We start from the raw sequence: 288358 nt of genomic DNA, 5'->3' as shown, positions 1-288358 counted from the left end.
CTATAAGATTCGGAAGGTAACTGATGACCGTAGTCTTTGGAACAAAAGTAAAGGTTGTACTTTTCAAGTAGCATCTGAAGTCATTTTATACAAAGGGCACACACACATTAAATAACCAGATATTTCAGGGTTTAAGCACATCTGAAATGCTGTGTTTCCGTATATGAAACGGACAAGAGGAACAGGCAAAGACACTGTAAAGAATTACACAGATTTTAACGTTTCCTCCCTCTTGCTCATAGCTTAAAACATAAAGCTGTCAAGCACGTAGTTTATCAACCAGAGCATTTAAAAATAAGCATACAAAATACAAAGCAGTCACCAGACAGGAAAAACAGTAAAACCTAAGAACTTATTCACTGGGTGACACATACCATTCTGTGACAGAGGAATACTTTTATTTAACAATCTGGTATTCCTTTAACGGAGACAAACAGCTGAATCGGGAGCAACATAATAGGAAGACAGACAAGACGACCATTTCTTTCCTCACAGAATAAAAAAACAAACAAAACCAACTCCCCTCCCACCCCCCGAACCATTATCATGTGAAACAGAAAAGATCTTCTTGAAACACAGAGTCAACAGGCAGACAAGCAGGTGTTTGCATTCGCTGCAGTTTAACTCATGGATTTCATTGTGTGCCCCCGAGAAAGAAAAACAGTTTCATTTGGAGATCTTACAGGGAAACAAAGAATGTCAACAAGGAGTCCTGATAAACATCTTACACCGTTAAACATCTTCACCAGAAGAGAGAGAAAAATCTACCCAGCTGTAAGCAACCGTGGACATCTTTTGTTGCCTGATAAATATTTGTCTTTGTCTTTTGTGATAAGGTCCGCTGCCTTCGGTTCACATAAAAAGGGCCTGGTTGTTTCTGTATAGAAAACATTTAATTAAGATCACTTCCGATTTTCTAGCCCCCTGCGTGCTGTCGGAAAAAGGCAAGCAATAAGGTAGGAAAACCGGCACCCGCCGGCCGTAAGCCGGGTAGCACAAACGTCCCGTCCCGCAGCTCCCAGGCAAGGAAACGTGGGCCCCCCTGCCGGCTGGCGACGGCGAGGAAGCCATGCCCACGGGCCCCCGGCCCGCCGCGGGCACCAGCGGCACCGGACTCGCGGCTGCGTCGGCCTCGGGGCCTGGCGGGGAGCGCGACGGAGGGTCGCAAACCTTCCCCGCGCCCCGTTAGGGGAAGCAGGGCGCACGTACCGCGTCCGCCTCCCCACAAGCAGAGCGCGTCCGGCGGCTCCGAAGCGCGCCTGAGCATGGCCTGCGGCTCCGAGGCCTCAACGCTGCCGCCCCGAGCGCCAGCCAAGAAGAGGGAAAACCGTGGGAGTGGATACTTCGATTTGATCTGCCTAGTGAGGAGGGAGGAGAAAAAAACTGTTGTTGCTGGGGTTTTTTGGTGGCGTTAAGACGGCGCTGCTATTCGCGCTACGTTTTTTAGTCCTTTTGAAAGCAGTATGCAATTTGGGGGTTGCCCATTTGTCGAAATTTTGACTTCACAACCATAAAAGCCTTCATAGTAACATGAAGAAGAGCTTTAACTGTTTTTAAATCATTCTAAATTATTCCATTTACAAAAAGCCATGCCAGACTCTAAAGATTCTTCCCAACGTTAGCTCTCGGAGGACTCTACCTATTTTATTTACTGGAGTTAGAATTCACAGAATAGTTCCCACCCCTGCAGTATTCCCAAATACTGAAAAGAAAATCTAGGAAGCAAAACCATGACAATGTATTTATACACAAACAAAAAAATATACCATTTCCAAAGCTCTTAGTCCTCATCTGCACATTCCTCTATTAAAATTAATGATTCCTTTATTAACATTAATGCTCTTTCTTATGTTGACTGCCTGCAGGACCCAATCCTGAAATGTTCTTGCATGCACAGTGCTTCTAACATCGCTTACTGGAAGCCTAGGTCACTCAACAAAGTTAGCTGCCCGTACATATCATAACTCCTTCTGGACGACGCAAGTACACACGACTACACGCTTCTCGCTTCGCTCTATATGAGATTTCGCTAAAGCATATGGGCAAGCATGCTCATTCTGAACGCAGAGAATTAGAGTCAAATTAATAAAAATGTGATACGAGTAAGAAGAAACTCAGCAAGAAACTTCACTAATAAATAGGCGCCAAGTGGGGAGAGGATCATTCCCATGATCCACATACACGACACAGAAGATGAGCTCATACTGTGGACACGACACACTTCTCAGAGATTTTCATTTGGTTAAACATTCAGAAAGCACAAGTCACTTTTTTTTTTCCTTCAAAGCTTAGCACAATAAACTACAGTTCTTTAAAAGCTGTACCAGCTTTCAGAGTGCACAACTTATTTTCTTCTCCAGAAATATCAAAGCTTTTATTTCATGAATGAATTTCAGCATCTTTAACTTCTTCACTGTCTGCCACTAAAGGCAACACCATAAACAGAAATAGATGCTTAACATAAACAAATCAAAGTCATTCTATCCCTCTCTGGCCATCTGTCTCCCCATAAAGGCACACGAAAAAATTAAAATTTGCTCAGAGCAGCTATGTTAAAAGTCTATCACATTACTGTTTCAAGAAAAAAAGGCAAAAACAAAAAGCACTAACACTATCATCTTACCTGCCTTTTAGGCAAAAATAAGATGACTAAATATGAATATTATAAATGAATATATAAGTGAATAAATATGATTACAGCTCAACTTGAAATTACAGCACGTACAATACTATACACCTCCATGCTCATAAATATTGTGCTAATAGTTTTGAACTAAGAAAGGTAAATGCACCTTATTTCAGGCTGCTTTGCATAGTCCCATTTCAAAGTCATCAGCTACTAACTGAATTTAAGAGCTAATTTTTTTAATCTCCATTAGCAGTTAAAAGTTTTAAATTCAGTTCCCATAAAAGTCTTGATCTTCCTAAAACTTAAGCGTGAAACTAAAGTTACTTTTGTTAGCAGCACCACAAATTTCACAGGAGCAAATCAAGGCAACCCTACACATATTAATACATGTGTAGGATCAGTACCTAAAAGACAATATATTTAAAGTACCATGGTGCAAAATCTTTGGTATGTCTCTGTTTTGTGTATTTGTAAGCACTGGGACAAAATAACGGATACGTTCAGATTTGTATAAGGGAGGAAATTCTCTAAGAAATGACATAGACAGTACCACAAACACAATACTGTCTTTTCAGCAGTTTAGGAACATTTGACAACAAAGCAAGCCATAAATAAGACCAAAGAGTGTAATGGGATTAATCCAAGATTATCTTAATTGATCCTCTCCATAAGTACAGTGAAACTACATCCACTTAAGGGCATTCACGAGGATAATGAGTAAGCAGGAATTACCTGACTGTAACATCAGCACAGAGCTGACAATATGAAACAGCTACGCAGAATGCTGGACCCAAATTAAACTAAGATAAAGATTAAAAGCTTCTGTCATCTACAGAAGGACCATCAAGACATCCAATTATCTTTTAACTTTTGTTTATATAACAGGACAGATAAAGACAGTTGTAAACTGAGACTACTTCCACATTCTAGGAATATATATCTTACTGTGTGTATTTATTTATTTATTTATTTCAAGAAAAGTTAGATAAGGCCTTTTCCAAAGGCAATCAGGTTTTTGCCTAGAAAGTCTAGGGTTAGGAAGAAGGAAGTTTTCATTTGCTAAAAGCACAAGGCAATTTGTAAGTAAGTGGCTCAAATGTATTGAAGAAATAAGGAAGTGCACTTAGTATCTACTCCAATATCTGGCTATAGTTTACATAACACATGACTAAAAACCATTAACTGTTAATAATCGAGGAAAGCTAGCAATTTTACTGTTAGAAACCACGGATCATAAGTTAACCTTATCTTTATCAACTCAATAGGACAAAGAAAGAAACAAAGGCAAATACGCACGAACAAAACATGCTGGCTTTTACCAGCAGGTCAGGCATGTTCCATATAGAACAGAAAAAAACATTTATAGCAAGTTTTTCCCAGAAATAACTTTTGGTTTTAGATGATAATTGCTACTGTTACTTTTGTTGTACTGCATATTCACGTTACTGTTAGTTTTAGGGTGCTTTGTTTTAACCTAAGTCATCTAGATGCTGTTCACATCATAGATTCCTGATTGTCCCGGATTTTATCTTCTGAATAGAGATACATATAGAGACGCTACCTGAGCGTGCAGGAACGGGGTTAGGAAAGCCAAAGCCCATCTGGCACTGAATAACCAGTCCCATCTGGTAGGGGACATGAAGAGCAACAAGAGGGGCTTCTACAGGTATATCAGCAGCAAAAGGAAGATCAGGAAAAACGTGAGCTGGATGGGGCATGGGACTGGGCACTTGGTGACAAAGAAGATGGAGAAGGCTGAGGTACTCAATGCCTTCTTTGCCTTAGTCTTTATGGGTAAGATTGGCCTTCAGGAATCCCAGGCCTCTGAGAGCCACCAGCAAGTCTTGAGCAAGACGTGCTCTCAGTGGAGGAGGAACAGGTTAGAGAACACTTAAACAACCTGGATGTACGCAGGTCCCTGAGACCTGATGGGATGCACCCACGAGTGCTGAGGGAGCTGGATGATGTCACTAGAAGTACGGACTACATAAATGAACAGTGAGATGGACTGAAAGCTGACTGAACTGCCAGCCTCAGAGGATTGAGACCAGTGTCACAGAGTCCCGCCAGAGGCCAGTCACCAGTGGTGTACCAAGGGATCTATCCTGGGGCCAGTACTGCTTAGCATCTTCATTAATGACCTGGATGATGGAAAGAGTGTACCCACAGCAAGTTTGCAGATGACACAGAACTGGGAGGAGTTGTTGATACACCAGATGGTTGTGCTGCCCTTCAGAAGGACCAAAATAGGCTAGAGAACTAGGCAGACAGGAACTTCATGAAGTTTAACAATGGGAAATGACAAGACCTGTACCTGTGGAGGAACGACCCCATACACCAGTGCAGGCTGGAGGTCAACTGCCTAGAAAGCAGCTTTGCAGAGAAGATCCTGGTGGACAACAAGTTGACCATGAGCCATCAATGCACCCCTGCAGCTAAGAAGGCCAACGGTGTCCTGGGCTGCATTAGGAAGATCATTGTGAGCAAGTCAAGGGAGGTGATCCTTCCCTTTTCCCCAGCCCTGGTGAGACCACATCTGCAGCACTGGGTCCAGGTCTGGGCTCCCCAGAACAAGAGAGATAGGGACACAAGGATGATTAAGATATTGGAGCATCTAACATCTGAGGAGAGGCTGAGAGATCTGGACTGTTTAGCCTGGAGAAGAGAAGGCTTACGGGGATCTTACCAATGTGTATAAATATCTGATGGGGGGAGAGTAAAGAAGATGGAGCCAAAGTCTTCTCAGTGCCCAGTGACAAGACAAGAGGTAATGGGCACACACTGAAATACAGGAAATTCCACTTAAACATAAGAAACAACTTTTTTACTGTGAGGAAGGTCAAACACTGGAACAGACTGCCCAGAGAGGTTGTAAAGTTTCCATCCTTAAAGATATTTAAAATCCAGGTGGATATGACCCTGAGCAACCTGCTGTACCTGACCCTGCTCTGAGCAGGGGGTTGAACTAGACAATCTCCAGAGGCGCCTGCGAACCTCAACCCTTCTGTGCGATTCTGTCGTTCTGTACGTTAGCCACTATGATAAACTTCATCGTAGAACACAGACAGCTGTATGTCCACCGTTTACCAGAACTACGCTTATTAAATACCTAACAAATTGCACATATATGATGCCAAACTTTTCACATCTGAAGTCACTTGCCATTGTCACCTTTGATTGCTATCCTCACAAGATAATGCTTTCTTTCTTACATCTGTTTCTATAGAGCCAAGTGCTATCTAATTCTGATAAAGGCTCTTGGATGTACCACAAGATACATTACAAATTTTAAGAGAAGATGCACCATAAAAGCAAAATAAAATAGTATTAATACCAGAGAAGACCTTTAAACTCTGAATGCCAGCTAGACAGAAGAGCTGTCTCACTTTGGATTCTCGCTGCTATATAAACCGTTACTTTGGTGCTGCCCTGACACACTTTCCCCAACAAATCCAAGGACTAAAAATGCGTTAAAAAAAGTGGCCAATTAGATAATAAAACTTTTTCTTTCATTAGAAATGACCCTAAAAGGAAATTAAAACGTAGATCTCCAAAGTATTTTTCATTCCACGCTCTTACTGGCTTATATAGAACTTGCATTTCTTTCTACTACGCTTCATGACATACAAGCATATTAGGAAAGATTTCCCTGCCCTGAAATAAATTTCATATATTTTTTAGCCACCTGAGGAACCTCTAAGTCAGTGGTTTAATTCAGTGGCTAGTGTTTCAGAGAGTTCCTAAGAGCTATAGGAGTTAAGTTAATTTTCTTCAGGGCTTGAGTTTCAGGTTACATTGTTGTTTGAGAGAAATACATTCCAAATGTCATCCATGTGCTTTCCTCTGCCAAGCAATCCCTTGCAGGCATCGTCCTCCATATCCTTTACTAGGGACTTAAGATGGGCATCTTCATTCTTTCCTAGTAGGCTTTTCTTCCACAAGATTAATTTCCAGCCTTCCCTGTTGGCTTTCTGCAGGGTTTGTATTCCCAGGCTACTTCTCTAGGAAATTGCTTGCTTCGGACTATCTTTAATATCTCTGAAGCCTGCTTTGAAAGGGCCACCTTACCCTGAAACCAGATCCAAAGATAAATTGGGTTTTATTTACCCAACTGGACAGAGGTTTCATATATAGGCACCCAAAGGAGAAGGCCAGATTTTTATTCTTAAAAATTAATTTAAAGCATTTACTACTTACAGATATTTAACAATATTTTAAGGATACTGTTCTCTCTTTTCGTTCATGTTATTCTGAACCTCTAATATGATCCCTTATTCATATTGCAACTTTATGTGGTAACAGATGTGAATAAATCAACTGGAGTCATTTATGCACACATTTTGCCATTGCCTCTCTCAGCTCTAACTCTGATCTTGTGACCTTACTCTTTCACTTAGGAACAAGTTGAAGAAATGAATGGTTCAACATAAGCAAATGAGTTTGGAGGTTGAGAGATTCCTGTTCTGAACCTCCTTCCTTCAGTTTTCCCCAGAGTAAAGAGTATTCTGGACAGACTGCAGAACTGTTGTCAGAGTTCAGCATTAGTCTGCTCAGGAAACAAGTTGGATATGCAAAACTCCTGGGTCTCTGAAGTCTTCAAAAACCTGCTGAAACCTGAAAGAGACCAACTAAGCCCTTGAGAGACAAACTAAAATGTAAAATAAAACAGTCAAGCTAGTAGTAACTAGAGCACCTTTACAGAACACTGACAGCCCCTTGTGAATCCACCTGTTTTTTCTTCTGTGAATTCCATATGGACTGGAAACACAGTGAAGAGCAGATTGTGCTCCTCATGGACATAATTGTTTTTTAGTTGATCATACTTCAGTATAATGAAGCTGTACTGTATTATTCCAGTGTTGTAATTAATTATCACCACCCGAAAATGAAAATAAATGTTCAGTGTGTGCTGTAACCACTTACAATTGGTGAAGAAAAGAATCTGATTTTTGGTCCAGGATAACTGGAAGAAATATCAATTTTTTTTCCTAACCACAACCTTTATTTGAAGCCCTCTTGTACTTGTTCAATTGTAACCTACACTTCCAATTCTGGGCCTACTTTCCTTGTACATACATATATACACACCTATATCCCTCAAACACTACCAACCTAATTAACTTCTTTCTCTGTCAGGTCCATTTTCAAACCAGATCTAGAAGCACAGTCACTGAGAACACAGGAAAGATATAATCATCCTACTTTCAGTTCTGGACTTCACCAAAATCCAACTTTGCCTGCAGCAGCATTCCAGTGAAGTGGCAAACAGCAGCTCAAACCTAAGCAGTTTTGTTTTGTTATTTTTTTTTTTTTCCAGTGTGGAAAGAATATAAATGTTTCTAGATCTCTTTACTGAACATGTAAAACTGAAGTATTCTGAAAACTTACAGCTTGGTCAAATTGAAGCAAATTTCTCTAGCGCTACAAAAGGCACCTTCTCTTCTGCCCTACTACAGTAAATGAAAGACAGAAGAAACTTCCCAGGAGACAAGCAGACATCATTAAGGGAAAGAAGGGTGTCCTCTACTTTCTCAGTCCTTTTCATAGAAAGAGAAAGGGAAGTACAAGGAAGATGAAGAATTTTAACTTAACTAATTGCAGTCTGCCAGAATCATACAATTGATTGAAAGCAGGGCCTTTTTGCAGAAAATGCTAAGCACCATTAACAGGCAACGCTTGCCAGCCTGACAGCCAAAACCACTGGTAACCCGGATGATGCAAAACAGGAATTGTGAGTAACCCCATGCTGAGTATCTTAAAACATTAAATTCATTAAAAAACAGAAATATGTACATCAGGAGGCCTATGTCCCAGGAACATCTGAAGTCAACGGGAGATGAAGAATCTCTACAACTTTTAGCAGCAGAGTACAGTAATTAACCCTTGAAGTTTTTAAAAATTTGATGCTACTCTTTTAAAAATCAGTTCTTTCAGGTGTATATTTACTTAAAGTATGAAGCAAAAAGCTAGAATTTCGCTTCCTTCATCCAAGTCATTAACTTCATACTAGTTAAGTAACAACAACACAGTAATGCAGCTACCCCTTACCATTTATGGTGTAGACTTAGTGTTTAAATGGTGACTTGTTTTTCCAGATACGCAGTGTAAAATCCCTAAAGACCTAGAAAAAGAAGGTAATAAAAGGCAGTTAGAAAAGCACATGCTTTACTAAGTTTAACTTGAGGTCTGTTAATTTTATATGATTTCTATTTTGAGATCTAGTTGAACATGTCAGTTAAAGGCTAATTTAAATGAGGCAATGATTGAGGCCTTCTGAATTTTCAAGACTTATTTATTGTGCCCATAAAGGCTAACGTAGCTACATTAAAGCCTTCATTGAGTCATATGGAAATGCGGCATTCATAGGTTCCTTCAAGTCATCAGGCTCAACTCACCTGATCCTATGGTTTAGGAGTGAGGCATTTCCATACCACTTCAATACCTCTCTTTTTGAGAAGACACTGACAATATTCTTTTCTATTTATTTATTATTTTTCCTAGTGACAGCACAGATAGCTTTAAGGTGACTACAGCACAATTCATCTGTATATTAAAATACTCCGGATCTCCTTGGTCAATTAACATACAAACTCCTCGTATTTCCTTTTGTAAAAATATATGTCAAACAGGTAAGATAAGATCAAACAAAATTAATAGTAGTCATTACAAGTTACAATAAAAGTAATGTTCTCCTTACTATAAAATAACAGTTTGAAAATTCACTTGTCATTTAAAATCTTGCCCAACTTAATATTGGAAAATTCTTTAATTTATTACACTAAGGACAACAGAACGTACATTCTCATTTGAAATAATTAAGGTGGTCTCCATTTCAGAGTCTGATTACGAAATCTCTTTAATTGTAAGATAAATGAATTGGTCTAAAATCTTCCTATAATATATTGAGCATCTCTTTTAACCACATCCTAGTTTAAACTAATGAATCTCAAAGGATGTAGAGAAAGTAGACTCCAAAATAAGAAGCTGTAACATAACCATTTTTCCTCCAGTAGCTTTGAAAACAAAATGCTTTGTTTGATTTGGGACACCCTGAGGAAAGCTGGCACTAGGGGCATATAAAAGGCCAAAGAGGAATAAAAACCAAAAGTGAGAAAAATATTTATAATCCTGATGGAAAATACTTTACAAAGACAACACTTCTGTTTGATTTATAAGCTGCAGATATGTTTTGAGGTAATCTATAAAAAATTTTAAACAACAATTTTTGGACTGCTTTTAATTTCATTTTAATATTCCTAGAAACATAAAAGATTATTAAAACAATAATTGTACCATCCAATATTTCAAAATTTTTAATGTATTTCTTAAATCTTCATTTTACTTCTATTACATTCACCAGATGTTTTTCCCACTAAATAGGAAGCTATGTGTAACCAGCAAATAAAACAAAATAAACTGGAGAATTAAACAGATGAAGTACCCCTTCCTATATAGTTATAGTAATTCTTATAGACAGTGCTTAGTTATAAGCAAAAGGAACACACACACGCGCACACACACACGCATGCACGCACGCACACACACGCGCTCTTAAGACAACTGGAGATCACGCTCTGCTGATATGTATGTTTGCTTGTGGAGTGCTAACACCACATATAACGGAGACTGTAGAGTGGAAATATCAGCAAAGATCAACCATTGTAAATCTTTTTGCAAGCACCGGAACTGACACAGCTAATTAAACTGGTTCATTTAAGGAACAAGCAAGTCCATAAACACAGTAGAAAGACTAGTAATTCAAGTAGTTAATTCGCGTAACAAAAAGCAAGTCCATAAAGTTGTTTCCAATTCAACACTACCCTGCAGAAGGGTGCTCTCCCTAAAAGAAAGCATGAAGAGGCAGGAGGGGTCATCAGCACAGCATCAGATAGTACATGACATGGGCATGAATCAACTCTCTGATCCCAAAGAGAAGCAGGCTAAAAACTTGCAGAAGGGACAGGAGAGGTACTCTTGTCTCTGTTAAGGTCTCCCTCTACCAATTCCTGCCTCCTACCATGCCTAGACATAACAAAAAGAAATAAAGATACCACAGCAAAACTCCCAAAGCAAGCTATCCATTTCTCACCTTTGTACTATTGCTTTTGAGAATTCAAAATGTACTGTTTAGGAAGAGACATGAATAAAATTCACAGGCTTGAATTTCCAAGTGTCAGTAGTTGAAAGAAGCACTTGACAACAAGGCAGAGCTTTTTGGTTTCTCTGTTGAATAATGAAACAATATGAGCCATTTTCACGTGTGCTTTTTGCACAAGTATTCACACTGCAAAGACTTTCTTTCCTCCGACCCGTCCCAAAGCAAAGTGAAAGTAATTTCATTTTCACATTAGTTTCAGTACAAACTAACTAGACTCCTGGCACTGCTTCTTGTCACAGGCTTTGCCTTTGTTCCAAGACAGATTTTGTTAATATTATTGAAATAAAAAACACTAGAGTGATTTTCTGAGCAAGAAAGAGTTTAAAATAGTTTCAGGAGAATTTGATGGTACTTGCTGGGAGAAGAGGGGGAAGGAATACAGATGAAGGAAACAAATGGCCCAGACATTTGACCTGCAGAATATTTTACTGAGAGCACAAATATCAATAAGATTCAAGCAGAGTAAAAAAAAATACACGTTTCAGGTAGCACTGGATCTTATCAGGATGTTCTCATGTACCTACATTTTGAACTTGAAGAATATGAACATGAAGATGGGCAGAGACGTAGGCAGACCTAAGGCACACACACCTTCCAGCCTTATGCTGTTTTATTTACCATGCATTCAACACAGTATAAACACTATGCATTCAGCCTAATTTTCACCGAAAAATGGCTTCCAGAAGAACAGCTGCATTAGTTTTCCACAGCTCTCCACTGTCAACAGCTAAGCCAGCAGCAAATGCTGTCCAACACATTTACGAGGCAGAGGAAGGAGGAGAAACGTGGAGAAAGGAAAAATGACACCCTTGTGCACCGAGTGGAAAGTTTCACTTGCATCTTGGGCATCTGTGTTTCGCAAGTGCCAACTTACTTTGCGTAAGCATTCCCTGCAGCCAGCCCTATCAACCTGGGAGGAGCGGATGGAGCAAAACCAGGTCTTCTATGGAATTTCGAGTGACTAGTTACTGCATCTCCAGTTTCTAAAAAATATACAGATGTCAAAGAGAAACCTAATGAAATGTGCTTTTTCATAAGCATGTGCTGGAGAGGATAGCAAAAAAAAAAAAAGCCCATGGCAAATGGAGGTATACAAACAGCATTTAAATACACAATGTCTCAACATATCGTGCAAAAATACACACAGAAAAATCAACACCCTAATTGTTTAGAACCCTGTCTCACAAAAGATATGAATGTTTCACAATATTTAAATATTACTTTAAAATATCCTAGCTGCAACTTTCGAAAGCATTATCCCAAAAGATTCAGGATAGCTACTGATGCAGAAGGACTGCAGAAAGGTACTAAAATTATAGTCAAGCACAGACCAAAATATCTTCATTTTATCAACATCTCAAAAGGAGAAAGCATTATTTGGAGTAAAAGGATTAATACTGTGTTTCCACAGAGACAACTGGTTTGGGCTCAGTAGCCCAACTAACTTTTGCCTAGGGGCACATCTATTGGCAAAATGAACAAATATGGATGAATGGAAACTTGTTTCCTCATTAAAAAAATGCAAGTATTTTGATCAGATGAGACAGCTTCCAAACTGATTCAGCTGATCTACTGAAATAGAAAATCACTTTCATCTTGTATAAGATCTCTGTAGATCATGCTAGAAGCCATCAGAAGATACTGCAGGGAGGCTCGTTTGTTGTCCATGTGTATCTAAAGCTTGAACAGTGAGAGGTCTTTTGTATTGCCAATCTCTCGATATATATGAAGTGAACCAAATATGTTTTCAGACTAAAATGTTTTCAAAATATTTTGCTTAATGTAATGTAACAAAAAAGAACATGATACGGATCTCAAGAACCCTAGGGCTTTTTTTATTCCATAGCCATCTAATATAGGGGCTTCTAAACTCTGAAGTCCCTGGAACTGGTGCCTCCACGGAAACCATATTGAGCAGATGGACTACAACCTGTTTCAGACTGCAGTCTCCATGCTCCCTAAACATTAATTTCAGCAAAATAGGTAGTATTTGTATGTATGGGTATTTGTAAACTAGGATCCCATTTTAAAACCCTCTTGAATCAACATATGTTTAACTTGCATTTTATTCTGCTACTTACTGTATGTCATGCACACAACCAAAACCTACATCAGAACATCATACACATCTCCTGTCAAAGATAAACAAGAAGAAGAAAAAAAGAAAGAAAGAAAAGAAAAGAATAAGAAAAAAACATGTATAAGAAAAAAAAAACGTGTGGAGCTGCTTTTTTATGAACAATATGCTCTCTAGTCATAAATGAACATTTAGTACGAAGAACCAGACTGGAGCTAGTCTGAAGTAAAAACCCCCCCAAAGTGTCCCCAAATGTGGACATCAGGCCCTTGACCCCTAATATCTCGCTTTATGGATTTCCTCCTATTACACTGTACCATTTGCTAATGTAAATAGGCAAACAATACATTAAATTCTAATTCTAATTACTCTAAAGAGCCATATTTAGAGTTTTAAGATCTTGAGCTTTCAGCAGAGTGCAGCTGTTCACATAAGCATCTATTGAAACTGTAGTGCCAAATCTCTAGTTTGGTTTCAGACATGTGAAGCAAACATAAAGCTTAAAGGTTTGAACAAATGGACCTTTACTGCAGTTTACTCTAAGATGATTTGACTTGAACTGTCAGCAGGATCCAGTCAGCAGTACTTCTTGGTACTTCTCAAGTGTGGACAGCTGTCACAGATCTGGCACAGTCTACTCCACATCAGTCACATAAATAGGAATAAAACCTGGGAATATCAGCTACATAAGTCAAACTGTAGTGATTCATGATTTTTGACACTAACATTCCACACTTTCTGGCTTCTTAAAAACCTATTTCCAAAAGCTTTTTTTCTGCTCGACGGTATCACTGCTCAAAAGTTTACATATGTCATTTGTAAAGAGATCTGCATACAAAACGTTTGTAACAAACCTAGGATTCCAGCCAGGCAACAATTATAAAACACAGAGATACCAGTCCAGGTACCCTGGACTCCTCACCGGGCGTCTGATTGATTGACCAGCAAACAGCTCTGGCAGCCAAACTGTGTCTTTAAAAAGGCTACACAGTAAAGTAGACTCATTCCACTCCTGCACTCCCCAAATATTTACTCATTTTTCTAAATCCTCATGCTGTGTCCAATTGTTCTTTGGCAGGCTGCAGGGCCAAAGACATCAGGCCTCAGCTGCCTCTGGGAGGCATGCACAAGCTGCAGCCATTCCAGGCAGTTTTATTTTCCTTTTGACCTGAAAAACTCCCTTCTGAGTTGCTGGTGACACCTTTTGGGCGACACCTTTTGGGCCGAGTTGTCCCAATCCATGCCGTACACAAGTGCTTCCACAGCATGGATTTAAGCTCTCCTCTGTGGCAATAACTGAAGACATACATAAGCTATACAAATTCCTTGTGCCATGGTACCTCTCTTCTGGAAAATCCTGAGAGATTCAGGGCTCAGCAGATGTTGCTTTGGAGAACAAGCTCTAATGACCAAAGAGGCAGTTTTGAAAAAACACCACGAGGCACCTGTGTTGCCCACAAAACAGGATGGACAGGAACAACAGAGGATCTTGGTGGGAGACCCAGGGAGAAAATTGTGCTAGGATTTATTTAGAAAAAAGGAAATATATGGCAAAGGAACAAGGTGTCTGAGTCTACAGTGAGGTTAACCAGCTGTATTGATTTTCATTTCAGTCACAGCTGCTTTACCTCCTCTCTCATTTCTGATGATTGGCAGTACACGCATATTTTCCATTACATTAGACTTGTCAGACAGTTCTCCAAAGATATCAAACTTTTATGGTGCACCAGTGAAGTAAAATTTGCTTTTATATGATGAGGTCTCTAGGTTGGCTTCGCTCCTCAACTTCATTACTGTTATGACAGGAGTCAAACACGTACAGGCTCAGAAAACAGACCTCAGAACACACTTTCTATAAAACACTTCCTCTTCATTTTAAAACAGTGACTTTGTGCTATCCTTAGACGTAACTACAGCTTGCTTCAAGCAGTGTAAAGTACTTCATAGCAGCAATTGCAATTGCAATGATAGAATGTGAACACTGAACAGTCAAACAGGGAAGAAAGTTTGGGTTGTATGAATACATATTCTTGACTCTTCTATTAACTGTTGACTTTGTAAACCACTATGCAGACAACTTCAAGTCCCTACACAGGCTGAGATGCAGGGTTAGGACCTTGCTGACAGGCATTGCAATATGATTGCTTACTATCATAAATTTTGGAGAGGAGACTGATGTTCAGCTTTAAAAGCCAAACCCTTACCTGAGTCCTAGCACGTTTTACATTATCTGCTGATGCCTCTTCCACTTCCAGTTATCATTCTAATTCCTAGCCACATCTCAAATTCAAAACTTCCAATATGCAGCTAACTTAGTGCACAAGCATGCTCAGCAGATTCCTTACCTGAGCACTTTTTACATTTAGTATTAAATTGTACTGTCCATGCTTAAGAGTTGACAACGCACTAAAATCAAACCCAGCCTCTTTGTGAACTATTACAAAGTTCCCTGCCAAATTTGGCTCATGTCTCCCCAGCTGTTTAAGCTGCAGAACTCTTCAAAAGTAGGTCACAGAAAGAGCTGCTACTTAAAGTATTGTATTTTTCTAACTCCTCTTAGAAGCTGAGATGCTAGCATTACCTTCTACTTCCCTCCTCCCCAAAAAAAATCTTTCTAAAACAGAAAGAACTTCAGTCTGAGCTTCAGAGGCTAGAACTGAAAAAAAACTGAAAAGAAAAACTTGTAAAACTTCTTTACACGTATCATTTAGTACTCCATTCACAATAACTGCATATCATATAAGAAGCGTGTTAGTAGCAAGTTATCTTAAATTCTACTTCCTGACTATATGACAAAAATTTTAAAACTACTTCTAACTTCTGGGAGAGGAAAGGAATAGCTTTGCTTACTTTGTCACTTACATTGACCTATTTAAAAGGAGCTTTCATAGTAATTTAAAAGCAATCAATCACTTAAAGACAAGCCAATCTTTCTATTTACCCAAGCCAGACAAGGATTGCTTTTCCCATTTATATGGGCTCGTACCTGGTGAAAAACAAAACAAAAAAACCCTCTAAGGTATAAAAATAATTGAGGTGTCTTTTACTTAGCTTAACATGTAAACAGGACAGCAGATTTACAGCTTTGAAAATTTAGCACTTTAGTAGTATAAAACATCATTTCTACCAGCCTCCCAACAGCCAATGACTTTGTATTGACTACATAAAGATGCCTCTGTTGATCTTTCATCTCCCTACTGTGCTTCCTTCCAATGAGCTTTCATTTTAACCCTCCAAATGTTCCTAATGCATTTAACACTCTAGTATTTAGCTGCCATTTGCTTTTTAATTCATGAACCGTCACAGGAAAGCATTTCACACAGGCCAGCCCAGAACTGGGAGATTATACAGGAAAGAGTCACTCTTTGCTGGCTTTCCTCTTACGTTGCTTCCTAAATACCTTCTGTCGGTTATTGGCTTTCCCCCATCCAACAGGTCAGAGCAGCAGGGAAGGACACTGCGGGGCAGAAAGGGGCTTTGCCTTTGGCACAGGGAGCCTCCGGCCTATCTACGCTCCCTGTGATGGGTGAGAAGAACCCACACACGCCACGGCCCACGTCCCGCCTGTCACAGAGGCTGCCAAAGGTGCCAACAGACTGGCTCGCAGCACTGTGGGTGTTTAAAGCAGCATCTGTGAGCCCCACAGTGTTGTCACCTTGACCGCAGCAGCCAGCCCCATGCTTGCTGGCAGGTGGGATGAGGAGGCGGTAGCACCAGGCTGGCACCAGTCAGGAGGCTGTGGGACACCTCGCCAGCTCCCGAAGCCCAAAAGACTCAAAGAGGAACTTAACGCAAGCGTGCAGCAGCTCATGCTGGGCAGCGCAGGGCCCAGCCTCTGCCACCTCCTGCTGTGGTTGGCCTGAGTGCACTCCTCCATACCCGGCACGTGGCCCAGCCTGAAGAGAGCACCCCTCACCTCTTTGCTGGCTCTTCCAGTCATCAACTCAAAGACATGGAGTGGATGGCCTGAGAGATGCCACAGCGCTCAGGGCCATTTTATTCCCCAGTGTGTGACGGGCCAAGAGCTTCAGATCCCTTAAGACTTCCATGAACTTCTTGCTTCTCCTTGATACAGCAGCTCTCCTTGTCCAAGCCAATAACCTCCTTCCTGGTGCAGGCTAGCAGATCAGAATTGTTCATTACATTGATGTTTCAACCTTCCTGCTGGCCAGGCAGGGTCTCAATCATCTGCAGCAAGGCGTCCACCCCTATTCCCTGCAATCACATGACAATCCAGCAATCAGAGATGTTAAGGATTAGCATGGAGGCCAGGTGACCAGACACAGGGAGCTACTGCCATCTCCACCCATATCACATCAGCCACGTTGCTTCCTGCCACAAAGCGGGTGGCAGTAGTTGCCACCACCATGAGCATACAGTGCTCCAGGGCCTTTGGTTGGATCCAGTACAGCAGTGCTTACACCTGACCACAGACCTACAGTGTGCACAGCTTACACAAGCCACCATTCAATCAGTTTAGCAGAGGATCTCAGGAGAAAATAATAACTAACAACAAAAGCAAAGGCCTCCTTTATTATAAGGAAGAAGAAAAACTGTTCAATAAATTGTTAAGAATACCTATTAACTTCAAGTTGGTTCAGCTTTTTATGGGATTCAACTTTCCTTTCAAATGTAGTTTGATGCTCTAAGTGATCAAGTTGCTTGCTCAGTAAAGTGCTTGCTCCATTCAAATGAAAGTGTTTGAGGATGACAGTATTACTAAAATTCAGTCGTCTTCTTTTGCTCAGCATCAGGGAATGGTCTTCCACCTTCCAAGAAGAGAAATGACAACTTCTGCCCCTCGTGCAAGGGTGTCATGCTGGTAACGTTAAACCATGTCCAGCTGAAAGGAATCCTCTGCATTCAGCCCGAAGTGGACTTCAGGTCTGAGCTGCTTTTTCTTGAAATAATTCATTTCTTGAGGCAATTCTTAAAAGCAGAAACATTTGCAATTGGCATAACCTGAGGTTGTCCGGGGGGGGGGGGGGGGGGGGGGGGGGGGAAGGGGAAAGGGTTGGGCTGCTAATGAATGTTACAAACCAGCATGATATCAGCCCTCCAGAGCTGCCTACCTAGAGGCCTACAGGGAAGAACTCTGAAAGAGACTACAGATCTTAGCTGTAGCAAGGTCTAGTGTGTACAATTCAAGAAACCCACTGAAGAGCCTCGAGAATAAAGGACTGGAATGTACTCTTTTACACTCTGTGACTCCATTTACAATATGAAAATGATGTCTGACTTGATCACTGTCTAAAAGCATTTTGACAGCAGGCTCTTCTAAGTAACAGGCAAAATTATAAACAAGCTTCAGCAGACAAGTTCAGACCAGATATATGATGGAGATAATGGAGGGAACAGTGCTTCCCAAGGTGATAGATTCTCCGTCCCTGACCATTTTAAATCAAGATTTGATGTTGTGTCCTAAAAATCATGCTTCACCTCAAATAGGAAATCATTCAGAAAAGTCTTCTGGTCAGTACATAAGGAAACCAAACCGAAGGGTCACATATTTTTTTTGTTCTACCTCTGTTTTAATCTACTAGCACCCTAATACCTAACAATGATTTAGGATTATGCAATCCACTAGAGGATGTAAAACACTTAAAATTCCAATGAGAAGTCAAAGTTGTAAAATACTGTTCTTAGAAATATTAATTTCTTAATATGATATGATTTCCATATTGGTGATGTACTTATTACAAATACTTTTTTTCCTTATCTGTAAGATTAATGGAATGGAAAAGAAAAACATATTTAATAAGATTGTGACATACAAAACATGACATACAGCACGCAGCCTAAACTGGTCTATACTGATGTGGAAGAGCGGCAGATAAACAGAAGATTTAAAAGTGACTCAATAAAAGCTTTTGGGAAAAACCTCTATGCAGGAGCAGCTACCACAAAGGTAAACCATCCCAGATTGCTTACTACTCTAGAATATAACTTTCAGTAGAATTAGGCTGAGGGAAGAAAAGCTGTTTTCTCAAAATGAATATAAAGCACGTGTAACGGAAGATACTAAACAGAAAATAAGGGGGAGGAGAGGCTAAGTTTAAGGCCCTTCTGCTCCCCGTTGCAGGTTTTCTCTGTTCCTAAATCTTCCCTGTCAGGTCCCTGGTGTCCCTGCTCTCCAGCTGCTGCCTACCTTCCTTGCTAGCCTGAGCCTAGTACCTCCCCAGCTGTTTGCCATTTCTCTTCCTGGCCAAGGCTGCAGTCTAAGTCTCCAGCAACCACACACTCCAACTGCTAGATAAGTCAGATGGTCCTTACTGGCAAAATAGCCTAAAACTAATTAGTTCATACAAATAACTTCTTTTGTGATTAATTTTTAGGGAGGGAGAGGGCCATCCAACATGCAAGATGTGTTGCTTTTAAGTACAAGGAGTTCAGATTACCTTATGTTACTCAGGTCTGTTTAAAAAAAGCAAAACAATAGGCTAGTTTCACTGGTACATGCTGATCTTTTGCATCACTTGAGTAACACAAAGCAGCCATAAACCCTATTTAATTGGCAATTTTAAGGCAGGTTTATGGCTACAAGATTGCTAAAGCAGTACAAAGCAGCAGAAGCTCTGAACCTCACCCAGTGATCCCAGACACTATGAACATCCAACAGGTATTTACGTTGTGGTCTATTTATTGATTAAATTGCCAGTTACCCTTCTGTGCTATCTTATTTTTGTTCCATTTATCATGTATTCAGCTACTTTCAGCTGGTAAGGACTGGAGAAATCAGATGACATTTTGAGAGTGACCGCTCTCTTTTCTATTTATATACACACACGTACATACTGTATGCCTCTTCAGGAGCTACAACGCTAGCCATGTACAAACTGAGAGTAAGACTTAAAAGTACCGCGATACTAGAACTAGAAAGTTAAGCTAGATTAAAACACATGGTGGATTTTTAAAATTTATCTTCTATTGATGGCTCGAGCTTACCTTAAATCTTGTTTTCTAGTTCTTTTCTACAACAATTTAGACTACATACTTTTTTTTTTTTAATATAAAGAAAACTAAGATTTTAACCTAATCTCATGACCGCAGCAGCTCGGGTCTTTAAAACCTTCAAGAGTCCAACACTGCCCCTGTTAAGTACCTTGTATTAGAGAGGGCTACATTAAAGGATACAGTGATTCTTAGTGCTGTTCTTCCAGGAAGTTTTTCCTCCATGCTCTTACAGCTGGGGTGCTGTTGACACAGGAGGACATTTAGCCATTTGCTACACTTAATGAAACACTTGCAAAAAAATTACATTACTTCATAGTTTAAGTATTTAAGATTTGGAAAATTATTACTCCTGGGGATAAAAAGTAAGCAAAACTTCTTTATCCCAAGTTATTTTTCTCTCAATTTGGGGAGTGCAGAAAATATTAACATGCATAACATAAAATGTACAAGATGAGCAACAGCAAATGCTTGCTTTCTCAATATAAATATAGCCCATCTAAAAAATAGTAGCCGCTCTATGAATTCTATCAAAGACATCATATGCTGGAATAGCATTTATGCTCCTTATGAATACACAATAAGATATCTTTGTAAGGAAAAGATAGTGAAAGCAGAATAATAACAGAAATTTCCTGAAAATAGAGCCTCTAATGAACCTTGCCAGCAACTACTGCTGACTGAAAAGCACTAATAGAGGCACCTTATAGATTTCTCTGAACACATACTAAACAAGTGGGAAACATCAGTAATGCATTCAGACTTCCAGTTTATGTCTTTGTTATTTTAGCACAAATCACCTTTAAAAAAGATGGTGTTTCATAAAGTAATGGCTCCTTTCTCATTACAAGTATTGTAATGGAAGATTACCTTGGCATCCAATTTAAATGCACATCCAAGCAAACTGACCTTACTTCTTCACTGTAGAATTTAAAAAACAGATACAGCAGGGAGAATGTAATGGATAAAAGCCACCCTAATTTTAGTTATACAAATAATCATAAAATAAAAAGTAGTTGCTGTTTTCCTTTTTTAAAGGAAGATATTGTGAAATGATGACACCAAGACATGTACTACTTGCAAGAAAGACCAATCAAATAATGTCTGAAAAACAATTTCTTGTGAAAATTTTACAGACTACTATACCCTGTTTTCCAGCCTATGTTAGCACTACATATCATCCCAGATGTCCATTCTCAGCAATTATTTGCAGGTCTTCACACGAGCATGTGTACTGTGGAAATGCTGCATTTATATTCTGCTCAAAATGGAGCCTCATGCATATGTGGTACAGTGGGCACTGCTTATCTTACAGCTTTCAAGGAACTGTAAATATTTCCTTGTCTGACCAAATTTGGGAAAAAGGGATCATAAGACTGCACCTGCATTTGACTTAGATAAACTGAAATTCCCAGTTAATTCCAATTTACAGTTACACATGTAAATGTACATATACACATAAACATATGCAGATATCTCTCAGTACTTATATTTAATTTCATTGTCATCAACAGTATACCAAAAGGATAGTGCTCAAAGAACAACAGTTTCTTTATAGATGCAATCAAGGTTTTCAAATGGAAGCTGTTTTTTTCAAAATTTCTCCCTTCATCAAAACCAACTTGCCTATTTATGGAAACCTACTGGTTTTAATTTAAATGCCACTGGTGTACAAAGGCTAGTGTGAGACTCTAACTGAAAAGAGTTTAAGTGCTTCAATCTTATTGCAATAAATTTTTCCCTCCATTTTTTTTTTTAATTCAGCATGTTTAATTACCAGGCGTCTGTTATTTGTTCTCTTTACAGAACAATTCTAGTGACTCACTTCTAACAGGGCTAAAATGACTTTATATACAGTCTACCCACAGGACCGTGATCGGAACAGAAATCGGATTACTTGATTCACTGCACAGTACATTTCTCTTGTAGGTCTTTATCACTGCATGAGAGAAGTACTGGCACAGGTCTTTCCAGTTTATCAATACTTGGGATGTCCTGAGTGAGACAAATAAGAACTGTTTGTAAAATCCCAGCATCATGCAGCCTCCAAGCGAAAACCTGAGTTCATTTTATCTCAAAACTTGAAGCAATTTAGAGAAATGATGAACTTTTCGGTGCATCTCTCACACAGTCCAGCAAATGCCACTACCTACCGTTACCTGACTGGACTTCACCATCGGTCTCTTCCTGATCTCCCAATTTAGCGTTGTCTATGAATACATGAAGTAGAGGTTCCTTTTTGTAGCTTTCAATCACTGAGCCTTTGCAAAATACTCTCATTTTACCTTTGTTACAAGCCTCCACGTTCTTGGTTTTCTTACCCATAAGAGAACAACTATCTGTTCTGAAGCCTCCAGTTCTTCCAGGAAATCTATGGCTATTGTATGTCTACTCCATGGCTTTCCTCTCGTTTAGGACCACAGATCCTCATGTTACTCTCCTTGAGTAAGAGACTTTCAAGAGGGGTTCTGTACAATGAGGTAGCAGCTTCATCTACCTCCCACCATCCATGTGCTAGAGAGAGCTGCTTTATTTTACAGCTCTCCATAAATGCCTGCTTTAACTCCTACAAAACCTGATTTAGCAACAGGTGACCTGCTGGTGTTTGATTTTGTTAATGATTTCTACTTGGAAAGGAAAAATAGGTGAACCACAAGTGGGACTGAGCCTTCTACAAAACCAGCATGTGCCTCACTTATCTTGCATGCACTTCCAGCCATTTATCACATTTCATAGGAAACTCATCTCATCCTTTTCCTGTGGTCTGTTTCCTTTAGGGGCACTACCTGTGCTCAGAAGGGCTGCTCTGTGGGAAAGCAGCAGGGCACAGGATCTGGCTACTGTATCTGCAGGCTCCTGGTGAAGGGATGCTATGAACAGATGTGAATTTCCCATTTGAGGGCAGGAAGGGGGGGGAAGGAGAAAAGAAAGACATTTTACCTCCTACATTAGCATCTTCAGTGCATTTGCCTGAGGATTTTTGAAGTCCAGAATGTTTTAATCTTGCTGTGCACATATTAGTATTTCTCGCACAGAGATATGGGAGTTCTAACCACGTACCCTGGCACGAGGGAACGTAATAGCGAGTGTCCAGCCTCTCTGTTTGGATGAGGGCTTCGCCTTCCCTCAGCAGGAACTAAACTGAACCATGAACAGACTTCTGGACCGTTTCATGGGGGAGGAAGGAAAACGAAGAGCATTTTCTGTTGCAATAGAACTCATCAGATGATTGCTAAGTGACTATAATTATTCTAACTATTGTACTGTTACTGAACACTTATCAGAAAACTGGCAACGTTGATCCATTGACTGTACCAACAGTGAGAGTCCGAGGGCCCGACCAGAGTTTGTAGAAATCAGTGGAAAGCTGCCTGTTGATTTAAAGGGTGTTGGATGCAGGTCTTACTAGTTTATCAGTGCCTAAGCATGTGCAGTAAACTGCAACCAAATATGTGCTTGCATCTGGAAGCACTTAAATTAAAGTATAAAAACCATATGAAACACATGATTTTGCAGGAAGTTCTAACATCACAACATGCTGCTAAAAGGAAAAGCACACTACTGGCCTGGTCCCTGGTTACTGAACTGACATGAAATGAGAGAGCTCTGAAGCCCAGAAAGCCCTTGCTGGGAAGCAATGATTTGCTGTTGCACATACCAAAATTTTTTTCCCTTTCGGAGAACCTTTTAGGTGCAGACACACAAAAGAGTTTGCAGATGTGTTGCCAAATGGTCAGATCTCAGACACTTAGGCTGCAGCCATTTTTGCAAGCACTGAGCACACAACAGTTCCCAGCAAGACATGTAGGAGATACTGTTAAAACAGTCTCTAAATACTGTGTATTTGTTTTTTAAAGAATGGACCAAGTGCTTTTTAAAACCTGGCCAACTACCTTAATACTTACCCTCAGGTTGAGCTATTAGGAAAATCTATCTCCACTTGCAAGAGCTTACATTTGTGGAAATGTAACAAAACACAGCTAAATGTTTTTTTCAAACTTTAAATCCCATTTTCCATCTTCTACATAAAGTTTTGGTTCACACTATTGTTCTGTCAGATTAGCATTAATTTATAATATATTTAGCATGGTCCGCTGAAGGGTTTTCGTTTGTTTTTATTTCTGGCTTTTCTTTCCTGTGTGTAGTGCCTATAGCAACTTACTTTGTGATGGACAATGAGGCTTCTGCAGAACTTGTTTCAAGCCAGAACCAAAAGTACCAAACAGAACCATGAATTTTCATGCCTACCACAAAGAATTCACAGCACTTCAGAAGTACGTTTCCCTTTAAAATTAAGTCCTTAGACAACCTTCAGGATCACAACTGCATTCAAGATCGCTTAAAGTGGATCAGAAGCAGAGGACTACTGGAGCAAAAAGGGATTCTGGGATAAACTTCTTACATTGCACGCACAAACACTTATGAACCTGCACTACTGCTGAATCAAAGTATTTCAACATTTCAGTTCTTTTTTACTTTACAAATATGAATATACAGCACGCTGTTATTCAGCAGCTCAGAAGTTCACAGTTCATCCTAATTGCTAATAACTTTATAAACTACAGCTACAAACTCCATCCAAAACTTATTGCTGAATGGACTTCTGTACGCAGAGTGACCTAAATCGTTAAGACTTCCTGCCGCTAGTGGAAACACTCCTATCTTGAAAAATACCAAGGAGGATATTTAGAACTAGTATCTTTCTAAAACAGTCCATAAAAGACAACTGATACTCAAATGTCCCAGGTTACTTCTTCCCCTAATAAACTACTGATTACAGAAGATCATTATCTGGCATTCATTCAGCTTATAAAACAAAAGCATACTAACCAAAATCAATGTGTGCCCTTATCTCGAATGACTTTAAGGAGAAGGACAACGATCACAGCCACTCACTCCAACGTTTTAGAAAATTGTAGCCATGTAATCAATGAAATCACATAAAGTAACAGTGATTTATTTACATTGGCATGACTCTTTCAGCTGACAATTACAAAGCTCTTTATAAATGTTATTTAAATCAAAAGACAGACAAGCATTCATATTTTTAGTACTGTTGCTCTCATCTACAGATGGGTAATCCCAAGTCCACAGAAGTCTGCAATATATGCAAGGTAAGATAGGATACATAGGTATTTTAAATATAAACAAACAGAAAATTCTAAATTGCTTTAAATCAAGCTTTCATCCCCATCTAAACACGTCTATGCTGACTTCAGGAAAAGAGTCAGGAAAAGAAACAAGTTCTGCCTAAACTCAGTTTTAAAAAGGAAGCTTCCTCTACCTTATTTCTCTTATTTAGTATCTCAGTATCCCTATCTTATTGTTTATACAGGACTTTAAAAACTGCAGTTTTGCATCTCATATGAAGGATCAGTAAGAACATCATGTGTTCAATGCAGCATATGATGACTGAAATAGTATGTGATTTTTTCCATACAGGATAAAAAGCTCAGTAAATACAAAAAAAAAAAATGACAAACAAGATGTTCTTGTTTGCCTATAGCAAGCAATTTACATCCTTTTAAGATCTTCTGCCATTTGGTCCTTTATTCTACTGCTATAATAGCAACCCAAGTTGTCCTGTAAGCAGCAGATTGAATGAAACCTGCTTTCCTACAAATTTATGCTCTTTGCTCTGTAACTCCCTATTCTTTTTTCTCACTGCAAACCCCCAGATCTCCCTACACTGTCTATTACACTAATGCCTGGCAGGAGAAAACTGTGCTGTGACTAGTCTGGGACTGTGCACATTTTGTTTGGCCACTGAGGCACTGCCAAACAGAATGTATAACAGCTATGTTCTGCCTGCCTTCTCCTCAAAGTTGGCATCAGTTTGGGTTTCTTTACTCCATACTGCCACAGATTTTCAAAAAACATGACTTGCATTGAGAATTCTAGCTTGCTTTCATACTTAACTGAGAGAGATGAAAGGGTTCAAAAGCAAGGGAGGAGAGAAAGGGTAAGGGGAACAGATAAACCTTCACAAAATAACAACTATTTAAGAACAATGATGTTGAAAATGTGAAAGTTCATGAGCACTGTGAAATGTCTGGCCAAGATTCTGGGTTGTTATTTCAGTAGTTCCTAACATTAGGCTCTTAAATCAATAATTAGGAACCATGGTGACTGACCTCATTTTCAATGTGGTATCTCACTTTAACTGTGACCTGCAGTAGCTTTCACACTTTAAAACAGGACTCTCACTTCCTGACTTTAGACATAACAATGGCTAGGTACAAATCCATCCAACCAGATGTAAACAATTACACACATAAAATAGAGTATTAGATCTGTAAAGTTAACTATATATATATATATATATGTATAAATATTATGCAATTCATATACTCGGATATAAAAAAGAATGCATTACTTTTTAAAAAGATAGAAATTTAACATATTTCTCACAGATAAGAAATTACATGTTCAAAGTGATTCGCCGAAGGCTATAAGGAAGCTGGATGACACTGAAATTTCTAAATCTAAACATAGACTAAACTTTTAGAACTTCTTAATGTTATCGCAAACTCAAGAGTAAACACAGAATGACAAAGACACACATCATGTCAAGGCCATTGTTTAGTACATTTCTGTTTCTGAATTCCTCTATAATAGCGATATTTTTAAATATTTAAACCGAAATCAGGGTGTTCAGCCAAGCTATGACATATGACTTTGGAAGTTCTTTACAGCAATTCATGACTGTCTTAAGAATAAATTCCCCCACCTGAGAAACAGGCTGAAGTGCAACTATACATAGATTTTGCTCAATTCAGGCAAAAGAGTAAAAGTTCTATATAACATTTTGATGCTTCAGTTTTGGCCAACTCAAAAAAAAAAAAAGACTGACACTCTTTTTTCTTTGGAAGTCCATACTCAATGATTTAAGAGCTCTTTGCAGTCATAATATCAGAGCATGTATACAAAGTTTTACTAATTCCACTTTAAAGCTGAGAAGATTGAGGTAAAAAGAAATTAGAGGTATAATAATAGCACTATTTGATGTAATAGATATTTATTAAATACAGTATAATCAGTTAAGCGCAGTCAAAACCACTTTATTTTCCTTAAAAATGTCTGTATTTCCCCATATGCTTTCATATATTGCTTTTGTTCATCATAATATACTTTTTTCAGAAAGATGTACTTTTTTGCAGAGAAGCTGTTGAAAATGCTGTTTAGAAAAAGTGTAATATATCATGGCATGATTGAAGTCTTAATAATATAAAACAGAAATCATAATACACAGAATCCAGTCAAGGTTGTGTGTGTCACAATCACATTCTTCTCTGCTATTTGAATATTAATCACAATACGTTAATATTCACTTAGTGGATTTCGATGGAATTTTCTAGACTTTTACTTCCAAAGCAATTCAGAAGCTATAGTCTCCATTACCTGCTGATATGCCAAAAATAAAACAATATGTACACACTCTGTAATCTAGCAATATTTGGCATGATACTGCTGTTTCACAAATAATAGCTTTGCAAACATCAGTGGTTGAACAGCAACCTCAAATAGCGGAAACTTTGAGGTAAGACGGGAAAAGGTTGCCACTGCCTGTTCTGTCCGAGAGCAGCCATCTGGCCAGTTCCCTTATTTGTGTCTACCAACTACCAACAGCACTGCACCACTTGCCTGATGACAATCTCATAAGAGATGTGGAGGAAGCTGAACTATTTCAATGATGTGTCCCCCTGCACATGATATTAAGAGTGAGGGGGAAAAAAAAACATATCTGTAGATTTTGAGTTAATACAGCCTGCTGCTGTTCACAGATACAGTTTAGGAAGGCTTCATGAAAGAACACATCTCCTGAGGACTACTATTAACCATACAAATACATAGCAATGTCTAGAGAAAACTTACACAAGTCCTGTTTGCTCAGGACCTTTCAAACTGCAAGAAATTCTCTCTTTTTGTGAAAAAAATCTACTAAAAGCTTAACTTCTACTTCAGTAATCCAGCCAAAACAATTACTGCAAACTGCAAGCAGCAACATTAAAATGAGCAATCTACTTCAAAACAGAACTTTAAGTTAAATTTTGGGGATGAAGAGTAGGTTCATTCCTTCTCCACGTGAGACATCCAAAGATGGCCATCTTACGTCCTGGTTTTTTACTTCTCAGCACCCACCTAGATTAACTACAGATACAAGCACAGTGCAAGCTCTTGCACTGTTGTGGTATCTAAGGACAGGACGCTCAGTACTATACATATGCAATGCCTAATTTTTCGTATGATCTTCACAGCAAATAAAAAAGATCAGTGTGCATTCCAACACTTTGTTGCCAAAAGGCAAATAATGCATAGCTATAATTTAACATCTCCAGTATATAAAAATTCAGATCTTTTTTATTACCTCAAACCCTTTAAAAGAAGTCCACAAATCACCTCTTGATCACATTGTTTCAGAAGTTGTTGTTCAAAGACTTTGAAAAAGTTGAGTTCTTGAGTTTGTTTTGTTTGGGTTTACTGTGCTTTTAACAGGAAAAGTATAATTTATTCCCACTTTTACTGCTGCTTAAAATAATTTTAACATATTTCCTGTAACAATAAAAAAGATAAAAGAAACCAATCACCTGTGGTTTGTGACTACACTATGAAGAATATCAGCCAAAACATTCATGTTTCAGAAAATGGCAAAGTGATAGGTAGGAAATGGTTTGATGCAACCTAAAACATGACTGTCATACTAGGTCCTGCCACATTTTTGTTATTTTTCCAGATACTGGCAGTAGATTGTAGATAAAAAGAAAAATATATGAAGGGAAGAAAATCCTGAGAGTCCTGCTTTTTCTTTAGGATAAATTATCAATTTGTAGAGCTTTTGCATTACCACAGCTCTCACCGATTTCTGTGGGCCAACACTTGGTATTTCTAGGAATTCCCATCTTTTCCTTGGAAATTCTCAGAGTTGGGAAAATAAGTTTTATGGGGCCAATACAGAATGCAGTCTGAGTCCTATCTCATACATAAAAGTGTATTTTCAGCATGGACTGATTCTGTAAGTCTGCTGTCTCACATTTTGTATGTTTTATGAATACAGTTGTTTGTTGATCATTTTCTCCTATGTTTTCCTCATTTATACTCTCTTCTACTAGGGACACTTTTTCTTTTTTTTTTTTTTTTTTCAGGAATTTATTACACAAAGGCTGAAATAAGAGATGCTCAATGGCAACTGAGTCAGAATCATGAGTATTTTTTCAAATATACAGTGAAACGAGGTAAATATTTTCACAGGGCATGGAGCCTCAATCTGCAGGCACAGAATGCCTCATTTTTCAGCGAAGTAAGGCTCGTTTTGGGAAACATAGCTATACGAAGGCACCTTCACTAGGAGGCCCATAATTACCCAGACACTTTCTGTTAGCCAGAGCAGCTGTTTCCCTCCCTGCAGCCTTACTCTTTTGCTTGCATAGCCCCGAATCTAGTAAAAACGTAAATGGGGCACGTGGTGAACCAGATTAGTTCAGGTTAAAAAAAATCAGCATTATTTTTAACCAGCATCAAATCACTGTTCCAGTTCTCTGCATAGCCCTCAAAGGATTTATACCACTAGCAGGGCAGCACAGAAGTGAGAGAAGGGGCAGTTAAAGAGCACAGGGGTTGCTTCAACCAGCTCTGCCACAGAGAAAAATATACTTGGAAGGACAGCTTCAGCTGGTACTGCTTTTTGGAAATCATGAATACAATCAACAGCCAAGGGATATGGGCTTCAGGGCAGGAGTTTCTTTTTAATCTTATTTCTATTTTGCTTTTTCATTTACCATCATTAAGCATGCATGGTTCTACAGAGGAGCAATTAAAGGGCCAGGGTCTCTGACACAGGAAGTTTATGTCTTTAGGAGATTTTTTTGCGTGCAGACACATGGAGAGTTGGTGAGAGGCATGAAATAGTTCCACTCAAAAGGGTTTAAGAAAGGGAGAAGAGTATGCTTTTTGCACTTGAAGCTCTGTGTTGTAATAACTTTCACTATATTGCTAACTAAATAGGAATTAACTAATTTATACACATCATCTTTGAGCTTTAAAGGTAACATGAGAAGTAGTAAGTGCAATCATTCATTTAATTACTGACTGAATCCCTGGATATTTCTACAGAAAAAGTAGGTATCTCACTAACTGGAAGTAGCACTAAACTGTACTAACTTAATCTAGTAGTATGCGTGTGAGTATCACTAGAATGCGGAAAAATCTTAAACTATTATGGGTGCCACAGAAATACGGTGTAAATCATTGTGATACTCTTTCAAACTGAAGGGTGAGGGACTTTCATACAAGGCCTCATCCAATCCCTGCTGAAGTCAGTAGGATCTTTGAAGGAGTCTTGGATAAAGCCCCCGCTGATGAAGAAAAATTAGGAAAGAATCAAATGGTCAGAAGAACGGTAGAGGAAGATCCATAGCCTTCTTCCTCTTCTTTCACTACACTAATTTCTTATTTTCTTTTGCCTCGGGTTTCATGTTGCAAACGCATCTTTCCCAGTCCTGAGAATCAGAATTATCAAAAGACTTTCCAATGTTTTTTACAAGAAATTTTAACAAGTTAAAAAAATCCTACTGCAGCTGAAAGGGAAACTTAACCTGTGCTCATAACAACCTGTCACAAGAAACGTAACTATCAGTCACCATCTCTACCTTCACCACTAGACAGAGCAAAGCAAATGCAAGAAGTTGGAAAAAAGAGGTTCCCTCCCTCCCATAGCTCCCCTCTCTTAAATGCTGTGACAGGAATTTTGGAAGGAAACGCCTTTTTCCTGGGTGAATGTATTACTTCACACAGGAAACTCAAATGTCAATAGCGGAAATGCTTCTGAACAAATCGGGAGAAAAATGACACTTTCTCATTGTTTTTCTCATTTTTTTCCTCCGTATTTTCCCTCTTGCTCTGCTCAAGTCAGATATCTGACTGCACTTCAGCTGACAATTCCTGACAGGCATCAGTGACTCCTAAGCCAAAGCATTTCAGATAGGGTGGATTTCCTCTCTCATGCTGTCTTTCTTCTGTGGTTACATCATCTCTTCCATTTTCCTCCTTAAGGTCTTGCCTCCATTACCGCTGCTCCTTCCATTACTTCTGCTTGTTCTCTGTGTTCATTTGTTTTTCCCCACATACTATAACAGCTTACATCACCTCAGGAGCCACATGTTTCTCCTTTTATCTGTTCTTCCTTCACCTTTATCATCTCCGTCTGTGACAGTCTTCTGCTGATGATTTTAAGGTGTTGCCAGGAGAATAAAATAAACTGAAAGTTGATTTGGGTATTACAAAGATCAGGTCTCTGACCTCTTTCACTGTGTTTCAGGGATAAGCAGCCTGTACATCTTCTGCTTCCCTCGAAACACGCTTGCTTGCTCTCTCAACTATTTACTGAACACCAAGGTTGGCAATTCTCACAACTTTTTTTTTTTGATCTATATAGTTCGTGGATCCATAAAGTCTGTAGATCAAAGAAAATTAAGGCCCAACTAATTACATTCATAGAAGAACTTCAGAATGTGACCACTAGTTACAGCTGAGCAAATGAAAAATTTTTTTATTTCTTTAAAAAAGAACTCTTTCAAAATTGCTAGAACATAAGGTTTTTCTGGAATTTATCTTACCAATACTGTGATCCACTGGCACCACGAGCGCTAAAATTCTCCTGTTCCTGTTAATTATATATATCTCAGCACAAACATCACTTGGTCCTGAAGCCACAAACTAGTTCTCCTCTTTGACAGAAAAATCCTCTGTTAGTCTTGAACCTCCACCCTTTCTCACCTGGCAAAGCACATATTGACAGACACCACAGAGACCTATTTCTGCAGTGTATAGATGCCAATGAAATGAACATGTCTTGTAAATAAAGTTTTTCCTCCTTCCACTGATTACTTCCCTACAACAGAACAAACCTAAAAGGGAACCTCCAAAAGCTCTTGTGTAGGTAATTCTCAATCAAATTTAGTTCCTCCTTGTCTAAATATTATAGATATATTAAATACAGTCCTCGCAAAGAAGTGAAAGATCTAAAGCAATTAAAGCAATTGTGTTTAAAGTTTCCAGAACTGTTCTTTCTCTGCTAACTAGTGTCGGACAGAATGTAAAAAGCCAATGTAATTATTTTAGTCTGAGCTAATGAGGTCACTTCTCTCTCAGTTAAAACAGTAATATTTGGAAATACGCTAGCAACATTTGAACTTCCTTGCAACCCTGTTAGGTTGTGTTGCTCCTCTGTGAACATGGTAACTTAGATGATCAGTAAGAATACACCAGTTTATCATCACTTGCATCGTTATCATCATACACGTTTCCATGAATTACAGAACTCAGCTACTGGGAGCAGATAGTCTCCTTTTAATGACAGATTAAGCAGATATAAATTATTCTCTTCCTCATTAAGCCCTTTCCCCTTCATCACACTTTCCATCAAAGCATGAAGAAATGTTTCATAATTCTCTAATTAGGTTTCAAAACAACACTGGTGCCTTAATTTGCTAATCAAAACCCTGTGACACAGAGAGGGCAGGTCTCCTGCCTGAGCACTGGCGAGGGAAGCGGCCGCACGTGAGCACCCACCATCCCTAGCTCCCCAAGAGCCTTGCTACCGCCAGGAGGCAGCCAGCTCTCCAGCGGCTGCCAAAGCAACTTTATGGAGACCAACTCCATAAAGTTTCTTTTGCTGTCAGGTTTTCAGGTTGCAAGGAGCACTTCAGCAGGTATTCCATAGTACAGACAAAAGAAAAATAATTTATTGTGCTACATAAGAGGACACATATCCTTCCCTGAAAGTGAACACTGCAACTCTTAAAAGAAAAGCATATCCTTAATTGCACTGTTTAAGGACTCAGCCAAGGGTTTTCTTGTAGAGGGTTTAAGGTTTAGCTCAAGTCAAAACAGATAGCAATCCAATATATAACAAGAATATACAAAACATGAGGTCTACTCAGATCATCTTACGTTTCAATACCTCCTTCCACTCTGTATTTGTTAGCATTTCTTTGTAACAATTTCCCCCTCCTCCTTTTTTCAAATACATGGCTAAACTTGAGATCTCAGACTGGAAAATAAGAATGAACACAATAGATGAACAACATGAACTTCTCTACTGGAAAGGGATGCAACATTAGATCAGCCAGATCTGAAGCATCACCTTTTTAAAAAAAAAAATACGCACTCAGCTAATTGTTAGTCTTCAGATGAGCATATCAACTTGGAAAGTCAGGTGAAGAAACTAGTAGTAACGCACTCTCTGTGGAGAGTTCATCTGGCCAACTCTTTACATTGCTTAGTACAATTACCCTGCCAAAGGTGTGTTTTTTCTTTAGCGTAAAATAAATGCTGTAAAATTCTAAGACTTCTCTTGCACCTTATGACTTTGGCCCTTTTGTGTTGTTGTTTGAAAACAAAACTATTTAAATAAAGAAAGGTACGACAAAGATCATTTTGTACAGAATCACACTTCTGTTGGGAGGGGAAAAGCAGTTAGAATCATTTCTTTTCTAAATCATAGGCATCTTAAAACATCACATACAGAGTAACTTCGACATGCCTTGATGATTTATTGCTCTAAATTTCATCCTCTCAGCAGTTTTGCAAGCATATTCCTAATGTTACTGTCAACGTGTAATGTTTAATGCTGTTGCCGTGCTAATAAAACAGCTTTTTCAAACTAAAGTCAGTGACTGAAATAACATCATAGCTCAAATCATATTTATTACCATTACACGAGATAACTAGTGTATCTAACACAATCTGTTCAAGAATTTATCCAAAAGTGTTCTGCTCCCTTCCTCAAGAGGGACAAAAGTTACAAAAGCCTTATCTTCTGCATAATTTTACAGCTACCTAAAATCAAGGCAGCGCTCTGATATTTTGAGAAATATGTATATAAATAAAAATCCCTTGCCTCTTAGCAGAAAACAGAATCACTGACTGTTGTTTTAATAAAAAAATTATGCGCACCACAATAAAGGAATGCAAAAAAAAAAAAAAAAAAAAAACCGCAAGAAAGCTTGAGTAAATAAAATAAATATGGATAGAATAAAACTGGCTTCCCCCCAGAAACCAAGTTTGTCAAAAGAACAAAGCACACACAAACAGCATATAAAACCTGAATTCAAAATACATTTATATGAAAGGGATGAGGACACATGTTTTTTCTATTTTAGCTTGAAAACTAAAGGGACACAGCAATGAGTCTTGCTGGCAGGCAGATAACTCATAGGCCCTGACCCTTCGACTCACCAGGAATTCAAACACAAAGCTCTTTTCATAGTGACCGTGCCATACATTCTCAAGATAAGGCGGTGAAATAAGGAGTAATGGAGAGGTGCCACAAAGCTCCAACTGCAGAAAAAGCTGCATAGAAATTATGTTCTCCTATTCACCTATATACTGCTGCATACCAAGCGCTGGTTGCAACACTATTTCTTTCCAGACTGGAAGCCATGCAGTGTGCTTTTATAAAAGGGACCTGTCTCCTGAAAGAAGCAAAAGAAACAGCGAGCAAGCAGCAAGGAAAGGACCATCCCTAGACATTTCTGTATCGTTCGGAATTGAAGTGCACATCCGGACAAATAATCTGTAACACAATGAGCTTCACAAAAGGATTGCTGTAGTAAAACGGAAGGGTTTTTAGAAACAACAGAAACAGCCACATTCAAGACAGTATTTCAGTTTTGGACTCACCATGAAAAAGCAACAGTTGCCTGAAGTTAGTATGTTATTTTCTGCCCTGTTCCATTTCACTTTTTGCCTAGTTGTCCAACACTTGGTAGCTCAGAGCTGCCACACAGAGGCCCCTTCCGTGATCTGGCTTATTTGCCTGTCAGTTTGAGTCTCAGCTTCTGTATGATGCAGCTGTGCACTTTGCTGAAGGTCTAATATCATTTCCATAAGCTTTCTCCCTGCCTGAAGCAAGCAGTTTGTTCTCTCTGCTCAATAAATACTCAAATCACTTTTCTGGTACTCACAGGGATAAAGCTTTAAGTTGTTAAGGAGTTCTTACTAAGTAGTGGGTGGAGAACATAAGCTCAGTACAAGGAAACTCTGCGCATAATCAGAAACTGAGAAACTTCCTCCCTTTCCCCCAACCCCTCCTCTCGCCAGGCGAAGCTGCCAGTGCCTCCTTTACAGAAATTTAGGAATGTAAAGGGAGGACTCAAAGGGGCCCAGTCAGACAAGCCTTTCTCAATCAATTAGCTTGCAGCCATTACTTGTGACCCTAGGTCACACAACATAAGTGTGTGGGGTGTGCCTTTAGGGGTACGCTAAAGCTACTTATTAAAACTTACATAACCAAAAGTGTTCAAAATCAAATAAACTCTGAAAGCTGGAAAACATTTTCCGCACACCACAGTTTTGCTGGAAGAAGAGTTTAGACCATAGAAATGTTACTTTGCTTTTCCAATAACAAATCACGCGGTGCCAGAAACTAGCTTTTTTGCACTTAAAAAGAGATTGAAATGTGAGATAGACAAGCAAGCTTTAAAATGATATTGCTTGACAATTACGCAAAAAATATCGGCATGAGTGATATCTGATGAGCCACATGATCTTGTTTCCTAAAATAAGACCATTGTCTGCAGCTGCAAAGGCATAGATGTTTATAGCATTCTTTAATTAATTCATGAAATTCATCCCATGTATTTCAGTCATGTCCAGTGAACGAGTTCTGAGCATAAGGACTGCACTCGTTTTAATACTGTGACACAACAGAAAAAACAACCGACTGTAAAAAAAAAAAAAAAAAAAAGGCCTGGAATATTTAAATGCTCCAATAACATCTCCTGCATTGAACACACCGGGAGAAGGGGTGTAACTTAACAGCGATTCCCACACGTCAAGTATACACCCCTTGATGAGAAAGAAAACTTCAAAAAGACCCTCAGCTTCATATCCTGCCAACCCAATGACATGGAGATGATGCCTTGGAAAAACGCATGAGGGAGTCCTGATTTCAAAAGCAGATCTATGACAAGCCCTTTCTGGGCCAGACAAGATCAATGCACTGCAGGGGTGATGCACTTTAATCTCAAGGTGCACATCGCAAAGCATTTTTTAGTAGTGCCGTAGATCAAGGCTTGTACATAGCTGGGGGGGGGGGGGGGGGCGAGAGGAAAAAAAAAAAGAAACAATTCAACCAAAATTTCACTCTGTACTGAAGGTAACTTTGCAATAGCTGCACAAAAGCTTGTACAGGAGTCAGAGAAAACACACAAAAATAGGAAAGTTGACATAATGCATTGGAATTCATTGAGGACATTGCAGACAACCCGCAGTCTGCATGTCTCTTCTCCATTAAAGACCCAGTTAAACTCTGTGAATGGGCAGAGCACGTATTAGTTCAGACATTCATGCCAGAGATCAGACCACAGGATCAGGGCCACTGGGTAAGTGCCCTGGAGTAAGAATTTTGCTTCTGTCTTGCACATAAGACAGCATTTAATAAATTAAATCATAAAAGTGCTGGCAGTGGAAATAATAATCACAGAAACTTTAGTTTTAAATGAAAAAACAGGCTCAGGATTAAGACACTGGAGTCGGATTTAGGATATTTGGATCCTGTTCCCATTTATATCTCAAACTGCCCCAGTGATTTGGGAGACATTACTTAATCTTTTTGCATTTATCCAAAATAACACTTGCCTTACAGAAGATTTCCTTCTCTCCCCAATGTCTATCAATAAAAATGTAATAATATTCAATATATGGCTCCCTTCAATAATCGTTAAAAACATATTCTTCCAACACAGTGGAATTAAAGCAGTACTGAACAGAAAATATCTATTGCCACCAGACTTCTGAGTAAGGCCACCAGACTTCTGAGCAACCGAAAGCAACCAAACCAGCTAAATCAAATCTCACAAATCACCATTCAAATCCATTATGGGTTTCACCACAGAATCTCCAGAAGGTAAATACAAATCCCTGCACATGATTCTGATATACACTCCATTATTTCTCCTTTAACTATCTCAATGTAAAGTTCCCAGAGAATTTACAGAGATAAGCCCTTAAATTACACAGTTGATGCCCCTAATACTAGAACAAGTAAAAAGACAATGTCCAGGCTGTGCAGAGCGTTGCTCCCAGCAAGTGTTAGGAAATAGGGAATGCACTCCATGTTCTCCTGATCTTTGTGATCTTCCAGGCACTCCAAATACAAGAAATTACTTTTAATCTAATGTTTCCCCTTTAACCTACACTTCTTTAAAGCTAGATACACCCAAACTCTCCATTTGGAAATGTGTTAAGAGAGTCATACACTTTTTTTTTTTTTTTGAAAGGTTGATATGGAAAATTTACGACACAAATAACAAAGACATTTAAAGGATGTTTTTAATGTAACTTAAAACAATGCCTACACACTGGAAACAATAATAGAATAATGGCTCCTCCTGGCACTGTTGACTTCCCTGGCTAAGGGCTCTTCCTTTTCCTGATTGCTGGCTGTAAGATTACCACTCCATTGGCTCCTCTCCATTGCTGCCACATTTCAGCCAAGCAAAGGCAACACAAGTCATTTGAAAATAATCTCTGACAAAGAAAGATGAAGAGTTAGAATACGGATGTGATCCTCAAACCCATGATGGCAGCCAGAAATATATAATTCCTTTATGATTCTCAACGCTCTCTTCTGTGAGCAAAAGGCTCTTTTTAATTATCGAAAGTGAAGATCAGCGTAGCAACAATTTGCATTTTACATTTCAATAAGGAACAAGCAATGCCATATGTCATTCTCCCTCCCCCCCCCCCCTTTTTTTTTTTAAGATGAAGAGTTGCCATATTTCAGCCCAGAACAGAAGAGCAGATTATATTTCAAGGAAGGGTAAAGTAGGTTTTGACATATTTTTCCTAGGATAATACATATAACCAAAGTCTCCCCTTTCTCCTCAAAATACATGAAGTTCGAGAATCTACCTTAATTAGCCACCATAGATATTTTTTCCCTACATCTGTTCAGCACAGTCATGTGTTCTTTCACTCTAAAAAGTAAATGTTCACCTATGGTGCATTTATATCAGCCTTCTTCCTTGCACCAGGATATTTTCACACATACTCATTCAAAGATAGCAAGGAGGTGAAACGTATGAGCATTGCACAAACATTTTCTATGCATGTGCAGAACTTCAGGCCTGGAGTATACCCAAGTTCAATGTGACCAATGCGTGTGGTCTAGCAGACGGAATATATATGTTCATGACACATTGGGGGATCCTCCGAGAATAAAAGGAATTTCTAATTATTTTTAGGTTTGTTTTTCTGCAAAATATTGGTCAAACACAAAAGGCAATACCTTGAAATATTCACAGAATGAGCTCTCCTCCCCTATTATGTCCTTAAATGAAGCTATTTTCCTTTCGGTTAGAAAGGCAAAAAAACTAGGTAAAAAACATTTGCGGTAGAATGTGTACACTTCTATAGTGCTGATAGTGGCATTCAGTAAGATATTTACCTCTTAATTCACACTTTAAACACTCTACTTTAAAAGCAACTGTTTCTTTAAGAAAAGAAAAGAAAACAAAACTGGTATTAATTCCAGAAAAAAAAGGAAACATTGCAAATATACTACAGTACTGTGAAGCAGATCTTCCACTCTATGAGCCCTACCACCTCCCACCCCCTTTTCCTTTCAGGAAACAAAACTCAAGAAGAGAAAGAGAGAGAGAGTCAAAAGGTTACAGCCGGCTTGTAAGTGCAAAGAACGTGAGAGGCCCTTTCTTCCCCTTAACACCTGACATCCCAGGGTACATTTTCTTCGGTACCGAGCTTGGTGGATTAGACATGCAGCTCCTATTGATAGCGGAAGCTGTGCATCTCATTCGCTATGCACTGCTATGCACAAGTTCTCCTCCTGCCCTTGCCTTTGTAAGTTGTTCTCCCTTCTGCTCTACAACTATAAACTTAATTACTTCAAATTTACGTTCTGTCATTAGACACAGATTAGTTACAATATGGTTTCTGAGTCCTGGATAATATGTGTAAGAATTCATTTCTGAAACTCTAAAATTTTAAAAAATTACAGCAAATTCATTAAAATTACGCATCCTTTCTTAATTGAAAATAAAACCAATGAGAACCTGATACAAACCCAACAATGTTAAAATCTTGTTAAAAACCAATCCTGAATGAAAACCTTTTGGACAGGATTATTTCATGCCTCTACTCCTTGACCACTCAGAACACATAGATTTCCATGATTTTCACAGTTTAATGAAGCAGGCAAAATACATCTAGAGGCACATTTGTTCCAGCTACAGAACAGTGGCAAAGCAGGAGAGAAATACTAAATTACCAAAGTCTCTGCCAAAGTTTCCCAGGGATGAAGCCCCCAGGTAGGCAGATGCTGCAGAGATTGGGTTGGCTGTTGCTGTAAGAATAAAGAAACTATTACCTCTGATTAGGTGCATAGCCCAACACCAAATGGAAGAGGACTGAGGACAAAGTTAATTCCAAATGCTAAAGGTCTTCAGGCAAAAGGACAAAACAGAAATAAGTTTGATTAAGGCAGAAGAACTCATAGAGATCAACAGCTAACTGGCCTAGCTACAACAAAAAGGAGGATAAAGTGATACAATATGATTACTTGGATTTTCAGACTATAGATGCTTAAAAGATGCTATGATCTAATTTAATATCTTCCTTTCAGGAAAAGACCCAAGCTCCAAGGTCTTCAGTAAGCTCCAAGTTGAGTAAAAGAACATTTAAAAATTAATTAAACAAAACTGCAGAACTGAAAACACAACAGAAAAAGTTAGCTAGTTGCTGCTTGGGCTACCGCTGCATCTGCAAGTCAGGTAGCTCTGGGATGTTGCGCGTAAATGAAGCCTGCGCAACTCAGCCCCTGCTTTCTCCATCCCTCTTCCTATTCTGTCCTAAGAAACATCCCAGTGTTTTCTCTTGTATCTATAAGACAATCTAACAAGTTTGAGGATACTTTTTTTTTTTTTTTTTACTTTTAGTAAGATGAATATTTTAAGTTTTCTTTCTTGGATTTTGCAGATATCTGAGCCTAGTAACTACTAAAGACAGAGCAGTCACAAACATTATGGAAGGAATCTGGGACAAGAAAACAAAGACCAAAGGGACAAATCAAAATTCTGACAACTGATAAACAAGTCTCCATAAATATATTAAGGTAAGTCAAATTTTCAGGACTCAAAGGCATGAGAAGTCCAATGAGAAGATCCCAAAAAAGACTTGAAAGAAGACTGCAGAAACCTGGAGCTCCTTCTAAGGAGATTTTATAGCCACCAGGATAAGGCTTTCCTAAATAAATTTGGTTTTGTAACTTTTTCTGTACGCTATAGTGAAAAAGAGTAGCTTGGACAAACCACCTTGGCTTTGCTTGGCATGATTGCCAGGATATGAAAACAAGTGGGCTTGACTTTGTCACTTGGTACCTCACTCAAGGACTGAAGAAATGTATTTTTTGCTCAGTCAGGGTCTTAGAGGTACAACTGAATAAAATGACTGAGACAAAACAGAATGAAGTTACAGAAAACAAAAGCAGATGGAGTCATGCCAGAAACAAGCATTTAATGGGAGTTTAATGATGTTTATGCATCACCTCACCAATAATCTGCCAGATACCACCACAAAAAAAAATGACTGGACTTATCTGCTGGCCAGCACACATACATTCAACTTAGTTGTTCAGGTGTCAGGTAGTTTTCATTCTGACAACATAAAACAGAACAGATATATACATCCACACTACCTTACTTTAGGACTTTTTATATAAGAATAGATATTCCTATAGTGCCCAACAGTAAAGAAGTAATCATTGAAGACTTACAAAAAAAACTCTCTTTTTTTTTTCTTTTCTTTTAAGTTCAAATACAGCACTTCAGACACTAGTGCCCCTGGAGAGAGAGATCCATACATGAATCCCAGTACCCCTTCAATATAGCAACGATGTCATGTTTCTTGCAAAAAACTGCCCAGGATTTTTCTAATGGATTTGAGAAACCTGAGAAAGTAACTCTAGCCCTGCATGTCTAGCCACAGAGTCTATCTAAAAGACAGAGTATCTAGCTTTCCTTGTTGTGAAAGAAGACTATAAAGCACCTGTTCAGTCAAAATCCTGCATCCTCACACAAAACTAATTCAGCCATTCATTTTTCTACACCGCGCCCGCTGTTGCCAACGTAGACAAGTCTTAAATCTATTCTTGACAGAATATGAATGTCCTAATAAATGTTACAGCACTTTTTTAAATTTAAACTCGCAACATATGTGAGAAAGCATGGGCAGGTAAATCCTTTCTCTGCTATTGCCCAAATCAGCAGTAAACATATGGTTTCAGGATAAAAGTCTGGAAAATTGTTACCTGCTACATATCTAAGCACACTTCCCTGACAGACCACTGCAAGAGAAAAAGCTTGGAAATATTTGCTCCTATTTATTTACTCTAAAAGTCAATGCTACTTCTTTGTCCGTGAACTTTTTTTTGTATGTGTCACGAAAAACATGACCTTGCGGAAGCTTCTCAGTTAAAAATGAGTTCTCAGTGGAAAATATCCCTAAAGAAGATTCTCTTTCGTACCAGGGATTGCTCCAACAGTCAACTTCAATTTGCTTTGAAGACAAAAAGGCATCTCTCTAGGGAGAAAAATCAATCCCCAAACTGTCAGCAGTAACATACAAAGTTTGGAAATGTGCTTCATTCAGCACAAACAAATGCTTGTAAATTGTCAAGCCAATACGTGAGAAGTGATTCTTCCGTTAGATAAAATCATGAGCTAAACAAAAAGGGGACAAAGACACCACAACCAAATACATGTTATCCATCTATAAAGTGCATTAGTGGGAAAAAAGGAATGAGAACCCCTTATTAATAAATTACTGCTTATATTTAATAGTATTTTAATTGTTACTAATTTTTAAAATATATCTTCAATACTGTTGGATTCAAGTGCAGTCAAAATCCATCTTCTCCATATAGCTAGTCAATGAGCAGCAGACAGTTTGGGGCTCCATCAGCTCAGATTTGCAGTCTGAAGGTGATCTGTATCAGTGACCATGAAATCAGTTTTCCGGTTTTGAGACACCACCACAAAGTGCAACAGCTGCATAAATGACTCCAGACTTTGCTGGCTACATGTGTGCAGTAGGCATGACCTTTTCTCCCTCACCCCCAACACCTGAACAAGGTTAGAAAAACTGGAAGTTCCTGCCCTTGCATTTTGTGCACCTTGTGGCACCTATGGAAATTGCCAAGACGCGTCTGCCTTCCTAAGACCTCCATCCCTTCACCTGGCAGCAGCCTGAGCTCCTGGGAACTGCCTCAGCTTCCAGGAGCTCAGTTACCGCAAGGGTAAGGCGTCGATTTGGGCTGGACGACATATGGGCAGGCAATGTGACCCTTCCCACCTGGCCCTCTGATGTCAAGAAGAAGCACTAAGCCACTCTGGCTGCATTCCTCCTCCCATCTCCAGAGAAAAGGAAGGGAACGCGCTGTGGGATTGGTTCATCACTCCTGGATACTGATAATCGAAACAGACAGGACAGAGACTGAACATATTAACAGAATGAGTAATATGAGTGGCAGTTGTCACACTGATTCCTTTTCCTCTTTTTTTTTCTTCCTCCCCAGAAATAATGGGAACTTGGTCTTTCCCTTCCAAAACTGTTTCTTATCCTAGTAGATGAAGCCACAATGATCAGCACTCAAGACAGAAAAGCCTTGTAATACACTCAAGATTTGAGCAGAGCTCCACCACAGATTCCCTTAACCTTCAGAGAGTCAACTTAATCTTTCTGTACCCCAGTTTCTGATCTGTAAAATCTCTCTCTAGAGTACAAGTTGTTTCAAGCATGGACTTTATTATCATATAGATTTTACACAGTAACTGGTAAAAGCTTTTAAGTTCTGTTCTCACATGTGGCTGTAATATTAGAAAGTCCTGAAACAAGAACTTGCTATTCAGTGTAAAGTAGGTGTTTTGCAAAAGGCAAGCTGTGTTTTACTAAAAAAATCCAAAAACTAAAGGAAAAAAAAAAACCAGAAAGGATCTAAAACAGACTCAAAGATTAAGGTTCAATGATTTTTTTGTAGGGTTATACCAAAACATCGCTGATGTGCTAAGGAGGGAAGGGTGTGTTCTGCAGTATTTAAAATCTATGATAAATTACTTAAAATATGAAACCATAAACACATTAGAAAACATGAATGAATGGACAATGAAAGAAGATGGTTTTGTACAATAAAATCACAGAATCACAGAATCGTTTCGGTTGGAAGGGACCTCTGGAGATCATCTAGTCCAACCTCCCTGCTCAAGCAGGGTCACCTAGAGCATATTTCCCAGGATCACATCCAGACGGGTTTTGAAGATCTCCAGGGAAGGAGACTCCACTACCCCTCTGGGCAACCTGTTCCAATGCTCAGTCACCCTCCCAGTGAAGAAGTTTTTTCTGGCAAAAAGAAGAACCATCAGAGCACAACCAGCAATAATCACAGCAAAAAATATGATTTGAGAGGGTCTTTTGTGAAACAGTAGAAAATAAATAGACTAAGAAAGAACATACGGACCAGGAAGTTCCATATTGGGCATCCATCACAAGAAAGACATGGAAATAACAACATTATTATATATTTATGTTATTTTTGGTACAACAGAGTGAGCACAAAAGCAAAGTGAGGTGTGAAGTCATGCATACATCAGAGAAAGAAATAAAAAATGTAGCCAATGATGAAAAATGTTAAAGTAGAGTTGTCATCTCTTTCAGCCATTAGTTTCAGATACAACCATACAGTCACATTTCCACACACTGTCATACAACGTGTCATGCAATTTTGCATACAAGGTTGTAAGTTCAAGAGAAAGAATGCTGCACTTTGAATTGCTTTATAGTAAAGCTTTCTATGAAGATTATCAAGGACTGGAAAGGGAGAGGAAAAATTTCCTGATTTATCTTGAAATTCACAAAGCCTAGGCTATTTGCAGCTGATACTTCAGATCGGCCAGAAATTTTTCATCGCTACTTCTCCAAATAAATTTTCTCATACACAAGATCAAAGGCAAAGATTAGCTTAGGAATCCAGCCATCATTTACTTTGACAGTGTGCATTTTTTAGTAGATTCCTTTCGTCCTCCCTAGCGTTAACATGAGTTTCCATGGTGTGGGCTTCATACAAAATCTATATCGCTTAGCTTACTTTCACTAGAAAGTGAACTAGAGTAACTGAAGTATCTTGCATTCAAAGGTAAGACTGTAAACCATTACGGAAGAGAGTAACACGGTCCATAATGTCACATATTTGAGATCTCTCTGGTTTGCTGGATCCCTTTTCCAAATAGTACGTTGCCGTGAAAGTTTTCATAACACCTCTTCAAAAAAAATTCTCCACACATTGTAATGTATCTTAATATCAAAAAACTTTCTTCAAAATAAAACATACAATTTCTTCATTTAATTGAATTACTAATTGTAATTGTTTTCACTGAATGCACAAACATGATCGCTTTTATTTGATTTTCCTGCCAATGAAAGATTTTGGGTTTTTTTTTTTGAGCAGTCCTTCTTCTCTGTCCCCTTCACTGAAGGTTGCTGCTCAGACCCACAATATATATGTTGTTATCTTCACTGGGTCCAAAGATGACAACAGTGTGAGTTCGGGCTAAAAGGACAAATAAATGGGTACAAGCCAGGGTCAAACACACTTGGATATCAGGCATAAACCCCATACTATGTCCAGCTCTTGGAAGACAGTGATACATTTCAATTAAGCTGAGCAGGGCTGTCCATATTGCCTAGACTCCTTACTGCTGTCTGCACACACAGTAAAGCAGTGTGTCATATTGTCAGTTTTTTCCTTGTATCTACAAGGGCAAGAAACTCTCCGGTTTTACAGAAGCATGGAGACTGCCATCTCTTGCAATACTGGGGGCTGCAATCCTAGGCACACAGCTACCAACAAGCAATTTTTAAGGAAGCTGTGATTCACAATTTTGCGTTAATACCTTTGGAGGAGATTTCAGGGGTGGTCAAACTTCCTGATTGCCAAGCCAAATCCTTGCCACCTGCCTCAAGGAACGAAGAGGAAGAGGAGTTCCGGGGCAGCTTACAGGCAAGGTATGAGCAGAACCTGCAGGAACATCGCTGCCAAGGGAGAGAGTACAGCTGGGACCTGCAGTCATTCTGATGGCAGCCTCAGAAGATCATGCTAGCTTCTTTTTCCCAAGAAAAGCCAGGGACCTGAATTACCCTGCAACCACTAAGTCCTGCCAGTGGTCTTAAGAGCTGGACTAGCAACTGCATTTCAACTGCTGACAAACCATTTGCAGCTCGAGAGACACAGTTTGGCCAATCCTACGTTAAGTTATGCTACTGAGGTGCAACCAGCAAAAAGAAAAATGAAAACCCATGCTATCATAATCTCTGCAGCATCACTCTGATATCACTCTTTCATAGTTAGCGTAGCTGCTCATCAAGCATGCTGGGCCATGCACCAATGGGGAAGGCACTGGAAACTGTGACCCTAAAACTTTATCCGAAAGGCCTATGAAGAAAACAGGCTGAAGATTTCCTGAGAATAAGCCCTTGCCTGGGCTTAAGTAGGAGGCAAGCAGAAGACTGTTGTGCTTTCCCTGCCCACTGCATGAGGGCCAGATGGTATCTGAACGCTTACTGTTTGATCTGGGTTAAGAGTCAGACACCACCCGGGGCAATGTCCAGACTACAGTGGGAGGGTGCTATTTCTGGAAAAGCAAATAATAGGTGGGAACTTGCAAATTGTCACATTTTTTTACATTTAGGGTACCACTGTGTTACGGTGTAAAACATTAAAACACAGGCATACAACATTAGTCCGCGGGATTTTTTGCACTGGGCCTTAGCAATGTTGCGAGCAGAATCCACCTCCAAACTCTCAGATTTTTCACAGCAGCTGATGATTCTATGCCTGGGGATGCAAATACTACCTTCCTTTCTGTGCCATTCCAGTTTTAGTCTGTCAGATAAACACACACCAAATGAGCTAGTGATAGAGCACTGAAGGGGTGGAATAGGGCTGCTATATGACTGGAGAAGGGTGCTACTTTCAGAACTTCATCATTTCAGTTACGAGTAGCTGTGATCCTGGTTTCTTTTGTTACCTTACTCAGAGGGAAAAAAAAAAAAAAAGGCAATAGATCATCAGTAACTTCAGTAATATAAAGCTATGGGGGGAAAAAAAAGTATGCAAAAGTATATTGAAATGTGCATACTCTATGCAGGACTTTCCGGGAGGCAATAAAAGTATGCTCTGGTTTATGGAAACATGCATGCTTTATGCAGGACTTTCATTCCACCTTTATCAGTAAGAACAATACATACACGGACAAAAACTTACTTTCTGAAGGTGCCAATGTTTTGTGCAACAGGCTAACTGCCACTAGAATAACCTATTTTTTCTTCTTAGCACCACAGGCAACCAATAATTTGTCATCGCCGCTCAATATTCTTTGGTATGTTCAAGGGTAAATGGAGGTAAAGAAAATTTGTTCCACTTCTAATCTGGACAATATATTTTATCACCTTTGACTGCTTGGCTTAAAACACTGGATAGGTACATGATCTACTTCTTAATTTAGTGCTACTTCACTGACCCTGTTCCTGCTGCATGGGCTGGTAGCTTGACGTTCATTACATTATTTCCACCCTGCCTGAACGACTGAAACTTTGTAAACAGTAGAACGGAATAAGAAATAAATTCAAAGGCACAAGCGTGGGGAAATAACAACCCGAACTAAACTTTTTGAAATGGTTCTGATCTGGGAACAATTTCAAGCATACCAGGACCATCTCTTACTATGCTTTTATAATAAACAGAACTCCACAGACCTATCCACAAAACAGGACATTTTTAGTATTTAAGCAACATTAATTTATACACTACTAACACTAATTATTTTTTGAGCACAACAACAGGTGGAAAAAATGACAGAGCACAGGTACCCATACCGTCTGGACATGGACATCAGAAAGTTTTGTCTTAAAGGAATACACTCTTCCCTATCTTTCCCCTTCTCAGTGCAATCCCTGAACTGGACTGGTTATTTATCATTCAGTGCCTTAGAATATCAGAAAATTGCTTAGCAAATGATCTCTTCCTGTTTTGATCTGAAGGAAAGCTGAAGTCATTTCAGAGTTTATTATGAGTATCCTAAGGAATGTACTTCCCTAGCCACAGCCTGGGTCTAGAATTGCAAGATGCAAAGCAAAATTCCACATATGACATTACAAATGTGCCCTAAACTCTGACCCAGAGGGACCATCTCTAAGGTTGAGAGAGCACTTCAGTCTCCATTGCCATTCAGACCTTTGGCTCTCTGCTGAGATTGCTAGCCAGGGTGCCAATTAGTGCCAGCCAATTGCTCCTCTGATGTGCACACCTCTCTAGGAACTGGACTGAGCTACCAACTCATTTCATATAGGTCACTGGACGTTGACAACTTTGTAAGAGATTGACTAAAGCCCCATTTGGATTAGCAATTTAGCAGGAAGGTCCTGTATCCCATTGCCCTCCAACCTCTCTTATGTATCTAATTTTCATATAGCAACTTCTAGACTGCAAATTGACTACAGCTTCCGAGAGAGGGGCATTAGAAAACTCCAGAACCAAGTGCATTTACAAAGGCAAAAGTGTTACGTAAAGTGTTATGGAGAAATTAAACTGTACCTTGCCCCTTTAACCTTTTGCTATGTAGACTGCATTTAAAGGATTTCATTAGGGATAGAGGCCGTATCTTACATTTCTATGGCTAAGTGAAATAAAACATGGAAGAAATCGGCTTAATTGGGGACTGCAATAAAATACTGGTTTTAGAACCTGGGAATCAACAGAGATCTAGTCATGTAAGAAGGACCCTCCTCCCTCCAAAATTTTTTGACATATACGTGAAATTTGTGTTTTGCTCTAGAATAAATAAAAATATATCGTTCTAAAGCCATCTACTCTATACTGTAAGAAACCCACTTCTATAAAACTGTAAGAAAAAGGGGTGGGAAAGTCTCCTTTGAAAAGTATACATTAATTTAGGCCATGTGATGCTTCCAGTAGTTAAATATTCACTGCTGTTAGTACCATAATGTGTACTCTATAAGCTGCAATTATCAATTTTACAAGCTAAACTTCTGCCAAATACATACTACAGATCCTGTGTGGCCCATTTCAGTGCCAGTCACTAGCATAAGAACAACCACCTTGTGCTGTTTTTTCTTCCTACGTTCTCATTCCTAAAGCTACTATGGAATGGAAATGGGATGGAGCCAGCATGTGCAGTCTGGAGTCTTTAGAGAGGTGAAGAACATCATACCATGCAGTACTAACAGACATTCCTCTGTGTCATACCGATTTCTTTCAGGAATTTCACTGGTTTAGCCTATTTGCAAGAAATGCAGTAACTGTTTTTTTTTTACCTAAACATCAAATTAGTACACCCACAGCGTGCATGCAGTTACATCTCATGTAAGGCAACATTATGACTGCATCCACAGCAAGGAAAGCATACTTACGGGCTACAGTAGTTGTTAAAGTTGTATAACTTTCTTTAGCAATCAGGATTGCTGTTATTACAAGATGAGGGTGTTTTATTGTGCATCTAATCTAGTTCAGAACACCTGTATTCTGAAGGTAAATAACCACTTGTCAAAAATAGAAGGATAACTGTTCAGCTGTGTCAGCTACTTTAAGTGTTCCACTTCCATGACTCCTGCTCATGTTTGACATATGATTGCAATGCAGTAGCTTGAGGGACATAGGAAGCAAGAGACTGAGACTCCCCCTCAGGTTCTACTGAGTTTCAAAGGCGCTGACAGCAATACATTAAAAAGCTACAACAAAAGAAGTGCAATTTTTAGTGGTAGATTTACATGGTATACTGTATGAAGAGCCATAATGTAGTGGGTCTCCTGTTGGAGAACAGCTATATAGTAAAGCTTCATCTTGAAGAGATTAATTTGGTTAAACTAGCACAGCTCAGTTTACTGCAGCATAGGCCACATGCAGAAGGCATGACAAAGAAGTAGCAAAGGACTGCTGTGTTCCCCTCGTGCCTAGTACCCAGGAAAATCTGCAGATTAGTGAAAACGGAGCTGCTCCCTGCCATAGTGGAGCCAGGTTACAGGTAACTCAAAGGGAGGTAGGGTACACTGCAAGGTTAGCTTTGCTGCAAACCTGTCCATATCGGCATCAAGGCTATCTCAGCTTGACATAATTGCTGGAGTCCTGGACATAACAAATGGAGCTGAAACTGTGGCACCTCATGTAACCATTTACTTGGCTGCTGACTGATGCTGCTACCCCAGCATTTTCCATCTACTTTACTCAGGTTTAAATGCCTGCTGTTTTTTGTGTTTCTTAAAGCCTCAGCTAAGAATAACTGTTTCCATTCCTTTCATACAGAGAGAAGACACAGCAACCAATATGCTCAACTGCAAACTTCAGGGCTGGTCTTTACTCGCATGGGTGGGAGAAGCACACCTGTGTCTTGGATATTTGCATTTCACGGGAAGACTTCACAGTAACATTAAGAAGCGGGACCTCGTGCTACCAGATCATTTGCTACATATAATCCAGAGCCATATCTATTAATGAGTAAATTAATTCAAAACAACAAGCACCTTCTGGAAGGTAAGTGGGAAGAGACTACTTACAGAAAACCATTTGTTGTAACATGAGGCTAGACAAATTCATATTAAAGATAAGAATGGCATTTTTTACACCAAAGAAGAAGCGTTCATTAAAATGGCCTGTGTATGAACATGGTGGAGAAATCCTGAAAGTATCTAAATAAAGTCTAATCATCTTTCTAAAATCTTCACTGAAGCCCGACAGAAGTGATGAGCTTCAGACAGCTTTATTTAGTGTGGTACTATGACCACTGATAGGCCATGAGGTCAGAGAGTGTCAATCATCATAGCTACCTTTTCTGATGTCTTTAGTCTTTGAAACCTTCCAGTGTAACTGTGTGACCCAGGGTTGGCAAAACACATGAAAAATGGCTCACACTTGTATTGGTTGTACGTCAAATTGTAAATTGCAAGCACGACTATTTTGATGAGCGAGTTTTCATTGAAATAAAACAATCAAAAATTGGGAAAACAGTATTTCCATTGTTTGCACTTTCTCAGTGCTGACATCATCATGGTGAGCTGATACTCACGATCTCCAAGTCAGACCTCCATCTCCAGAACTTGCTAACCTCTTCTGGGCCAGTTATCCTAACAAAATGGGCAAAGAATTTGGTCAGCCTGTTGCATTTCAATTTGCTAAACAGCTGACACCAAAAATCCTGACCTCAGTCTCTGTGGTCATTACAGACAGGACAGTCAAGCCACATACATTTTTGTTGCATGAACACAGAACCGTTCTCAGATCTTTTTGAAATCGTCTCGATAAACTTCTGAAATCGTCTCGATAAACTTCCCCATGCAACTTATTTTTTAAAAATAGTAATGCTAATACTTGACTGCCTTATAGACGGGGGCATGAGACCACAGCAATGAATGTATCACAGCAATTCCTTGCTGTGCAGTCCAGTTTCAAGGTACTTAACTTCAAATTGTCAGCATTTGATGGAGATCTCTTCCCCCACAGGAAAACAAGGGATTTCAAAGAAAAGAGAGAACATCCCAAATCTGGAAAGCATTGTCAAGGCCCTGAGGGCAGACCCAGGCCCAGGCCCCAGGGCAGGTGGGGTTGCCTCCAGCTCCCTCATGGCTGGCCCAGCCCAGTGCCACACCCAGGTCCTGGCCCACAGGCTGCCTGCCCACCCTGGGCCTATTTCTATACTCAAACTGAATATGAAAGAACAGAAAATATACTGTAACTGGCTCGACAGTACAAAGAAATGTAATCATTGCCAAAAAAAAAAAAACCTCACAGAAGTAATAAAACTGTGGCATTAGCGGCTTTGAATGTGTTGGAGCTCAGGCACTGATGGAAAATTTTCAACCTGCTCTAAGAAGTCTACGCCGGAAAACCTATTTTTTTCTCTGGGGCATGAAATCGTGAAAGCCTCCAACAATTCTTTTCTAATTCCAAGATGAAGTTCAAGAAATTAATCTATCATTTGTTGAAGAAGCTACCTTAAATAATGACACTACTTCAATAACCTCTGGAGCCATCCTAAGTCCTTTATCCCTGTTAGGAGGTTTTCCCAAAGCGTGGGAGTGAATCAGGAGCTAAACATCTTTATAAAAGTAATTTGAACACTGAATTAGACTATAGTTCCTAAATCACTTGAGAACGATAGTTAAGCTTATTGGTCACTTGGTCTAACATTTTTACTTACCTCCGTATCTCTATTTAAATTGAAATTACATGCCAATTTATACACATTCTAACAGACAGCAGGGGTAATGCAGACACTCAAATACATTTTTAAATTCCTTTTCATTCACACTCTTGTTAAAACTATACTGGGGAGAAAACAATGCACATATAATGAACAAAAGAGACGCTAAGCATAATAATCAGAGCTTGTATTCTGTACCCTACAAACATATTCCAGGCTGAATTACATTGTAGAAAATAAATATCTTTTGCTTCCTAATTCATACAAATGGGATGAATTATTCTGTGTCATTAATTAAATCTTCAATCATTTTTCTGGGTTACTTTGCTGGATTTGGGTGTTTAGACATTTTACAAGCAGGAAAACAAGGCAGCCGAGTTCACTAGCTGAACAACGGAGGTTACTTAGCTTATCGCACCACAAAACACCATCAGCAGATCTTCCAGAGTCTCTTTTCTTTTTGATAGAGAGCAATTTGCTTAACTGCAAGCTCACAAAATTCTGCACACAACACAAGTCTCATAGAAAGGCGAAAGGGCAAAGGTGGAGTAGCTATGCACATAGCATTATTGTGTACTTGCTGTTCAATCTAATGCTTCTGGAAACACACAGCTCATCACCCAGCCTGTCTTCGCAGAGCGTGTGCGATGTGTCTGTTGCTTCCTGAGCATCAGGAAGCAAGCTCGCTGAGCACATACCATAGAATTGTTTTATGTACATGCAGTGAAAGGCACAAATGAAGGACAGAAAGACAGCAACTCCAGTCTCCTTCACAGAAAAGGGAGTTCATATTAAATACAGGAAGGCATATGAACCCCCAATGGGAGAAAACGGATTCCTTTTGTACATGAGCCTTTGCTCTCAAACAGGTAAGTTTCTTGCTCCTTGAGGCACGAAATGGGTTTCATTTTCATATAATTTACTCAAGGAACTAAAAAAAGAGGAAAAAAATAAGAATCAAACCAAATTTTAAACCCTTACCTGGAGCTGTACAAGCTTCTGTACTAAGTGCTAACCTGCTATCACTGAGTGTACTCTGAATTGTTTGCTTTTTATTTCTCACACACACACATGTAGCAATATCACTGAGGTTACAGAATCAAGTACGTATGGGTTAGGAAATTGCAGAATTAATGTGCAACCCAAACTCGGCCTAAACGCATATACAGGCTCGATTAATAAATGGTTAATGATACAGTCTTTAAATACAAAGCACTACTGTTGTTTCATTTACTGCACAAGATAGACAATGCTCATTTTCAGAGCAGCTCTGCAGTATTTTCTTTTGTGCCACTGCTCATTTTGTAGTCCTCTGCAGTGGGCTTTATTTCCTAGACATGGTTCAAAACCTGCCCTGAAAACAAATTTATTTACTTTGTCCAGACATTTCTTTGGTGCTCATCATCAGAAAACACAAGCGATTCAGACATATTATTTTCACTGCAGCCTTGAAAAACTCCGCATGTGCGACAAAGACGACCACTGAGATTACAGTTAGAGAGATACAGGTACACAAAATCTGAGACATCTGGCACACCCACTGGCACAGTAGATAGTACTGCTCATTACTCTGTAGACTCAAAACACAACTCCCTCGTGATTTCAGGAGTAGGGGTGGGTGTTCAGCACTTCTGCTTCATCAGACTATAGGATCTCACAGTCAGCACTCAACAGGCTGGGGAATGGGCGCATGATTATGAAAAATGTACTAACGTCACTAAACACTGGTAGCAGAGACAAGACTAGGATCCTATTCTTCTGAGCCTTATCTTAACTTCTTACCTGCATTTTGATTTTCCTGTAGTTTTTATCTACTACACACCTTCCAAACGCAAGAAACGAACAGCCTCTTGCACTGCACAAACACACACACCTTTGGGCAGGACTAACTCATAGCCTAAATAGGGCAGAAATCCCACAAAGCTGGGGACTTGGGGAAAGAGGCAAATCGTGGGCACATAATTGAGGATTGTGTCCTAATGCACATGAACAAACGAGCTATCTTAAACAGCCTCACACCTGCCATCTCGTAACTTCGGAGTACTTCACTCTTAAAACATTCCTTCTTTCTCCGTTATTTTTTTCACGCCATCGTCTTATGAAATCCTGTGCACTACGAGTCACAGAACTTGGTTATGCTACAGCGGAATTTTGGAAGGGCAATAAAGGGCTATAAACAGGATATTTCCTTATATAACTTTTTTTCTTTAACTTTATGCTTTGCTTTTTACTTAAGGCACTGTTTTTTAACTTAAAATACGGAATTAATTTCATGTGTGAGCCTTTCATGAAAAAAACACACAGGCTAAATAGTCCCTTGTTTAATTAAGCAGGGCTTTTATAGATAGATAGATAGATAGATACACACACATACACACACATGCACACATATGTATACATGATGTGTGTATATATATATATATTTCAGGATGAACCAAGCCTTAGTCTCATCTGAGCACTGAGGCTTGGGTCAGTCCTTAAAAGACAGGATGAACACTGAGAAGTAGCTGAGCATCTGCACAAGCAAGGTGTCACCGCCCACAGCAGCACTCAGGTATCTTGTGGCACGTTGCAAACATGCAACTGTCAGAGACATCACATAAATAACCACTAAGACTGACCCGAAAGAAACGCACCCGAACTCCTGGCGCAACGTCTGCCTCATTGTCATGGGCGTTTTGCGCTGTTTGCCTACAGGCTGGGTAGAACTTCCTTTCACTTTGGACAAGGGAAAGCATCGCCCCAGGACCCGGGTTTGCCCGAGGCTTTTTGGGAAGCCGGGTCCGGCCCTGCGCGATAGGGCGGAGAAGCCGCCCGCCGCCCTCCCTCTGCCGAGCCCGCAGCACCCTCTGGCGGCCGCCCGCCGCCGGACACTCGCCCCGCCCCACCCCCCGCCCCCGCCGCCGCCGCCGCCGCCGCCGCCGCGGCGAATGTTCTGGAAGCTGCGGGGGGGGGCGGGGGGGAAGGGGCGCCGCTGAGGGGAAGGGGCAGCAGCCAGACGGTGAGGGACGGGGTGTCGCGGTGCCATTTCACGCCCGCATCTAAGGGGATAAATGGGAGGCTGTGTTCCACTCGGCTGCTGGGAGCACAGGGACACCTTCCTCCCTGGCTTTGCAAAACTCTCACCACAGAGGAGCTGGCTCAGTGGTGCCTTGGCAGGAAAGAAAGAGAAGAAGACGACAGCGACAGAAACCCAACCAGGTTTAAGGTCATATAGGAAGAACAGAGTTCAGATATATGCTGAGAGGTAAAGGCAGGGACGGTGTACAAAACTGCACAAAGCATATTACGTCTGCCTTAGTTATTTGTAGCTGTTTCACTTAGTTAAACAAAACCAAGTTAGATGCTCATCAGCACATGGTGCAAAATAGGGGCCAAATGTGAAAGGAAGAAAGAACAATCACATGTGCTTGCTATTTCCCCAGCCAATAAAACAATGCCATTATGGTTTAAAAAAAAAAAAAAAGTAATTGCCCAGTAAAACTTGACCAATGTAAGTGCTTGGGAACTTGACAGATTTTGGCACGGATGCGGACTGAAGTTTGGCACTCTGTACTATTATTATGATCCAGGACTGAAGCCTGCTTGCAAATTTAAAGAAAAAAAATCTACAGTGGGTACACGCTGGCTGAAAAAGGATGACCGAGACAGCACGCTGGGGTTCGGTAAGGGCATTGGCTCTCATAAGGCTCCTGGCCTCACAACGGCACTCGCATCTCCTTTCTTCTGACCGGCTGCTTTCTCTTGGGCAACGTTCGCTCTCCAAGCACATCAGAAAGTCACACATTCACCTCAACTACTCTTAATATTTAAATCTAACACGTTCCAACCATGCCTGGATCAGGAAATAGGTAGCATATTTTGACAGGTATCACAGCGCTACGGACAAGTGCTAACAGGACGTTTATAAAAATGACTGTGTATGACTTCCAGGCAAGGCTTAGAATTACTCATGTCTTAATGGGTACTATTTGGAAATAAAATTTGCTTATCTACCCTAGGTTTCTATTAAGGATCATTATAGTGAAATTGTGCCAGCAAACATGTTTTAAAGTAGACTATATTTGATGGCCCTACTCAGGAAAGGAGAGTATGGCTTAATTTTCCTAGGTTTCTGATTGGTTGCAATTAGGGACGGGGCAGAGCCGTAACAGGAGAAATGATTAAGCCCCTGTGTGTCTCTTGGCAGATTAGATATGCTGTAGGCACCATGAGTGGTGCATGCAGGTGGTAACCTGCACTCCAGCAATCTCAACCAGATCCTGCTGTCTGAGGATGCTGGCCCTAATACCCCTATCACCAAAGAGAAGAAGTAGATAAAGAGGATCTCCTAATGTTAGCTGGACCCACAAGAATCGCACCACGTGTAGTATATTGAAAACAGTATGTCTTCCACACAATCGTAAACAAAGCGCAAGCAAAACAATTCATAGGAAAACAAATACAATGGCTACTAGGAGTGACCACTGTCGTTCAGGTGCTTTACCTGTGCCCTATTAGAGAATCCTTGTCACCGTTTTAAAGATAGAGCATGCACCATTTGTGGTTGCTGATATATTCTTAGAGACCATCTTTTATATCTCGAGGTAAGTGTATTATACGGATGGTACCTAATACTTTGAGTGCAGTGGAAACCAAGACACGAGGTAGTGGAGGACCAACTATAGAAACACTCGACATCCTTAAATTCTGCTCAGACTCCAAATCAGGTCATGACATGGCACAGATATCTGCAGGTGTTATGCCTCTCATCTTCTCACACTTCTGCAGAAATCCTAGAGAAGGCTGGCTGATGAAGTGGACAGCCCTGGTATTGCTCAGCTCCCTCTCTCTCCTTTCCTGACCTAGAACCTGTCTGGCCAGCTTCATCCAGAAACTGGAGTAAATTAAGGTCTGATTAAAGGCCAACTGTCTGCAGCTTAGTTGATTCAAAACTCTACTGTTGCCATCTGTCCTAATTAAGCTGATTGTAAGGACTTCTGAAAGTTGTCTTCTGTGACCAAAGCATAACGCTTTATCCAGCAGTTTTTTAAAGGGAAAGACAAATCTGCAGAGAACCCATGACCAAAGTGACGTTCAATTGTCCTTGCAGAAGTCAGTGTACAAGCATGAAAGTTAACTTTTTTTTCTGCCATGCTGCGATTTATAGGTCAAAGGCTTTCAGAAATTTGGAGTTACAAGATTCTTCCCTTACTGAGTGTGCAGCTATAATAAACATACTGAGATACCTTTTTGAGTATTGCTGATTGATTGTAACTTATTTTACCTGAAATACCAAGCGAATGCTGAGGTTTCAATACCTAGTGACTTTGTAGCTCTTAATGAGGAAATGATACTCACTTTTTTTCCTCTTCCTTGAATTTCTAAAGTTTCAAGTTATTCAAACATCATTAAAAGTAAGCATTTAACTAGTAATAGCTACAAATCCACTGCATACCTAGAAAATTAACGGATGTATTTAGGTGGCATGGTACTATTCTTTGTTACAAAGTTACATAAAACTCTTCTGAAAGCTTCTAACTTGGTTTAAAGGCTTGCGATATGAGAAAAGCACAATTTAGAATAAATCAAGCTTTTCTTAGACAAAGAGAAACATTACCCTGGATAGAAGTATCTAATGTCCACAAAACAAGAACTGAAAGCCAATTCTATTCTGCTTGCTGCACTTTATGAGCTACCATATGATGGCTGCTTATAAATAAAATAGGTTTGGCAGGACAATCATAGCAAAGAATAAGTACCGTGGCATCTTATTTGGGTTAGCAGCAAGGTAGTTTCAATAGGAAATAAAATTGTGTGGCAGCCAGGAGACGCTTACAACATAGCTCAGATATTTCTATGGATGCATTAGGCTCATACATCCATGTTTGTTAATGTCATATACTTGTTAAGTAGCAATATATGAGACTGCATATACATACAGGAAAATCAAAGTATGTTTATCAGCACTCTTGGATGTGCTAGGATAAATAAGTAGCTTGACACAAAACTAAAACCAGAAACACTGTCAGCTGCAGTCAGTGAAATTGTTTGTTTTTAAAGAACATTTTGGGAAATATCAGAGATATCACATATCAGAGATACTTGAGGCCCAAATTGAAACCTAACTACTTACTTAACTATCTGCAACTGCCTTTGTATAAGACTGATACAAAGCACAAGTGTATCTGTTTAGCTAAAACAAACCTGCAGAAAAACATCCAGTTTCCCGAATGCGTAGGCAGAAGCTTCTGCATCAGGGAGCTGAGAACAAGCCAGCACCATTTGCCCTCTCTCATTGCTTACTTTGGCTTCCAGCATCTTCCTGAGATAGAACAGAACAGTTAAGAACTAGTTAACAGTGAGGAAACAAAGAGTATGAATTTTATGTTCAGTTTTGACAATAAGAGAAATCCACCAGAGCAATCCTACAGAGATCTATGCTAAACCCTGGTTTTTTCAACATACTGTTTTTGTTATATGGAATAGTGAGAATACTGTTAGCTATGAATACAGAATGATTTGTGTAGCCAGAAGAGTAGGAAGAGTTATAGATGATCTTGTAATATCAAATCATCAGCCTGTAAAATGAAATTCATAGTTAATAAATGCAAAGTAGTGCACTTAAGGAAAATTAACTCTAAATACCCATACATATTTATGTATATATGTATGTATTATATAAATGCATACATACATGCACACCTGTTTTTACATATACATACATATAATGATCCAATCTAAGTCGGCTATTACCCCATTGTCCATAACCTTATAAGAATACCGACTCACTATCCAGTGCTAGTCAAAAAGACAAATAGAATATTAGGAACTTAATTGAAATAGAATAGAGAATAAAAGATGCAAAGCTGTTACGATAAAAAGTAAATCCAAGCTCAGTTCTGGCATCCTTGCCAAAAAGAAAAGATGCAGCAGAACTCTACAAGAGACGAATGAAGGGGATGATCTGTGATGTGAGAATGTTTCTGTACCAGGAGAAATTAGAAGGCTATAAAATCGTTAACAGTGTAGAGAACATCCAGGGTAATGATTATTCACTTTCTCATTAGGGAACCTCAAATACAATTATTAGGCAGCAGCTTTAAAACATACAACAGTATCTTTCCACGTTGCACATAACTGGACTCTGGAGCTCATTGCCATAGAATACTGAAGACAGCATAAGTTTAAACATTCAAAAAAAAAAAGTCAAAAATATATGCGGGTAGGTACATCAGGGTCTATTAACGCAAAGATGCAGATACAACTTCTGGCGTAAGAAACTCCTCAAGTGCTTAATTCTCTAAAGGATGATAGAATATAGCAAGGAAGAGTCAGTGTATACTTGACCTGTTCTTAGCGTTTTCCCAAGCATAGACCACATTCTCAAGTTTTGTAAGATTCTGTTTTAGTCGCCTTTTCCATTTGATCTTATGTCTGTGCTTACCGACTACGTTGTCCGTCATGAACGTGCCATACTTACTATTGCTGTAATTAGCAAATCTTGAGCATTCTTTTTAATCCTGCGAGCTACTAGAAAACTCAGAAATACACTTTCAGCATCCCAGAATAATCCAGGAAAAGAAGGGTTTATATTTCTCCTTTTCTAAATACCGCATTAGCTTTCATCTAGTAGATTTTAACATTTCCAGTTATTTTGATACTTCATCCTGCAGTTCTGAACTTCTGAGACTTTTAGCATTGGAGACATGAAAAAAATTTCCACTTGTACTGCTGTAGTCCCTATGATCATGCTATGCACAGAGCTACAAAACGAAGAACTGAACAGTACTTGATATCCTTTGCTTTATCTTTTTTAAGTCTGTATGCTGAGAAATAAAACATAGCCATATACCTTTTAAAAGCACAATGAAATTGTTTCTCAGATAGTTACTACAACTATTAACAACTACAACCGTTAGCAATTAAGGCAACTGATACTTGGACCTATTATCCTTTCAATGTAAATAGGCCAAAGGAAATATGAACTGAAGAGATAAAGTACATAGAAGCTCTAGCAAAAAAACATTTCACATGCGGTTGACTTTGCTTCACAATAATTTTGTAACCTAGACGAGTGCATTGCTTATTTTCAAAACATATGATATATCCACTGATAAATTTATTATTGTCATTTAGCGTACGGAACATTGTATGTTCTGCATTAGCATCCAGTCCAAAATACATTTTTTAAGGCAGGATGAAAAAAATGAGGCAGCAGGGAAGGAAGTGAGAAAGGATAAAAAGAATTTTGAAACTTTCTGTCTTATATTCTAAAATGTTACATTTAGAAATACAGTCTACTCTGCAACTGAGCAAATCGAGGAGGGAAGAAAATGACTGAAAATTGTGTTCCTTAAAATATTTAAAAGTGTACATGTATAGGTGTGTGTGTGATTCTATTCCAACACATTTAAACAAAGGATGTATGAGCATAGGGAAGAAAAGCAGATTTGATTGTCCATAAGTTAGTCTAAACTGCATAGCCAGGTTTCAACAGCTATTGTTGATATCCATTCCTTTTAAGGATAGGTGCTCAGAAGTCTGGTATCTTTTGACTCTGCTGCAAGGACACAATGGCCTTTCCTTTCAAGGAGAGGCTCTTGGATAAAGACAAATTCTGAGCTACCTGCACTGCATGAATCTCACATTCCATTATCATAGTGCAAGCTGCCAAAATAAGCATAGTCCAAGGAAAACGTTCAGCAGGGGTGGGGTGCCAAAGACAGGTTTAGATGATCTTTCAAGAACTTCAAACTGTTCCAAATTCAAGTCCATGTTTCTGCTCAGCTCTGGCACCTAACCAGTCCAGAGGTAAGTGGAGTTGTTAGAGCTGAAGAACTCTAACTCTCATTAGAGTTCTTGCAATCTCCAAAGAGTTAAAAAAAATTATACAGCCTTAGAAAGGATTCCTAGCCGATAACTTGTACAGCATTTATCAGAGTGAAGCTCAAATCGTCATGCCAAAGGGTTTCTGGGTGCTACAGCAATATTACAGAACAGGAGCATTGCTCCCATAGCTAATGCATCATAATTTTTTTTTTTCATTCATACACAAAGACAAATTCATTATTCTGTTATCTACAGAGAACATCTTAGCCATGACTGCAAACTGGTCTTGAACCAAACACTATGAATAGTCATTGAAATATTTGTACTTCTTTTTGCTAATGTAGACAAGTTGTGAACATGGCTCTCTGGTCCATGTCTGTCCCAGTGTAAAAATATAGGTACTTTAAATTAACATTTAGCTTTTAATGTTTTTTCTTTCTTTTTATTCAGTGGAGACACAAATCAATTCCCTACTTTCTCAAAGTTTGCGAAACACTAGACCAACTCTTTAATAAAAGACTTCTCACATTGTGCTTTATTGACTTGCTAATGGTTTGATGATGACCCGGTACAGTCAAGAAAATTTGAAGGCTGTCTTTTACCTTGTGATAAGCAGATGTATACAGAAAAAGAGACATTGCCTATTAATGAGGAAAAAAAACAACAGCTGTGTTTCAATGGGTTTGGCTCTTTCGGTAAGCTAAATAGATGCACAGAAAGTATTTTACAATATGAAACAGAATGTTCATGGAAGAAGGCAAGAGCTCGAGTTCCCTACTGACCACATGCAACGTACAAGTTGGCTTGTTTTGTTGCTGTCTAGCAAAAACTAGGCATGGTGTAAGTTCTATCTTCTTTAATATAGGAAGTGTTACCCCATATTTCACAATAAAAAATAGTGTCTGCATAGTAAATCACTCAGAAAGCAGTCAGTGCTATGAATGCTAATAGCAGCCTATTTCTGCCTTTTTGTGAGTAGACTTTATGCTAAAGTTTATATGGCCCCATCCCATTTCTCATCTGGTCCAGTTCTTCACACCAGAAGAAACTTTCCTAAACACAGTGTATTATTTCATTGACTTAGTAAAGCTCAGACTAGTCAAGATTTCAGAGGTGTACTGTGGTCTAGATGTGTCTGGAAGTTGTGTTTAGCAGCAGATAAATTTTTCAGATCTTGTTTTTGAAAGTACAGATGCTATACCTCTTAGCATTTATTGGTGAACTCTGGAAAAAAATACCTTAGCTTTTGCTAATATACTATGAACTTGCCCTCACAAAGCTAACATTATCTTAAATTACCCATTTAGATGAAACAGGTCATCTTGATATGTTTATATGTCTTTGCGACAGGGGGATGTTCAATCCCAAGGCTTTTGTAGTACGGGGCATTACATATTATTTTTTATGTGTTTGCCTATATCAGGAATAAGATGTGCCTTACTAGCTTTGTTTTGTTTTAGGTACAGCATCTCAAAAGGCCAAATTTGATTTGGGCCCAAATGGAAAACTCGATCAAAGTATTCTGTTTAAAAAAACAAGTAGAGAAATAATTTTATAGAAGATAAACCACAATATTTGGGAGTTGAAAATATTCTCCAGAAAGTCTACAGAACCATTGCATGGTTTCAGGATATAATCTGTTAAAATAACCATAAAATTTACAGTGCAATTTTACTAATTTGGGAAATCTACACCGATTTGCTTCTACATCATTTCTATGTAGAGCTATACTCTTACTAATTGGCTATATATTAGACTACATATATCTTACGTGTTTACATAGGTGTAACAAAATCCCCATCAGGATTGCATTTGAAGGAAAAGTTTGAGGAGGGAAAAGTCCAAGAAATATATTTGCAGAATCAGACTCTGTTTCACAGTCCTATGCAAATCATTTCTGGCAAGTCTCACATCCTTGATGACAGGAAAGTAATATGCTCCTGAAACTGATGAAAAGAAAACTAGATGCTCTATTTTAGGGTTATTTGTATTGCAAGGAAACAGAAGATGAAGTGAGAGTAGCTTTTATCAAAAAAAAAACCTGTTTGTCCTAAAGTGAAGGAAATACAAACTGCAATGAACTAACAATATAAAGGCAATACCCTAATTAAAATACTTCATACGATTATGTTTCATTTCAGAGCAAATGCTTTATGTAGACATTTTTATTTTAACACACTACTGAGGAATTATATTCATTCTACATCTCCCTTTCGTGATGTTAATTTTAGCTTATGAAAAATAAACCAAAGGACAAGGTCATTACCTGTAGCAAAACTCATGTCATTATGCAGAAGTATTTGCCAAGTATACTGACGTCTGATGAAGACAGACTAACAGGAAGTCCGTTGCATTGCTCACATTCACCTCCTGGCAAAAGATCTAGTCAAGAGGAGCTGTGGCTTCAAAGTATGTCTGCAGAAAGTGTGTATATGAAGGGTAGAAGAATGCCCTTTAGACTCTCTCATCAGAGATATTATCCCTGTGGCTGCTTACAGTTCATGAGACACGGAGGTATCAGGAGAAGGATACAAAAGGGTATTTATGAGTTTAAGGGGTATGTGTTTAAAGAGCTTTTCAAGGAGTCAATAACATCTCAGAAATTAAGATGCTACACTTTTTCACTAAAAGTCACTGCAACCATATGTCTTAAAATATTTTTTGAATATGAGATTTAAATTCATAACGTGCTTTTCTGATAGTTCACTTAGTCTGTTAGAACCTTCAGAAAATACAGAGGAGGTAGGTCTTATGAGAGACAAGTAGGAGACATAAGATGATCTTGCCTCGACTCAAAATGCTCCATCCATTTAACAGCTTTCAGTTCATGAGGTCCTGAGTGCAGAAAAAAAAAAGAATTATATACTTCCACTACCATATTTTCCCTTCCTATCTCTGGACCCCTTGAGCAAAAAATAACTGAGAGGAAACAGATACTGTAAGGTAATTATGAGATAGCAAGCATCTTACAATTTCAGGTAGGTTTGAGTCACAGCTAGTTTCTGCAACCTGCTGAAAACCTGGTCACTAATGACGAACTTGTAAAACAGAACCTGTCATTAGTCTAAGTCCCAAGGCCTACCACTTGCCATTTCCATAAATCTACTTTTTGATTTTACTGGACTATCATAAAGTGATTAGTGATCATCTCAGTCACTGACATCAGTACCTTGGTCCGATTATTACTCGTTTGACTTTTGCCTGTGAGTGATACAGATTCTGGAGTGATCCAACTGGTAATAGAGACAAATTTTTAGTACATACACTGATTACCTTGTCATAAGGAAATTTCATTTAGGCGTAACTTGCTTTTACTGTCCCCTTCTCATTCAATAAAAGAATAAAAAATACCTTTAATACAGAGATACAAGACACGCTGCTGGTGATTTAACTTATCACATTTTGCTCAAGTTGTCTTCCTTCCCTTCATCTGGAATACAGCACAGAGCTTAATAGCAGGATACAGCTGAGTTCACTATCCCACAAGCTGGCAGCTGTCTGAAGAAGAATCAGCTTATAAATGATTGTTTATGACAACTGAATTATCTAGAAATTTAGAGTTAAGTATTTGCTGTGCTGATCATTTAAAAGATAAGAAGGGGATCATTTAATGGAATCTGAAGCATGACATGGTTGAGGAGATTACAGTCTACAATCTACACTTTCATTACTGAAGAAGTATTTTAACATAGTGTTCTACAGAAATAATGACATAGGAAGTACTGCAAAATTATATAGTTATGTATATACAGGATTGCCTAGTTTTACTCAGTGCTAGCACTATGTAACCCAATACAAATGTACATTATTGAAACAGGCGAGGGATTAGAACCTGTGCAGCGATATACGTGCTCAGACATTCAATAATTTAAAAAGATGGAGGACAGTTCACATGACGCCAACTTTTACAAAAGCAGTTAAAAATAACAACAGGCAAGTGCAATGGAAACAGACAGTGCCTGTTTTCAAGCAAATGCTATGTAAAGTATTTCCCTTACAAGGGGAAAGTTAACTCAATTGTGAAACCATCTCAGTAGCATTTCCATCCTTAGGCAACATTTTATAGCTATTGCTCATGCAGTGCTTCTGGGAGGCAAATGTCATTTTTAAATAACAGAGGAGGATTGCAGAGTCAGAGTCAGAGTTCACCCAAGAAGATGAGACCAGGGCTCAGGGTTTAGTATACAGGTCAGTTGAAACCAGCAGTCATACATTTTCTGAGTAATCTCTATTGATTAAAGAGATCACTTTGATTCACAACAAAGACAGAAGGTCTGTCTGTCTTTATGACAGGTATATAACAGCTCTCAAAACCAAGCACTCTTGAAAAATATACTCATTTAGTTTAGTGCAGCATTCCGGATACTCAGGATCAGTTTTAAACTGCCATCTTTTTGCTGACAACTGCCATCTTGCAGAAAAAGTGGCATCAGGTTATCCTGTGCCATTAAGCTGTAGGCAAAAATAAAAATGGCGGAATAATGGTCCATCACTGGAAAAAAAGCAGTAATGAGAGAGCTAAGTTTTCTAGGTTGAAGTCCAATTACTAACCCAATTGTGAAATATTTTGAAAATTAGAAGGCATCTGTCAAGCTCAGGCTTTAAAGCTATGCAAAGCTTTTCCCTGAAGAAAGATCCTATTACAAAGGGATCTTGAAATCCTTTCTTGCAAGGCTTCAGATCATATTTGACCAGTTACAAAGTAATATTTTGTTCCTTAGTCATTATTCTAGCTTTATCCGTGAAGCAGCCAGAATGAAGGCAAAGATAAAAAGCACCCTAAAAATGACTGCTTTGGTTTATCAGGAGGAATCTTTGTCAGCCTCTTTAGCTGAGCAAAGTCACTAGAACAGGTGTTAGAGAATTTAACCTAATTTTTCTTTCTTTTGCCTACAAGCAAAAGGATTGACTTATCCTGGAGTCTGAAAGGCAAGTGCCTCATATAATGAGTGTTACCTGACTTCGTAAAATTAAAGCGATTAGACAACCAAATTTCAACTGCAGTTGCTTTCCATCACTCTCCACTGAATTCAGTAACTCCTGCATTACTCTCCTCCACTTCACTAAAATCACCCATCTATTTGTTATAGAAATTGGAATGAAGTGTTAGGGATCCTGTAAAGCCAAAAAGTATATATTATATGGTACTAGATGAACTTATTTTAAAGAATGAGATGACTATTTTAAATGCTAGAGAAAGATTTACTTTTTTTTTTTTAACTATTGAATGAATTTACAATTTTTTCAAAGCTTCTTGCTTGCCCTGCTTGTGGCAGGACATTGATCTCTGGTGCTGGAGACGTTCTGCACCAGTAGGATAACTGAGCACTGGGCTGATTTCACCTGCAGTCCAAACTCTTAAGATTGACTCACTGCTGAACTCAGAGGAAGCCAAACCCCTCTTCCTAAGAAAAAAACCACCAGCATATATGCATCCAGGGACAGAAATATGACAATTTCAACTGATCTTTGTCTTCAGAAGAGAAAGTCTGCCTAACATCCAAAATCAGACTGCTGTGCACAGTCCTGTCCATGTTCAGGTGAAAGTGTCTGAAAACAGTACAGGACTTTTGAGAGCCTCGGTGTCTGAAAAACAGGCTGCATCTCTTTTCCTGTAAAGAGGAAGAAATGCTCATGAAGAATTCTTCTCTGTGGGACCATCTGCCATACTGCCCACACATCTAGGACACATCTAATTCTTACTTTATTAATACCAACAGTTTGGATGTGAATAAAAATTTACTCACTTTTTTTCTTTTCTCTAATACTGAAGGTGACATATTTCCACTGAGGACCTCCAAGGCAGAAATTCACTCCAATTTTTAAGGAAAAGATAGTTTTATAGTTTCTGATCATCAAAAGTAGTACAGTAGCATAAAAACAGAGGCTTCCAGATTTGTTAGTTCCTTCTGAGAAGTGAGGCCTCGAGTGATTTGGGGCAGTTGCCATGGGTAAACTCTTGGCCTCATTAAAGTTTTCACAAAGGTTTCCACAATGGTTCTCCGGTCTGAGAGGGTTCTATGAGCACTGCTACAATAAAATGCTCAGTCAAAATACAAACTCAAAATTATTGTCATGGCCAGTTTTCACAATCAGTATTGAATATTAATAGCGCACTCCCTTCCTTCCTAGCCTACATTTTCACCTAAAATACTTTTTCAAAAATAACAATAAAGAAGCGTAAGAGAGCCATAAAAATACAGAACTGGAATGATTTTGCTCAGGTTTTTATTTATCACATGTTTCTTCCTTTAGCTCAGCATTGCCATTCCTACTTCAATGTGACTAAGCGGGTATTAGAAATGAGTGACACTACCCATGACCCAAACCATTCAGAGCAAGTAATGATGGGCAGCTGAGCCACATGGTGAAAAGCCCTCGCCTACCCCCCCTGCTTTTCCTCTCTCACTTTTTCCCAACCTTTTGGCCAGCTCTAATTTAAATGTGAATACCTTAAGTAATTGCCAATATTTGTAAAGTCAGTATATGTAACTGCATTAAAGCCAACAGATTTTTGTCTACTGTTTTGCAAGGATTTTTTTTTTTTTTTTTTTATGCCTAGTAGATGCTGGGAAGGTGCTTGGTAAAACTTGCCTCAGTTGGTGTACAATTGTTTTATACACTTTCCCCTTACTTCATTCTTTAGTGAACATCTTTGGAATAAGTAATTACTGTGGGAACACTTCTTTACTGCTATTCTCAAACAGCAAAATTGGCAGAGGTTGGTTTTATAAAGTTCACAAACTGAATGGTGCCTTATTGCCATAAACAAAGGGATTTTAACTACTAGCATTAAAATACACTAAGAATAACAGATAAGTGAATCTGTGAATAAAGATAAGTCCTTAATTGACAAGAAAATGAAGGATTAAGCTAATGCAGCATTATAGCAATATGCCAGGGATTCAGACTTCGGCCTACATCACCATTTTGGACTAAGTGATTATAAAAGCTTTTTAAATGACAGAAAGCAGGACTCCCCTGAGAAATTTTCTGCCTAAAATTTGTCAAAATGAATGCAACTGGTACTAAGCCTCAGTGTAGGCTGTCTAAATGAATACATAATGTATTTAGTTACTTAAGATAATTGAAGTCTTGCCAATTTAATTAAAAATAAGCCACCTATTGAAAGGAAAAGATATTTCAGAATCTCACAACTACTGGTACCACTGGATGAATACTATGAATTTGTTTCATTATCTTCTGCCTACTGGCTTTACCTGAGAAAGTCAAAGGTCTTTTGCCTGAAAAGATAGCTCATGCAAAAGTTCAGGAACCAAACCCAGAACTCTTAATGGGCTTAACTGAATGAGAACTGCATGTCTTAAGCAGTGATTGGTGTACATAAATATGTATGTTTCTCTTAATTTTGTCTAGGGAGTATCTTAAGAATCTCATTGCTTTCCCATTCCACCTTGAGGCCAGACCCAAAATTTGAAATATTTTTTTTTAAACTAAACTAAAAAAAAAAACTTATATGGAACTTGAAAACTTAATTTCAAGAAATATTACAAGCTGAGCTTCTTTTTGAAAGAACTAGTTGGAGAAGACCTAAAAAGAGGTAAGTCAACTTTTAGCAGATTATGCTGAAAACAAGAATGTGAGAAAGCAAGTTTCAGTTACCATCACTGGAAAGTGATTTATTCAATGAGCCTTGTAAAACTATAGCAAAAGAGAAGATGAGACGGTCTCCACCTACTAACAAGTACATAATGGCATAACTTAATCCATGTACAGTCAATAAATATGAAAGCCATTTCTAATTCACACTGCTGAGTACAGACACACGGCTTCTGTTCCGAGTCTCATGAAACCATTTCTAAACCCTAAAAGGGTGTCATGTTATGGAGCAGCTCTGAGAGCTAGCTTGTCTTAAGCAGTTAGAAACTGCTCATAATGTGTTTTCTTTTAAAAGAAACAGCGAGAGCACCAAAGCCCATGAAAACTTAAGTGCTTTGCTGGACTGAAATCAAACAGTCTTCTGCTTAATTTTCTAAGCAACATGTAAAGCCATTTGACTACACAGGAAGGCCCAGATGTCTGTGTAAAAAGCCTTAGTTTACCCCGGCTCTGTTCAAGTGAATGTGAGTTTACTGAAGAAAAGCAGTACTCAGTGTGCATAAGATGGCACTCAACAATTCCAACACTCGCTATTCTACCTTTTAATGTATCTGCAATAACTCTCCCCCACAGTAGGCAAAACATTTTAAAATAAAACCACATCTAAAGACGTCTACCTTATTTAACGGCATTAAATATCAAGAAATGACTGGCAGATTCTCCCCTGATAACAGACTATGTTTGTTTAAATTGAGGTCTCAATGGGATCAGAGGTAAAGAAAAACAAACAAAGAAAACCCAAGCAAATACAAAACTCCACACCCCTCTCCATACTATTGTTCTGAACCTCTCCATTACAGAAGGGGCTAGACACAACTGAAAATGTTTATACCAGCCTTTATCATTGTATAATATTACCAGCAATATTACTTTTTGAATCTGGTACAAATCATTTTTCACAGATTGATGCTGAGATTTTCTTGAATTTTTCTGAAAAAACAAAAAATTGGGGTTTGGCCCTGCTTTGAACAGATGGTTGGACTAGCTGACTTCAGGAGGTCCCCTTCAACCTGTGTTAAACTATGACTCTATGATAAAATTATCATCAGATGCAATTGACTTTCAATCAATCCCTTTATAATTTCCTTCCAAAGTCACAGAACAGATTTTTTCAGTTGCTTTTGTTAGATTCGTTTCAGCACTACTGGGTGAAACGAGCACAAACCTCTAATTAAGAGTAATGTTATTTAATATCCTATAAATTCAAATCATTTAATTGTACTCTTGAATACAGCTCAGTTTTTTCAGGCAATTCATCTGAAGCAATTGTGTGCATATCTATTTATTTATTTGCAGTGCAGAATAATCCACTCAAATTTTAGGTAATTTTACTCCTACTCACTCTCCTTCCAGAAGGGGATGAGTTCTTCAGGACTATCCAGAGACCTTCTGAAACACAGACGAGTCCTTAAATGTCAACCATAAACTGTCTTACGGGTAGGATAACCATGGTGGCATGTTCTTCTGCAGCACACTAGCTATTCTCTAGCCCTTAAAGGGGTTGGGGGGGGGGGGGAGAGCGTAAACCAGACATCCAGTTGCTAAATCTGAATTGCAAAATAGACGCTCCATTCTGGAGACAGAGTTACCCAGAGGAGATGTGTTAAATGTAGCCAGAGAAGGGTGAGCTGAAGGAAGATTTCTAAAGAAGTAGCCCAAGTGACATGGAAGACAAGGTTCAAAGAGAGTAAGTGAATGCAGGTTTCAGCCAGTGCAGGACTCTTCAGGATTAAACGCTTGAGGCTTCAAAGAATTTGGTTTTTCTGCAAAACTTAATCCAAGTAGAAACTGATTTAGGGGAAATCCCCATAGTAATTTGGGGGAATCTATTTCTTCCTCTTGAGATGAAGAAGCTGCAAAAATGCGTAAGATTGTGAATGGAATTCAGAGCTTAAGATGACACGGAGCCATCTCTGATTTACTATATAGTTTACCTTTAAAATGATCTTGAAGGCGGTGTTGATGGGTCACGCTGCATGTTAACATGCAGAGATGAAAATTCTGTTATTACTCTGAAATTCAAAATCTAATGCAGAAATTTTACCACTTTAAAGTTATGGTAGGTCTATTTTGTTTGAGAGAAAACCATTTGTATGACTTCAAAAAATAAGAAAACAAGCATGCCCTGAGATTTCAAAAGTTCACTAAAGTAAAATGAAGGAGCAGAATGCTCTCTTGATGGTAAACAACAAAGTGACAGGGCTATGGAGAAACAGTGCCCTAACATGAGAGTTTCCCTCTGATTTGAAACACGACACAAATGCATGCGAGTCAGTGGACCTGTAGCAGGAAAGAAAAGATGGCAGAAATTACAGGTGGCTACTTTCAAAATATACAGGACTTTTTTTTTTCAACATTTAAGAAACCAAACTTTGTTCCCTTCCCAACCTGATCACTACTTGTCCATTGACTGGTCCGTTGTTGGGAACAGAGTAGAAGCAGACCTCAAGACAGAATCTCTAGATTACTTCTGGGAAGTGTGTCCATTGCAAGTAATTGTGGAGAATAAAACACAGGAAAGTGAAAAACTACAGTTGAAGGCCTGCCAGATCAGATACGGATAACTGCTGATAAGGAGTCAACATCAGGAAAACAGATGTACGGTGAGACTTTGTGGGTAAATCTATGTGGTCATGGCAGCTCATCCTGAACTCACTGACCCTGCAGCTACATGCAAGTTACTGCAGTATGTGCTTGGACTGCACATATAGTAACAGTTAACCCATACTGCATGACTGTAGTTTGCAACCTGAAAATGAGGTTCAGGACTCTGCTAATTAATCAGGCCCTCCCAAATGCAGAACCTGAACTTTAGCACTTACAGTCTGTTTCATGGTAAAGTTGAAAGCAAAAGTTAGCTTAAACCGCCTTCAGTACAGCCGCATGTGTAAGAGAGCGCTTCTGTAGTAGGGGCAAGTTGAACAAAGAAAGAACGTAACAGGTCACATTCCAACATAATGAAAATCAGTGCAGATCCGCTTATAGCAAATGTACCAATTTACATCCTGTGAAGGCTTGGTCTAGGCATCGCAAAATGAACTCCTGCCGTTTCTGTTAGCTACCATAAACATTAAATTTCCTGGGCATAATTCTGCTCCTGAATACCCAATGCAAACAGCATGGACTTCATCAGAGTTCCTAATTTTAGATTTACACAGGCAGTTTTGCGAATGAAACTCACCATGGTTAAACTTTGGCAGGCTGGCAACCACATTTAGAACAACAGAGGCAGAGTTTCTGTATGCATTAAATTTAATGCTGCTTATATATGTTACCGTTCCAAAGCAAAGGACTTTGATTCCTGGTTGCAGAGTCATACGTAAAGGCAATGTTTAGTCTTCATTGTTTATGGAACTCTAAACATTGCTTTAATTGCAGTATCACTGCCCCATGTAAGGTATTTTACAGTGGAGTTTTTAACAGGCTACCTCACATAATGAAGATTTGGGTATGGATTATTGACACATTATGGAAAGTTATTTATCCAGAGTTGGGAATTTGATTAGTTTCGCAGACCACATTTAAAATGGTACTGCTTAAACTTAGAAACCAAGCGGAAATGACTTCATTTCTGAGTCAAAGTACTGATGAAAACCTTTTAGGAGCTGTGGGTGGTCAGCATCTCAGAGAAAAACATTTATTTAAGCTGTGTGTGACTAACTTTATACCTCAATGTTTGAAATACTGTGTTTTAGGGTTGTTTTTTCTTTAAAGGAAAGTCTGCTGATATTTCTTGTATTTCTTCCCAGGAAGAAGATGATCATAGAAGAGGGGCAGATGGGATTTTTTTCCACTACTTTGGAAAATATTTGTCGTTAAATTCACATACCTGTTTTTGGAAAACTGACTCACTCAGGTCTTCTGCCACTGCAGAAAAAATCTTAAGTTCATTAACATAGCTACAGCAATATTACTGGGTTAGACTAAGTAAGCTAATTTTAGTACTGGAAGCAGAGTTGTCTCCACAGCGTGGAGCACAGCACAACCTAATTTGGTCTGTTTCTTCTCACCCTCTTGAACTTGCCTAGGAAATGGCAGAAGTCATCTTCTGCCATCAGATGGGGTTTCCCATGGCTTAAGCAAGATGGCTGGTGGTCTCAGATCTGCAACATGAAAAGATCATCATTTATTGAGTCGTCTTGCATGCTCTCGCTCTCCATCCGAAAGAGCACAAAGACTTGACTAACATCTCACCCCTAGCGTGAGTCCCACCAGATTAATGATGATACTCTTTGGAATTGCCAAATGAAATCAAATTTATGAAAAAAAATAGTTTAATGGAAAAAGCATCAATTTCAGCAAACTTCTGATGAAACGCAAGATAATTTCCAGTGACTTCTTGGAAGGCTGCTATGCAGGTCACACTTTAATAACCTGTCATGGAGGCTTGAGGCTCCGTGCTATGGAGCACAAAGCCTGAAAAACAATTCAGTTCTACTCATTAGTCCACCAGTCAAGTGTGTCAGCTCCCATAACAGAGAGTTTGGAAGACCACAGGAAACTTTATAGTATATCTTCACTGGAAAAAAAAACAGAACAAAACCTGCTCTCTGGCCCTGAGGTCAACAGCATGGCAAAGCTCACAACCACATAGCTAATTCTTTTCCCCCAAAATAGTATGGCCGTGTCCATGCTACCTATCATATTACTTGGCCCCTGGCATCACTTGAGACATGCTCAGCCACAGGCCAGAACTGGAGCAGGCTCACAATTAAACAGCATGGACAATTGCTGAAGAAAAACAAAACAAAACAAAAAACCTCAAATTCATGACCTAATCCTATTTAATTTATTGGCATGGGCATAAATTAGAAATGCTGAAAACTATCTCCTATGCCAGGAGATCTCAGGAATTTCCTATGTACTTTCAAGAATTTATTTACCATGTCACCAGGGTACCAAAGCTGTTCGGCTTAGCTGCAGTTTATAGAGATCCAAAACCAGTCCACAGCCAGGCCATTGGGACTCAGGGGCAGCCTGCAAGTCCTCTCTGCAGTCCTGAGTGAGCTAACACCCTGTATCCTATACTCCCAGGATCAATTTAGTTTGGAGATACCTGAAATAGGTAAGTGAAAATTTAAGTGAATATTCTATTCACTTAAAAGTGATTTTTCTCTCTTTGCACAGAAACCCACAATGATTTGACTTTTCCTTCCAAAACTGAACAAAATTCTTTGCTTTAATTTCCTACTGCTGACTGCCTTAAGTGGAAGCAAATTGTCTGACATATTGCAGGATCACATATGGAGCCAGAGGAAGAATAATCACTGACTTTGATTAAATTAGTATTAAATACTAACTAGATAAAATATAAAAGGAAGACACGTATTATCAATGTCAAAACTGGTAGTTGTTGCCCGTTTTACTGAACTCTCAAGTATTAGAATTCAGCATGGATGCTTAGGATCGGGTGAAAACTTGTAAAGTTAAGAATACTAATAACTTATTACTCACAGTGTCCTACCAGACTTTCAAAGTCCAGAACAGGTACTTTCAAAAGTGTTTACATCTGTAGTGTTTTGAACAAGAAGTTACAAAAGAAGTGACAGCATGCTTATTAAGCCGCATGCACTTTAACAACTTATCACAGGGAACAGGGGAAGAATGAAAGAATCACAGAGAAATCTAAACTAAAAAAAGAATGCTGAGCAAAGTTTTTCAGCCTCTTTACCAACTTTCCAGACTACGTGAAAAATAGTTTCATCTCTTTACATCTCAGGATCATTGCCACTGGAAAATAAATGGATGGAAGGCCTGTTCTAATCCATTCATTTGGAAAGGGGACATGCATAACTACTGAGTGAAGTGGAAAACAGTATTGGAGAAAAAAACAGAGGAAGGGGGGCCAGATCCAAATCGAAACACTTTTGAAGACCAAGATCTGCAAAAAAAGTACAGAAAAACAAAGCAAATCAAAGGAGGGAGGGAGGGAGGGGGGCAAGATGGTAGTGCTGGCATGGTTCTTGGCCAGTGTTGAAACCGTGAGCTTCCACAGTTCTTGGTCTGTCAGGAAAATTATTCTTTTGTCTAAAGAGGAGGGACATGGAAGAGTTAAAAAATGAAATGATATAAAGCCTGACATTTACAGAGGTCTGCCTGAACAGCAACACATCTGATAGCAGAGAAATGTAACTGTTTAGAACAGATCAAGATGGTCTTGAGTTTTCCAATGGGCACTCTTAGCGAGGAGAGTGATGCCTTGAAACATATGCCAATTCATAAGAAGCCAGAAAATAATCTGTAGAGCAGATCTGTTGTGTTGGAAACTTTCTGATTGTATTAAGCATTACATTCTTCCTGTTTTGAGTTCGTGTCTGGATAGGAGAAGTATAAAAAGAATAATTGTTTTGGGACAAGAGTTAGCCAAAACACAGATGGCTGGCCACTGTGGAAGAGATTTAGAAGTTATATTTACTACTACTGGTGTACCAAATATTCAGCTTGAGTGGTGGGCAATATTGGAGTCTTCCTCTTGAACAAATGAAGGTTAATCAAGAAGGTGACAGGTTGGGATATATGTATCACAAGGACTCAGTTGCCACAGAAATTTACTCCAATTTACATGCTTCACAGTCAGATGTAGAAGCCAGAGAGCATTCACTGCGAACCAGTCCTATTCTAGGCTAGTTCCTTTAACTTGACCAACTTATTGATCTATGTTATTTGGTTATTTCAAATCACAATTTGGTTGCTCTGTTTCGTACAGAACAATTGTATATTATATACAGTTCCAAAGAGCTTAAGACTAGTAAGATTTTTGACAGTAAGAATAAGGTGAGGCAATCAGATTTTGCATTTTCCCCAGTCTCAGACCTGAAACGGGGAGAGGTGGTTCTTCATTTTCAGATATGGCCTCTTAACTCCACAGTCCATTCAGTATGAATGGCTCTGCCAGGAGTGGATCTCCCACTAGTGCTGCATATTGGGTCACAGTGGTTTACAAGTAGTCTCACCGTGGCAAGACGCCAGGGTCAGGCAGGGTCAGTAATGCACTGATAAAGAAATAAACCAAAATACTGTAATGGAACTTGTGGTTGAAACCATTGGAACTGTAACTATAGCAGTTTGTAGGAGCTACTCCCTAAATTTGAACATCTCTAGGATGCTCTTTGGTACATAGACTGAACTGTCAAGAGAAGTTAAAACCCACTCAAATATTTGGGATTACCCATACTCCAATGCTGCCAATTAACATATCCGTACAAGATTCCTTAATGACAGATTGAGTTTTCTGTTTACTTCATTTCTATGTATCTGTATCTGACTGCAAACTCCTTTAGAATGAAACATATTTGTCTTCTGTTTTGTCTTTTTGACCTCTATATCACATTGAAACTCCATAGGATAAATGAGAAATGGCTAGCAGCTAGGGAGCATTAAATCTTAGTGAATGTTGTTTGAACAAAAGCTTCTTTGAATAATTTATTGACTATCCTGTGCGATGCAGAGGGGAATAGCATGTCTGCCCCTCCTGCTTTTTTTTTTTTTTTTTTTTGGCACAAGACGGGTAACTAGTAATGCATTAGATGGCAGGGAATTTTTAATCATCTAAGACTGATGAGAAGGTCCTCTAACAGAAAATGGCTAGAGGTTATAAAGCAAGGTTTATTGCTGATTTCCTTCGCAGAAAGATAGCAGACTGCAGGAACAAGAAATCTGACTGCAGGAACAAAAGTGAAACTCCACATTCCAGAAGACATTAGTTGAGAGAGATTATGGATGATGGGTGCTTTACACGACTGTTTTTTTTCACCGAGGATTCTCAAGAAACGAGGTGGGGGAATGTATTTATCACTTGGTCTATGTCTTACATTATCAAAATTAAAAGTAACATCTTCAAAACAAAGTCTGCATGCCTGTTAGTTTGAACTACGATACATCCCTGAACCATAGACTAAGACTATCCTGTGAGCTAAGAAAAGTGTTCCTCAAGATGTTGTGAAGGACAGGCACCTCGGTTTGTTCAAACAGAGCAGCAAAGCCACTAGAGTCCGTAAATAGATAAAAAGCACACAGCTCCTGATCTGGAAATTTATCTGAGAAACTGAGGCAGAGGGCTAGTGGCTGCAATTTAAGGAGAGTTTAGAATATAAGGATTCAGTTTTGGGGACTGAGCAAAAAAGTTTCAAGTATTCAGAAAGGAGCTGTTCCAGAGCCATGTGATATATGCACTCATTTCTACACATGAACTCTTAACAACTCTAAGAAAAAGGCAACATAGCATGGGTTAATTTCTCATACTAACATCCTATTAGGTAGAAAGATGACTATATGCCAGTGCCTTTACTAGGCCCAAACTGACTATTAAAAGTTTTATTATTTTGTGTATTATTCTTTCTTAGTGGACCTCACACACACACCTTGTTGTAAAAAATAAATTGCATGTGGTCATTCTTTTTCTTACTTTTTAAAATTGTTTTGGAAGTGTTAACAGTTCAGTTGCTGTATCGTGCTTTTGGTTTTTCAAGAGAAACATACAATATGACCATTTATTTAAAGGAGGAGACTTTTATCAATTGTCATCCCTAATAATGTAGTTTTTAACCCATCTTACTCTCCCATTCTTTCAGAGAAAATGGAAGAAGCTACTTCAAAGGCAATCTGGAACGTGGCGTGGGTTCTTCCAATACATATTACTTGCATATATAATTAAGTCATGTTGAAACTGCTTTTCACAAGTGCAGTGCTTTTTGAGGACACATCACATTTGGTAACATTTCATTTGTACAACTTCATGATTATGCACGAACAGAAGGACTATGAGTTAACTTCATTTTGTACCCAAAGATGAAAATGGAAATCCTGAGAAGAGGAGGGTATATAATGGCTAGGATAGCTGTAGGGCAGTCTGAACCTCAAGGGAAACACCTCCAGGCATACTAGCTACAGTCCTAAACATGTACTGGAAAGGACATGTTTAAGTCATTCTATCATCAGACTTGCATATAAAATTGGATATTTTTTTTCCCCCATAATGAATCCCCAGGAAAACTGGTGAAAATAGCAATAACATTACCCTAATAGATTGAGCTAAAATTGCCACAGCTCTGTGAGTGATTTCTATAACTATCAAATCTTAACAATAAAGATGAGTATCACTTCCCACCAGCAATTAAATTCAAAGTTAACGAGGAGGCTAATCTCATCAAGTATTTAAGGAGTTACTGGAAAGTTTCAAGAAAGGTAGTGCTACAGAAAGTCCAAGCAACCAACAGTTTAGCTAAAGATTCTGAAAGAAACCAAAGCAGAGTGAAAATACTCAGCTACTTCTGACAAAGGCTTAAAGCCATAAACAGCTAGTAGGCATGATACAAGAGCATGCTAAAATTCAATCAGATTTGCCTCAGATTCAAAAGGGAACACTACCTGTCTAACTCTGAGTCCCTCACATTTCTAAATAGCTACTATTAGCAGCAAAAGTTTTCAGGCACCCAGTTTAATCTAAATGAATATCAGAAGTATGAGGCAGTCCAGGTAAATAAAAGGACATGTCTGCCTACAGGCACACATGAAAAAAAGAAGAATGAGATGTTCCATTTTCCAAAAATGTAACAGATGACTACAACTGTCATAACAGTTTTCCATAATATATTCAATATGCTATGAATGTGAAAAGAAAGGTTTTGATTTCAGTGACCATCAGCTGGATTCCCACTTCAGAACAAAGCAGAGACCAACACTGGAAACTTTCAAGAATGGGTATCACTTTGCCTTTCTAAGCCAAAGACACTCATCTTTTCCTTTTCAAGTAATGAATGATACATCTGTAAAAACTTTGCTAGCCTACTGACCTATTCAAACATTTTCAAAGCATTTCATCTCGTTGTTAGTCTGAAGTCTAACATACTTATACTCTAAGTATTTCCTTACCATATAAATAATCCCAATCACTGCAAAAGTAGGACTACTTGTTTATAAATATACTATTCAAAATGTGAGGAAGTAATAGAATAACTTACAAAGCTCAGTAATAAAGGCTGTTTTTTTTATTGCCCAGGAACATTAGAAATAATTGGGTACAGCAAATTGAGGAGGATAAAAGAAACGGTTTTAGTGACAATATGTGCATTGTTTCACTTAAGACTAGGAGTTTAATTGCTTAATTGTGCTATATTTTCATCATGCACCCTTTCATTGATAAATACTAAAAATCTGACTTCAAACAAAAAAAAGTGAAATTAGTAATTAAAAACAGTAATAGCAATTAAAAAAAAGAGAAAACAAAAAACTCTTGATCTAGCCAGTAAAGCCAGAGTTGATATCATTAAGGACTGTAGAAGTTGGATTCACAGAAAAAATAAGGGGTGGATTCATGCTGTGATTTGCATTTTAAAAAATAAATAGTACTTATGCAATCACTCATCTTCAGAAGAAAGAATAAAGTAACACCATTTTTGGTCTCAAGTCACCACTCTGTCTCCCCTTCCCTTCTCCAGCCTTCTCTCTCCCTCCCTTTTTTTTTTTGGTTAACAAGTCTTTTGCAAGGCATGATCTTCTATAACAAGCAAACACTGCCTCAAATTATCCTTTAGGGATATTAATTGGTTTCAAACTAATTGTCTGAAGTAGGAAATTTTTTTCTCCATCCATGTACTAACATAGTACAGACAGCTTAAACTTCCCACATTTACTTGCTAACTGATATTAACTGATATTGATGGAGGAACCACCAGTATAACAAGAAAGCAATTCTGTGCTTTGCTGAAACATCCATTTTATTGCCAGTAATGTTTGCGTGTCTTTCACAAGGGAAAAGACGGATGTTTTACATATAAGAAAAATGCCTCTCCCTCCCATTTACCAACCTGACTGCCAGCTTCTTTTCATGGTCTCAGCACCTTTTTCCCCTGAGTGTGAAGAACAGAGGCTAAAATCCCGTTAGGAAAAACTGTCTCCCACTTGATTTCTTACAATGTTTGGCAGCATACTACAGAGGTTTTGATAAAGCATTAAGAGTCCAGAAGAACACCTTCAAGGTGACAATCGGGTTCTGAAAACTCATCTACGTGGTTTAAATAGAACCAAAGACAAATAGAACCAAATAAAAACAGCAGGATCAGGATGAATTAGGAGAGTTTAGGACTGAATCAGTGGAAAGAACTTTCAACCAGCGTAAACTCTTAATTTCACTACTTCCAAATCTGACATTATTTCTTATAACTGATTTGTGGTGGATATATTTTTTTTTTTATCTCTTCCCAAACCCCTTGTCTAGGTCACTGAGTAACACTAACTTTTCTATCAAAATCATGTCTCTTCATTTCACTTTTTCCATCTCTTTTTTTTTTTTGCCATATAATATGGAAGCAGTCTCTTTGTAGAAAATTTTGAATGCAAACGAAATACAAAAAACATAGTCAGACAGTAAAAGTGTATTGGTGAAGGCTTTAGGGGTATTTTTGGAAAGATGACATCTCTTACTTCAACGTGCACTGTAAGGGAAAGCTATGTTCATCTGAACAGTAATCAGATCAAAAACCATTTGCCGCAGGAAGTTGAATTTACCTTTTGACCCTTGTTCTCTTCTGTGAGCTTCATTCTCTTCTGTGAGAAACATAATTTGTTTTCACTAGTCAAAAGCTGCTCTATAGTTATGTTGTGTTTTCCAAAAGGGATTCAATGTAAGCGCAAACACCATGTTTTCCCAGGCCACTCCAACAGTAGAATAGGAAGGAGGAGGAAGCCGGAAGTCAAAAAGCTTACATAAAAATGACATTACTTTTATAAACAGCAATCCTTTATGTTAGTCCAAAAGCCTATCAATGTCAGACCTAAGCATAGAAGACGCCTTGAAGTTCATCTTTATTTTGTCACAGTGCTTTATGACATACCTTTGTAACTAAAACTGCCTCAGGCACACAGGTTTTGATGCCCCTCAGTCCATCCATCTTGCTAAAGGCATTTAATCTTAAAAAGACTACCCCAAAACATTAGACACTCAATCACACATACACTATGTATGGCTACACAAAGGCTCACATAGGCTCAGTCACTTTTTCCAATCCCTCTATGAAAAGTTCAACTTCTTCATAATAATTTGTGCCTCATCTGAATCACCACACAGTCAGTACTGGAAGAGGAATACTTCCCATACTTTCCAAAGGAATATATCACTTTCAGCCCCAATTCTCACTGAGATATCGATCATGACATGACATTATGAAGCCGGAAATTTGATATTACATCTCACTCTGACAAATTTCTAGTATATGCTAGAATTTTCTTCTAATTTTAATCAATGTAGAATAGAACTGGAAAAAAGACATTCCATTTTTGATTAAAAATGAAAAAAAAAAATAGAAGAAATTATATTAAATTCTTAAAATGCATTCCTAGAAAAAAAAAATACCTTGTTATTTCCTGGACATAAAAGTGGCCAAAATTTTAATCAAAAAAGGGAAGGTTTTGGGGCTGGATTTTTTTTTTGTTTCTTTTTGGAAGGGGGAAGCAGGGTAAGCCACACACTTGGGTTTGTTCCCAGACTGTGGTCTTGGATTTTTTCATAGCATTTTCTCAACTCTATATTAGTTCAACTAATTTTTGTGGCTCTCCATAATGCGCATTTTTTGAATTTTTCAATAAGCAATCTATAAATGCAGCATTTTCCCTCAGCCTCAAAGATGTTCAGATGCTCCTGAAAAATTTCAGGAGTCCTTCAAGGCCCTCATTACCCAGAAAAATGCTGATGTGAAAGGTTCCAATGACCGTGACCACAGAAAATAATTCATGACAGTGTAGCACGCTACCAAGCAAATCAGAGAATAAAAGCTAGGAAGTCCTTAGCATCACCTAAAGGTTACACAAAGCATTCCTGCCAAACCTCAGTCTGATTAGGTTTTTGTACCATACCAGTATAGACTCTATCCATTTGTGTCTTATCTCTCCCTACTAGCCTAGTTTAAACGGCTTCTGCAGTCTACCTTTCCTCCAAATAAAATATAACGGAAAATATAACAGACTATAATTCCCTTACAACATATACTCTCCTCCCCTATTTCCTATTAGAATTATTGCTTCTGGCAGGTTTGCTCTCTTCAACACCAGATCCTCCTTCACTTGTAATTTTCTTAAATATTATTAGTAAACATGAATATTTGTAACCAAAGACACAGAGAAGAGTAGTATTTCAAGTATCCTTCCTTAATAATACTCTAAATTTTATGTTAACAGCTGTACATAAGATATCTATACACAATATATATCTATACACAGTCATATAAATCTACATGGAAACACACTTGTAACTCTTAAAGGTAAGATCTTATTCATCAATTAGCCATAAGAGTAAATTCAATAAAAATACAAAATGAATAAAAAGAATACACAAACCAAGCAAGTACAAGCAAAAATATCAATCTTCCTGTGATAGAAAGTAGCAATACCTGATGGTATCTCCAAAACCCATCTCTGAACAGGGAAACCCACTGGGGAACAGCTACCAAACTGCATTATCTTTTGTAATAACACTGAAGAACTAAACTCATCTGTGAAAGTCATTAATGCATTTAGGTGCTGCTATAAAGATAACATATAGCCATGTGTGTGCTGAGAAAATGAGGTTTTTTTTTTTTTTAATAGCACTTCCCAACAGTCTCACAAGTGATATTGAAACCTCTTGTCTGATTGGGCCAGGCAAATTCAATAGCTAATTTAGCAAAATGCACTAGTTTCTTCTTTCTAACAGATGTCTGTCACACATTGCTATAAACGGTCACTGAATACATTTGACACTATCACACAAATGGAACAACTATTTCAAACACCGCTAAGGAGCAGAGGGTTGACAAGGAGGGAGTTCAGAACAAGTACGAGGCAATTCCTCTAAAGAATGTTTCATTTTCCAAGATCGTGAAAGCACAAAAGTCAGCAGTAAGGATGCAGTTCAACTGATTCATAATTCAGAGGTTGGAATGGATACCAATGAATACCAGATATGTAAGTTATCTCATTCAGTAAATGTGAACACAAAACTTGTTCTTTATCATGCAAGTATATTCTGAACACTCAGTTGAAATCTTTTAACTCAGTTGAATTGTATTTGTTATCCACATACAATGGAAAGCACACAGTCAGAGTTGCACTTTCATACATTATTTTTCTAGGTTTCTGGACATACAATTTTATCAGAATTTCTGGCATCTGACAAAAATGCACGGGACAAACTTAGCATACCAGGTTTAAGTTGTGGAGAATAAACTATAAGATTGTCTATGCACCAAGGAATAAACTAATGAAAGAGGTTAAGTTGTAGTAGCTGGAGGTGCAGTACTGTACCAAAGACAAAAGGGGACTGTGAGTCTTGGCAGGTTTAACACGTAGGAAGAAATCGCAGATGCCCCAAACAATCAGGCCAAAGGACTGAAAAAAAATCCCCAAACCTTTTCAAACTGACTTGTGACATAAACTCTTCTTTCTCTCAGATACTTCTTTGAAGGTCACTTTTTAAAATAAGCTATTTCCTATTCAGTGAGCATTTCAAAGGTGCTCTGTCTATAGCAAATAAACTTCTTGCAGAAATGACTTGCTGTATGTTACTTACCAGGTGCATTTACTCCTATAACTCTGCATGGACATATCACATGCAAAAGTTTTGTTTTTAAGGATTATCCTAGTGAAAGAGAAATCTAAGCATGCTCCTGTATTTCCTAGCTGGTGTTCCATTTTTCACCAATGAGTGAATAACCTGAACAAAACCAATTTGAAGAAGAGTTACTTTAGCTCCCTTCAGAAGCCATCCAGTTCCCTTGAATGGATGGAAAGGGCATGATGAAAGTGAAAATGCATGCTGAGAGTCTTTGTTGAACTTACCCACCAAGTAAAATAGGGAGCACAGAACCAATAGGCTGAACTATTTTAAGTACAGTGTGAAATAAACTTTATACTATCACAGCTTAAAATATGCTGAGAACAGAACAGAGACAGCATATTGTCTAATTCACTTGCTATACACAAAAGTTGGAAAAGAACTGGTAAACGGATTATCTCAATGGCTAATTCCTTATAAATCAGTTCTGTATTTTCTATTCCTATGTCTCTACCTTTCCCAAATATGGTAAAGAATGCATTTGTATGTTTGTCACTGACGGAATTTCTCAAAGTACTATGATGCTTAAGTTCAATTAATATGCACTTGTATCACTTCTTAGAGAACAGCTTATTAACACAGATCAGAAAATACAATATAAGAACACAAATCAACAGGCAGGTCTCCAGTCATAGGTGATTCTGTCTCCTTTACCACTTTGAATCAAGATAAGTAACCTGAGTTCATATGCTTGCACTTAGGCAATCCATCTCTATGTAAAAAACTCCTGAATAGAGCAGAATAACACCACTTCGAGTGACAAGTCGGAGATACCAACTTTGATTATGTATAATCCCAACCTGGTAATGCCACATTTTTATTAACATTGTTGAGTAGAAGAATCTACATGTTCTCTTATGATACAAATTTCGAACAATAAGCCAGTACAAACCTTTTAAAGAAATAAAGTAGACATGTATTGAATCTGCCAGAGGTTGCAGCAGTAATAAAATAAGATACTAAATACAGGCCATACTGCTTTGCTCCTCCCCCCCCCCCTTTTTTTTTTTGTATTCAGGCAGGATTTATGTCATCTTAATTATTGTATAACAGCACTAGCTCCTGATTCTAATTAAGCCTTTTGTGCTATCAGAAAATTACTTTGATTGCCATCATTAATATTAAAATTTAAATAATAACTGTGTTAGTAAGAAGGCCAGAAGAGTTGAAAGTTACCAAAAAGTCTTTGGAAAATTTAAATACAATCCAAAGTATTTCAATCAGCAGTAACACAGGTGCTACAAGAACTATCAAATGAGAGAAAATGAATACTTAGCTATTTGTTAGGGCCTACAAGTAAACGATTATGATTGTGAGGCAACTTGTTATGAGATTTGTACTTTGGTCTCCCTCAGAAGCTGACACAATACAGAATATTTTCCAGTAGCATGCTGAGAGCATCTAAGAGAGGCTTTTAGGAACCTATTATAACTTCTGGGTGGAACGCTGCTAAAAATTTAAGTGACAGGAGACCCTTTTGCATGGCGTAGAAATAAATGTGCTCAAACTGTAGCCTAGTAAACACAGACGAGAAAGCATCCTGTGAACTGGCCTAAGCAAGACTTCTCAATTCTGAGGCTAACTTTTTTTGGTCCGTTAGATGCTAGACTTGTTAGCCTGCAGCTTTAATCTTTCTTATTTACTGGATGCAGTAAGTTGAACATGGGAAGGGGTGATAACATGCAGAAACAAATCTCTTGCATTTGTTAATTAAGAAGGAAGTAAGTTAGCTGATAACAGAGACCTCCCAAAAACAAACTGCATAATACACATTATAATAAGCAGGGGGTTTAAACTGGATGGTCTCCAGAGGTCTTTTCCAATTCCAACTATTCTGTCATTCTATGAGTAAGGTTACATGTTTCTGTTTCCCATAGAAGCTGTTGTAAAAGGGACAATGCTCATCAAAGGGAAGGCTAAGTAGGTAAGTTAAGGAAGAAAAGAAACTCGGAGACGTTTTATCCCATATCTAGAGTGGCCAGTGACACAAGGTCTCACCTATCCACCACACTCTAATGCCTGTTCACAGGTAGCTGTAAACCTCTGACTTTAGCCAAAGGGAAGGTAACAGAACTGTGAATGATAGCTCATCCTTTATTTGGACTAACACTTTCAGGTTGTGTCAGCACATCCTATTATAGCCACATTTCTAAAGGACTGACTGTCAGAAGCACCAAAGAAAGCAGCCAGATCTTTGAAAATACCCTTCTTTTTCTTTTTGATTTACTTCATTTCTCGACCAAAATGCCCATTTCTTCTGACACCGTAGCAGTGATCCAGCACTGTGAATTTCTGGATGCTGCACTGGCCCTCAGTCAACATTTATGTCTAGAGAACAGATCCTGCACCACCTCACATGTTTATTTACCATTCGTACTGCTGTAGTGTTACAAGGACTAGGTACTCACTGTACTAAGACCTGAACAAGATGGCATCATTGAAAGATAAGTTTTGCCCTGACTAGCTTACAAAAATCTGTATAGGCCAAGGGAGAAAGGGTGAGTACAGTAGCACCTTGTGGGGAAAACCACTGCTAATACAACAAAATTGCAGGCTACTTTAAACACACATCAGAATGGCAAAGGGAAAAAATAAGCTTGGGAGAGGTCTTCCTTTAGCTGGCAAAGCCAAAACTTTTTGAGAATATACAAACATACTTCGAAATACATGGCAGAAAATGAATATGTATACTAACACTGTGCATCTACATCAAAATGATGTTTTGCATGCTCATCAACATAAATGCAGTATTCATGTTGATGTTTGCTCCTAAACTGATTCATAAATTTGGATTAAAAACAAAACCACGAGCATTTTCAAAAAGAACTCCCTTTCTATTTGAAAATGTATTTGTTATCATTCTTACAATGACATTATTTGGACTAATTAAAAATATTTCCACAGAAGCATGAAAATCTGAAAATTTCCAACCAGTTTATAATCATTATAACTTTATAAAAATTGAAGAAACATCACTTAACACGATGTTGCTATTCAATGACTCCTCGAATGGGAATGCACTTTGCTACAAAACACCAATAGATTGTCAAATGGTTACAGTCTTGTTTTCAGGTTTTACTACTGTTTGGGTGCTGTTTACAATGTAAATATTTATTTTCAGCATGGCAATCATCATTGTCGTGATGACAAGAAAACCAAAGGGAACAATTTTGATTTTGTAGATCAATTGAAACAGTTGGTTTAATGATAAGGGCTTTTACTAAAAATATGTATATTTACAAGTACTTATCCCATTTTGCATGGACTATATATTTACCTTATTTTCAAAATGTTGCATGGGTTACCATGTACTATATCTTAATAACTTAAAGGCCTGACCTGCTGTAACTGGCTTTCACAAGAAGTCGTAGATTGATTGAAGTGTTCCACAGGAAACAACCCCAGAACACAGAGCTTTCATGTTACAAATTAATGGGACTGTAAGAGGAAGCTATTTCACAAACACAGTGGAGATGTATTAAAATAACGTGAGAGAAACAGTGGTTGTTTCATAGGTATTTGAAGGGCAGGCTTCAGGTCAGGCTATCATCATTCTGCTCATAGAAAATGGAAATACAACCTTACCCCGCAGCAGAGCAGGTTGCTGGTGATTATAAAAATATGGAATTAGCACGTTGCAAGATGTTACAACATTTGAGATTTTTCTGTCATCCCCCAAATGGACAAGGCATGGCAATTCCAAAATTTTATACTGACTAGGATATTCCAAAAGAAATTCAAAATTCTGAAATATTTCAACAGCTGATAAATAGTAAACACCTCTGACCATTTCAAAAATCAAACTATCTTGTTTCAATTCACTGTGGTGTCTCAAATGCTTAAGTGAGCTACAAAGGTTTTTTTCAAGCCGACCTCACAAGTTCCTCCTCAGATCAAACCTAGTAGAAACAGCCACCACCCCACCTTCCCTTGAAAGTCCCAAATGTTTTAAATATGTTTCTCATTGGTATTTGGCATCTGTTCAAAGCCTTTGAGAAAACTAGTAAGAGACAATCAGCAGTACACAGATAGCCCCTAGATCTATATCTCCTTTTTGATGAACATAAAAAGACTAATGGCCTAGATCCCTTAGTGTTCAGGCAAAGACAATTCTTACAGATGAAGCAGCTGGCTAATAAAAGAAGCAGCCAAGCCTTGCTTCCTTTGTAACATCCTCATATTACAGGCCAGCCGTCCTCACACATATCGTTGCCTAAGCCCAAAGCTTCCTGGCCCTCTCAGAGTCCTCCAAACTACCAACAGCCAAACAGGTCTCGAGACAAAAAATTCCCATTTCTCTTTGAAGCTGACAAGAAGACTTCTTTCGACTTTGTCAGATACTGAGCAGGCTGTGAACAGTACATTCTCCACCACCATAAAGACTTAAGCTTGTCTCCAGGAATGAAAACACTCAATAACAAAAATTCACCTAGTGTAAAAACAGCATCTGATGTGTTCAGCAATACATTTCAAAGCAATTACCTTACACTGGTAACCTTCTGCAGAAAGGTTAGTTCCCCACTGACTCTGTTTCAAACTTTCTGCCCTGTGAGTTAAAGCCCTCCATTTCTCTTTTCACAAGAACAATTTCCCATGGAAGTTATACTCTGCCAGACTAAGGAAATTGCCAGCCAGTAAAGGAAGTCTGTGCATGTTGTATGAAGTAATTACGGAATATGTCCTTCCATGAAGAAAGTTCCTTCTAGTTCTAATCACTTCAGTGCTAGCTTATTACTTGAAGCATGAGGGCTGGTTCTTCATTTTCAAGATCATTTTGGCTCGTATGGCCTTAGGGTCCTTTTATGTAGCCATTTTGGATATATACAGCACAATGCACTGCCCATCTGGTGAAACTGAAAGTATCTCAGCTACACTAGGGGTCTGCTTTGGCTAATTAGGCTAGCTGCAAAGGTAAATTAGTGCATACTTTGTTAACAAAGCGAGTGTCCCTCCACTACCAAGCTTACTTGGTTCATATTACATCTGATCCCTATTCAGACCTGTATGATGCATTATACACATACACCTACTCCTACCCCTTTCTATGATTATACATTGCCTGAGATTTTCTTAATTTTCTTTAATAATTACCTTGCAAATCTAAGGTTTTTATGTCTATGTTATTGGGCCTTTTGGACTAGTTTATTCGTGTTAAAACAAAACCAAACCCCAAAATCCAACCTTGTAACATTTGGCAAAGATGTTTCTCTAAATTTGCCTTTTCATCACCTGCATAGATAGCTTTAATGAACTCAAATGAGGTCACAATCATAAGTTGCTATAAATCGTGGTTCTCATCTTACAATTTTTCAGTCACAGAATTACAGAATAGCTGGAGTTGGAAGGTGCCTTTGGAGATCATCTGGTCCAACCCCCACCCTGCTTAAGCAGGGTCAGCTAGAGCAGGTTGCCCAGTCTACTGCGTTAATTCCCCTAAAGACATTTCTCAACAATGTAGGTGATGGTTTTCATGATAAAGTATTAGCACCTAGTTTTATAGTTGCTGAAAGGTAACAAAAGAGCTCAGTTTTTCTCTGAGAAAGCAACTGGCTTAAGTTTATTAGGTTAGGGATTTTCTAAAAGTAAAATATTTTCCCCTAAAGTCAGCAATTTACCTCCTTGTACTTCAGAGCCCCAGTCTAATGGCCTCCAGGGTGGCGTATTCCAAAGGGCAGTGCCCAACTGCATTCCCATTAGCCAGCAGTAGAGCGAAGAAATTTCAGTGCAGCGTTTAGGCCAGGAAAGAGCCCTTTTCATGGTATCATCCCTCAGTCATCATAGGACGGACCTTGAACGACTGATGACTCCTTTATTTATTATTTGCAGTCCTTACTATACTTTCTTCTAGAATATAGTTTTCAGTCCCTTCCAGGCTTTTCTCATACTGAGAATAGCCATCGCACTCCATTTCCCACAGTCTAATTTCATGTGAGGAAAGCTAAAGTGTTCCTGGTAAAGGAGTGACTGACCTTCTTTACTCAAGATCATTTTTTGATTCAGCATTAAAGTATCTCTCAAATAAGTTATTTCCTCCATGGACTTAAACAAGTATTTATCTTAGGACTGCCCAAAAATAGAATAAACAATCCATGCTCTGAGCGGTTATATGCCCAGGTAAAATAAATGTATGTACTACTCTAGATTGTTGGACATATCTCAGCACGGCAGATACTTCTCTATAGCTTTCTACCATTGCATTTCACACCAGAAAAGAAGTTAGTGTATTTAATAGCTCAATGTCCTCTGCCTCTATGTGTATGCTGACAATCCTGATTTTGATTTATGTATTAGTATTAACAACAATTCAATTTAGCATGCTGCAGAAAGAACAGATGTACAGGCCCTTTAAAGGGTAACAGCCGAAAGGTCATCAACTAAAAAGGAACAATTACATGTTCCTCATAGTCACTCTCTTTCTTTTTGAAGGAATTACCTAAAAGGTATTGCTTTCTTACCTTGTTTTCCGAAGCCTTACCCTTACTTCTAAGAACGGACTGAATGAATTTGCGTACAAATTGACTTACAGCCACCAAAAAGTTGCTGTCTAGGCACTAGCACCAAGGTTAAGTGTCAAGCTCATGACCTCAGATTGAAAAGATCTTCAGCAATCACGCTTTCTAAATATCTTTTGTGTTGCTGGTGTTCTGTATTTCAGGAAACAGGAAAATCAAATATGGCGTACAAATTTAAATGCAGTAATTGTATTCACTTTAGCAATCGCCTCTGCCATCCAACCTCATTGTTTTTATTATAAATGCTCTAACATGAACTTCAAAAAGTAAAAATTATACACAGTACTTTATCGAACAACAGAAGACCAACTTCAGTGTCTACACCATCTTCATGTAGGTGTTCTACTTGGAACTATCAGAGACTGAAATTAAAGCATAGCCTTTTGCTCAGAAGAAATATTTTGAATAGGCTTCTTATGACTTTCAATGGAAAGCAGAAACACTAACAGAGGAGAACAGTCTCAAGAACAATATATTTTTTCACAGAAGTAGAAAAGAAACATTGCAGTCTGCAGCCACAGTTATCTGCCAGCTCATCCTCCAGAATAGTATACCTTTTCTCTTAATTAGGTTGAACTAGGGCAAATGCCACACAACTCTACTTACTCTGCTTTGCTCATTTCAAAGGACAGTTCAGCTCTCACAAAGATCATCTGTCTCCCTGTGTTCCATCAAATCATTATATTCTTTTGTGTTGTTCTTACTCTTGGCTCCTAGCACTGAAGACTCAAGGACTGTATGCCGGATGATTTTCCATGGAGCATCAACGTCATTGAAGCTTTCTTCCTCACCACTAGCATTGCATGAGTCAGGAGTACCAACCGTCTTGTTTGTCTAAACTTTAGTTGATTCCTAGGCCATATTACTAGAGTTGCCAAGTTTCTTTAAAGAAAACCAATCCTTGTTATGACGATATTTCGAAAGTGAAAGAGTAGTGCTGAGGTCACGTGTTCCCTCTAAGAAGATTCTCTAACTTTCAATTTCCAAATGAGCTCTATTTGAACTACCATTTCCTCTAGTCCCAGAAGAATGCCTGTTCCTAAATACTAGAGCTTTTGATTTTTAGCAAGATTACAGCTCTTATTTATTTATTTTAGAAGGAAAAATAAGAGATGATGACAACAAGAAGACTCTTCCCCATCTCTGTGCATCTCAACAATATCGTAAAAAAAACAATTAGTGTAGGATTAGTTTCTGCAGTTGAATTATTATTCTGTAATAGGGAAGATGTAAGCTCCAGGATGAGATAAATACGCTAAATCAGATTTTTTCTTCTACTTCTCCCCAGTACTTGCCCTCTGTCTTCTCAAAATCTAAAATAATGAGTCTGCTGTCTGTAACAGGTATGGTCAAACCATTTCAACATACAAAAAGATTATACTACTCTATATGCTCACACACACAGATTTTTTTTTTCTTTTGTAGGGAGGGAGGATATTCCTGGGAATAAATGACAAGAAAATAGTAGGCCACAGTGTTTGTAGATATGCTACAGGTGCTAACAGTGCACATTGTATAGCTGGTAAAGTACAGAGCTGGGGTTCATCTTTCCCTGCCCTTTCACTAGCGTTCTGCTGCTGTACATAGCTTTTACCAGCAGAAACAGTTCATTAGCTCATATTTGCAAAATATTGTCAAATTCTGCATTTCTGTAACTTGCTACTTCGTTGTGAAGTTTCCATATTTTCTACAACTTCAGCCCCTTTTTGTACCTGTTTTTCATTCACTACAAACTAGTAACATATCCTGTTGAATGCATCAAATAATGGTAGATTCCCAACTTGGGAAATACAACCTCAGTCCCAGCTGACAATATACCATTAGCATATTAGCTAGAAAATTGCCTTGTCAGCAAGTAAAACGTCACATTTTTAATATAGCAATAATCATCAGCTAAGTCATTAACCTGAGTCTGAAAAACTTTAGCAAGAGCCACAGAACAGCCTCTAGCTTTTATTTTCTTTCCCTGTGCCCGTTAGCCACTCCAAACGTCCTCTCTGCCTGGATTTCAGCACATGGCACATTCAATGCACTTTTGATGAATTCCTGTAAATGTCCAGTTTTTATGCTCCAGTATTCTCAAATATTCCTGCTTCCAAGAAAACCTGATTTATAATGTGGAGGAGGCTGCATATTTCTGGCACATGCAGTTGTGCAGATGTTATTCCTTAAGGAAGACTATCTTGATTGCCTCTGTGAATAATGGCTACGAGATGGCAAGGAGCCAACAGTTCTCTTACAGCAGAAGGTATAAAACCACTCTCCTACTGAAAGAAGGCCCCCAGTAGGATAATATATTATTACGCATGATTCAAATTACAGGATCTGCAGCAGGGGAGCTAGTGGCTGAATCAGGACAGCCGCACACAGAATACTGATGATGGGATGATGGAATGCATCATGCATTGAAAGAGCCATGGTTTAGTGTTTAAATCCTCTGCATTTTCAAAGAGACTACAAGGATCAATATATAATTGAAGCTCCATAAACAAACTGTATGTTATTAGGGGGAGGGTTTTCACATTGCAACAGAAAATTATATTTAAGAATACTTCTTTAAATAAAATTTTGAGTTACCAGAGACTGTTGACCTCTGGAAGCCCACTAGCAACAGATATAGCTTTAATTTAATAGCGCAATATTAAATTCGTCTCATATCTGATTGTGTTTCAGCTATTAGAATAACGTAGAGCAAAAACTTGCCTCATTAGATTATGCGGTCTGAAGTCTCTGCATTCCACAGTATTCTGGGCTGTTTTTGAATTGTTCGCACAACAAATTACTTTACCCACAAAGAACTAAATCCAAATGTTCAACACAATGTTGGCTTGTCCAAATGTTTTCCATTTATAAATGAACACATCTCAAGAAAATTTGCACGATTAAAAAAAAAAAAAAAACCCTACTCCCTAATATGAAAAGCTTGCTAGAGAATAGTTTTTCAAGCTAAGATCAAACCTTTTCTGTGTAGAGTATGCACAACCTAAGTAAAAAGAGAAATAGATAAACAAAAATTATATATTCCGCATTGCTGCAATATACCCTGAAGCAGTATGCAAGCTCTCCCTTAACTTCCTTTCATACAATACTCTCGTATTCAGTTATTCTGGTAAATGGATGCAAATCAGGTGCATTGTGTTGAGGTGGAAGGAAGGGGGTGAAATTTGTTCAGAAATGATCTCAGTTCTATTCATTAATAAAATGACATCTTGGCTGAAAGTGGTGAAGAATGAAATATAACAGTACTGAACTTCATTCAGTTGTAACAGATGCACGTAAGAACCTTTAGAGAAAACCAGATATGCAAAATGGCCACAGCGAAATGAATTCTGAAGCATTAGAATAAATACTTAGACAGTGATGGCAGCTAAAGATGCAAACTCGATGCTGCAGTAACACCCTTTTTACCTTCCAAGATGGTTAAAGGTAATCTCAGACTATAAATGGAGGAAGCAGTACCGCATTAGGTAAGGACTACAAGAAGACAAACATATATGAAAGGAAAAATATATGCACAATATTAGCAATAAAAGACTCTTTTAAAGGTTTTATGGGGCCAAAAGAAAAAAAATGGAACAATGCCCATGGTTACCTGCAGAGACAGCACACAGTTAAAAAAAAAATCAGGAAAAATGTAGCCATCGTTTTGCATAGCGATTCAAATTACGCTGGCAGAATAATTAATGGAGGACCTAATCTCTGTGAGGAAAAAAAAAAAAAAGAAAAGAAAAAAGGATACGTTAAACAAAGTTCATTACTGCATGATGTAAATGAGTTTCTCACCAGTGATGTCACTGATTGGCTGGGATGTAGAGCTGGTTTCGAACAGTGCAGCATGGCCGGATTGGCTGCTAGCTCTTCTGGTTACTGCCTGCTTGGGCAGCGGTCGAACCAGACACTTTCTGTCTCTCTTGTTGTCGTTTGAAGCAAATCTTGTTCAGCCCAGCTGTGTCTCCATAGTAGTGGCACCCTAAGAGAGTCTCCCTCCTGCTTCCCACAGCTCATCTGTAAGGCGGTCGCTGCTGTGAAATACCAGCCTTTGGCACGGAGCCCAGACTGCGTTGTTAGATCCGTCTATAATGCAGAAAAGAATTTTTTTTAAAGCAGTTCTTTCACCGAATTACATCCTAAGAAGGATTAATAAGCACTAAATTGCAAATGATGTGTGGACTTTTAAATTATGTAGCTAGCACACTTTCTGAAATAAAACATTATCTGACTTGCAAGAGTACAGCACCATTGGTTTAACAAAAGAAAAAAGAAAGAAAGAAAGAAAGAAAAGAAGCAACAACTCTTCTTTGTTTACCTTGATTACAAAAAAAAAAAAATCTTCATTTTTCCCCCTAGAACGGTAACTGATATCTCGTTGCTACGCAAGAATATCTTAAACTATCGCCAGTTTTCTATTTACATCCGAGTCATTATTTTCAGGTTAAGACAAGGGATCTTGATTAGCATTCTCTTTAACTATGCAAACTGAGACAGGGCATGAAAGAAAAATGCTGTATGGAAGAGACAGAGACAGAGAGGAGGAGGAGGAGGAGGAGGAGGAGGAGAGGAAAAAAAAAAGAAAGAAAGAAAGAAATCTGTGCAGCTTTTACAGTTCAGCTGTCTGACCCCCTGCAAAAAGAATGCAGTCATATCAACTTTGCCAGACAATGGAGTACCTACAGGCTTTCCTCTAGACAAGTCCTTTATAACCAGTCAGTATTATGTGCTGCAGACAGTGGCCAATCGCTAAGCTGCTTTCTACAGCAGTGACACAATAGGTGCACTGGCCACACTGTCCTCCTAGCCTCTGACAGCAGTTCAGGTTCATTTTTTGTATGCTGGAATACGCATATGTCTTTAATGTTCCCCCTGTATGGAGGGGAAAAAAAAAAGAAAGTGTCAACCGAAGCTTCCTTTGTTTTGCTATAATTACATCAGCCTAATTACTGCAGTCGAGCCGCAGTGCCAGTGCTCCGAGTGGCGCATAGGCATGCACGTCATATAAATATGCATGAGCACGCCTGCTTATTTAAATACAAAAATGCATCAATTGCTACTGGTTGCCTTTTTGTTTTTGTTTTCTGCATGTCCTTTTCCCCCCCCACCCCCAGCACCCATTCCTGATAAACCAAATGAGTTAAGGACGCCTAGCAAATACGGTCACCATTTTCTTCTTTTATTTACCCAAACTTTTATTCATTTATTTTTAATCGTGGGCACTCAGCAAGAAATAAACAAACAAACAAAAAAATGCAAATGCAATTGAGCTTCAGTTAGCAAGGGGAAGCGTATCGCAGACCTAAGGCGTTTTTCGCCCTTGTCACTAAACATCAGAGGAAGTGCCTGTAAATGAATCTACATGCACTCCATCAGAGGCACGCCTCGGATGCCCCGTTTTTATTAAAAGCCTGATGATCACCCAGCATGTGCACGCATCTAGCTTGTGTGTTTGGGTATTCTTTAATTACAGCATCTCTTGTAACAGTACCTGAATCCGCTCATATATTCAAAGGATTAAATCATCACTATTCACGTATTAGACAGACGTAATTGGGCACATTCTCTAGTGGGAATCGCCATGCTAATTTTTGTGATTTTATGCACGGGATTTACATATTCATGAAGAGAATAGCTGTTATGACCGCCGACAGAGCAACATGAAAAGAAAAGACACCATTCTTCAGCACACAGAGTATACAAAACCTTGCGGGAAAAGATGCAGCGTATGGCGACAAGGAGGAAGAGTTGTTTGGCTTTTGAGGGTTATTTTATTTCCTATTTCTAAATTCTAAGTAGACAGCTTACAACAACAACATATAGATGTTCTGAACATGAAGGTGAAGTAAACCTGCATTATTAATAATCATTGGTAGTTGAAAAAAAAAACAAAACATTCTACCCTTGGTGCCCAGTGTTCTGCAAGTTTTGCCTTTGTGGGACAGACCATTTTCAGTTTATGGATGCTGAGGACATTCATTCATCCAGGAATGCAAAAAAAAAAAAAAAAAACCCGCTAATGAAACCAAAAGGAAGAGAACTTCCACTTGCTACTGAAAAATTTATTTCATATTTTAATATCTGCTCTGTAATGTGGAACTATATCTTTACCAGGAAAGCTGGGGTTCTAGAATGGTTTTTTTTCCCCCAACGTATTAGAACGACACGTTTTCCAAATCTGATGAAATACATCCTCTGACTCACTTTCCAAAAAAAAAAAAAAAAAAAAAAAAAAAACCCACCAGGGGAATGATTACTCAGGCTGCATGGTAAACACAGCACGCATTGATTTTTATAACAATTTCATCAAAAGAGACATTACGTGTACTGTATCCTTGCCCAATTCATGACTTTAGTATAATTATTTCTAAATGTTTATCTGTTTTGTAGCTGCCACTCAAAACAGCCCAAATTTCCTTATAAAACCTAGATGATGTAACCTACAGATGTGTGCTTTTCCCTACATTTTTCTACGTTTGGTAATGAGAATGGTATAGGTAGCAAGGTGAAAATATTTCATTTTCCAATGGGAAATGAACATTTCTAATGCAACAACCATGTGTTTGACAGGCCTTGTTGTATATCGGTGTTCACAAAAATACTGTATTCAATACAACTACAAAAGAACAAAAAAGGGCTTTTTTATTTAAAAACATTTGTACAAAACACATTTCTTTCAAATATAGCTGTACATTCCTGTTATGTATTTAATTCCCAAACAGCATCTGTTCAATGAGAAAAAACACATTTTTAAATAAAACACAAAAAAAAAAGATATTAAGCTTGTTTAAAAATACTGTTATAAATTTAACTAGCTGTATCAGAGAAACATTTAAAAAAAATCACAAGAAAAATGCTTCTGGTTATCGAAAATAGATTTTTTTTTTTGCAGAAGCAAAATAAACAGAGCAAAAAAATTAATAAAGCTGTCGGTATTAACTACAGTGTGTTTCTTCAACCACTGTTCAGTCCACTGTTTCTCCATCAAAACAATAACCTATCAAATACCTTATTTATATTTTTGTCTCTATCCAAAATTCAAATTCCGACTCCAATTCTGTGAACAAATTAATTTTTTTCTTCAGCTTAAATGTATGGGTTATGACATCATATCCAACAAAAATAAGCTGCATGACTAAAAGGAAAGGCTTTAGACAGCAGAATGGTGATGTGATTTTTAAGGTATGAACCTTTTAAAACCTTAGCATGGCGTTTGTTCAAGGAGCCCACTCGATAACGTTAAGTACATTAGTGCTAATTTGAAGGTTTGTTAGAGGGCAACACCTCAAAACTTCAAGTGTTTATGGAACAAAATTTGAGGCAGTGTTTGCTTATGGAAAATGTCTAATTTTGTGTTTTGTACTTATTTAAAACGAGCACATAATAAACATGTTTCTTACCTGTAGCAGTGAATTTGACAAATTCTAAGCGGTGCATTGAAGTAAATGAAAACATATATCTCTAAAGGTGTAGATTTCTGTCTTATTTTATAATCCACTGTTCTGTATTTTCCTTTATTTAACTCATCCCAGCACAGTAAACATTAATTTAACAATAATTTAAATTAAGAAATTTCAGCAAAAAAAGAACAGATTTGTTATATAAGGTATTATCAAATGAAACGGTCAACAGTAAAAAAACAAAAAAAGTAAGTGTGTTTAGAGTAAGGTTTTCTACTTCTAGAACTGCATCATGTAGCATTTCAGTTTTCTATATATGTCTTTAATTGAACTGCTGTTTTCTTTACAAACAATATCATATTTTCTTCCATATTTTTGCTATTCCATATTTTTATAGCATATAGCACCAACAGTCTCACTCCCTTATTCAATTTTTTATAAATTCCCAGAATACACCACCATATGTCAACGGCATTAGTTGTTACAGCTCAGTTACACACAACAGGAGTTCCAGTTAACTAACCTGCTTAAATACGATGCAGGTGCCAAACACTTCGCTTTTGTAAAGGACTCGATGCAAATATTGACCTGTTTGTTTTCATTTTAGTAGCTCCTGTAATCCCAAATGTTTTGATGGTGGAACAGTGATTGCCAGGCTCAGGCTTGTCACCCTAAGTGGAAAAGTAGCAATGATTTAAGAGATTCAAAAATGTAGTATTGATATTATTACTCAAGTTTGTCGTCACATGAGACTAGTACTTGGGTTGATGTAAAACATTAGGTCTGTAAATAAAGTTGCCATAAGAAAAGTTAAGTTATCATTGGTACTAATCTCTGTATCTGGGGAAGTGCTAGAAACTTGGAAATTCACTGCCCTGGGCCAAACCTGTTCGGTTGTTAACTACACTGGTATTATGGTACTGACAGGAACACACAGATTAAAATTGACTGAAGGATTTCCACCACAGTATCTTTCATGAAAGCAACCAGCCAAGCAACTCTGTGTAGGCATAGTGAAATATATTAATCTTTCTCCTTTTTGTAATTCAGTCTTTCCAGGATATTTTGCTGGGCCACATACCCAGTAAATACAGAGTCAAAAATTTTAAAAACATAATTAGTGAAAGTAAATAAACATGCATTATTCAGGGTAAAATTATAATCTGTTTACATGCAATGTTTTATAAATTCTTCTCCCCTCTTTCCTTTCCGCTTCCTTTTCTTTTTTCTTTTTAATAGCAGAAGTAAAATTGCCTGGTCCTTTTAAATGTCATTGAGGAATCACACTTCATAAAATTTCTAATGAGTCAGTTTTAAGAATATATATAAGAATGTTTACCTAAAGTCTTTATTGTTTAAAAACATCTACAATTCTACTGATAAATTCCTCTCTATTTACCGCTTGAACAGATCTATCTTAGGGTTATTGTAACCCTCATTTTCTACTCGTTGCATCTTCCTGCTTCCTCCTCCTTGTCCAGAACTCATCCTTTTCTCAGGTCCTACTTAGTCCTCCTAAAGAGAAAAATTGCCTGATATGCTTTCAACAGTAATTTAATTAAACTGTACAAGCATGTAAGCATAAAGCATCTATTTCTCCACAGCAGCTATACTGCACTTATACTTTGCAGTACTTTGCTATGAATCTAATTTCGTTTACCTGTCTCATTTATTTGGGGATAAGTTACTATGGACAAAGTTACATGGGCAGTTACTATATGAGTATTTAACCTGTTGTATCTGCAGAGCCTACCATGAGCTGCTGCTGTAACTTAGTTTAGATACCAAGCTACTCAGATACCCTTGCTTTCCTTCTTTTTCCCATACAAGTAACCCTCAATACATGTTCATTTCCAGTGGCAAACTGTGTTTTTGATCGCTTGATACTGACAGGTACCAAAGCAGTCATAAACTAAATGATGGACCTATCTCCAAATGTTGTTCTACCTAAAGACAGAACACATGGGTCTACCTGAAGGCCCATAACCGTAACCCAAGGACAAAGATGGCAATTTTCAACTTTATCAGTCTCCTTATTCATTAGGAGGTGCCACTGTCAGTGAGAAGGGATGAATACACCAGGCTACATCATTGAATATGTCTATTGCATCCAAAATATGCATCTAAATTACACTTTGAATTTCTTATGGCACTAAGCACTACCCCAGAATCTGTATGGAACAAGGGAGCCTATTTTTAATGTAGCCCATTTGGGATCTTATTTCAGCACATTGTAAAGCCAGCACACCAAGCAGAAAAGCCATGCTACCCAGCTATAACTGGGTAGCACTTATCTGTCTACTGTTTAATAACCTCAGGTTAACTCTGCTGAAATATAGAAAGAAATCACTGTATTTTAAGGAAAATGCAGTCAAAGTTAGGAAGTCCTCTAAGCATAAGATGTCTAAACACTAAGTTCAAGAGGTCAAAAGCAAGATATGAGTCCCTTTAGACCATATATGAAATCTCTCAGGGAGGCAATGTCAGTCTGGGCCACTGTGTACCACTGATGAAAGAAGTGAGATCACTTAGGACTTCTACTTGACAGGTAACTCTGACATCTTGTTACATGAGGAAGTTCTACCACTTTCCCTAAAACGCAGGAAACATCAACTCAAAAAGCAAATAACAGATGTATTAGACCTTATAAGCTAGCACTCAGGACAGTATTTGGTGGCCCGTGTTCAGGCAGTGTCAACCACAAGTGCCAACTTAGTTTCATCTGGCCTTCCACGATGGGAGACCACAAGCCCTGACTGATGGCTGCCAGTTGAATGCAGACACTTTGGATACCTAACGTTGTTTCAAATGGCACTCAGTGCCTAGTTTTAGAGTACTGGATCCTACTCTCAGTGTTTATCTTCATCTTTCGAGTAAAGCTAATCTTGAAGCAGTCCGATCTGTTTTTTCCCCTCCCTCTCAGGAAGCTTCAGTCTACAAACTCCTCTCAGCAGCAAGCATCATCTGTCCCTCTTGGACATGGCTACACTGCTCAATGCAGTACCACACAGAGCTAGCCGGTCGTGGACACCATTTGCAGTCTAGTTGCATTGTAAGAGTATTTCACTTACTTATGGAGGTTTGCCTGTGTGAAGTCCTGCTGTAAAGTGACTATAGTGCTTATGGCTTTTCATCCTAAGCTCAGATTTTCTTCAGAGTGCTGTAGTTTTCCATGAAGAGGTAACCTCCGGCAAGCTTCAGGATAAAACATGCGAAAAGAGCATTTGCTGTCCAATAGCTGATGTTCTTCTGCCCGTGGATACACAAACACACTCTTGCTGCTATCTTGTCTCTACAAAGCCAGAGATGTAAAAAACTCACTGAAATTGCTCGAAATCTTGCAATCTCTCACACCTCCAGCAATTCATTGTGGGTTATCTAAGAGGTTACTAGCCCCTGTTATGAGTCTGCAACATAGCAGCAGGACAACACTTCAAGAGCAAAAGCAGTAGAAATGGTAATGTTTCTGCCCTCCTTAGCTCTCCCTGTTCATAGCCACACATTAACACTAACCAAATCCAAACACTAACATAAATGGGAACCCCCAGTCAGTCACAGCCTAAAAAATGAAGGCAAGAGTATCATTACTCAGGACACAAAGTGCTTAACCAAGAGTTATCACCTGAATGAAGAGCAGAACAACAAAAGCAGAATTCTGATAATACGGAAATGATGCAGAATAAAAGTATTCTGGAGAAATAGCTTTCTCCATCAACTGCTCTTGTATCCAGTCCCACAACTCTGGGCATTGACACTAATTATGAGAGTGCTCCCAGCCTTCTGAACTCCTCAGAGCAAGTGGACTACTGAAGAAAGTAATAAGAGTGAAAATAATGCCTTCTTGCATAGACAAAGGTGAAAAAAGGTTGAGCCCCAGATTTGTAGCCATGGGAATATCTAGCCTAGGATAGCTGGATACCTAAACTGTTCCCGTTTACTAAGGAGAAAACTTCCGTTTCTATTACATTAGGTCTTCCCCCTTAGCATAGTTCTGAGGAAGCAGAGCCAGGAGTGTCAATTAAAGAACCCTATGTATTACTTTAATAGCTAGGATTAATAAATTACAGGTTTTCTGGTATAAATACACATGTATTCAGCACAAGCTGCTTTTTAAAATGTATTGGTAATCGTGAAAGGATTTAGAATATTCCCAAGTCAAACTGTGAACTTAATGCGATAGCAACCTTCTCTACAACATTCACTACCATGTCATAGGTATCATAACTTCCTTATTGATTAACATATCTAGGTGATGTTGAAATCCAATCTGTCCTTGACAGAATTAGTATGCAATGATCCTTGGATGCAATACATGACACATTTGACATGAGAAGTGCAAACGAGAACTAGCAAAGGAACCCAGAAGTAAAGATAGCAGTGCTGAGTGGAAACAACCCTTTTATTGGGGATTGTTGATCTTCATCTCAGTGGCTGACCCATTTCTTCCAGTGAGTGGGCTTCTCTAACAAGAGCTAGGAATTTCCCACTCTGCAGGCATGTGGCTGAGTTTCTCCCCCAGTGTCCTGACTGAAGAGGTTATGGGCTGCTTCAAAAGGGCGTCAGATTCCCTGAGCCCTGGGAAGTGGGTAAGGAGTCAGAAGTGTCTTTTCCATACTGGTTCTGACCAAAGTTATATATGGATGGGCTGTGAGAAACAGGATTCTCTGTCGTCGTCTACAACTCTAGATTTTTGTACTTATCTTGGAGTAAACTGGACATCCCTAAGAAGATTCCTTGTTAACCTTTCATTTCTGTTTTTCTAGGTAAATCCTTCAGGAAAGTAAGTACTTTCATAACCAGGTTAGCTATGCAAAAGGATGACCAATCAACTGAGGTATTTTGAATAGCTGCCACCTTAGTTTCACAGTGCATGTGGCCAGTCTGCAAGGTGGTATCAGTTAATAATACTATCAATATTAATGCAGTTATCCTCAAAATACTTGTGAGGGGTATGGTAGTTATCTCTAGGATTAAACTTAAACTTACTCATCTGTAAAATTATAGAGGTAAGAAGCTCGTAAAGGTAAAAACTAGAAATGAAGCATTAATCTCCTAATTTCTCCTTTCTGGGAATAGATATAAAGCAAAAAGATGTATCAGCCCTATGTAAGCTATGTAAGAATCAGATAAATATTATTTAACAATGCTATCCAGTGTTAGCCCAATTCAAAGCACTTGGAATTTTAATGAGCTTTCATTATTCTTGTATGCAATACAATATTTTATAGATAGGAAAACAAACAAAGAAGTTAACTCAGCTGCAGCTGTAAAAAACTATCAGTGAGAAAGAAAAGGATGAAAATTTAAGCAGCTAGGCAATCTGGATCCCCAAACTTGTATGCATGCATACAATTCTTGTAGAAAGCTGACAAAACATTAACTCTCCAATCAGCTTACCCATTATCCAGATTTTTTTCTTAAAATATCAAACTATGTAAAATACTACCTAGTGCTATATATAACACTAACAAGTTAAGTTTTTTTCCATACGCAAGTTAAATGAAAACAGAGTAAAATTTTTGTTTCTGAAATTATCAATAACCATGTCCCTGCTAAGTATTCACATAGCCATTCATAATTAAAAAAAGAAGAGGTTAATTTAAAAGTGACAAGTTCAAGATCGACAAAAAACATTTTTTTCATCTACTAATGTAACTTATTACTACAGAAAGTTACCGAGTCTAACAATTTAATAATATTCAAAAACATGACAAGCCCGTGAATTTTGCAGATATCTAGAACCCAGTTATTTCCGATTCTGTGGAGCGGCTCAACAAATAAACCATATTTAACAATTGGGAACTAGGTAAAACAGTATATCGAAGGAGAGCTAATCCTACAGTCTATAAAATCCTTTGGCTTTCCTCTGAACCACATTCAGCTCCCTGCTTGGAGACAGGATACAAGAACAGACAGCTCCTCTCCCGTGGACTGCAAAGGAGGAACTCACCCGACACCCTTCGGTTTGTCTGCCACAGCCTTCTAAGATGCACATTCCCACATTAAGTGAAAGATCTTACATACCACAAGGAGTTTCACAGTGCCATACAATCAGGTCACCAGGACACAAAGCCTGTATTAACTATTTCCTTGCTTAATTGTTTTGTTTCAAAATAGACCTCTTGGCCCAGTACTTGAAACCAGAGGTAGGAGGCAGAGGGAGGAGTGAGAGAAAGTCTTAATGATTACATGCTCAAGGCAACATTCAAGGATTTAGCTGTGAGATGCCCATTAGTATCAGCAGGAATATTTTAGGGATTTTGCTGTACAATGCCTTGAAAACATGCATCTTAGTTGATAAAAGAGCATAACTGCTCTGAATTTGTCTTTATCCCTGTGTCTTCAGCCCTGGAGCTCAGGAGGTTAATAAGAGGTTGAAAGAGGAACAGTGGCAGGACGCAGGTTCAGATATGATGGCAAAGCTGCCTATCCTGCTGGGCTCTCAAGTCTACTTGACGTGTCGCTTAATGCTGTCACTCTACATAGAATTATTTGTGCTGTGCAATTTAATTGTCAGCCCTCCCAGAACATTCAAGTGAACAAAAACCTCTACAGAACTTAACATGGTTGGCTTTTGTTCCATTTTCCACTATGTAAAACTTTCAGATTTTTGTAATTCCTTGGGGGAAAAAAAATGAAGAACCTCATAAAAGCTCAGAGCTTGGAAAATTCATGAACTGACTTGTGTCCTTTTAAACACCTCATAATTTAGCTTTACGTTAGGTCCTTATGAACATGACATCACAATATTTTTATGCCAAGAATACTATTACTATCACTATCTATCTAAAGCACTCGTTTGCAACTCATTATAAAAAACACCAAACAGGATCAATCTTCAATACAAATTTGACATTCACAAAATATTTAGCATTAATCATTCTGGAGGTAGCTAGAAAAGGAAAGGAAAAGAAAAGAAAAATTTGTAAGGTAATAAGCAGAGGATTGAAGCCATACTTTGAATGCTCAGGAAGACAGGTACCAAGAGGAACTCAATTAGAATTACCTGCAGAAATTCCACGGTGTTGGGATTTTATCGAATTTTTGTTGAGAAACAGACAAAATAGATTCTCCAAGCAAGGGACATGGAATTTCATTCCTTCATAAGCCCACTCAGAAGATGGGAAGAGTCCTGTTCCCAAGAAGTATCTATGGTGGCTAGCGCTAGGGTAAGAGAAGCATTACCATGTCATAATCTTGTCTGTTCTCAAAATCTGATGCACTACAAATCCATGTGTTATAATGATTTCAACAAAGTACTAACACATTCCCAGAGTCTCCCCTCTACTATGGAATAGACCTTCAGAGATGAAATCCATGTACACAGTATGAGCAAAGAATTCTTGAATAAAGAAGAAATGAATGGGATGCATATGTGATGTGTAAATGGATTGGGAGATGAAATACGCCATCCCAAGTCAAAGTCAGAGCATTCAACTAGTGTCTATCTCATTGCCAGGCAATGACTGAGCCTATGGCTTGGAACAGTATCTAAACCCCTTTATATGAGTTTCACTGGTTCAAGGAATTAGCATACATAGCATGCAGCACAATCAGTGGCTATCCCATCTGTTGACAAAGCAGCATTTTTTTGTTGTTTTTCTCCTTATAGGAGGCAGACATTACACATCCTCCCATTCCTTTCAGCATAATCCCCCAAGAAAGAGATAACAGGTGCAAGAGCTTTTCTCTGGAAGAACAATAATGAAAACTGTCCTATAGTCAAAGAGGACTTACCTTATTGCCCAGATCTATAAAACTCATTCATACATGTTTTGTTATAACATAAAAAGATGAAAAATATAGTATATAGTTTCTTTCCATACATGTATTGCATAGATTTGTACATGCTCTCTCTCCTCTAACGGAGAGAACTAAACAAAATTCTCAAAGGCTCTTGTCCACCTGGCTCTTTGCTTTCTTCTCCTGTTTTCACTCTAATTTCCAGAGGCTGTAGAGGTCTGTCTGATTCTGGTCCCCTCAAACTTGGGATGACAAAACTGAATTTTACCCAACCATAAGGAAGAAGATACAAGCCTCCTTAACTTGACTGTTCCATGTGCCACCCTGCATTGACCAAATAAATACATCCCTGTGGCTTTTGGCAAGCTACATCACTGATCTTAGCTAATGAGCACTGATACCACTGCTGATTTTCAGGTGTCTTGATGTCTACAGGTGCATGCATTTATATGAAGATCCTTTCCAATAACAAAGACTAAAACCACTCAGGAGTACAGTTTTTGTGCATCATCATGAACATTTTTTTTTTTGGCAGTAGACCAGCACTGATCATTTCCATAAATATATCTGATCCTGCCAGTCATTTGCATGATCCAATTTATTTTGTTCCATCATTAACCTGCTATGTATTTCCACATAAAAACATCAAGATCAATAAAGTTAGGCACAGCAGCAAGAAACACACTTATTTTTGTCCAAGGAAAAGATTAAAGCCAGATGAGAAAACACGAATGGGTATTGGCTACCTGGTAAACGGTACATATTTTCTGATGTGCATATGTTACACATGGACACTGAGACAGTAAATGATAAGATTTGCTACTGAAGCACAGGCACAAAAACTGTTCCTTAGATTTGATTATTCCCATATGTACTATTCAAAATACATGGAAAAAAAATTGCCTTGAATTCTAAAACTTGAAGTAATTACTTCTTTTTTCTTTCAGAAAGCACTCCAGTTCTTTGTTTTCTTCTCTTCCCTCCTACACACTCTATGGTTAATAATTCAGAAATTCCTCATGTTCCCCCCAAAATATCCTAAAAGGTGGGGAAACGAGAAAGAATTGCTGTGCATCCCTTAATATTTATTACCTGCCACTGGGCTCTACTTCAAACGCAAATATGGCTAACTAAAATCAGTCAAGAAAATCCATTTACACAATGCATTTTTGTCATTCCTTTGCAGGGAAATGTATCAACTCAACCTGAGAAATGCAGGTTAAGCAATGGACAGCAGTCAGAGCTTGCAAAATGTTGACAGGAAAAAAGTGAATTAATTATTCACAGATGACATACATATATACCACCTGTTGCCTTATGTGCATCTTTCAGAAAAATGCTTTGCAGCATTTTGGTGTGGAAATTTAAGCAGGCTAGCTTCAAAATGCTGTCTGTCTTACATGGCCACAAACCACGTCCTCTCAAGTGCTGCATCCCAGCACCCAAACACGGTTTAGAAAGCTACACCCTGTTGTTCATGAACACCAACAGGGGATTACTTCATCTTTGTTTTCTCATGTTGAAAAGTCAAGGCTGACTTCAAAACTGAAGTAGTCAGTCTCTTGTCACTGAAAATGTGATCAGATGTTCCTCCACTGTAACAATTCAGATGATATTTCTAACAAATACCACAAACAGCAAAATGCTTCCAGCTATTAAATCTCTTACATAAGTGTTGAAAGTAACTTAAACCAGCTGAAGCAAAGTGCAAAATACATGGATAGTGTCACTGTTCTTGTTCTTAAATTTTTACTATGTTGTTGATAACTGATGACACCCACTGGAACATGATTCTTTATTATTTTTTGGATTTTGAATAGCATCCCAGTTTCAAGTTACATTAAGTTCTGAGGGGTTTCATTACAACACTCTGGCAAACCAGGAAATTAGACAAAAAGGTATAACACTCGACTCTTCTTGACATAACCCCTCTAGCAGGGAGCCAGAAATGCTTTCACATAAAATGAAATTGAAAGGAGAAAAAAGTAACCTAGATCCATCTTATGTTGCAGTAATAATTGACTTTATCCACCATGCTACTCATATCAGCCACGGTGTGCAATAAATGTTCCAGTCTGGTGCTGAATGAACCATATTTTCTGGAAATGGTTGTATCTGCCAGTCATGGTATTAGGAGGCTAATAAAGATGCATATCCAACCATTTAGTAGGATTACCACAAACAGACTGATTGTTTTGTCCCAAGTAACTCCGTGTACTCTTGAGAAAAAAACTGAACAAACCTTCCTCCCTCTCCCTTCCTCCCACTATCCAAGAAGAAAACATACAGAGGTTACTGCTACACAGCCATAAACGCAGCTAGATGAGTGAAATAAGTGCACACATCTGGTAATCAGATCCTCTGGACAGAGCTGAAAATGAGAAAAAGGTTGCTGCCTGATAGGAAGAGAGGCACCCAGCCAGGAGGGCAAGTCCCAGCAAGAGAGGGAAAGTAATATAGCACTCTGATACCACGCTGGTGGCACTTGTGCACAAGAATCAGCAGGATCCAGCGAGAGAGAGGAGCTAAAGGAAAGGGGAGAAGCCAGCACTAAGGAAAGCTGACTGGAATTCACTCTTCCCGAGAATGTGGAGAGAAGAATAAAACTGTCAGACAAAGAAAATCCATAGTTTATTTTGTCCTTGTGGAGCCCATTCTCCTCATCTATCTATAACAAACTCTTTAGACAGAGACAGTCCCTGCTCCAGGGAGTTTAACAATCAACTCCATGTTTGTACAGCTCTTATCACAGTGGGGCCTTGGCCTCTGGATATTGCCGCAATATAAAAACTAAGTAAGATCCTTTGCAGTAAAGAGGGAGAGGGAATCAAATCCTTGAAAATGAGAAGGAATGGAGAAGGTTAAACTGTGACCAATTTTAGCTGGACTTCATTTCAATTAAGCCTATCTTAATTGATGTTTATACCACTGTTGCTAGATCAGTTTTTAAAAAGCAGCACAATTCTGAATTCAGGCAAGACTTATCTGACAAGAGTAATATAAAATACTCACGTAAAGTGTATTATAGGGGAATCAACACCATCAGCAAAGGTTTATACAAAGAGAGAGAATCAATCTATGAGTAAGGCTGCAGAAGGAATTAAAGACGGACAAATTATGTTAGTCTCCAGGTGGAGAGTTACATGTGTCTCAGAAAACTGGGTTTTTTTTGAGTTTGTTATTGTTTTAAAGCAATAAAGATAAATTGAAAAAGTAAATCAAAAATAGCCTAAGCTAATCTCCAAATAATATCAGCCACTGTGACATCACCATTCTCCAAATAGATTGTCATTTTAGGGCAATTCCTAAAAGGCTCTGAATATCCAGAATGCTAAAAAATTATTGTTTGGGCTTAATGATTGAATATTTGCTAGGACTTGACCCAAAACTTACGTCCATGAGCCCAAACTCATTTGTTCTGACAGTTCCACCTCCTTTTTTCCTCCATTCCTCATTCTGTGTTGGAAAATAATAGAGTTGCTTCTTCATGACCTAACAAATCATATCCATTTTCCGAAAATGTTTTGGTTTATATCCGGAGCAGATTCCAAATGGACAAGTTAATTTCAGCAAATCCTTTGTATCCTTTAAAAAATAAATAAGTCAAGCACAGATTATATTATTTCTGCTGACATAGTCTGGACAGGGATAATTTGACCGTAGCTAATACTTGCGTTATTGCCATATTTTTCATGTGTTGCTCTTTCTTATTTCTTTTTATACACTACTTTTTTTCTTTCCTTCTTAAAATGCTTTCTGAATAAGAGCTATAAAAATACTCTGTTGTAGTCTTCAGTTACTATGCCCTTCTATGCAGAGTTCCTATTTAATTTCTTTATTCTCTTTGTTGCTATAGTTTAGCTTCATGCCATAGATTCCCGTGATAGCTGCTAAATAAATTTCAATTATTTACTTATTACAACCAGGAGTCATTCATGGTGGAATAGTTTAAGAACTAAACGATCGTGCCTGGAACTTCTCCTCCATAGAAGACTGCCATCCAGCCGTGCATTCCTGAAAGAGCGTACTCAGTATTGACAGTCGTTTTCTCCACCCACCACTTAGAACACGCCTGTGTTACATATGAAGCCTTGCACATCATATTGGGATGTGTAGGCAGTACAGCTACTGGGCATGTCAAAAGTTGTTCTAAAGTCAAGTTCTGAAATTTTGTAAACATCTAACATATTAGGATACCCATCTAATTTTGTTTTAGGACAACTGTGAGTAATGATCTGTGGAAACACAAGTATTCAGGTTTTCTCTCCTCAGCATTGAAATGGTAGTCAAGTAATAACTTATTCCACAAAATTAAACTGGCTGCTTCACGTCAAAGAGATATGAACTGTGTATGTTGCCAGCAATTGATTAAGAGTCTAACTGACACCAGTTCATGCTTCACTCTCATTAACAAATGCTGTTCCAATATCAAAGACTGAAAACTTCTGAAAGAATAAGGACAATATCTCTCTTCTTCCACTTCTGAAAGTTGATTACACTTCTGTATCTCTTTTTAAAATAATAATGCCATTAAAAAGAAAGGAATGTCCTCCCCCTCCCCCGACTTCCTTTCCCTGTGATCCCTTTGTAGTCCAATTCTGATCTACTCATCCTTTCTATACACTCTTTGGAATCTACACTTCATAAGAGCTAGAAATTATTTGTTCCTGCTAGCATTTTTAGTAGGTGTGTAATACTTAGATGTTGATAGAACACCGTTTTTTTGGAGGGGCAGTGGGGGTTGCTTTTTTAATGAAATATTTAACACACTAATTAATTTTGGATTTGTAAGAGAAAACCCTGCTAATCAGCAGACTGATTTATGAAAGAGGTGTTTCCTGTTCCTTTGTCTAACAGTCGACACAATTGTGAAAGTGATCTGTTTCATAATAGCTGAAGAGCTTGTCTTTGAGGTAAGAGTGCACAGATTAATTAATTAGCAAAATATATTTATACATTATGGACAAAATATATTTTGAAGTCTACTTCGATTTTCAGGGAAATAAATTGTATGCCTAAATCTGTCATTTTAATTCTACTATCCAAGCAACCTGGTACATATTTCAGAGACAGCTATGAGGGCTAGTATAGTTTAAACTCTGACGTTGTGAAGACGAAGCTTAACTTGCTCAATTAGAGAGCCCTTCGTCTCCTTCTAACCACAGCAAAAGCAAAGAAATTTCAGCTATTGTTTGAGGGAATATAGATTTGAGACAAGACATCTGCACAAATTTAGCCCCCGCATCCTCAACAGTCTGAAACCCCCAAGGAGAGGTAGAATAAGCCTAGGAAAAGACACTGCTCTCAACAAATAAAGCACTATTCAGAGGTATTTTCAGGAAGCTAATCCTATGTGCATTTATCTAACTTAAACAGTTTTAGAACACATTTATCATCTAAACCTTCACTGTGGACTATCACACAGGATTCTCTTCATTCCCATTTCCAGTGCAACCATATGACATCCAGACAACATCTGCTTTTGGAGTGACTACCCTGTATACTACAATACAAGGTGTCAAGAACCATTCCTGTGTCCTTTTCCTTCTTTTTAATGAGTTTTTTTCCTTTTTGTCTTCTTATTTTTTTTTAAGATTTGGTAGCCAAACTGGAAAGAGAAAGTTCTTGAACAATCAGCTCTAATCAATATATTTTAGTTGCTGAAAAAAAGGATAATACTCATCATACAAACGTGTTGACATTATTACAGAACTATATTACATGCAAGGTTAATCCAGGTACATTCAAAGACATTGGCCTGTTTCAACGGCATAATATAAAGAAAAATAACAGGCAGAAAGAAAACCAGCTCTGAGTAATAAAAAATAGTCTTTAAAAAAGAAAACCCCATAGACTTATTATTTCATAAGAAGTTTCACAAGTTGAATTTTCCTCAATTTGAAATCTTGATCACACTGTTCTAAAGAAGAACATACACATATACACACACACACGGTTGCAGATTAAATAAGCTTACCACTCAGCTGTAAAAAACAACAGTCAGAGGCCCCTGGATATTAGGTATCCCTAGTTGGACGCTAAATTATATCTTAAGTCAAACTTCTGCAAGACTCAGATCAAAACCTGTTGAGGGTACCAAAATATATGCAACTGTTTCAAAGAACATGCTTTCTTTCAGAGAATGCTTTCTCTCCCTCTCCTCAGTAATTTACACTGGAACAGGAAATGGTGCTCTTAACACACGACAAAAATATTCAGATAGATCTGGAAAATGGGATAGTTTTTTGCCCAAGCTCATACCTGCAATATATGCCAGTGCAGGCCGTAGGGAGGGAAAGCAAGGAGAATTCTTTTTGGGGGTTGTGGCTTCCTTTAAGAATTACAGAGCAGGTAAGGAATCTACTTAGCAAGCAACATTTGCTTTCTGTCAAATCTGAAAAGCAAAACCAAGAAACACTAATCCATCTGATTATATAGATGGAACAGCCATAGGATTACTTGAATGAGGTATCAGTAGATTTTGTCGACTCTACCTGCATGGATCCCATCTTTGTTCTTAATAAGAACAAAAACAGACAGCTGAATATTCGAAAATAAGGACTGGGTTTAGTAAACAAGCAAAGCACTTTCCCATATGCCATATATTAAAAATATGCTCAAGCTCTTTTTACAATAGAACTTGAAAATGAGCATAAAGCTTTTGCTGATTTGTGGCCTGAATGAACCATGCTGAGGTTTGTTATAGTCAAAACTTAGATGAGGACATCTATGTCACTCATTGTTGCAGATTTTTCTGTTAGCAATGCCTTAAAATTCCTCTTTGCTTTTCCTGGAAAAAAAAAATCCAAATCAAGATGAGTGGTTGAGTAGGCTAGATCATGTGAAACATTCCAATATCGAGGCCAAACTTTTATCTTTGAAAGAGTAAGAAGCTGAAAAAGAAATATATTTCCATTTAAATTTCCCAGTTCAATGTCCAGAATAGCAAGGATTTTTTTTTTAACTTTGCAAATATTAGATAAATAAATAGAATAAAATTAAATTCAAAGGCCAAGCTGTGTTTCTTCTGTCTTATGGACACAAGACAAACGAATCTAGATTCCCTTTTGATTGCTGTATTGCACTCTTTTCCATCAATTGCCAACGAACAATCCTTTTCGATAAAGTTAAATACATACTTTGAATAAGTTTTGGGTCATAACTTGTCAAAGTTCAATAAATAAACTAACTTCAGTAAAGATACATGGAGGAACATGGCCTGGATCAAGAATATAGACACATTTATCTCCAGATGAAGACTAGCATTTAAATCTAGGACAGAGATTCCTGATCAGAAAAGCAGATAAGAAACAATGAATACAAAATAATTCCATTCATTTGAACACTGGTACTTCTGTGGTTCATCTCCTTCCTAAATTAAAGCCACAATGACAGGCAAATCACCCATGATAAAAGTCCTTTCTCGGCAGAAGTGAACAGCAATTGTTATTTCTTTCTGGCCTCTATATGAGGGAGAGAGAGTTTTGATGTTACCAAGCTTTGGTCAGCCAAGAATGGAAGATATTACAGAGATGAGGGGGGAAATCAGACTTGTTTCTCTACGTAAGAATAATTCTTTCATTAACCCAGTTCCTTACGACCCATGACGAGCTTGAATGATTTATCCCACAATATATTGCCTCAAAACCAAAATGTAGACATAGTAAAATATTTATGAATCTATTTATAGTCCCTACTAACCCAGCTCAGACTGAGGACAGTGAGGAATACATCTGGCCACTCCTCCTGACAAAATTAGTTTTTCGGCTGGCACTTCTAAAAGGCCATGTCATTAAATCAGTCAGTCGGCTGAGCTGTAAAATCTACCAGGTTGCTAACCCAAATGCCAGAAGATGACAGCTGAGCCAGAACTATAAATTTCCTATACTTAGATAATTTTGATTATTTAGTTTTCAAATATACTGAGCAGATATTCTCATATAAACCATAGTTCATTTAGGAGAATGCATATACTCCTACTAAGTGAAGCATTTCAGATTGAATGGTTTGAGGCCAGTAACATTACCTTGCAGATCACAAGACAGCTACAAGTGTTTGCAGGATAGAATGTGATTTCATATTCTGATTTACCATCAATGTCTTAAAAAGCGCTTTGAACATTAACTCAATGACAGAAAATCTTCCTGACTGACATAATAAAGTCATATACCTCTATTTACTGATCTCCACTAAGAAAGAGGTCTGGAGAGTCATGACTACTTTCCCATCTCCCTTTCCACCTCTCCAGCCAGTTGGCATGAGGCAATGCAGAGCATGCCTTCAGACTACATGGCACAACAACAATTTTGTCAAAGGATTTCCCCCCCAACTCCTCACTACTTTATATCCTACACCAGGCTCTGGCCCTGATCGCTATTTAGGAGAAATCTCTCTGCAGAAGACTACATACATAGTTTATACAGCCAGACACCAGCCCTCCAAAACCAGCTTCATTCTCTACTATATAACTATTTCTGAAACTCACCACTGCTCATCTTGGCGAACAAATACAACAGTAAAACTGTCAATAGTAGCCTGTCATACAACCTATGACAGGACTGATAGCCTCGGGTAACTGGATGCCACTTTCTTGTCCCAACAGTTTATTCAGCTGGTAGCCCACTCCTCATGGCAAGCTCACATCTGGTCTGCAAAAGCGGATAGTAGATTCAGAATTTTCCAGGGTATTTCTGGCTGTCATCTTTCCTGGGCTCTCTTTGTACAGGAAGAGATCAGCCTTTTACATGCACAGAGCCGTCACAGCACATGTAGGTCACTCCAGAAGAAGTAACATTTTGAGGAGAAGGCAATCTAAAGCACAAATTAGAGGGACATTCCTGAAATGCTCAGAAAGCAAATACACAGCCATGCGCTTAAGGCTTGTCCTAGGGACCCAGGGAGGATGGGGTAGTTTTTGATTTTTTTTTTTCTTCATCCCAGGAAATCATAGAAAGTTGCTGCACTGGAATGCAAGACTGTAGAATATGGTCTCTCCTGCAAGGACACGGTGGGTTGCCAGGATAAGTCTCTGAGGCAAAGTCATGTGTTTGCTTCCTGAGCTTTTCAGAGATCTCCCTCCCATCTGCACTGCAGGCTGCCCGCCTGCCTCACCCTGCACTCCAAAAGCTTCTTCCAGCTAAGCGCGCTCAGTCACTCCCAGAGCAGCGTCATCTCCCCCTTTTGAGGCTTGCATCTCACCTAATGGGTGGGCAGAAACCAAGCCCCTTTACTGCTCTGCAAGAACATCTCGATTAAGAAACAGAGTGTAGAATATACATGCACTTAATTGTCAGCAAACAGAACAGTTTCATTATCTATTACAATTTGAAAAATGGTACCCAAAGAATAGGTTCACTGTCAAGCCAGAGGGTTGTATCATGCAAGGTCTTGGCAAAAATCTGGTAAGATTTAAATATTTTCATTAGCAACTCAAATAGCAAACATGTTATAACATTTGTGGCTATCACTAAGCTGGGAGGGGGTGCAGGCATTCTCAAGAGCAGGACTGGATTTCATACTCAGCTCAGAAATCAGAGCAGTATTATAATACCAATAGGATTCAATTCAATGAAAGCAAAGTTCAAAGTACTTCACTTCAAAAAAAAATCAAAGGAAAGCACAATATAATATGGGAGCTACCTGGCTAAGCAGCAGTATTTCAAAAACAGTTGATGTGTTATAATAGCTCAAACTGAATAGGAGCCAAAAATGTAATGCTGCTGCAAAAGTGGCAAACGTCAATCTGAAAAATATTAAAAGAAGTATAATGCAAAAGGCATGGGAGGTAAGTTTTCCACTCTCCTGGCAATGAGGATACTCAGCTGGAATATTCTATTCAGTTGGGTCATTTCTGCTCGAGAAAGGCAGATAAACTGCAGAGAACCCTGAGGGAAACCTTAAGACTGATAAGATGTTTCACAAACATGATCTAGGAAGAAAGGTTAAGGGAACTGCATTTGTTTAGTATAAAGAGGAGAAGATTAAGCTGGAGGAAAGGCTTAAAAACAGACTTCCAATATGTAGAGGTTGTTATAAAGCAGACAATGAATAATTTCTCCCCATAACTACCAAGAGATAGGATAAGAACTTATTCAATTATTTTTCAATAAGAGGGATTTAGATTAAATATTACAGGAGAAATTTCTCATTCTGACTGTACAGGGAAAGACAGCACACGGACGCTGCTATTGGCAGAACTGGCAGAAAGGGAAGGAAAGAGAACCTATACAAGTGCTAATAATGAAAGTTCAAGTAATAAAGTGCATGAAGAATGATAACATTGGAGTCTTTTTGCATATTCTTAAATAGAGAAAATTTTCATAAACATAGTTTTCCCAGAAAAATTGTTTTAGAAGAGTTTCAGTAAGGAAGCTGCTGGAATGGAGTCAGACTGTTTCCAAAAAGTCTGGCATGAAAAATAAACGCTTTTTTTCCTGACATAGAATTGGTTACTTTTTGAGAACAAAATACTGTGTGTGTTGCAGAGATGGGAGTGGAGGAAAGTCAACATCAAAGAACAGCAAAGAAAAATACTGCATCAAAATCTTGATCTTCAGAGATCCCTTCAGTACAGTATTTATAAAACAAAAACAGCTAACAAAACACAATTATACAATGGACTTGAAAAAAAAAATCTGTCTTTCTGCCAAGGGACACATGAGATCCTTTTGGTAACCGGATAAATCGATGACACATATAGTTTAATAGTTCAAGAACAACTGCATATTTCTTTTTAAAGGTACAATACAGCGAATTTATATTAAATAATGAAATCACTATTTTCCACTTTTAAAAGGAAATCTGTAAGTGCTCCAAACAACCACATACCCATACTCACACTCACCAATACCTATATCCCCTCCTGAAAACATAAGGAAGCAAACATAAATAAAAATGTAGGAGAAAACACACTGTGGAAGTGCTCGTTACTGAGGCTACTGTTAGATTCTACAAATCAGAATGAAATGCTCCATAAGAAATCCAGTACAGACACTGTTTTTGTTTTTTAAAGGAATGTTTTCAGGGCTCAGGGTCATGGTAATAGACGGAAGAGCAGCTTTTGGCATGTGGTTATTATTCTAGTTGGGAGTGGATGATGATGGGCAACACGAACAATGGTAGAAGAGGGAACGGAAGCACATCTTCAAATGCACATATGCTGACACAGAACTGGTGGCACCCCTTGACATTGAGACTGTTACTGATGGTGTCTGAGGAGACTAAATTCTGGGTTCTCTTCAGTAGATCTCATTCTCCACTGAGATGTTACATTATTATTTCCTGGGAAATAGTAACTCTCAGTGTGGAAAAATTGTGACCAGTAAGATTAAGTCCAACTTGCATACCCCTATTGCATTTATCATGCATAGAGCTGGAAAAAGTGAGAAGCCAAATTTCTGACTTAGAAGAATTTAACACAAAACAAAACTGAGTTTTTCACTAGAACGAGGGCTGCCAAGCATGAGGGAAGCATGGATCAAAGGATCCTGTCCTGATACAATTGTCTTCCCTAGCCCATGGTGGCTACCACTACTATTACCTGAAAATGTATAACAATTCTAAATGCACTGAAATGCCTTTTCATCTATCAAAACATAATTAATACATCTATTTCCTCTGGAAGTGTCAGTGACATTGAAAATGCAGAACAAATGTCTGAGAGTTTTTATTATTTCATTTTATTTCTGGCATTATATTCAATTTAAAGAATTGTACCACAGCTAACAATTAGTATCTCCTATAAGATGTTCTATCTATTCTGTATTAAAATAGACTTTGAAGACTATTTTAATAATGCCATCCATCTGTCAAATTTCAGTGACACTACATGCACCAGCATAAAGCTAGCTACAGCTAGTATTTAATAAGCAAATAAATGACTTGTTAAAAGGGCTTGGTAGCGACACTTGTAGATTTCTAATGACCAAAACCGGGGCTTGAATGAAAATAAAATATTCTAATGGCCTCAGTTTGATTTCCTGAACCCATGGCCAAATCATTCTAAACTTCAGTGAGAGCAAAGCATTTTAGAGAATTTAATTTTTTTTTTAATGCCCACAGATGAATTTTGTTTTGGTGTCAAGTTTTCCAAAAGTACGTGCAGTCTAAACCCCAACTGATCTAGTAAACTACAACTATTCAAACCGCTAGCCAAATAGCAGCCCAATAAAAAAGCTTCAAATAACGTGAATTAAATTAAAACCTTTCAATTTTAATAATCTACAGAAATTACTAGTAAAACAAATCCATGTGTTCATTTAAAAGATGCCATCATTATAGTTTATTTAATCTGATAGCATCTTTGTAAGCTGTTCACGTAGGACCTCTGGTTAAAAGGCAGCCAGTGATGGATGAAACAGGTCTAATTACATATCTCTTTGTAGGTTTGTCAAATGCGTAAATATTATACAAAGAAAATGGCTGTGTGATAAATTATAGTAAATTACTATAATAAAAAAGTTTACTTTTGTTTTAGATAATCAGCAAATTAATTGTGTTTGTTGCCAATTTAAAATGTATAATTAGTACTACATCTGTGTCATTTAAATCAGCTAAGCAATTCTCATTGTATCATTACTGGAGGAATTTGAAGTGTACTTAATGTATTAACGATTCACAATAGGGAAGAATTCTCATTAGTGGAAACTTTTGCATAGTCAATAACCGAGAAAATCTGTAAACAAATAAATGAGCTCTCCACCAACCTAAGAATTCTATGTCGGCAAATAAATACTTGCTATAAGGGTAAACCTCTCAACAAAAGAAATTAGACATACGTCGAGGATGGATGTTTGCTAAAGCCACACAATGCTAGTATAACCCTTTTGAACATTTAATGGAAAATTCAAGAAATAAAATAGACAACACTAATAGCTTAACAACAGGTATTTACTAGGCAGAATCCAAAGGTTTCACCCATCTTTGGTTCCAAATCACTCATGCATTCTATCTGGTTCCACACTATAAAAATTACTAAAATTTTGAGGTATTCAAGCTGTACACAAGATGCTTATTATTAAAGAGTGAGCAGAAAAGCACATGAATACAATATGCCTATGTCTTTAGAAGGCATTAATAGTAGCCATCAGCAGGCATACAGCTGGGATGAGGCTGCTCAGTGAAGGATGCAAGTGGCACTGTACACCACCTCAGGTTCAGTCAACACTTAGTTCTTGCCCCTATGCAACACGGGTCACTACAAATTCAGGAAGGTGGCCGTTAGTATCTGGCACCATCTTGTCTAGAAGGACATGTCAGAGGATGGGTGATGTTGCCAGCTAAAGACGTGAGACAGTCTGAAGTTCATTTGTGTCACCTGAGTATGGTCCCCATCGTCTTGACTACACCTCTATACCTTTAAGCCATAAAAGGGTAGAAGGGAAGAGGTATAAAGAGGAGAAATAAGCAGAAAAAAGTGCAACCAAACGGAGATACTTTTCTGCAGTTCTCCAAGATAAGATTTTTCATGTTTAAATGACTCAGGCATTTAGTTTTGTAGCATTTGAACTCAGACCAGCTGTAAGAGTAAAATCTGTTAGAGAAAACTAGAAATTTATCAGTCTACTTTTCATGTAGCATATTATTTATTTCTGAAGAAGACTGTTCTTGTCAAATTGGAAAATATTTCATAGAATTTCTGGTTTTGAGCAGTTAGTGACCCGATATTTAAATACACATATCTTGAGTAAGTCAAATTCATAATTTCAATAAAACTGACTGGTCAAACCACTCAGTTTCTGGAGTTTTGTTTCCAAAATTGAAAAAAAATAAGTTAAGTTTAATCTCAGTGAAAATAAAGGGAGAAGAAATAAATTACCTTTTTTGAAGAAGAAGAAGAAAATTTCTTAATGTAGTTAGAAGCTAGCAGAGCTACTAGTTTCTACCAGCAGAGAAACAGAAGTTGATACTAGGGAGAATAAAGATCTACAGCATTTAACTACAGATCATTTTAATTTACTAAAGGTGAAAAATGTGATATTAGTCTGTGTAAACACTCTGTAAAATCTCTCCCAAACCATTCATGGTAAATACCAGAGATTTTTCTTTTCCTCACACAGTACAGATTCATTCAGGGCACTGAAATGAATATGAGAGATATTAATTATTATACAGCCATGGACAAGACAACTGACTCCATTGTATGGTTATGAAAACTAAAAATTATGCCCTTAGTCCTGTAATTCACTTCATGAGAAAGGCCAGCGGCCAAAGGAAATGTCTATGGAACTGACTGCATATTCAGATCCTATAAATATTTTGCAAAAATAAAAACAGAACCAAAAGCTGTTCCTTAGACTAGAAATTGAACTGCAATATTCTTCCACTTTGCTCATTTATTTACTAGAGCAGGTATCTAACCTGATGCCCATTTCGCTGTCTAGTCACCAAGTTAACAAGGGTGTTCCACTGACCTAATGGATGTTATGTAAAACTTACTTCACTGCAGAAGGATCACGGGTTTCATGTAAAGCTGAACAGGAGGGATCACGCCCCCCCCTTTGAAAGAAGCTGGGATCAGTTCTGGAGGGATACGAGGGTTGGTCTGTTTAAGACACTGTAGGAGAGTGGGGATTGTCTATATCCTGTAAGTTGATTTCTATGTTGATTAAAAGAAAAATACAACCAGAAAGAAGTTTGAAGCCTTTCTCAGTTCTGTGGTATACAAAATATCTTTCAAGCTACCACTGAGACATTTAATTTCAGTCAAAAAAGTGCTAACAATACCGAGCCAGTGTTTTGAAAGAGTCCCATACTTTACCCTGGAGTAGCATGCAATTCCTATAAGGAACCAAGTGTAATGCTTTTCTCAAGGGCCTTTTGAGTGGATTATTTATTGCTGTTTCCTGTTCAAGTTTTTATGGGCAGGTCAAGTGCCAGAGTGTTGTTCTGTTCTGTCTGCCAAGAATGATAAAAGCTGGGCTACAGTTTGACAACAGGACTATATCTAATTATTAAAGAAAGCAGTGCATGGACTGCAGAGGGGTCTCCCCACCAACCCACTCACCCTTGATTTTACTAATGTAACTGACATCATCGTCATAGAATAGTATACAGCAGGTCCAGCATAGCAGTGTTTATTGAGAAAGGATTCTTTTTTAATTTCATTTTTTAAGTTTTTTGGCCCTCCCCTCCCCCTTTTTTAAGAACATATTTTTACTTTTTCTAATTTAAGGGTATAATAGCAATGGGAACTAAAGATCTCTTCCATAGCTATCAGCTAGTTGCAGTCATGCCGCTATACTTGAATCCCCCATGCCGTGCTGTCGGTGACCTCAGTGGTGACCTGAAGTAATGGTTATATTTCTTTTTTTCCTTAGGAGTAACAAGTAATTCAGCATCTGTATTCTAGACATTAGTTCCGAGCTTCTATTACTGAACAGAGACCAATCATTATACCAGTTGCATTTGCTATATGTTCCTACACAGTCAGATTTTCAACGCAAATTCATTTGAACTTACACAACATATGTACAGCACATGATTTGTTTAAGGCGTTAATGGCAGTAAAGGTGAATTTATTTTCTTTGAGCACCGCAGTGAAGTGGAGAGCTTGTTTCCCATTATAATCAGTCCTACAATTTGGAGACTTCTGAAGAGGTTTTTTTAGCTAAATAAGAGCTTTCTGGGAAGCAAATCAACTATTCTGGAGCAGTGAGTGTTCTAACTTGTATAACGAATATTCTCATACACACTTAGATGCGCAATGAGTGTAAAGAAATTAGAAATGAACACAAATAAAATAGGAGCCAGAGCAAAATTTAACAAGACTTTTGAATCTCAGAGTTTTGTTAACAGTGATTTTCTTCCCTTTTAGATTTTCCCTCTCTGTGCTTCCTTTGGAAGTTCAGAAGAAAAATGTTTTGAGTGGGATGAAAGCAAGCAGAGCTTCTGCAGATGTGCATGTTAATGAAGATTTAATTGGGAGGCAGGTGCACAAAAATAAGGAGCATATGGAAAGGGGCAACAGTAAACACAATAGCACAGAGCTCAACACAGATTTAAACACAACAAAATTTAATCTTTTTTGTACTCATAAGATTTCCCAAAGAAACTTACTCAGATAAACATTCAAAGTTTAGGACATACAGCTTACATTTGTTGTCCAAACCATGGATCTGAGAGAATACAGAGAAGCGGCTTCAACACTGCAATGGTCTTGTTTTCAAAATGATGGCACTTGTAACTTTTTGCTTATTAAACATTTCATGTATTAAGTGAATTTGAGGCATTAGATGAATTAAATTTGAAGACAGGCTTCACGTGACAAAAGACCACTGTTTTATGCATTTGCCACATTATTTCAGAAACAACAAAAAAAAAAATCTGTCTTTAAAGCATTTCAGTGGATTTTATTCGGATACTAGAGGTCAAAAGGGTGAGCATTTAGGGGATACAAAATATAAAAGATCATGTTCCAAATTACTGACAAGGGATCTAGACAAAAAGGAGAACAGGATGGGAACTGTGTATGTTCCCATGATGCTTTGTGCCATTTAAAATCTAAATTTCAAACAGGCTACGACTAATAAAAACATGAAGTTTCTTACCTGTCTACAAAAGAAGCAAACAGAAGAAGTGAACTAAGATTGAGGAAAAAAGTTGTATATACGATAGAAATCAAGAATAAATCAGATCTTCGCATTAAATTCTCTTATGGAAGCCAAGTAGCAGTAACTATAGTTACAGGAGGCCTTTTCCTCAGGACAGCACATTCCTAAAACACTGTCCTGGAGAACAAGCACTTTATTTATTGTAGAGATGATTTTTTTCCCCCCATAATGGAGTAGCATTCTGTTACAAACATTTTTTGTGCTTTATTTCTTTAATGTCTTCTCTGTTAACAATGTTTATATTTTAGTATGAGGGAAGTTGTATCCTTTGACCTTATCCTTTTTACACATTCTAAAGAATGAGCTAGAATCATCTATTTTCTACCTACTGATATAAAAGGACAAAAGAAATCTTTCTTACTATTTTTGACTAAGTTAAATAGATATAATTATATTCAAGAAGAGAGGAGGAGTGGCCAGAAAGATTACAAAGTCAGCAATGTCAAAATGGATATTCCACCTCACCGCTAGGTGTGGCAGAGATGTACATGATACCATTTATAATGGAAAACGTTTTAGCTGGAGTACTGTAAGAGACCCAGATCTTCTGTTGGGGAAACCTGGCTGTTAGTTTTTCAGTTAGACAGAAGGCTATATACCATAGCAGAAGACAATCTGAAGCACGTTCAGGGAAATAAATGCAAAAGGGACTTGAATAGCTGCACACAGTTTGATACAGGGCTGATAAAGATGAGGATTGCTCAGCTGCAGCTGATTATGGGAGTAGACAGCATTAGTCATATTGAGCAAGAACATCTATTGTGCAAGATCAGCTGGAATCTTGGGTATGATTTTGGTCAGCCTTTTACAAGAAAGATGGGCTAGAGTTAGGATGGTGATGGAAGAAGTCTCACGACTCTCCCACGAATCCTGATAGCCAGTCTTCTGAGAGGCGTCTGCAGGAATGTGGCTTGCTTAAGCCCAACAGAATTAAAGCGGAAGGAGGCTATGAGAGCTTTCTGTGCCCATACCGAGGGGAAATGCTAGGGAGAGACACACAAGAACTAAACAGGGACTGGCTAAGATGTCTCAGGTAAAGCTGGAAATGAGAGTCTCAGTCTCCCAAGTCCCAGGCAATGTCTACTAATAATACCACTGCTCTTAAAAATGCAATGAAGTGAGAGAGACAAAAAAATTAGAAATAAGGCTGCCACAAACCTCTTCCACTGAATTACATTTTTACGGTTGATTAGTGAAAATGAGCCTGAACTTCAAACACCCAGACAGTTCCCAGCTCAGAAGGAGGAGCTTGATCTTAATGGGCTGAGCATCCCTGAGTCTGACAGGAATATTGCCTCTCTTTACCTGGTAACTGTAAATCATTCCCAATGTACCAATGGATTCCTCTGAGGATTTTTGTGAAACTAAGTGTGTGTTCATTACCTAGTTAGCCAAGCTTCATAAACAGTAAGAATCACTACAAACAAGCGACACCTTTTTTGGTAAGAAACTTAATCTACTAAAATGGAAAGTGACATTGCTATTTATAAACTATCCTTGCCTACTGTGATAAATTATGGAGCATATCATGTAGGAAAGCATTTTCTGCAAGAAAGCATTGTCAGCCATCTCAGTCCAGAACTACTTGGTTTCATACTATTCTTGCCTCCGCTGATGAAACATCTTTGTGGACATAAAATAATTGCTAAAAGAGGAGAAATAAAGCATGATATTTAATGTATTTTGTCACAATATATACATCAAAAAAGACCAACTGAGCTACCTCATCTGTCTCACTGAATTTTTCTGCATCTTTCCCTGTAAGCATTCCAAGTGGTTTCTCCATGTAGCTATTAATGTCACTGGCAACACGAACTTTCACCACTTCCCCTTGGAAAGTATTCCAATGGTCTGATAAGACCCTTATTGTCAACATAACTGAGACTAGACATCAAGAAGAGCTGATTTGATTTTATTTTCATCCTATTACACCCCACCCTCAGTTATTCATCTTCCTCCACAGCATTTTACGTACTTGGAAATGGTGAACATCACCCCTTCCTCCTTTTAGTTAACCAAGTTGCATTTTGGGGCATGAGTTTTACATGTTGGTAGTTGGTTTCTACAGAAAGTGAAGAAGTCATTTTGTAGATAGTCTAAGGGGCAGTAAACAACACAAACTGCTCTCGCTCTTTCTACAGAGATATCCAGGTTTCTCAGAATAGAGTGATTTTGTGCGGGTGCCAAGAGATGCTGCCCACTGTAAACTTGGCTGTAAAATTTGATTCGTACACATATCCAGAGTAGATCGTGCTTTGTCATAGAAGAGTTTTGTGCCTATATACATGTAAATTGCTCCTGTGCCAATAAATGGTGTACCAGTAAAAACATGAAGTGTGAATGCCAAAATTTGGTAAAAGCATGTTATGACCCACAGAGAGCTTCGTTTGTGCAGCGAGTATGTGCACGCGTGTGCTGGTGGATATTTGAGATCTTAATGCAGAATAACCCTGAAAAAAACAAATATGCACTCCAGTGTTAGCCACCAGTGGACAGCGCAAAATCAATGAAGTGAGATATTCTGTGATCTGCATATGCACATGCACCAGCAAACCCACTGTGTTAGGTGAGAGCCTCTGTACACAAGGCTACATGTATTTTGTGGTTCTGCTTTACAGAATCTGACACAAAACAATGTCCCAGAGTATAGAAGAGGATTCAATTAAAAATAATTATATCGTGCTGCTCAGCTTTTTTTCAATCACTACAATAGCTAAGTCGTCCCCATCCCTTCTAAGATGCCCTGAGCATTGCACTGATACGTTTTTTTGCATGGCTGTGCTGTAAAACTGATCAAGTAATTGATCTGGCTGAAAAAAAATTTTTTTCATTTATGTAGGGTTATTTTTATGGCTAGATCTATTCCTTTATTTGAGTTAATACACAGTAGCTACAATGACAAGGCAGAAATGAGCGGCCAAAGCAAAGGCTGCGTAAGTATTGCTGCTGTGTATGTGCAGCACAGTGTCAGTTAAAAATATGTGTACATGTATGTGTGTCTGTATGTCTGTCTGCGTAGGTACATGTGTGACATATCTCACATGACATGCATATATGTGTGTGTATGTGTATGTACACCTCTATGTGTGTATACACAGTGAAATAATCAAAAACAAATGTAAACGAATTTCCTAGTGTCCGAAGTGCTAATGTATGCAGCGTAAGAGCCCTTTACCTCACTGGCAGCCTTAATTCTTCAGTTACCTCCTTCCCGCTGCTTTTCCTCTATTCCCAACCTTCACAGTTCCACCAGAAACTGGAGGGATTTATCAAAACTTTACAAAATTGCTGATTGTTTCCAGGGGGGGAAAAATAATTATGCAATGACAAATCTGCATATTTGAAAAATAAAACAAACAAAAACCACCCAAATGGTTTGTTTGTGAATAAAGGAAAGTGTTGGAGGGCTCCTATTCGGGTCAACACGTTTAGGAAGTATCTGACAATATCATCCTGACCTCTACTGGAAAAACTAAGTATTTGCAGGCTGAAATAGAAGAACATCGGTAACTCCACGACACCGTATCATTTAGACATGTAGCAAGTATTATTTACCAGTATCTTTTCAATATTAATTACAAAATACTACAGGGAATAGTAGTGGACTTGCAGCACTATCAGCAACCAAAGGGGACATAAAAAATTATTTTTCAGTGTTTCAGTATGGTCGCTTCCACAGCTAAATTTAGGATTCAGTAAACATACTTGCTTTTAATCTGATCACTATACATTTTAACTTTTGCATGTCCTTTGAGGTAATGGAATTATAAGGGACTAGGAGTTATAGTCACAACAGTATAAACATTCACATCATATCACAAGCTCCTACAGCTCTTAATATCTGGAAAGTTAATCCTCACACTAAGAAAAAGGCAAGAAAATGATCTTCTGCTAAAATCTCTGGTACTACAAGGGAATGATTAACCCTTCAAGGTTCAGACCAGAAACCACAATGCTGCACAATTCAGCTACAGCAAATACTGGGAGAGGTCAGGAAACTGACAGCTTGGATATTATCATTGAGATATGCTGTTCTGGATTTCAACCCAACCATATAATTTACTAACGCATTAAAAGTGATGGTCACATAGCCTGGAACTGTTGTGTTTAGGATCACTTCCTGTGCTTTTCTCAGTACAGAAAAGGTATATAACAAGCCTGTGAGAGTCTCATAAAACCGTCCTACGGTTACAGCGATTTTGGTGTGTGCTACTGCTACTGCTAGAGATGAGCCAAATTTAGAATTCCCAAATTCTGCTGACATCAGACCGGTGGAAAGCCAGAGCTCACCGCTGCAGCCTGGAACTTCTTTTGCAAAATCAATATATGCTGGGTCAGATCTCAGCTGGTGTAAATCACTGCACCTCTAGGGACGTATATGAGCAGGCATAGGCTCCTCCTTGGTGGCATCATCACAGGTTCTTGCTGGATTTCAACAACTCTGTGCGAGACATGGCTAGCTCATGTGGTTTACGAGGGGGGACAGGCAAAGTAATAAAGTTGCACTTAGCATCTTTTCCTCTGCTGAATATGTCTTATTTGGAAAAACAATAAGGACCTTCATAAACCAAGTATTGCCTAATACATTATACCTACTGGGATCCTTACAGTGGCCTCCCAGTCAATATCTTCTTTTAAACTTCTGCCCTGAACACAGGCAAAAGCAAAGGTAGATGAATGTGAGGAATAGCAGAAGAAAAATTCAATAGGACTAGAACATATACTGTGCAGCCACTCATCTACTGAGATCAATGTCGCAAACTGCAGGAGACCACGGTTTTAATCACAGTCACCTGAGGCTGTCTCAGGTATATAGAACAGTACAATCTTAACAGAATTGAAGGACTGGATGTAATTTAAATGGCACACCCTTGGAAGAACACACATTGGTGCTTACCAAAACACTGCATTTATCTCCAAATCCAAATGTAAGACTACTGGCATTTAAATGGGGGGAGGGGGGAACCATTCCTGCCGTCACAAATTACAGAGCATTTTACATCCCCCTTTCCTTCTCACAGAATATAAGGTGATAAATCTACTTGATATAAATCAGATCAGTTATGGAAGAATACAAGCTTCCTAAATACATTTTTAAATCAAGAGCAGGATTCTCTTTCAGTACTAGATCAAAAGCCAAAGTTAAACTTTAATGAGAAGCAGCCTTATTTATTGGATGATGGCTGGGGCACAGTGCCAGGAAAGCTTCTGTGTTCTAACTCTTTATACCATACTGAATCATTCAACAGTTTTGGACAAGTCTGGAACTCCATTTCCCCGTCATATCAGCAGGGAGTATAATATTAAGTTACCTCACAAAGGCCTTAAGAGAATATTCTTAACACTCTTAAGAGTCATTCTGTGTTATATTTAATAAACTCCTATCCTGCAGGATTTATAATCTAAAAGGACAAAATAAAGCATAGGAAAAGATAAAAAATAGAAAAGAAAGTAATTTTAACATTAGAATAACACAATTTCAGTTCTGAAGAGTTATTATAAGAACATCAGTAAGGGAAGGTCAGAGACCCTTATTTCTCTGGTTGGCACATTGTTTAACAATGGGAGAAAACACCCCAATCCATCCCCAAAAACGTTACATAACCTAAAAAAATTAGCCAACCTCGATTCTTTCCTTCTACGCTAGTTTCACCCACAATAGATGCTTCTTACATCAAATTATGCCCTGAATTACCCATGCACAGCACAGCATCACTGTGGATATGATTTGGCCTCTTTACCTCTCCCACTTCTGCTCCAGAAGTGACTTTTCTAGGACCCCACTGGGAAATGACAGCAAAGCCAGATATCTGCCTGCGAGAGGAGCAGCAGAGACACCACCGCTGTGGTTCTCCATAGAGCCACAAGACATTCAAGAAGGCAAAATAAATAGGCATTACTACCCCTGAAGGCAAGGATACCCCTGGAAGTGGGCTACAGGCACTGCACTGCCAGTTCTGCTGATAGATACCTGAGGCACGGGTCCAAAGGCGGGTGAATGTGAGGAACAGCTGCAGAAAAATTCAATAGGACTAGAACATATACTGTGCAGCCACTCGCCTGTTGAGACTGATGTCCCAAATGGTAGGAGACTATGCATTTAATCACAGCCACATACACATCAGCTGACCTACGGCTAGCATCCTTGCGCTGTCTATGAATACACACATCCTGCTCTCCGCCCCAGAAAAAATGATAAACTTTGTGGCTCAGTCTGACTTTTCCCTCAGCTCTCTGTAAATTGAGGAAAGATGACAAGCTTTTCACCCTACACTAAACCAAAGGCTCGTAGACATTTTACGTCTTTCTCAAAGTGCTATGGCCACATGGAAAGGGAAACACCTGGTAGCCTGGGAGGTGCACCAGTCGGACCACAGGGGAAGGGACAACAGCACCAGGCTGGAGCAAGGAAGAGGGTATTTCAACAGGATCTCTTGGAACCTGCATGTTGCAGGAAGTAAAAAAAAACCTTGGGCTGAGCACAGTACCAGAGCTGCACACCCTGAAACAGCTCACCAGGTGTCTAGAAACCAGCTGCATCTGGCACAAAGGGCAACAAGGCAGAAAAGAGACTGGAGCCCGGCCCTCGAGAAGTGAGAGGCTGGGAGGCATGTATGCTGGCAGCCAACTGTGCAAGTGTCATGCTCGAGCATGAGATTTCTAATAGAGCATAAGCAGGTTCTAAATCCATGTTTTTTAAAGTAAAACACGTGTTTACGGTGGTCACTTGCATACTTTATTAGTGGAAGTTTGTCCAAGTACCTCCGGTGATTGACATGCTGGTACTATCATAGAGAGACCACCTAGTAAGGAAAAGAGTTCACATACTTTTTCAGGCTTTATGACTCAAAGAATTGCAAGAATCCACTCACAGTGACAGTTTTACTGGGTACAGCACAACAATAGAAAGAGAAAAAAAAAAAAGCTTCATTTTCAAGCCTCAGGTTGAATCTGTAGTATTTACATTTTGGAAAATACATCTTGTTTTCCCTATCCTTCATTAATTTTTATACTGGATGCCACTTTGCAGTCACTTTTTCCAGAACAGAGAAGGTAGTAAGGTTCAGACTTTTCTAAAGAGGCCTTGAAAATGCTACAGCCTGTATGGACTCAGCTCTTTAAAGTAGCTCTTGTCTAAACAGTAGAGGATGTATTTTCACAAAAGCTCAGTGATATAAAATAGAAATGACCTGGCAGAAGAATAAGGAAAGATTTCAAGTTTCAGCCTTTGTAAGTGCTTTTGAACTTACTCTATGTAATACTTCAGAGCAGGCATGGCTGCATATCTATGCTCAGTACTCCTAGCATGAGCTACAATATCTGATTTTATTAAGTGAATCAGGAAAGACTTTGGAATACAGAAAAAAAAAGTTAAAATAGAACACTCGCATCTTTGTTTTTGACTCTTTTTCATCTGTTTAGAGATTCTGAGACTTTTTTTCCTCCCAAACAAGTTTAACAACCTGCAGAACCTTGAGTGAATCTCCTAGTAAATAATAATAAGAATAATACAAAAAAATCCTGTGAACTGAATGGCTCCACTGCAAAACAGCAACATAGTTTCTAAAGATGCAAATATCACGTTCAAGTAAGTCACTGTTGCTCATAGCAGCTAAGTTTCAAAATATGCACGTTTGTGTTGTCTATGAGCAAGAAGCTAAAATCAATTGGTAGTTTGAAAGGTAGTTTGAACTGCAATGCATTCAATTAGTACTTATTTTAGACAACAGTTTATTGACGTTTAAGAGGAGAGAAGAACACGCAATGATGACAAAAATCAATTATAATTTAGAAAAGGATTATTTTTAGAACTATTTTAACCTTCAAAATCCCTTCTCCCCAAACTATTTTCAATTTAATCCCATTTCTGGAAATTTACAAATCGCAGTGGGAGCATCTTATAAGTAGTAAATGATAAGAAGGAAGAGAAATGATGGTCTGATAGACAGAAGCTCAAGAGACTCAGAGATTCTGCATCATCAGTCTCAACGTATAAAATGTGATGCAACCAACTTGCTTGCACAGGGGTACTGTGAATAAAAGAGTCTCACGGTCTGCAAGATAAAATTCTACAGAGGCGAAGGACATAACAGTGAACAAAAAGAAAAAATAAGATTACTAGGAGGTAATGTGCTTTTACTCTGTACACAACAAAATAAAAATCCTGCTACCAATTATGATTTGACATGAAAATTGCTCCCACTATAGTGGGAAACTGAATAGTTAATGGCAAAGAGTTTAATACAAAGAGCTCTGAGGCCTAACAAGCATTGTATTCAAAGTCATGTCTCTTAATTCCCAAAGATTTTTTTTTTTAATCTCTGTGACAGTAAGAGTTATGCACGGTACAGATAAACATCTTAAACCAGGTCAGCCTAATGAAAAGCATTGCTCGTACTTTAAGAGTAAGTGACAAACAAATCTGAAAAAAGAATAGCATATCATATTTAAATATAAAAAGCATCTTTCAAATCAAAACAATGAGACCCAAAGCTCGAAGCTAAACCACAGTTTTTAATATATTAGCCACTAAATACACCCCAGAGTGATCCTCAACTGGTAGGACTCCCAAGCTTAACAAAAATGTTCCAGCAATTCACTGATCATGCTATAGGTTTAAACTAGACATAAAATCTAGGGAAAACGGAGGAGAGAGACTTAAAACTGCACTGAAAGTCAACTGAAGTTCTTTCTTCCTTCCTCCCTCAGCAGAAGATTTCTTATGTTATTTCCATTAAAGTAGGAACAGATTCCCCAATATACAGAACTCAGAATGAACCTATATCTTTAAAACTGTTGAGTATCCATTTAGGGGATGAAATGCAGACTAGATTTCCATGGGCTGCCTACTGCCATGGGGATACTTAGGGCTAGATTGCTCAGTACCCAAAACTGCAAACTTTTAAATATCTAAACTCCTTGTGTTGAGGTCATGAAAATGCAATCCTTCATCTTTTTGTGCTTTAGTTTACTGTTCCTGCAAAAGAAAAAGTATTACTTTCTTTTCTCAAAAGAAGCTTCATGTAACAAGATTGTAAGATGTTCAAGTTTTGTCTTTTCCCACACATGCAGAAAGTGAGAGAGCAGAACCCTAAATTTAGCTGGAGTTTCTAAGCACAACTACAATAAAAACAAACCCCTAAATCTTTCAGTGTATTACTATATCTTAGCAGCCAGTTACTAGATATGAAAGAACTTATATATGGCATATAATCAAACAGTGTTTAACAATGGAAATTTATAAATTGATTCAGTCTTAAAACAGAAAAAAAGATGAATACTTCTAAGCCTGTTACGGAACACACATTGATTTTTCTGTAAAAATTAAGGCTACAGACAAAAATGCTATCTATACATTTAACTGCATTTGGAGAGGGGGGAAGGTTTTCTAAACCTTACACAAATATAGTCCATAGCCATATAGTCCTTCAGAAGAAACATGTATTTTTAGCAATAGACGTTATACAATTTTGCAACTACATTCTCATTGAAAAAGCTATGTCTCAGTGATTATCTATCTACATTGTTCAAGACTATGTTAGAAACGATCTCTGAGCTTGCACAGCACTACTAGTCCAAAAGCTAGCCTTGAACAGACCCAGACCTCCAACCTGTTGACAGATAGAGGGCTAGCCCAAAATGCTCTTCCACTGTAAGAGTCAGAGGGGGTTTCCAAAGCCCTTGACTATGCAAGCTAGTTTAAGACATTTGCAGCTCTAATTTAAATACTCAAAGTCAATAGGTTCAATCATGAAGTCAATGTGAATTTCAGTACAGATCACAGGATGGAGGCTATAATTAGCTATAAGGGCATTCAATGTAAGCATGAAATGCTCATTCTAAGAGCAAATCAGCAGGCAACTTAATGTAGACAAGGCCTAGAGCTTGAAGTGAAGAGATTAACCTATTATTTCTTTATAATACTACTACACACATACTATCTAGTCTTTCCTGATGTACTACTGCCCGTGGGCTATTCTGAGCACGTGCAAGGATAAGTTAGAACAGGGAGCTTCTACACAAATGGAGTTCCAATTGTACAACAAGACTTAAGGAAAAGTATCTGAACTTTCCAAGCTTTCCATAAAAACAAACAAACATAACAAAAAAACCCCACACAACCTACCATATGTCAAAATCACAGTCATACCTGAATCTCACGTTATATAACTATGAAAAAAATATAACCTGTCAGGTGCACCATTACTGTTGGAGTGTGTTTTGCTAAAACTGTGACTTCCTCATACAACTTCTCACATGAATCTCGTAGAAGCAGCAGATTCAATTTTACACCCTTGTTACAGTTCTTTCTGCTCTCCTGCAGTAACTTCAGTCAAGAAAAATAAATCAAGATACCACCTTTCAAAATGTATTTGTGTATCTGAATTTGCATGTTCTCGTAATACTCAGGAGACATCTGCCCAAAAATGAATCCTTAATACTCGTACGTAATTCCAAACACTGAAACTGTCATCAAATCTGAAATTACCAGTTAAGCTCTAGGAGAAAGCAATCTTTCCCAGGTCTTCTTGAACACTCAGGTGCATCAATCTGCAGACCATTTCCCAGGGGTTCAGAACAGTCTGGCTTGTGAGTGTTATCAAGAGGAACCTTAAGGCATTTTCAGTGGGGTTGAAAGTGCATTGGAAGCAAACAGATCAGAGAGCACTACATGGAGAATGTTAAGAGGGTAAATTGCATTCATGTCGCAAAGCATTTTCACTTTTTCAAAGCACCTAAGCTATAGGCATTTTCCTGTCACTAAACTGCAAGATTTCTTCCTGAACTTCAAATTTAAGGAACACTGTGTTAAAAAAGCACATTAAAAAACAGCGTCAGCAGCCTCTGCAGTTTTTTCAACCTCAGGGAAAGGAGTGAGAGTATCTATTACAGATCACATCAAGCATATGAAGAAAACATGTCACCAGGTAGGGAATTTATTCAATTAAATTCACATGTACATGCCAAGATAAGTCTTATTTAAATTGTATGGAGCTGCAGAAACACTGCTAGGTTTCATAAATTAAAGTTGGATCTTACCGCTGTGCAGTTTGCGCTAGTCATTCCTTTCCCATTTGCCTCTTCAGTCCCTGGACAACAGAATGAACTCATTCTATTTACAGTATAAATCGTCTTCCTACTGAGAAGAACAACATTGCACCTCTCAGCAGAGCGAGTTCAGTGCATTATTTATAGTCCAATTTTAATTATTTAATTTTTCAATATCCCACTGAGAAAAAAAATTAACTAAAAAGACAAGCAACGTAATTGTCCTAATTTTTCCTTCTGCACACTCAGGAGGGGAATTCCACAGGGTCCGTCTTCTCAGGAACAAAAAAGCTAATGCAACCCCTAAACAGAACAGTATGTGTGGAGACTAGTGTTTCTTAAGAGTATGTTGTTACACCTCTACTAGGTACAGATTTCAAATGCTCTCCGAATTGTTAAGGAAAAATAAATCTCACATCAGCAAGGTAGCTCTAAAATACATGTGCATACTTTTTGAGCAGAGGATAATTTATTGTAACAGAGGCAGCGAGTTATGAAGTCAGTTCTCTTGCAGAGAGCCTTTTCTGTAACCAAAGCAAATCCTTAGTGGATTGTCCACAAACAGAAACTAAGATCCCTTCTGCAATCCGCAGAAGTAGTGTTTTGGGGGTTTTTTTTGTTTTGTTTTGTCTTGTTTTGTTTTTATGATAGCCCACTATTTTTTCTTTCCTGGAAAACCAGGAGGAATACTAAGCTCCCTTTTGTTTTATTCATAATGTAAAAGCTCCAAAATAAATCTATTCCAACTTGCACTGAAATATTTGTCCTAATCTTCTGTGAAAACATAATTTAAAAATGAATTAAAAACTGCTGAGCACCACTTCAGGCAACATTCAAATGCCAGAGAAGCTTCCAGTAAATGATGCAAGAATTAAACAATTAACCGATTTATCTATATTTAAACTAGAATAACCTTTCCTATGTCTCTCTGTTTCAGTTACAGCTCTATTTGAAAAGCAAATGGAGCATTTTAAACTACACTAAAACACACCTGATTTATGAAACACTGTTTAAATTGCAATAGTTTGAACAGGCCAGCATTAAAAGACCTAATGGCGGCTGGTTCGTGTCATTTACGTCCCCTCTGTGAGACAAAGAAAGATCTGCAGGGTTTCATTTGAGTGCTAACTTTGAATAAAAACACAAAATGGCTGAAGTACCTGATCCTGAATGAATGAAAATACTGAATCATATTTTTTTAATCCTTTCAACGTTCTTGTCAGTATTGCTTGCAGTATGTACGTGTGCAATTATAATGACTGATTCTCTGCTAATTGGTACTGCGTTCTAATCAACAGTTGTATTGCGATATCACATTTCTTTATTCAAAATGGTGATCACTGGAAGGTATAACTTAAGTCTAGACCTATGGAAAACATGAAAAATTCAGAACTATGTTCACGGTAAGAAGCTTTCTCATCGCAGTGTTGGGCACTTCAGTAAAAGATTCAAGACAGCATTTGAACAGACAAACTAGTAATATGAGCATCTAGCTATTTAGAGCTAGGTAGTAAGAAATACTGGGGATGAAGAAAAAACAGCCTGCCAGTTGTATGTCTCAGTTGGACTTTAGATGTTTTAATTAGGATTTCAAGGAAAGTATATACAGGAAGTTCCTACATTCACTGGGGATGCAAAGCTGAAAAAAGTGATGTCCACACCCTTTCTTATTTGAGTCCTTTCTTGTGACTTGAGGACTTATTTTGGCTATTCTCCATCCTACATTTTTTCCCCCTCTGGTGAATTTTCTAAAATTCTGTACAATTCTTGCTAACAACAGGCAACATTAGAGAGTGGGCTGAGTTTCATAGTAAAGAGGTTTTAAAGATGCATTAGTTGTCAGGAGCTTTGGCTCAAATCTACAATGAAATTTCGGTAAGCCTCTTGAAATCTTTACTTGCATTACTTATTAGATATAAATTCAGTGCTTCATAGAAACCAATATTTCTCTGTCTTAAAAAGAAAAAAAAAAAAACTCACCACAGGCAGATTTTAGGAAAAGGGCTGGTCACCTCTGCAGCTTTCCTTCTGGCACCACAACACACCATGGGAATTGTGTGAAGATGGTGGTATGGTACAGGAGACATAATCCAGCCAGGAAGCCTGGACACCAGAGACAAAAAGAGGCATTAGGAAGAATGGCAAAAAGGTAGATGCCATTATTGAACTGAGTCAAAACAAAACACTTCATTTTCTGAGTCACATGTGAAAACCAGAATTTTTTATTAGAAAATGCCAAGTGAAATAATTACCCCAATCATTTGTTTTCCTAAGTGGTACATATTGTAATTAAAATATATATATATTTCTGATTTCAAAGAAAACATTTTTAATTCCCATAGCATGAAATCCTGAGCTTTAATCTATTTTTCTCATAACTGAAAGAACAAGAGAGGTCTTCCTACAGTCTTAGCTGGAGCTATTCAGCTTTCTGAACTCTTCCACTATCTAGTCTACTTCATATGAATTGTGCAAAGATCTCTTGCCCTTATTAATAAGGCTCTCATACTTTAATAGAGTTTGGAATCAGTTCCTTACTTCTTCTATGTAAGGGCAAATCACTTTAAAAACTAACAGTCTTTGGCCAAAAAGACCATTAAAGCACATCATACTCAAACATTTCACACTTAAATGATGGAAACATTTACATGAAAAAGCAGGAGAGAGGTGAAGAAAAACAATATAAAAGAAGGGTGTGAGGAACAGCTTAATGAGAGGAAAGCTATAGCTTCTTAGGGGCACAAGAAAAATGTTGGGGGGGAATAGCAAAAAGTATACATGGAAGAGGGGATGCAAGAGAGAAAGGCTTGTTTTGCTTTTAAATTACACATTGATTTTTTTCCTAGGATTACACTCTGGCCTTGCCAGTAACTCTCTCTGATAGGTTTACATGCTACTTTCTTTTATTTATTTTATAACTCATAACTGCTAAGATGCCAAAGTGGTTCCAGTTCAGCCTGATATGCCAAGATCTTGTCAGTGGTCAGCACAGAGAATTTCTTTGCGGTATACAAAAATAAATATTTATGTCTTTTTGTATCAAATCTGGTTTATGTCATGCCATAGTTTAACTACTAACACGACACTGAAAGGATTAATAAAACAGCAAGTTTCCTAACCTACAAAATACTCTATATTTTACACTGAGGTTACACAAAAGTCCTCTTCTGAAAGAGACACTGACAGAGACTGATGGTAGATGCGGTAACTTAATCTCAGAACCCTGATGATGTCAAACCTCTTGAGCATCATATACAGTTTATGGCACGGTATCATCACAATCCTTCAACAGAATTACCGTTTTGTAACTAATCTCTTCCTATCAGTTACACTACGTGGGAACTGTGAAGTCCAAATACAAAGAGACTATAGGTGTGAATGATTGCACTTGAGTCTTTTCCCCCAACTATATTTCTAAGTCTGAGAGTGATAAATAGCACACCAGTTATAAATGGGCAGTAGGGTCAGTGGAACTAAAAGCCGAGAGTTCAAAGAAAAGTCACAATTCTTGAAGAGTTCAGGAAGAGGCCAGAGACTGGTGTCGCAATGCTTCATGATAAATGGCCAGAGTTGTTATACTGCAATTAGAGAAGATAGTTGATAGGCAAATAACTGTGGCAATGAGAACACTACAGCCTCAGACCATCTGAATCACCTTACTAGCCCATAAATATTAAAGCTTTTCCTTATTGATGTAAATTTTTTTCTGCAACAAAAACTGAATAGCCATAAAAATAGCCACAAGGAAATTAAATTCTGCAAAGGATATTAATTATATGAATTAAAAATAAGTCAACCATTTATATCTACACTAGCCCCCATGATGAACCTGAAGTCTGAGAGATGAGGGATTTCACCCATTACTTCCATAAACAACATTTATAAAGGCAGATTGAAGGCCACATCCACAGATCCAGGAACCAGCTTAATTAAGCAAATCTGCATAGACACCTGAATCTCTGCATGAGCAAGTCAGAGAAGAGGGAGGGGAAGGTAACAGCATCTCTTCTTTTGCATAAGAGGTTTAATGTTTGGAACATTTGCTCAGGCATTCAGAAAACTGGATTTTAGCCTCTCCTGCAACTGCCAGAATCCAATCAACACCCTGCTCACCAGGAGCACTTTCCATCCTTACCACTGCAGCTGTGCATTTGTGCGATTGACAGATCGAGCAAGGTCAGTGGACCCAGAAGGAATGCAAGCAAGAGGGAATGTGATGATGTGGCCTCTCGCAATTCTCACGCAGGGGCGGAAGATCAGATGGTTCCTTATCTCAGCTCCGTTATATTTCCACTTTTTAGACGATAATCTAATGTAAAAACAGTCACCCTGGCGGGGCCTGGAACGAGTCTCCTTTCTTCTAGATAACATCCAGATAAGCTAATCTGGCTCTTCAGAGATGCTCCAGCTCTAGAAGAGAATTACCAAACAGACTTTCCTTAGCTGAATTTCCAGGGTTTGTTCAGAGCTATAAGCAGCAGATTCCCCAGATCTTCTAATGTCATGATTTTATATGCTTGCTTTTGCAGGATCAGAGCCTAAAGTTTGAAATCCAAAGTGATCACAATATAAGCAAACATTTACTTCAGGAATTAAATTGCATACATTTTCTAAATTCTCCACTCTAAAATAAGCAACTTCAATCCTTGCTTACTACTTTTTTGGTAGGCAACGGGCACAAACTGAACCACAGGAAGCTCCAGCTAAACATGAGGAAAAACTTCTTTCCTGTGAGGGTGACTGAGCACTGGCACAGGTTGCCCAGAGAGGTAGTGGAGTCTCCTTCCCTGGAGATATTCAAAACCCATCTGGATGCGATCCTAGGAAACATGCTCTAGAGGACCCTGCTTGAGCAGGGAGGTTGGACTAGATGATCTCCAGAGGTCACTTTCAACCTAAACCATTCTGTCATTCTGTAATGCAATAATACTAAATGCAATAATACTAAAAAAAAAAAAAAAAAGCCCACACATTTAGTTCTATGTCAAATATTTTACAGAAAAGTCTGGAGAGTAATGAACTAAAAATAGATAAATATTTGCCATAAGATACTCTGAGGCAAAGCATGTGGGGAATTTGCATGGAGTAGCTATTCATTCTATCTGAAAACATTCTCCAGAGATCTATATCAGCTCCTACAATGAAGTTACATAAAAGAGAATAATTGCTTATCCTCTCTTTCTATAGACATACACAACGGATTAAATGTGCTAGCAATATTAAAACAATTCACCTATAAAATGAATGACAAGGCCACAACATTTAAGAGAACTTGTTTACTTTTAAAGACTAGAGTTGCAATGAGAATAACAAACACTGTTCACAATGTCCAAAACGTTGGTAAATGTTACTCCAAATATCACTCTTAGATTTCCTCTGTTGAATCATCTCTTACCCTGGGACTCTCTCCTCGTTGTTTTCAGAATTTAGAAAATACTATGAAGGTTTTTAAGTAAAACATTCACAAGGCAAATTAATTTCCCATCTCCCTTATTTGTACATAAACAGACTTAACATAGAGTCTTTATGTGCTCATATGACATTTGCTACAGTAGTCACTCCCTCGTTACAAATATCAAACGGGTAATTATTCAATTTGTCTCTACCTTTGACTTATAAAAGTTCCTGAACTAAAAAATTGCTGGATGCAGGTGAATATTCTTGGGAAGTATCACTATATGTTGATATATCACATGCTCTTCCTTAAGCATCCACTTCTAGCTGTTGTCACAGACATAACACGGGTGCACGGAGTTGTGTTTTGACCCCATACAGACACATTAACAATACCAGAACGGTTACAATCATGGGCTCACAAATATTATACATGCAGTTAATATCACCTCCGTTATTCTCTGATACCAGAGAATGGTATTTGCTTATTTGTTCTTTTCGGTATGCTTTGGAAGATATTATTTGTTCTTTTCGGTATGCTTTGGTATGCTCATCTAAGTGAGAGTGATGCAATTTGATCTAGTTGTACGTCTTGCCATGTAATTGTATATAAAGGCAACTTGTTAAAATGAAGCCTACCTTACCCAGTGAGCCTGACTGGTCTGTAAAGTTATCTACACCTTAAAAGTTGCAATGATTTTATTTTATTTTCTCCAGATCCCTGGCTCACCTTCTGAGGCACGCCAGGATTTGAGCATTCACCTGCGCAAAGCACAAGCAAATCTTATTTAGTCTTATTTAGATTCCTCCAGCTCTTCAGAGCCAGCCACATAGGCAAAGCAGACAGGGAGGGAAGGAGGAAGTAGCAGTAGTTTGAGGAGAGGCCTGGGGTGAGCAGTGAGGGAAAAAATGAGGAGGCAAGGATGAAAGACATGGAAAAAAAAGGCAGAAGCTACATGGACATCTTCAAAACAGACTGATCTAGAACAGTGGTTCTCAGTCATGAAGATAATAAGTGCCCCTGAAATGAGAAGCAGCCCACAGGGATCCACCGCTGGACTGTCACCCCTCCCTCAGCCAACCATTTTTTAGCTCATTTAATGAGGACGGCACTTACTTTGTAAAGGAGTATACATTTAAGGTGTTGTCTCTAGGATATCGTTGAGACAACTTCTCCCTAAGTCCATTGCCTCCTTTCGCACCTTCATCCTTGTGTAGTTCCCTCCCTCATTATCTAGATACCTTCCACAGCAAACCTGCAAACAACCTAACCTACTACACAACCCTGCTTCATTCTTTGCAGGTGATCTGAGCTATGCATGGCATTTAGCAAGTATTCTGCATGTAGTAGAAGGTAAGGGAGAGGCGTATGAGCACAGTGTCACGTACTGTCCCTATAAGCTAAGAGAGAAATCCTGTGGAAGTTCCAAGATCAAAAAAAAAAAAAAAAGGATAAAAAAGAAAAAGGAGGCATTTCACATCATAATGAAAACCAAAGGTTATCATTTATTCAAAATTATGGATTTTCACATGACGGAGAATCCATGGTGTGCAAGTTGTTCCAAAAGTATCTTCTGCTCGGTGATTCAGAAAGGGGCTTTGAACTTTGGTCTCCAAGGTCTCCAAAGCTGTAGATCGATCACCACGCCATTAGCTATTCTGGAGAGGTATTTCCAGCTCAGGTGAGTCTATGCCACATTGTATAAGCAGTGAGAGAGACCCTGTCTGGATAGCTGGTAGCTAGGAGACACCCTTCAGCCTCATAGGAGGGAGCGAGCTGAGCCTACCACTCAGCTTCCTGCAGGTGCTTTCATAACTGCATTATCTGCTATCTGCAGAAGATGTGCACACACATTCTCTGCCCACCACCCAAGCCTCCTCTTCCCACCCACCTCAAATCTTTTCAAGAAAATTTCTTATGAATCAGCACTTGAAAATTCCCAACTAGCTCCATTTATACAAGGCAGAAGCAGGACAAATTAATAATTGTGCAAGCATTCTAACAATTCCCATGCAGTAAAAGTTTGTCTTTATAACCTAAACACCCACTGATATTATTGTGGAGTATGCACACAAATATACTGCATCTGTCACTGAAGTTTACATCTGTTCTTACTAAATGAAAACCAGAATTCAGCTTTAGGGAGGTCTGTTTTTTCCCCCAGACAATTCTAACCTCTGAGAGGAAATCAGCAATTCTGAGAACAATAATCCACCAAAATTTGGAGTCTAGCTGTCAGAAGGCAGCAACTATTGCAAGGTAAACACTGAACCTTGAAGTCCTGAACTTCCATTTAGGATAGCAGAAGTCCTTACCATTCATATTTAAACCACAGTGATTTTCCTCCAAAGTACAGATTGTTCTGAAACTCTCTTGCAAGACCCTGAACTTTATCTTCCATTTTGAAAATACTGCTCTAAAACACAACTCAGCACTTCAAAAGAGATACTGGCCTTATCCTTGTCTCAAACGATTGCCCCTTACAGTCCTTGAGCAACAGCAGCTTTGGGAACCTTTCAAAGAGAAATACTCTAGCAGCTTGCTCACGTGGAATCAGAGACAGTAGTTAATCTGAGTTTCTGTAATTCCCGTTATCATATTTTCTGCGTATGTTATACTTCTTAGCTATAGATATAGCTTAATCTTCTCAGTCTTTTTTTTAAGCTGTGGTGGCTACCACAGCTGATAGTTAAGATTAGGAAAAGGTGTGTTAACTTTTTTTTTCCCCTCCATCAAATCTGAAGAAAGTAATAGCTGCAGCCATTTTGGGCAGTAATATCTGAAGAACATTAGCTTCTTAAATCTTGTGGCAAAATATAATCTGTTATTCTTAAGAAAACAATCCTTATCTTTCATTTCAGTGTGTGTGTGTCTGCATTCATACATAGGTGTATGTACATAGACACAGATTTTTATTTTATTTAGGTTACAGCTTGTGCACGTACACTTTGGTGTGTGTATATAGCTATGCTCTAAAATCATTTCTCATATTGGAAAGAATAGAATGCCCAATATCTTTCTGCATTTCATCTAAAATACTTCATTATACTGCTTTCTATTAGGTTCTCAAATATGCTCCGTCTGATTTAAAACCTCATAGCAAGGTTACAGAAAGGAATCGAACCAGGTCAGCACGTTAAACTAGATTTTTCTTTTATATCAGCTCCCAGACAAATCTGAAGATTTTCCTTGTTATCAAGATTGTTTCCTTGTTACAAGGACATTAAGAAGGTCTTGTTCTTTCTATCTCAGTGATTTATTCTTTCCATATGCAGATGTGGTAATTCTTTAGATGTTAGTTAATTAAACGTTCTAGCAATAACAATAGAATTTTAATAGAATAACTTTGATTTATCAACCTTATAAGAGTTTCTGTCCTCACTTTTCAGCAATCTGATTTTACTATGGGATGTGCTAAATTAGAATAATTATTCTTAAAATAAATTAGTTTAAAAAGGTTGATATCTGGCACTCCAAGATACAGCTACAAATACAGTCAATGCTTTTACATCAATATTTGATAACTTGTTAAAAATGTTTACAAAGATAATCTCTAACACCAGAAATATCTAAAGTTAAGCTAGTGTCGGAAACGAGCTGGTGAGAAAAGATGCTTTTAAAGAAACATTTGCTAGTGCTAACAAATGCACTTTACATAGCTGCAGCACACTCCCACATAAAATTTTGTCAAAAGAAGAGATCAAGGAAGACCAGATCTTCATTCAGCTAGTTAATTTTTAAAGTATATATTTTGCATTCAAAATGAGACTAGTTTTTTTGCTAAACCTTGCTAAACTTAGTCTCAGCTATGAGGATGCAGTACTGGGGTGCAGATGTGAAATTCTGGAGGTGCTTCTATTCAGATATTTTAACTTGGACTATGTGGAACAAATTTATAACCTTGATCTGATATAAACCACAGAACATCTGGAATCTCATGTGTTCTGCTGACTTTGTGCTGCATTTAAATTTTTAGGGGTCACTGTTTACTCTCACAGTCAAAGCCTGGTGGCCAGAGGTCTATCGAGTTCTTTCTCCTCTTTGGTTTCCCAGATCAGGAATTACGTTGTTCTGTCTTATCTTGCTCTTTGCAGAGGCATGGGATCCTGTACCCTGCCATTCTTACCTAGAACGTGTGTAGATCGCATAACCCACCCAACTATGGCATTGGTCCTGCAAATACAGATGCTTAAGATTGCTCACATATTAGCTTAAGGAATTCAGTCACATCATAAAGATAAATTTCAGGACCAACACAACGAGACATGATATAACACATTACGACCACTAGAAAAACCTTCAGAAACTGTCTTTTGTTATCCTGCCTGCCCTTTCCAATATCATCATTTCCCTTATTCCCTCTAAAGAAAAAGACTTTGACTCACTGGGACTACTACATGTTATATGTAGCACCATTGGGTATGAGACAGATGATTCCTCTCCTGCAGAAAGCTGTAGGTTGTTTGTAAGAAAGCTTTTAATATATTTTTTTTGTTTCAAAATAACTGATACACAGAGATCTGGAGTAGTTACTCACCCAGACTTACCCATTTTACTGTTAGGGGCAACAGTGTCACTGCTTTAGGCAGTTCAGTGAATTCCACAGGAGAATTAATTGCTTACAGAAGCTTTTAGAAGAGAAGGATCCCTGCAGAACGGATCAATGTAATATCAAATTTACATGAGATGAAGAGCAAATGGCAAACGCACCAATGGATTCTGAACGATCTTTTGGTAAAACCAGAGGCATCTTTTTTTCAGGAGGCTATTTTCTATGACCGTGCTATGGTGTGCTGTGCTATTTGTGTGTTATGTATGTATTCAAGGAAGCGCAGTGAAAAATTCAAAACCTTATCTAAACTAATACAGTATGCACAATCCAGGAATGCGTTCTATAGCAAAGACACTAATGTTTGTTTCCTTAATTGTCAATTAGAAAGTTATACTTTTTCACATGAGAAAATATCACACTGGCAGACAGTCATACGTATAGTCAGGTTTTTATGTATCAGCTTTAACCTCATACTTGTTGTGATCAAAACACAAGTACTATGGTCCTGCAAAATAATGATAACAAATAATAACTGCCACTGTCGCTGTTACCTGAACATGCTCAGCAGCTTGCAAGATTGGACATTATCCAAACTGGTACAGATTTTTACCCAGCCTGCTTTTGTTTACATTTAAGAAAAAACTGCTCTCTTCTTTAACTACTCGAAGTCACATAGCTCAACAACATATCTTCAATATTCCTCCTATAAAAATTGGTAATATGGTTACATCAGAGATACCGTTAACTCGCCTGGAAAGTCCCTTAGGAAAACTCTTACCTTACACAGAGGAGACAAATTAAATGCAAGTTTTCAGCTTGATACTTTTTTTTTTCTTCTAAAGATGAATTTATCTCTTTTCAGTTCAGTACCTCTGTGCTCTCTTCTGACCTAATTTTGTCTGCGATAAATGCCAGAGTTTCAGTGGAGTCACTTGAGCTCCTGTAAGAAAAGGACTGAAGTAAAAAATGAATGCACTCAACATTCCTGCTCTGACAGATTGCTTGTCAGGACACTAAAAGCCTTGCAAGGCTATAGGTGAGGTAAAGCCTCAGAACTGCCATTCTTTAGACGAAACTGCATTTCAGTTTTCTACTAATTACTCTGTACTAACATAATGAAGTTAAAGCTTATTCAGACTAAACAGGTCTACAATTCGTACAGGCCTGATACAGACTGTTTTACAGGATATGTTCCCAGGGGTACTGTGTGGCTAGAGGACATTCAAATTAAATTTCAGCCTTGGTTTAGACAGGAGAAAGACAACGCAAGCATTCTACTGAGAAGCACTGCAAAGCATAGCTGGCCAAAGAAGTTTCTCATTTTAACAACTTGCTATTCTTTCCCTACCCAAGCACCTTACAAGGAACATTTTTCTCTCACTGATAAAGGGTCAGCATATAACTTAAAAGACTGAGCACAGCTGCACCTGCTGTTGCAGAATGAGCATTAAATGATTGCAGAAGCCACAGGCTAGCTACCCTCCTCGCCTTTCTGGCTGGACCCCGAGACGCGGTGGAGAAGCTGCCGCCAAAGCCCACGTCACGGAATGAGGCAAGCAGGAAAGCTCAGCCACGTTAGGTAATGCAGCAGAAAAATGGCTGTACTGGATGAGACCAAAAGTTCATTCAGCCCAGCATTCTGCCTCTGACATGAGCTAGTAATGAATTACTGGAGAAATAAAAGGGCAAGCATTTTGTGATTTTTTTTCCTCTAGTATATGCCCTCAGCTTCCGACAATCTGCAGCCTTGGGAGTTACTGAACCAGAAGGTATATTTTTCAAGGCTACCAGAAGCATAAGGGCTCATTGTCCGCCCATGCTGAACTCATCTTCGATTTATAGGACTCACTGAGCTCTACCTCAACAACAGAAAAGAGTCTTCATACAGCAAAGGATTTAGCTGGAGGGGAAAAAAAAGGAAGAAAGCAGAAGATCGGATAATCTCATAGCCACACATCAAAAAACATTTAAGGAAGAAGAGTCTTTCTCTAGAAGCTGTCCCAAAGTATGTGACACCTTATGAAACACTTGGGGGTGGGTATTTGTTATCGAAGTCAACAATTAAACAGTACATAGCTACACAATACATACACTTCAGTCTCATGATAACTTCAGAAGCCTTGCAAGAAAAACATCAAAGGCCTGTTTACAGGAGATGTTGCACCAAAGTCTGCTATTTTAATACCGCAACCACATTCAGTGATACGCTTTAACTATTGCAAAGTACTTTCAGTTCATCAGAAAAAGTGCAAGTACATGACCATCCTTCTGAGGTCTCAATTTGCCAAAAAGGCAAACCATTTGTTACTTAGGAGCTCAAAAGGACTGCCTGATTCCATGTCTTAATAACAAAAGAAAAAGCATACCTTACCTCAAGCACAGAAGACCAAAGGTTGGCTGCTTATGCTGTTAGTAAACATCAATTTCAAATGAGATGAACAAGAAAATACTTTCAGTAAAAGAGCAAATTCTCCATTAGAACAGCTCCTTTCTTGCTAGACATGCCCCCTCTGTCCTCTGAAAATGCAAAAACAAATGAAAAGATTATCTTTTTTAAAGGAACAGGATTGACAGCTTTCTGAATTAATAGTAAAATGTAGCATTGTATACATGTTAGAGTACAGTGTTTCCCATCCCTATAAAATAAAATTCCAATGTCTTAAAAGATTCACTGAGAGGCTGAAAGATCAATATTTAATAATACATGTTAAGTCTTACTTTCAGATGCTCCAGTGACCACTTAAAAAAAAAAAATCAATATTTAAAACAATAAGCTACAGCTCTTCTTCACTTCAATATTGCTATAAAGATGGATAAATTCACATAGTTAGCATAAAACTGTGCACATCCATTAGTTAGGTACCACCAAAACTGGCAGACCTACTTAAGAGGAGCACATTTGTGTAAGTTTTTATAGCTCCCATTCTTGTTTTTGGAGGAAGAGTGGGCAGCTTTCATTGCTATTGCTTAAATATTTCTTCCTCTTCTGGAAAGCATTTTCAAAAAGGGTTTACAGAAATCGAGTACTGTCCTCCAGTGTCAATGATACTAGGGTGTTTAACCAAGCAGAGTCTCTTTTGAAAGCTCATTCTCAATTACAAAGGAAATTTAAAAGGCATAGACATATTAATCCTTAGTATTCTCTCTTGCCTCATCCTTCCCCATTTCTTTCACAGTACTTAAATACCTAAAGCACACAGAAATCATAGTATGATTTACAAAAGCACCCTGCTCACGTAGGACGCAACAGGACACAATCAGTCCTGTCAAATTTAAAAAAAATGCATTCAGATGCTACTGAAATCTTATCCTAACTCACTTTTCCCACTTGGGCACCTCAAAATCTTTTGCAGCAAGTCAGTGAGATTTAAAGGCCTCAATACGCCATTCAGTTCTGAAAATAGAATAATACTGTGTATTTTCTCATGTTATTTTCCTAAAATAAATCATACTATTACTTATGCAACAGGCAAAAAAGTATCAAAACACCAGTTATGGAAAACACAGCGACCATATCTTCAAAATCTTTGCATTGCAGTGGTTACATAATTTCCTAATTTTGGTACTCCTTTTGTAAGCACAACAGGAAGCCTGGCAAAGGAATGAGCGTAAGGTGCCATGAGACAATGTCATAGCCCAGTGTGGAAGATTTTTTGAAAAAAGTGCCAGCTGCATGAGAACTCACCCTCCTTGTGAATCTGCCTGGTTTCTGCAGTGCCATCAGGAGGGTAACTCTGATCAGTAACTCTGGATTCAGACCTGCTTCTTCTAAATCTTGTAGGAATCACAGGGGAGGAATTGCCTCAGCATGTTTATACCACTTACTCCCAAGAACAGTTTGCACAGTGGTTCGATCTACTATAACTGAGAGGAATGGAAAACAGCAAATTCTGATGCTAGTGATGACAACACACGTTACATCATTGGGTTTTTGTTTGTTTTTTTTTTTTTTAAGGGGAGAGAAGTACAACTAAATAAGGACTAAAAAGCAGAATCCAAGAAGCAGTTGCCACTAAATGGTCATTTCAAGGAGGCTGTTTTGCATTGGTATCCAAGTTGCTGCTGCTGTTTATGCAAACAGTGATCTATGGTAGCCATGCAAAAAGCCACGTATGAAACAACTCTGATTTCTGGAATACTACGATTTACTTGGGGACACAGAGGCTTTAACAGAGGAAAAGACCTATAAACCAGAAACTCAAATTAACAATTTGAGTCCCAGTTCTACCTTTCATGTTTACCAGGTTGGAATTCCATATAGTACAGAAATAGCCAATAACTGAATAATTTGCCAACGTGCAGACATTTCAATGCTTTTAACACTGGCATAACTGAAAGAAATTGAGTTTTAATTGACTTTGACATTACAGGTAATCTAAAACAAATGTTATCCTGCTTAAAATTTTATTTTAATAACATTTATTTCATATAACCTATATAAGTAATAATGTTATTCAAGGTAAGAACACAGATTACACCTGGAATATATAACATGGTATCAGATAGCAAAGGCAAACCAACAGTCTAAAATGTATCTTTGTTCCCTATGACATTCCAAAACTTGCATGCTAGTACTTCTTCTACTATCTATATAGATTTCTCTCAGTGTTATATTTTCATATGCTTAGTTACATTTTAAACTGATTTTAAAAATTATTTAATATTTCAAAAATCAAAACAAAAAAAAAGAAATTGTTTTTAAGACTGCATATTTGCAAAGCTCTGGGTGGCTCGGGTCAAAGATCTTGGTTATCAGTATACAAGATTTAGAACCACTGATTCCTTGCAAATAGATTTGGTTATACGGCAAGCTACGGCCATCCTAATCTTCTTAAAAAGAATCTCAAGTTTTTTGTCTTTTGCAGAACATACAGTATATTTTATTCTTTCCTCTGTGGAGGAAGTATCAGAATATATAAATAAATATATACATGCACACACATATATGTTTTTGGGTAGAAATATGAGAAAAGTTACAGACAACGTTTGTACTGAATCACAGACTCTGGGCAGGAACTCTGCTCTCAGTAATATATAGGAGGAATAGACCAAGACTGACTAGACAGCACATAACTTAGACTTACTTTTTAACATATTTTAGTCTTTCTTGAGTGGGAAAGAGGGAGCATTCAACCAGTTTCTCTGACAGCTTGCGATTCTATAAGTAAGATTCAATACTCTCGTCAGAAACTTAGTCCTCAAACACATGGCTTAACCTTTTTTTTTAATTCCCCTGCTCAGTTTCCTTTCCATATCCTGAGGAGAGCATATCTTTCTCCGTCCTATCTTTTAAAATCATAACACATTCAGGACAGACATTCACTCTTACCATTTACGTTCTGAGTATGCTAACACAGCAGAACTTTCTCCTCAGTGGAGGTTTCAAGAATACACTCTAACGCAACTCAGTAACTGATGATGTAAACTCAGTAATATCTTTAAGTCTCATGTTGCACCCTGCCACAGGGGAGCGTTGGCTCCAATTGATCCAAGGCTGTATATGCTCAATGATACACACTTATCAATCATGGCAAACCGTGCATCCTTCTCTGAAAGTGAAAGCACTTTTCCAAGAAGTGCATAACCAACCTGAGCAGGAATATTTATTTTGCATACTTGTATAATCCCCCATGACAACATATGACATGAAGATTTTTCCATATGTATTTAACTCTAAACTATACTGGTTGTAACTACATATTCCCACTGAACGTTTCTATTACAGCCAAAACTGTGCTGAATGAACCACAGGCAGGAGATTTATAAGCCTTGATACATGAAGTAGGGTGGGTACTGCACTATGTTAGTTTTAATATATAAGACAGCGAGTCAGTAAAGAAACCTCCAAGCATAGTCTAGAAAGACTTTAGCAACAGCACAAATAAAGACCATAATGACAAAAACCAATTTACTGCCCTTGAGTTCTGTAACAAGGTGTATAGCTGGTGATAACGTAAGGTAAGGAAATAATACTGTTTGCAGCTTACAAACAACATTGCTTTTCTTTCACTTCACCCACCACCCATTCTATAGCAACCTAGAGCTATAGAATTCCAGACTGACATACTGCATTTTCGCTAACACAGTATGCGAAATCCAGTATGTCAGTCTGGAATTCTATAGCTATAGGTTGCTCATTCCAGGTTAAAACCAGCAAATTAGCATAAACAAAATCTGACAAACAACCCTTTGGCACTTCACCAAGGAAAATACCAAAAAAAAGTTAGTTTTCCGGAACCAGCTCAACAAGGTGCAAGAGAAGAGGTACTTAAAATGGATTCAGGCTAAAAGCCTGGAACCAAACATGTTTTACGTACCTCTAAGCTACAGTTACTTCCTGAGAACAAGTCAAGAATTGAGAGAGCAAAGATCCATGCGATAAGAGAACCAAGTTTTACCACTGCACGCACTAACTCCTGTCCTTGACTTTTGGCAAACCTCTAAACTAAAGAACTGCGCCTTCCCCCATCCCCCCCAAAAAACCAACACGCACACACACACACACACACACACACACACAAACCTTACTGCTGCTCTTCAGCAAAGCATTTGGAAGGGGAACTACAAGAATAGCTCAGTACCAGAAGTGGTATTTCCTTTTACTCAACGTTGTGATTTACGACAGAGCATGCTGTGAACTGAGGATGTCATCGGCCCCCAGGCTTTCCATTTGCAAAGTGAGAGGTGTCTATTCTCACGCGACTAACATCCATATGATGTTCTTAGTAATCTGCAAAGTAACACAACTACCCAGTAATGCAGAGTTTTTGCAGCAGGTAAGGGAACACCTTTAGCCAGGAAAGCAGGAAACAAATTACCAAGCACAAAACCACAACTACTTTAATGAAATCCATCAAATAGCAGCTTTTTAGCTCCGACACGAATGGCCGAATGCTGTAGTCCAGGTTCTGGCTGAGTGCTGTATCTTACAAATAGTGGAAGAATATATATTACTGCAGGAAAGAAAAATGCAGCAACTCCGATCTTGAGGTTTCATTGGTTATTTGTTATTAAAACCTTTTGTTGATAAATGAAAAATTCAGTATCAGAGAGATTTTGTGCTTTAAATCTGCCCTCAATTTAATACGACAAGTGTGAGTGAATAAACCTGAGCCTTCTTTGTTGTCTATACGATTTTGTAAGATGTGAGGTTGTGAAGGAGAAGAAGAAAATTTCAGAAGTCCAAAAGCTCACAGGGGGAGAAGAAATGGTCACAGGAAAACTCTTGCAGATGTGTCACTGCAGACCCAAATTCCATCCATCTGTGTGATCCTGATCACCAGCACATCTCAGCATCTCAAGTTAGCTCCAGTGTTCTCACGACTGCCTTGTGAAGTGCTATTTTGGCCTTATAGACATGAAACTAAGTGACATAGAGGAGCAAAAATCAAGCATACTTTAAATTTATCAAGAATGAAAAGTTGCCAAAAGCCCTGGTCCAAAAATTGAAAATGACTAGTCTTAACTTCCAGTATGACCAGAAAATAACACTGCTCAATATATGCGGCTTTGTAGCCTTCATCTCCACCACAAGTAACTTGGGCCAGTCATTTAAACTTCTCTGCAATTTGCATCTCACAGGTAGAAGGAACTCCGTACTGTGTGAGGGATGCGCAGACGTTGCAATATGTGCCATAGAAAAGGCAACCCAAAGGAAAGATAGCAGAGGTCAAAGGGACAGAATAACGTTCCCCTTAGGGAGAATTTTCTGTCTTCATTCATGCTCATGGGAAAGCCTCAGCTAGTTTCACTAGCAGTAAGCGATGCAGAAGGTAAGGCAGATGGAGTTTGTGGGTATGCGCTCAGCCCCAGGCAACATACTTGGGCGCCAGCAGCCACAGCATCGGGGTGCTCTCCTGCGCTGCTGCATGCCTGATGGAGCAGGTGCCCCCAGACCTATTCCTTTGCCCCCTGCCTCACCAAGCAACCCCTGTCTTGTCAGCCCACGAGCGGAAAATTAGCCCAGTGCATGCTGACATACCATTCTGGAGAGCCTATTTAAAAGGTTAATAACTTTTAAAATCCAATTAAAGGGTCTAATTAGCTAAAGTAATCTGTAAATTGAAGTAATCAAAAAAAAAAAAAAAAGGTCTGCCTACTATACTAAACCTCAAACTAGGTGGACATAATGAAGATTAATCTCTCAGTTTTTTCTTAGGCACCAAAAGGATGCTGGAGACTCTGTCTTCAGGTGGGTGTGACGACAAGACCTTCCTCAGAGCAAGTTCAGACATAGCAGAAAAGCTCAAGTCGCAGACCCTGTGTACTATTGTGATGCTGATATTTGAGTCCTGACAGGTGGGTAAAGGACACTGTCATGCACACTAGAAAGGATACTAAACTGCCATTTTTGGAGCAGCTGTGTTGGCAAGGTCAGCAAGTTGGATCTAAATGATCTCATTTGCTAGGAACACTAGCAGTTAAAACATGGTGCTAAAAATTATAGAGAGAAGTATTATTTCCTCACTCAAGTATCCCTGTGGAATTTTTCCTTTATGACTTACACCAGGCTAGATCAACTTATTTTCACTATTGGTTCTTCCCACATATGCATTTCCAAACTGGGCAAGAAGCCTGTTAGTTAGTTACTAACCCACTAACCACTGCTGGTTCTAGGCATCCGCTGAAACCCAATCCATCATTTTGTAGACTGTATTTTCTCTTCCCCACTAGACATCAAAAGCAGTCATATAAAATAATTGAAATAACTATTTGCCTAAAAACTTAAAGAACACTCCAACAAAAACTCCCCAAATTCCAGTGCTCCGGCTTTCCTGAAACTGTCATTAGCGCTTAACCTCAAAGACAGATTAAACTCATATCATTTTCAAACATAATAAACTACCTTTATATCTTTTTTTAATGAACTTTTAATGAACTATCTTTCACCCTTGCACAACATTTTCTCTGGCACCCTGGGGATTCAAAAGGCCCCATCAATTTCCTAGGAATGCTTCCTGGGAGCCTTCCCCTTCTGCCAAAGCTATATGATTGGTACAAATCAAAAACCGAATTTCACAGGAAAAGAACTAGTTGCTATAAACAGGGTACCACTAGTTGCTCATTTTAAAGCGAGAAGGCTGTTTGGTATGAATGGCTACAATAATTACAGTCATTAGAAAAACTACTGTCTCCCATCACAAAATAACCAAATCACTTAAGGCTTTCTGTGTTAAAATACCTTATCGGACCTTGTGTCCAATCCAGGCTAGCTTTGCATAAAACAACAAAAAAAATCTGTTCTGAATCACATGAAGACATTAGCAGCAAAAACTGTAAAATTATTTTCCCTTACTACAGCCAGATGCAGGTATGAAAAGTTATAATCAGAAATAAACTAATCCCTGTGGGACCTCTAATATCCTTTTCTCCTCAGGCAGGGCAAGCATGGGGTTAACTACTGAGAAAAAATCAAAATTAGTTTAAAAGGTTGCTAGCTTTTTAATGACTCAAATAGCTTCAGTGTTCATTCACGAATTAGGCATTAGAAACATCTGTATGAAACTCATTCTACGTATCCTGTTAACAGTTAAAATAGGTGAGCAGTGGTTTCTTGTACACTGTTCTGACCTTCCAAGACTCAAAAAGAACGAAACAAAAAATAGAATAAAAGGATATTTTACTTAGGACTTCACTGGTGGAAAAACACTGCTGCTTTGCTGGAAGAATGATTTTTGTCCACCAGCAGATGTCACTCCTGTTCCACAAAAACAGAGCCGCAGGTGCTGTTTAACTCATGGGAAGAGAAGCTAAGCAAACTCCCACTTCCACGTGGGAAAGGACTGGATACCCCTTGATGTGGGCAATCAAATCTCACTGGAGTCATGCAATAGGAGCTATAGGAGCTCCTGTTTACGGGACTCGTGTGCAGCACGTGTTTTGATAACATGAGCAAGTTTGTCAAAACAGCCAAAAGATATTAGCATGTTGGTGGGCTGACGACTTGAAGTTTCAAGCTCTTTGGAAACTGGTTTCAAAGATTTAGAAATGAGACTTCCTGCCTCCCTGTGATTGAAAACCTTTTGGGTAAGGGGCAGAGAGCACGTGAAGTTCCTGTCCTATCCTGAAGTCTTTTATGGAATTAGGCTCAGAGTGCAAGCAACACCTGGTGGCTGCTGCGCTACGATTTCTCATAGCTAAAGTCAGACTTCGGTACTTTCTGCAAATCCACACAGACGGAAGTTTGAAATAATTCAGTCTTTTTACCCTGGAGGTTACAAACCCCATAGCCTTCCCAGATAAGTAACTGTCTGGGAAACGAGCTTCCACCTCTTAGGGAAGCATTCGCATTTTTAATTGAGAGGGCGCTGATATGATTTAGGCCTTAACAAGCTCTATATTATTCCCTAACACAATACATCATTCGGGATTCTGATCGCTTACACCATTAAGCTCTCTAGAAAAGATAACATTAAGAGTATGATGGGAGTAAAAAGAAACCAAGCCCAGTCCAGACAAAACCCACAGGCATTGTAAAATGTGGAATATAAAAGCATTTTGAATAATATATATGTTGTCTAAACTTAAAAAGGAAAAGCTGTCCAAATTAATGTATTCATTTTAAATGACTTCCTATGTAGGTCAGCTGAAATACTCAACAGGAAAGTGCTACAAAAAAATTGACTTACAGAATGCCAGCGAGAGCTCCAGTGAAAACTTCCAGAATTCTAGTTTAAGGAGGGAAACTACTTAAGATAAGAAACAGAGACCTTTCAAATATTGCAATAACGTAGGTACGAGCATGGTCAAAATTAAACCAATAGGAAATTTCAACTAGGTTAATTCCCCCCTCCCCTCACCCCGTTGTAAGGTTGCTGCCACGTACGATTTTTCCGAAAACAAAGGTTTCATTTTCATGTATCTGTGTTCATTTGCAGACTGTCTTATGTCATTTTAACATGACTGTTTATCCTTCTCAGGTGTAGATGACCTACTATTAATGCTGAGATTTGTAACCATTGTACGTAACATGTACATGACAGCACACTGCGCTGGTGCAAAAGAGTCTACTGCAAAGTCTAATTGAACAAGTTTGTATAGGGAGCTTTGTCATTACCTAAGAGGAGAGACCACAGACCACCAGAAGAGCTAGCCCATTACAGTTTCACAGCTCTTAACTCTGCCTGAAATGGTTGCAAGGCTGAAAGCTTATGTTTTATTCTGGAAAAGTTTTTGTTCAGTCAATGAAACAGGATTTTGTTAGTGAGAACCACTTTCCAGTGGAAGCATTACTAGTGAAGGGAAGAAAGGAGACAGTTGTCTGTAAAGATTTCTTCTTGGTCCATCTTTGCCAGCAAACTGAGAAATAAGAAATAACTGACAAAAGTTTTAAAAAGCCACAAAATTTGATACAAGGGTGTACATTGCTACAAGCCAGTCAGAACTGTTGTGACTGAGATTAGTCAAAGAGCTGGATTCACTTGTGTACAGGTTTAATATAGGATCCTCCACTTGGCTTTTGAGGAGGAAAGAATATCACTTCATTTATCTGATCAGGCCTGTGTCCTGGAGAAGAAAGGTTCAGAAGAGACTTCATTTCATAGCGAGTAAAAATGATCTTCCAGGTGTGTCCCCAAACAGGACACCATCGAGGCAGGCACTCACTCAAGGGAGCAGCCTGCTGCCGGGCAGACTTGTCAGTGCTGTCGGCTGCTCTGCTGACATGCGAGCTCAGGAATTGCAGGCTTGCCGATCACACTCGAGACGGACAGGTCGAAGCGTATGGGCAGTGACTCCTGCGAAAGGAGGGGTCTTCTCCCAACAGCAGCTATTGCTCCCCGCTTCCAGAAACAGCGTACCTGGCTCTCCAGCACTGCTGTTCAAAATATGCTCTTTTCTTCTCCTTCTACGGCAGAACGGAGCCTTGCTCTTCCTCCTCTTACGACAAAACTCAGCTTTGCCTGCATAGCTGAGAAGACCTAAGCTGATCAAAAGGAAGATGAGAGAAAGCAGCAGCTTTACTTTCTCCCGCTCTCTGCAGAGATCTTGAAAGAATATCTGTGTCCTTTCACACTTCACTGTTTCTGTAGATGATAAGACATCCAGTGTCTCTTTGATCTCTGCTGCGATGCAACTCCACAGTACTTGCACTCTGAAACTGGGTTCTAGACTACAGTACGTCAGAGGTCTCAACATTTACTCTTGGTCTCTGGAACTTCTTTTTTAGACAGTCTTTGTTGTTTACAGCAACCCTCGTAAACAGCATTTATAACAATTAGCACAGCACTTGAAGCCAAATTATTTGGTCTTAATAGCAGAAACAAAAAATAAGATAAATCAGTTTAAGAACTGTCTATATTAGAGACCTCTCTTAACTAGAGCTTACCGTTCTTTGTTAGGTGCCTTAGGCAGACCTCCTATAGCCCTCTTTCCCAAAAGACTGCTTTCTACCTAAAAAAAAAAAAGAGGAATATTATACCCTACAATGAGTCCATTGCTTAGTTTCACAAGTTTTTTGGTCTAAGAAAACAATTAAGGCAGCTAACAAGATAGAGATAACTGCTAAGTTTTATAATTTCACTTTTGGTAGACAATAGCTCTCTGAACTCATCATGCTTTCCCTTGCTTGTAAGCGAAATCTGACATCCCATAGTTATAAAACAAGCCTCTTCAAAGCAAACATATATAAAATAAAATACTCATAAAACTACCATACAGCAGTTCAAAATCCACCATAAATACTTTTGAGTCAGTATTTTCAGGTATATCCCTATTCAAAAAACCAAGGCAAGAGAACAATACCCTATTGTCTTCCTAAGGGATTATGGCCAGTTTTAACACTTGCCAGATTTCACCTAGTGGCTTTTATTTTCTTAGAAAAGGGACTCAGCTTTCCAAATCTTGTGGGACACTGTGCTAACAGAGAAATTATTTAATTTTGCTAATAATTATAAAACATCATCGTGGCTCTCCTTCTCTGTCAGCTACAACTAGCATATAATTAGCTCCATCACTTTCCATTTCAGATAATTTCACAGAGCACAAAACATTAAAAAAGTCTTTTAAGAAGCCCAGATATCACATTATGGCACTGTGGCCAGTGTGAGAGATGTGAATGGCTGCAAACCAAATCAGTACTAATTTTCTTGTCCAGTGCAAGCATTAGAGTAATAGGATTAGACTAGATAAAAAATGGGAAGAGGGAACCCAATTCTTTATACACAGCAGCCTGTATCCTTGTATGCAATGTACATTGAGGATCCCATTCTATAGAATAAATTATGAAGAGTTTGAGCATTAAGAAAACAAAAAAACCAGAAAGTGAGAGAAAACCCAAGCATGGTTAAATCATCAAATAACATTTAGAAAAGTTCTCAAATCCCTCCAAATATTGCAATGAAAGTATCACGTTATTGTTGCAGACGTGGTGCAGAAGTGATTATTGAGTGGTCATAACAAAACCAAGGTACCGAGCAGAAATGTAGCATCACGTCACCTAAACCTCAGTGGTGGAACACAAGATTTGAATATTCTGTTATAGCAACTAACAAAAAAAATAATCCTTTTCCATCAGCTCAGGATACTGCCTGTTACTGGGAGACTTCTTTCCCCAGCAGAGGTTGGTGTGCAAGAATGGCACTAAGGGCCTTCCAACCTCTCTCCACTGGTCCTGGCCCTTGGCTGGGGGACATCCTCCTCTGGGCCCACAGCTCCCACCAATAAATGCTTGGCAAGGGGAGGACTGCTGCTGGCTCCCAGAGAAAAAGGAGCATGGCTCTCTCAATTCTTCCCTCAGGCCAAGCCAAGGGAGGGGTCCTGCAAGTAGCACTGCCCAAGAGAGGGCAGAAGTGCACCTAAGGCAGGGCACACATACAAGAGAGAAATGGGCCAGCCTCGGCCAGAAGTCCCGGAGATGCTGCTTGATTCCTATAGCAAGTAGCTTTAGAGTCATAGTAGTATCGCTGTTATTGACCGCAATCATAGCATGGTCTGCGATCTGGAGTGGAGGGTCTGATCAAAGCTAGCTATTTGTCCACTTGCTGTCAAATACAATAATTCAAATGCAGATCTCAGGGCCGTAATCAGAGGTAAAACTAAAGGCAGTCCTGTCCAGGATATGTCAGTCGTACATTCAGCATCCCTCTACTGTTCTTTTAAGAGTTAGTATTTGTCCTGAATACCTCCAGCTTTGATAAGTCTTGTCCAGGAAGAAAACAGAAAGAGCCAGAAGAGGAACATTTTAAGCGTGGTAACTTGATAGTAAAAGTAGGTCTGATTCGCACAGGAGCGCTCTGCATCTGTCAAAACGACCTTTGGCAGTAGAAAGGGAACTCAAATGAGCTCTGCATGCCCCACAGCTCCCTCTGGATTCTGGTCCACAGGGGAAAGGGCAGCAGGCATTCCACCATGCTCATGGTGGACACGAGGTCCTCAAACTTACCGGTGCCACTTTAATTTCAAATTTTGAAATTGAAGGAGATGCTGAAGTGAGGAATTGTCTGTATCACCTGTTCAAGCACCTTTCAACAACCAAGTAACTAAAATCATCACCATCTGGAAGGGGAACAACTGTGTGTGCCAAATGACAGCTAAGCGATAGCAATGATAGCTTGAGATTGCTAAAAGGTTTTGAAGATAACACATTTCTCTTTAAAAATTCAAAGGAATTACATATTCCAAAACAGGATGTACTTGTTAAAAATAGACTTGAGCATGGAAAAGAGGAGATAAGAAGCCTTTTGACCATCCAAACTCAGCTTGCACTTTTTAGAATGATATTCTTTCCCTCAGAGAAAAGTTGGGTTGGGGTCAGGGAGTGGGTGGTGAGGAGGGGAGGAGGAAGGGAAGAGGTTTGTTTTGTTTTTTAAACAACTGCTTCATGAGATACAAAACTTAGAGGATCTTTCCAAACAAAAGAACTTCATGAATAAATTACAAAAATAAATTACCTTGGCCTGTTTAAAAGATTTCCGATAGCAAAGGTTCCGCAGATCAAAGTTTCTGTCAAAAACCTAACTCTCCAAACTCTTCCTAAGAAAACATAAGCTTTTTCAAATTACATTATTTGATATAGAAATTTTATTGCTTAAGAACTTACTTTAAAAATGTTTTTTTTTCTAATTTGTGTAAGTTCAGTATGCTTATATAGTAAAATCCTAATTCTCTCCATCTTACAATTATGTATTACCTATACTGCAAAAAACTCAAGTTTTTTCACCCCTCACAGTCCACAGATCAGTTAGACCTTTAACTGTCACAGATTAAAGGTCACAGATGAAACACAAGTTTTGTTCCTTGAAGGAAATCTACAGAAATTCTTGTTCTCTCCTTGTTGATTGCACATCCATGAGATACAAATGGGTTCAGAGGATTTTAACACAGATAATAAAGATACAACTCACATATAAAGTGATAGGAAATAGCTGCATACAGAACACAGATATGGACAGGGAATACACAGATAACAGATTAGACATCAGCACAGCAAGATACAGTAGCTTTTCCCCAAAGTGCATGCTTGACTGCGGTTTTAGTAACTCCAGATAAAAAGTGAGGATCAGGCAGGATGAAGTGGTGAATATTCAGCGTCAGGAGCAGCTTCTACAGCCTTCGTAAACCCGGACTGATAGGGCTGAGATCCTGAAGCACATAAAACGCCCCTCACACTTCCAAAATGCTCATTCAGTTCAGAGTGCTCCGTTAAGTTAGACACCACCAGGTTAATCAACATTTTTCCTAAAAAAAACCCCATACACATCAAGAAGCATTACAGAGAAAATCTGCAGCTTGAACTAATTAAGTATCCATACCTTTCCTCATTCAGCCTCTCAGGTGCTCAGCTACCAGATACAAGGTGTGCGGACTGCGGTATGTCACCTAAAGATCCTGCATACACATATACACGAGAGCAGATCCAAGAGAAGTACTAAGGTGCTCCTGGACATGAGAATTGAATGTCCTGCTACTAAGATGGTAGACTAAGTACCTTGGTTTCTGCATCGCTAGCTACACCTGGTAATGAAGGCATGGTGGTAAGACCAGCTGATGGTAAAGCAAAAACTAAACAAACTACAAGGCCCGGAAAACACATACTCTAGTGGCTTAATCAGGGAACAACAGGACAGGGGAAAAAAAAATATAGAAAAGAGAATGAAGGAAGCATGGAGACAAATAATCTTTATTTGAGAGGCACTTCAAATACGACATGAAGAAACAGATGAACGATGATCATATCCTTAATACTCATGACGAATCCAACTAGTGACCATCATCCTAAAATAAGCCTTTTCTCAGCCTGTAAGAAGGGGATTTGGGTTGCGCTTTACCACTGAAAAGCCAGTCAAGATGTCCTTTGGAAGTGCTGGCTCAAGAACCTGTGTCTTAGAAGTGCAAATTTCTTCCTGCTACTCAGTGTGAAAACCTGAAATTAATGGAGAAGAAAAAAGTGCCTAGCCAAGACCAAGATTTTAGAGATGTGACAGTAAAGCTGGAGTATGCAAGTGTACGGTAGCAATGGCAGAAGCTACAAGAGACACAGGTATCTGCAAAAGTTTTGTGGCTTGGCTCTCTCAAGAACCAAAAGTGAAATAGAAGAGCTGAACAAAGCAGAAATGATCTGCTGATGGAAACTCAATTCGGTGAATGCTGACAGCTTGGTTTGCCCACAAAGAAAGAAGCTCCTAAGGAATTAGACTGTCTTCCGTTAAAAGCTTATCCATCAAGTCTGGGATTTCAAAAGATCTTCAAGGACACCATACATAAATGAAAACTGAACATCAATCACAAGGAAAATAATTGCATTTAGTTTGAAGGAATCACTCCCGTTTTGATTTCTATCTACCTACCTATTGCATTTTGCTAAAGATCTCTTTGGATAAGAGCTTTTTTATATCTATATTCATCTCCGCTCCAAGAGCAAGTAACGGACAGCTGCAACCACTTTCCTCTCAGAGCCATGACTGATATCCATTTTTCTTGCATTCTTCTAGACACAAAGACAGACTATATTTAAAAAATATGAATGTAGGTATGTTGGAAAACGCCGCATAGACGAGGTGATTTTTGATATATTCTGAGTGGTGCACTTTTTTATCAACATTCTTAACTGACGTTTATATAAAGCCTTCCACCGACGTTTAGACTCATTGGATTTTGAGAAAAGGAAACTAACACAAAAAGAAGAATATAAACCACAACCACTGGGCTTCTATATGGACTTTTACATTTGTTGGATAGTATCAGACTGTTTCCCGTGTGTTTCCATTTGTATCAGTTACCTTTTGGAAGCAGCAGTTTTCACATGTATGTTGTGGTAGTAAACTAAACTGCAAGGTATTTGGGTATAATATTAGTAGGCTTTTATTTTTTTCTAATGCTGGAACATGAGGCATATGCTTTTAAATATTCTCATAGTTCATGTTTTCCAGAGCAAATCCGTTCATTATATCAGTCACTCACTGCTGTTAAAGTACAGATTTCCCATAAAGCTAAGGTAACTCAGTAATGAAGTTCTAGTCTACCCATCTGATGCTTAGCAAGATTTCCAGATGACCATTTCTAACAAGTATAATTCACTCCAATCCTTTCATTTGTTCAAACTAATTCTGCAACTGCTCAGAGTCTTCTGCCAGGCTGGAACTAACAGAATCGCTACGACAGCTTTAACTAGTGACAACGATATGTCTGATACTGACTGAAACATCAGTGAAAGCGCAGCAATATGATCAGTCACTTGTAAATATAAAAATACAATTTTTTATAAATATATTTATATATATATAAATTTTATAAATATATATATAAAAAGGCATGTATCTGAGAAAGACTGCAGTGCCTTCAGAGTCCTTCATTTTATGAAGTAAAATCCGAAAAGAACCCAAAAAACCTTGCATTTAATTCATGATGCAGGTGATCTAGTAAACGACTTCGGGTTAAATTCCCCTATTCCTTCTATGATCTATACACTGAAAAGGCCTGATAAAGTCTCATGTTTCCCACACTGAAGATAAAATACCTACTTTTGTAATTCAGTGACATTATTAGGTAGTCAAATGAACTGTATGCTATACTACCTTACACATACTTGTGTAGGTTATGTACTGAGGCAGTGCCTGTGAGCTAACAGCTATTTTTGAAACAAATAAAGCAAGCATTTTAAAAACAGAACAATATCATAATTGTTTAGCTGTAGGTTTAAATAAATACAAGATATTTAAAAGATACCAAAATAGTAAAAAACAAAAACAAAAAACCACACACACACAGCACTACTCTACTGTACAGACGTTGATCCTACTCAAAACTCAACAGTTATTGCAAATAAATACAGATTTACGTTCAGTGCTATGAATTTACCAATTCTTTTCATATTTTAAGAAACCGAAAAAAAACTCCGAAACTAGAAGAACAAATAATCTTGTTCTTGCTTGCTTCCTTATAATTTAAAGACCTTGGATATTCTTCCTGCTTTTACTTCAAAAAGAGTGTCTTTTCCCTTATTTTTCATAGACGATTACCCAGATGATACGGGAGAACGTAGGTAACTGGCTCTGCAGGGCTAGAGGGGAGCTCCTCTTTAAAGTTTTTCACAAACATTTGAATTCCAAACCTGTTAGCATTAAAGAAATGTAAGTCCTCTTTCACTTTTAATTGCTTTTAGCATTATTGAAGAGGCAGAGGACAAGCTGAATCCGTTCAAAACTTTGTTTAAAAGTAAATAGTGTTAAGTAAGCATATTATTCAGTTTCAAATGAAATGTGCAACAGATGCAAAACATGAAATCCTATAAAATGCATCCTCACCCTTTTCACAATGTACATCTCTTTCTCCTCGAGAAGGAGTAATTTCAGACATCAATAGCTTCAGACAAAACAAACAAATCAAAACAAAAAAAAGCCTGCTGAGTAATACTGCAGCTGTGAGTTTGAATTTTTTTTTTTTGAAAATTTTTAATTAAATAAGTGTATGGATTGACAAAATATAAAGGGCTGTAATACTGAAAACAAGAGGAAAATACCCTTTAACAAATTTTGAAGTGAAGCCCACACTATTTACTGTATATTACAATCCAGTACATCTCAAAAGTGAAAAACTTTCAAGACTGATATGTGCTAAGATTGAACTCAGCCTCTTCTTGCATGAGAGGCCTACATTTATGTCCATTACATTTATTGTTGGTCTGACCTTAATCAATCTTTCCTTCCCTCTGTGCTATTTCTTTAGTAGAAATTAGAAAACACCCCACTAGAAAGCCTGTAATAAAAAGTCAAGTGCCGCTCCAATAAAAACATACAAGCAAATATTTACATATTTTACTGTTCTAACACAAAACGTTTTCTATAAAGAGTAGCATTCAAAATAGTGTTAGGTAACAGGATTACCTAAAGACACATAATTTTTTTTTTCCACAAAATAAGTTTTTTCATTAAAATCAGACAGTATTTCAGCTCTACAAAACAAGCTCAATAGATTTTTTCTTTCATTTCTGTCACAAATTTAATTAGGGCAGATATAAGATCTCTAAGATCTTTTGTTGCAACATCAGCAACCCATTTCAAGTAAGGAATTAGTGGAAGGTTTTATTTCTGGTCATTTACATGACTAAAATAACAATTAAAAAACTGATGAACTCTTAAGTTCTATAAAGCCCACATTTTCAAAGCCCTCATTTTCTCTGTTCAAATAAGTGCCTAGAAATGTTGCTGAGAGACTATGTATAATATATTTCTACTGAAAATAGTTTTGTTTTTTTAAAAAGTTCTTTCTAAGAATAGAAGGAAGGTGCTGTTATCATTTAGCTTCAGAAGCCAGTCCCTACCGTCAGAATAGACTTGCCATGGCCACACAAACATAAGTGTTGAGATGCAGTATCATACACACCAGTAAAGAATATACAGAAACCATAGTGTATAACACTGTGACAGTTTTTCAGTATATTCACATACAGTAATCTCCAACTACCTGTAGCTAAACCGGCCATAAATCCTGAAGAACCTTGTCTATAAATTGAGTAACCCATCAATATACTGTTTCTCTTCCAAAAATACCCGTATTTTACACTAATATACAAGGTATCTGCTTGCAAACACAGGAGTAGCCATAAATAAAATTTTATTCTTTCATTTCATTTACAAGCTACCAAGTACCATGTATTTACACAGCACTGGACACTTAAAGTAGTTGCAGTCACAAAATGATCCAGACAGCTGTTGATAAAGGAAAGGATCTCAAGATAAAAGCAAAGTAATACTGTAACAGATAAGTGGCAAAAAAGCAGTTTTGCCATAATAATCAGACTTGCAATGTTGCATCAATTCTGGTTGAAACGACTGAGCCCCATGCGATTCTCAGCTTTAATTGTTTGCAGTCTGGCTAAAGTTTGTACAGTCATTTCTCTTCTGCAGTTATTAAAATAAAAAAGTTAAAAACTATAGCAGCAACAAGCAAACCCTGTGACAGGAAGGCAAGGTTTAAGAACTAAAAAAGTTTATACAATGTGCTTAGGAAGGTTGCAGAATTTATCTTCCATCAGCTGGAGTTCGACTGAGTGACAACATGATGCGCGCATATCTTTCACACAGTTCATGTGTAGAGTAGGAAGGTAACTTTGGCGGGTCATTGAAACCTTTAATCTCCGTAGAACAATCTAGCAGTTTTGGCAGGAAATCAGTCAGCTTTTCTTGCAAGTTAGCTGCAAATAAAAAAAGAAAACTAAACATTAACATTTACGTCTGCATGTAGAACTCTCCTTTTTCTGCTCAACATTCTTTTTTTCTTTGGAGGGTGGGAAGAAAAGGAGTTTCACTTGGAATAATTACTTTCTTCAGCTCTCCAAGCATTAACTAGACATGCTGGTTCCTAGAAAGATGTTAATATAAATGCCTCTCTAAATAGACTATCAGCATGAACATCCCCCCCTTCAAAATACCAAAAACTAAAACAAAAAAAACACCCAGACATGTTTCCTGTAAGGCCTGATATCCCATTGCAGTGCACAAAAGAACTGCTGTCCATTTAAATGGGTGTGGGAGTATACAAAACTCTGGGTATCTCAAAACACATTACCAGTGAACAAAAGATAGAGGCTGAATTCAAGACATCTAAAACACTATCTAAGACATTAGAGGTGCGCAAGAGCCTTTTACCTTAATGAATAAATAACTTACGTTCCATTTCTTGTCCAAGATAGGAACACCAACGGTTTCTCATATCTTCCACAGCAACAATATCTTTCTCTTCCATTTCATCCACCAGTAGTAATGGCAAGCATGGGACAATAAGCTCATTCATAATGATCAGGCCATTATTTACTTCCTGATCATCTCCTGATTCAAACAGTGCTGCAGCATGTTCATTTAGTTTCTTCACATACCACCACAAAAAAGAAAGCCTTTAAGTATATAGCATTTCATGTTTTACCATGCATCAGTTTTTGTTTGGTTTAAAGCACAGTCTTCCTACAAAACTGCCTGCTAATTTTTAACAGTCGTATCTGAGTTTTAACTTTTACAGTAATGATCCATACACTGTACTACACGATTTGATGATGTTCAAGTCACTTGAACTGGTGTCTGAAAACTCAGCCTTTGTAGCTGCCCCTCTTGAAGACTGCATCCTACCACTCACTCTTGCCTTTTCTTTCTATGTCTAGAAAAAGTGACACAATCAAGAAAAAACAAACATTTCCCAATGATGCCTTTTCCACTATTTGTCTCCCTGTCAAACTGTGGCAATATAGTGCGTTTGCTCACCGACACTGTCAACTGTTGTGCCTATCTACACCAGACAGAAGGGCAGTGAGTACACTATATACAATGTTAAAGAAATGATTATTCAAACAATGGGAATAACATTTTTCTTCTTACTTTGCACAGTTCTTCCTTTTGCTTGTTCTTACACAAGTCTGACGCAGGGTATTAATTTGTTAACGCAAGTTTTCTAAAAGAATAATGGCAATGCTTTGTCTACTAGTTCATTTCATTAAAGCTAGTTCAACTAGCAAGTTCAACTTTTTGAAACACTTCACTCTTCACTTACTAGCAAACATTCTCGTCTGTAGTGAGATATCAGCTCTTCATCATGCCCCCTGTATGGACCTTTTGACAAGAGTTCTTTGTTATTCTGGTAAGCATAGATAAGGTAGAGCAAGGCTTCCATATAGCTAAAGTAAAATAAAAAAAACAAAAACATTAGATGCAACATCAAGGTACCATTTGTTTCAAGCTAAATACTATGCTCTTCAAAGGATTAATTTTGCTTACTTGTTTGACTGTAAACCCACCCCTCCCCGCTCAATCTCTTCATAACACTGCTTTCTCTAATACCACACAATTCTTCATGTACATCAGATTTTTATTATATCAAGTTATATTACTTACACATGAAGTCTGACCCATAGCTCATGAAAACCAATGTATACCTTTCCATTCCATTCCAAAACCAGCTTTGGATTAGCCTTGAATACAAATGAAAACCTAATCTTTCCTGCATGCATTTGTCACATTAGGTTTGATCTTCTGTTGTCCTATAACTTGGTAGCAATCTATATCTTTGCAAATAAGATTTAAAACTGTTGTCTTATTTCCAAAACATGAACTGTAAATTTTTACATTTAGCCTCATTAACCATAAGTGCCTGAAAACCACTGAAGTCAAAAGTGATGGAAGAAGATGGAACAGCACTTCAAAAGCATAAGTATCAACAGTCTACTGGCACTTCTGCCTTTAATCTAAATGCAAACAATAGATATATGCCTAACTGATGAAGAATGAGTAACACAAGACCTAAGAACCTAACAGTTAATAATTAACAGACATCCCATCACGCACCAACTAATGATCTCCCTACATACTGCTGCATGTCATTTCCAGCAAACACCTTAAACTGTTAATGCTCTGACTTACAGAAACCCAGCTAAGACAGAGAGCCACTGAAAGCAATTCAGGCAACTCCCCTAAAAATAAGTAGTAAAGAATCTCATTTTTGTTCAACCTAGAACAAAATTCCATCCAAAAAGATAATTTTTCAGATGTTTTTCTAATGGGGAGTTACAGGATCAGTACATTATGCGCTTACTGCTAGGGAGAACAGGAGCTAAAGTTTAGCGTTTGAACTACCAAAACCAAAGCAAGTCACCAAAAATGGCTAAAATTTATGTGCCAGCACCCAAACGGAGCATACAGGATACACAAAAAATATATGTCAGAATTTTCCAAAGTAGGCAAACTCAAGACTGACAGTAATGCTTCCCAGTAAGGCAATATAAAAAGAAGGAAAAAGGTTACTTGAAACAGCAATAGTTGCTTAAAGCTTTACCTTCAAATGCTCCTGCTTACAAGAACAAGATGAACCCCAACACCCGAATTTTAGAATGCACTGTCAAGGTATTTTTTCTATTATGACATTTGCTTGTACTCCCTTGTGACCCTAAACATTTACTGCTTGAGTAATATATTGAATAAGTACAATAACTATTCTCTGGCTTTTTGCCTTCAAAATCCAAAGCTATGTTTTCACCAAAGGAGAAAGTCTCATTCCCCTCTCAAGTCCATTTCTCCTGCCCATGCAAATTCTCCACACCACTAGCCACCAACTCAACTGACTGTCCTGCAGAAAAATTAATCTGGGAAGAGCAAAAAGGGTAAGATGAATACAAGAAACTGGAATTGCTGTATATGGAGCAAGAGAAGCAGGGGAGCAGGACCTTCTCTCCCTTTCGATTCTTGCTTCAGCTGATTGTGAAACTGCACACTGAATTGATAGTGCCGACAACATAGTTGAGCCAAATAAAAAACCTGCTGTTGGTGGTGGCCTAATTCCCAGTCCCTCTTTCCTGCTCCTTCCCCTCATTGCATGATCCTCCCCTAAACCAATGATAGTCCTCATCTAACAGCAAGGGAAGCCATTTTAAATCACTGTTGTAAAGCAAAGTTCAGAGGCCTTATATTATCTCCAGAGTCTGAGCAATGCTACTACAGTGTAAATTAGCAAACAGACGCCATCCTTTCACATTTGAAATGCATATAAGCTCCAGTCTATAAAAGCCCTGAAGCCTAAGCTTAAAGATCCCTGGAAATGACCACGGAATTAAGGCAGCTCACTGAATCTAGGCTTTGGAAAAGATGCAGAAAGCACAGGTTGGCTAAATTAAACTTTAGCACTGCTTTGAGAAAGGGATTGCAGTCAAGGCTGAAACAACTTACTGGCTTTCAAAAAAAGTTAAAAAGCTTCCGCTGACGCCTACAGTTTGTTCACTTCTAAGAGTAACTACCACAAGAAAGAACCGTCTTGAGAGGCAAGTAAAACCCTAGTCGAGGTTCTCTAGGTGACTCCTGTGTTTATCTTATCCGCATCAGGTGCCACCTCTATAGAACAGACAGTGAAAACATGCCTGAAGGACTCTTAATTCTTCACCTACAGTGGAAAGAGGGCCTTATCAACCACCATAAAGCATCATGAGTGAACTCTGAAAATAGGCAAGATTTCCAGCACTCAGCAAAAGCATTTCCATGTGATTTCCATGTGCTTCTCAGAGGTCCTAAGAAACTGTTGTTTCCTTTGCCTTAAAGTACAGTCTTGCATGCTCAGCACTTCAGCATCAAGCCCTATAAAAGTGGGCTACTAGCACTGAAGGAGAAAGAAGTACTCCAAACTATTTTTTTAGCGTTGGCTTTGTGTTTGTTCAACAACACAGTACAGTTTAGGAAATCAGGGACTACCTGGGTAAAGGCTGATTGCTGGCTCTGTCCAGATATTAAGCAGAATGTTCCTGGGCATCAGCATTATTAAAACTAAGAAAAGTCAGTCAACTTAGGGAGACGAGATTCTGAAAAAGAAGCCTCAAAGCAGTCCTGCTAATGTAGGTTATGTTTCAGTTACGAAAGTTTACATTTTTATAAATATTTTTAAAGTTACTTTTTTGTCATGCCAGAGTTAAAGGGGGGAGTCATGAGAGGGAATTGGAGGAGTTCATCAAGTCAGTCTCATTTTCAAAATGAGAATGGTAGCACAGCCCTTTACAGTGTACAAGAAGTGAACTTCAATAAATATTGCAGTCATAGGGGAACCTGCAGCTGAAACAAAGGAGCATAACTGCAATGGATGCCTTTAAAGTAGGTAAATAGATACCCAGATCCCTACTCATCCAAGCATGCTTAACTCTAGTCTTAGTATCTTCTCATTAAACTTCTCTTTAAGCATTTATGAAATTACATTTTTTGCCGAAGAGAATGAATGCTACACGTTTGAATGATCAGTGAGTCTGATAACATCGCATATTTTTCTTTCTGGCCAATATCAGAGACTCAGATTAGTCATTCTAAGCCTGCTTCTAAATTATGAAGATACTTGATAACAACTGCCTCATTCTTACTTTGCAAACTAACCTAAATACTGGAAACCCATACCAAAAATACTGTTCAGCATAGAACAGAGAACTGTGTTCCCTTCCCTCCCCCAGCCTATTCAGAACAGATTATGGTTAGGAGTGGATTAGTGAGAACACTGACATTTTACAGTCCAAGGTGCCTTCCCGGAGAAGGAAGAACAGAACTAGAACACTTACGCTTGACAGTTCTCAAATACATTCTCCTTTCCTGTCCTTTAAAAATCATCATGTGTGAAATTTTGGCCCTAACAAACACAGTAGGCTAAACTCTGCCTCTGTGGGAAGAGCCAGAAAAAAGACGGGCTAAGTAGGGGGCTTAACTGTGATGGCTGATGAAAGCAGCTGAATGCATGTGCACGTGTGTGGTGCAGGAAAAGAAAGATTCGTAAGTCGAAGGGATACCCACAAACAGCACTGAGAGTAGGAGAGGTGGAAGAATACAGGTGCATGTGGGGGATGCTCTGAAAAGAGTTCATGGCTTGATTAGGAAAAAAAAATCAAAATTAAGAGTAGAAAGCTGAGGTAGATGCGAGATTGAAGAAATTAACGGACCGACTAAATATTTAAATGAAATGAAGAACACATTACATATTTCTTAATTTTTTACATATCACTATTACATTTTGCCTTCAAATCACTCTACCGAATTTGAGTTCTATACTACCACTTACCTCTTTTTTTGGAAAAACTCCAATCCTACCATGAGAAACATGGTTGTTTCCCTGAAATTTCTATAGTCTTGATGCCACCTCTGCATATAAGAAAGGGTATTTAGAATTTCATCCACAAACGTGAAATACAAATATTTTACACACTTTACTTAGTGCTGAATACTCATAGTAAGTGATAAGGACTCCTAGTAAGCTTGCATGTGGGAAAAGTCAGTCTGAATTCCCCCACCCTTAATAAAAGGAAAATTCTTACATACCTGAAATATTTCTAGATATGATTTATTTATTTATTTATTACAGAATGCATTATCATTTGAAAGAAATGCAAAGCATCTTTGCAGAACTACAGTCAGAATTATATGAAATTCCTTTTTTCCTCCCCTTTTTTTATTTCCCTACATTACACTCAAGTATTTGCTTAGTAAGTGTGAGAGCCTCTTTATACACTAAGCTTAAATTTCAATATATGAATGAGGTAGAAAAAGCCCGAGCACATTAAATGGGAAGTGACAAAAAGGTATCATGTCTTATCAAGCACTTCAGACTGGAGATAAAAACAGTGTTTATACTAGAGCAAAACATTAATCTTATTGCATCACCATTTATACAAAGTGACTACTAGTATGTTGTACAGGTAAATGTTTCAGGTGAGAAAGGTGCTTTTATTCCAGTTGGTTAGTAGCCAACTTCCAATTGCTCATTAAAAATAAAATAAGGGACAGCATACCATAATAGCTAGCCATTTATGGATTCATCACAAAGAGCATGGAAAAGGTTCCATGAAATGCCAACTCACTATATTGATACTATCTTTGGAGAAACCACTGGCCTTTTACCTCAGGGGCAGGGAAAAAAAAAGACAGAAGACTCCTCCATCCCCATTCTGAAAGCTAAGTACAGAACGGTTTATTCTACCTGCGCAATGCCATACAGAAAATGGTAATATACTGAGCCTTGCACAGCCTAAAACGTGCAACAGAAAGCCCATCTCTACGAGACCTTTCGTCCTTTCCCCTCACGGGCCATGGAAGACACATTGCAGTGTAGTAGCATCTATTGTAAATCCTAAATCTGGTAAAGAGAAATGCTGACTATGTATTTTTTTACTCAGTTTGGCGAGCAGAAGATTACTTCCCTAGCCCTCCTGAACAAGGAACTGTCTGTACCAGTGAGCATAATGATAAGGTTTAAGTGGTGCACTGGAATCCACCGAGGGTATAATTAACCCTAGTTCAGGGGCCTTAAGGTACAGAATTACAAGCTGAAACTCATGTAAAACCAACTATAGACTTATCTTTAAGTATGAGACCGAGTCTTTTGGCAAATAAAAGTGACAATAATTTAGTGTCTGAGATTTGCTCATTTCTCTAAGCAACAATTCAAAGTTTTTCTAAATAGTATAGGAGGGAAATTAAACGCATAACGTGGCTAAATGTGGTCTCAACACATGAAAGAATCTGGTGCTTATAAGCAAATGAGAATGACTGCAAAGACAGTCAGAGAAAAAAAACACAAACGTAACCTTGATGCCTATGACACAGATCTCAAGATGCGTAAGGCTGGGCTGATACCCCTTCTCACTTCTTTACTGCTTAATAACTTCTGAATAGAGAAAGCCAACCAGCTCTTATGGTACTGAGTTATGAAATGCTGTTAGTGACATCAAGACACATTAAGGAGTAAAGACAGACTAAATAAACTTGACATTTATTTATGGCTCAAGCCAAATTTGACCTCAGAACTACAGATGTGGAAAAAAGGCCTATAGCTTAGGTCAACTGGTCAGAGCAGCCTTCCTACAGATAAATGGTCTTTCAATAACTAGTTTTAGCTTCTCAAGGTAAGACAAGAAGAAATTTGTTAAGATAAATTCAGAACTACAGCATATTTATAATTATTTCGTGTTACAGTTTAATTTACAGCATAAAAAATACTGACCTCATATTCCTCCATGTTTACTTCATCTGGCTTTATCATTTCAAGTTTAGCTTGAGCAACCTTCATTATGTTACGGCACCTTACAAAAAGCAACAAGAAGTCATGGGAAATTACTGTAAATTTGTAGAGAATATTATCTCTACTAAGAGAGCAGCCTCAAACAGTATAAGCAACTGAGTGCTACAGCCCTCTGCAAAACAGTATGAGAACACAGTGCAAGATGCGCTCTCTATCTTGTGCAGTACGATCAGCAGGAAAGAACATGGGTTTCCATCATGTGTACTTTAAAAATTTGCCATTTAAGCTTTAAAAAAGTAAAATAAGAAGTAAATTGCCACATTGCTCACTCTTTCTTTTTAAAGTTCAGAAAACTGAACTGAGTTCTGAAACTCCCTGTAATTTACTTTCCAGAAGTATCATCAGAGGATTAGAACCAGAGGCTTTACAGATGTCACTCTCCAGAAATTAGATTAATGTTCTCTACCTTTCAATTTGTTTTTAAATAGGTAAACATGTGGAATTTTGATTAGAACACAGAAGCTGTCTCCCATTCAGATAAGCTACTCATCTAGCTCAGTGCCCCATTTCAAGAGATGCAAGGCTTTGTAGCCTACTGCTGGCTCTCAGGCAGGTGATGAAACGCAAAGTACATGGCCTTGCACAGTGTTTCAAAAGAAAGTACAGAAATCTGTAATACAGTTATGACCATCACCACTGAGTACTTCTCCCTGTTTCCTACTGATAACAATCCAACTTCTTATTTACTCTTCTTATAGAGATTTTTGTAAAGATTATAATTTTTATCAAATTGTTCTTCCACACACGTAACACTTTGAAGATATTAACAAGAAGATACAAGCCAAACGAACGTACAATTCTTACCCGCTATTACATACACTGTATAAATATAGAGGGGCGTCTCTAGCCTTCACAGAAGGTTCATGAGCACAGGAAATGAGACATGCTGATCTTATTACCTTTCATCAAAGCTAAGATTGTGATCTCCAAACTGTTCCAATAACGTTCTCTCAATTATCTTCTTTGGTGCCTGGTTTTGGATGAAGTAAACAATTGCATGACGCAAACGGTAATCACATTCAGGTGGTGGATCTTCCTGTGCTAATTTTAGTAGCCGTGTGTATTCCAATTTAATCGCCTAGACAATTTTAAAAATAAACGTTATTCCTTCTGATTAACTTTTAACATGTAAACTTCACAAAATACCAACACAGTAATTCATGTCACATAGCCTACAAAGTTATTTGTTTTAACAATTCTTTAACTTCACCCTTCTCACATTGAAAATAAACTAAAAACAGGAAAAAAAAAACACAGACACATGACAAACTTGTTCCCCTCTCTCCTCAACTAACTGTGCCGATACCCTAGACAGACCTTTGTGTCAAAGGCAGTCCCAATCCTGTGCTAAACCGCCACGGGAGGTTTATCTAATCCCTAAAGAGGCCTACTGAATCATGTACTGTCCAAAAGCAATACACAATTTCAGATATTTCACTTAAAAGCATCTTCTAAAATCTCCTAAAGTAAAAATGTACCTCTAACATACAGTAAAAATGTAAATACATGAATAAAACAAATTCTACAGAAAGTTTAATGAATATGCATGATTTTGAAAACACTGTAAGTCAAAATGTAAAATGTCTTACAACAAAAACCAAACTGTATGATTTCTAAAGAAAATGCATTTCAGTATTAATAGTATTAGCATCTTGTAGGGCAGGATGGGCTCCTCAAGTAATATTTTAGAGTGACTTTAGAGGTCACCAGAAACGTTTACTCTTCTAACTTTGCCAGCACAGTAGGTTTTTAATGAACATCATCTGTTCTGTTAATTAGATTTTTACAGACTGAAACTATGTAGCATTAACAACAACAAGAAAAACTATTAGAGAAATGGTGATAAATCTTAAAGTGTTCCATAATTTCTCTCTCAAAAAATAGAAGTGATCAGGCTGTTTGCTAACATTAAATGTTAGCTTGAAACAAATGACTTAACCCAGTAGCTCCACACATCAATACCGAGAAAACTATTACCAAAGTTTCAGTACAACTCAGAGACTACATAAAGCTCCAAAGCAGGCAGAAAAATATCCTGTTCAATGTTCCACATCCCTTTACACTGAAATACCTGGAAGTGGCATACTTCTTCAGGTTTCACTAAGAGAAATCAGGCTCCCATCCCTCTCCCAAAATACATTTTGTTTCAAGACACTGAACACATGCGTAGAGTACCATTCATACAGACTTAAATGGAGAGAGCGTGGAGTACTTCAAAACTTAGAGAACGTTCTGTCTTAGTATTTGAAAGTGTTAATCAGGTGCGTTACTATTAAACAGGAAGCTTGGGAGAATTGGTTATAAATATCAGAAGCCATGGGTAACAGTTTGCATTATCTTACATCATAAGAAGCTCTACCACTATAAAGCCAACACGGATAACTACGCAAAACCCATTTATCATAGCAGGCCAGAAACTAAAAGTAATTGCTATTATTCACTTCAGAGAATACTCAGGGAATATTATTCATTTCAGAGAATTACTTAGAAGAAACAGGAAAAAAACACACCACCTGTATTTTTATATTCACTCATTTAAAAAAACTAAAATGGTACTCTACAAATTTAGAATTCCTACTCGCAGTGAAAAATAGCTCTATTTCTTTAAATAGCTAACAAAAAAAGAGGCAATGGAAAAAAGTAATGCATGTTTTCATTTCCTCACTGAGAATGTTATATAGAGACCTCAAGGCAAACATTCTGCAAGGAACTGGTGATAAAGTTTAGAGAAGGAGGACTGTAAGTAGTCATTGATCAATAAACATCTTAATTAGTTGGTGTTAGGGGTGCCTCAAGTCAGTGATCTAAAGGGGGAGTCAAACCTCGGTAGAAACAATGACCCACGTTAAATGGGTTTTACCTGGGGTATAACTGCAAAAACATCATAGAAAAAACATAACTACTTTAAAATATTTATTTTATAAAAAACATGTGGGAAAGAGAGAGTCTCGTGGCATTAAAAAAAGGTCATAGAAGCTTTTCAGTAAGTTTATGAAGTAACGTGGAATTTTACCTGACGTTTTAAAATGTGACATTCAGTACTGAATAGAGCCACTTCCTTTGCATACATTCATACTAATTTATTCCTTAGAAATGAAGCATGTTGCACTTAAGTTATTACAAATATGATTCAACACAAAATGAGTAGTGAAACTTTTCTATCCCCCACCAATTTCGTGTTAGAAAATTTTCTCAAAGACAAATCCTTCTCCCGCCACACAGTGAAAATATTTGTGTTAAAAATAAAAATAAAAAATAAAAAATGTGTAACAGTACAATGCTTTGATAATTCTAAAGCATTTGCCATAAGTTTATTTTGCACTTGATTTTTGTTCTTGATTTTAAAATAATAAAAACACCCTCCATTTAAAGAAAAACATTCAGTGCAATTAACCTTTGTGGTAAAGAGCTTGATTTGCTTAAAAAAGTATTTTTTAAAAATATCAAAAAAGAAAATCTACAGTGAGAAGCTTTTCTTTAAGTGAGGAAATCGAAAACACTGACATTCCTAAACAAAACCCATTTCACGGAACATAGGCTAAAGTAGTTGTCTCTGTTCCCTCCAGACAGGCACAGTCAACAGAAACAGCCACCCCGGAAAGAAATGCTATGGTAATAACACTTTTGAAAGTATCTGTTTAAATAAACAAACAAACAAATAAACAAACAAAATCTCAAGATTTCAATTTCCTGACCAAGTTGTTCAAGAGACAATTGCATTTGACACAATTTCTCTTAGTGTAAATACACCATAACAATTAACACAAAAACAGAATGCTACTCAAAGTCAAACAGGAAGCTTCTTGCTCTGCTCGCAAAAAACCACATTTGAGAGGGTTTTACATCATGTCAAAGTAATCTCCTTGCTAGTATTCTGAAAGTTCGATAGTTTTTATGAGCTAAAAAATGTTTGTAAGTTTGTGTACTTAAGAAAACCAAAACATTTTTAAAATCTGGTCTTAATCTGAAAAGTTACAACCGCAAAGGCCTTAATTCTCAATAATAAAATGCACTGTATAAATAAAAAGTATCGACATCAAGGTTGTTAATCAAAATAAAATAACTTATATTTACTAAAAATCTTTTAAGGAGGACAAAACAAGAACAACATTTCTTTGAAATAACACACATGACGGAACACCGATGTCCCTGAGACTGAAAACACTGGCGTCTCAAACACAGGCTAGTGAAGACATGCTTTTCGTTATGAAAAAGGAAAAATACATATTCTCACCGATCCCACATCTAACTTTCAAGTTACTTGCCATTATTGTTAGAAAGGTAAAATGCAGAAAGGTATTTAAGCTACTGACATCAAAATAATATATTGCTAAATGAACAGGGAAATAGCTCTATACATTTTTTAAAAAGAAATATCTAAATGGAGGACTGATGTCACAGAAGAATACTTATAAATGCTGGAAAAATCTTAAAATGCATCAAAGGGTAGGGTGAGAAGGTAAATCTAACAAGAAAAGTCAGAGGAGAAAAAAGTTGAAAATGTTAGTTGTACCTTAAAGAACCCTGCTTCTGGCCCACACCTGTCATAAACATTCCTGGCTTTACCTATAGCCATGATAATACCTTGCATGTTCGGGGTCAGCATGACCTGCCATAAGGGATTTAAGGTAAAAGTTTTGAATGATTAATATTTTAATGATTAAATTCAATATGCTTTTAGTCTCATGCAAGATAAAAAGCAACTTAGTGCATGCATACATTGAAATGGCACATTTCAATACAAGATTTGATGTGTGTATTCTGCAAATCAATCACAGCACGTGTACATATCTTTTCTATAACAACATATGATTTAAAGAAAGCTTACAAAAAATTGAAGAATTGCATCAAATGCACTTCAAAAGTTACATGGTCAAAACTTCCCAGGGAAGGAACATGCATCGTTCAACATTAGTACTCATCAGAAGTTACATACTAAGTAATACTTCAAGAACCCATGGCCGCCAAAGGATAAAATAAAAACTGTTTCAATTAAAAAGAGCACTCAATCGTACTTTTTAGGTACTATACTAAAAAAACATAGTAAACTACACTAACTGTACGTTACGTCTTTCAACATCAAAATAAGGGAGCCATTGCTGTAAAAATAATTGGTCCACGAAGCGTTTGCAGCCCAGTTCTTAAAATAAAAGCAAGAAATTTGACAAATACAAAGCCAAACATAACACAAAAAAGACCACATGTTTATACACATCAGCTATATACACACAATTTGATACTTCTAGGTTACTAAAAAAGGCTTTTTCCCCTTGTTATCTGTGAGCAAAGACATGTGTGTCCTCCCTCCCTGCCCAAGCTCTAGCTGGCACAGCAACAGACTTTAGGAGCAGAAGATTAAGAGCTTTAGGATTATTTCTGGAAAAGTTTCCCCCAAATAACAGCAGCATAAAAAAATAAAATAAAATAAAGTAAGCAAACACATTTGCAAAAGAAACAGAAAAGAAAAAAAAAGGGCAAGAAAGCATCCTCTGCAAAGACAATGGCATGGGGACAATGATAATAAAAAAAAAAAAAGTAGATCATTAGGTGAGGCTAAATGCTCCTATCTTTAAAGATGGAAACTACACATGTGCAAGAAGCCGAACTCAGTGTGATGCTGTCAGTTGAAGTATTTTGCTCCCCATCCCACACTGCCAGTTACAATTGCTCATAGTTACAGGACAGAATGACCTGATATACCCATTTGTGCAGGGAAAAGAAAGCTCCCCACGGCCTATCCAGAAAACACACTCAGATACCTGCAAATACAGGCTGCATCAACTCTATTTATTCCCCTTCAAAACAAACACGGAATAAGTAGCGTGTCCACGTAGAACAGTTAGATGACCTGGCAGTGTTTCCTTCTGCTGCCAAATCAGACCAGCAGAAAATACTGCCTCTTAGGATGACATGTGCCTCTGATGTGTTCCTCAAGTAGTACTAGTTATATGCACCACCTCAGTTCTGAATTGAGAGAAAGCAGCTTGTTTGTTTGTTTGTTTGTTTTTTACATGTTGGAAGTGGTATTTTACAAAAAAAGCTGTTATGAACTTTATAGCTGAAAGAAAAAGCCAGGAAAACATTTTCCATTCAGCTCCACCAGCCCTATCGGTTTCAGTTTATTTCCAGGGACAATTTAACCCTCGGAGTTTAAAAAAGCTTAACCTGGGCAAATACGGCATCAGACTTGAACATTAGCTTTACTGGACTGACAAGAAAACACAAACATTCAGAACATCACTCATTAGCCCGGCACTTTTTTAAAAAAAGAACATAGTAGGAATCCACAGTCTAATACCAGCATTTCAAAGTCTCTCTGGCCTAACACAAACATTCAACTTCCACAGCTGTAAAGACAAGTATACCTTCAGTGTAAACTATACCATGCAAAGCGTGCCCAATTAGAGTAGCTAGTGCTTTCTTTTTGTATTTCGTTACAAAGTAAGAGACCGTTATCATTACAAATTGCTAAGCATTTAGTTATGCAGAAATCTGTTAGGTGTCATGATGTGCGAGCATGCCAAAAACTCTCATCAGGCAGCATAAGAAAGCACCGAGTAGGAGCGGTGCACACAATTGCAATCAAATGTACCTCATCGTCATAACCCCCCTCCTCTGACTCAATCACAAAAGTCCCTACATCGGGGATCGCCACCTCTACCACTCGCTGGTTAGCAGCTGGTTGAGCTGGGGCATTATCAGAGCTCTGCAGAAGAAAACCATTATCAGTATGTAGGGTGGGATCAGAAATAGAAAAAAAAATACAGAGAGACACAAACTGACAGCCTGACCAAGTAAAATGATGTGCGCTCCTGACGTTTTGAAAAAAGTGGCAAATATCACATTTTCTCATTATTTATACTTTCTTAAATTTTTAATTCTGTGGATTTTTAATTAGGCCATAACTGTGGAAGAAGATTTCATTTTTCACTTATTCACTAATCACATCTTCAGAGAGTGGTATGCCATCAATGCAACTTTGAAACAACCATTACAAATTTAAAGCAGCTGTTAAAGGATGAGTCTCTGAACCACCATCTTTTTTCATATATTCCACCAAAGAACTACTAAATACAACTGAACTATCTGAGGAAATCATACTAGAGGATGGCGACAAGCCAAAGACAAACATTTTCTTATGCCCTAGAAGAAATACAAAAACACCTCTAGCAATTAAGATACTTGAAAGAATATCTAAAGATGCATTATGTTCAACAGACTTACTTTTTTTTAGAAAAGTAACTATACAGAAAAATGGAAAAGATTAGTCACTGAAATTCTCAGTATGTTAAAGTAAGCTTTTAAACAACAAAGGAGATCATCTCAGCTACTACCATCTATCATTATATGATGGCCAGTTTGCACTTGCAGAAGTTAAACCTTGATTCTAGTCTATGCAATCACAGAGTGTGGAAAGAAAGGTACACCGCTGGCCTGCAACTATTGCAATAGTTTCATTTTTGAACAAAGATTCCAGAAACATACATAAGAAATGGTATCTAGTCACTCAGCATTGTAAAAATTCAAAGGAAGACTGTGCAGTCGGGGGCGGGGTGGAGAGAGGGAAAGATGGACAAGAAATGGGCACAAATGTTCATGTGGTGAGCAGCCTGCAATCCTGTTATATGTTCTGATGTTGTTTTCCTTCTTTTAAAATGGGCAAATAATAAGTTGAGATAAGCCATATATACCTAGATGTCAGAATGCATATGGAAGGAGAATTGCAATTAAAAGAGGAGGGAGGTAGAACTGTTCTTCCTTCTTGGTGTAAGTCACCTTTGGGTATACAGATAATAGCTCTTAAACACTAGTGAAGTTCCTTTACACTAGTTCAGAATTGCCTTTAGGTTCTAGCAGCTGAAAGATTTTTGTTTCTAAATAAAAGAGCTTGTTTTGTTCTGCCCCTTCCTTTTTTGGGGGTGGGGGGGAACAGGAAGGGAAGGAAGACATTCACCTTGTTGCAGAACAATGAAGTGAAAATATTGGAACAAGGAGACTTACTTCTGCCTCCTTCAGGCTGTCACAATGTTTTAACCTTCAAACGATTTTACATGTTACTTCTCAAATAAAATACATCCTTCAGTTCCACAATCACAGTCTTGTACAGCCCTAAGGCTGACCACTGTGTGAAACGTCACTAGCCTGAAATATAACACTTGATCCTCGGAATCAAGTTTGTACGATTCTTTCGCATCCCACTGGGATGGATGCCCACAAACCCCAGAAAGAGGATAGCATCAGGCAAGGCATTTAATCATGACTTGGGTATCGTCAGAGTTTACCGTCTCAGCTGGGGAGGGCTCATTAAACCAGATCCCCTTGTGATGCTCAGTGCACTCAGGGAACTCAAAAAGCCAGATATGCAGTAACCTAAACATTAGTGGTAGAGCATCTTTTCATCCAAGGTTAGATTAGTTTCCCTGTTGGCTGTAATTTCAATTTAGCAGAGACTGCTCTCCTGAGATCACAGTAGAGAAAGATGCAATAATCTCCAGGTTGCAATAAGAGTCAACAAGTTGTCATGTCATTTTCAAGAGGTTTAAGCAGACTTTCCTGTTGCCAACAAAGATACCTGGGGCTAGACTAATTTCATTTAATAAGTTTTGGTCTGAGTCCTTAGGAAGTACATTTGAAATTTTCCACTTATCCAAGTTGGTCACATCACTAGCGGTCACTAGTGGTGCCTGAGCATGCTAAACCGAAAAAATAAATTGATACAATCTGTGTGTTTCATTCTGAAGTTTATGGTTCCAAAATAGATGCATATATTGCTTTAAATGCATTCACTTTTGTGACATTGATCATTTACCTATATACCTATAGTGAAACAAAAAAAATACTTGCTGAAAGTAAAAACTGTTCAGCAGAAACTTAAATATTAGATTTACTAATAACTCTTGAGGCAGTTAATTTGCAATTCCTCTTACTATTTGCAATATGAAGAGAAAAAACAGCATCACCCAATGCTCTACCTCTTATAATATATCAAATATATTCTGATAAATCACAAAGCTTAATTTTCAGAAACTATGAATTTACATTAAAGCTACAGAATCCTGTTAAATAAAAAGTTTTATCATATTGCAAATTTTCTTGATGATTTTTCACCTTCAGAAATCCATTACTTCTAAAGCTACCTTCTCTAAACAAAATGTTAAAAAAATCTTTAAAAGCTCCTGTAGTCCTTTCAAGAAAACTTAATTTATAATTTTATATTCCACAGATAACAATAATGTTTCAAAGTAATATTTTTTCCAGCCTTTTATCTGGAATATTAATGTTTATTTGTCAAAATAAATGAAATCATCTAACATTTTGAAAAGATTATTTGATGGTAGCCATAAATGCTTGGTCATTTTTTGAACAACATCCAGTAATCATGACAAGTATCATAATCACATACAGGACATCTACCTTTGTACTTTTATTATACTGTGCTCATTAATATATTATACTCTTTCTTCATGGATTTTTAGTGCTGGACAGATAATTTTCTGTTCAAAGTTTTTTTTTTTTTTCTCCTCTCTTTTTGCCAGTTATCACCCTTTCCACTTGCAACATGAAAGGGAAAAGATATTTTAAGCTTCAAAATATCCTCACCGTATCCATAATAGCTTCTGGACCTCTATCCTCTTGTTCAGCTAAAGCTTTATTGATTGCTTGCACAGAATCTTCTTTTAAGTGCTTTGAAAGATCAGTTCTTGATGGTTGCTCTAAATATTCTGGTTCTCCTGCTTGAACTTAGTGACAGAAATAAGATAACAATTCCATATGTTAATATAAGCATGAACTTTGAATTGATTAGTTTTATTTGGATCAGTGTCTTATAAAGTAACCAGTACCGAAGATGCACAGTAGGTCATATCATTCACAAATCCAACATTATACTAGTTTCCAGTGTATTAGGGAATTTTAAATTTTCACATGAACAGATCCATAATTTTACACTAAGATTATCTGACCTGTCCTGCCTATATAACCATCAAAGCTCTGAAGTGAAGGGTGCTTATCAGCCCTAAGGGGGAGGACTGAGAACAAAGATGAGATTCTGCGGGGACTTTTAGCAGGATACACACCCAATAAATGGAATGATCTACAGCTACTAGAGCTCCAAATATATATTTTAACGTTCCAAAATAAGCAACACACTATAGCCGTCTGACTTAAGAGAAATCTCAGCCTCCCTCACTTGGGAGAAATAAAACTGAATGGCATAAATAGTGTTTTATATTTCACATATGAAGAAAGGAAATTCTGACAGACAAAAGTAACATATTCATTTAATATTTTTATTATTAACGAAAAAACTAAAACTAGTCTCAAAGTGTTTATGAAGTCAAAGCATATGGAAGATGAAGTCACTCTCCACAGAGTTTGCAAGAAAAGCATCATTAAATCATTTCACTTTGCTTTTTATATTCAGTTTGTAGTGACAGACGGTCAAGACAAAGGCATGTGCAGCCTTAATGACTCAAGTACAACCATGAGAACATCTGGAAAGCAGTCTCACTATACAAATCCATTATGTCATCTTTGATATGATGTATGAACAGCCTTTTGCAATGGAGCAAAAGGTGGATGTAACCTAAAACTTGACACATTCTTCTGCGTCAAGGCAGGCCTACTTTTATGCTGCCTGCCAGTGGTCTTTATTAGTTAAGGTCCTAACAGCACCGGCTTTCACCACTGCTGTTCAGAGCTTTCGCATGGTTTTAACATTTTTTTTTTAAACACAATACAATTAATGATTACATTAATTGAGCTCTACTACTGCAAATTGTATTCCACACATCACACCAAGCTATTCTTCTCTTCAGATTTAAATTCTGCTCTAACTGAAATGAAAAGATAGGTCTTCTACTCAGTCACTCCAAAGAGAAGAACATACATTACTGAAAGGCTAATAAACTCTCAAAGCTGACTAGTGAGAGCTGTTAATTGTTAATTATCTGTTAAAAAGGCCACAGTTTGCATGTTTAAAAAAAAAAAAAAAAAGCATTCTATCTAGTACCAGCTAAACACAGCTGGGAGAGGGAAAGAACCACCAACTCATTTCTTTAAGAAAAAATTAAAATCCAACAAAAATCAACAGGTTAAACCTCAAATGCAGTTACCTTGGCCAAATAATTATAATTCAAGATAACAGAAATTAACTTTTTCTTCCTTTCTTAAGCTGTGAAATGATGTACCCACAAACCAGTTATTTTTGGTTCTACTCCTTTTACAAAAACAGGTAGGAAAAACTAACCTGGAGCAGGGGAAGGTGCTGGTGCCCTGGGTATCTGAGATAGTAACTTTTCCTGCTGTGCTTTCTGAGCAAGTTCTGCATCCCATTCTTCAAGTTCTTTTTCAAAACGTTTATTGTCTTCCTTGACATAATCCCTCAAATCAGGTGGTAGCGTGTCCATTCCGACAAGTATCTGTCCTGTTTCTTTGTTAAACTCCTCTATGGTAGCATACAATTTATATTTCAGAAAAAGAAAGAGTAGGTAAAAACATGTATATATATGTGTTTATATATATATAAAAAATATATATATGTGTATATATATATATAGAATAAATTTACTCAAGTGAACTACTGAAAACATGCAGTATAGCAGCAAGTGTATTTCATTTACTATTTTTACTATCTGTTAGAAACTTCTCTGCTACGGGTATGCACTGCCACTGCTCTTTCAATCTTGAGTTTATACATACTTCGGCACCAAAAAACATAAGCTTGACTGTATTACTGCCATATAGAATTGGGAAGAACGCAGTTATCCAGGAGAAAAGAGGAAGGAGAGCAGGCCTGTGTGGACTTGCAAAGGCAACTGATAAGAATGCCAGCTACGTGAAGTAACCTTCATTTTTCCTTTGAAAATGGTCTCTGCAAGGGTATCCCAGGTCCTGAGGGACAAATCAGCTGCATTTGCTCCCACCAGCAGGTCTCAAACTTTATTAGAGCGGCAGAGCCATCCTACAGGGCTCATAAACCCTAAATCTGTTATTAATCTGGCAATCTAGAAACGTCAAGATTCATATCAGTTCACATGTAAAAACAGAAAAATGAAATTTCTAGCTTTTTGCCCTACGAAAAGATAGGAACATGAACATTTTCACCAGGCTTCAAAACTTGTTGCCGAACCACTGGGCATTTTCAGAGTCATCTCCCTAGCCACCATTATCAGGCCTCATGAAACTCACTCCAAATATTTCCTTATGAGCATTCTAGTTACATACAACTACATGCTATGAAAAGAGTTTTCAAACCCATGCATTTCTTTGATTAAGTCTGTGCTTGGTAAGGTTTTTATCGACATTTCAGTATACTGCATAAAGCGTCAAGTTTCCATGCTTGCGTAAAGTTCATTAAAACTGTGAAGCTTATTAAAAAAAAAAAAAAGGATTTGAGAGTATTTTAATTTTGAGAGAGTCATTTTGGCTTTTCCATATTTTCTTCAGTGAGGTAACACCTCCTAAATACTAACCATGAAATGTGCCTAAAAGTTTGTAAAATAGCAAATAAATTTTGCTCTTTTAGCATAATGCCAAAATAGTGGCACTATCTTTATTAACCCTTTTGTATGTAAAGTTGAATAGAAGTTGTTTCACCTGCAAAAAATAATACGACTGACAGTAACGAGCATAAATAGAACTTTCTATAATTTTTCTAACCATTTCAAAAATCTGGAAATCATTCTGAAAGAAGCTCTATCAGTACTTTCAACTATTCTACTTCATTCTGAAAATGCATCCATTGACATTACCTTGCATCAAGTATTGTTCCTTATCATTGATATACATTAAACAATATGCACTGGCATTCCTGTAACCACCAAAAGAGTCACGTTCCAACTCTTCCCATGTTGACTTTGTCACAGAAATATCATTGTATTTCATCCATCTATTCTGGTGGTGGTCATAAATATATGCCCAGTAGTGTCCTGCATTAGCTTGACCTTCATGAACTAGCACAGCATGCAATCTATAAGGAACCTAAAAAACAAAACAAAACAGAATATTAATCTCTCCCTGCCAGCGTTCAGTTTCTAGTAACCTGACAGTACTAATAGTTATATCAAATAAAGGTAATACAAATAAAGTTAAGAGGACGAAAACATGACATAAAGGGAATATAAAGAGGTAAAACTAACAACACACTAAGCTAAATTGCTTTGAACCATTTTAGTTACCACCGTTTTTACAAGAGATCTTAAAAACATTAGTGGATCCATACTAAAGAGTAAAGAGCCTCCTGTCTTTGCTGCCAGGTACCCTCTTTTCCTCTTTTCTTAATTTTGTGTTATTCCTACTTTCTTTGCATCTCAAAAAAACCCCTGTGTGTCAACCCTTAGTGTCTGTGATTTGTTCCAGTCCTGAACTGGTAAACTTATCCTGAAGTTTGAAAAGGCATATTTAAATTCAAGGTAATAAACACAGTGTTTTCTAGGAGTCAGTGGCCATTAAGTGATTTTATTTAAAGGAGAATTCGAGAATTCCATTTTAAAAAGAGTGTTAGAGTGTTAATGAAACTATAAATGTTGCAGAACAGGAATACAACTGTTTTCCAGTATTCACTAACTCAGTAAAAGCAGTGCTAAGAAAAGCAAGGAACACATGCCTCCCTTTGAGGCAGAGAAGGAAGATATCAGTTTCTAGGATCAACAATGCAAAAAGTATCACTGGTGAGGTGCATTCACCTACCAGGAGGAGGGAGGAATGCAATACTTAGCTCCTATTTAAGTACTTAGAAATTTGAATGCCAGCAGCTTAGCTAGGAGGAAAAACCTGAAACCATCTTGCCCCGCTGTCACAATCTGGACTGTAGATAAATGATCTATTCAACATAACACGTACTGAAAAGTTGTAATCATCATCTACCACCACAATAATCAGTGACCATAAATACATATGTAACTATGATTTGAGAAACTCTTTGAAGGTATTCTTAACCTGATCATTCTCTCTCAAGCTATTCACAAACGTCTGAAGATTTTGCAGCCTCCCTTGAACTGTTAATCTAGCCGACTGCATAGCAGCTGTCAGACTACCATTCCACAGCCTAAACTTCACGCTTTGTCAGTCTCCCAAACAAAAGCATACGCAGAAGAAGCCCTAGCAACTCCTTAAAATTGAGTGCTCTGGGTTTTTTTTTTTTTTTTTACATCTGTTACCAAACCAAGGCGAAAGCCTTCTTAAAGTGATTGCAATTCTGTGTGCATGCACATAAAGGCAGTATGCAGATCCTGATTAAAAAAAAACAAGCAAGTGAAATCTTCTTTAGGCTTCTATAATAAAATTTCCTCACCTTAAAATAGCACAGTACAACCCGAAGTGATTTAAAATAGTTTTATTTAAAACCTTGCTAACTGGCTCCACTTCAAAGCCTCTGTCCTTTTCTCCAGCTCTGGAGAAGTGGCTGTCAGTTGTCTAGTCTGAGTCGCAAGGAATGTTAACTGTTAATCTGTGACGGGAGGGACACACAATACTGACAGGTGAATTCAGTGCCAAAAGAGGTGTCTTACAATAAGCTGTTACATCAACAGCAATTAGTGGCACACAGCAACACACTCAGTAAATAGTTAGCATTAAGTTTCATAGCTTAGGCTTCAGCTCATGAAACAGAAAAGGAACCTCCCCACCTTCCTCACACCCGATCACAGAACAGGCACGCCAGAGTAGCAAATGAAACAAACAAACAAAAAAACCCCAAAACCCAAACCAGAGACCCAGTAGGAAAAGCAATGAAAATCTGAATGGTGTCCTTATAACTATAACAACATGACTGACAAGCAAAGTACGTCACCATGACACAAACACTTCAGTGAAGGTACTGCATGCGTTCACCACTGGTCAGTTTAGTAAATTAAGTAGTCCAGGAGGACTCTGAACAAGATTAACAATATTTTCAAGGGACACTGGTGACATCTTCACTGATTATATGACCTCATCCCATCTGATAAACAGCGAACCAGCATATGTATAGCAAAACAGTATAAGGCCACAGAACTATCAGCCTAAGAGATTTAAGCTAATCCTTACTATAACAATCCTCTTTGGCATCACAGGCTACCTTGGGTACCTTTTTTCCCCTTTTGGTTTCTACATTAAGGTCTTACAGAAAGAGAGGGTTATGTTCCATCTTTATGGGATGCTCAGTAATCTACTGTACAGGCTGTTGCAGAGGTCATCTGCAGAATCAGGGTAACATCCATTGCTATCTACTCTGCTCTCTAAATACAATAGAGTTCTTTTAACAATAAGAGTGAGATCAGGCTATGAAGTTTATCTTAGTTCCAGCTTTAGACTAGGAGGAATTCCCACAGGAACAACACGTGCCTCTTATCTCTATTTCTTATCCTCCACAGCAATTTCATGGAAGGAAGAAAAGAAAAGAGGGGACTCTCATAAGCAGCCAATGAATCTATTCATTCATGAGGACGAGACAAAACAAGGATTTCAGAAATATATTTCACATGATGATTTGACAGACAACTGTAGTTTCCTCAGAATCAAAATAACACACAAGGAATAGCTTATTAGGAGCTTCTTAACGTAGTTCATACAGACATTAGGAAGTGTCCTGCAAATATCATACTACTTCCTTAAGAACAGACTAATTTTGTGTGGCCAGATATGTCACTGATTCAGAGGAGAGGAAAAAAAAAAACATAAAAAAAAAAAAACCAGAGGACAGGGCAATATTAACCCATCCAATCACCCGGACGCAGAGGTGGGCAGGGGAAGGTAAACAGACAGCTATATGCACCTGCCTCTTTCTTACTCTGCCAGAACACCCACCTGGACAAAACAGGGTGAGCTGCAGAACGGCAGCCTTTTACTTCCAATTTGTAATTTCAGAGAGGTTCAGTAGCTACATATTCTCTAACAATCTCCTAACAACACACATCACCACTGTCAACTGCAGGCACGGTATAGCAACCCTCTCTACAAGTCTGTATGCTGTCTTCCTCCTCCTCAGTTTCTGGAATTCTCTGTTTCAGTAGGGAATAAAAATAAACATCTACTCTACATTATACAGATGTGCATCAGGAAAAGGCTTTTTACCAAGTGGCCTCCTGTCTCTAGTGTAATGTTTGCCGACTAATATCCTAGCCAGGAAAAGGGATTTCCTCCTGTAACACGTAAGCCAACAAAGGTGGGTTATTTGGACATCAGATCACCTTGAAAGCAGAAAAAGTGTGTGCCTTTATCCTGAGTTGCCTGAGGGGCATAATAATCCAAAAAACTGAATAGCTGCACCCAGCAGTTAAGTCCTCAAATTGCTTTACATACTGTCAGACGACAGGTGGCCTGTAGCCTCCCTGATATAACACAAGTCTTTGAGGGAAAAAAAAAAAATGCCTGCCACTAGAGAGTTTAAAGAAAGCCATCTAGGCAACTGCCTGAAACTCTTAACATCAGAGTTCAGCTGCCATGAACTATAACAAACTATGCACAAAACCAAAACGAACCTGAAGGAAGAGTGTAGGCTGAATAGATTCTAATTGGAAGGCAAATATCGTTTCTTATTAAAAAAGTAACAGGAATAAACCTTAACCTTAAAACCTGCCTAAGTGAACACAGGAATATCACAGAAGCCATGACTGCATACTAAACACACTAAATCTGCTGTTCGGATTACAGAACATGACATTTTTCCAAAAGGGCAGCACAGACTAATAGTTGGTTTCTCGTTAGTATTAAATCAAGACAGAATTAAAATAACCACTAGCATTATTAACTACGAATTAAAAACAAGAGCCTTGAAGTCCCAAATCTTAATATGGAAGTTGCAAAATACAATGGTAACAAGCAATGAAGTACACAAATAACAGTTTCATGTATCTAACATTTTGCCATCTTAAAACCATCAGAAGATATAGCAATATGGTCAAATCACAGTGATAAAATTGTATTGTGCTACACAAAAACAGAGGTTCTGCACTGCAGTCAAGAGCTGATTAGAGATGGAACCTATTTAGGCTTTTTGTCACAAAGTCAGTTAAACCTATACAAATCTCATGTTATACCTGTCTTCTGTCACCTGTAAAATACTACAATGCTGTCTTACATCTGACTGTGCATAATTAAAAGGTTTGCAAAACCCATTATGATTTTCCAACGAAATTTCTCACACTGTATAAAATAGCTGGATACTTGTTCTATTTTTAAGCATTTAAGAGTTGTAATAGAAGTGATAAAAAGGATCTATTTTGGATTATCTCATGCAGAAGGTTTACTTACTTGGACCATTGTTTTGTCGGAGTACATCAATTCAATTGTCCGATGTATTCTAGATATACTTTCTTGTAAATCTAAAGGAATAATAATTAACAAAAAAGTGACGCCACAAGGTGGTACATTGCTACATCTTCATTTTTTCCTTATTAAAGGCTCTAAGGTTTCACGTCTGGTGCATCTACAGGTCAAACACAAACTTCTCTGATGAAAAAGCAGATAGAATGATTCATGATATGCTGCTGCTTGCTTGTTGGACCTCAACCAATCTCATCCCCTAGTGCAACAACTACTGCCCTTTTTTCCCCTCAGAGTAATACAACAGATCATAAGCTCTACTAACCGTAAAAAGCCTTTGCATGGAAATTTTGTCATTTCTCCCTCACAGAGGGTGGCTATCTTAAACATCCCCACAGAATGCCAAGATACAAAATCAGCCCAACCCACTCTCACACTGACAGCTAAATCTTTCTTGTAGAAAGTTTTCTGGCATGGATATCATTCCCATTCTACCCTATTCTTGCCAATGCCTTACCATACATGCAGAAACCTGCGCTGAAATGTCCCCATGTGTTACACGCTCAATGCCCAGTTTTTCATCTTCATTTTACATACTTCTAGTCTACTAAGATCTGGTATAACCAGTTTCCCTTCCTGTAAGTCAGAGATAAGTTTAAAACTAATGAAACAACTTGAGACACACGTATGTACATTAAAGCTATTCCCAGCCCCCCAGCTCTACAGATCCTTTTCAACTGCAACTACATGCTCCAAACTGTGGCAATACCTCTAGTGTCGTTTTCTACTTCAGTCCTCCAACGATGTAAACAACCTTCTAGAACAGAAAGCTCTTCCTCAGTGATGTGCCTTGGAGCTGGATGCATTGGCAGATCAGGAGGAATTCGTGATTGTGTGAATGGTTTATGTATTACTGATCTTTGTACAGGAGATGTGCTTGGAACATCTGAAGATGAAGGCCCCTGCGGCTCTATTGTGCTGCATTCATTCAAAACATGAAATACAAAAGTGAAGTCATCCTGTATACAAACTGAAAGCTGCACATTAAAAATAAGCTTTTTCATCTGAATACAGAAATTTTAAAGCTGTTAAGTTCCTTCGGTGTAATCCAGAAAAGTCACCTACAATATTGCTGTAGAATTACTATACAGTTTCTGAAAACTTTCTGTTGTATTATTTGTTAGCACAATAACAACTCTGGTTGCCACTACTAGTTTGCTCTACTTGAAATGCTATCCAACATGTTCAAATAACGTCACAAAAGTAATCACTGCGGTTTAAAACATTTATTGCCAAACATCAGAGAGCAAAAACTCAGTATCTTGTCTTACGGTCCATTAATCATAAAAGCCATTAAACACAACAACTTCTATGTTTAGTAAAAACTTCACGTATCTTATGCCTAGCAGACTTACTTTCTGTGATCACCTATCTACAGCTTATGTCAACCAAAGAGCAACAACGTAAAGAACTCTGATATTTATGCACACTGGGATTTAGCATCATACCATCTAAACTTGTTCTAAACAAGGCTTGTGACTTAAATATCAAAGCAGTCAACTTAGGGGAATTCTACCAGAGCAGCAGAATGTTAAAAATTAAAATCTGTTACTGACTTTTCTCTTCCCATCAACCTAAGAGACCTATATGCAGTCGTAGACATAACATGAATGGAAAGATCTTCCTGGCAAGTCACTGTTTATTTACTCTGGGTATGGCGTCGTGATGTAGCGTGAGGAAGCTGGAGTCTTTAGGAAGTTCTGAGAACATTAAGAGCTGACAATGCCACTCCGCATAACATACTTTCATGTTTCTATAGGTTGGCAAAAAAGTAGTAACACCTACATTTTACAATATAAACCTCCTATATAGCATTTCGAACAAAGTATAGCACTTTCAATACTGTAGTGCAAGTAAACAATGCATCTTTTTAGAGTTTGTCTTCTCTTATCAATCATCAGTATCTCTATTGGCACTACAGCAGTAAGGCATTTGAAGACTTTTACAGGCTTTTTAGACTCATTGACTTTACTTCTCTGAAGTACAAAATTAGGCATCTTGACTGGACCTAGAACCCTGTTTTCAGAATCCAACATCAAAAGCTCTGATATAAGCAGTTAGTGTCCACACAGGCAAGACCTATCCTAATTTGTATAGCCATTAACTCTCTTATTTTTAATAATGAATGAAACAACATTATTTGACCTCTATCTCCCTGATATTTAGCTAGTCTGTATAAAGGAAGTCAGACTGTTTAGTTCCTGTCAATTTCAGACAGCAATTTAAGTGGCAAAGCAGAACAGCTTAACTCAGGCAAAAACTAACAGATCAGTTCTACACCAGAAACCACAAAGGTGTGCAGCACACATGCGCTGTCCAAATTCAGATTCCTAAAAACGATATAGGCCACTTGAAAAACGATGACATCATCAGACATTGTGTTTACTTGGAATTGCGTCAATTCAAGTAAGCAAGAGACGACTTGGTGTTTAGAAAATTAAGCAAGAACTTAAGATGCTCAATATCACAAAGCACTACGGTCGTTGGTTTTAGTTTGAAATTGGTAATTCCCTGATTTGCTTATAAAATACAAGTTTTTATAAGCAGATTACACAATCCCATACTTATAAATCTGTCATAGTGGCACATATGTCTAGGAAGAATGCAGAAACTTCACCCATCTCCACCAGGAGACGCTTAGTTTTACTAGCACTGTAAATTAAATAGTTGAATTCCCTCTCATCTCTCTCACTTCTGGAGAGACACAGTTCCATTTGAAATGCGTTATCAGTTGTTTCCAAAGGGAGTTTCTAAAGGCAGGGGGAGAGGACAAGGCGCAGAGCGGCAGTGCGGCGGTTACCTTGGCGTGGTCTGCGCGGGCAGCGTGCCGCTAGAGGGGGCGCCGGCATCAAGATCGTCAACGGGAGACGTGCAAACGGGCTTGCTGGAGGCGAACTCCAAGGCATACTGCAGCACATCTACCAAGGGGAATCGTTTAGGACCAGAACCATAGCTTAAATATCTGTTAACCATAAAACGTATTAATGCCATGACTCACAGATACAGGGAAAAAAACGAAAAAAAAAAGAAGAAGAAAAAGGTTTTCTGGCAGACTACAATTAAATAAAATAAATCTTTCTTAATAAATTTGATGCATCAAAACTATCGCCCTTATAAAAGTTTCCACGTAAAATAGTAACATAAAAGAGAGACAGCAGGGAAATTTAGAACAAATAACTACTATACACAAAAGTATACAGATGAAAGGGGTTATTTTGTTCTATATAGCCCATAGTATTACTTGTGTTTACACTGGGAACAGTTATCTATAGTACCGTTCTAATCTTTGTTGTAAAACCGTGAGGTATTCTCTAAGTCTCTTGATTTCATCCCGTTTAATTCTTGTTATTTCTCTGTTTTTGTGCATGTATCTGTAAAACACGAAAGTTAGAAAGACACATCAGCCCACAGCATTCCAACACTGAAACTGAAGCCTGCATCCGTCAGCCAAGCCATTTATTGCCAACAAAAGGCCTCACGCTCTCTAGAACCTGCTTTATTTCACCTACAACATGTTAAGCTGCAAAATAAAACTAAGAAAACAGTAAACCCATTAACCCCCGCCCATGACTTCCAGAAGATGCTTTAAACCCAATTTCAAAAAGCTCTGTTCATACCATAGATAGGTCTTTCAAATCTGTATGCAAACACATATCAGAAGGCTTCTAAATTAGGTGATTTTATTAGCATCCATGTAGCAACGCTCCTGTTTCACTGTTTAGGCTCACAAATAGCACTTAGTATTTAACTGAAGGCCACGATGATATTTCACCTCTACATATAAACATCATTTATTGACGCTGAGAATCCTTACGTTTCAAGTATCTTCATTCAAACCATGCAGTGCATCTGAAACATCAGGGAACGTGAGACATCTCTCCCTCTTTCCCAGATGGACCAATAAACACACCAACGCATCTTTCAAGGTGTTTTGCCTGTGCATACAACTAGCTAGCAATAAACTGGGTTGAGGACTGAATTGCAAGCAGGTTTTGGCACAAAGTAGCAGCATGTCTGAAACTGTTACCTATGTGTATTTTCTGAAATAGTCACTGAAATCCATAAAAATTACAACTAGTCCAGCTAGAACAGAAATTCACTGTGACTTAAGCCAGCATAAGATGCACTAGCAGTTTTACTGAATTGATGAAATTTAATTTATATTCATACTAGGACTTTGCTGACAATTTTATACTGTACCTGTCCAGATATAAAATTGGAGGAAATTCTAATTTGTTGTGTATCTTCTCTGGTCTCCCCAAAGCCTGATTAAACTCAAATCTTGAGAGCTCAAAAGTTAAGACAGGAGGAAGTTCAGTGAACCAGTGCTGAACAAAACAAAAAACAGAAAACCCCACAATGAATGCCTTCAAATAACAGAACTTCAAACACAATGGCATAATATTTGCATACTGACAGCTATGGGAGAAATTGGTTTTAAGACAGTGGGTCAGCATTAGCTTTCCAAAGTTCTCATCTTCCAGCTTCACTGAAAACAAAGACCATTTGCTTCACTCACGCTGCAACAGAGCATTACAAGTCGCCTATGGCTAAGTGAATAAGCAGAGCAGGCCCCATCTTCTTTAGCTTCTTCCTTTCACATTTGTCACGCTCATTTTGAAAGCAAGCGACATTTGAACCAACTTGCCTTACCCGCTGTCCCATTCTCCTTTTACTCTCAAAGGCCACTAAATGAGTTGGTTATACTGTACGGAGTGCTCTTCCCTCCAGTTTCCTCAGATGTCGTTTCTGACCCTTTCGTTCACCTAAAATCACTCAAAATTTCTAATGACCTCCTTGTAAGTAGGATGAGTTGGTGGTCCCCAAGTCTGGCAACCCCTCTCAGCTCTGTTAAGCAGATATTCTTCCTACAAATACCCTCTCCTAAATTTTCTTTTCATCTCCCTAATCATTTTTAGCCTGTGCTTGGACCAATCCCTATTGTTGTCATCTTCCAGCTTTCTTTTGGAATTCAGCAGAGGTCTATCCTTAGCCCTTCCCTCTTTCTATAGTTTGTACACACAACCACAAGACAAATTCAGCTACCATCTCTGGCATTAGAGTTCTCTCCCCATCCCCAAAATAAAAACCACGATCTATCCATTTAAATAAGTTTTCAATGCCTAACCAAGAATTCAAGCTTCTCCTGATTGCTATATTCAGCATTGCTACACAATTCTGATGCCAAGGCAACCTGGATGTGACATGTGGCTCAGGACTTGCTTCAAGTTCTCCGCTCCAGCCAAACGTCTTGCATATTCTTTTCAAATAACACCTCCAAGACAACCTTTTCTTCCTAAGCTCACAACTACAAGGCTGATTAGGTTCTCATTTTACATCTCAGTGCAATGTTCCCTCTCCTTCCCTCTCGAGAACCCAGCCTTAAAAAGCACAGCCTTGTCACCCTGACAACTATCCAAGCCTTGCTGAATTTTCCTAGTTCATTGCCTTCAGCATCACTCCTCTTTTTACACGTTCACATGCAAAATAAGCTGCCTTCATTCTTCTTTTGTCAGCTTCCACTACCCACCTTTTAAGTTGTAAAGACGACAATCCTGACTTTTCTCTTGCAATTCCTTCACACAGGAGAATGTTCCACTGCCAAAAATCAGCAAAACCACATCACCATCCTTCCTTAAAATCCTTTTACTGCAGTGTCCTTAAACGACTTAGCAATGACCACATTGTTGATGTGCTGAAGTCCATCAATCGTGATGTCAACAAATGTTACCTCATTTTCCCTCTGCATCTCCCTTCATCTACTCCGCTGACTCCATCTTTCCTTCAATTTGGCTTTAAGTTTCTTGGGACAGGGAGCGTCTTTTTGTTCTGTTTGTACGTTTCCTTGCACGCTGACAGACTGCTTTGTGGCTGGGGCTTTTACAATAATAAAAATAACTAACAACTAGCTAAACACCCAATTAAAGCAACTTGTGGGAACAAGAAGAAAAGGAATGTTACTTATTGGATAAAAAGGATGCCGAACAAGTGTGACTACCACATCAGTATTATCTTAAAGCTCTGATAACTACACTGGAACAAACATCAGTTGAAGCCTTTGTTCAGAAGACACCGACTTTGTAAAAAATGTAAGAAATTCAGCTTTCTTCAGTAATTCTGATCTTCCAATGCATTTCTGAGGCATCAATGCTTAATCATAACTACTAATAGCAGCAGCAGGTATCGATTAATTACTGAAGTCCAGAGAAATGGCTTGACCCTGGTAATTATATAGTTAAGTTTTTCTAGATTAGGACTTAACACATTAGCTTTCTAAATTTTGCCACCACTGTCAAGATGTTATACGGCTATTTCACTCCCATAGACACAGGCAAAGAAGCTGAACTGAACTCGAAGCTCAACACAGCTCAACAGCATATGATTATCCTTTTCCTGTAGTTTTCGAGCATTGCAAGTTCAAAAATATCCAATCAAATAGAAAAAAATAACACAAGCCTGACATTTCTAATCAAGAATTTATAACTGAACTGACATTTTATGCATGAGTGCACACAAGTTTTAACTACAAGACAATCTTCAGTTCATAAGATGGAACAATCTTGCCTTCATGGTACCTACATACAAGATTACACATTGCAGAAAGACCTGTGCTTTGAATTAACATGTTTTTTTCTTTCAATTATATTTCAGAAAACACACTATTGTTAGAAGTTATTTATATAGGTGCTGGAATAAAAAAAAAAAAAAAACCCACACATCTGATTTGGCTGATCATTATTTGATAAAAAATAGCTAACCACAAAAAGAGATCACAAAAGTGAATCTATACATCTTTTGTTGAGAACACAAAATTGGAAATATGACTTCAAATTAGAGGATGATTTCAGTATGCTTCACTAGGCTTACTAATTAAATATCAATGTGTATGTTGATATAATTAAATGAAGTACAATTTTATTACTGCAAAATATTGGCACCAAGAAAGAAACTATCTAAACAGAAAGTTTAGGTGTAGAATAAACCTTCCAGGATTTCACATCTTTAGAGCAGTTGTGATGAAACATGAATGACTGTGTAAAGAGAAGGCAGTTTAGCCTTTAGGGGCAATGGTAGTTACCACACTTTCACACCAATAACCTACAGGTCATTAAGTTCAAGAAAGCCCTGCCACAAAGAAATGCTGTGCATATACATGCATGCCAGCAATAAGAGAGGATATTTCAGAGCCCACCCTCCTGGTTCTGCAACTGCTAACCACTCCTTTGCCCTACCCCTTGACTTCTGCATCTAAGCCTCATTTGTTACCTTATCCCAACATCACACTCTCCTTACCCCACTTCTTAGCGTCACTCCACCTTTATCCCTCCACCCATGTCTCCAGCAAACTCTGACTTTTGGAAGTCTCCTGCTCTAGCAGCAACTCTCCCGGGAGGAGAAGAGGCCTCCAGAGGAAGTCCCTAAAGGTCTGTCCACCACAGTGAGCAAAGAGGGGAAAAAAAAGAAAATTGCACACTACAGTGTACAAAGAGGAGGATGCTTGGAGAAGCCAGTAAAAGGAAGAAGGAAAAGGAGGGCAGGGTGTCAAGGAATAAAAAAATAAGAGCACACAGCAAAAATAAAAATCCTCTGCAGAAATGGTCAAACATGAAGCTTGCGCATGCTCTCAACTGTATGGCACAGTGCAGTATGTCAGTAAGAGCAGCAGTCAACTACTGCAGGGCATTACACCAATGATCTCTCTGCAGATCAAATATCAACAACAGGTGGGAACCAGCCTGTGCCAATCACCGTAAGCACTTAATTGTGCCAACTTTTAGTAAGCACTAACTTTGTGACCTATGAAGAATACCAGAAGATGACACTGGATACGTCAATAGAGGTACAAGCCCCTAAACTTAACAATTCAAATAAGGCAAACATCAAAGCCTGTAAAGCAGCAATGAACAGCGGTCACCTTAAAAAAAAACTTGCTGATTTTTCCTGCGGAAATAGTTCAGTATGAACTGGGACCTCAGTTCAATGGGAATACTCCCATAAGTTCAGCATTCTTTGGACACTGCACAGCACTGTTTTACCAAAATTCTCGCCACACTCATTGCTAGCAAGACAAGATGTTCACTCCAGACAGCATTAAGTATATCAACTGCAGCTCATAAGACCTTTAGCACAGCATTCTGTAGACTGCAAAATTCCAACGAAAAATAAAGGGCACTACAACAATGTCCTGAGAGAAGCCCACAGGAGCATTTAACTCACCTCCTGACCAGACTTTGCAGAGTTTTCTGAATGGAGAGATTCAATTTCCCCTTCAATCATTGCAGCTTCTAGGCACTCGTGCAGATCTTTAAAGCCATTAACCTGGAGTGGATACTGGCCAAACATTTCTGTGTTTTCAAATTTTTTACCTTCACGAGAGAGATTAAACAGTTATGGTTTTAGGCACATGCATTTAATCTTATGAAAGTCTATATTCACTAATATACTGAATGATATTCCCATTAACCTTCTCATATTGAGCAAATCAATGATACGTATGAAAACAAGGTTCTCGAAAAAGTAGCTTGAACGTGATATTGAAAATGACTACATTTTCTTATTGTTTTTACATTTATCAGCTATAAGCAAAATCCATAACATGACACAGCACTACAGATGTATGGGAAGCTTTACACATATAAAGCAAAGTCCTCTTCTTCCAAGTAACAGCTTGGTAATTCAGCCCTTCACAGTCACAGCAAAGTCAGTGGAATTGCTATTAAGAGACAGTCCTCTATATAAGTACACTTTACAAAATTAAATCATAGAAAAGAATACTCCAGATTTCTGTCCTGAAAACAATACCGTCATCTACTAATAGTCCATAACGATATAAGCGCAGATGTATGTGGAAATATGGGCAGCAGGGGATTTCAATTTACAATTTTGATTTATTTCTTCCAAAAGTCAGAAACAAGTCTTCTTACATGAGCCAGTTTCTTCCCATTGGTTTGGTTTTTTTTTACATCTCCTCAGCTTAGATATGAGAACATGAGGGATGAAAAAAGCACTCAACTGGAAGGGAGGGAGAACGATGGGTGATAGTAACGAAGCTGGAGAATGGGTTTGAAATATGACAACAAGGCATTAGACACAGTGTTACAGGCCAAGGAGCAATCTGGAAGCCACTTTAAATATTACAGATGCTTCATTCAAAAGCATTTTGGGATTCATTCACTCTCAGGAGAAGGGCAGAACCAGCAGCACTTAAAATACTTTCCCAATGCCGAGCTGCCTGGAAATAGAGAACGCTGCAATTTCACAAATTTGCTAATTACATACAGATAAGAAAAGGAAGTTTGCTATAAAGTCTCTTCTTCCTCAGTAACCTTGTGCTGGTTTTCAACAACTTGTTTTCAAGGAATAATACTTTTAAAAGGCTGAATTATCCATAGCAGAAATTGCATATAACAAAATACACTAATTAAAATTTGAAATTGTGTTAAAGCAGATGGAGAGAGAGTGCAAGACACTAGCTTACTGAAAAAACAGTAACTGTCTTCTATATATTATTAAAAAATAGTGGCAAAAATACACTGCTAATCAGCTCTTGAAAGCATTTATTCTCAGCACCTCTTCTGCTTCACTTAAGGACATGCATTCAATTCCTGAAAGCTATTAGAACAGGCTTTCCAGATCACTGAACTTCACTACATTTACCTTCAGTCTCATATTCTCAGGACAAACTTTTTGTCACAGCCTGAATATGTATTTTTACAGTGTATATCTGCGGATAGCAAAAAGTTACAACTGCATCATTCACCTCTGCACCCAAACAAGCGCTGATCAGATACCAACACAGGGCAAGTAAATTCAGATGCTTACCTTCAAGTACACCTACTGCTAGAAATCGTCCATAAAACAACTCTACCATTGGGTTCTTCGGCTTCTCTCCATCCCTGAAAACATGAAGTGTGTTACCGTAAGATCAAATACAAAGCCACAAACCTCTACCAAATATGAGCACAGCATTTTGAATTCATTACGGAAATGCTGCTTATCGTAGTTACTGCATGTTAAGTTTTCTGCTTTCCTCTAATGATAATGATTCACATATTTGCAATGATAAAAAGTATACTGTAAAAATTAAGTTTCTGAAGTGTTTCATTCTAGGAAAAGTTATGTGAATCAAATTCAATTCAAGTGGTTAAATTGTAAATGACCTTTGTAAAAACTTTTTCCTCCAACACTCTAGAAACAATTATATATTCAAAAGGCAGTTTGCAGATGTTCACTTGCACAAACAACGAGCATTTATCTTCTGAGAAGAGAAACAGGAGTAAGGTTTTGAAGTATTTAAACTCTGGTGTTGAGAAACAAAACTGCATTCAAATGAAAAAAAAAGCCTAACTGATTACTTAACAATATCCATCTTTACTATTTAGTCACTTTGTACTTCATTCAGCAAGATTGCCAATATGAAATAAGAAGGTGGAAAAGACAATTCACAGAAAATCAAAAGGTATCAGCATATATGGAAAAATACCCTTTAACTGAAACAAGCTACAGACTTGGATCTGTTTCAACCATTCAGTGAGATGTGGGGTTTTGGCTGTTTGGTTTGCTTTTTCTTATCAAAATGCTCAATAGACAGGGTGAGAACAAAACGAAATGAAGAAATCTTACCTCTCTTCTTCAGCTTTAATCTGGAAGGCATCTTCTAACCAATCTAATAATTTGTGTGTAAATTCACTAACATCTTGCTGTTGGAAAATTATAAAGTAATCAGTATACATTCACATATTTTACAGAAAATAATGAGGTGTCACCCTTCCAAGATCAGCATAGCAGCATTTCCCCGTACAAGAACTCCAAAGGCACGTTATGTCCCAAACTACGTCATGACTATTTTTTATGGGTAGCTCTTAGAGCACATTAATGTTCTAGTGCTCCTCAGCCACCGTACTATCCTGTGATCCTTAATGTTTTGGCTCAGCTTTCACATCATGGTAGTCCAAATGCATCTTACAAATTCCATTGTTCAAACCTTTTGCTATCTAAAACGTAGTCACTAGTATTACTTACACAGAGCACTAAATTCAGCATGTTGTTGTAATTAAATACCCTAAGCACATAACCACATGCGGGAAAATCAAAGCATCTGAAGAAACAGTGTTCCTCAGAAAAGCATTTAGGCACGCTCCCCAAATATGAACATTAAGATTCTCCAAATCAATACCTATACAGACAAATAGTCTACTTTAACTATACAGCCCTGGATATACTTCTTTCAAATAAGAAGAATAAACCACATTGAAAAATCTACTGATTTAGAAGATAAACTAAACCCTGAAAAAGGAGGAGTGTGAAACTATTAATAAAGTTTCAAAAATGAGGTTGTTAGTTTACTTTGAGGTTTCTAAAATAATATGAAGAAATTATGGTAGGTATGCTCTCTGGAATTAATATTTGTGTACAAAAGTGACTATAAGAGATCACAAAATATTAAGAGGAAAAACTTTAAAAGAAAGACTAGTAATTAGAAGTTTATTAGTAGTACCTGGGGACTTTTTGGATTTTTGGTTTTCCACACTTTAAGTATTTCCTATTACAAGAAGACCCTAAGAAAGCGTGCTTCATCTTGAATGAAAATATGCAAGAATTACCTGCTGGGAATCATTCGATTTAAAAGCATCTTTAAGGATTTCAACCGCTCTAGATGGGTCAACATATTTTCTCTTTGAACCAACTAGAAGTGCAAACAGGTACCTCAATTCACGCATGAAAGGCAGATTCCTATGTTCCTGTATTTGAAGAAGAATTAAAAAACATTTAACAAAGTTGTAACAGAAATATACTTTATATAAAAGTTATCAAATGAACTAAGCGTATAATTCAGTGCATCACCATAGTAGTACGCAAGCTTACTTGCAGCACTACTAAAGGTGGTGTTGCACGCCTTTTACTTGTTAGTTGTACAAAATAAGGTGGCTCTCTAAAACAATATGAAAATGAAGTTACATTTCAGAAACTGAAAGCTCTCTGAAACGGCATTTAGAGATGGTTGTTTGACTTGAAATAAGGCTGAACTGAAAAGTGGTGACAGCACAGAGTTGCATTTTATACAGAATAGTTCCTCCCAAGACTTTCTACTCAGTACTACACACCCAGGGCCCACATTCCTATTCTGTTGGGCTTGTGTCCCCAATTCTGCATGTTGTTGGTCATCAAGATTATTTGGAAGCCGCTAATCAAATGAAAGCTGATGTAAACAACCAATAACAACCAACTTCAGAGATAGAGAAGGGAAAAAGAAGAGATATCTTTTCCCTAGGAAATTATCTATGGAATTTCAGTTTTATAAAAAATAAAAATAATAATAAATTTCCCATGAGATCCTTTGACGCATCTCATAATCAAGCATTAGCTATTACTACACGAACCACACAAATCTGACACAGTAGAAGTTATGTAGGTGGGTTGGCTAAATGATGATGGGTTAAAGTTATCTACAGTTATTATGTGCATCTGAAACACTGAACAGAAGAAAAATAATTTCCAAGAGGGATCCATTATTTAAAAAACAGTAAGGGTAGTGAGATAAGATATAATAAATAGCTTGTAGGCATTTAATGTGAGAAAATTGAAAGCCTGTAAGATCATCAAAGAAAAGAGCATCCAGCTCTACCAGTTAGTATATTCAGAAGGGCTTTACAAAGCCTTAAGTAATAGCCTGGAATAATTTGTACCGATTTGATTGAAACTGGTATCCCTTTATGCCTCTAGCAGAATTGCTGTTGAGCCTATTCACTTCCTAGTACATTTTTAAAATTATTTTTCACCGAAGACTCTCAATTTACAAGGTGTAAACAGATTACCATTTCTATTGACAGAAGGAGGAGAAATAAGTCTGCTTTCCTGTCTACCTATTTGCTTGAGTATAGCTCATGGGGAACAGAGTTCTTTTTCCGGATTCCAGAAGAGAAGCAAAAGAGATACTTCCTGCTCGTATAATGAAAAGCAAATGAACTGAAATACAATCAGTCACATCACAGATTAAACCACAGGTTACAACTGCTGGAGAGACTAGATCTCTCTCTTACTCTTGAGCAGAGAGTTGACACATACTTCTGCAATTAAAAGCCATGAAATACCCACTTGTATTTAGAACAACAAAATATCATTCAAATGCAGCACAGATGTCAGCTGCTGGTCAAACTGGTATTACCTGATGACAAACTATTGCACACTTTGATTAAAGAGCAGACTTGTTTAGTCAATCCTATGGAATTATATCTAGTATATTACATACAGAATTATAACCACATAGTCAATCCTATGGAAGTATATATAGTATTATATATAGTATACTATATTGTATATAGTATATATAATGCATAAAGCATTTTGTATATAATATCTGTTTTATTTCAGTTTTTAAAACCATGCCGAGTGAAACGCAGTATGTTCTGCATAATACCTAAAAACTACTACTACTCATGTAAATTCCCAATAAGTTTTACTTGCTCTTCTAGTCCACTGTGCAAAACACCTACCAGTTTTAACCAATGTTCACAGAACCCAAAACAGCTGAAGAATTCCACCTTAATTCAGCATTAAATCATCAAAACCAAAATTAGCCTTGTATTTACATCTTTCAAGTAACTTTAAAGAATAAAATGAGGAAATAAATCGTGAAAATGATTTTTATTATTATTTGTATAAAGTGATCTACTAAAGATGAACAAAATTTCAAGTTTTAAATACACATGCTTCAACACTAGTGATTATGCATAATATAGATGATCATTTACAGAATACCCTACATCTCACCTTCCTTTTGTTAAATCTGACGTACACAGGAAGTGAGCATTATTGTATTACTTACCCAAATTTACAATAATAATTTGGCTAAGTTTTAGATATACTTGTAGCTTTAGGATGAACAGCTGGTCATCGACTTCAGTCGGATTACTCAGAACAAGCACCTCTGTAAAGCCTATAAAAGTTCTCTGAATCTAAAAAATCTTTGTGTTTTTTTATTTTTATTTTTTTGAGAAAACTCTATTTAATGCATTAGTCACGATCCTTGACCAGAGTATTTAGGCACTGTCACAGCAAACAGTAATTCTGACTAAACAAAGCATAAAATCTTCCAACAGCCATGAGCCAGTCCGCAAGAAAATATATGCAGGTCCACAAAGGACTTGTGCATTAGAACAAAAGGAATTAGTGAAGCCACACAACATAAGGCTCTCAGCTTAAAAGAGTACTGAACACACAACAAAACAAGTTAAAAATCAATCCGGAAATAAAAACTCTATTAAAAGTTTGTAATCTAAAACGGTCTGTATTTTATCACTTATCCTGCCCGCATAAGGAATCTCTTAATGTACTGATGTAGGAACAACTATGATGAAGAAATGCTTCTAAAGCAATCTACATGTTTCATACATAGCAAACATTCATTATCAGTCGCTATCGCAGAACAGGGCCACAGCAATTATGCTGAAACAGAGGGAAGGACGTGCTAACCTGTAGGCACAGGTAAACCACTTCCTGTGGCAAAAAAAGGCTTCTTGAAGATATTGTCCAGACCACATATTTGCCTTGTTCAGCAAAACAGACCTGTTCATATGACAGCATGAGGGAAGAGAATTCCAGGTCACTTGCTCCCAGTTAAGGAGTACACAACTGTTAGCCTCGCTATATGTTTTAGGCAGCGTAACTTTGGGAGAGCAAGCAGTAGAGGTAGAATAACAAGTAGAAGGAAGTAGAATAAGAAACCAAGGAAGGAAAATGAGTTTCAAAGGAGAAGAACAAAGCCAGGTTTGAGACTAAGTGTATGCTTGCCTTTGAATTCAAGAATAGCAAAGTCCAATTAGCTGAGGTAAGTAGGTTTTTAAGAAGTCAACATTTATGCCAATGACTTTCAGACAAAAAATGTTATGTGCAAAATTATGATATTTAAATTCAATACATTGATTGGAAAGAACAAAAAGACCCCACCATGCAATACTCCCTAAAGTATAACCACATGCTTTAATTCAAAATCAAAAAATTGTCATGATCTTGGCATTAAGCTCTGCTTTCCACCCACTGGAAGAAGAAAGAGAGATAAATCCAGAAACGGAAAATCTGGGGTTATAAAAACTTGGTCTTTACTAGCAACTTGATGTTATCTATTTTGTACCACCTCTTTGATGGTGGACTTACTTCTTAAGCCCTGAAACAAAGGCAAAGTACTGGTGGATGTTACCAGAATGAATTATACGACAAATACTGAAATAATAAGCAAAAAGTTAATCTAGACATCAAAAAGTATCTCAGGACTACTGTTTGACAGAGCAAAGGATGACTGTATCTGATTTTTCTAGCTAAAATACACTATCCCATCACCCTCTTGTAACAGGTTCCCAGTACTACCAATGCTGTACTTGCACACCATCTCATGATCTAACACAAATATTTCTCCTAAAGAAACCAAACGACAAACAGGTTAATTGGTTGTTTGGAAAGGGGAGGGGGGGGTAAGAAAAAAATGTAAAAAGGTTATACACTTCTGACTCAACATGCAACTTCCCCTTTATGGTACATACCTAGAGGTTTCAAAAATGGACACTGTCTTCTCTAGATTAGTTTTCTTTTGCTTTTTTACTTACAGTTCTTATTTTTGCTACTGCACATTCCAGTCAAACCTGAAGTGCCAAAAAGCTAAGAGGCGGCTCACAGCACTCTCCACTTTATTATGAGAGAGAAGCACAAAAGGCAACAATCTAACTTCTGGAGATGTCAAAATTCATTGCTCTCTAACCTCTTGATAGAATTCGACCATCAAATGCCTTCATGCTTTATACAGCCACCTTCTCTCCCCATTCCTTCCTTTGCAGCTATTTCATAACATGTACTTCAAAGTACCCCCATAAATACTTCCTCAGAAGGCATTTGTGGAGATAGAAAATTTGGCCTGTTTTGTCCCTCAGTCCATGACCATTTTCCCTTTATTCATCTGAGGTCACAAAAAATCTGAGCCAAAAATAAAAACAAAAACCCTCCCCTTCACACACCCTATTCCATACGAGTACCAGAATAAACATGGGAAAATTTATGCTTACAATCACCTCATGAAAAGGCCAAAAGAGACAAGCTAATAACAGAAAGCTTAATCTCAAATCACGAGCTGCAGGTAATTAACATCCCCCAAAAAACAATGAAGTGGCCAAAGCAACACTAATAATGTTGTTGGCAAAGCTAGGCAGATCAAAAATATGCGAGGTAACAAAAAAGTATTACTTGTAGCGGCACAGTGTGAGGGGACTAGAATAAAACACGCTTCCTAACATGAATTACATTCACATTAGAAATGCTTTCCCACTACAGTCAATACTGCTACAGCTGTGTCAGCAAACCCCTTCCTTCCACTGGATCTGGTCTAAGCAGCAGAGCTCTGATCAAACTCTAGATGTCTTAACATTCTGCTCTGTACTCTACTTTGAGACTAATTTTTTTTTTTTTTAATATAAGATAGATGATAGGAAGCTTAGAGAAATGTTAACTGGCAACTGTAAAATTTGTGCTACTTTGAAATAGAGAACAGTGTAAAATTCAATTACAACAGAGAAATGCCCTTAACCACTAAGGAAGTTAGTTTCTAATTTTACCTTTTGGTTTCGGGGCAAATCTTGAGCATTTGCAGGAGCATTGAAATTCAAAACTAGTCTTCGAAACTCCAGTAGGTTAAATAATGACTGGGGGAGAAAAAAAAAAGTTTAAGCATTTCTGTAATTAAAAAAAACTTCTAAACGTGCCTTAGTAAAATAAATGTAATGTTAAACATAAGCAATGCTAAAGTTTCATTTCAGAAGCTACATTATTTCACTTAAAATTGCTTAATGTATTTTCAATAGAGGACAATTATTTTTGCCAAGAAAACTGCATAATTAAAAAATAACTTATTTAAACTTAGTACTCACATAAATGAAATGCTGTAGATAAGCAGAATAAATTACATTTTACAACAAAAATTCCATTAACTCTCTGTCAGTTTTCAAAACAAATTGAAATTAAAGCCTGTTTAGCCATGTAAAATTAATCTCATAGCCCCTTTATCAGCTACTTTCTCAATGAAGAAGGTATATCTTTGTTTATTCAGCTAAAATTTACTCACATTTATCTGTATTTTTTGCATTCTGTCCATTTCTCCCATTATTATAAGATCTGCATACCTTCCAACAGTGTAAGGAAACTGGAATAAACATCTTTGCTAGTAAGGATCTGCTGTTATTCTCATTTTAAAGACAATAAGGCAGGAAAACAGGTGTCTACAAGCACACCTACAAAGAACATCACTGTGTAAAACAGAATTACTGAAGCCAAGAACCTACAAGACCAAATCGCAAGACAGCAAAAATAAAAATCCAAAGTAGTGGCTTGGCAGTGATGCTTCACCACTTACATGACTGACCCATTGCTTTTCTGCAAGAGTAGGAATTACCTTTTGTTCAGGCTGAGGATTCCTCAAAGGTAATTTAAGCTTAATACCTCCACTTCACTCCTGCAGACCAGCAATTTGATGCAGAAAGGATTGCAGAGAGAGGGACCCAAGCATTTTAAAGATGCTCATCCTCAGAGAAGCATATGAAAAATTTGCCCTTCTGTCTAAACACACTCTACAACTTTTACACTTTTTACACTCTATAACTATTTTTAATTTACAAATAACTTTTTTCCTGATCACATATTAGCTATTTATTTTGGAAAGGGAGAGCTTGCCTACCCTGGCAATATGGCAACTTGTCCTACGCAGGTAAAGACTTAAGACTTTACACACAGAGCACAACAGATCCAACAGGGTTTCAATTCTTTTGGTCCCAGAAAGTGAAACTCAAATTGTGACGGGGCACTAGGTTTATTCTAAGAATACAGAACTCTCTGGGGTGGAAAAAAGATCAATCTGTTAAAATCTGCAGCACACATGACCCTCCTCAGAAAAGAGCCTTTTCCGAGTTTGACCTCTTCACATACCCCAAAGTACAGCATCTCTAACAAAAATCCAGACAACTAAAGTCCTCTTTTTTCAACTCAAGTTGTCTTTTCTAACATTTTTTGGAAGAATATCACACCTACAAAAATATCGACCAGAAAAGACCCTTCTGACCTCCTTAAATCCTCCTTAAATCAACACAGACAGTCGAGTAGGGAAACTTTTCTTTCTGCTTTGCTGTTTAAACTGCAGGTTCTCCTTCTATCCTTCCTTGCAGAGAAGAAGGATTAAAACACCAAGTCCTTTGTTTACTTACTTAAAGAGCAGAAAATGTTAATATTTAATTCATGTGTCACTCTAGAAGTTCAAACTAATTGAAGTTATGTCTCATGATGTAACAGCATTCCACTGATGGGCTTTTCATCAAGTAAAACATAGCAGTGTTTTACATACAAAATAAGCCAGCTGATGATATATAATGTCCAAAGACTGGCTTCTCTCCATGACTAATCCAAGTGCCATCAGTGCCAAGCCACTACAATGGCCAGTTTCATAATATACACAGATTAAGTACAGAAAAATGTCCAGGAGTTTATGATACACACCCAGCATTCAATCCACACATTTTTTTAGAACAGCTACATTTCTTTAATCCATAATTTGGAACTGGGAACATGGAACTTCATACTCCTAAGCTGAAGGTCTGCTTTTTCTGCCACAGACTGTCTGATACACTCCTTTCTTCTTTAACTCCTTCATTCTACTAAAAAATTTCTTAAACATTGTTTAGCTATTAGCCTTTTTAAAAAGTAGATTTAGTTTTACAGTATATTTAGCTATAGATTACAGTGTCTACCACATTTATTCACAAAAATTGCATTTTATCATAGACACAGTCATACTGAGATGTATCTGAATGCTGAGTAACTGAACTGCCAGCAATACCATCAGGACAGTACTGTGCTGTAGCTATTGTCTACTGAGCCATAGCAGCTTCAGGAAATTTGTCTCTTTCTGAGAAGGGAAGCCCAAGAAAGGTGCACAAAGAGAGGATTTCACACATTATTAGAAATTGGATACTAGAGTGTAAGTAAGTATCCAATATGTGTGTGTATCAAGTCAATTACTTTTTTCAAACAATCCAGAAAGGAAGAGAGAATGAAAGAGAAAACATCACGGCCCAACCACAGGATAATTCAGCTCAGAACGGACCTCAGAACTGCATCCAGGCCAACCTCCAGCTCAAAAGCAAGGTCAGCTTTGAGAGCAGACCAGCCCGATCAGGGCTTTGTCTTGAAGACCTCAAGGACAGAGGCGCAACAACCTTGTGGGGCAACCTGCTCCACTGCTTGACTGTCCTCAGCACGAAAAAGTTTCTCCCTACAGCCACTATGAACCTCTCTCGTCTCAACTCACACCCACTGTCTCTCATCCTCTCGACATGCATCACGGTGAAAAGCCTGGCTCCATCCTCTCAAGGACTGCCTCGCAGGTAGGGGCGGGCAGCTGCTGAGTCCCCCTCTCCAAAGCCCTCTCTTCTCCAGGATAAACAAGCCCTGGGCCCTCAGCCTCTTCTCACAGTGCAAGTGCTCCAGCCCCGGCCATCGTGGGGGTCCTCCACTGAACTCACTACACTTTGTCACCGTCTTTCTTGCAGCAGGGGGCCCAACACTGGGCACACTGCTGACTGGGGGGCATAATCACTCCCCTCCATCTACCAGCTGTGCTCCTGGTCACACAGCCCTGGATGCTCTGGGCCGTCTTTGCTGCCAGCGTCCACTCGCTGCTGGCTCACGCTCAGCTTGCTGCGCTGTCGGCCCAGACCTCCCTGGGCCTTCCCAGCAGAGCTGCTCCTCACCCGGTCAGTTCCCATCCTGCACCACTCCAAGGGGGTCTCCCTTCCCCAGGGGCAGGACTCCGCACCCATGGGTCAAGTTCTCTCAGGTAAGCTCTGTCCTAATCCTCACCCACTGCTCCTCCTTGAAGCATACCTCTACCTGCACACAGGGGTATGGGAGAGATGGCTGGAGGAAGACTCAGGCAAAGAAGGCACTGAGTGCCTTAGCCTTAAATATTTGAATCCACTGTCACTAAATCACCTGCTCTATTCAGCAACAGGCCCTTGCTCAGCCTTTTATTACTAGCAGAGCAGCAAAGGCTCTTCTTGTTGCCCTTGATGCCTCTTGCAAGCCTCAACCCCAGCTGAGCTTGTGCTCCCCTAACACCATCCCTTCATGCCTGGGCAGTGTTTCTAAATTGCTCCTCAGCAGCCCATCCAGCACTTCCAAAACCTTCACACTGTCTGTCTTATTTAGCTCATTAAGCTGGTAGAGAATTGTTCATTTTTGCTGTTAATTTCCTGCTAGTTTATATCAGCTTACCAAGCAGACAGCATGCAGCATGCATGAAACGGGTGGAATCAAAGCAGTACCAATTTGTATCAATGCAATTTATCCTGAAAAACAACAATTTTTCAGGATACCTGTCCCCCATTATACCCAAAAAAAACCCACACACAAACAAATCAAATCAAAACAAACAAACAAACAAACAAGTATTAGTTTCAGGAGTTCAAAATAACAGTGCTATAAGGTCAACAGACATACTGCGGCTTTCCCTCTCATTTGGTAAGAAATCATTTAAGATGTTTACACTGAATACATTCAAACAATGTTATAACGGCTACAGAAAATCCAAACTCCTAAGGTGTTAAGTAAGCAAAAATATCACAGTTACAAATGAAGCTTAGCAATCAAAGTAGTACATACATGCTGGCAGACAGCTGGAATAACACACTGGCATAGTGTGAAATGTGGTCAGCATTCAGGGATCTCTTCTTTTTTCAGAAGGGCAGCCCCAAGAAAATCTACCCAATTTCCATTCTTGTGGCATGCTATTTTGTCAGGTTCTTTTTACCAAAGGGAACTGGATTAAAAATGGACAAGCATACCACTGCTAGTGTAGATGAGCATGACAATACCAATCTGTCAACAGCAAAAAAAAAAAGGCAAGGAATCTGTCCAACCTAGTGCCAAGGCTTGAGATTTAACAGGAGACAAACATGAAGGCTCACATTAATGCTGGCAAGGACAATTTAGCGAGGACTTAGTTTGGCTAGAAAACAACATCTGAAGTCACAGGACAGACCTCAGCTTGAAAATACAGCTTGAAAAGCAACTTTCAGGAAAGGGGAAAGCAAAGCATGGATTCCTATAGAGCTTAGATGAACTACTTCAGGTACTGGCATTAAACTGATACATGATTCTGTATAAGGAGGAAGCTTACCTATGCATTAAAACACCGCAACATCTATTCACTACACTTATTTAAGAGAACTTGGGCCTCTTATGCATATCCAGTTTTATAATTATTCCTATTTTAAAGTCACAAAGCAGAGACCATATCCACCTTTATTTTGTATAGCAAGCATAGAGCAATCTTAAAAAAATGAATACTTTATTACTGTGTTAAAAATAAAGTGCAGAAATAGAGCTTTGCTTATTTCATCAAGTGTAGTACTTGGAATAGATTGTCTCTGCTAACATGACAAATTAGATTCACATTCTTACTACGCTTTAGCAATAATATCACCATTTTACTGTACATTGAGCTAGTTCTAATAAACAGTCATTATCAAGGTTGGCTTCTTTATTAATGCTGATAGTCTTAACAGAAGGAAATAAAGAATTGTACAGACTATCTGCCAAAACCTGCACACATTAGCAGATATTATTTCCAGTAGCATTAAAAATTTTAAATTTATTATTTACCAATATTTGCATTACTAAGAGTTCAAAAATAAAGTACTACAAAATATTGGACCTAAGTTTATTAATGACTTAACACACCTGCAAACCTCAGATTGAGTATCAATGCCCAGAAAAGCACAAACTGCAAAAAAAAACAAAAAACAAAACAAAACAAAAACCCAAAAACCCACTACTTCATTTGCAACTAAGTCAATTTTTCTCCATCCCTCAAGTTTTTTGGACTTTTTATCATTAATTTACCCCCTCTTGTCTCTGTCTCTTGTCTTTGAGGCCTTCCCCACCTTTTCTTTTCAATGGTCTATTTTACCTTTTGATTCATATTCTTGAACCTGCTCTTCTGACACTAAAAGCCCATGAAGGGGCTATTTGTTGCCACTGCATTGTCCACTCTACTGGCATATTATGCTCCTTTCCACCCAGCACCTCCTTGCAAGTTACCCTGCTGGTCTACTTGTGCATGTCATATTCATGGTCAGTGGTAAGTCCTGTTTAACAGAACAGTGATTAATAGCTAGCATTAAATATGGCCATCAGACTTATATGAGTCTACGCACACATCACACAACATTAAAAGACAGTCAGTAAGCATAATACAATATGAATTCTTCCTACGCAACTTTAAAGGTAGACAAGTTGAAAGGAAGTTGACTGCTATACCTATCTGCATTACTATTCTTTATAAGATTAAATGCATTTTACATAAAATATAGAATACAGTTCAAGTAACATGACTATAGAAAATTTTAGATATATTTTTCATACACATACAGTAGGCCTGCATATTGTTTTTCACCTTTTAGGGAAAGGACCTTAGGAAAAGGAGGAAATCATCCAAAATATATTCCTGATATTGCCTCCTCCTTCCCCTTTGAAAATTTGGCACAGTCAAAATGTTTCCTGAAAATCCTCACATTCTTTAGAAGATGTGTGCAAGGAGGAGGGAAGGGAAGAGAGGCAAACAGCTTAAAACCTGGGACTTGAGCAAGTTCTTGTTCAAACTTACTTGTGAAAGTATATAGGAGTTCTTCTCCCTCTTCCTTTCTAAAGCAAAGCTCCTACAGATTGTTATGGCACATGGCATGGCTCATGGTAGAATTTGTGCAGAACAACCCCATGCACATAGTGATAAAGGTCAGGAAAATGTTTAGGGTTCTCCAAAGTCACAGAGGGAGATTCAATTACAGATCTTAAAAGCTTTGAAAAGCATCTCAAAAAGCATATTTTACTCGTGAGCAAGTCAACAATTCAGCATTCCAAACTAGTGAAAACCAAAGTATAAAATGTAGTTTTAAGCTGTCCTGTTTTGTTTTTCCAAAGGCTTAGGTGTAACATGGAAGAAGATGGAAAATAGCCTTCATAAAATTTGATCGAGAAAGTCAAACTTAGCATGCTAAGGTTAAGTCAACAATTTTAAATAAACAGTTCACTACAGTATTACTAATCTACTTTCAGAGAACTCTTACTGGTTTATAGCAACAAACTCGGAACATTGCTGTAATGCAGAAGGCAGATAAGTATGAACTGAGATGCTTCCAAAAGAATTCATTTTATACTTGTGTCTTGGCACATACCAAAATATGCCATCCAACTACTCTTCTATTACATGTTCAAAGCTAGAGAAAAAAATTGTGTTAGGGCATAAAATAACAGCCAACGTCTCCTTACATGGTTAAAGTTTTCAAGCTTTTGCCTAAATACACGAAGAAGTTTGTGGCATAACTATAAATAGGATGCCTAAACAATTTAATGATTTTATGCCCTATTCAACCTAAAAATTGCATGTAAGACCAAACTCAACACTTATATTTTGTATCCTTTATTTTATTAAATGAGCAATCATGTTATTAGTCAAAGCTAAAGCTATCAGCCGTTAAAACCTTCTAACCCTTCAAAACAGAAGCTTCACAAGATTACATACAACTCAATATAAGGTAACGGTTTGAAAAACTAGAGGAGCAACCAGAGGAAACTAGAGACTATAGAGGAGAACACAAAGAAGAAGAAATATTCCATCAAAAGAGATTAGAAGATGATAGAACTTGGCAGAAGTGACAGGCAGATCTTTATTCAATAGGGAGATGAAGGGAGGGAGGGATGGAGGGAGAACCTAGTTTTCCAACTTCATTATTCCTGTTTCCATGAAACTGTATGGATCATATGTCGTATATCATATCCTCCCTCTCCCCAAACTATTCCACACAGAAAGTAGCAGAAAGAAAATAATCTAGCAATGACCTTATTACTCAGTCAGAGATTGCACCCTGGATCATCTTCACCATTCAATCTTCCACTATATGCCCAGGAAAGCAAGGGAGTCACGTACAATCTATGTACATGCTACTACTTTACCAATAACAGGTTATTCGGTATTAACTCACTGGCTGCCTCATCCATCATGATCTCTTTAATTCAACATGACAAATACGAAAAACAAAACAACGTAGAAGTTAGAGTCTTGTCGTATACCCCTTCAAAGACAGGAAGAACAATAGCCGAGCCACCAACACAGGAAGGAAATACTTGCTTGACTCTTATACGTCAAGTTGACTTTCTTCCTCCCAAAACTAAAAGTTTAAGATCAAATCAGATCCTAACCCCAAAGATGATATCAGGAAAGCAAGAAGGCTGTCCCAAGCACAAAGCAACAGAGTCAAATGCCAGAGGTGGTATCAGGGTCTACAAAAATAAAGGTCAAAGGACAGCCATGGAGAATTATGTTCATAAGACTGTAGTTTGTCCGTCCTTTGCTTCCCGTGCCATGCACCATTAGGTGAAAAAAAATCTAAAAAGTCTCATTTTTGAGTGACTAACCAGACTCTGTCAGACTCATGGAGAAAAGAGCATGGAGATGCTTCAACCCATTTGTCCTGTTGGCATAGCTCATTTGGTAAGGTGAGGAGCAACAGTCCAGAGAAGCTCTTAAGAAGTCATAAGACATAGCAAAAAGCTGCAGTCGGTACTTTGGCATGGGATGGGGCAAGAACGAAAAGAGCAGTTTTTCCTGTACAATTTTCCTGTGATCTCCCACTATTCATTCTTCCCTCTATCAGACAGCCATCTCAGCGCACTGCTTCTGCTAAATGACCAGCTACTCAGTATCTTCCACCATACCTTTTTCGAGGTACTGGCAAAGGCATTACTTTTTGTATGTTGCTGAAAACCTACTTGGAACTCAGAAGGATAAAGTTACTGTTGTGCAATAACTTGCATAAAACACCTCAGAGACAACTGGCACAAGTAGCAAGCCTACAAACATAATGCCAAGAGACACTCAGTGTATCTCTGTCCTGGGAATTGCAATCATTCTGTCTTAAGTCCTGTGAACTCCTAATTCTTATTCAACTTGAAAGGGAAAAGCTGCTTGACAAGCTCAATAAATCTATTATTTAGAAATCATTTTCAGACTCAAGTTTCAAATTATAAACTCTCAAAAACAGGGAAAATTGTGAAATTATCTTTCACAAAGAAACCACTGAAATCTACTGCAAAATGTAAGTAAGAACATCAAGCAGTATATTCAGGTTTTGTTTCTTTAAAGGACTTGATAACTTAAGTTCTAGCTAAAGAGCAAATGTATGAAATTATAATAATGAGAATTAGAAAAAAAACAAACTTCTGGAAACATTCAAGTATCTCAAGTTTTAGGCATCCCTTTATAAAAGTTAACTTACAGAAAGAGTTGCAAAACATGTATGGATGATCTCCTTTCAAAAATTTTGGTTTAATAAAGGATCTAGAGGAGCGAAACAAATCCCTGAAGGATGTGATTTATTTCTTGGCAGATAAGCAAGGCACAAACATGCTTTATCAGACCTTTGGACATATTTACTCAGGGACTCACTTTTAAACTCATTTTATTATTGAGTCAAAAAGCTTTCAACAGCAGGATAGATTTTTAAAAGTCACGTTGTGGAAAAAATATAACTGTTGATTCTAATGATGCTGCACATAAAACTGTTGTAATCAAAACTTGTTTTAGAGCTACCTGAAGAGAGATCCCTTCCCTTCAAAAGGGGATGTCTTCCATGTGTGTATTTCTCTAGCACACAAATACAGATAAAAGTATAATATTTCAAGAAACAGTTGCATCTTGTTAGAGCTCGCTGTCACTCACTGCAAATGTGTTTTTAGGAACTTCATGCTCTTAACATAATTGTCAATAGTTAGTTACATCTGCATAAGTTAGCTAAATAGTGGCTATTAAAAGAAAATAATATACACTACATAAGAAAACTGTTAAAATGTCGAAAGTATGCATTTTTAAACAAGCGCCCCCTAATGTTTATTGAAGACTTCCTTTACACTGTTGTTTTAATTATTTTACACAAAATATTACTGTGACTGACAGAGGTCCACAATATCTAAATGTTAACTTATGTGATGTGTCAAGTTTCAAAAGGCTGCTAAGGAAAGCTTGAAAATACTTCCACACAGTCAATGCAACCCAAGGAGATAATCTGCCCTGTAGATAAATAAGTATGCTATTAGCTAATGCTCTAAGTTAACATGCATTAAATTTCCTGGGATGGTTGTTTGAAACACAAGTCTTCCTTGCTGGCAGACAATATTAATAACCTAAATTTTCAACCAACTAAAGCTATCTTTAAATGGTTTACTTGAACTACATTTTATAGACCTAAATATAGAAGTTCGGTATCTTTTTGGGTCAAAGCATTGTAATTCCAGATGTCACAGATTTTCATATAATATGGGTGATGATCATAAGAACTGGCTAGCCTTCTTTATAATCCACCTTCAAGGTATAAAGTTGCACATTGGGTATAAATAACATGAGATCATAGGTCTAGCATAGATTTAATATTCCCTAGTCACTGTTCTTTATTTCTACGGTTAATTAATTTAAACTCAAGTTCCCTGGAAAACATTTATTGAAACATTTCCGGTTTCCTATCAAGAAATTTTGTTTACAAAATACACACACGAAATCTGCCTTCTTGAGATTCTGGAAGGACTTCGGAATGGAAAAGCTGATTACACAACAACAAAAAAGGTAAAACACTAACTCAACTCTAAAAAGTTATGCCTTCATGGAAGTAAGACCTGCCTTTATACCAGCACCAAGACAATGTTTCTGCTATTGGAAAGAAAGTTATACATGTGAGGGAATTAGGAGAGAAGGAGAAGTGAACAAGGAAAATATTAAAAGATCTCAAGAAAATATAAAATTCAAGCACCTGCATGATCTGGTAGTTTACTAGACACTGAAAGAAAACAGACCTAGGAACATGAAACCTTAGATGGGAAGTCAGGTGGTAGGGAGAAAAAACAACAGAAAAAGTCTTTCAGTTTCATCATCTAAAGTGTTACCTGCAACTACAGGTAGGTAAATCCTGCCTTAAGAAAAACATGGAGCCCTTTGAAGAAGTCAAAAAGAACATGAATAGCAGCAATACAATTTATAAAGACTACCTGGATTTCAAAATGACTTCTGAAAGAAGTTATTCAACAAAGGCTTTTTACTGAACTAAGCAGCCATGAGATAACAGGGAAGGTCTTGGCACAGACAAACAGCTAAGTAAAAAGAAATAAACAAAGGGCAGGAGTAAATGGTCTATTCCTATCTGAGGAGATGTTACTGCAAATTTACAAAGTCTGTGCTGGAGACTGTGCTGGTGAGCATATTCAAAAGTGATCTGGAAAAGAGAGTTAGTGGCAGGATGACCAAGTTTACTGAGTTAAGACATTCAAGGTAATAAGAGATGATAAAGACTTGACAGAAGGATCATATGGTACTGAGTGACAATTTAATAAAATAAAATTCAACACAGGTAAGTGTAAAGTGATGTACATAATGGAAAACAACCCTAAATTGTATAGAAGAAGATGGGGCTCCAAGCTAATAACACTTACCCAGCAAAGATGTTGGATTTATGACAGATAGTTACAAAGAATCAGTTTAGTACTTGGCAGTAGTCAAAAGGCAAATCAAACAATCCAGAAAGGAAGAGAGAATGAAAGAGAAAACATCATGGCCCAACCACAGGATAATTCAACTCAGAACAGACCTCAGAACTGCATCCAGGCCAACCTCCAGCTCAAAAGCAAGGTCAGCTTTGAGAGCAGACCAGCCTGATCAGGGCTTTGTCCAGTCGCATCTTGAAGACCTCAAGGACAGAGGCGCAACAACCTTGTGGGGCAACCTGCTCCACTGCTTGACTGTCCTCAGCACGAAAAAGTTTCTCCCTACAGCCACTATGAACCTCTCTCGTCTCAACTCACACCCACTGTCTCTCATCCTCTCGGTATATCACCTCTGGTTGGTCCACTCAGTACCTGCACCAAGGAGTTGTTCCTGATACCCTTCAGAAATCTCTGGTGTGCTTGCATCCTGCTGTGTTGCCCTTCCAGCAGGTGTCAGGGTGGTTGTTAAAGTCCTCCACATGAACTAGGGTCTGTGACAGACTTTGAGTTCTTCACAGAAGGCTTCGTTCACCTCCTCACCCTGATCTGATGGTCTGTAACAGACTAGCCAGCGGCATCTTTACCAGCTTTTCCTCTGATCCTGACCCACAAATTATCATCTTGTCCCATATAAGTACTGTATGCATCTGAGCTGCTCCCTCACATAGAGGGTGACCCCCTTCCTTGTCATCCATACTTGTCTTTCTTGAAGAGCCTGGCATTTGTCCATGACAGCACTCTATGAATTCACAGTTCACCCACAGCTTGAGTACTTTCCTGGTTGCTCAGCTTGGAAGAGACCATTGACATGTTGAAACAAAAATATGACAGAAGTCTACATAGCTGTAACAGCAATCAACTTTTAACTACCTGTTCCATCAGGAGACAAGGGGGTCATCCAATAAAGCTAGTTGGTGCCAGATTCAAAAGCAAACAAAAAGGAGGTGGTTCTTCATGCTATGTAGACTATAACTATGCAATTCCTAGCAAAAGGACCATATGTATGTAAGAAAGTTGCAAGGGTTCAAGGAAAGACAAGTACTTAAAAGGGGGAGAGCCACTGGGGATTACTAACTAAACAAACTGCAACCGGACCAAGAAATCCACTGGGCCAAAAGTAGTTGGAGGCTTGGGGCCGTTTTAAGAGAGCAGTATCATACATAGTTATCTTGTTTGTACTCTTCCTTAAGCATCCATTTGTGGCAAGTGTCAGAGACAGAGCAGTGAACTAAATGAGACTCTTTGCCTGAAGTATAAGAGCTATCATTATGAAAATAACAATATTAGTTTATCCGAAGCGCTTGACAGTGGTTTGCTGAAAACAGGTATTTAAATATTTAGTTTGCTCTGTCTCAAAATGCCAGACTGTATCAAGAGTTACAATATGCTGAATTTACTTCTCGTAAATTAAAACAATCCCTACTATCACATTTCAGTTTCATTCACAATTTTCTGTGGGTTTACAGGCTATTGAAGATACCCCCAGAAGTATAAAGATTTAACAATCACTGCAAAAAAAATCTCTCAAAAGAAGCATTCATAAAGTTTATGTACAAAGAATACTTGATATTACAACATTAGACTTCACTAGACAAGTTACCATATCTGTGTTCGTTTTCCCATTAATCATATTCTTTAAAGAAATAAGGTGGCTTCTTCTACTTAAGTGAAACAAAAATCCTCTAATATAGCTAGCTGAACAAAGCTATTATTACAAGTCAGCGGTCAGCTATATATACTCACAAAAACAGAATAACAGCACATAGTAGGTAAAGCAACGCCAAAACAGATACAACTGCATCCATATCAGGTCTTCACTTTCTTCCATCTCAGGTTCTCTTCTCTGTTCCTTATTCCTTTTTTCACCCTACTCAGCCAAACATCTCCTTGCAGCTACTCTAGTAAGTATTCTATGACTGAGGGCATCTCATTTCCGTTACCTACACTGTCAGCTACTGCCTTTCAATCTTTTGCATATGTTACTTTTAATATTAGAAGTTTGTTCCACATTCATAATCCAATTTTCACAGGTGTTTAGGCATCTGCAACTGTCACTGAAGTCAGCATGAGCTGCAGGCACTCAAGATCTTCAGACGTTTAGCCCCTTGCCTTCAATGAGTTTTAGTAAGATATATTTATTTTAAAGCTTCACTCACTTACACTACAGCACTTACTACATTTCAACCAGACATACGCATGAACGTGTTTAGATATGCAGTAAATAAGTAATGCTCAAATATGCCTCATTCAGTGGTCTAAACTTTCCAGGAAAACAACACTAAGATGCTATCCATTTTGGATAATTCACCTAACATTAAATCCAAGAAACAGTATATATAGCTAATCAAAGAAGGTTCTTACCTGAATGACAGCACTAAACCAGCATGTGTTGCCAACATTCTTTAATCCTACTGGACAGTTGTCTTGCCGCTTTCGATCATAAGGGTTTGGAGAGTCGCTCCACACCTCTGGATGCGTCCTCTTTAAACTTGCTTTATTTTCTGCAATACTGGCCTCTAGAACTCTTCAGAACAGAAGAGAGGGAAAAATGTGAGAAAAAAGTAAAAAAGACATTGTAAAACACCTTTAGTTACAGATGATGCAAGCATTATAATTTCAGCATAATTTATTGTTGCTGAGCCTGTTTTCGAAGAAGATTTATGTGTAATAATATAGCTTCACAAATAGGATGCTGTTTTACTCGTAGGTATATTACAGTTACTCTGTTACCTTTTGGAAAACAGTACCAATGAGTGAGTGAGAAAATCTCTTATGAGAGCTCTAGATACAACAATCATGTCTATAAGAAGTCAATTACTGAAGAACCAGATTCAAATGGGATGAACAGCGAGAAATCTGAGGCAATATTATTAGTCTGTCACACAGTGCTTTCACCTCTTAGTACTATGTAAAGCACAAAGTAAGCACAAAGTAACCAATATTTATTTTACTGATGGGAGACCAAAGTCAACTAGGTAACTTTCAGAAAAATGGAAGCCAGCTCTTTAATTTCCATTTCTGCATCTTACGTCACTGTACTAATTGCTTTACATAGCAAGTAATTACTTTATGAGCCACGGGAAAATAGATCCCACAATTTTTAAATTGTCACCCCACAAATTAATTGTATACCACACTGCTTGCACAAAAACTGTTCCCACATGATTTATACAGAAAGTTCATATTTCACATGATAATAAGATCTGACAGGTGTTATATTCCCAGACCTAAGCTTCACTCAACACAGTATTTGTACATCAGTGCATATCCTTAGTCTGCTGACAAATAACACCTTAAAGGTAATTTGTGGCAGCTAGGTATTCTATATAGAAAGATACATACCGGATACATTAAAGTCATAGAACAAAGACTCTAACTGATAAGCAAATCTGTCTGGCTTGGGGACAGTTGACAAGGTGACTGTCCCCAACCATCCAGTCAGAATATTACGCAAATGGCTGAGCTGCTACTGAGCTACTAAGTTCACCCAGCACAGGATTTCAGGAGTTGCATGACAAGCACTTAAGTTGTATATGTAGTCCGAAGGGTCATCTTCATCTGTTCTAGACCAACCAAACGTCAAAGAGAGGCAGGTTTAGGCTGGTCTTTGAACAGAATTTCTAAAGGGTAAGATTTGAACACCTTAAAAACAAAAAAACAAAAAAAAATCATCGAAACACCCATATCATGTATCACCATTTCCCAATTGGATATTTTTGCTTCAAACTGTTCCTGTAAAAATAACAAAAGGGTGTCTTACAAGACTTGCAAGAACTATGAAGCACTACATGAACTTACTGAAGATCAGCTGCTTCAGGGAACATACTGATTTGCTATGTTATGCATTTTGAAAGAATAGGAACATTCAGAATTTAAGAGCCCATTTGGTATAAAAACTACGTTTGTAACAATAAATCTTGGAAGAACCTGAAATTTGGAATTACCTTTGGATTAGTCAGTTTCAAACATTTGATTTTTGACAGATACCCTTGTAAATAGAACATCCTTTACCAAAAAGCATTGAAAGTACATATATAATCTTTGAAGACTTTGTGCTCTGTTACTGCTGTTGAGTAGAGACCACTGACATCTCTGCAAACAACGCATAGTGATGTAACTTGACTCTTTAGTGGTACACAAAGACTCTTACACATGGGTCATGTAACACTCACGGAAGGAAACATCATCATTGTTAGCGTAACTTGCTTTGAGAGCACAAGTTATAGGATGATGACATTAAAAATGAATTCAAAACAAATGTCACATACATTTAAAATAATTTCTCAGCCAGAAAGAATGATCTAAACTCTAGTTTAAAGTAAATTGAAGGGAACTTTAAAATTGAAGGGCTTTGACAGGCTAGAACACACTCAGAATAGTATTCTATCAGGACGACTGCATATATACAACGCTGCTTGTCCAGCTTCGGGAAAGATGGCCAGGCTAGGCCAATGCATCTTTCTAGGCTGCTTTTTGCAGTAGAGCTCTGCTAAGCCCCATCTGCAAATCAAAGCTGGGACCCTCAAGTTACCTGCCCAACTAAGGGAGGCTGGTTTTCCTGGCACAGATGCAGGAAACAATCATAGGCCCTTGTACCTCACACAGAAGTATAGCCCAAGAGTAGTGGCATTTATCAATTAAATTACTTATTAAAATTTCTCCCTTGTGTTTGTTTTCATATTTCTGTAGCAGGAGAGGGGTTTCCTCCTCCTTGAGAACTCCCTCTCAAATCTGTTTTCATATTTTAATAAAGTATTTAGTTCTTATAGGTCCATGCTATTCTTTCCCAGCAACAGAGAACCAGATCCTGTGAAAAGATCACATTATCACATTCTCTCTCCTCTGGGAGCACATGCCATACCTGTCCACCTTATAAGTCAAATTAATTTTCAGCTACAATGATAGCTGTGATGTAATCTAAAATAATGGTGAAGCATATTAAACAGGAACCTAATGATCAGCTCAAAAGCTGCCCACCAGGAATCTATTCACCAGTATAGTGAGTACCCCTACTTCTCTTATACTGTAATCTCACTACAGTCCAAACAATGTGATTTGGGAGGCTATCTTAACAAAGCATCTTACTAAGGTGTTGTTGTTCAATCAAATGAGTACCTTTTCAGAATGTCAGCGCAAGGATTTAGCAATCCTAATTAAGCTGGCAAAATACACTCTTCAAAACCATTAACAGAGACCATACTGTGGCTGTCTTATAGCTGGACATCCAGAAGTCCCTCCCAACCCTACCTCCCTCTCCGGTTGCACATTTTATCTGCACAGATAATGTATACCACAACACAGAGTCTCCAGTAATTTCAGTGACCATGTAAAGAAAATGCCCAGGGGTTGGGCACATCCACATGCACTGAGCATGGACTCTCATTCAAACATGAGCACTACTGTAGACACAACACACACTGTCAGCTAATTTCTCCCTTTAGTCATCTTACTGGTCTTCCCAGTGAACCCCTATCTGGCCAACCTCATTCTCCTTCAATCCATAAATTGTATTATTAACAGGAAAAACTTTTTCATATTAGTAAATGCACTGAACGTAAACATATCATTGAGAGATTTAAAGAGGGAATACTAAAAGTTTCAAACATGCCATGCACAAGATGTTTAGCTTGGACACTCTCGGACACTTCAGTTGTATTCCTCAACACCTACAGAGTAATCAGGTCTGTCCCCACTAAGTAGCACAAAGCAGTTACATTCGGGAAGATAAATTCTACATTCATTCAAAATTAATTACACATGTCAAGAAATGCCAATAACGTTCCCTGGGGAACTTTAACAAAATCAGTGCAAGTTAGGTTCTAAACCACTACACATACCTTTGAAAAAAAATCTTCCTCCACATCAAAAATTATTTAATATGCACACATCCTAATTTATTAAAAAGATTTATGTGCTTGAATTAAGTTATTATTGAGCTCCTATTTGATTTCTGCTTCTTATTTAACTTAGAAAAACAAAAGTAAATGACTGCAGCTTGACTTGTTTACAACCACTGTGTTTTACTTTTTGTTTTTAGAAGTCTAACATGCACACTGTTTTTTATTGGAATGCCAACATTCTTCTGTGGGGTGTTAACCAGGAAGTGATTTGTTTTTAAAACAATTTGAAGTCCAATCCTTAAGAAAATTGACTGAATGGTTCAGAGCAAGAATTCTGAATTTCCTGTATTTGTACCACTCAGAAATAATTTGCTATCAACTCAGGGCATATCTTGATAAGTAACTGAATTGATCTAACACCTCAGTGCTGCCAAAAAATCCAGGTTCTCTCTCTTCTCTGCCTCTATCCACAAACACAAAATCCTGCAGACTTTCTTGTGCCATGGCACTCTTTGAATCTTTTAGTGAATATTTTTGTTTGGGTTTGTGAACTGGATTGGCCCAAAAAACCCTGCAAAGAATACTACAGCAAGAAAAAGAAATGTGGTATGGGTACGAGCCATATCCCTCCCGATAGCAAAAAGCTCTGAAATTGGCACACACATCTTTTGTAATTGTGCCATCAAATATATGTCTGTAATATAGCTTTGTCAAAACAGGACCAAAGTTTTTCTCTGTATATAACTGAACAGAGTGCCTACATGCTTTTGTGCATGCTATGTATAAGGAAAAAATGGCATACTACTTCACTATTTTCTGCAACCAGGAAAAAACATCATATAATTTAAGTAGAATATTTATAATATTTAGTTATGGAGTAGGTAGATAAGACTAAAAAGGACTTTTTCGTCCGAGAAGCGGAAAATACGAGGCCACTGGAAAAAATCTAAAGCCTCAAGACTCACACAAAGTGAGCACAGCAGAAGCAGTCAAAGCCTGGGGAGAAAAAAAGAGGTAGAAGTCTTCCTAACCCAGAAATAGGTCCGTCTCCCTGAGCTGCCGCCTAAATCACAACGCTGTAATTTGAGAGTTTTGTCCTCCACAGAGGAACACAGAAGAGCTGAACTTTTGAACCAAAACAGGACAGAACTTCTACCATAATCCTGTATGCTAAGCATAAGCTAAGGTCTTAGAAAAAACAACCCTTTAAAACCTTCTTCCAATTATTAATGAGATTATAAAGCCTTCTCATTCCATCTTTCTTTCCTAAAATGTTACTCCATGCTCAAATAGCAAGATGAATTTGGTCATAAAGGCAAGAGGGCACGATTTGTTGGTACGTTTACCCTCATAACTAGCACATCTGATTTTCAAAAGAAAAAAGAAAGTTACTGTGGATAATGTGTAACAGAGAGACATTCTCAGAGATGGGCCTTTCTGAGAGGCTGTTTAGTCCGCCAGACACAGGGGAATGGGAAAAAGAATTATTGTGCTGAGCCTTCCATACCTAAATCAGTCTATTTTAAATTAGTCTTTTACAAGCGGGCAGCAGTTAGCTTTCCAGCATAAGAATCAAATCAACACCATTTTCCCCCAAAGCAAGGCCAGCCACAGCCAAAAAAAATCCAAAACACCTGTCACACAACCCTATATCCAGGTTTAGTTGCAAATATTTCATAAGTGTATTTATGCATAAACACACACTGTAAAAAGTTATTTAAGTTATTGTCAAATCTGATCAAAAGTTAACATACAAACTCTTACACCCCCAAGCTGAGAAAGTTAAGTTTATAAAACTTTAAGTCAAAAAGTTAATTCCACTTAAAACTTTAAAAACCTGTTTGTTAAACAGGTTAATAACATAGTTCATCAGCTAAAATACAGCAGCTGCTCTTAGTACATTTGTCATAGCAGTATTATCCCCTTCCCCAATCTGAGCCTTCTCACAGAGGTAAGAAAGTGTTATTTTAAAATGAACAATGTAAAAAGGGGATAAAGACCTTATTAGCTTTTAATTGTATTTTGTTTTCAACACTTTTTACCCAATACGCAACAGACACTTTCAGTTTTAGGTCCTACTTAAATATGACCATATATTCTCCATCTCCATCCACTTCCTCATTATTAAAAAATACATGGCTGTGAAACATACTATTAACTCCTAGCCAAAACATAACAGACTATTTTCCAGTGTAGAACATACAATATATTAAAGCAACATCCTGAAGCCAGGCATATCAGTAGCATAAGTGAAAACAAACAAGTTATTCTTTGTTAAATTCAAAAATAATAAAAAAACAATATAGGCCAATCTCCAACTCTTTAAATTTAATTTCTGCTTTATATAAGTTGTTTTGTTTACCTGCTAATGGCTTGTTCCTCATCTGTTATTCCAGTCTCCCTGAATGCCCTGTTTGATTCCTCCAAACTCAAGGCAATTGCCCTCTGAAGATCATCTTTATCATCTCCAGTGAGATCAATCACATCTGAAAAGCAAAACTATCTTTCTCAAAATTAAAAGTGAAACAGAATGAAAGGTAAGTCTTACTGTAGAGGACGCAGAACCCATGGGGATTGCTAAACTGCATTCAAGTCCATCCTCCTTGTGGCCTGCTTTCTGCCAATGACTAGCTATGCAAATCGCTCCCTTCCACCTCAAGGCCAAATAAAAATCCCAGTTGCTTTCTCTAACTAAGGTATGACTGAAAACAATCTTCCTTTCTCCTAAGGATCTTAAGTTTCATAAAGTGACGGGCCAAATTTATGAATCCATAGTTTCTGAAAGGCCCTTTAAAGCAATGCCTTTTAATGTATTACTTCAGCTACCATAATCAGTTGCTTCCAGAACACACACGATGAAAAAACAACTTTCTCATAAAAAGGATACCTGCACTGAGCATAGTTATTCTTCCTCCACATGGAGAAACGTGCTGAATTTTCCCAAAGCACAGACAGAAGCCCCATATCCTACAAACATTTCTGTACTTCAGTGAGACAAATACTTTTTCACAGTTTCATAACTTGTAGGAGAGTTCCTTACTTAACCTAGTTCTTTTCTATTCTATTTGTGTATTCATTTTCTGAACACATTTAAATATATATTTAAATCCAATTTCTGTCTACTGGAAACCTCCCATCTCAACAGGAAAATTAAGAAAACAAAGTCAAAATAAGGATCCACGCTTCAGTAAGCGAGGCACGCTCAGTGGGCTCCTAACTGGGTAATAAAGACGAAAACAAACATATTTCTAACTTCTTCTCCGACACTAAAGAATCAGATGCTAACATTCCCTATAAGCCTCCCTGTTTCCTGTACACAGCAACAGCATTCCCTCTTCTGAGTAAACAGAAATGTCATTATTCGCATCACACTGCTAAACTAATCACTCCTCAGTGAGGCACAGCCACGCTTTCCAAAGTGGTCAGGGCCAACAGGGAATGCCTGTTAGCTACACGAGACTTTCCAAAGAGCCAAGGTCTTTGGTTATCATGATTTCCAGGGCCAAAAATCTCATTTTGCAAGTCAGCCAGATAGAAAGAGAGGGGAAAGTGCATAAGTGACCTTTATGTGCAATGTCAGACAGACAGACACGCACACATTGTGCTGGTACCCTGCCATTTTCACTCTGTCTCCTCCAAGGGCAAAGTTTACCCAAAGAACTATTAAAAGGATTCCTGTCCAGCCTGGGGTTTGAACATTAGAAGTTAAAAGACTATGGAAGAAAGAGAAAAAGATTCACAACTGCTGGCTGCTCACCAAAAAAAAAAAAAAAAAAAAAAAGATGAGCAGTTTGCTTGCATTTCTCCTCCCACTGGCCAGCTCAATAACTCATTCCCAAAGAGCTTCTCTTTTTAGCTTCTGACTTTTCTCCTGGATGGCCTGACTTACTGTAGCGCCAGCTTTCATTATTTCCCTGGACTTACTTGGCTGTGATATTTCTTGTTGGAGCAAAACAAAATACTGAACGTATGATACAACAATCATTTCCATAGCTGCATATTAACAGCAAGCAGGACCACTTGTGCTCATGGAAGACTGAAACTGAAGAGAAGTTGCAAAAGAAACTTTTCTGTTAACACCATCATATTCAAAAATTAATTTTTCTCCCATTTCCACATAATAATGCTGCTTTGTTGAATTTCAATTTAATTTAGCAAGCCTTTAAGCAAAGCACCCTTATCTGTAAAGTAAGCTGCACAAACTGTCATGATCTGGAAGTATGAAACAACACCACGACCAGAGAAGCAGCAGCACTTTATGTATTTTATTCTTATTTTCCTGTAGTCAGCTCAGATCCTTCGTTATGTCCAAACGATACTTCAACTCAAATGCCTAAAATTCTCCTTCAAAAGGACTGAAGGAATTATGGGAAAGACCAGCAGAAGTCACACCCACAGCAGCTTTGATATATGAGCTGTCATGTTGAGAACAATGTAGTTCAGGCTAAAATACCACCACAATCCTGGACACATGAGAATATGCCTTTGCTCTAGGATGTGACAGCAGAAGCAAGGGTAGAAAGGCCAGCAACGATGATGGCACTGTGTGGCTTCACACACTACCTATTAGGGTCTTAAAATATGTGACTATAGCTTATGTCTTATTTTCTACCCATACGCAGATATTCACACATCAGCGCTGCATCTCCACTGGAGACCTCCTGCTTTTCTGAAAGTAATAACAGTGGTTCCAACGGAAGATGGAGTAAGCTTCAATGTAACAGCCATATATGCTGCCAATGGAACTATGGGGTTACTCCGATCATTGACTTTCAGAGGAAAGATTCCTTCAGCTAGTCTCTTTTCAGCAGAGAGATGAAACTCTTACATAATGATAAAGAAAAAAGCCAGATTAAGAAGTGAAGTTCTTTATATGGGGAGTATTTTATAGAAGAATCCATAAATTAGCTGACAATGTGGCTGCTAACAAAAGCTCCCACTCTTATACAAATCAACACTGATTAAAAAAAACCAACACCCTATCAAGGTCAAATCCAACTAGCACTTTCATTAAATTACCCAATTTTTTGTACTGCCCTAGCTTCTTAATCTTTATTAATCTGTACCACCCCCTATGCATTCAGAATTTTATTACCATTCATATTACCAGTGATTACATTATTTTAAAATTAAAAACCAAAATTCTTGACTTCAGCATTCTTTCAGAAACCAATTCAACAGAATAGATGCTTCGCCACGCCAGGACTTTGGAGCAGACATTACAGGATTCCCTTTATAAATGCTATTTTCACATACACATTGTCTTTTTTATGCCAGTCAGGGACAATATAGTGAAGACTTGCTACCATATGTGATCAACGTAATTAATTCATGTCATGGAGGGTTCACCTACCATAACTTATGTCACAAGAATAAATTTCTAAGTATCAGATGATCCATGGTAACTGACTGAGCTTTTAGTTTATAGAAAAATGTGAAAGAAAGTGGTTGGGATAGTTAAGCTAATGTATTTTAGATCTTGTTTGCTGTACTTGGAACAGAGGCAAGGTCCTTTTCAGCATCTCTGCTGATACAGTAACTCATTAAGCTGCAACAGCTCATGTATGTCTTGCATCCTAACTGTAAAGAGGCGATCACAGCAGAACTCGAAACAGAAGTGACATGGTTGCAGTCTTATCATTTGAATACGGATTATACAGATGCACTTTTATTCCCTGAAATTCATGCAGTGACTTTTTTTTTTAAACTCATATTTTGTAAATTCTTATGGGAAAATGATTTTTTTTTTTTAAATGGAAAAGCAACATGTCTAGTTTTCAAGCAGTTACAAGTATAATCATTTTGCCTTCTCTCAAGATTGATAATAAATTCAACTCTAAACTGTATTTTTAAATATGTATTCCACTGAGATTGTATAGTGTCCAGCATTTATTTCAATGCAATTAGTAGTGGAATTCACCCACAAAACTCATCTAACCGAAGTTTCCCATTTGATCAACTGATTTCTGTGTTCAAGTTTCGAGTACACGGTGGCAGGAGGGAGGATTTTTAACCAAAGTATTTATCAGACATACATGTAAACTCAGAGTAGATTATTTTTTATTTTATAAACACAGACACATGATTTCTTGCCCACTAAGTTTCCTGTGATAGGCTGAAGGATGCAATTCACAAAAGTATTAAGAATAATGTCACATTTGCAAATTTACATTTACTGGGTTTTATTTGTGTGTGTTGATTTTGTTATACTCGTCATTCAGGCTGAAGAGCCCTTCAGTTCCTAATGGCTTCTCTTCATAAAGGTACTTCTTACTGTAAATCTGATAGTTTAAAAAAAAAAAAAAAAAAAAAAGGCAGCAAACGTCTTACCTAAGCCCTAACTACAAAATAAACAAATAAGTCTGTTCTGACAAAATTTTTATGAACTGAGAAAGAAACTGCTCCAAACAGTCTGGCTAAGCACATTCATGTTTATTCAACTAAAATTAATAGGCAGAATTAATAAGCTGTTTTGATAAAAGCAATATTTCTGTTTTTGCAACATATTAAACTGTAATGTGTGCCTCCGGTACATAAGAACCAGAGTCTACTATCCTTTATAATTACAGAAAAGCAATTAAGTTGTACATTGAAATTTGTGACAAATATACAAGTATATATAATACACATATATACATTGTGTTTGTGCACGCATGTGCACACACGTACCTTCTTTACTTAAAAACTTTCTTATTCGATATGCTTATTTAGGAAGTTTGCATCAGTTAAATAAGTCTTTCTTGGCAATTGCCTTGGTCATTAAAATAATTACGGTGATATTGACTTGTCACTTGTACAGGGAGGAGGTAGAGGGTAGGAACTTCAAACATAAGTACGGTGGGAAACTCAGCATGAGGGACAGATCTGAAGTAGCGATTGAACACAGGGACAGGCAATAAACAACCACAGTGATGCAACTGCTGGCACAGAGAAAGAAAATAAGGGGGCAAGTGTGATGGGTTCAACGGATAGTTGCCAAGCTTGGAAAGGCAACAGCAAGGTTACAATTTCAACACACCAACATTATGGGGAGAGGAGGTGGGAAATCAGGAAGTTAAGATTACATCACTTTTATTTATTACTAGCAAAGCTAAGCAAGATCCTCTGTCCTATGGTCTACTTACTCTGTGATGTTAAACTTCACGGTGGAATTGAGTTCCTGTGTCTAGATTTAAAAGAATGCCGTTTACACCAATTTGGGTAAAAACTGAAGGGACTGAGAAAAAATATACTGTATCCTAACATTTGCTTAGCCAAATCAAACAGCTCTGATGAAATCTGTCTATCGATGAAAGAGCTAGCAAACATTAGCCATTGCTACCTTACTGGAACTTCACCTCAACTGCACTTAACACTTACACTGTTCTAGGATTCACCTTAAAGTGAGTATTCTCACGCTAACAGGAATGGGAAAGAGAGAAGCAGTCATGGAAAAAAGGAGGAAGTGAGCCAGCAAGTTCAAAGGAGGACATCGAGGCCTAAGACTCCTGACATTTTGCAGCAGGGACCCTGCCATACCAGCTGGAGACAGTCCCAGGAATCAGGCTGGGAAAAGACACAAATAATCCCCAAAACAGAAGGAAGTGTTATGAAGACACACAGGGGTATATGAGTTGGGTAAGGAGACAGAAGAAACTGGTGTACAATTCTACTCATACACCTTAATGAAACACACAGCTGTAGAACGAGGCCTAACTAGGACTCCTGCCAAAAAGGATCTGGCAGCTACAGCTGGTTCATGTTCAACTTGCAATTCTCATCATCGTAGTGTTGAAGGAAACAAAGTGTTAAACTGAAGTATATCAACAGAATATCATACATACGTTTAGAAGGATTTTTTCATTTTTCTTAATACTGTTAAGACTCACCTGGAGTCTTTTTTCTTCTTTTGAGTGCTGTAGTTCAAGAGGCAGAACAACTGACAAGGATCTAGAATTGGGTTCCTACACTAAGATTTAAAATAATATCGTATACGCCAATTTGGGTAAAAACTGGATGGGAGAGAAGGGGAAAGTGACAATAGGTACAGAAAATGGAGCCAAAGATGGAAAGAATTTGGGCTGCTTAGTCTAAAGCTGAGAAAACTGAGGGTAAGTAGTGACTAGCAGTCTCCAATCGTGCAACACTTCTGAGACAAAAGGAATGAACTGTACACTCCAATGACAGGGGATAAGACAGACTAAAGGGCTTTACCCGAAGTGAGAGGGATTTAAATAAGACATTAGGAGTAGCCTTCTCAGAGTAAGGACAGTGAAGCACTAAAATAAACTGCTTTATAAGTTCTTTTTTTCCTAGAAACTCTAGAAGGGAAGGGTTTTTTTTTTTTTTTTTTAAATAGCTTACATAAACATCAGTTAAGAAGGGTTAGGTGCAGTTAAGTCTGGCTTTGTGGGAGGGGGTTGACTAAATGACTTCAAAACCTATGCAAAGGACTCAAATTCTAGGAATAGGAAGATGTAAAAAGCCAGGCCCTAAGAAACCATGAGGTCTATAACCCTGGTGTGTGGCATTTTATAGTTACATTATACTATGCCCTTACCAAAAGGTTTCAAATCTTTTGTCTTGGCTGTGGAATGTGCAATTGCAAAGATTAATTTAGTTTTCATGAAAACGAATTTGCACATTTTTTGAGTTTTCAAAAGAAGGGTGGGAGAGAATTTATCTTGACAGCTATTTCATTCAAAGACAATTTTTCCAAAATATGCATCTTCCCTTCATTCTGCTGCTTCTTTTTGCTGCTGCAACTGGGTTCTGAAAGTTTCTCAAATAAAGAAAAGAAAATTGATACATGTTTAACAATGTGATAGTTCTGTTTTGCAGCCCCAGATGAATTACTGCAAATAAAAAACCCAGGTTTCTAGAGAAAACAACTGGGTAAGTGAAAATACTGAAAAGCATTACTAAACTTTCTTCTCTTGTTTTGCTTTGAATGCTTTGCGTAGGATTTATACTGCTAAGCAGAGCATTAAGGTGATCTTAGATTAAAAGGTGCGCACTTGTGCACAGCAACCTTATTATTTAAGCACTTTCTTCTCACTAACAGATTGTAGCAGGAAAAGAGAGAGTAACACCTTTGCAAAGGATCATATAACCTATGCACCATTTTCAATACGAAAAAGCTACACTCGCAGGTGCTGGCACATGCTGTTTTGAACATGCAAAAAGGCAGATGTCATGAATAATGCTGTGCAAGTCAGCCTTTGATTTTAAGAGAGGACTACATCTCTATGCAAAGTCTATTAATAGTTTTTGCAATCATCGAAATGTTGCATTTGCTAATAATTGCTTCCTTAGGTACCGAATATAACTTTAGTGCTGAAGTAGTTAAATGACCATTGTCAGTTTTTGAAGATGTAGTGCACAATCCAGGCTAACAGCTGATTTCTAAGCTATGTCGTGCCGTTAAACATGCATTTATTTTGTCCCTTAGCTAATTAAGCATATTTCAAGGAAGTAGTCAAGCCCATAGAATGCATTAAATAAACCTTCATGCAGCGTATACATTCAAAAAACTCCATAAGTAGCTGGACTTTTTTTTTCTGGTATTGCAGATAGTTCTGATATTTATCTGTTACTCTTATTCCCAGTTTAGATGACTTAAAACTTGGTGGGACTGCAAACCTAGTCATAAGGGACTGCAAGCCTAGTCAATTTATAACATGGTAAATTTCAAATGCACGTAGATGGTTAAGCAGTAAGGAAAGATAAGGGTGAGGTATAATTATCTTCACGTAATTATACCTATGTGGGGTACTAAAAGGGATCCAAATAAATTTGGAAGGTAAGATACTGTCAGAAGTTCAGCATTACTGGTAAGTGGTAATAGCATTCTTTTCTGGCAGAAGGAAATGATGATGGTTGAAATGATCATTGCTGAATATTCTATTTCCATCTATGCCCACCCTTCCATTTTCTTCTCTCAAATCATCCACTGTATTTCATCACATTCCTTTACATGACGGTGCTTACAAATGTATGGCCCTGCCACTTTAAATGCCACTTGCCCACTTTAAATGTACTACATTTGTGAACCAAGTAATTACAGTCAAGAAGATCAAAGAAAGAACTCTAAAAGCTTCTTGCAGAAAACGTGTAGAGTGTCTGCTTTATAGATTCGGGGTCCCTATGATCAGAGATTGGTAAAGCAGGGAGAATGGTTTAGCTTTTTGTTCTGCTGTAGGTGCTTAGTTCTTTTCCCATATTCCCTCCAATATGGAGAAATAAATTCAGCCAAGGTGCCTTTATCTCGTAACATATCTTCAGTTTATAACCTAAACAGCAAAGGCTGGAAAAAGGGCTCATTTTTGCTGCCAACGAGGACCTGATGGTCTGACTAGAGTTCATGTAAGGAATGTCTGTCTGCTTTTTCCACAATAGCCAGTGCTTCTTGATTACTGACTTGTAGTGCACTATCTAAGTATAAAGAGTTTAGGTTTGTCATCAACATCCCCCCTCCCCCCTCCCCCCCAAAAAAAAAAGAGAAGAGAACCCTGAAATTCAATTTGGAATCTACAATTCAAAATTAACTCTTTCCAATTTGACCATCAGTCATGGGTAATGTAGACTCTGCAGCTAGACCCTACTCCCTCTTATATCTCCTGTAACCTCTTATCTTCAATAAGGTTGCATAGCATATTAAGTGACAGTAAAATTTAAACACTTCTATTAACGGGATTGATAATACATCTAATGAAACATGAACTGCACCAGAACCCAGCTCACTGTTCCACTGTCATACCAGATCTTCAATACTGGAAACTAAGACGAGTTAGTAACTAATTAGTAAGTTAGTAAGTAATTAAGTTTGTTGTTGAGTAAATGGAGACTATTTTCAACAATTTTTTGACATTTAAAATTAACTATATCTGAGGTTTCTTTTTGTCTTTATAGACAAAAAAAAAATAAAAAATCCAAAATATTTTACTTAGGGGATAAAAGAATTCCCATAAAGCACTCTGTGCACTTTATGAAGGATGCTAATAATACTACAGATTAAAAAGTAGTTTCTAACCAGAGAATGCTGAAATGAAACTCCTTCCTCACTAAAAAAAAAAAAAAACCAAAAAAACCTAAGCTTTAAAAATGTTTATTTCAAGGTGTTAGAGACAAAAAAAAAAAAAGGCAACTGTACAATGAACAATGAGTTCTAAGTAAACTTCTTTACAGTGTTGCTGCCATAACCATCCCAGTATTACTGAAACAAAGGAAAAATCCCACTTTGCATGAAGGCAAATATATTTACTCTTTTCAGTAAAGCTACACAGTTGAACACCACATAGCCAAATAGTTAATATATACTTAATTAAAAAATATTGGGTATCTATGTTTAAAATCCTGGAATGTAAATACAGTATCAAGAAACTCAGATTTTACATAGATCAATCCAGCTGCTTAACTTCCTTCCTCTTTTTCTTTCATCTTATTTCCCTTATTTATTTGCAGAATACACTTAACATGCAGGACTACAAAAAAGCAAAACTAGTTTATTCTCAACAGTTTCTAAATCACCTTTTCATTAAAAAGTACAATTGTTTTTAAATGTTTCTTCTCCTATGTTCTCAAAAAAAAGAACTATGCACTTAAATATAGGAGTTGAACCTGGAGACAAAGCAATATAAGGCTGTGGGATCTCCTGTATCAGTTAGGTTAAATTCTTAGAAGTGGAGCATTTTTAATGTTACTCTCACATAGAAAATACTTGCTCTTTTACTACAAAAATGCACATCTAACTTCTCATCTATCCTTTTGGGAAAGCCATCCCTATAAGGGAGAAACTACTCTAAAGTCTTGCTTTAGCTCATTAAAAAAATGCATTCGTGTGTAGTTACACTTGCTCTTTTCTAATTTTTTTTGTTAGACTGGCAGGATGCCCAGCGTTTGCCTTTAATTATTTATTCCACACCCCCAAAATAAATTCTACAAAAGGCAAAAAAGCATGAAAACCCAGTTATTCACTTTCTGTTCAGTACCATAAATATTTGTTAAAGGTAGGCTTAAGGAGAGTTAAAATAAAAAAATATTCTGAAAGAAGGAGAGAAAGAATGAGTAATAGTCTAAAAATTGTTAAGTAAGATTTATCAGTCAAGATTAATGATAACCTTAGAGGCAAGGTTTTAGTTCCCTCTTTAAACTAAGTTTATGAAAAGAAAAATACCTACTCGTGTCTGCCTGGCTGCCCACACTGATGTATCTGTCATTTCCAGGAAGTGCTGTTTGATAGTAAGTTGCCTCCTCTTGCTGGGGAACCTTGGCATTCTTCGCAGTGAGGAAAGCCACAGCCAATTCCAAATTACCATTGCTGTCCTTTAAGCATCAACAAAAACAAGAAATAAAAGGCCTCATTTCTTTTTTGTTTTCTTAATAGTAAATGACAAAATTACAAGCAACTTATATGACCAATGACACTGTATTTTCAGGTGAAATCCTGTTAGAAAGTTTCCATACTTGAACCTCATTTTGCACACTTCACTACTTTTAACTAACTAGAGATAAGATGTAATAAAAATTTACTTTCTTAGAGCTCCACCTTCCATGGAAAAAACTTAAAAGTATCGTAGCATAGGTGAACTCCTCAACTAGTATAATGAATATAATCTCAAAGATTTCAACAGCAGTTAACTGAACTATTCTGAACTATTCATTTTTAAGGCTAGAGATACTACCTTTAGAGGGGCAGTTGTGTATATGACAGGGTGGGTCAGGATCAACAGTTTTATATATATGTAGGTATATATGTGTGCGTGTGTGTGTGGTGTGTGTGATTTAAATTGACTAAATGCTTATTTACCATGCATAAATGGCTGAAAACCTCTGCTCGAGGGAAATAAGGGATTTTTTTTCAGTTTTTGGGAAGTATAACGCAGAGAAACCCGCTCTTTTTTACTTGCAGATTGTTTTGTGTTGTAAAAGGGCTTATGACTGTTGAAGAAACAGTGAAGTGATGCCAAATTAGCAAAGGGTGACAAATCTGATAAGAGTTTTGTTTTACATATTGAATAGGGACCTAGCCCCGCTAGAAAGCTTAGCCAAATCCTGACAAGGAAGTAAAGAGTTCAACCATCAGGAATTGACCAATTATATTAGCATCAAGGTATCTCAAGACAAGTTAAACAAAGGTTACCTTCAAGACAACCTGCACCATTTTTATCTTTTAATTGTTTGAACACCAGATCAATTTTTCTGTCAATATTGGAACACATCGGGTTTGCTTCTGAAGTGAACAAGCCACCATTAACAGCTTTTTTCCCCCAAAATACATCTAAAAAGAATTCAAGTTGGGGAGGGAAGGAATGGAGGAAGAGGAAGAAAGGGTGGGTCTTACAGCTTGCACAGGCAGTTAACAACAACATGTATACATTTAGCTGCAAGTCAAACATTTACCAACATTCATCTTACCTTCAGGGCCTGTTGTAGTACCTGGATGTCATTGATACCGGTGATCTCCCTCAGCTGATTCAAAAATGTTTGCTGGTGCTAAAAACAAACACACAGAACATCAAAATAAGATCCGAGTAGCAGTAAAACTACAATGCTTTTTTTTAAAAAAGATGGAGGATGATTAAATAGCTTATGCAACATAGGTGCAAGAAGTCTATATAAAGCCACAAATGGCCATCCTAAACCAACCAATTGCAGTACTTGGTCTCTGAAGGCAGCAGGGGAAGTAGTTTATTGAACTTGGATCAAAACTGGCTTCAAGTCCCAATTATCCTCAACCCCAGTATTTCCTTAACATTCGCAATTACCAGCCATTCAAACTTCAAAACTAGAAAGTCATTTTTAACCAAATTAAAAAAAAAAAAAACAAAAATATCCACGCAAAATAGTTTCTCAAGACTAAAGCAAAACACCAGGAATCAGTTATAACCACATTCCTAGACCAGTTGATTCCAACTCTCAGAACTCGAAGTTAACCAGCTCCCACGGCTAAGTTTTAAGTAACACATAGTTCTAAAAGAACAAAAGGTTGTGTGAAGCTTAAATACTCACTTAATATGAATTCTGAGGAACAACCTGTTCCTACCCCCTGCTCTCAGCCAACAGATGACTTCCTCTGCTCATCCTCAGATATCACATCTTTCATTTTGCAAAAGCAAAAAGTAGGCATTACTTTGGAATAATTCTTGAACTTCACTTAACCATTAAAACCATGAAAACACAAAGGACTGACCACTGTTCCAAACTAACAAATTCCATTCTTCCTTTGGAGGATGGGAAAAAGACAAAAAACTTGGTGGCATTCACAAGTGTTTTTTCTTTATTGTTTGCCCACCACATCCTGAACTCAAAACAATGATTTCATCTGTAAAAGAGAATTTATAGAGTTTTGTTTGCTAGACAAAAAAGCATATTTCCTATCAATGGCAATTAAATGCTCTCATGTTACTCTCCAAATTTAATAAAAAGCAAATTACAATTGTCACGCAACTACTTCTAAAATACTTTTATTTAACACAAATTATTTGGAATCGAGTATTCAAATACCCTTATTCTCTCCTAGCGCAGCTTTGTACAGAGGAGGAAATTAAGAGTTGCCTGAATGCTGAACTCTCCAGTGCGAAGTTAACCTGGCAGGCACTGCTTCATGCCCTAATAAGTAGGAATAGAAGGCCTATAGTTCAGTGTTTATGAGTTACATACACAATCTTCCTTTCATTCATGATCCTAAAGGGACACTGTTAACAATTCAATTTGCCCCCACTCCCCCTCTCCCTTTTTTTTTCTTTTCTTTCTCAAACCCTGCTATCAGCACAAGACAAGTGAAGTAATACAGGAAAAAAACCTCTCACTCCATCTCTGTCCCCCTCAGCCCCTCGTTTGTTTACTCTGTGCATTTCATAGCATTGTACAAAGGCAGGAGCTACTTCCTCTGTCAAGTTGCTTTCCTGTCTATGGGTCTGGCATGAAGAAAGAAAAAAAAAAAAAAACAATATTTGGGAAAAGTAATTACAAAAGCATTAAAATTGGCAGGAACGACTCAAGGGCAGTGAGGAACAACAAAACTGATTTATTTTTGTATTAGTCACCAACATGACGGTTACTAAAATGAAAATAGCTGCAATATAAATTATGCTTTCACATTATAACATACATCTATATCTTCCATAACATTTAGAATATTTTGGATAGGCCGAGATGAGCAGGAGGACTGAACAATTTACTCTGTTCACACAGACTGGACGAAGACTAAAGAGAAGTGTTTTACCAATATACAGTCCTAGCAGCTCAAAATATTGGCTGTTACTTTAAGAGCACAGCTTTGATTTATAAACCTATACATGTGCAGTTTATGTCCCGATTTCAGGCCTCAAGCGTAAAGTCGTGGTTCTAGAATATAGTTGTGTGTTCCCAAGAATATACACGCTTAGCAGATTAAGAACCAGATGCAGAGATACTCCTTCCCCAGCAAGACTCAGCTCCAGGATTTCTGGTTGATAGTTAAGTGAACACCACAGAATCCATACGAACCCTTGTTACAAATGATAGAAATTAAGAGGAATATTAACAGCTATCCTGAATATCTTAATGGGAGCGAGGCTGCTTTGGGGCCACCAACACTTTATCTAGACATTTCTGGCTTTTAAAACGCAGGAGACCTCATACTGACAAGCTGCCATTGATTTCTAATTGAGTTATTTCATATCACACACGCATTTAATAACAACAATACACTTCACTTCCTGGAAGGAGAAGAAAAATAAATAATAAATAAAATAAAAAGAAAAGTACAATTTAAATTGCTTCCAGCTCATCAACGTGTTAAATACCTGCTCACAAGCAACACTAAAAGGTCTTCGGAAACAATTTTGAAACTGCACAAGGCAGTTAAATACTCCTTAATCCTCCACTATGGTGCCCTTCTTTCCCAGGCATTCGCCATTCTCCCCTCATCCTCTCAAATGTGGCGCTAATGGCAGGCATCATGTTTACTGCGTACAATCTCTCTTGCAACTGCATGTGTAACTTGACCAATATTGACCAGTATTTCCCTTTACAGTTATACTGTAGATACAGTTCCATGGCTGGAAACGTACTGATACATCATTAACAATGACAGTGCAGGTAATTACTATCAGATCCTTTCCACGTTCATTAATCAGAGGGCGAGATTAAATTTTCTTGTTGCCTTTTTTTCTTTTCAGCTACATTTAAGAAGTTTAGGACACATAATCGTACCCACATTCACAGAACTGACGCTACTTGATTCTGATACGACTTTAATGTAGCGTATCAGCATTAGGCTGCCATAGCCAAAACTTCAGTGAGGCCTATTGTCTTTGAATTAATCCCTTTAGAACACGTTAGCATGGTGTATAGGATGATTTTTATATATTTTATTACCTATGACTGAAACTTGTAGATCATTTTCTAGCGAAACTGTTAAAACTATTACACGTGTTCTGTAACACAACTGTTATTTAACAAAATACTTAGGCCAAAGTTCTGCATACAAATTGAGCCATCCTTCTAATTCCTTCTGGTTACACCTACAGCAGAAGCTTTGATCTTCCTGAAGCTTGGGCTAACTTAAGTTGAAGTGACTGTAGCACATAAACTCTGAAACATCCATGAACACTAATGTAGATATTTTAAAGAGGAGCTTAATTCACTTGAGGACTTATCAAAAATAACCTAAACCTCAGAGCTCATGCTACAGCAAAGCAAAACTAGAGAATGAAGAAGAAAATGCATACGGGTATTTAATGTAGATGCTTCAGCTCCTCACAATGTACATTAATCAAATCAGGTCAATGAAGGAGATTTAGAAAACAACTACCAGTTTTAACCTAAAGAACTCTGACTCTTCTCTGATTACACATTTTCTGCAATATTGCATTAGTACAGCTTCAAATTCTGGATCACAACTCACTGTATTTTATTTCAACTTAACAACCCATCTCGATCTTCAAATGCAGATCCAAAACATTATTACAATGGAAACAGGAGCAACCGCTGGTGCTAAGAAATCCACTTCAGTTCTTCTCGGATCTTATTTACCTATTCCCCTTTATATTTGCCATTCTTGCCTCTGCAGTTTCAAATTTATATTCCACAGTTTACCCATTCCACAGATGCTGCAGTTTATTTAGTAATAAAATGTTCCACATGTATTCACAGCGTACACGTACTGTGTGGCACATTATAAACGCATGCACATACAATATGTACACGCACACACCCACCTGGCTTGAATTGCATTTGAGTCGACTCAAAAAGGGCTCCAAGGCTTGGTCTACGTCACCAGGCTATGCTGGTGTAAGTGCTACAGGGCAGCCCGAATCCTTGATCATGGGAAAGAGAGAGGACTCAGGGTCTGTTGATGCTGTAGTTGCTCTGAGATCCAGCTGTACATACCCCTCAGTCCCATCACATAATACCGCAAGCAGTTCCCCAAGGATTTTATGCACGAGTTATTCCCAGCATAGCCTCTTCCTTTGGCTCTCTGAGGTATGTGGTATCTTGAGGCTTTCAGCTCTCAGAAGATTTTAACTAACAGGAAATTCTCCCGTTTTCCTGGATGAATGCCAAATTTGTATATTAGGAATGCCTGCCCGTATTTCCAATTGTTTCCTCTTTCAGTCATACCTCCCTCCCTCTCAGGAAATGCCCAATTAAGATTATCTTGTTTATAACCTCACACAATAGTCTATTCAGTAGCTACGCCAGTACTAGTAAAGCAGCCCATGTTAGTTCCACAACAGTACTGTAAACTCTGAAACTTGATAACTTATCAAGATCAGAGACAAAAGTTAAATTACATCAATGCTTTTTTTCGGATAAAGTAAATCCCACAAATCCACTAATTCAGAATTACAATGTAGATACATCTGGAAAAAAATATTGCTACCTTTTGATCTGTTTATTTTCTCATCTCTAACTTCTGAAGAAATAAAAGCTTTGCCTTTCTCATGGCAACATCCAAATATCATATTTGCAACACGAGCACTGTAAGACTGACAAGATAGAACATCCCTCTTCTGTTTATCACTAAACATATGACTTCGTCTGTGCTTGGAAACTGGACGGCCCAAGAGAAAACAGGGCCTACTGCTTCACTACACATTTCATTTGAGGAACAGCACATGATGAAATCGAACTACAGGAATCTCTTCTTTCTCAAGGAATGAATACTTATAGTAAAGGGGAAAAAAAAAAGAGAGAGACAAGACAAGAAAGCAAGATGAATGCTGAGAATAACATCTCAAGACAGTTCCTTCACAACAAATCCCACTCGCTTTGCTTTCACACGCAGCATTGACTCACAGGAGTTATTTGTTAGAGGAAAATAGGATGGACTTTGCACACAGTATTTAATATATATTGGAACAGAGAAAAATTTTAATAGAAATTGACCTTTGGAGGAACTGTTAGTGGTACTGTCCGTAGACAAGTAGCTAATAAGGTAGTTTTATCATACAATACTGCTGTAATGTAAAAAATATTGAGATATCAGAGGAATATAATCCTCTGCTCTATAAAAAGTCTTTCAGTTTCTGCTCCAACAAATCAATTTGAAATAAACACACACACACACACACAAACCACACACACATAGAGGAAACTTATAAAGGATGAGCATACCAAACATCCTCAACTACTACTGAGAATGTCATTTTCTGCCACATTACTCATATCTCCTGGGAACGGTTAAAAAGCCCACATACACTACTGACCATTATGGTTTCCAACAACACAGATATACTATACATCATGTAAATGAGTTATGGATAAAGTTCCAAACAGGTAAACAAAAGCAAACTCCTTCCATGAAGATAGTAGGCTAAAACACTGGGATAATGCACAGCCAACCCCAGAAGTCTTTGTTCTTACCATCTCTGTCGGAAAGATTTGCCTGCACGTGCATGCATGTATACACGCATATCTACATATATAGGAAAATGCAGTCTTTTGTCAGTGCAAAGAGCAAATTTTAAATCCCTGCATTGGCTTTAAGGTGTTCACTCTTGCAATATCTTCCTAAAGTATAGCAGAAGTAAGTCTCACATATCTGCTAAATGGGTTTGTTTTGGTTCAGTCTTGAACAGAGAAACCTCTTATATGATATTGTGTCCTCTAAGAAGTAGGTCAAAATGTAATTTTATTTTTTATACATGCACAAATGCAAAACGCACCTCAGCCTTGGCTTGCTCACCTATGTGGAGAAAAGGATGCGCACAGAGACTGCAAACTTTCAGTCAGCAATTGCTCTGCTAAGACTGCCAAAAACTGCCAATTACAGCAGCAGCCTGTGTGAAGCGGACATTTATCGACCTGGAACTGGACAGAGATCAAACTTATTTCAAGCACAGAAAAGGACACGACGCTATATAGCCGTAACATTCAGCCAGTCACAATCTGGATTGAACACAAGTCTGAAGGGGAAAAAAGCTTGAGCCTATTACATGCATGTGTTCTGTTCTCCCTGAATGAGACCCTACAGTAAAATCTCTTCTATTGCTTATGTGGGAGAACAGTAAAGGAAAAGTGAAGTACCTCCTCACTATATGGATCTTCCCAGGCAAGTTTTGGGGTGTTAAAGAATTGAAGTAATGATGCAGACAGAATGTCTGTACCCAATGGAGCCTCTTCCATAAGATGGAGAGCATTAGGCAGTTTCTGAAGCAACAGAAACACTTTTCTGACTTCGAGGAGGGTAATGGATTTTATCTCATTTTCCCCTCAAATCAGAGAAGTACCGAAACTCAGTCCTAGACTCAGGCTCAATTGCTTTCAGTTCCTTTACCTGGATTACAACTAAATATGCTAAATTCCCATGATTAAGAGATTTTTTTTTCCCTGGGGGGGGGGGGGGGGAAGGGAGCAGGGAGGGTAAAACAGTGGCTGAAGACAATAGCAGTACTCGTTATAAAGACAAAGCAAAAGTAAACACTAGGAAGGGAACAAAGCCATTTAAAGTAACTTACAAGGACAAGATAATAAACAGTGTGATCTACCACAACAGAAATGTAAACTGGTTCAAAATCTTGTAATTTCCATCCAAGGTTTAGAACCAACCTTCCTAAATGGAGGGGAAAAAAAAGGAGCAAACAATAAAAATGTAACTGACGTTCCATCTCAAAATCAGCCTATGAAATGATTTATAAACATTGTTGCTTGAAAGAAGAAGTAGGCAAAGAATTGCTTAGCTCTAATTCTAATTCTTATTGATAATTACTCCTAATTCAGCTTCGGTGACAAGCTCACTGTCAAGAAAGCATAGCAAGTTTTCATCCTTAATACTACACTCAAAAAGGTGAGAACAAAAGGTGTCAGGAATGTAAAATTTTGGGGAATTTTGCAGTTTTTGCATTTTAAACCACCATCATGATTTCTCACACCCTGCTCTGCATAACAGAGAGCACTTCCCAAAGAAACAGTGTCAAGTTATTCTTTGCTTCTTACTCTGCTGCTACCATAATAACAACAATTGTAAAATAATTAATGTAAAACTAATGAGATCTTTGGTCTCATTTAATTAGAAGTTAAATTTCACATCGTATCCAATGGAACAGTCATAGGAAAGTTTGCTTTGTTTCTTATGTACTTCAGTAACTGTGACAATAATTAGCAAAAACCTCTCTCGTCCAATTAAAAGTTGATGTGTTATTAGAGTTTTGGATCTTTTCTCACCAAAGTACAATGACACATTATCTGTAAACTAAGTTATGACATTCAGAAAGAGTCCTCTGAGAATTCACGTGTAGACAACCGTCCAATGCCATATCCTGCCCAACTGTTTGAATGTTGGTTAATGTCCCAGCCCCATGTCTGCACTTTCAGACCGACATCAAGAGAACTGACAATGGTATATACAACAAGCCATGGGAAATTAAAACCAATTGGGTCAACGAGAGGCCATGCTAAACAGAAAGGATAAAGAGACTGAAGGAGGACAGATTTAAATAGAGTCAACTCTCTTAATAATTCTTTTTCTTTTTTTTTTTTTTAAATTTCAATCATTCCTGGTCGCTTTCTAGCATAGAAGGGTATTTTTTTCCTCCCTTCCCCCCCATTCTGTTCACGGACATTTACCATCACACCCAGATGATGAACTTGACAGCATCTGCCGATGCAATATCACTGGGATAAAGCCTTCCTCCACACAGGAAACACTACTGCCTAGGATATCATAATTTTACTGCCTCAACTATTATAACTGCCCTTTTGCATGTCTTGTAAGCAATTCATGAAACTTTGTCTTTCTGAGATCCAGAACAATGCTGTGAAAATCCACATTTTTAGCTTCCTGCTTTGAGATACCTTTTTGGCATCCCAACTACAGCTCAATCCATCATGCCAAGCACAAGCTATTCTGGTTCACTTTCAAGCCTCTTCAGAGTCTTTTCATTACCCATTCATCATTTGTTTGTTCATCGAGAGGCTAGGACCTACCTCTCAATTCAAGACGGCAGATCTGGAAGCCCAGTCAGGTGTTTAGGTTATTTAATGTTGTTTTTTCCTTTCCGTCTTCAAACAACCGTCATGATTTCACACTCTGCTCTGCACAACAACGATAAACTCCCAATAAAAACGTGTCAAGTGAGTTCTTTGCTTCTTCTCGCTCTGCTGTTTATGATGATAAGAGCAAAAATCCTGCAAATAAACAGCCAAACTCATTCTGGAAGCTGCTAAGGTGCTCACATTGACAGGATCCTGGTCTCTGCAATACTTGAAAATAATAAAGTTTAAAGCAGCCTTTGGATCACAGGCTGCTCCTGAGCAGCCAGATGTACTTCCAAGGTTGTAGCTTCCTGCCAACGTAAGCCAACCTCTGCTGATATTGCCAGGTCCCATCGTCTTTCACCACTAGGCAAGCCTCCCTTTGAGCTAATACTGTCACCTGTTTGAACCCATGGCAAGCCAGCCCAAGCTCTCACTAAACCAGTAGAAAGCTTATCTTTATTCTTAATTAATTACTTGCTGACTTAGTGAGAACCAGAGCTGGCACAAAGGAGAGGACAAGCCCAAGGCTCTGCCTATTTGGGCTAGATTAAACTGCTCCAGAAAAGCAGCCGTATGAGACTGAGTTGTTTCTCTGCCTTTGTTTTAGTCTTATTTTCTATCAAGTCAGAGAAACTGGGGGGGGGGGGGGGGGGGGGAAGCCTCTTGCAGTCCTTGTCCTACTCAGATGTTGTTTCAGAAATTCTACTCCAACAGACAAAAATAAAATTAATACAGTATGCAATTCTGATTACTACAATGGTCAAAACTGTACACTACACTACTATACACACCAAGACCTATTTCTGCATGTACTGAAACAGCATGCTGCTGTCTACTCCATGGTACTCACACCCAAAAAGATCACTTTTATTGCAACTGTCAACAGCATGAATAAAGATTTCTCTCACCTCAAAAAAAAAAAAAACACTCTGCTGTGTGCCTTATATAAGTGATATCATGAAGCATTTCACAAACTAAACTTTTCACCCCAACTTTGCAACAGTACTACATGAAAATCCTAAATAAAAACTCTACTGCACTTCTTAAGACAGGTCTTTATGACAAAGAGTCCATGGTGAGTAGTGAGGACACATTTTGGCAAAGTGATTTCACTCAGCCGCCTGATTTGACTAGAGGAAATGAAAAAAAAAAATAATAGAAAGGCTTTAATTAAAGGCTTTTCCATTTAGCCTGATTAAAAGAAATTACTAACCTGATTTCCTATAGGATGCAATGCCAGTGCAGGCCCGTACCCGTGCACACCTGCCCTTCTGCCTCTCAGGAGCAGCAGATGGAGGAGCCGGAGGCTAAACCCAGGCAGCTCAACCTGAGCCTGGTGGCCCCCGACACACTCAGCAGCACCCCTGGGGCTGCACAGTCCAGCCCATCCTGTAGCTGGAGGATGGTGCACAGCTGGCCAGCAGCACACAGCTCCAGCCCGCACTGCCTGCTGCCCACTTCCCAGGCAAAATACACTAGGTAAAAAGACCCACGGAGCCAGGGAAGAGGAGGGAAACCAAGAACTGGGGGCACTGCAATAAGGGATCCTGGAGGTACGCTTACGCTGCAGCCTTACTTCATCTCCCCTCCAGCACCCCAGCAAGTTTTCAAGGGAATTACATTACAACACAAAAATCCATCATAAGAGAGAAGTCAAGTAACATTATTTGCAGTATTCAATGGAATGATTTAATAGCATATTTTGCCCCCCTACTAATCATTTCAAAAGAAAATCCTGTGCAGACACACTGTTATCTTGGGGAGTGCGGGAGGGAGGGAAATTCTGCAGTATAACAAGACCATAGATAACACTACGTTACCTAAAAACTGAGGCAGTATTTAACAGGTTGCCTGCAAGGCTGTAGTTTTCTGACAACAGTTCCAATTTCTCTAGCAAGAAAGTCTTTTCTAAGACAAACACCAGGAAGCCACTGGCACGTTTTGTCCCTGCAGAAAGGCTACTGCAACACTACAGACTATCAGCCTGTGAAGGTCAGTGGGTAACTTTCATTTTTGCTAGGTAATAATCTTAACAGATGCGGATCATTAGAATTAAAATGAACCTCAAACACAATGGAGACATATTAAAAGATGTGTTGAGATTTCTACTCAGGATCAGCATTTAATTTCACTACCTCACAACCGAAGGGAAAAAAAAAAAAAAGTTTAGCAGTACTCTCCAGAGAGGACAATTGTTCTAGGCCACTTTCCGTCAAGGAGAAAAAAAAAATCTTAAGACTCTTGCTTTTTTTTAAAAGTGAATTTCTCATACAGTGAAACATGCAGTATGTCAGCTTCCACAGAGAAAAAGCTGAACATGTTATATTCTAGTTTATTAGAACATGGTTTCATGAGTCTTATGACAACTTTGGTTTATAACTGCTGTTTCTTATAATTTAGCCATGTCAGTCTCTTGCATCTCAATAGTGTCATGGTAACATCACAAATAGTGACTTACTGCCACCCTTCATCACCACTCACTTAACTGAAACTTCATAGGCTGACGTGAGTAAAAGGAGTACGGAAGACTCCTCTGAAGAGATCTCATTTTTGAAAGATAGCTTGAAACATAAAATTATAATGCTGTGTCACCTTCCTAGCAGCAACATTATGTCAACACATTCCCCAACAAACATTAGAGATATCACGCCCCAACAACAAAATTTGCAACCCACTCAGAAAGGTCACAAAGCAACAGCCCTCAGCATCTTTGCCGGGCACAGAAGGCAGCAGCAAAATCCTTCCCCAGTCTGAAGTACTGCATCAGAGTCTACACATTGCATACACACCTTCTATGAGCACTACCGAGGAGCTGGCACAGTCACCAGACTTCACATCTTTTTGCGGGGCTGCTTCAAGGTAACATCCCAAGTTAACAAGAGCTGCAACTTGTGACAGTCCAGGGAATCTGTCCATCTTCTAAATCTGTTCATCAGTAACTCCAGAGGTTATCAAGTAGGTCAACAGACTGGTACCCAAAGAAGCAGCCCAATCCACTTTGGCTGAGGGGATAAGCATGATTCAGCCAGGGCTGTCACATTAAATGCTCTGTAGTTTTCAGGAAAAAAAAAAAAAAAAAAAAAAAAGCAAGCTATAAACTTAGGTGCCCTAATCAAATAAGCTCGCAGATGACTATCAACAAATAAGGAGAAGGCTGTAATGTAAGAAAAGAAACTGGTAGTGGAAAAGTCTCTCAGCAAAGGCTGCACATTTACAAAACCAAAAAGAGCATGGCCTTCAAACAGATGAGAAATTACAGAAGAGACAGAAGCAGAATTTACAGAAAAGCAGCCAAGAAACTGGAAAATAGATTCTACCAGGGAAATGCAACTCTCCACAAATAGTCCAAAAGCTATTTAACTTTTTAAAATAATAATAATAATAATAATAATGATTTACAAGTTTACAAGCTTTCCCTCATATATTTGCCTGTACAGAAAAAAGAAAAAATTAAATCTGCAAAATAAAAAAAATGCTTTCTCAGTCACAACGTCTGGGATGTGATGAAATATACAGCACTCAATCCTCTAACCAGGCCATTTATACCTGTGCACTTTGAGAACTTTAAATTTTATTTTAAGAAGTGACATCACAGCACCTTCAAGAGCTACAGCTGTGTTCCCAGGAGAAATATCTTTTTCAAAGCAGCTGACTTGCAGATGAATAGAGTGAAATTGTGAACGTGAAAGGAAAGAAGTAGGAGTCTGTTCTCAGTATCACCTCTTCTTCTGAAAACAATGAGGAATGCCACGTGCCCATGCACACTCATGCCTTTCCAGCTATTCACCTTAAGGCATTCTCAAAGCATATACCTGAATGTAAACGAATACCAGGCTCAGCCTCCACATAAGCTCTCTTCTTTTTACTGGCTTACCACAGCAAAAAAACACACCTAAATTGAACTTCTCCAAAATGAACTCATGCAAACAATTGTACTGAAATTTAGAAAGAGTGATTTTTCATCTTGAGAATAGGAATGGAAATTTTTATGCTAGGTATGTCACTTTTCTTGAAGTCATACAGCTGTGAAAAGAACAGCTATCACAGAAACCATGTGCAAAGTCAAGTCTAGCATTTACTATTCACCAAAAGCAATAGCTGGCATTATATACAGCCACATAATTCACAATCCAAAACTTTTCCATCTCAGATCCTAATGACAAGTGAACATTTTTTGTGAATTAAAGGGAGCCTCTGGATTACAGGGTACAAAGCAGGAGAAATTACAACATAGCAATTGGCAGGAAGGAGCCACAGAGGTATACAATGCTATTACATCACATGCCTTGATCTAGGCAGAGTTTATGGAAATTAATGCAAGATATAATCAATCAATTAAATTTAAATAGCTATGGATCAGGCCTTTAAAACATTACTGCCTCTCTGAAAGGCTTGTAGTAAACATATTATTCTGCCTAACGTGCTTAATGTAAAACTAAAAAATATGTTTTCACCTGACGGTTAAAAAAAGTCTTAGTCAAGGATATTATAAGCACAATTTGCATTTACTTAAAACCTACTCTTGATAAACTTGACTGTTGCCAATACGTTGTTAACAGAAACATTTTGAAAGAAATGTTGCGCAGGGTATAATTTTTTTCAGCAAGCATCTACCAGTTAGAGTAATTTAGAGACCTACTATAAACAAAAGCATTAAGTCAAAGCTGTGCATCTCAGAATAAGAACCACTACTAGAATTTGCTGCTGGATATTTCTGTTGCCTTAAAAAGTGTTTACATACATAAATTGATATGAGGCATTGTTTCCAGAATTGCACCTAATTGCACTGCAGCCTTCAAATTATTCTACATGGCATGTTCTTTGGACTTCTTCTCTCTAACATCTTTACTTTATGAGAGTTATGTTGAAACTGCATAAATGCAGTGATGCCATCTCTCACAATCATGCTGTTTTTGCTAAAGCCTCATCATAGAAAACACCAGAGTTCAGAAAAAAGCCTCACGTTCTTGGCTTTCAACACGCTTCTGAAATGTAACTGCTATGGCAAAGAAAAGCACAAATATGTAACTGCTGATACTCCCAAAAGAATACGAACAACAAAACCTAACAATAAAAAACCAGCATCTTGTCAAATTTCAAGACTCCAAGTCTAAATGGATTAAAAAAAAAAAAAACACTACTCATGACTTTTAAATGCTTGGAATTTATGATGTTGTTAATAAGCAAGCCTATTATCATATAGGCAAGAACTCACCCTGCCTGTCACAGACAGCTGTGAAGTTGCCACAGTGTCTTAGGACATTTTGTGCCAACCTGTCCTTTCAACTATCTTAGGCTCCAACTCTTCCTTCATAGCACTTGGCAGGAATTTCACTATTGACTTAAAATGTTGCTTAACATCTTGTTCCTATTGCAGCCTAGAACCACTGATTCTGCATCACGTTCACCAAGAAAACTGCTACATAGTTTAGGTTGCTAAAATCACCCCTCTAGCAGAAGATACATCCCCACAGCTATCAGCAGAAAGCAGCATACACACACCTCAATCACTCCAGACCAGCCCAGAACACCAAGGCAGGGGAGGTGTAACCTGGTGCAGCAGAGATACAGATTTACATTCTCTTTATCCAGTTTTAAAAACCGAGGTAGTAACTTGCAGCTGAAAAGTGGCATTGACAGGATTGCTCAAAAAGCAGTTGCATCAAAATGTCCCATTGTTAAGTCTGTGGAGCCCTTAGTTAAACCATTGCAAAGTTTGCTCTCCCAGAGAAATCCAGTGAAAAAGAGATCTAAGAACCAGCAACACAACAACTGTTGAAATGTTAACGCCGTAAGAATGCAACAGTTCCGATGGCGATTGTGGATTGTGTCCTGCGATGGCACACACTAAGGCTGCTCTCTGTTCTGCCTACAAGGATTGGCTAAGGAGCTTTAGCATAACACAGCATATGACAACGTTTCTATTTAGCACAGCATTAATTTAGGGTACCATTAAAAAAAAAAAAAAAGAGTACAAGGTGCGCTTTTCAGGATATGAAATATTTTGAAACGTTGTCTTAATATGGCAACAATGCAAGTGTTCACAAATAATATCAGCTGATACCATTAGTCAACCTGATGCAGGAAACAGGAACACCTATTTCCTTTTACTTGGCATAAAGCCTGTATCTGTCCCATTATCCTGTTCAGCAGTAAATGCACAACATCATCTATACTTCAGCCTTTAAATCACTTTGGCACCATATTCTCATTCTTTATAAAAACATCTACAAAGGTCGAAAAAAAAATCAGGAGCCTACCAGAACAGTTTCAGCGTCACTCTTAAAGTTTACATTCAACCAAACATTGTGATTTCGTGCTAGCTTTTCAATATTAATTATACTTCACCACTTACTAATCAGAGCTTCGCATATATTAAGTCCTCAAATTCCAAATGGCAAATGAATGACCACCCTATCTATTGCACACTTAGCTCTCTAGCAAAAGGACTATGTAAGTTATATTAGTTTCACTGAACTTCGTTAAGCCAACTTTCGCTCCATGCAAGCACTTGATACTCTCGACAGATATGTACTATTCTTATAGCACCCAAACCGAAAGAGTGTAATCATTAACTAGCAGAAGTAGTATTTATTTTCTAACTGGAAGAAGACTGAAGTCTATCCTGAATTCATAAAATCATTTTGCAATACGTTGTCACAACAGCATACTCTAATATTCTGGCTTGTTATCTGCATCATTATGCTACTTTACTAACCCCAAGCATGAAGTCAAGGACAGCCCTGATGAGAAACTGAATACTCTTGAATTACAGGTGTCTATTTGCTGGCAAAAGACCATCACGCTATTAACTTAGTTATTAATTTTCAATGGTGGGGTTTAATAAATCCATTTAAAAATGCATACATATACTTTTTATTTTGATTCAACATAATCTTCACCACCATTTACGTAACTGCAGTAGTTAGCACAGGAGAACTAGAAAGTGAAACTGCTCAGTATACTTTTGTTTCCCAGAAAAGAGAAGTTGCTCTCACAAATATTTCTTTCCTACTAAATGAACCTGTTTTATAACAGTTCAGGCACACACCCCTCAATTTTATGAGCTCTGCTCCCTAAAAAGCAGAAGTAGAAACAAACAAACAAAAAAAAAAAAAAAAAGAAGAGAGAGAGCAAGAGAGAGCACTTTTAAAGGAATTTTTCCTATGTGAAGATACTGTTCTTACGCTTTTTGTTTACTTTTTTTCTGCTAAGGAATACCAGGAATGTCATGCTTGGCTCTTGGCTTTTGCCAGAGGACTGACTGGGATCTGCAAATTAATATCCTCACTAAAGAAAGTAAAGAGCAAGAATAATAAAGGAATCCTGGAAGCATCCACTCCGGGTGCCCAGATAATTCCCCCCATCGCTGACACTGCCAACACCAGTTGTAACGGCGACTTCTGGAGCACCTCAAACAATCCCTGGCACAGGAGAAATGGGAAAGCTTCGATAGCTCACAATTCTACAGAGATCTCAGCCTAGCCTAGAAAGGCAGCCTCTAATTTGGTTAGGACATAACAGCTCAACAACTGTACCAGTGCCCAGAATCCAGGATGTTAAGACTGAAGTCTGCCCCTCAACCCAGCCACTCAAATAACTGGAGTTATGATGCGAGAGTCTCACAAACCTTACACTGAATGAACAGACTGTCGAAACTTAGGTACGTCCCTCAGTCAGGCATAAAAGAAAATTTAGCCCAAAACAGAATGGAAACTAAAAAAAACAAAAACAAAAACTTCCCTTCCTTCCTTGTTATCAGAGTAAGAACACAACAAGCAAGCTCATTTCTTTACATCTTCAGTTAAAGAAGCCCAGGAAAACCAACCAGTTTGACAAGATTAAAGGGATGACACTTCCTGCCTGAACATAACTTTTCAGATATAAGAGCAACTGTTCAATTCCTCCCACTTATCTTTGCAAAGCATTTTTAAAATCGTGAAGTATTTTGCTATTTAGAGATACAGGTAATTTGCTTTTGACCTTTTCATGGAAGTTGGTATTTTTGCAATCCTTTGTAGCTCTGTTCTTATTAGCTGTAGATATAGGGCTATCCCCAACATGCTTTTCACAAAGTAGTGAAGATATTTTAAAATAATGTTAAAGAATGTTAAGAGAAAAATGTGTAAACCTTACATTTTAATATTCTGAAGAAGTTTTTTTTTCTTTCAAGATGTGATCCAGAAGATATTTAAAGATATTACTTGAGAAAGATGCTAGCGATCGTACTACAGTTGTAAACTCCTGCTACGACGATCCAAGTTATCGCTACATGTTTGTGAAGGGTTTTCTAGAACGCCGCAGGTTTTAAACTACTATTAATGGTTTCAGAAAGGTACAAATTCAGAGCATGTTATGCTAATTAAAATTTTAAAAATTCCTAGTTTCATAAGGATTGAAGAATAACATAACCCTCCGCTGCCACCACCACCATCAACTTCATCAGAACAGTCACAAAATCAGAAGGTATTCAATATATTAGTCTGACAGAAAGTAACTTTGAAATCTCTTATCACCGGTCCTTGCCCCTTGTTCTACCTTTCAAAATATACAGAGGGAACTCTATGTAGAAGTTGCAACTGTTTATAATATATATTTTTTTTTAATGTAAGAGTAGAATATACAACAAGATATCTAAAAGACTGGCTCAGCAGCGCTCCAAATAATCCTTGCAAATTATTTAGTGGTTGGTGCAAACGCTTTTGGTAAATCAGCCTGGTTATGCTCACTTTTCTAGCCAAAAGAGGTCATAAAACTTTCCGTACTAGCTGTAGCAGGTATAGCTCCCCAAATTCGAGCCCATCACATGACCAGCACACCTGCCACACAGTCCGAACGCAGGCATCCCATTCGTGTGAGGAGACACGTAACCTATCCGCGTTGCACAATCCTGTGTGCATTTATCAGATACAGGAGGACACCTGCTTGCCGGTCACATGAAGGAACAGTTCTCGCTCACTGCGCGATGACAGCAGGAGCCTGCGTTTCCAGTGTGTACCAAATCTGAAGGAGACGTGCTCCGAGATTACCTCCCATCATTCAGAACTGCATAAACACCACTATTTGAATTGCTGGAGACATATGCATGCATCACTCTTCCATATGAACGACAACTGTAATATTAAGAAGGTAGTGACCATCACTTTCAGGAAAGAAGAGCAGCCAATACCATATTACTAACTAAATGTCTCAAATACATGGGATGAGCAAAGAAGAAATACACACAACGACTAGTAGAGCTTTCTCTTTACTACCCCTAACAAGAGCAAAGGGGAGGGAGTTAAACGGTGTTAGCCCTGGTTAATGCCATGCACATTTCAAGTGGTGAATATCCTTGCCAAAGGCTTGCCCTTCTTTAAAAAGAGCTGAGCTTGCCACACCTAACTTTATTCTACTATTCCTGTGATTACACTGCTAACATACTGCTGAATCACATGTCTGAAATAATGGTGGGTGTGGGAAACCAAAGGATTGATAAAACAGACTTTAAACTCCATGTATTGGCCAACATCCAGCCTTTCTCCAAAAGCAAAAGCGCTTGATGATACACATTGTTCAGAGGTCACCTAAGTAGCACCCTTTAAAATCCAGTTTCTTGAATCTCTTGCTCCAGGATGATCACCCCAAGCAAGGACAGCTGCATGAGTTAGAACCAATACGCATATGCTGGAACACACATAACCTCTCTACTTCATTTTTCAGTCACTAGAAAATCGCTGTTTCCCTCCCTTGGTTGCACCCATGGTCTAAGAGATATTGACCTAGAGAACAGTACAAGGCTCTCCACAGTAAGAGTGACAGTCTTTGACTGTGTTCCTCTGTCAGAAAAAACGTACAGGCACATTTACCAACTTTAACAAACCCACAGCAGCAATTCAGTACTGTGTGGAATAGAGGGAATCAAGCAATACAAATTATTTGGCTTTTCCAAAGAAAAGAAGCCTGACAAAAATACTCTACCAGGCAGAAATACAGACAGGATGCACCAGAAGCTACCTATAAAAACTGAAAGCCAATTCACCTCTATTCAAACACTTCAATCTTAATACGAACATTACAGATAACCCATAGACACCTAGCAGCATTACAGAATCACACAAAAAGTGCTGAGAACAAAAAGATTAACATGATTAGTTATTCGCTTTATGAGACAAATTATAAGTTTTAACTTGGAGTCAAAACGACCAGTAACATGAAAGAAAGGCTGACTTTTGAACTGATCCCGATTCTTTAACGATGCAATAAACTAAAGATAGCTTCAGTGGGAAATGGGCTGTTTGTAGTGAGAGCAGGTATTAATAAAAGCCTGAATCTCCAAGCACTGTTGAAGCTTGACACATACTTCCTGTATGACAGTACGAAAACATCTGAGGAACAATGTTGGAAACCATAGTTGTGAATAAGGTATGCCGATGACTCACACGTCTCTTGGAAATCCAATATATTTCTGTTTGCATGTGGTTTCTTCACACTAACACAAAACAATCATGACAAACTGAGGTCTCCAGAACAAACTCTCCTTATTTACAGAGTGTGGGACTCTCTCCTTTTGAGGGAAGGAAAAGAAGTAGTGGCACAGTAATTTTTCCTTCTTTCAGTCAAGCCTCAGTCCATTGTAATCTCATCATTTTCCTATTTAGATTATTTTCATTTAAGAAATGTGTTAAAAGGTTCTCATCTAATTAGCTATTTATTACTCTCACTGAGCAATGAGAGACTCACTTCACAGTCAAATAATATCTTTCCAAAATATTCTCAGGATTGTTTTTCCCCTCCTAGCATGCACTTAAGTAGAAAGCAGTTTACAATGAGTTTCAGATAAAGCAATAATCAGATGATTCAATAGAAATCCCTGCCATGAAAAAAGCTTGTTATTTTTACACAGTTTCTGTAGATATTCACGCAACTAATCATCATCCAGGGAGATATTTCATTTTAAAATTCTGGCCAATTTAAACTTTCTATTCCAGCATGGATTACTAGCTGACGTACAAGAATCAATCCCTAACCACCCTTCAAGCTTATTCTTGATTTGAAATTAAAGTAATCCTGAACTACTAAGCTGCAAGCAGTAGTTTTACTGAAAACAGCAACATTTCTTTTTCAGCATTATTGTCAGAGCTGTCTGTTTGCATTTTCTGTCAAGTGTTTGTCAGGTATTATAGAGCAGAACATCCAATACAATAGTTAAGGGATATTTAAGTAAACCATCAATAACAGGTTTTGTAAAAGAACATACTGCTCAGGAAAGACGTCAGCTACACAGTAGCAGCAGATGAAGTTCTTAAACACAGAAGACGTGTAACACTGAACCGGGCAGCAAAAGGCTGCTACACTAGCCTGTTAGCACACCTCAGTTTAAATCAGCATTGACTAAGGAATAAAGAGACAAATGTAGTCCATTCAGCCTTTACCTTCCTACTGAAGCTGCCAAAACACGCGCTGACTGCGGAAGCAGCCCTGGGAGATGTATGCCTCGCCCTCCAAAAGGGCTTCTTTAACGTTAAGTTGTACCACTTCAACCAATTATACTTTAACCACTGCGTTGCCACTGTCCACTTTTATGAGCCATTACACTTCCAGACTCACTACACCAAAGTAAATAAACCTTTATCCTCTCACAAAAGCCTCATGTGCCATACAGGAAAATCGGGGAAGGAGGCCTTCACACCTCCAAGGGGTGCATTAACAAGCAACAGTTACCTTGAAAATAACACTAATAAAAAAACGTAATTTTTCTTTTTCTCCTATCAATTCACTTGAACCCCCAAAACCGCTACAGAAGGCATCCATTTTTGACAAAGAGGCATTTCCCAGCAACTCCTGGCCCCCGCTACCAGATTCCCAAACGCCACCGCTCCCTTAACCCCGTTTCACAGCGCATATTAAGACGAGTCCCTAAACCCACCTCCCCCTTTGCCCACCCACCCCCCCTCACTTCCCCAAGACCGCGGCGCAGCTCGCTGCGTGTCATACGCCCAAAATAGCTGTCACCTTTTAGCACCGGCTGGTATCAGCGCGGCACAGCTACGTCCAGCACACGCAGCATCTCTCTCGCCCCGTGCCCGGTTACACCCGGGGCTCGGGTACGAGCTGGCGGCCGCCCCCCCCCCCCCCAACCTCCCCGCCGCCCTTCCTCCTCTTCCCCCTCCGGTTTCGCTGCTTCGCCGAGGAGCCCCCGAGCCCCGCGGGGTCACTCACGCTGCCGCCCCCGAGGAGGCCCCGGCCGCGGGGGGCAGCTGGGCCGAGGCCCCGCACACCGGCGGGCGGGGCGGCCCAAAGTTACGGCGGCAGGAGCCGGGCCGAGCCGCGCTGCGACCCTTCCCCCCACCCCCTCCTCCCCCGGCCGCCGGTACCGCGGCGCGGGGAGGGCAGAGGCCGCGGCACGGCCGGGCCCGTCCCCGCCGCAGGGGCCTGGCCGCGGGCAGGCCACGCAGCTGCAGCCCGGCGCGGGCCGGGCCCGCTCTGCCCTCACAGCGCCGTAAGGTCAGCGGCAGGGACGCGGTGCGGATGGCGCCGGCCGGGCCCCGGCGCAGGCGGGCGGCGCCCCGCGGCGCAGCGGGCCGGGCCGAGCCGGGCCGGGCTCGGCTCTCACCTTGGCGGCGCCGCCGGGCTGCAGCACGTTCTGCTCCACCGTCATGGCCCCGCGCGGCTCCCGGCTGCGACCCGGGCTCGGCGGGCGGGCGGCGGCGGCGGCGCCGTGCGGCAGCGGCTGGGCCGGGCCCGGGCTGGGCGAGCGGAACAGGAGGCGGAGGAGGAGGCGGAGGAGGAGGAGGAGCCCGAGTCACCGCCAGGCGGGCGGGCCGCCGAGGCGGGCGGCCGCCATGGGGCAGCGCCGAGGCGCTCAGGCCCCGCTCTCACGCCCAACCCGTCGCCGCCCCGCGCACCTGCCCCTGCCCCGCCGGCCTGGCTCCGTTCCCCCGCTGCTCCCCGCCTAACCGGCTGGCGGAGGTGGCCGCCGCCGCCGCCCGGCTTCCCCCGGGCAGAGCGCGGCAGCCCGGCCGCCCCCTTCCTCCCCCTGCGCGGCCGCCTCCATCTTGGCGCCGCGGGCCTGGCCCCGCGCTGCTAACAGAAACCGGGGGTTCAGAGGCTTCTCCTGCGGGGCGTTTGGGTGTCTAGGGCCGCCCGCAGGCGTCGCTGCCTGTTGTGGTGACGCTGTGGCGCTAACGCCCGGCAGGGTCAGCCGGAGCGCGGGCTGCGTTTGGAGAGAAAGTGAAGTTTTCCTGAGGTGGGGGGGGGGGGGGGGCGGCGGCAGCTCCCTGGCCCTCAGCAGCTGCTCGGGGCGGGGGGATCCCCCTTCTCCTCACAGCAGCGGTGACATGGCGGATCATTCACTCCGGCAGAGAAGCTGGGCCCCCGGGGCACCATCCCTCCCCACTTGCTGACCTCTCCCTCCGGGGAAAGGGGCCGTGGGGTGCCCGAGGCCCAGGGCGTCCCGGCTGGCCGGACCGGGTGGGCCAGTGTCTGCCAAGTGTCAAGTCCTCCACGTTTCTCCTTCAAGAAGCGGGCATGTTGTAGGGAGGCTGTGTTTTACCAGAAGTTTCTGACCCGTTCCAGCACTAGTTGCTTGTATCCACAACAAAGCTGAAACAGTGCTCGAAGCTGAAGTTGCGTTTCTTCCCCTTTCCCTCCCCGCTTATACGTTTAGCTCAGCGAGCTGTGAGCGATCATGCTCAGCGCTCACAGTAAGTGGGAATGTCATTAACTGCTTCACTGCTAACGAATCATGTATAGGGAGGATTTCAGTTCTCAGCAATCCACAGTGAATTCTGGCACTGCAAATAAGTGTTACTGGGAAAGCTACTATCGTTTTTTTATTCCAGTCCGTGGAGTCAGGACAAGGGAAGGAAAGAGCAGAGTTTGGAGGATCAAGGGAAGTCTGTCGTAGAAAGCCCAGAGGGTGTTCAGGTCGGCGTGAAGCCAAGCTGCCTTCCTCGTGTTGCAGGCCGCCGGGACGGGGTGTTTCTGGTGGCTGATAGATGGGGTTGGCTCTGACAACAGCTGTTCCACCCGCTGCCAGATTCTGCCTGCAGACTCGCGGGGTGCCCCTGCCCCTGCCGCTGCCGCTGCTGCTGCTGCACATGGCTCAGGCTTGCAGTTCTTCTTCCCAGGTCATGAGCTGGGCTAGGAAAAACCAACGACAACCAGCCCCCTCCAAACAAAAAAAAAGTTTCACTAAATTCTGCAGCACATGGTTATTTTGGTTATTGTGTGTCTAAAACACATTTAAATGGAGCCAGGCGCCAGGATGACAGAAGAACCCATCTCACATTTGGAATACCTGCACTACATATGGTATTTGTGTCCCGGTTTGGTTTCTTAAATTGATGAAGCTTACAGCAATCTGTAAGAAACGCTGACCAGAGCAGCGCAGTAACGATAACCCTGCGTACCTCAAAATCCTGATTTGGGAGCCTATCTCAACAAACTGAATTGTCGCTCCTACTCATTTGTCACACAGAGCCTGAGCCTTTAAGATTCACTAATTCTTTTTTTTCTCCCTCAAGACAGAGAGAGAACTAGTCTTTCTAAAGCTAAGATTGTCAGGTAATAACATCACTGCAAGATCTTGGACTAAGAAAAATATCAGATATCGCACAACTCCTGACAACGCGCAAATGCTGCCTTACTGCACTGTACCTTCTGTGCAGGAGATGTGGCATTTTGATCAATATTTGCTCCTCTGAGGTTCGTAGCTCATAGATTGTATCAATTTTAATGCTTTTGCCTTTTATACATGAAGTGGACTAAGCAATTTTTAAAATTAATGTTCCCAAATAATTTATTGTGCAAAAGACAAGACACTATGCAAATAATATAACGAGATCTGAAGTGGCTTGCAAATTACTTTTCTGAGTGCAAATTTTATCTGCACTCAGACTGGTGGCTACATGTGAGATTGGTAACGATAGTAGTTTGTTTATTTAAGACAAGTTTTCTGTTGTGTTGCTGTGCCAGAGTGCCAGACGAGCTTCTCCGCCCTTCACTTCCAATATATAGTCTTGCATCAGTCCATGACCTTAAGTATATTGGCATGTAACCTGCATTAATTTTTCTGATACAATTTTAACAGCTTCTTCTACACTGTATTTTTGATGTATGCTGCACTACTCGAGTAACGTTCAGATATGAACGTGAAAATACTTGAATACTTTGAAAATACTTGTTTCAATTTAGCATTTTTTCAAAAATTTACTGTTATGTCTTGCAACCGCGTGTTCAAGTCTTGGCCGTGTTTCATGTAACTCCGTGGAAAAATTTCCCTGACAGTCAGAATGGGTCCAAAAAGAACGTATTCAAAATCAGTTTTACTTTTTGCCCAATCCTAGCTGAAATCAGGATGAGAATGTCTTTTCTTCCCTCTCGCACCCCCCATCAAAACAATCACTTTTAAAGGCTCCTCCTTTTCCCACTTCCTTTTTTTTTGTTTTTGTTTTTTTCCAAAATGAGGCTGAGCAATCCACTCCTGAGGCAGGCATCTATCACTGAAGTACTGACATAATCTGAAACACGGCACTGCAAGTTATGATCCTGTAGTACATATGGTATTGCTGAAGAACAGACGGAATTGAGTTTCATGTTCCATTTGCAACACAAGTTCTATATTAAGTACATTTAGAACGAAACTAGAATTCATACTTCATCAGAAAACAATAAGGATTTTGTCAGGGCCACAATTTCCAAAGAGCTCTTGACTTGATGATAGTAGTATTCCTTCGTGTCTATAATATAATAAAGAATTACCATTACAGAAAAAAATGAAAAAGAAGATTACTTAGTTTCTAGGGATCCGATCCACTGTTCCTTTTCTACCCTCAACTCCCATGGCCTGGAACCCAGGTGACTTCTGTGTGCATCTAGCAGAGAATTAGGCATGGCAGGGCAAGGTCCAAAAGCTGTCATACCTGCAGCGTTAGAGCACAAAAGGAACCATGTAGGAGACTTTCTGTCTTAGTTTTGTAATTTCTTCTAATGTCCTACAGAACTGTGCCTTTAAAGTATTGGTTCTGAGACATGCCACCTTAACAGAGCCCACAGTCTTCAATTTCTGAACTCCTATTGCTAGTCTGCAGTGATCATTCAGCTGTCCTGCTTCCAGAGCTGCAAGCATTTTCTTGCTAGTCTTATTGATGATACCAGTGCACAGAAAGAGAAGTGATCATAAATGGAATTTTTTGGTTCACAGAAAAATGAATGCTGCACGATCCCATTTGCTTATGAGCCGCAAGAGCTGAAATAATATTTCTCTTATTTTTTGGTTCCTGTTGCTTATGTTATTCGTTACAAGTTACTTAAATAGTATAAGCCATAACTATATATATATTTCCCTGGAAAGTCATCCTATTTCCAGTTAGAGGCTCTTCGTTTTTTAACAACCTTACAGGGTTTCACCGTTAAACATTTGGCAGCTGTGCTGCTTAATTTCTCTAGGGAGTCTTCACCTCCAGGTGCTTGGTCCTGTCTGCAATGCTACCAGCGCTTGCGCGTTCACATGGTGAGCAGCACTGGAGAACTGATCCACCTGAAACATAACTACAACTTCCCCTCCCCCCAAACCAGTTATCTTTCTGCTAGATCAGTTCCCCAAAATGGTTCAGTGAAGAGATGTACGAACAGCTGTGCTGACCCAAAAGAGAAAGTGACACAGGCTGCGCAACAGCACACATCAAGCTTCGTTTCCCCTCTCTCTTAAATCAGTAAGTGATCCTGCCTTCCTGAGGACCGCCTGTTGGATAGAAAATGTGTTCCTGCTCACAGTCCGCCTTGTCTTCCCATTTTTATGAAAGGAAAACAAAACATCGGCCAACCACAAAGCACTTTAGCACGTGTTTTATTGTATACAAAGATCATGTACGAGAAATAGCTCATTATTTCCTTCAATTTTCAATAGGCTTGTTTTTGTCTTTAATTAAATGCATCGTTTATTTGGGACCTTAATTATACTATGGCTCTATGGGTTACAGCTGGGGAAGTACAAGTCAGGACTTCTTGGTTTTCTTTTCCCAAAAGTGTAACCTGTTATATCGGCCATAACAAAGCACTGCTTTAAAACCATCAGTACAAATATAATGCTGTAAATGCTATCAACACAGAGCTTCTGTAATTAACCCTGGAAAAGAGTTTCTCTAGACTCCCATTTCTAAAACCCATTTTGGAACATTTTTACCTAGGCCCTTTTGCTTTGCAGAAAACAGTTTAGCCATTTGAAACAAGACCACCACCACTCAGGAAGCTTCTAAAGCGAAAGACGTTTTAAATCATCATTTAAAAGTTATTCTCTGTGTCACTGTTACATGTTGGCGCATTGCTCTGTGCTTGCAAAATCTTGTGTTGCTTATTCCCTGGGGAAGCCAAAACAAAAACTTAACCAAAGTTGTAATGCAGGAAAGAGGGCAATCATTATCTGAACGCCATTTGAAAAGTAGTTGTAAAAGTAAAAAGTAAAACTAAAATGATATGGGTGTAGGATTTTTTTTTTTTATAATGTACAAAACAAATATGTATAGTCTATGTCTTACATATCTTGAAGATCCCTCACCTTCTGTTTGCTTCCTGACAGGAGTTGCCTGCTCATACACCTTCTAAAAGTCAAGATTCAAAATAAAAAAAACTGAGTTTTAAAGTACCCAATACACATAGCAACAGCTGCATTCCACAAAAATTAAGGATTCACAGAGAACCTGATTCAGGCGCCTTACATTTTACCTTAGCCACCTTCACGTTTTATTTGCTTTCTTGACCACACTTGTGCATTGATCATATATTTCACACAGCTGTCCTGAGAAGCAATAAGAGTTTTTCCTATGTGGCTAAAGGTAATGTAGAGCTCAGGAACGAATATGAGGCCTACCTACTACAGGCACTACCCACCATTCATCAAGCAGTAGAATGTTTCAGAACTTTTCCCAGAAATACTTTTTTCTGTCATTGAAGAGATAACTCATCTAAAGGAACACATTTCACAACAAATTACTATTTTCATTGAGCTTCCTTTTGGGAAAAGATATTAAGAAAACGTTTTTGCACTTCCAGAATGAATCTTTCCAATGTTTATTTTGAAACTCTTTCAGCTGAAACATTTATAATTTTTAGCATCGTGAATGTGTGTGTACTCAGATATTCAAGATCTACATAATTTATTTTGCCTCACAAAACATTTAAGCAAATCCTGTAGCATGTCCCAAATCTTTTCAGTTTTACTTTGAATATATTCATTTTTCAAATGGCAGAACTGTAATATGACTGTAAAAAAGTCATATTCTTCTATTCCATTCATCTCCTCAGTCATCTCTTGCTTTCTATTCAAGCAAATACTTATTGAAAGTAATGATAGCCTATTACATCCCCTGGACAAGTTTCCCATACATGGAATCAAAGCCATCTTCCCTGATTAAATAATGAATGACAAATGCTTCATTAGCCAATGACCTTACATTTGACTGCCTAAGTGGATAAACAAGGGTCCTGATGCTCCCTATCAGTATCCTGTAATTCGCCAATAAAAGTAGAAGGCAGAGATGGTGGCACTAGTGGAGAAAAATTTCACATTCTTTGCTTCTGTCATTTTTTTGATGCCTGTTTGTCTAGTCTCCCATTATCTGTTACTCAGTGACAGAGACATTAAAGGGACCACTGGGACCACTGAAGTGTGTTATGCCAGGCTTTAGGCATTCAGTTCTTAGATTACCCAAAATCTGAGGGAGCTAAGCTCCCTAGAATAGGTATGGAAGAGACAAGGATACTGCAAAAATGAGATCTACAACACTGAGCAAACTACAACTTGCTGAAATAAAATGCTGAAAGAGGCATATGTCCAAAATCCTACCCCTGCTAAGGATAGGGCAGCTACTTTTGAACAGGTGGGAAGCTGCTTTAGATCAGGTTTAATGTTTCATAACTCAAGCTTAATGATTCATGTTCAGGTCCAGCCACTCCGCTTCCTTATCACAGCGTAGTCTACAGCTTCCTTGCTTGACTGCTCTTCAGGAATGAGGAGAATGCACACTCTACACCCTTTACGGTGTAGGAGGGACCAGCACCCAGATCTGCCATCTCCTGGGCAAGTACTCTAAACACTGAAGAAGAAACATCATTACTGCCTCCTTTGCTGGCTGTATTTTTAAAAGTAAGTAGCCAAGGCTGCTGTGTTTCATGCCAATTCATTTCTGTCAGCGTGCTCAAAGCATAGCTGTCAAATGGTCTCCTCAGGAAAGGTGTACTGAGGAGCACCTGTTCCCTTTTAGGGAAAGTTGGTAAGCAGCCTGCCCTGACAGGACAGAAGCACATGCACAAAAAGAGAGCTTTCAGCACTTAGGAAACTTTACTGATGAAAATGTATTTGTCTAAAAATTTATGTGGGAGTTGGAAGCTTTTGCTTTTAGCTCTATGTTTTGCATCAATCCAAGTGTAGGCAGGTATTATATAACATGGTGGTCATCAGCAAAAGCTTCATTGTATTCAGCCCTTGGAAACAGTAATGACAGGTTGGACAGTCCCTCACAAATGACCCTGATTTCCATTGCTGGACTTCGTTATAGCTTTTTTCTAGGAAAAAATGAGGACAAAACTCCAGGGTTTTAAACCCTCTGCCAAGAGCTTTTTTAAATTAGTACTTCTCAGCTAGCATCACACCAAACTACTGAGCATCCAGTCTAGGTGTAGTTTTTTTGCAGAATGAACTGCACGCTTGCCTATTTTATATTGTGTGAGTCTTTTTATATTGTCTCTCACGTTCAGTTATGGGACCACATGTACCTCATTTTCTTGAATAAGTAGCAGTTTAAAGTTTTGTATCCTATTACTGTCTGTAAGATATTATCTGTAAAAATTCACGTAGATGTGAAACATTACTGTCATATGTATATGGCCAGGCTTATACAGTCCTGCATTTTTTAACCCGTATGTAGAAAATTAATTCATTCTAAAATATTTTCGTCAGAAAATAATATATTCTCCCTGTTGTTTCAATGAATCGTGATATTTTACCACATTCACTGACTGCAACAAGAACAGCTTTGTAAGTCAGAAGGCATCTGAGAAAATGAAAACCAATTTGTTTTTATTTTATTGTCATGGTTTTAACCAACAAGCCGGGCTCACTTAAATTTTACAGAACAAGGTGACGGTTACAGATCATTTTCACATCTCTGCCATATTTGACATGTTTTATCTGAGCACAGTGTTCATTTGGGTGATTAACAAGTTAACATTTTAATAACTAATGCTGTGGAGGTTACCTACCAGCAAGAGAGAAAAAACCTTAAATCAATTTAATAGAAAACTTTAAAGCCTCCTATTGCTATTAATCCACTCACAGAACTGTTGAGGGCAGTGTGGCTGGTGTCAGTGGGTACTCTAGACATAGTTGTATGGCAGCCTCTAAATAAATGATCAACTATACTCTTCATGTATTCACATGAAGGACAATATTGGACTCTAAGTGTACAGCTGGCATCACAAAGTCTGTCACTTAAAATAGTCTAACAAGCTTTCCAATCCCACTTGTGCTCAACAGACCAACTGAAAACAAAGTAGTTTAACATGTAAAACATTTAAAGCTGATCTTGTCGACAGATTTCACTATGACTCTTCCTCATCACGTTTGGTATATAAAAATGAAACGCATCTAATAGCACACTCAGCTTAGTGACTTTCACTGCTACAGTATCAGGCATAGCAGATGCAAAGCCTTTAAATGTTAACCATGAACAGCTGGGGTGAAATGTAAGACTTAAAGAGTGACATATTAAATAAACTGAGGCCTGATGAGATGGGCTCATAAATTGTGGTGTTAGTCATACTGCTTGACAAATGATCTTCAGTGGCACTTGCAACTCAGTGAGGACTTTCATTGATGATCTTTAGTATTCCATTTGGAAGAATGCTTAATGCAAAACCTGATAAGATTTTGTTTGTCTTGTTACACTATGAGACGTTTGTTACGTGTTACCAAGAGAACCATTCTAGGGGCAAGCTTTAGCAGCATGAAAGTCCTCATTTGTGCAGAAATGAGGGAGTGTTACAGTAATTAAAGCATTATGCTGCACCCTTAAAGCAATGGTAATTCAGGGAAGGGAGATTCTGTGAATTAAAATGGAAACAGCACTGAGGTGGTGACATTACACAAGGCTTTGGGGAAGCCTGAGACAGAGGTCTCATCCGTCATCAGAAACACTGGGTACAAACTGACCAATATAAACCAATATAAACAGTAGTTCAGATACCTTTTATTAAAGCCAATGCATATACTTTGGCATTTAAAACAAGCTCGATATAACGTTACAGCAAACCAATGAAGTAACAACAACTCCAAAGGAGAAAACCTGTGGTAAGTATTTATTGTGAAAATGGAGAAAGTGAATAATTCATCACATGAACAGGATGTGGATAAATTTTCTAACTATAAAGGCAGAGACAGACAAGAAGCTTTCCTAACAGCAGCTGGTCAGCATATGAGGCAGGTGAAGCTTCATATGTCTAGTCTAGCGGTCCATCTAGAAAATCGGTTGCAGATCTATTAATTCTTTTGTTAACCTAGGCTGGGAGATGGTATGGCTGAAGAGTACAAATGTTAACTGTAGAAGAACATACATAAAAATTCCCTACTATGAGGGTGAGAGGCACTCCACAGCAGGTTAGGTGACTTGAGTGGAAAAGTTCTGTGGCACTGCAGCCTAGGTGCTTGCAGCATCAGAGCTTCTCCCTTGCTTCATGAGCCTTTGCAAAGGACCACCTTTGTGGTGCATCAAGGAGAGGTGACAGCGCTGCACTGGAGAAATGCAAGTTCCATGCACGTGAAGAGAGAGCAAGACAAACAGGGCAAGAGACAAAATTCCTCATCTCACCAAATGTGTATCATGTTTACACATCTTATATGATGATTTTTTTGCTTTCAGATAAAGGGGAATTCAGACTGACTTCTATTCCAGCAGACTCCAGCGGCTACATAGAAGGAAAGTGAATCAATGTAATTTACAAATGAAACAGACATCTTAGTGCAATCTTCTGCGATTCAAAGGGTACGCCTATTAATTCATGCAATCGAAGAGCTTGGATATTCACTAGAGGAACTCAGTGGAAGTAAAACTTTGGATCTCGGGAACATACTTGACTTAAAGACCTAGCTGTATGGACAACAGAATCAATTTCAGCACAAGAAGTCAAGGATTTAAGGACTCATCTGGAAAGGTCTACTTTCTGTGAATTAACATTGCTTCTTTTGATCCATTAAGATTTTCCTCTCAAAGCATGTTACCCTTTTAAAGTGACCAAAACTGAGATTCATGAATGATATGGTACTATTGACAGGCACCTCCTTAAGATTTTCACAGATAGCCAGGAGAACTATGAAAGGTCACCTGAAAATCTTAGCTTTCAAACTCACTACCCTTCCCTTCTCTCTGGTGCAACTTGGACCACAGCTTTTCACTTGGCCTGCTCCACTGCACAACAGAGCCTGTGGGGTAACAGTCTGCCTCTGACAAGAGTTAATAATCATTTCCATTCCAGCTGCTTACAATTGCAAATTCTTCAAAACTAAAGTGTCTTCCCTTTTTCTTGCCCTGCCAGACACCCTTATGACAAAGCTGAAAAAGACAAGGTAAGGAAGGCTGGATATCAACCAATGCATAATTACTGCTTAGGAAGTTGAAACACCACCTATTTCGGAAACAACTATGACTGCAGCAGTATCACCATATCAGATACCCATTTTATGCATATTCTGAAAGCATTCAAAATGCAAGGCAGTCAGAAGTCGGCTCATTGCACAGACTAGGTAAGGGAGCTTCAGCTTTCCTAGCTTTCCTACCTATAACTTGTTTCTGCTCCCCTTCTAAAAGGCATTCTCAATCACAGTGCTGTAACTTCAGTTCAGCTCCCAGAGAAGCTGCAGTGCTGCATTAAGAACATGCATTATGTGCATTATGGCACAGGAGTGGAAGGCAGATGCTAACGGCTGTGGCTAGAACAGACCTGTTCCCCTGTATCTGCAGTGAAGAGCTACAGCCCAATGTAATGAGAACAGTTCTACTGATCAGGAAACACAGAAATGATGACGGATTGGGAAAAAACATAAATATTGGAATTTTTGCTAGAATAAAATTTACTGCTAGCGTCCAAGTTTAAAGTGAGAAATGAACAAGCTCTAGCTACAAAAACAGCTTAGGTAGCCTCTGTCCCATCTAATTTTGGATTTCTTACCTTCTATAAGGAAAGCTGCAGAAGAATTCATGTCATGTTGTCACATACGGTGTTTATAACAGCTGCAATTCTACCTTCCCCTATAATCCCACTGTACCTTTACTATTTCAACGTAGAATAGCAAGAATATATTTACCAGCAGAGCTCCCCTCCCAACATAAAAGAATTCATTTTACTAGAATAGGTTAATCAGTAATTGAAGAGAACTCTAAAGCTATTCCAGGATGGTGGCAATAGTTTGCTGTAAAATATTGTATTCTCTACATGTGTGCATACATTACACTGCAATTTAGGTGGTGCCATTCCTTGCATAAAACTTACTTTGCATAATTACAGGCAGTTTTGCAAAATATTTATTTATATTCTTCAATGGTTGCATACTATACCTTTTTTCATTTGGCTGAGAATGTTTATAATAGCTTTCTCTTATAGCTATTAAAATGGGGCTGAAGATTGATTTCTGCAATACCATAGAACAAAGTCTACAGGCCTTTGGAGACTCAGACCGCAGGAACATACTCACAACAGAAATGACTAGTGGTTTAAGAAACTATTACTTTCTTTTGCATCTAGCCTCTCCACAATTTGTTACCACCTGTTTGCCAGGGGAAAACATCCCCATGGAAAAGCAGCTGGCTCAGGCTGTGTGTACATGCCTCAGGTGCAAAGTCCAGCAATTTACTTTAAAGCACAGAATAAAGTAGGTTTGTGCTAAGACAGCAGACTTTGCGCTGAGACATGTGCAAGTGTTCCATCCTGCCAAGCCTGGTGTAGGAGGGGTTAGCCTATAAAAGAGGGGCCGGAAAGACAGCTGGAGGGGTTATGTCTTAAACAACCTCAGCTCAATTCGCCAGATTGTCTCTGTCCATGTCCTTGGACCAAAAAGGTGGGTAAACTGCTTTGTTCAAGGAAAAAAACGCAAGAATTATGCATAACAGTACTTGTATTAAAGATGAAGTAAACCTGTGACTTTTCCCACTTCCAAGCAGAACAATTCAGGGGGGGAAATGCTGATTCATTGAATTTAGAGCATTTAGTTCACAGCATCTCAGGTTCGGTGGACTTTTGCTGAATCTCAGGTGGAGTTCTGGAGAAATCTTTCCATGATGACTGCAGGTAGCTGAGAGTAAAAGAAGACCTCTAAGTTTTGTGATTCTGGGTCAAAGACACCAGACAAGATCATAAAAGACAGTGGGCATGTTTACACAGTACCCGGAAGCTCTGGAACTGCAAGTAGCATCACAGCCTCAGTACAGCAGTGTGCAAATAAGCACGTCAACTTGAGCGCATGCTAACAGAGAGCCATACCATATAATGCAGCTATACCGATTGTAACTCTGTGAACTGCTCATGCTGTGAAACATGGATATCCCAGCCTGTGGGTCTTCAGTGCTAAGTTTGTTAGCTCTTATAGCATCTCAGGAAGAGAGATAAGGGCACAGGGAATACATCGAATGTGGAATACATATCTGGGGGGGGGGGGACGGTTACTGGGGGAGAGAGAGAGGTAACAAAGATTAAAAATTATTTTGTGACATCCTGCACATCCTTTCTAGGATTCAGCAAGTTTTTAGTTTCTAGAACCATCTTTCATGGATGTCTTCTCTCTCTCCCTTTTCCACAGATTCCAAAAACTATCATTTTGTTCTCATCTTGTTCCCCATTTCCTTTTCCCCTGTGCATTATTTCTTCTCTTTTTCTGAGTATTTGTAAAAACCAACGTCACAAAAACTCACTTTTTTATACATACCAAGTTGTGAAATACAGGAGACAATTGTAGATTGCTTTCACAGATGTAAAGATTGATCTAAAATTGAAGAAGAAAATGTTGAATGGCTGAGTTGATTTCACATGTATAGGAGAATCTCTCAAGACTAGAACTCCAATGAAAAATTGTCCTGCTGTCCTTCCTAGATATATACTGTAATTAATACTTCATATATTTAGTTTTCAGAATACTTTTCCTATGTACAAAAGCCAAGGTAGAATATGAATATTCAGTTGCTACCTAATGGGATGACAGGATTATAAAATTTTATAAATATAAAGCAAAAAAGCTACACTTAGAAAAATATCGTTCATCTAAATGGATAAGTTGAGAGACGTTATTAAGGCTAACTTTAATGTGAACTCGTACATGTATGATTAAGAACCCATGCAAACAGCCAAATTAGATTAACTTGACTATGCAGAGTTTGTAACCTGATTGTTTCGATAAACATTGTAGACCTGGTTTTACTAGTCTGTTAGCTGTGCAATTCCACTGCTCACCACAGGTTTACATGGGGCAGAAGGGAGGCAGTATCTGCGTTCTTTTATATGACTAAGCTATTCTGTCATGAACCCAGTATACACAAATTAAGATGAAGGACAAGATTCTTCATTCCACCCACAAGAAGGAGTAACTCACTTGCAACAGAGAAATATTTCAAACGTAGCTTGAAGGAGATTCTGAACTAGCACAGACACGTCCATTTGGTGACAAGCAGTCCTTCACGGTCTACACACTCCTGCAAAGGAGAGAATTCTATCTAATTAATTTGGCAGACTGCATTTCTTCTTCAGCCTACAAAGCGATGGGAAATGCATTGATATGGCACACAAAATCTGCTTCTCCAAGAAGCAGATCAAAATCCCTGCAGAAAAAAGAAATCTGGCCACTAGATGATTGTTGTGGCCAAAGAACAGTACAATGCTGTAGTGCAACCAGCCTTTATTGCATGTTTTAGTCTCTCATCACAGAAAAAAAGAGATAATGAATGGGCTCTGCCTCCTTCAGACTGATAGGATCTGCCCCCACCAAAACTATTCCCACTTATGAATGTGTTCTTTCTAATAACACAGTTTCCCAAATTTCTTCTTCTATCAGCATCCAGCTCCCAGTCTGACCTATGCCATGACACTCTGTGGTCATATATGGGATGTGGTAACAGCTCACCTGACATGTTCTTTTTGCTTCAAAGGTAATACCCAATTTAAATATACAGAGGCCAACTCCAACTCACAAGTTGTCAGCAGCTAGCAAATGAATAGCAACCTCAGCTAATTGACAGTCTTATGCTTTGCAAAAACTTAATTAGTCTGAGACCACTAATGCCTACAGCTGGGGAAAATAACCACTTCAGTCTGCTTTTGAACAGGGACACCAACATCTTCCGTAGAAAGGCACTCGTGTGAGGAATACGAGGAACAGGGTTTCCAGACTAGGTTCAGCCACCCTCAATAAAATAGCACCCCCAAAGGCAGTTTAGGAAAGTCAGTCAGTTTTAATCTGCATTTGTGAGTTAACATTCAAGACTTTTCTCTCTCTTTCTTTAAAATCATTAATAAAAAGTATTTACCGTTTTAGGAAATAGGCAACAAACAGACTAGGCCAGGAATGGGATTTTTCCATTTCACAGAAAACTTCATGATGTCAACTTTCTTCCCATTTCAACATGATACATTCTCTTTTTCTGAATTGCAATACATTTCATGTAGACTTCAAATTTCTTTGAATTGTTTCAAATAAAAGCATTTACGTCTCACAATTTTCTTAAAATGGTCCAAATATTCTTTCCTGCACTCATGTTTTTTTTAAATGCTTTATTAATTTTCCTTCAAACAGATTTTCATCAAGTTAGAGTATTTATCAAAATATTTCAATTTTGACAGAGATAACACTGCATTAAAATAACAGCTTAATAAAAAGAACCTCTAAGCATAAGGAGGACAAGAAGATGATCAGGAGTAGTCAGCATGGATTCACCAAAGGGAAATCATGCTTGACCAATCTGATAGCCTTCTATGGTGGGATGACTGGCTGGGTAGATGAGGGGAGAGCAGTGGATGTTGTCTACCTGGACTTCAGCAAGGCTTTGGACACTGTCTCCCATCACATCCTCCTAGGTAAACTCAGGAAGTGTGGGCTAGACGAGTGGACAGTGAGGTGGATTGAGAACTGGCTGGATGGCCGAGCTCAGAGGGTTGTGGTCAGTGATGCAGAGTCTAGTCAGAGGCCTGTAGCTAGCGGTGTCCCCCAGGGCTCAGTCCTGGGTCCAGTCTTGTTCAACGTATTCATCAGTGACCTGGAGGAAGGCACAGAGAGCACCCTCAGCAAGTTTGCTGAGGATACTAAACTGGGGGGAGTGGCTGACACACCAGAAGGCTGTGCTGCCATTCAGAGGGACCTGGACAGGCTGGAGAGGTGGGCGGAGAGGAACCTCCTGAAGTTCAACACAGGCAAGTGCAGGGTCCTGCACCTGGGGTGGAATAACCTCATGCACCAGGACAGGCTGGGGGTTGACCTGCTGGAAAGCAGCCCTGCAGAGAAGGACCTGGGAGTGCTGGGGGACAACAAGTTAAGCATGAGCCAGCAATGTGCCCTTGTGGCCAACAAGGCCAATGGGATACTGGGGTGCATGAGGCAGAGTGTTGCCAGCAGGACGAGGGAGGTGATCCTGCCCCTCTCCTCAGCCCTGGGGAGGCCTCACCTGGAGTACCGTGCCCAATTCTGGGCTCCCCAGGACAAGAGAGATATGGCACTCCTGGAGAGAGTGCAACAGAGGGCTACCAAGATGATGAGGGCACTGGAGCACCTCTCCTCTGAAGAAAGGCTGAGAGAGCTGGGCCTGTTCAGCCTGGAGAAGAGAAGCCTGAGAGGGGATCTCACCAATGTGTACAAGTATCTCAAGGGAGGGTGTCGAGAGGATGAGGCCAGTCTCTTCTCTGTGGTGCCCAGCGACAGGACAAGAGGCAACAGGCACAAACTGAAGCACAGGAAGTTCCATCTGAACCTGAGGAAAAACTTTCCTGTGAAAGTGACAGAGTGCTGGAACAGGTTGCCCAGAGAGGTAGTGGAGTCTCCTTCCCTGGAGATCTTCAAAACCCGTCTGGACCTGATCCTGGGCAATATGCTCTAGAGGACCCTGCTTGAGCAGGGCGGTTGGACTAGACGATCTCCAGAGGTCCCTTCCAACCTAAACCATTCTGTGATTCTGTAAACAAGCTACACTAAAGATCACATCCATTGTATTTTGGCATACATCCTTCTATTTCTGTTCCTAAATTTACGATTCTTAGAAGTCTCATCTAGAATAGTAGCATAAAATAGTAATGGCAGTCATTCTGGAGGGCCTTAGTTCAAGTCTTTTTTATGGCTTTAGCAGTTATTTCTTTAAAAAGATTCTTGGTAATGCTACTTTGGTACCTATTTATATCTGAATGAAAGATGCCAGGAAAAAAATGACCCAGTTGTGCTAGAGTAAATATTAAAATCCATAGCATTTTAGACAGCTAGGGCAGAATGGTGAACCTCTGAAAGAAATCACTAAGTAAAGAAGCCTCTTCCCTCCCTTAGTCTTTCCCCTATGAGAACAGCCTTTTTAAAGCCCTCATTATAATTTTTCTGCAACATTGCCATGAGAAATACTGAAGGTCTGTTGCATGTGCTAAAGTAAATGTACTTGTAAGAGCCACCACTGGATATAGACACACCTCTGATTAGCATTGTAAACTCAGCTTCAAACCCTTAATGTCAGCCTTCACCTCAGAGCATTAGATTCCATCTCTGTGAAAAGGGTGGTAGTGAAATTCTTGATGCAGCAAATTTCCTAACTGACAAACTAAATTCATGAGATGAGTCAAAACAGAGAGCTCTAAAATGATTACTAATGTATATATATTTATTGTTCCAAAAGCTGTTGAACTTCAGACTTCTATTTTACCTTGAAGAATGGCTGATCATTTTGTGATTTGGTCCAGGGACTAAACTTTCTGGATATGCTGCAAATCTCTCAACTTGGTGGGCTCAGTTAAAAAAATGCATGTACAGCATTTATGCAGTGTTTTGACAGACTTAATTTTCTGCTTTTGTGATTCAATTTCTGCTGAATACATACAACCTTCCCTTTGTTATGCACAACTGTAATTGCACAGAAAGAGGATTAGGTCATCAGGTAAGCTGTGATACATTCATTAAACAAGTCATTTCAAATAGCTTTAAAAAATAAAATATTCTGTAAGTAAAATCAGATTCTCACCTACTTTAAAAGTTTCTACTTAGACTGCCAGGCTGACTGAGCAAATAGTATATTATCTTTTAATAAAAGATACATTGATAACAGCGACCAAAACAACTTAGCCATTATATTCAAAATAGCCAGTAGCTTTCAGACTTTCATATCAGCTGAATTTGCAGACCTGCAGAAAGTTTTTTTTTCCCCTTCTCCTATGTCTTAATCACTGTAGGACAGCTGTACAATTTTATTGGGTGAGGAGGATGAATAATGAAGAATCTGGTAACTAATATCAAGGTCCAGATGCTTAAAACGCTCTCTTCAAATAAAAGTTTAATATTAAATAAATAAAATGTTATAGCAGTGCAGTACAAAAGAAAGACAGAAAGTTACAGGACTTCTTAACAGAGACCCTCCAGCACAGAGATGCAGGAGGTCAGCACTTACCTAGAGAATTACCTAAAGTACATCACAGTCAGCGGGTGTGTTACCTTCGAAAGCTGTCAGTGACCTCTCTAAAGTCCAATTTTCAGTCTGCCCAAAATTATGAACTTGGAAGGACAATCCCAGATATGGGTGAAGGTGCACCTACAACTTCTAATGCCTGAGCATGCCCAGTGTCATAGATACAAACAGGCAAAAGCGAACAGGCTCCCTGAGGTCAGCCTGTGAGGCAGCTGTGAGGAGAGCACATGGGCAGGTCAGAGAGCCTAGGGTACTTGTGCCTGCTCCTGCAATCACTTTTCAAGTGTACAAGCACAGTAAATGATTTCTGAATATAAACTCTATCATCTACAGCTGACATCCACATATGGAATAAAACATTATTCAGAACTTATATCGTATAACTTAACTGGCATAAGCATGAGCAAGAAGGCTAAAGTACCTTGGCCCAAAACGTCAGACACATCACATAAAATAATCTTGAAAAACAAAAGTCAGGTACGACTGAACCATAAAGGGAAGAGTAAAAAAAGGACTGATATACCTAAGACTAGCTGGCTCAACTGGGGGCCTGCAAGCCAGGTATTTGGCTCATGAGATGGTTGTGTACAACTTACCACCTTTCCTGTAGCAATTCTAAGGAGACAAGGAATGACAGAAGGTGAAAACTGATACCTCCTGCTGTGTCTATGCCTGGCACTCTGTCAGGAAAGTCCCACATATGGCAGCCAGCCTCTAACACTGGAAAGCCTGGATCACCATATGCAAGTCCACCCCTCACAAACTACCAAGACTACTGAAAATCTGGTATCTCTCACAGCTGTCCTCTGAAGGGTAGTACAGAGCATCTGAGTTAGACGTCAGGTCTGGAATTTCCTGGAAGAGCCTATTTCACTCTGATGACTACAGAGGGAACTTTGGGAAACTGAGTCCTAATGTAGTTGACCAAAATTAGTCACCTGAAGCTACGGAATGTGAAGTCTCTACACCCTTTCCTCATGGCACTTCCCTTGGGCAAGACAGAAAAATTATCAATGTTTTTAAAAAGTAATGTTTTCTGATAAATCAATATCTGAGTTCAGTCAGCTACCTCTTCATAATTTCCAAAAATGTTGATCAACAAAAATTTCTGTTAATAGGAGTGGAAGACATAAGCTACTCAAATCCCCCATGCTGAGCAAGCAAGCTATAGCTCCTGGTCTCGTCTTAAGTCTCTGCCATGATCCTGTATCTTTTGGTGTAAGCATTTTTCTCTGTTGATGTTGATAAAACATTTAGAGAAAATTATTTATGCTGTTCTCTACTATTGTAGCAGCTCCATTCTATGTGGATGCAAGAAAAGGGTATAATCTCTGGAAGAGATTCAAATTCAAATAAAGTTTACTAAAAAAGTAAAACATTTCCATGATTAACCAGATTTTTAATACTATCATAGCTCTAATGTATTATGCTACACAGAGGCTATGGTAACACAGTTGTTGAAAGCAGCTTTGTTTATTGTTAACCAATGAAGTTAGCAGGGGGAGGGATTCCTGTCACAAGGCAGGATATAAGGAAGGAAAAATAACAGTGTGTATTTGTTGTTGTTTTCTGTAATATTCTGTATTATCTAAGTAGCTGATGATGCTTTTTTCTTGGCAAGAGAACAAGGAGCTACTGTAATTAGACGCTAGATAGTTTTCATAGGAACTTGCAGTATATGTTTACAGCTGCTGCAAGACTCAAGGTTATAAAAGAATATTGTAGAGAAAGTATATACAAATGAAACAAGGAAGACTGCTGCAACATTCAAGGTTATAAAAGAACACTGTAGAGAAAGTATATACAAATGAAATAAGGAAGAAGGGAACTGGACATACTGATACTTTCTTTAGCTTTCTCATGGACAAAGTCAGTCAAGCGACTTTCAGTAGTCTTATGCATTGTGCTCTGACGATGGTGGTGGCAATCATTACTCAGAGTCGCCACAGGACAGATTTAAACTTGACATGGCTTGGTCATGAGATCAGCCATGTCTCATGCCGCCATCTGTATGACATCCACCTCATCCTGGCATCTGTATAAGTATGACATCTGTCTCATCCTGGCATCTGTATTCCTCAGTCTGTGAAGGGTCATAGCAAGGCTGGGCCTTGGCTATCTTCACAACAATGACTATTTTTAACACTTTTTTAACACTAACACTTAACAAAGTAAAAAAGTGGTCACCTGAAAAAGATGATTTTCTGGCTGGAGAAGGAAATATGATATATAGAGAAAGCAGTGGGAAATATTTTTTATTTCCCAGTAGTCTGACCTTTCAAATATATCTTCCGCCCTCTCTTTAGTCATTCTCTCTCTTTTCTGTCCCCTCCCCTCTCGGAAATGGATATATTTGCAAAATATTAAAAAGGAAGAGTGGGAACGATAGTTGGAAGGTTCTTCTGTAACTGTGGAGCTGAAATCAAGAAAGACTATCTTTAAGTCTGTGAACTTTTTGTTTAAGCATACAGCTTAGCGCTCAAGAATATATCAAAAATAAGAGTTCGAAATATTTTCATAAATGCATTTTTTTTAATTGTGGAGTTACATCACGGTTTCTTAAGAGGGCTGTATATTACATATACTCTAGAAAGAGTATCTAGCTAGCTAGATCCTGCTGCAGAATGGAAAGAGATAGTGTTCTTGAGGAGCACTAGTCTTTTTAGTCCATCCAGAGCACCACACTCTTTGCTAGGAACTATGGAAGATTAGCTGGATAGCTTACAGCACTTAGGCCAGATATCTGAAACTGTCTGGAGTCAGTACCTGCCTTTCGGATCAAAGGAGGTATTATGTGTTCTAGCTTCATACCAGCGAACTGGACAACTCATCCCCAGATAGTTCAGATTCATCTCTAAAGCAGGGAACACACTAATAATTTATGGCCCAAAGGCTCTGAGTTTTTCAGCAACCTAGCATCATACTCATTCAATATTTATGGAAAAAAATCCTGATACGTACCATTCTAACTCCAAAGTATCTTATTTTATCATTAACATGATCATTAGCAACTACAGATCCAGTTCTAACCTCCAAGTGCAAAACAGCCACAGCCAATCAAGATGATCATCCTCCACACGTTAAACCACAAAAGTAGCCTCTGTGGGAGAATCTCCTTTCCACATGCTGAGCTACATACTACCCTGCATTACACAGCCACGGATCCCGTATGTGTGTATACGTCCAATTCTTTTTACAGCACCTAGATGTTGCTACAGGGCAGCTCTTTCTTTATCCTTTTCCTCTGATTTTCATTAATAAGCATGGCTTCCTATTGGTCCACCAAGTCACATTTTGGGACACAAATAATGGTTGCTTCTGAAAGCAGATTAACTGCCTGACCAGTTAAAAAATCTAGTGACTAGGTGATGGAGGAAGTATATTTCCAGTTCCTTTTAATGGTTCCTTTACTTAGAACTTTTGCAGAGGAATGTTTGACGGCTCTCCAAAATGATTTTCTAAGTAGTAAGAACAGGCTCCTTCGTCACCGTAAGATGGAAGTGCTGGTAAAAGTAGAGCACTTGTCTATGCCCCCATATAGTAATAGACTTAACTTAATAACTTAAACTGTTATTTTACAGGAAGGCTGTTGCAATGGTGACAGGAAACAGAACCTTTTCAGGAGTTGGATTTACACTAGGGAAGTCTCTTTCTCAAGAGAAGATGACTATAAATCTCACTGCATTCAAAAGACAGTTAAATTCTCTCATTAAGATCTTAGTCCTTTGAATAAGGCTTCTACTAAGCTGTTCCAGACACACACAAATAGACATACACGCACACACAGACACTATAAAGTTGTTTCCTCTTGTAGAAAGGAAAAGGAAAGTGATATATTAAGAATTTAGAAATAGCACTAAGACAAGCATTAAGATGATGTGACAGTAAATCATACTACCTGAATAGATCTAAGATTGGTCCATTTGCTTCTCAAATAGATCTGTAGGCCCTTCCATACATACTATCACTCAAAATGTGAACTTTCCTTAAGCCTTAATCACATATTATGTAACAAATCTATATATTTCAACTATTGCAGAAAGCATGTTTGAATAAATCTGTTATTATTTTCGCCTCTTTGTCATCAGTTTTCAGGATCCTGTCAGTGCACACCAGAAACTACAGAATCTTTGGCAACAAAAGGCACGGCAAATAAAAATTCAGATATTTTTTTACACGAGTGTTTGGTTCTGGAGCTATTTTCTATGTATACAGAATACGAACCACAACATAGTTCAATATGGTTAACACTCCTGATAGCCAATACTGTCATTTGACTTAAAAGAAATTTCTTACAACAGGTTATTTACCTTGACACCACACTTAACTCATTCTACTTCATACAGTATAGCAAGATATCCATCTATTGATTTTCAGGTATCTTCAATGGTGGTGATCTAGGTGGTGATCTAAAGGATGAAACATTCAAAGTCAGTCCCGTCAGCTGAAAGGAAGGGGTAGGTAAACTCTGGGAACATAATTTTTACACAAGATGGACTTGGGCTATAGAAATTAAATTCTATGCTCCTAAAGGAAAAATAGACCTTATTGTATTAATGAGCATTAACTATTATTAATTTGTAGTGAGGGAAGACACAGAGAGGATTCAGAAACAAATTTTAGGTAAGCAAGCCACAGTAATTATTAAATGAAGACACAGTAGCTACTGCAGCATTGGAAAGAGATGGTCAAGTTAATTTTAAGCCGGGCAGTCACGTATTAGTTCATACTAGAAGTCCATCCATGGCATCATGGAACTTAGCACTAACCAGGCTACCTGCTGAGAAACAACCAATTACCCCTTATCAAGACCTTGTATTGCCACTTCTGAGAGCACAGAGGCTTATGTAGAGCTAATTCAACCACTGATAACTCCAGTTTATTATTATAAATAATCTTTTAATTGCAGTTTTTGAGATGGCAATGCATCTTCACTAAGAGAACTCCTACGCATTCTCTCTCTTGTTTTGAAATGAAAACGGGGATTAGCCCAGACTTGACTACGTCCCTCAAATTAGGACGTATCGACTGCTGCAGACCAAGCAGCATTAAAAAAACCTCTAAGAAAATCAGATTATTCAATCTTTCAAGCTTTGGATTATGATTTTTGAAGGGTTGTTATGAAATTTGTGTTATATTTGCATTTGTGGAACCTCCTTATATTTTTAAGTTATGTTCACACTGCACCTGCTGAGTTAATTCTCAATGTTAGTAAAATTTAGTCTATTGCATAGCTATTGCTTGATGCTTTTTTCCCTTTTAACCTAAAAGAACTCAGAACTATTTGCATGGGATGTATAAAAAAAAATTGTTTCCAGCTGTCTAGTTCAACTAAATCTCAACTTTCTCAGAAACTGTCATATTGTTGTGCCTGTAGAGCACTAAGCCCAAGCATGCCCTAATTCTTGCCAGAAATCCTTAGAGTAATGCTACTGAACACATACATTATATTATAAAAAAGGATTACCTTCCAAATCTCCAAGTCAGACATTACTAGTAACTGGAAAAGCAAATAAAATTTTAAGAAACATAGAAAACTTATTAAGAAACTCTTCTGAGATTCCTTCTTTGTATCAGTACGTTTCCAATTTTTCTTGTGCCGTTAAAGCTCAGCATACATCTACTGAGTACTATTCTTCTAACATAAGTCATTCAGCATACCTCACGTGAGGTTAACGTAGTTTGGATATGATTTTTGCAATTGCTGACTTACCTGCCATTCCTCTAAAGCACAGATGTCTGATACGTGAGATTTCTAAAGAACCACTCTGTGACATCTGAATCAATTATTGCTGTAGGCTGTAAGAGTTACAGTAGTATAAAGAGGGTAGGACTTATTCCTAAAATATTAAACCCTGAAATAAAGCAAGAACAAGAGTAGAGACATTCTGGTGAATCAGAATGTCTGGAAACGCTCTCAGAGCACTGCAAAGTGGACACAAATGGCAGCAGCATCCAACAAGACTCATATACTCCCCAAAATAAAACCTGGCCTGTTCTAGAGCTCTTCCAAAAAGTAAGCTTTCACTAGAAAGTGCTTGCTGTCAAATTAGTTGTCCCCTGAGGAGTCAAATTATATGCCTAAAGATCTATATTTAAAACCTTGCTGCTACATAATCAGGCTATTAACACCATCCACTCACACATTCTTTGAGATTTGGGACAATTCCACAATTACTACACTCTGACTGGTGGTAAATTTAAGGAGTCATTTACTGCGTATTAATTACATCATGTGAGCATATTACTAATGCTTACTAACGTTACCTAGTACAGATACACGCATAGGGCATGAGTGACAGATGTTGTTTTTCATGCCACACTGTCTGACAGCTAATACCACTACAGCTCTGCTGATTTGTAAGCCAGGAAATTGCAGTTCGTTTACAGTTAGCATTAATTTTAGCCTTAAGAAGTATTCAGGATAAAGAACATTACACAAAAATCTCATGTTACTCTACCTCTGGCTTTTACATTCAATTTCTGTTTCATTTACTATTTGCTCCACACTGCCTGTGCTGTACATTTCTCCTTCTCTTCTGTGGGGGATAGTAAAAACAATGAAGAGGAACTGGGAATGACATGGAGTAAACAGTATTTAAAAAGGGGGAATAAACCAGGCCTAAAATTCCTCAACATTGGTGTCTTACACATCTTTACTTCTTGCCATATTTTAAGCAGCCAATGCAAGCACCTAATCCTGTTTTTCAGCTCCTCACCACTGAATTTAATAAGAACGCTGGAGTCCCTTAATTTGATTCACTGAGAGGATATGAAATGGAAACATTAAAAAAAAGTGTAATGACTTTTTCCTCTCTGTGTCATACTCATCACAGCATGTCCTCACCTGCAAAAGGTTTCAATATTAATGTCATATTTTAATAACCAAAGGAACTCTTTACACCGACAATGATTTTTTATTAAGATGCAAATCAAAAATAATCTCTGATCTTCTAGGAGAGCCTGAATGCACTTTGCACTTTATTAATTAGTCAAGCTCCATCTAACATCTGAAAAGAATTCCCTCATCACAGGAAAACTGACTTTAAAATTATCTTCTGAATTCACATTTGTGGTCAGCAATGACGAACCGGAATTGTATATATGCCCTCAAAATTATAAGATAATTTCTAATCATTGCTAAAAATCAGCATGTGTTCTCTTTAAAAATAGAGAATTTTAATTCTTTGGCTTAGCAGTTTAATCAGTATTTCATAAACCAGTTGTGACACTTGAATTCCATTAGAAGCTAAAATGAAATAGCCTGTGCTAGACAAGCAGAACAGTATTTCACTGACTCATGAGTCTTTCCTAACCGCTCTTTAGGCAAATTTTCCTTCATGCTTTCTCCCTCACCACTTTATAGGTTTGGCAGTGTCTTCCTTCATCTTTTAAATATACCCTTTAGAATATGTAAGTCAATAAAGCACCTATGGTGATTACGTGATTACCACACCCCCCTTTCACCTGTTGCTATCATTTCGTCCAAAATTAACCTTTGTGTTTTGTTGCTATCTCAGCTTAAGTAATAAAATCCCCGAGACAAGCACCATGGCTTGTCTTCACCTTTACAGAGCCTGCTTTTCCAGCAATCAATAACAGATTAATAAAAATTGTTAGTATTTATGTCCCTTTAAGACCTCCAGTTATATTGGGCAGAACTTTGTTACAGCCAGCAGATGTTAAGCATTCAAGCTGAAGGATAACTGCTTCTCATAGTAGCAGCTTTAAGGTCTTCTTCATGCATTTTGGCAGGCTGACCAAGCATGCTGTAATTGCAGCACAATGGGAAAACCTGAGAAAGATAAAATAGATGCCCATGTTTTCCACCCACATTCAAAAGAGCAAACCCTCCAAAGTGGTTGAACACATGCTGGTCCTCATTCAATAAACAGTTCTCTTCCATATCATATTTTCGATTTCCCCAACTTCCGTGAGACTGCTCAGTATCTTAATTTAAAGCTTGAGCCTGAGGACCTAATCCAGCAAAACAATCTTGCAGCTGAATGCACTAACGTGAAGAATTTACACAAGCTAGCTCTCTACATTTACATCTCCCAGAGGCAGTCTTCTAATGGTACCATAGCGTAAGATTATATGGCATTGCTAGAGTATTGCCTCACAAATCTGATGCGTTTAATCTTTTGAATTAAATAAAGTAATTATAGGTCAACCACCAGCTGACTAAAGTTTAAGTCGGAACAACAACCTCCATCTAAATCTTAATAATTTTTATTTCTATGGCTTAGATATTCAAAAGATAATAGATTACAATCTGGCCAGAACAGTCCAGTTAGCAGTGCTCTGCCATCTCAGCTCATTACCCAGAAAACAGAAAACCCACATGCCTTCTGGTATTTCTTTGGGGTTTGAATTTGAATTCTCAAATTCTTTTACCACCAGGTCTGCTTCTCTTTCCACAGGGACCAGGAGTATATCTAAACCCAGCCTTCCCACAGTGAAACGAATAAGCTAAAGCTGGCCGTTTTACTTCTTCCAGGCAGATCTGTGGCTGCGCACGGCCTGATGAATTTCCTATCACCCACCTTGCTTCCCTGACTGAAGGCGGAGCGCTGATGAAACGCTGCAGCTCCTCCTCAAGTGGAATTGAGTAATTCTGCCTCATGTAATCCATTTCTGAATTGCTCTGCCTCCTTTTCATTTTTCTCCAGACCCTGCTATATACACTGAACTCCTAATTCACTTCCTTACAACTTTAGAAATTTCCTAACTCCCTCACCTCAGGCTAAATTCTTCCCAGGTTTACCTGCATTCGTCTTCACAGCAACTGCTAACCCACCAACCGCTGGTGCTTTTTTTTGTTGTTCAAGGTTGCTTGGTTTTGGTGTTGAGATTGGCGAGATTTCCGAAATGATTACTTGCAATTTCATCTCTTCTGAGTATTGCTGAGATCCCTGTAGCCTTCAAAAATCCATATAGTTTCATCCAAGGTCATACTGACAGCTCTACAGTACATGCTCTTAACTATACCGAACATGTGCATTTAAAACGTATGGTACACTGCTGCGCTTATAGTTTGGAAACATGGCCGGTCTGTAAAAAATACAGAGTAAGCACTGCATTATTGGTTAAATTTGCTTTCCTTTCAGTAACCACCCAGAAAGCTCATACCGGGGTGCGAACTGCTCCAGTTCTCACGTGCTGCTTTGCATTCACGCTGGACGCAGCCATAGCGACCTGTTTCACATCACACAATCTGCGACAACCGGCATGTTGTTTTACCCTCTCGCCCCCCCTCCCCCCGCGCCTTGGGCGGAGGGGGAAGAGAAAGGCACCGAGGAGAGGATCGGTGGCGCCCCGGCCCGGCCGTACCTCACCCGGGCGCCGCCGCCGCCCGCCGCGGCGGGACAGCGGCCACGTTGGGCCCGGGAGGCGGCGAAGGGACGGGAGGGGGCACCCGGGCAGCCATCGCCCCGACCCGGCAACGGCCCGCGGCTCTCTTCGGCAAAGGGGACGGCCGCGCCCACCTGCTCCCCGACAGCCCCGTCGACGCCCTGTCAAGCCTCGGCTAACGGCTGCCCCAGCCCCGCGGCCGCAGCGCGGCGTCGCCACCTGCTGGGCGGCCACGGGCGCCGCCCCTCGCCCGCCGCCGCCGCCTCCCGCCTCCCGCCTCCCGCCTCCCGCCTCCCGCCTCCCGCCTCCCTGCGGGCGGGCGCGCGCGCGGCAGCGCGGGCCGTTAGAGCGGCCGTTGCTGGGGCCCTGGGGCCCCGCGCGCCGTGTTTAGCGGTGAGTCGCTGCGTTGTGCAGTCGCGCTGTTAGTGGCCCCGTTGGTAGCCGCCGTGCAGTAGGCTAAAAGGGGTGCTAGCGCGACCTGCACAGCATCGGTTAGCACTACCACAAGGCTTTGCAATGTGCTGTGAAGAAGGAATGGGTTTTTCATCATCCAACCTGCAAGTGATAAGCCCTTCAGAACCTCCTCGGCACTGGACTTGGCACCGAGCTGGCCTGGTACTTCTTATTCCACTGCTAGAGACCTGTCTCTGCCTTGTGTGCATCAAAACACAGCCTTCAGCCTTGCCGCGTGTGCCTTGGGTGAGCTGCAGCACTTCCCCAATGAGGAAGTGGGTCTGACAAGCTTGTAAAGTAATTACATATGCAAAAGCTTTCAGGAGATGCATCCTGATTATTTAGCAGTAGAGCCAACAGACAAAGGACATCTTTTGGAAGAAAACTTAGAAAAAATCCACTCATTCAGGAGAATCATGTTAGTAGAGTGGTCATCTGGGAAGTTAATCACTTCTGTGAAGCTAGGAGAAAACTTACGAAAAGGGCTGATTGCATTGGTACCTTTATGTTCCCAGTGAGGTCAGTAAAAACTAGGAACTGCGCATGTGCAGGGAGGAAGGTCAGTACTGATTCAAGCCAGTATATTTTTCTTTGGGAAGCCATTCACCTATCTGTCACCCAACATAATAGTTTCTAGGGAGCTGCTGAGTCTCTTGAGGGTCAAATACATTTATAGTTAATTCCAGTAAGTCAATCCACTTATTCGAGAGGTGAAGGAAATATTCCTTAACACAAATTTAAGGCTTCCGTAAGTCAAACAAGATTTACAGATTTACCAACCTGCTTTACAGATCCTTAGGGCAAAAGTGACTGTTGATCAGCTAGTCTCAGGTGAAAATGTACTGAACCCAAAGGGAAGAAGAGAGCAACAATTTAGTCTACATTCTGCCTTCCTGACACAGGGCCAGCATTACTAATAGTCCTTATGCAGTGCTGCAGCTTTTTGCCAGCTCAGCAAGTGAAATGCAAGCACTGCCAGTAACATAGCGAGGAAGAATGTGGTAGAAGGCAATAAAGACTGAGCTGAAATCTTTACTTGTGGCTGGAGTGGTCAAAGGTGTCCCACTTGCCTCCTTCTCTTGTGTCCAGGTTTGCACGGAGCAAACAGGAACAACAGTCCTGTTCGTCGTACTGCTGCAGCACAGAGGCAAGTGCTAGTGATCTTGCCTTACCCGTCACTGACCTGTGCGAACTACTCCAAGCCACCCATTAACGCTACAGTGCAGCCCAAGAGTTTGACCCTCTGCAAAACACACCCTTTCTGGGTCCCACCCCAGTTATTTGTTCACAAAACCACCGTTTCCACTTAAGATAACATAATGTACTGAAAAATACAGAATTTTTACTTGGGATAGGGAATACTGAGTAAGGTATTTTTATTCCTGTAAAGACAAGCAAAACAAACTCTTGTTTTTGTTTATCTATATGCACCCTAGCTCCCATTGCATTTTATTTTACCTTTGCCCTCTGTAATTCCTCTGTAACCTCAGCAAAGTTTTCTGTGGGCAAATTCAGCATGCACTCTTTGACACAGTTTTTTTTTTCTTTTTTGGGCCTTTCCAGATGCATAGTTATTCTCACCACTCTTTTCTGAGGCCTTTCCAAAATTTTCAGCGTCTTTTCTGAAGCATTGGTATCAGAATTGGACATGACATTCAACAGTGATCTCACTGTTGGTGCAGGAAGAAACAACATCACCTCCACAATCATATCTCTTTCTTAGGACAGCATAGAGTGAGACTGTCTATCCACTCACAGGCCAGCTGTGCTCCATCTCAATTTTCAGCTTACTGACCCCGGAGCAAGATTGCCTTTCTTAATGTGAGACCAACTCTGTCCCAGAAAAGAGCCCTTTTCCCTTAAAGTGTTCCCCGTAGTCTTGGTATAGAAAGGCCAAATCCTTTCTCTCACAGTGACCTAAACATATGGCCTTCTAGCTGAGTTCAGATTTTTGATCCCTAACCCACCATACAACAGAGAATTTGGAGGTGTGCCTGAGCTTCCCCAATAGTTTCTTAAGCCTTTCCTCTCCTGAGGTTTTAGATACCACTAGAGGCTATGCTGATTCTGACAGTGCTAGTTAAAATAGAGTGTAGGCCTGAGGTGAACACCGTACAGAACACTATTTCATCAACATGTCTTTTTCCAGCCAAGCTGGTGATCTTGTCAAAAAGTTGTATAATGTTTAGGTGACCGGATCAAATTTTCATTCCAAATTTTGCATTTGTTGCCAGTAATTTTCCTCTAATGCCTTTTTATAGGCTAGGCTTACTATGATTTTGACCATGATTTATGGCAATTAGACTATTATTACAAAGATCAGCCTCCTTGTCCTCTTTATCTGCTAGGAGACTGGCTTTTCTCCATGTCCATAGCTATATATTAAGAGAGGCCTGATTTTGCTACACAAGCCCTTAGTGAAAACTAAGACTTTGTGCATCCTAACAAGAGCTATGAGGAGAAATAGATGACCATAAATGTAGGCATCTAGTGTAACTTTAGATGCCCTAGGATATCTGTGACATCCACACATGGCTGGTAGATGTGACGTAGTTCTGGTGGGAAACTTTGCGAGTAACAGCGGAGGCTACACAAGATACCTCAGGGTATTTAAAATGGCAGTAAACTCCTGAGTTTAAGCCCCGGAATCTTTCCGTCGTGTGGAACACTCGGAGAGAGACATGTGGATACTCTTCCAAGAGAGGTCTGTTAGACTCTGTCTTCTGGGCTTCAATGTGTACAAAGCATCTCCATTCACAAAGAGACAAACGGCAAAGGCGTTGGAAAATTATTAATCTGTCTAATCTAAGACTGCAATGAGCTTGTCAAGTGTATTACTCTCGTAGCTCTTGTTCTCCTTCCTCAGCATAGTGTCTTCGACTGTGTGATGAAGCTTAATCAACCAGTGTAAGTTTTGTTGGGACTGACCCAGAATAGCCCTCATTTTTAGACATCCAGTCAATCACAAGAAAGGATGTAGTTCAGCATCATCAAAACCGACAAAAGAAGCAACACTGTTTCGTAAGTAGACTGTTTTCAAAGGCTATGCTGCAAATACTTAACACATTGTCCAGAAAGAAAATCCACATTAAACCTAATGGGGAATAGTAGGGCATTCACCTGATGAAATAGGAAGAGAGCCTATGTATTTGCACATGCACATCTATATATGGCAGATGGCTGGTGAGAATGTGTCCTCCTTGGGAAACTTAAAAGAATCACACCCATTTTTATGATGCCCAAAGTCATTCCTTAAGAGACCGAGCTTTCTGCTTGGACAGAAAAGGAGGCTAGGAGATCATCTCTGTCTTTCTTTCAATTTTGTGGCAAAAATGTAGCAAGAAGCCCATATAGCGCTTTATGTTTCTACACATGCCAAAATGCAAAGACAAAACATGCTAGAGAATCCAAGCCTTGCTTACAAGCAGGCACTATCTAGCATGAGTACTGTTTACAAAGAACCTAAAACACAAAGAGGAAGGCAGACAAAAGAAGAAGAAAACAATAGTGAAAAATCTGTCCTAGGGTGCAATAATCTTCAGGAATTGGAACTGGATCTTTTTATTTCTTTTCTGGATGAGCAACCAAGCTATACTATTTCATCTTTGCCCTTCCGTTAAGCGCTTTGATTAGTATTATACTTTAAGGAAAATCATCAACAATTTCAATTATTTATGAATGCTGCAAAAAAACCCTACAGATCAAATAAGACATGGAATGCAGGCAGTAGGATGAGGCACTTACAGCTCCATTAATTAAGAGATGGGCTATTTCTTCAGATTTTTTTTAACAAGAAAGATTTTTCTTGGCAAGTATAAGCATGGCACTACCCAGTAGAAAGGCTAAACTAGGATCTTTCAAACTTTGGATAATAGACATCATCCAAAGCAACTTTATAAAAATCTTCATTTAACGACAGTCTGGTTCAACTTCCTGGTGGGAGAAAAATAATCACTAATAGTAGAGCTCACACTTTTTTTTATAATGCCCTAAAACTTATTGATGGTATATCTTAATTCTTAATTTTCATCAGTCCTTTGAGAATAAGATACCAAATAAGGACGCAGTATGTATAATCTTCTCATTTCTGTATTTCAGCTAATGTTTTTTATCATATGGAATGGTCAGATGAGCTGTGCTGCTTGCAGTGGATCCAGGGCAAGATATTATCTTCATGTCCTCTCCCTCCATGCACACTGCAAGCCCGGTGGAAGTTTCACCTTTCGGCATTACCACTTTAGTTGCTTTTTTGTTTGGTCCTTAGTCTATAGTTTAAACCAGGTTGAAAACCCTTTTCTTATAAAAGATGGCTTTTCAGGTTGGGTTATTTCTCAGAGCTAATTTAGACTGTGGTCATATAAACCTGAGCAACTCAGAACAAAACAAAACAAAAAAAAACCAGTGACAGGGTTCTCTGGCAGAGAAAAAAACCAGTGACAGAGTTCTCTGGCAGAGAGGTACTAGACAGAGGTAGGAACAAGCAGCTGTGTGTGGGATGATGTCAATAAAATCTCAGTTCAGCTCATACTCAGTTCTGCTGTAACCAGACCCGTTCTTCTGATCATACCTATCGTCCTCTCCTACTCCGTGATACGGCCTGTACATGACCGCTTTAATTGAAGTAATATATCTTTTGGGTTACTTTCCTTGTGTATGATGAAAGACTAGCAGTCAAGTGAGGGAGGAGACAGAACGAGGCAGCTGTTACACTTTACATTCACCCTGGTAATATATGACTGGAAGACATGTCTCAAGCAAACATCAAAACAGCCATTATACAAAAGTGTTAAAACATCAAAGCAAAAGCTCTCATGTACCATAGCTAATTTCCATTGCAAATACAAAGCTTATTTATTTATTTTCCAGTTTGCGTTAATGATTATTTTAATTTACCATGTTTGTCCTGAAGCAGCCACCATATTACAGAATCACGGAATCACAGACTGGTCAAGGTTGGAAGGGACCTCTGGAGATCACCTAATCCAACCCCTCTGCTCAAGCAGGGTCCACTAGAACAGGCTGCCCAGCATTGTGTCCAGACGGGTTTTGAAGATCTCCAGGGAAGGAGACTCCACAACCTCTCTGCACAACCTGTGCCATATTGATGCCATGGTGCTGTAGCATGTAAACTGCAGCCTGAGACACCCCAGCTGGGCATCTCAGTGTCAGGAGAATTTATTCGTAGTTCATGCAAAATGTGATGTAAGGGAAAACTTACAGTGGTATTTTGTAAAATAGCAAAATCTGTTAATGTGGAATGTTACAGATATTTTAAGAATCACATATGGGCCTATCTAGTCTACTTTTTCTGAAAATGGTCAGAATATACCTTAGTGACAGATGCAGAGATCTTAGAATGCACTTGCTGGTGTTAAAAGCAGATTGTCTGCAGAACCAGTTGCCCTTCCACGTGAAAAAAGCTGACAGGAAGCTGCTGGGTTAGTGCTGGAACCAGCATTAGTGCCAAGGTTGATGTCTCACTGAAATTTTATTACAAGAGCAGTTACAAGCCTGTCCCAGAGCAGCAATTCTACCAGGTTCTTGAAGAGGAGGTCAGTGTCAGCTATAATCATGAAGGATCATGCAGATAATACCCTGGAGACACACTCAGATACACACGTGCACCCGCACGCACATGCACGCGTGCACACACTCACACACAAACCATCTTAGCTTTATAACCACCGATTTATCTTCAGCTATTGGCTGTTACAAGCACCTCACAGGTTCATGGGAATTAGAACTGGAAGGGGCTTTAAGAGGACAGCAGCTCTGTCACAGCATCAATGATGTTTCAGCCAGTCCTGGCAGACCTATTTCTCATCTGTTCCTAAAAAAATATATTTAATGATGGAGAGAACAGAACATCTCTTACCGATATATTCCACTATTGGAACAGACAACAGCTGAGAAGTTTTCCTACTGGTTATTCTAAGTCTTATTATGTGGCATTTTCAATAAATTCTTGTCCTACGTGTCAGGGAACAGGGAAAATGGGGCTGATGCCCAAGAGAAGATGATCTGGATGCCAAAGGTGACCGTAGCAGAGGCAGCGCCCTCGCCAACCAGGGCCCAGCCTCACTGCCATTAAACAAAGCACACAGAGCTGTGGGCTTGTAACAGGGTCCGTCAACAGCCCCAGACACAGTGAGAGGATGAGCTAGAGCCAGGCTCCACGTGGGGCCCCATCCAGGGGCAGCAGGAGATGAGACAGGGCCTGGGGCCGAAGACAGGACTGGAGACAAGGCTACAATGTGAACCTGACATCCACCCGGGAAGCCCCATCAGTGAGCCAGGGCAGGATGATCCTGGGTGGTAGGGGTTCCAGGTAAGGCTGGTTAGGGCAACTAAGCCATATGAGTGCCCCCAGGGTCCTGACACCATTCACAGCGGACATGATGATCAGTTATATTCCTTTCTTTTCTGTGGAAGATGTCTGCTGTTTTTATCCTTTCCTTTAAAGTAGCCTTCTTAGAAGGCTCATAGAAGGAAAACAGAGAATGGTAAAAATGTAAGATCATCTAAAATCATCTAATTCAAAAATTCAAAAATGTAAGATCATCTAATTCAGTTCTTGTATTGGTGCTGTTCTATTGCAATATCTTCAAGAGTAAGGAAAATGCTAATCTCTTTTTCTTCGTCTCATGTCAGGAACGAGAAATAAACTCTCTTTTTGTTTTAACCACTTTACTCTCGATTCAGATATATGAACATTTTCAAAATGCAGTCTGTGAGAACTGTGCACGTGCTCACAGCTTCCAGGGATATTTCTTTTATCAGAACAACTGTATAAAGATTATTTTTTTTCCCAGAAGACATTATCGAACAACTTGAGTCTACAATATGGTAAACGTGCAATATGGTAAACCTACGCTAAAATTGGCCAGTTCCAGTTAAGATAGTTGAAAGCTCAGGCCTCTGTCATCTCTTTCAGCTTATGCATTAAATGATTGTAGCAGGAGAACTGAGAACTGTCAATACTGCATCTGAACAGTATATCATCCTCCATATTTTTCATGTGTTCCAGGACAAACTGCTTTCTATTTGCTCAGCACTATTAAGCACTCGTACAGAAACAGTAGGCTGAAATCTAATAATTGCCTGCCATCATCTTCCAAGCTACAAAGTTGCTCAGCTTTTCTTCGAAGCATTATCTGTGGACAATTTAACCGAGGACATTCTCTAAATGCTGAAAATGTGAGGACAGTTATGCTGAACTGAGTAGCAAAATACATTTTTTTCAAATATTTCAAGTGAAACACCTCAGAATCTGTAGTTTGCAATATGTTTCTTTGGATTTTCTATTCCTCTTTCAAAG

The 288358-nt window shown here is 38.6% G+C and overlaps 1 protein-coding gene and 1 long non-coding RNA gene across 5 annotated transcripts; both read right to left on the bottom strand.

Annotated features, from left to right (window-relative positions):
• Positions 1–161391: 161391 nt before the first annotated feature.
• Positions 161392–254298, bottom strand: USP25 (ubiquitin specific peptidase 25). 2 transcript variants are annotated; one of them, XM_068911124.1, is made up of 24 exons: positions 254166–254298; positions 233522–233599; positions 232285–232429; positions 222489–222612; positions 216648–216810; positions 203273–203359; positions 198278–198415; positions 197298–197374; positions 196497–196570; positions 194892–195040; positions 190875–191002; positions 189950–190045; positions 189475–189636; positions 187384–187592; positions 186603–186673; positions 182123–182351; positions 180619–180816; positions 178971–179110; positions 170270–170448; positions 169293–169371; positions 167355–167434; positions 163335–163458; positions 162464–162659; positions 161392–161988 (listed from the first exon to the last, which is right to left on the bottom strand). In XM_068911124.1, exons 1-24 carry the CDS (start codon positions 254208–254210, stop codon positions 161816–161818), a joined length of 3144 nt encoding a protein of 1047 aa, XP_068767225.1. In that variant the 5' UTR covers positions 254211–254298; the 3' UTR covers positions 161392–161815. The 2 variants fall into 2 exon arrangements, with proteins under 2 accessions (XP_068767225.1, XP_068767235.1); XM_068911134.1 differs by lacking the exon at positions 203273–203359.
• Positions 254299–261605: 7307 nt separating this feature from the next.
• LOC104139639 (uncharacterized) lies at positions 261606–281278 on the bottom strand. Of its 3 annotated transcripts, none has more exons than XR_011135073.1 (6): positions 281143–281278; positions 280001–280287; positions 275544–275642; positions 267183–267282; positions 266523–266579; positions 261606–265892 (listed from the first exon to the last, which is right to left on the bottom strand). It is a non-coding gene; the product is annotated as an uncharacterized lncRNA (long non-coding RNA). The 3 variants fall into 3 exon arrangements; XR_011135063.1 differs by lacking the exon at positions 281143–281278 and adding an exon at positions 280722–280835; XR_011135064.1 differs by lacking the exons at positions 280001–280287; positions 281143–281278 and adding an exon at positions 280366–280593 and having other exon boundaries at positions 261614–265892.
• Between the last annotated feature and the right edge of the window lie 7080 nt (positions 281279–288358).

The sequence above is a fragment of the Struthio camelus genome, chromosome 1 (genome assembly GCF_040807025.1).
Source record: "Struthio camelus isolate bStrCam1 chromosome 1, bStrCam1.hap1, whole genome shotgun sequence".
In the NCBI taxonomy this organism is placed as follows: domain Eukaryota; kingdom Metazoa; phylum Chordata; class Aves; order Struthioniformes; family Struthionidae; genus Struthio; species Struthio camelus.
Note: the sequence above shows the minus strand (reverse complement) of the source record. Positions and strands in the feature narration are given on the sequence as shown.

What these genes read in the sequence shown, in the direction of transcription:
- USP25 (XM_068911124.1), bottom strand. Translation starts at nt 254,210, where the DNA reads ATGACGGTGGAGCAGAACGTGCTGCAGCCCGGCGGCGCCGCCAAG. An exon ending in CCGACAAAACAATGGTCCAA is followed by an intron (nt 182,352 to 186,602) that starts GTAAGTAAACCT and finishes TTTGTTTTTTAG; the next exon opens with GTTCCTTATAGATTGCATGC. An exon ending in CAGAAGCTATTATGGATACG is followed by an intron (nt 170,449 to 178,970) that starts GTGAGGATATTT and finishes AAAATTGTCTAG; the next exon opens with GCGATTAAATTGGAATACAC.